Source organism: Caloenas nicobarica, chromosome 1, assembly GCF_036013445.1.
Source record: "Caloenas nicobarica isolate bCalNic1 chromosome 1, bCalNic1.hap1, whole genome shotgun sequence".
NCBI lineage: Eukaryota > Metazoa > Chordata > Aves > Columbiformes > Columbidae > Caloenas > Caloenas nicobarica.
In genome coordinates this window covers 213025487-213258279 of record NC_088245.1, presented here as the reverse complement: position 1 = coordinate 213258279, position 232793 = coordinate 213025487, and the positions used below count along the sequence as shown (strand labels likewise).

At 44.1% G+C, this 232793-nt stretch overlaps 3 protein-coding genes across 3 annotated transcripts; all 3 read left to right on the top strand.

Annotated features, from left to right (window-relative positions):
* The first annotated feature begins 6684 nt into the window (after positions 1-6684).
* On the top strand, positions 6685-32419 carry MOGAT2 (monoacylglycerol O-acyltransferase 2). Its single transcript, XM_065647367.1, has 6 exons — positions 6685-6775; positions 15903-16081; positions 27547-27751; positions 29208-29382; positions 30008-30207; positions 32265-32419. The coding sequence occupies exons 1-6, from the start codon at positions 6685-6687 to the stop codon at positions 32417-32419; spliced, it is 1005 nt and encodes a 334-aa protein (XP_065503439.1).
* A 21175-nt stretch (positions 32420-53594) lies between these two features.
* On the top strand, positions 53595-79337 carry DGAT2 (diacylglycerol O-acyltransferase 2). Its single transcript, XM_065630271.1, has 8 exons — positions 53595-53705; positions 62091-62210; positions 63256-63363; positions 63846-63916; positions 71895-72099; positions 75938-76112; positions 76697-76899; positions 77897-79337. The coding sequence occupies exons 1-8, from the start codon at positions 53666-53668 to the stop codon at positions 78049-78051; spliced, it is 1077 nt and encodes a 358-aa protein (XP_065486343.1). The 5' UTR covers positions 53595-53665; the 3' UTR covers positions 78052-79337.
* Positions 79338-97382: 18045 nt separating this feature from the next.
* Positions 97383-197488, top strand: UVRAG (UV radiation resistance associated). The gene is made up of 15 exons (XM_065634478.1): positions 97383-97590; positions 114717-114834; positions 116266-116300; positions 119345-119506; positions 121593-121667; positions 127287-127372; positions 140915-141020; positions 143324-143450; positions 144381-144465; positions 144930-145017; positions 145591-145651; positions 147938-148103; positions 163638-163716; positions 181485-181576; positions 194020-197488. Exons 1-15 carry the CDS (start codon positions 97510-97512, stop codon positions 194705-194707), a joined length of 2049 nt encoding a protein of 682 aa, XP_065490550.1. The 5' UTR covers positions 97383-97509; the 3' UTR covers positions 194708-197488.
* Positions 197489-232793: the final 35305 nt, after the last annotated feature.

Here is a 232793-nt window from a genome sequence, read left to right as displayed (position 1 = left end):
ACATTTCTGGATCTCAGTAAGTATGGTGCATGCTCCTTTGCACCCATGATAGAAGTGCTGATCACTTTTTAGGCTGATTTTTGCCTTTAAAACCAGTATTATAAAGGCATGTTGCTCTCACTGCACTGCACTTTCCATTTGCAGAAGATGAATCCGCTGTTTTATCCAAGTCATGCATCAAAAGTGGGAGATTCATCTCAGAACTGCTGGTGTCAAACCCCAGCCCTATGTTTCCACACACGCTGCTTTCTGCACAGGGTGGTGGCAAGCAGCTTTTTGCATCCAATGGACTGTGGTATTTTAAAAATATACAAATAAATGGGAACAGCAATGAGGAAAACGGGAAAAGCATCACTCTACGTTGGTGACCCAAGGTCTGCCAGGAAGAGGTGCCATCAAAAGACCATGATGGGATCGATCTTGTCAACTGGCGAACCTCACAGAATTGCTTATTTTTAAATCTTCTCTGTAATTTCATTTATCTCGGAGCTGCCACAGTCATTTGTGAGGCTGTAAACCCATCTTGGTCTAAGATCTGATGCTCACGAAGGACTCACATGTGCTTGGGTGCCCTCTGCAGAAAATATTTTCAATTTTGAATTGCATCTGCATTGCTGTTTTGGGGTTTGCTGCACTAAAAGCTATTAGTGTAATTAATTGCCATTAGTATAACATGGAAGTAATATATTAGTTTGTTCCTGGTGGGCATAACCCCATGAAAATCCTTGGCAACAGCTCCCATTTTGGAAATATAGGGCATCCCAGCTCTGCACCCAGCAGTGCCTTTGCACCAGGGTTTGCACTAAACCTCACACTCATTTTGGGGACCAGGGATTTGCAAGTGCACAAAGTGATTTTGAACCTTTTTCTGAGCTTCCCTCAACTGCAGTGAGCCTGGGCTCATCTCACATGAAAACACTTGGTCATGCATTACCCATATTTTTTTTTTTTGTTGTAAGAAAAGACATGGACAAAACTGCTGTGGGAGATTTTGCAGCATCAGGAGACTCTTCGCTGCTCTGCAGATACCAGGCAGACCTGGACGGAATTAGAAGCTGCAGAATGAAAAAAAAATTGCTTAGCATCTCCTGCAGTGAAATATATAGTTCTATATAAATCCTGCAAGCAAGGCCGCTCATTCACTTTCAGGAATCAGCTATGGAAATAATTTAATCGCTTACGTCAGGTAAAATCCATTAGTTCTAATCAGCCGAATGGATTCGCTGGCTGCAAACCTCACTCAGAGAGGATGGGAGTTAAATAAATAAAAATGCCTTTGTGTTTAAATTACAGCCACTGTGGCAGAAAGCAGGAATAGCTTTCTCCTTCTCCAGCCTCTTCTGGGAAAAGGCCATGGCTGAGCGTGACGCCACGTGGTGAGACGTTGGTCCTGGGGATAGCCAAGGACACGGGTGTCACTCAGCATTGGACTGTGCCAGTTTGGGGCACAATCCTGCCCAAAAGTTTGCATGATGCTAAGGGCACCGTGGTGGGGTCCAAACAAGAGCAAGCCTGACACTTTGCAGCACCCAAAAATCAACATTGACTTTGGGTAGACCCCCAGACAGTGGTTCCTGGTCCCATCCATGATCGGATCCACTGGCATGGAGGCAGGGAATTGCTTCAAGCATCCCCCAGGCAAAGATAACAGGGATATTTTGGGAGCTGATTAATGGAGGACCTGGTGAAGCTGCTTCTCCTGGGGTCCTCATGTGAAGCTGAGATGCCTTTCAGTCAAACTTAACCTACTGGAAACCATCCTGGGGTAGGTCTGATAGTCTCTCCTGCTTTTCACGACTGCACAAAGAGCACGCTCACCAGATAGATGGTCTTGAGATTGGAGTTGGTGATGATAAAAGTCTTTTCCAACCAAAATATTTCTGTGATTCCATGATGTGAACAGATACTGCCACCATAAGAGCTCACGCAGATCTATGTTCTTCTCTGCTGGACTTGATGATGGAGAGGGATCAGCTTGTTTTCTCAGATCACCAGCTGACATCTCATCACGTGCTATCTGTCCTATGCCCTGTACACGCGTATCCTACAATTTTTGTAGGAAATAATGATATGGCATTGTAGGAACAGTGTGACAAAGCTCGGTGCAATACATTATAGGAGGGGAAGGTGGTCATATTTTTAAAAATCCCTATATGGTGGTAACCATCTCAAAGGGAGGCACCTGGCTCCCGACTAATCACCAGCCTCGGAGGAAGGGGATGGTGGCTCATCCCATTGCTCACAGAAGATCACTGATAAGAGCTGTAATGAAGCAAAAATGAAGAAATTATAACAAGGTGGGCCTGCTATAAGCCCCCTATCTCATCAGGAGCCTTTCTCCTGCATTATAGAGGAATCCTGAACTACATTCTCCTTGGCTTTTTCCTACCCAGGTATTTATAGTAATTTATCCGATCTCCTATGGCTTGCGTTGAGCCTGGGAACATTAAGTTCCTTTAATCCCTCAGTGGATTGTCCCCTATAATCCTTTTATCAGCAGCCCTTGTGGCTCAGTTGATCAATGTCCATCTCTGAGTACGAGGAGGAACCATGAAGTCCTGTGTCACCAAGACGCAGGCTTTGCAAGTCACAAGACTTCGCAACTCAGCATGGTGGGACATGCCCATGAGACTTCAAAAGTGGAGCAGGTTGCACATGGAGACCTGGCCACGTTCCAGGATCACAGCTGAGAAAGCCTAACATGGAGAGCTTGAAGGGACACATGCAAGGGACAATGCAGTGGCTTGTAGGAGACATCAGGAGACTCTGTGTAGATCTCCTGCTTTGCCTTGCCAGTTGAGCCGCTTTTTGAATGTCCACCACATGTAGACCCTATGGGATTTGGTGCCCCAGCAGAGAAGCTAGAAGCTTTCTCCAGATCACTGCCCTTCTCTTGTAATCATAGATAAACCTTCTTAATTCTCTAGAGCCTCTCCGCCATTCATACGTACACCTAGAGTTTCCCACCAACACAATTTCTCCTCCAGTGGCAAAATTATCAGGAGGAAACTGAATGTGTCTTTTCTGAAGTTGTCCAGTGGTTTGTCTGAGTCCCATTCTGTCCCAGCCCATCATGGCACCACCATGTGTAGTCATCCTTGCAGAGGATCTTCCCATCATACCAAACCTATGTGATACCATTGCACCACGCTTGTTCTTTGTCTATCCCCAGCTCTGAGTAAGAGCATGAGTGTGAGAGAATCCCACTTCCACCTGCTCCTATTTTTTAAATACAAATTCTTTCAAAATAAAGTCTTTAGATTTTACTGCCTCTTCTACTTGTTGCAAAATCACTCATTCTGAAATCGGCCTGTGTTACGTTGGTGACTTCCACTACAGAATTTAATGTACTTTTGCATACTTGAATTAACACTCAAATTCTTCTTCTCGTGGACTTGAATTATCCTCTATGCAGCACTCCAATATGGATTTTCTTTGGCTCCCATCCCATTCGGCCTTGAAGCACCCTCTCAACATATATGAATCATAAACAAAGTTGACAAGGAAAACAAGAACACGCCAGGCAGCTCCTCATCTGCAGCAGTTGTGTGTGATTATGAAATGATTTAAGATGTGAGAGGTCACTAAAAATCCCCTGTAAGTGGCTGCCCGCAGTGTTGCATGTTCCCTTGTCCCTGGTGATACATGTTGGGGACAGGACCAATACAGAGAAGCATCATTGCTGCAGAGATGGTGCACTGCCAAGCCCACCTCTAACCCATGTCTCTGAGAACCTCATCTCCATCTGTCCAACCCTTCCAGGGATGGTGACTCCAGCACTGCCCTGGGCAGCCTGTTCCAATGCCCCACAGCCCTTTGGGGAAGAAATTGTTCCCAACATCCAACCTCAGCCTCCCCTGGCGCAACTTGAGGCCGTTTCCTCTGGTCCTGGCGCTTGTTCCTGGGGAGCAGAGCCCGACCCCCCCTGGCTCCAAGCTCCTTTCAGGCAGGTCAGAGATCAGAAGGTCTCCCCTCAGCTCCTGTTCTCCAGCTGAACCCCCAGCTCCCTCAGCCGCTCCCATCACACTTGTGCTCCAGCCCCTTCCCCAGCTCCGTTCCCTTCTCTCAACTCGCTCCAGCACCTCAAGGGCTTTTTTGGTGTAGAGGGGCCCAAAACTGAACACAATGGACTCATGAGGTCCTCAAGGACATATGTTGACCATCGTTGCTTTCTTCTTAATTTCCAAAACATTAGAGGAGGCTGAGAGGGATATAGGGACCTTGAATGCTTTCCAGGGGTGAAAGATCACCTGGGGGCTGGAGGACATCTGTGTAGCCTGAATGGTTCCAGGATATCTGACCATACTCAGTTTTACCCCTTGATTCAACCCTCAACCATCAATTGGTAACCAAGAGCACTATGTGCATAAGGCTGACCTGGGTATCAGGACATGGGCTGTGGAAATCAGGGTTCAGTGTTTGGGCAAGTCTCTACTCATTGGCTGGTTGAATTCTACAGAAACAGGACTCTTCTCTCCCCTAAAACAAGCTGCAGATTTCATTTTATCTACACATAACAAGGAGATGTTTCTCTCTTGATTTTTCATGACTATCTGGAAATCTCTGATCCCTCTCTAATTTCAGCAGGAGATTTCAAAGCCCTCCATAAGAAGGTGTTTTTCTCTCTTGATTTAATAAGTGGAAAGACAAAAAGCAAATGAAATATCCACAGCAGAGCAGGAGATAAATATTTATTACCTAGCTGAGCCTTGCTTCACTCCTTGTTTAGCTCTTACAAGGGGCTGACTCATTCATAATAAATCCAGAACATGGGGCTTTCCTTGTCATAAAAAGCCACAAGGAAAGAGCTGAGACTCTTTGCAATACAACTGCTTGGGGAACCAGCAATACGACTGCTCCATGGCTTAGTCTGAAATTCCTGGGAGCAGAAAATGCTTCACACATGTCTGGGTGTCCCCAAGGCTCAGGTGTGATCTTTTGCACTAACAAAACCCAAAAGAGGTCCTTGGCATGGCTGGGCTCCAACAAGGACAAGACTGCAGGATGGAAAATACCTTGAAACTTCGTCTCTGGACCAGGGATGTCCCTGCAAGGACTTTGCCCTCCTTGGTCCCACCGTGCACCTCCCTGACTGTGTTGGAGTTTGCACAGCCCGGGAAGACCAGGAGCCCTGGGTCTGCAGATCTCCCCACAGCATTTCGGAAATTGCTGGTAGTTTCTCACCAGGAAACATCTCGTCTCCAGGCAACAGAGCCGAAAGCGTTAAAAGCCTCCTTTGCTTTCTCAAAGCACACAGGGTCCCGACATTTGCAGCGAAAGACAAAGGACAGGGAGAGATTCAAGTGAGGTCTAAGCCAGTTTCAGCTCAATTAAAGCAACCGGTGTCTTTAGGAAAGAGCCCTTGGGGTTTCACCAGAGCTGTGTTGTTTCTAGTGACTCTGGAAAATGGAAATATATAAATTCCTCACAGCCCAGTGTCTTGTTAAGGCCTGACAAAGAAGGATTATTTTTCAGCCTAACACCTCTGATTTGCTTTTGCCAATTTTTCTTTTTAGTTTTGTTCTGTAATTCTTGGCTGCAGTGACCTTGGGGATTTGAAATACCCTTTAGACAAGCAACTGATGCTTTTGTATGTGCGCTAGTGCTTGAGCAGTGGATCGGCTTGTTGTTTAATTCAGTCTGTTCACGGTATTATTCTGTATCCTGGTAACAACAAGACCCCTGGTTTTCTCAGGCCTCTCACGAGATGATTTCTTTGTCTACCTGAGCGGCTTGTCAGTTCCCTGAGGACTTTTTTTTTTTTTTCCAAATTTCTGATTTTTTTCCCATCCACTAAATTGCAGCTCTTTGCATGTGATGAGGCAGAGGTTCAGACCGTTCTCCTACTTGGAAGCAGAAGTGCAAAAGGAAGGTAGTATTTCCTTTCTCATATACACACATAAACATGTGTGAGGATGCACATAGACGATTTTCTGCTCCATCCATCCATCTATCCATCCATCCATCCATCCATCCATCCATCCATCCATCCATCCATCTCCTGGCAGAGGTGTGAGGTTGCTCCTGTAGCCCCCTGCTCAGCAGTGAAACACCCTTGTGTTTTTTGCCCACCTTCTTGACTGAGACTGGGACCCATCCACACCATATCACTTGAAAATACAAGTGATCTCCTTGTGCTTGTCCCTTCTTGCTGTGCACAGGGTGGTTTGTAGGGGAAAGGGGAGAAAATAAACCCTGTGTGGTGATGCCTGGCTCACACACAAAAATGCCTCATCCTCTCTGCAAACATCAAAATATTGCAAAATCTGAGAGAGACAGGCACTTGAAGGCAGGATTGCGGGGCTGGACTAGATGACCTTTGAAGGTCCTTTTCAACCCAAACTATTCTGTAAGTCTATGATTCTATGATTCTATCTTTCTTTCATTCTATCATTCTATGGCTGGGTCCTGAAGGGACTTTACCTCCCAGATTTGGGTGGTAGAAGCATGAAATCCTCACCGTCTAACCGTGTGCTGAGTCACATTGGCATAAAGCTGGTGACACCTCCTGGCATTGTCCTTCTCCTCCCTGTACGGAAAGGTGGCTGCGGGCGGCCACCACCACCACTGTACATTGCACAATCCCCTATACTGTAAGGTAAATATTGACCAGTGACTTTGTACTTTGCATTCGCCACTTGCAGAGCTTCCTTCTCCCTTTGAGACGCACACGCAGAGCCCAAGATGGTCGAGTTTGCTCCGCTCTCCCTACCACTGCAGAGGCGGCTCCAGACGGCATCGGTGGCTCAATGGGTCTTCAGCTTCCTAGGTCTAGGTAAGAGACATCTCCTTTTCCTTCTCTTGAGAAGCCAAAGCAGCTTTTGCTCCAACCCCTCCTCTCTCTGACCTGGGACTGAAGGTCTGGGACCGAAAGAAAGTGGCATTAAAGCCATCTTCTGAGAGCCTGCAGTGAATCCCAGGCCATGTTAGGACAAGTAATTAGCAGTAGATGTTGCACTGGCATGTCTCTGTTTGTCTCGCTGTATGAAGAGCAGTGTGGGAGGCTCTGACTCACTGAAGCAGTTCTTTTTATTTCCACTTTTTAAAAAAATCTTTTCATTTTGCTTTGCTTTCTTCTCACCAGACGATCTGAGCATGGTGGCACTAGGGAAGTGCATGTGTGTGTATTTGTGCTTGGGTACTTCTGCTAAACCCATTTTCAGCCTCTTCTGCTCTCCAGATTTAGTGTTTTCCTGGTGCTGCCCTGCTCAGCATTTGTCATGAGAAATGGCATTCCCATGCCTGAGGGGTGGTAGGATGTGACGAGCATGGAGGAATCTGCTTTGCAACCCTGGGAACATGCACTTCACTTTATACAGATGCCCCTGCACACCCCCCAAAAAGGCATTTTTTCCAGGAAAACCCAAGCAGGTTGGGGAAGAGACACATTAGTAAACTGGGACCCAGACAAACTGATTACTGTGCGGAGGGCATTGGGTGCTGGTGGAAATGAGAGACACGCAGTTTCGGATAGGATGCACTGGGAAATAAGGAAATTCGACACCCAGAGGCAGGTTATCTGAGAGTGCAAACTGTCTGGGGTGATTTACAGCCCATCAGGAGCCAAGCTGGAAGGTGGCATCCCAGAGTCTGTCATTGTCATGCAAATTCTTAATCTCAGATGGGATCTGTGCAAAGCTTCTGCTTTATTGTAGCAGGACAGCTGTTGGCTAGGCCCAGTACACAAAGGCAGCAGATCTTTGTGTACATATGGGTCTTGACACATAAGCATCTCCAAAAAAATACCTACAAAGAAAGGATAGGCTGTGCTTCAGAGCTTCATTAAGTTTCTGAGATGTCTCCGTCCAAACTCCGCTACAGATCTGGGGCTGAGTGGCCACCTCTGCACCAGTACCTGTTGGACTGGAACACCGGGACATACTGGTCCAGATGGTGAAGCTGCTTGCATGCTTCTTGGCACAGGTTTCATAGAATCACAGCATTTATAGAATCATAGAATGTCCTGAGCTGGAAGAGACCCACAAGGGTCATCGAGTCCAACTCCTGTCCTTGTGTATGACAACCCCACAGTTCACACCGTGTGTCTGAGGACGTTGTCCAGTCTCTTCTTGAACACTGTCAGGCCTGGGGCTGTGACACCTCCCTAGGGATTGTTCCAGTGCTCCAGCACCCTCTGGGTGAAGAACCTTTTCCTGATGTTTGGCCCATGGGTTTGGCTCATGCTAAGTAAACGCTCCCCCAAACTATATGCTGGCACGGTTTGGGCAATGGCAGAGGCCAGGGAACATTGTGGTAGGTAGGATGGGTGAGGCTGCACTTTGTTGGAAGAGGGGAAGGGGAGAGAGAGGAGAGGAGAGGAGAGGAGAGGAGAGGAGAGGAGAGGAGAGGAGAGGAGAGAAGAGAAGAGAAGAGAAGAGAAGAGAACAGAAGAGAAGAGAAGAGAAGAGAAGAGAAGAGAAGAGAAGAGAAGAGAAGAGAAGAGAAGAGAAGAGAAGAGAAGAGAAAATTAGCAACATGGTTATGACTGGGCAATGCTGTTCACCCACTGGGTCAGCAAACAGGCCCTGATGAGTTGCTTCAGTGAGGTGTAACCAGTGTGGCCCCCTGGGTTGGTCTGGGACAAGCTGGAGGACATCCTTCTCTACATGGAGGGAAATCCTGGTGTGGCAGTGGTGGCATGGCCAGCTGAGCTGCCACAAAACATAGTTATGGCATGGCAAAGTGCGGGGCACTTGTTGACATCTCCTACTTCTGTTATGAACCATGGGTTCTTCTAGTGCAGAAGAGATCCCAGCTCTGATCAACCTTCCCCTGCACACTGGGGACCACCTTGCAGGAGAAGACGTAGGTGAGATCTGGCAAAAGCCATACAGCCCTGGACCCACACAGCCAGAGTGGGACATTTTGGGGATGTTCCGTAACTCCTTTCTTGCTCCTGTGCCCAGTTTTCCTTCCATGGTGCCTGGATGGGATGGGGGATAGTAGAAATGTGGCTGTAATGATAACAAGGGGTGAAACAACACATCCCCATTGCCGGCATGGATGCAGAAGAGGCTTGCAGAGCTTTAATGGTGTTTTCCAGCAAAACAACTTACACTGTAGGTATGTCCTTTCTTAGTATCAAGTTCAGGCTGGCACTTGACATTTCAATGATGGAAATGACTTCTGGAGCCAGCAGACAGACAGAAAATGGGCAGGAGGGAGGAATCCTCCAGAGTCAGATGGTAACATGGAGCTATTCCAAATGCAGGTTCTGGCTCCTCCAGGGAAATACAATTTGCTCTGAATGAGGATGAGACCCAAACCCACACCTCCTCTATAACTGGCCTTCCAGAGATTAGTCTTTCCCTGGAACAGTTTTGCTTTGATTTTGTGTGCGTGTGTGTGTGGTACAATCTGAAACTGAAAACAATTAAGAAATGCTATGAGAAAGGCATTAGAAAGGTGATAACCAAACCTTGTGGAATGATTCAGGCTGGTCTAATTCATTTGACAAAGTATCTTTAAACCTATAGCTTTCCACCCAAAAGCTCCCAGTTTAACAACTGTGAAAGCTTGATGCTAAGGGGCACCCTTAATTTCATCCCACAAGCTGCCAAACACCCCATGCCACATTTGGTTATAACCCTCGGGAGCAGAGATCAGACCTTCCATGGCCAGGATTTGCCTGCCAGCCGCATCTTTTTCTCTGAGACAGCCTTGTGCTTCTGCTGCCAGAAAAGGGCTCCCAAAAACACATGCTCAGCCGCTGCCAGACATTTGCAGACCAGTGGCAGGCAGCTGTTGCTATGGTTGTGCAAATGCATCCCCTGAGAATCCAAGTGCCAGGCGAGGGGTTCATTCATTCTCCACGGGGTGCTGGATGAATGCGTCAGCTCGACCCTGGTGCTGGCAGGAGCTCTGCTGCAGCGTCTCTCACAACAGGCAGGCATTGTCCACACTGTTGGTTTTCCTGAGGATGCTCCTGGCAAGGGCACTGAGACAAAAAGTGCCATTTGCTTGAGATGCTGACAGCTGCTGGGAGGAGAGTGCACAGTGCAGGGATCATAGAATCATAGAATAGTTTGGATCGGAAGACACCTTCCAAGCTCATCCAGTGCCCCCCCTGCCACGAGCAGGGACATCTGCACCAGCTCAGGTTGCTCAGAGCCCCGTCCAGCCTGGCCTGGGATGTCTCCAGGGATGGTTCATCCACCACCTCTCTGGCCAGCCTGGGACAGGCTCTCACCACCCTCAGGGCCAACAATTTCTTCCTCATGTCTGGCCTGAATCTCCCTCCTTTAGTTTAAAAACATCACCCCTTGTCCTGTCACAACAGGCCTTGCTCAAAAGCCTGTCCTCATCTTTCTTCTTGGACCCTTTTAAGTCCAGAAAGGCCACACTAAGGTCTCTCCGGAGCTTCTCTTCTCCAGCTGAACACCCCAGCTCTCTCAGCCTGTCCTCCCAGCAGAGCTGTTCCAGCCTCGGGTCATTTCTGGGGCTTTTCTGGCCCCTCTCCAGCAGGTCCATGTGCTGAGGACCCCAGAGCTGGCCCAGCACTGCAGGGGGGTCTCACCAGAGCAGAGCAGGGAGGCAGAATCAAAGGATGGGTTGCAAGGCATGGACTAAGGACTCCATTGCAGGACCCCAGTACTGACCAGTGCCCCCTTGTAATGCAGTGGAGCCAGGCTTCTGCAGGGCAACAAAATCAGCAAATTGATGACCAGACCTGCTACACTGCTTCCTGCTACCTCTCTTGTTCCTGTTCTACGTGGAATTGAGCATGGGCATCTATCCAGACACACCATGCAGAAGACCCAGAGAACTACAGGCCAGTCAGTCTAACCTCTGTGCCTGGCCACATCAGGGAGCAGATCCTCCTGGAGACTATGCCACAGCACATAGAAAATAAGTGGATGATTGATGACAGCCAACATGGCTTCACTATGGGCAAATTGTACCTGACAAATTTGGTGGCCTTCTGTGATGGGGTTACAGCATTAATGGATAACGGAAGGGCAACTGACACCACCTCTCTGGAATGGAGCGAGTTGAGAGAAGGGAACGGAGCTGGGGAAGGGGTTGGAGCACAAGGGTGATGGGAGCGGCTGAGGGAGCTGGGGGTTCAGCTGGAGAACAGGAGCTGAGGGGAGACCTTCTGATCTCTGACCTGCCTGAAAGGAGCTTGGAGCCAGGGGGGGTCGGGCTCTGCTCCCCAGGAACAAGCGCCAGGACCAGAGGAAACGGCCTCAAGTTGCGCCAGGGGAGGTTGAGGTTGGATCTGGGGAGCAATTTCTTCCCCAAAGGGCTGTGGGGCATTGGAACAGGCTGCCCAGGGCAGTGGTGGAGTCACCATCCCTGGAGGGGTTGAACACAGAGATGAGGTTCTTAGGGACATGATTTAGTGACAGTGTTGGGTTAATGGTTGGACTCAACAATCTTGAGGGTCTCTTCCAACCAAAGTGATTCTATGATTCTACCACTAGTGCAAAGCATTTGACCATTTGACCATGACATCCTTGGAGTTGGAACTAGATGATCTTCAAGGTCCCTTCCAGCCCAAACCATGCTATGGTTCTATGATGATTCTGTGATAAGTGCAGGGCTGAAGCCCTGCAAACAATCCCATTGCCGGGATAGGAGCCCTGTGGATGCCACCTCTGCAGATCCAGCATACGGCAACCAGCCTTTGAACTCTTTCAATCAGCAAGGTTGGCTCAAAGTGCACATGGTGCCAACGTGAGTCGGGTCCCCTTGTCAGCTGAGCGTAGTCCACAGCTTGGGACAGCCTGGCCGAGCTGCTAGGCTTGACTTGGCACAGGATCTCTGCAGGCTGTCACTGTTAGCGACTGGGCTGGCACTGGTGACCTCAGCAATGTGCATCTTGCAAACCCTCCTGACAGCTGCAATATGAGTCTGACTCACTCTGGGCCTGCTGTGATACCAAAAATCTATTTCTAAAGGTTGCTGTTTTCGTTATTTCAGGTTGAATGAGCAAATGCTGGGTTAGCAGCAATGTTGGGCACTGCAGCACTTTGATGGAACACAGTCCCTGTTTTGACTTGACCAGAAAAATTCTCCATGTGCTTCTAGTCTGTGGTTCACTTGGAGCCTGTGGCATATATGTGTGTGTTGTCTATGATATGCCCATATTTTCATCCAGGGAGGGACTTGCAGCTCACAAAAAAACCTGCTTAACACAAGATGCCAATCACCAAACACTTTGTTTTTGCTCTGAGTTTCTCTGAGGGACCCCACCCCAGGAAGCCACTTGGCCTGAGAGGGGATCCAAGAAGGCCATCACATCCACATGGAGACATTCTCTGGAGAAAATGAGTCTGACACCCCTGATTTAGGGTCTATATGGAACTTTCCTTCTTGTTAAGCATGCTTTGGGTTTGGTTGTAGTTTGAAAAGGTCTTTCTTCATTTTCCATGAGTAGATAGTGCAGTATCTAATCTCAGCCCAGCCATGGATTCTCTGGCTATTTTCAGATAACTGAAATGATGTGACAGCAAAGATATGCATGATGCCCTTAGAACTCCTCTTGCAGCCTATGGGGATATTTGCCTTGAAAGGGCACTGTGTAAGGGCTTAAGCCATTTTATAACAATTTAGCATGTGCAGTTGGGCTGCCTCACAAGAGTCCAGACCTGCAAAAGGGAAGAGATGAGGATCATATCTGTTTGCAACCGCATCTCCAAACCTGTTTATTCCTCCTCAATGTACAACCACATGTAGCCATAGAATCATGGAGTCATAGAATCACAGAACAGTTTGGGTTGGAAGGGACCTTCACAGCTCATCCAGTGCCACCCCTGCCATGAGCAGGGACATCTGCACCAGCTCAGGTTGCTCAGAGCCCCGTCCAGCCTGGACTGGGATGTCTCCAGGGATGGTTCATCCACCACCTCTCTGGGCAACCTGGGCCAATACACTAAAGGTAATTCCCCTCTTCTTTCCCTTAAAGAATACTGTAAATGCAGTGAGGCAGAGCCAACTTACAATCACATCTCAATGTCATTTTTGTGTCTGATGCGCCTGCAGTCCCTATCCTCACCAAGGGGAGATTGTCTAAGCTGGGGGTTAGAACTAGGTGGTCTTCAAGGTCCCTTCCAACACATACCTTTCTGTGATTCTAAGCTGGAGATCTTATCTGGTTTTGCAGAGCCCTAGCAGCCAGTGGGGTTCAAAGATGGGTTTCTAATTAACTGGGGACTTTCATGTTTACCCCATCCCCATCATGATACAGACCGCTATCTCTTCCAGCGGTGTTTCCAAGACCTGACAGCCCTTCACAGATTGCTTTGTGGGCACAACGGTCTGCAGGTAGGCTGGAGTTTGGCCCCAGAATGGAAATATCTGCTGAGATTCCCTGGCCAAGAGCCCAATGCCATGTTCGTGATATCCTTTAAAGTGTTTGCCTGGCAGGTAGCCCAGAGAACAACAGTTGTTTGTAGAAAAGCAGGTTCTGAGCAAAATATGGACCTCATCTGGGCAGCTCTGAAGTGATCTCTAGTCCAGGGAGGGATGGGCAAGAAGCCCTTGTCGTTCCTCATTTTCCTCTTGGGATTCCCCTCAAGGGAAGAAAGCAATAATTATGGGGTACATAATTTAACTACATTTTCTGGAAGTTTTCTGTCTTTTTGGTCCCATCCACAGAAACTTTGAGACTGAGGATCCACACAAGGACACAGATATGCTTCTTTCCCACAGCAGCCAGGACACTGTCAGATTTTACAAGCACAAAAAAAAAGTCTTAAGGTTGAGTGAAGGTCACTGTATGCAAATTCTGTCTGGCAAAATAAAAGCTGAATTGGAAATGAATCAAAGGAGAAATTAATAATTATATTATTGCAAGATAAAACCTCACTTGGATGATAAGTATATGGATTTGGACCAGAACAACTCCTTCCTTTTGCAGAATGTACTTTGAGCTTTGCACAGTATGATAAAAAGAGAACTAAGGGTTGCACCGTTTTGCAGAAGGCCTGATGAGCTGGCTCCCAGGTGCAGTAAAATTGCAATCTCTGCGTTGTTCCTCAAGTGGTGTTTATCTGTCATGTGGACCCTGGAGCTTCATGTTCGTACCGAATCCTATTTTCCTCAAGAGTTATAAAGACCACGTCTGTGGCATTTAAAAGGAGTAGCACCAGGTATGAGCAGTGCTTTGTTCTGACCTGGAGGATGTGTTGCAGGTTTGACCTCTTGCTCTGCAGAGAGCTGCAGCATTTCCCCATTCATGATCTATTTGAAGGTAGGAAGGCTCTACAGAGGGATCTGGACCAGCTGGATCAATGGGTAGAGGCCTTACCCAGGTGGCCAAGAGGCCACCAGCATCCTGGCTGGTACCAGCACTGGTGTGGCCAGCAGGACCAGGGCAGTGACCATCCCTGTGCTGGGCACTGGGGAGGCCAAACCTCCAATCCTGGGGGCAGTTTTGGGCCCTTCCCGACAAGAAAGGCCTTGAGGTGCTGGAGCGATTTCAGAGAAGGGAATTGTGTGCTCCCTCCAGTGTGGGTTCAGGAAAGACTCAGAATTTGCAGGAGTAGAAATAGATCTTGACTACAAACCAGACTTGCTTATATATCCTTAAGTAAAAGAAAACAGAAGGTGCAAAGAGGTCTTATCTGAGAGCATTGTATACCTCTTCTCTGATAACCCTTAGCTGAGATGAGCTGGAGAAAGCAGGTGCCAAGTGACTCCCAAAGATGAAAATCCAGGTCTCAGAGGATGAGACCATGGATGTATCTATCTCATAGCTGAAGCTGAACAGTGCATCTCCATCCTCATGTCCTTAAGCCGTGGGTTCTGGATCTGTGATAAAGACTCAGAGAAGAACAAAATATATAGCCCATCGCACCATAAGCTGCAGAAGGCAAAAGGCTTGGATGAATTGTTGTGGGGTTTTTTTTAGCTCAGTCTCCCCCATTCCAGACAACACCAAGGCTTCCAGAGGGACAGATGGAGAGGACACAACTCTTCCCAGACACTTTATAGGGCATCTGCTTCACCAGGTGACAGCTTGGTGGCCATTGGTGCTTCTCAGTCTATAGACAGTGTTGGGCTTGGATGGGGTTTGATATACCAAGTGGTGCTTCTCTGCACACAGACTTTTCTTTTTTTGTTCCCATGCCAAAACACAGAGCATGAAGGAGATGGGAGGTGGAGGGAAAAGCTGAGCACTGTCTGGAAGCAGCTCGAAAAAGTCTTTAATGACTTGGGAACGTCCCAAGTCATTAACGTCTTAGGGAATGAAATAAAGCATTCTTATAAAATCTGTGATGACGTCAAGTTGAAAGGACTGAAAATCCTCTAGAGGCCAAGATTATTGTTGAGAGTGGACCTGAGAGGTGGAGGAAAAGCTCTAAAATCAATTAAAAAAACCTCAATAAAGAGTAAAATCATATATATGGGAAGATAAAAAATTAAAAATCCAAGACACAATTAAAATGGGGAATCGATAGCTCAGGACAAAGCTATCAGGGACTGTGCATACAGGGTATAGTGCCCTACTTTGCTGATGTTGCAGAATGCCAGGTTATCATCAGGGTGTATTGACAGGAGTTTTGGGGTAAAATACTGGCATTATGGTTGCAGAGGTCAGACTGACTCCAGAGAAAAGCTGGATAGCAAAGAGATAGAGATCAATGAAGACCTTCTGGATGCATTGAGGTCCATGAGTCTTGTGAGAAGAGGGGGACATGATGGCCTTTGTAGAAATAGGTGGTTGCTACAAGGATGGTGCTTGGTTACTCTCCAGATTCCTGGGGCAGATAGGAAAGAAACCACCTCTTTACATCAAAGATATCTCCAAAGTGATTAAATAATCCAGCAGCAAACCCAGTAAAGCCTTGGGGTCCATCCCAGGTCCAAACAGACTGAGTCCCTTCAGTTGAATCGTTCTTATCCCAACACACACCTAACCCGACTGCCAATTCACTTCTTGGCTTTTCTCTCAGCACAGTGCTGCATCGCTACCTTCATCGCCCTCTTCTTCACCCGATTTTGGCTGCTCAGTGCCCTCTACGCTGCATGGTGGTTCCTAGACAGGGAACAACCCAGAAAGGGCGGGAGGAGGATCCATGCCATCCGGAACAGCGTTGTCTGGAGGTACATGAGGGACTATTTCCCCATCACGGTAAGTGCCACTGATCCCATTGGCTTTTAGGAGATTCAGGGACCAACTTTGCACTTGCTGTTCGGAGTCAGGTCTGGGGCCAGCGGTCGTGGCATTGGGTGCTTGGAGGTCAGTGTTGAAGGACTGAGGCAGGATGGTCTTCCCAGCTCTCAGATTACTGCAAAACCCAGAAAAAATATATAACTACCGTTTTCATAACCACATACTTTAACCATCTGAATTTATGCACACATATAATATTGGTGCATTTCAGCAGTTCAGAAAAAATCTCCCCTTGCCTGTTTTCCCATGCGCATATTATGGCACTTCTGCTCTTCAGGTTGCTCAGCATTTGCCCAGTAGACACAGAGCCAAGTTTTGACCAAAATCCAAGTGGTCCTGGTGCCCTGTTAGGTCAGCATCCCCTTCTGCTCAGCAAGAGGCTGGATGGGTGTGTACAGGGCAGTCTCACAGAGTTGCTGATCCACTGAGAAGGACTTCTGTGACATTTCCAGATTTACTTTAATCATAGAATCATAGAATCATTTTGATTGGAAAAGACCCTCAAGATTGTTGAGTCCAACAATTAACCCAACACTGTCACTAAATCATGTCCCTAAGAACCCCATCTCTGTGTTCAACCCCTCCAGGGATGGTGACTCCAGCACTGCCCTGGGCAGCCTGTTCCAATGTCCCACAGCCCTTTGGGGAAGAAATTGTTCCCCACATCCAACCTCAACCTCCCCTGGTGCAACTTGAGGCCGTTTCCTCTGGTCCTGGCGCTTGTTCCTGGGGAGCAGAGCCCGACCCCCCCTGGCTCCAAGCTCCTTTCAGGCAGTTCAGAGATCAGAAGGTCTCCCCTCAGCTCCTGTTCTCCAGGCTGAACCCCCAGCTCCCTCAGCTACTCGCTGTCCCTCGTAAGACTTGTGCTCCAAATACAGCAGGTCTTTGACCTGACTCTTTATCTGGTATCCCCTTGGCATGGCATGAATGCACGGACCAGTACAAAATGCTGCTTCAGAGCCATCACGGGTCAATACAAATCTGAGCAATGCAGCGGAAGAGTTCATGGGCCATGCAAATGAGTGAGTTTCTCGGGGAGACCAAGCTATGGGAACTGCATCTCCAAGTTGCCTCTCTACAAGGCTATCCATCAGAATAGGTTCACCTTGCATGCATTCTACCACCATTGAGTTTCTTTGCTCAAAGGCAGGGTGGAAAGTGATGCTGAGAACCTGCCATAAGTTATTTTATGGCTACTCTCAGAGCTTAACTTGTGATCTAAGGGCTTCTGGATGAACTTCAAAGCAAAGCCCCCAAAAGGTATATAATAGTCTTCTGGGGAGGAACGGGAACACACCCCAGGAGAGGTTGTGGTGAGTTTTACCATAAAGGACAGGTAATATTTTGTGATGTTTAATAGGAAACACCGAGTGGGTTCCCAATAAATTATTCTCAAGGTTGCCCTATAAAGCACTAGAATTGCTATGAGCTATTCATGTGGCTGTGATGATTATACACCATATATACTCTGTAAATTATTTTTGGCCATGAGCCACTGTTGGAGCGGTGTGGGACCATCCCTTCTGCTAAAACTTAGCTGCTAGCTCAGCCCAGTGACACTTCTTCTCCTGTCCCTTTGTAAGGTGATGCAACCTGCCCCCACCCCGAACACCACACTGCATTGTCTGTCTGTCCTTCCCTCCCTGGCTGCCACTGCCAGGCAGGGAGGACCCGGCAGAAGGACCAGTAAGACCAGTAGAGGGAGCATGTATACTGGGTTTGGCTGCAGCTCACTGGGTGAAGACAGGGAAGGTTGGACGGAGCCTTTCTCCCCACTGGTCTGTGAGAAGTCAGAGGGGGCACCGCAAAAGGACAGAGGAAAACAAAAATATAATTAAAAGGGTATTATAACCAAACAATCACATAATATTATTTCCTTAAAATATTTTCTTGGTTTTCAACATTTGTTTGCTCAAGGACTTTATAAGCCAGAATATAGAATTTATCCACTCTTGCTGAATGATTCTGCTACCTTTTGGCAGTCCAAGAGTGTGGAAAAACACTTGGCATCCCCAGCATCCCACAGCATGGATCTCACCAGATGAACTACACAGTGTGAAGATTACCCTCCTCATTTCACTGGAAACTCCCTGGTTAGCCCGAGCAAATCCTGTCTCACCTAGCCATGCCACTCCAGGTTTTATACTCTCTTATATCCCACATCTGCCAGCTTTTTTCCCCACCTAAAAAGTCCAAATGTGTTTACTTCCTTGAACTGAAGGTATTTAATATTAAACTGCAGAGCATGGGCTTGTTTGTTCCTAGCAGAGTGGAAGTTAAGCATTGTAAATATTGCTTTAACTGTCCTGTAAACTGCACTCATGATAAACTAAGCTGAGCTATTGGTCTGAGTATGCACGGCTGGATGGTGCCATGGACCTCTCACTTGCCCAAAGCCCCAGCCAGAACAGGGGCACAAGAAGTGGGATTTGGGGAGACAGACAAGGTAGGCACCCAGCACCCAAGGGCTGTATTTGTGTGTAGATCGAGTTCGTTCAAACCTGCAGGATTAGTCATTCTGGGAAGATTAAATGTGGCTCCTAATCCTCCCAGATCCCATCAACAAACTTAGCATGGCCAAGCACCAGCGTTTGGAGGCAGGAAGAGCTGCCTGCTATTTTATTCTAGGAATCGGCTTTAAATGTGGCTTTTAAAGCATCCCTGGGCATGTTAGCTGTGGTGGAAGCAAAGAAAGGTTGAGATGAGTAGCTGTTTTCCGGGCATTTGGGCAGCGTGAATTTGCACTTTGCTGCCGCGAGCATCTGGTACATGGAAATGTTTGGGCTCCGAGCTGTGAGCAAGGAGCACCCTCTGCTGATATCAGCCTTGCACAAGCACCGCTTTGCTGCTCAGCTGATTCCCCTTGGAGATAACTGTATTTTAGTTAGGGGTTTGGGAGCTATAGGGTCAGGCAGGAGCTGAATGAGTTTGGGTGATTTTAAAAGAGGGATGAGGAAAAAGCACTGAGAATCTAAGGGAATGTTCAGTGCATTTCCCAGGAAAGTTATTTCTGCTTCACCCCCCTGGATTTTAAACCTGTTCTAGTCCTTTTTTATACACCCTCCTGATAAGCCTGCAATACATGCCTGAGCTCAGCTGGGTCTTAATAGTGGGGGAAAATATACCAGAAGATGCAAAATGAATCTGTTTGGGCAGGCTATGCTGGAACAGGTATGCAGTGATGTCTGCTGTGAGTTGATGTTGCCTCCAGTGAGATTTTGGATACCTTGGACTGCTCTATCTATGCTATGTTCAATAAAAAGTCAATAATATGTCTGCCATTGCCAGGTCTCTGCCAAAACCTTTATCTCTTTTCATAGAATAATAAAATCATTTTGGTTGGAAAAAGCACTTAAGATTGACTCCAGCCATAACCTAAATCTAGCGGTGAACCATGTCCCTAAGAACCTCATCTACATGTCTTTTAAACCCCTCCACGAATGGTGACTCTACCACTGCCCTGGCCAGCTTGTTCAACCCTTTCCAGGAAGAAATCGTTCCCAATATTCAATCTAAATCTTCCTTGGCACAACTTGAGGCCATTCACACAGTCCCTTCCCAATCGTTTATCAGCACATCTTTATTATGAAGGATACATCAAACATTACAGAAAAACCAAATTTCTCTGTTGCATGGCCAAGGGAATACACATCTTTTCTGCTTCTTTCCCCGAGCCCCATCCCCTGCTGCCACTCTAAGATTGCTGTCACCAACCTCACTCATACAGCCAAGGTGCTCTGGTAACCTCAGCTGAGGAGAACCACGGATCTTCAGAAGGTGAGGATGGGCATGAAATAAGGAAAGAATAAGCTTGACAAGATCCATCTCTAGTCCTCAAACAGAAGCCACTGTTTTACTTCCTGACTATGTACTGGGGCTGGTTGCTTGGCTTAGACAAGATATTTCATCTTTAGACCACACAACCTGAGTTACGAGTTAAATCTAGCAGCAGGAAGCTAAAATTAAGGTCTTAGAGGGACAAACCTTGTCTTCAGGTTTTGGCATCATTCAGAACAACACCAGCAGGCACCATTTCATCAGCTGTCATTGTGCTTGAGGACTTGCTGGAGTTATTTTTTGTTGTTAGAAAAACTAAAATGAGAATTAGTTGATACCTTGGAGCTCTGATTTGGGATGGCTCCATCCCATAGCTCATTCATTCTCATAATTACATAAACCATGAAGGGGCTTATTTGAGTGTGTTGTGGTTCTGGGGATGTACAAGGTGTTGCGGCGAGGGAACAGCCCAAGTTTACATCAATCAAGCCCTACCAGGGCTTTTTGTAGAAGAGTGGTATTATTTGTAACTGGGAATTTTGTGCCATGGCCCGTGACATTATATATAGTTTCTGATTTCTAGCAGTCTTGGCTGTTCACTTTGCTTCCTTCTCTTGGCTGTAGGAGAGAAGAGGGGTTGTTAGGGCAAAAGCAAGACATGGCTAAATGGCCCAAAGTCCTACAAGTCCCCAAAAGCAGCAATACAAAAGAACAAGGGAAGATGCAGGTGTTTTGGAGCTGCCATGCTCATCCATCTTTGAGTGAGAGTGATGAAGTCCTGTCCTAACTCAATTTAAACCCACCTGGCTGGTCAGACTCCCTGACTTTTGCTGAAAACGCATCTCTGACCTGGCATTGGGTCACCTGGAGAAAACCCCAGTGCCCAAGGTCCTCTTTGTCCAGCTGTCCCTCTCAGACTCTCACCATTGCTGGGACCTAAAACCTACCTACCTTCCCAGCTGCTGCCAATACTCAGATGTTTTCCCTTCCTTTAGTCTCCCATCCAGATACCCTGGTGTGGGCTACCCATTTCTCTTCACCATTGCACGATTTTTCCTTCTTTGGATCTCACTGGATTTCTAGATTTCTCTGTGGGGTTTCATCCCAAAGAGAATCTGGTTCCATGTTTCCTCCTGGAAGAGATGCTCTTTGGAGGTGCCTGGGTGAACAGCAAGGCACCTGAGGATTTGCTTAGGACAAAGTTGAAAGGAGGTTCGTCCTACATAACAGAGGATTAATCATAGAATCATAGAATAGTTTGAGTTGGAATGCACCTTCAAACATCATCTAGCCCAGTCCAAACAAACAATAAAATCCTTATTCACCCTTCTTAATGTTATGTTCATCTATGTTAATTAATATAACATCCTCGAAAACAGATTTTGAGGGTAGAGAAGGTTAGAAATACAATAACAATTCGATTTGGGAGACTTGAAATGAAGAAGGCAGAAGCTTTCTGACCAGCTTTCCTGACCACAACCTCTGCGAATGGCTGTGGGGGTGATGCCATGCAACTCCGTCTCCCCCATCACATGTTCATCCATCCGCAAGGATGTAATGTCATGGCATGTCGGTGCCCTCCCTGACTTCCTGTCCCATGGCACAGAAAGCACCGTGGGGTGCCCATACTCATCTCAACTTGTCTTCGTCTAATTACTCACTTAGCAACATTTTAATCCCTTCAGCGCTGGGCAAACAATGCTGGCTGGAGCCTGGGTACAGCTTTATCTACAGGGCATGCTGGAGCACCCAGCTTTCCAACCCTTTGTGCTCAGGGAGAGTTTTATTTTCTTCAGGCTTTAGTACACCAGCATCACATGGGGAATCACCCATCCTCCCTCCTCCCGTGGTTTTGGGGGAGGACAGTCTAGTCCACAGGGGACCACCAGGAAACCCTGGCCACATCTCGAGGGGTGAGTTAAAGCAGCCTCGTTAAACCAGTGCTGAACTCCTGGGCTGATATAGTGTCTCAGAAACTCTAATTCCAATTAGCCTAATTCCACTCCAAAATGAATTTAAAACAAAACAAACAACCAAACAACAAAACAAACCAACAAAAAAGCCCCATCAAAACAAATACCAAGTGAAGGCCACTTTAATTCCAGCTAAGAGCATCTACTTGTGATGTTAATATGGTTTAACTAATCCAGTTTAAAATCAATTTGGATTAATTTGCTTGAGATCCTTGCCAGTATGTTGGGTCGTATCAGAGCTCCTGAAAGTCTATATGAATTTCCCTAACGCAGCTGACAGTACGTGGTGGAGCAGGTCTCACCACATCTCTATGGGAATTTCAGGAACTGGGACAGGGTTTTAGCTATGTCTTAGACCCATATTTGAGTACACAAAATAAAGGGAGGTTACTGCTACAGAATAATCACTGTGAAAACTGAACAACTGTAGCTATCAAGATATTTTTTCATGAAGGAGAAGTCTTAAGTAGACCTCATCCTTTAAAACACAAATTTAAGTCTTGTTGTGAAGGCCAAGACCTTTGAAGGTCCCTTCCAATCCAAACTATTCTATGGTTCCATGATTCTATGATCACGCCAGATCTGGGATCTAGAAGGCCTGATAATACTTTTGGAAAGGAGTTATTACCTCTGTCAGCAGCCAAGTCCCCAACCATCATCCCAACCATGCCAAGGAAAAGCTCAGGGAAGACAAGAAACCCATGGCTTGGTTTGGAGACCACAACCCTGAGCTGATAACAGCTCTTCCCCTTTGGACCACAGGTCATATACATTACTTTGGCACCCCTCAGGCCTCTGAGATGAGGAACTGGTGTTTTTTTACCAAGAAAACTATGGATCAAGCACTTGTCTCACTTAGATATTTACACACAGACTGGGTTGGCTGGACCCTTAAGTCCTTAGACAATTATTAAAGGTTCAACTCATCCAGAAAGATCAAAGCAGCAAATGCCATCCAGTGGGTGTGGAAATGACACGCTGGCCAAGGCAGGAGGGAGGAGAATCCCACCCCTCTGTACCTCAACCCCAGCCCCATTAATCACTTTGGGGCTGGAGTACAGGAGAAAACTGGGCTGGTGCCGAGTCAGGTATTAACTTTCCTGGCAGACTGGGAACTGAGATTGACCTCTGGCAGGAGGGGGAAGAAACAAATACAGTGGGAACAATCCAGATGGGAGGACTGAGTTTCTGTTTTAAATAGTTTCCAGAAGGAGAAGGGTGGTTTAGAGTCCAGGGGCCTGACCTACGGCATAAGAAACTTTGCCTAAGTCTCTCCTCTGCTACAGATTTCTTTCTCAGTCTTGCACAAGCTCTTTGGTTTCTCTGTAAGTTCTTGCCAAATCATCCAAATTTGAGCAGACACTGTGACAAAACAGAGACCTTCTCTCCCTTTCCTTGCTTCTGCCCTGGAAGGAGCCCAGTCTACAAAGCTGAAAGAGGCAAATAATTCAACTAAGTCACTAAGATGTGGTCAGTGCTGCCGCAGGGGACAGCTCTTGCAGAAACATTAACCAGATCCACCAACTCCTGAGTGATGAGACAACTACCCTCTAGCTGCCCATGGCTTAGAGCGGGGGTACACAAATCACAGAATCAAACTGGCCGAGGTTGGTAGGGACCTCTGGAGGTCACCTGGTCCAACCTCCTGTGCTCAAGCAGGGCCACCTAGAGCTAGTTGCCCAGAACCATGCCCAGATGTCTTTTGAGCATCTCCGAGGATGGGGACTCCACAACCTCTCTGGGCAACCCGTGCCAGTGCTCAGTCACTCTCACAGTGAAAAAGTGTTTCCTGATGTTTGAAGGGACTCTCCTGTGTTTCCATCTGTGCCCATTGCCTCTGGTCCTGTCACTGGCCACCACCGGCAAGAGCCTGGCTCCCTCCTCTTTGTGTCATCCCTTCACATATTTGTATACATTGATGAGATCCCCCTGAAACTTCTCTTCTCCAGGCTGAACGGCCCCAACTCTCTCAGCCTTTTCTCATAGCAGAGCTGTTCCAGTCCCTCTATCATCTTTGTGGTTCCTTTGCTCTCTCCAGTATGTCTGTGTCTCTCTTGTACTGAGGAGCCCAAAAGTGGAGGCAGCACTCCAGGTGTGGCCTCACCAGCGCTGAGCAGAGGGGCATGATGACCTCCCTCCACTTGCCAGCAATATATTTAATTCAGCCCAGGATATAATTTGCCTTCTTTGCTGCAAGGTCCCGTTGTTGGCTCATGTTCAAACTGGTGTCCGCCAGGACCCCCAGGCCCATTTCTGCCAAGCTGGGTGGTCCCCAGCATGTATTGATGCTTAGGGTTGATCTTCCCCAGGTGCACAACTTTGTTATTTTACTTGTTGAACTTCATGAGGTTCCTGTCAGTCAGATACATAAGTTACATAGAAGCAGATATACAAATCATGGTCAAGCTCCAAAACGCATATGTGGTTTAAAAGGCCCAGTTGAGAACAAACAGCAAAGGTAGCATGGACGATATCGGGCTCTTTTCCCAAGTGACGAGCAACAGGGTGAGGGGAAACGGCCTCAAGTTGCACCAGGGGAGGTTGAGGTTGGATCTTGGGAACAATTTCTTCCCCAAAGGGCTGTGGGGCATTGGAACAGGCTGCCCAGGGCAGTGCTGGAGTCACCATCCCTGGAGGGGTTGGACAGATGGAGATGAGGTTCTCAGGGATGTGGGGCAGTGCCAGGGGTGGGTTAATGGTTGGACTCGATGATCTTGAGGGTCTTTTCCAACCAAAATGATTCCATGATTCTATCATTCTATAATACAGTAATGCAAAGCAAGATGAAAAATGCAGTATCTGAAAACAGGTGCACACTACAACAAATAAAATAAATCACAAAGTGATCTCAGTACAAAACATCAAAAGAAAATGTGAACAACCAGAAGTAGAGCTGGAAAGATTGCTGGTTGGTGGATGTCCAGTCCTTTGTAAGGGGACACAACCTCCCTCTTATCTTCCCTCACTTCTTATTATACAATCATAGAATGATTTGGGTTAGAAGGGACCTTTAACATTCACCTAATCCACTCCCTCTGCCATGAGCAGGGACATCTGCAGCAGCTCAGGTTGCTCAGAGCCCCGTCCAGCCTGGCCTGGGATGTCTCCAGGGATGGTTCATCCACCACCTCTCTGGCCAACCTGGGACAGGCTCTCACCACCCTCAGGGCCAACAGTTTCTTCTTTATGTCTAATCTGAATCTCTGCTGCTTTAGTTTAAATCTGTCACCCCTTGTCCTATTGCTACAAGCCCTACTCTTCATTTTTAGCTCTCCTTGCATTGTTGTGAGCACCAAGGCAGCAGCTGGATGTCTCCTGGGAGGGTTTTTAAGATGTTTGTTGTCTTAGCACAGGTGAACTATCTCACTGAAGCAGTTTGCACAGCTCAGTGGATACCTTGACTTCGGCTCTTCATCAGCAAGGAGGGCAATGTGATCTTGGGGTGCACCCAAGCATTGAGACTGTTCTCACCCCCGCCTGCTTGTTGCCCCATGCACACACAGCCAGAGATTTACTGGTTTCCAACACACTCGAGCATCTCACCTCCCTGCTTATAAATCACGCGGAGATGAAAGGCTGTTTGGAAGCCGAAGATGAATGCAGGAAACATCGATGCAAGCTGAAATTACTCAAAAATGTGCAAATGGTGACAGGGGCCCTGGGTACTTAGTAATTCAAACATCTGCCCCTCTTCGTGCCTCAGCACCTCCGCACCCGGGCAGCGGTGGGACTCTTGTTTGTCCATTCCCCTCATTAGGAGCAGGCGCTCGAATGGGCACATGTATACAGTCAACAGTGCCTTAGGACAGATGGGAAATTAGCCATGATGTAAGAAAGCAAAATGCACCCTCACGATTAACCTGTGGTTCTGGCTGCTTCTAGGAAAAACATGCACCATTAGCCGCTCTCTGAGTGTGAACGGGAGTGGGGTACTCAGAAGGTTGATGTGCCAGAACACATGGGTCTTGGGTTCTTTTTGTGCACAAGTGCCTCTGAGCTGTCTGGAAATCCACGATTGCTCTCTGGCGGGTAACCTTGAGAAGATTCATGCTTTCATGGTGATGTGAACATCCTTGGTACCCACAGTAAAGTGCAGAGGCATCAGCGTTCAGTATTGACTGCTTCTACTAAGGTTATTGCCAAGGTCATCTGGTTTGTTCAGTCTGAAGAAGAGGACACTGAGGATAGACCTCATTGTGGCTTACAGCTTCCTCACAAGGGGAGGAGGAGGGGTAGGAGCCAATCTCTTCTCTCTGGTGACCAATGGTAGAACCCAAGGGAATGGCAGGAAGATGTGCCAGGGGAGGTTTAGGTTGGACATGAGGAAAAGGTTCTTCACTCAGAGGGTGCTGGACACTGGAACAGGCTCCCCAGGGAGGTGTCACAGCCCCAAGCCTGACAGTGTTCAAGAAGCAATTGTACAACATCCTCAGACACATGGTGTGAACTGTGGCGTTGTCCTGTGCAGGGACAGGAGTTGGACTCGATGATCCTTGTGGGTCTCTTCCAGCTCAGGACATTCTATGATTCTATCATTATTCACGTGGTGGCTGACGTTGGCATGGCAGGGTCTTCCTGGTGACAGAGCTGGAGGGTGAGTTTATCACAGCAGCCACTCTCCTCTGGGTGGTCCATAGCAAGTCCACAGAGTCCAAATCCTGGCTGTGCCTTATCTCCCTTTAATTGTCCCCTCTCCTGCTGTGGCCTGTTCTCCCATGTTAACAGCTGGACTTGATGATCTGAAAGGTCTTTTCCAACAAAAATGATTCTATGTTTCTATAGCATCTTCTAGCCTCCAGACCCACTTTCAGACTGGCCAAGTATTTCAGCTGGTTGTTTAGCCAGTGCTCAAGGACTGGCCACACGCTGCACTGTATTTGCAGCCCATGCTGTCCATCTCTAAAGGCTGGACATAGACATTCCCCATTCCCTCCTCTCAGTAAAATTACAGCAACCTTGGGCAGATATCCATTGCTCATTGATGGACACACGAATTACCTGGGCACTTAGGCACAGGCTCGGTTCTTGCAGGCTTTCCCTGATGGAAAGAAAGCCATCAGTTTGTTCTCTGTTAGATGTCTGGGCTCTGGATCTCACCCCACCATGTACAAAAACATCCTTGAATCTCCTGACATGAGCTTCAGGAGGGGACAACCCTTTGGTCCACACTGTACTGTTGAGCAGGGATGTGTCCCTGCACGAGGCAGTGGCTTTATGTAGATGATTACCAGAGCAATTTTTTGCTGCCTTTGCTGTTCTGGGACAAAAATAATCACCCTTTTCTCACTTGTTGTTGTTGTTTTGGGGTTTTTTTGTTTTGTTTTGTTTTGATTTGTTTTTTCCCCCATATTAGAAACTGTATTGGAGGATGTTTTAAACAAAGTAGGTTCCTAACGGCATTTAGGCCAGCTCTAGGCAACACAAGGAATTCTGTCATTGGAAAATGACACACTGGGCCAGTGGGTGGGAGAAGGTGGAAGTACAGACAATGAAATACATCTCAGTGAAAAATGATTGAGTTGTTCCAGTTGACTTTGTCCAAGAGAATGCATCGTGGTTGCTAGGGACCCCCCTCCAGAAATCCCTAATCTGGTCTCCATAGCAAATGCTCCATCCTCCCAAGGTGACAGCACTAACTCATGGTCCCTTTTTTGGCTCCATCCCTGTGCCCAGCTAGTGAAGACGGCGGAACTGGACCCTCGGCAGAACTACCTAGTGGGATTTCACCCTCATGGGGTCCTGGCAGCTGGAGCCTTCCTCAATTTCTGCACAGAGGCATCAGGCTTTTCCACACTCTTCCCAGGCATCACCCCACACCTGATGATGCTCGGCTTGTGGTTTCGCGTCCCATTCTTCAGGGACTACTTGATGAGTGGGGGTAAGAAGAGCGACAGCATGGGCCAACGTCTCTGGCAAGTGGTGGGATGGGTAGATGATTTTTTGGGGAGCAGAGACTGAAGACAACAGGGGAAGATAAGTCAAGGGTCTCTTTGTCCCCATCTGTGGCTGATTGGATCCCACGGATGGACACAGTTACTGGAGGTGGCACTCAAAAACTCTCTGAAGTAAAAAATTACTCTTCTAGCTGTTTATCTCTGTTGTTCGACTTCATAGAGCTCAGGGCATTGTTGCGCCAGGTGCTGTATAACAGCAAAATGCAGAGCAAATCATGAGCAGAAATGATGAGACCACCAGGGCAAGCTGGTCCTGTATTTCTTTCCATGAAAACAATATTCAGGCTTGAAATTGTGGTTGCCACTGAAAGAAGGAGAAAACTTATTTTTTCAAAGGTGCTGCTTGCAGGGAAGCAGCATCTGGGGATAGAGGATGCAAATAGCAGCTTACACTGCTGCAAAACTGCATGGCAAGAGAAAAAGATATGAAATAGAATAGGTAAAAATTAAATGAAAATAGGAGAGAGGGAGTCCTGAGAGATTTTTGGAGACCATCAGGAGATAACTTCCATCACCCATGGGTGGCCTTGGGGAATGGCCATTTCTCCATCCATCTCATGCCATGGGCAGGATTCAACAGACTAAACAGAGGCATCCAGCTGAGATATGCCAGGGCATTCACCACCCTGTTTTCCACATAAGGTCTGGCTCCTGCTGCTGAAAAAATATTTACACAGAGAGCGAGGAATCATAACAGTGAGATATGAGAGAATTATGGCCCAGGTGAAATAAGCTTTAATTGCTGTAATGTGCGAGTTCAGTGCATAGCTCATTTTCAGGTCAATTGAATCCATGTGACAAAGAGGTTTTAATTTGCAAATTATTTCAGCACCAGAAACAAGGATTTTTAATTTTTTAAATCAAAACAAAATTGCTTTGTCATTTCTGAATTAAAGATTTCTAACTTTTGAAAGTAAATAACAAGGGGCTAAGCTCTGCATTAAATTCCATTTTAAATAAGCAGCATCCAGTGAAATTTGTGTGTGTTTTGATCTAAAGCAAACGTTTCACTGCCTCCGAAATGATTCAGGGTTGGACATGGTCTCATGTGACAATAAACCAAAACAGATTTTCCCTGGGGCTTAAGTGCAGCTAGTTCTCAGCTTACTTTTTTTTCCTGATTTTTTTCTTTTTTTTCTATTTCTCGCTTCTGGGCCAGGCGGCAAAGGGATAATTGTATATTCACATAACAGATCTCTTCATGAATCCAGCACTTTTCAGGCCAGCTGGCCTGAAATTGCCGAAGTGCAGGAAAACTCTGAAAATAAAGTGTCTAGCACCCCTCAGGAGCTGGATAATGAAGGAAAAAAAGGTACAGAGCAAACCATACTAATGTGGATTACACAGATGATCATTCTTTTCTTCCTCTCTGCACCCCAGGCCTGGTCTCCTCTGACAAGGAGAGCGCATCCTACGTGCTGAAGAAGCCAGAGGGTGGGAACATGCTGGCCATCATCGTTGGTGGGGCTCAGGAGGCTCTGGATGCCCGGCCGGGATCTTGCACCTTGCTGCTGAAGAACAGGAAGGGATTTGTCCGCCTGGCCATCGAGCACGGGTGACACAGGGGATGGGGTCAAGAGGGACCTGGGGTTGGTTAGTGGGGTATTCCTGCTGATTTTGGAGAAGGGAGGGAAGGTGTTTTGGGGTGGGCTTTGCTAATCCAAAGTGTCCAGAGGAAGGCCATGAAGTTGGTGAAGGGTTTGGAGAGGAAGCCTTATGAGGAGGGACTAAGGTCACTTGGTCTGTTCAGCCTGGAGAAGAGGAGACTGAGGGAAGACCTCATTGTGGTCTACAACTTCCTCACAAGGAGAGGAGGAAGGGTAGGAGCCAATCTCTTCTCTCTGGTGACCAATGGTAGAACACAAGGGAATGGCAGGAAGATGTGCCAGGGGAGGTTTAGGTTGGACATGAGGAAAAGGTTCTTCATCCAGAAGGTGCTGGACACTGGAACAGGCTCCCCAGGGAGGTGTCACAGCCCCAAGCCTGACAGTGTTCAAGAAGAGACTGGACAACGTCCTCAGACCCACGGTGTGACCTGTGGGGTTGTCCTGTGCAGGGACAGGAGTTGGACTCGATGATCCTTGTGGGTCCCTTCCAACTCAGGACATTCTACGATTCTATGATTCTATGATTCTCTAGTTCTAATCTTCATGCCCCTAACTGGGTTGAACTCCTCACAGCACCCCGCTGGTCCCCACCTTTTCCTTTGGTGAGAATGACCTCTACAATCAGGTGAGAAACCCCAAGGGTTCCTGGTTGCGTTGGATCCAGCACCGGCTCCAGCAGATCATGGGCATCTCCCTTCCCCTCTTCCATGCACGAGGCATCTTCCAGTACAGCTTCGGGCTGGTACCATACCGGCGGCCCATCTGCACTGTGGGTAAGTCCTTCCTTGGCACACTGGCACAATGCTGGCCACATTCGACCTGGCCAACGTGGGCACCAGGGACAGTCCCTGGGTTGTGTCATTCTCCTTCTGGACTGGAGCATTGTGTCAGAGATCATAAGCTATGGTGGGCTAGAAATCTGCTAGCAAAGGAGCATCCCCAACAGCTCATGTGTCACACTGGTTTGGGTCTCTGGCTTGGTCTAAAAACAGAGCCCAGGTCATCTGGGCTGTGCAGGGCAAGCCCCAGAGCAAACACGGCCACCCCATCATTCTTCAGCCTGGAGAAGAGGAGGCTCCAGGGAGACCTTATTGTGGCCTTTCCATACTAAAAAAAAGGCCAATAAGAAAGATGGGGAGAACCTTTTTAGCAGGGCCCTTTGTAATAGGACAAGGCGTGATGGTTTTAAACTAAAGGAGGGGAGATTCAGGCCAGACATGAGGAAGAAACTTTTTCCAGCGAGGGTGGTGAGAGCCTGTCCCAGGTTGGCCAGAGAGGTGGTGGATGAACCATCGCTGGAGACATCCCAGGCCAGGCTGGACGGGGCTCTGAGCAACCTGAGCTGGTGCAGATGTCCCTTCTCATGGCAGGGGGGGCACTGGATGAGACTTTGAAGGCCCTTTCCAACCCAAACTATTCTATGATTCTATGATCACCCCTGTGGGATGCAGCCAACTTCAATGCCAGCACGAACCACTGCAATAGTATTGGCTTAAACTTCTTCCAAGACAATTTTACAAACACAAGTAGAACAACACCTAAACAGTTTACAGGCTTGCTCGGTGTCCTGTACAGACACAGCCGCAAACCCCAACCTATTTGCACGTGAACGAGGCAAACCATTTTGACCAGAAACCATGCCCACAGGACACTAGATTTCAAAAAAGTCTGATTTTGAAAAAGTTTTCCTTGGTTTCAACAACTTCATGCTTGGCCCACCAGCGTGGCTGGTACTCTGCAAATTGGTCTAATTAAAGAGGCTGTTTGGCAAGGCCAGAGCTCACCCCACTGATTAAGTTTGACAGCCAGCAATTACTTCTAATTGTTTTACAACCTGTTTGGATTGTCTCGATGGTTTTATGAGCTGTGCAATACCACAAGAGCTCTTCATTAGTCTGATGAGGAACAGCATTACACGGTGATGAAACCCTCTGTCACTTGACAAACACAATTTGAGTAAGAGACCAGAGCAAGAGAGGTATTATATATAATAACATTATCTATTATAATTATATATATTATAATATTATATGCTATATATTATAGTGTAATTATATTATAATATTATGTAGTGTAATATATCATTATATGTCATATAATATGTACTATGTGAAATAATAATAGATAATATCTATATTATATATATCATGTGATATATGATACCTCTTGAACTTTCCTGTCCACTGCAGGCACCTGATCCTGCTGCTCATGGCTCTGGGAGATGGGAAGGGGCTTCTTCTAGTACTAGGAATCAGATTAATCATATTTGCCCTTGAAAAACAGGATTATTTTCTAAAGATAAGTGGGTACTTGGTTCCTAAGAAAAATCAGATGTTTCACTGAGCAAAGTGGAAGCACCTCAGTCACTAGTTTATTTAGATAGTCTTGGGCTCCCTGTGCCTCAGTTTCCCCATTTGCAATGCAGATTGCTAGGGCCATGTGGGAACAGCTTGGAAAGTCCAACTCAAATATTAGGATGATGTTGTCTTTATCCACGGCAGATCTGAGACGTTCAGAGCAGCTCTAGGGACTGCAGTGGGATGCACTATATTTTTACTTCAAAGACCTACACAGAGGGTCTTTGACATTACCCAACTTTGCAGATGGGGAAACCAAGGCAAGGAAAGAAGCAACCTAGGACATCTCCCTACCTCCACCTCCCAACCTTCTTGGCTGTGCTACCTCCCAAACCCAAGAACATGACTGGTCATATCAATCCATCCACCACATCCTTGGGGAGGTGGACCCCAACTCCATGCTGAGAAATGCAAAGTGTTCGAAGGGACCTGACACTGGCTCATCCTAATGCCCGTGCTATTTTTTTTTCCAGTTGGGAAGCCAATTCCAGTGCAGAAGAAGTACAGACCCTCCAAGGAAGAGGTTGATAAACTCCATCAGAAATACCTAAATGAATTGTGCAAGCTCTTTGAGGAGCACAAAGCGAAATATAACGTCCCAGAAGACAGACATCTGGAATTTATATAGAGGTCCTCAAGCAAGGTGAAACCATGGAGATCAAGCTTCAAGTTTTCTCCTGTATCTCTGGAACTATTATATTTCACAACCTCCACTTAGTCACAGTTAACATGTGGTTTGAAATGTGTAGGGAGATGGACTTGATTTTCCCAGTATTTGCATGGATTTAGGGACAGAGTTTTCATTTTTGGTCCCTGAAGGACACATAAAATCCATAAAGAAGAAGAAGAAAAAATCCCATCTGACCAACCCTGCACTATTGAAACTCCACAGCAGAAAACTTGCACTTTCAGTTTGGCTTGAAGGTCAGCTTTTCAAGATATTTCCAGGCAGAGATGAATTATCAAAAGTTCCTTTTGCATTATTTCCATTCAGAAATGGGATGATGAGCCATAATTTCTGTTGAACGCATTTTTTAAAAAATATAATTTGTCTAGATCAACACATGATCATTGTTTGCCTGGTGGTCTTCATGTCTTTACTTGCTCTGGGCTCTTCTCGCCAACTGAAACACAGTTTATGAGAAAGCTCATACTCCCAGCATGGTGCTGGGGGCCCTCAGCAGCAACACAATGCCGTATCCCACTGGGGCAAAAGAAATAAAACATTTATAAAGGGCAAGGGCTCATCTAGAGGCTTCACCTTACCTGAGCTCCAGGAGTCCTGCTCAGAATTCTGCTAATTTAACCCCAGACATCCCTGCATTGGGACACCTTGGACTAGTCACCAGCAGTGTCACTGTTCATTTCATTTTACAAATGAGGCAATTTTCTCAGGAGAAAGCATGGCCAGGAGATGGGAGAAGAGAGAAATTATTTGGGACAGGAAATATGGCTCATAAAGCCACGTTTGGCAGATGATCAAGGCTTTAAAAAGCCGCTGCTTCTTGATATCCAGAACGTTATTAAACTCTGCACTTAATGGGATTTTGCAATGTGGAAGTTTTAGGTGGCAGGGAGCCACCTGTTTCAATGAGCTTTACATCGCCCCTATAGAGCCCTTATAGCATCACCTTCTTCTATCTCTCCCTTCGTTTCTCCTTCGTTTCTCCATGTCCCACTCCCCACCTGCAAGGAGCCACCAAAAAACCTACAGAGCTCCTGCACTTCATGCAACCAGGATTTTTGTTACTGCAGCTGCAAGAATTGCATTTAACAAGGAAAACACACAGAACTGTTTCTAAACTGACAATACTAGGTCCATCCTTGTGTTTTGTTTTCTTTTCCCTTTCCTCCTGCCCTGATCAAATTGCCCCACTGTATTCCTAATCTGAATGACCAGCTGCAAATCCCTCTTATTCCCAGAAAACATGCAGCAACAGGGAAGAATTTGATCGAGCTCACATCGCCATTTCTGAGCACTCCTGTAATACCACACTTAATCCGGTCAAATGAAGCAGGTCACCTGCTATGATTTCTTGCTTGCTTTCTATTAATAGACCTTTCATTTTGTCCTTAATTAAGGACACAGGTGCCTGAGCATGAGGAAGATTTATACACTGAGAAAATAGAAATAATTATCTCCCACCCTTTTCTTTTCATGTTCATCACCATCCAAACTTTACCCTCTCCTTTCCTGTCTTCCTTGCTATTGGCCATGCCACCCACAGATCCCACGAAAAGTCACCATGACCTGCAAATATCCCAATGGGTATCAATGCTGAAGGGGAGTGACAGGGATGTCCCCAGGGACACAGCGTGGGGTGCTGTGGGGATGGGGAAGGTCTCCAGGGGTGAGGACAAGGGACCTGAGATCTTGATTCAGTGGGAAAAGGATTAAAGATGCTGTTGTTGGGGTGGGAATCAGCACTGCACAAGAGAGAAGGGTTTTGGGGAGATGTCAGATGGGTGGTTGGATCTGGTGATATTGTAGGGATGTAGGAAATGGCGAGGGAGCAGGACACAAGATCCAGTCCATGGGATGGACAAGGATGGTGAGTATAGGCAAGAGGGCTTGGGTCTGTAGGAGTGACATGATTCTGCCCCACCCTGGTGGAGGAGCCACATTAGAAGATGTTCTCCCCAAGTCTTAGACCACCTGCTTGGGGACCTGACATGGTGATGCCTCCAATGCCGGAGATGCACCTACTTGGGAGGTGAGATGGTCCATCACCTTCTTGACTGGTGATGCCATCCTGGAAGAGAAAAAAAGGCAGAAAAGGGGTGGTCAGGAAAAAAATCCCATGGAGGAATGGGAAGGAGGATGCTAGAGCTGTCTGAAGGGTGATGGAGTGGTCAGGGACACTCAAGACCCAACAGTAAAAGAAGACCACAGTGCTGGAGAAGAGGGGTCAGAGGAGCGCATTTGCTATATATAGTTGCCATCCTCTGAGGTCAGTTTTATCTCACAGACCAGAACGTGTCCTCGATCCCTCAGGGACCTATATAACCCAGGAGGGGTCAGTGCCTGGGCTTGCGTTAAATAGAACATTAAGAATAATAATTTATAGGTGTCCTTGCGGGCAGGGCTATTCAGGGGGCTTGGAGCAATGCGAGGTCTCATTTTCTCAAGAGACCAGAGCTGTCTCTGAGCAAAACACCATAAGACGAGAAGATTTTGTGCTATTTTGGCTTTGCACAGAACTGTCTGGAGGATTAAAAATCCTCTGACGCAACGCAAGGCAGGAGAAACCCTAAGTAAAGAGTGTCCAAACCAGCCAGTCAAACCAAATTGCATTTGAATTTGGACTCTGTGGCTCAGGACTGATTCAGTTTGAGGCGCAAATGCTAGGACTGGAGGGACATGCAAACTGTCACCCCAAAATAAGGACCATTTAAAGCTAAAACAACACAGCAGGTTTCCTTCCAGCACGTCCACCCCGTATTTCTGTGACTGGCTTTGAATTGAGAAACAAGCCCAAGGGAAGGGATAAATTCATTGCCTCTCTTGCAGAAATTTCAAATCTCAGCCTTTGTGGGACTTCTATGGAAATTCCAAATTGGAAAATACGGTCAAAAAATAAAAGTGTACTGATTCAGTATTCCCCTCCTGCCTGTCTCTTCCTCCAACTGCTTCCCTCATGATCTCTCCAGTATTTCTGTTGTGAGAGGCTCTAATCTGGATTTGCCTTACTTAGCGGGTTCAGATCATGAGGCTCAGAAGAAAACCTCCGACGACTGATGAATGCAAAATACGGACTAATTCCGCAAGAGGGGGAAAGCCAAGTGAAATACTTTCTTTTTTTTTTTGCCATTCCGTAGCTCTAGTCCCACAAAATTGTTTTACTGCCCTGGGAATAGGGTTAAAAGGTTGCTTGCTCTTGTGGCAAGCAACTAGAAAAATGTGTGGTTTTCTGCTCAGGGAAAGATTTCCTGCTTTTAATTCAATAAAGTTCCGAAATGTGGTATGTTAAATATCCCTCCCTCATGCCACAGAGCATTTTCTTTTCAAAAAAGGAAATAAATTTCCTTTTCAATAAAGGAAATAAAATTGCAAATGCATCTAAACCCCATCACTTTGCTTTCAAAACCATTTAAAGCATTTAAAAAACACGGAACTTCCCAGGAATATGGACACTTCTTTAAATTTTTTTTCATTTTTTTAGTTGTCTCTGATTGGAACCCCTTGAGCTGCTTTTCTGCATCTCCCATCACCTGAGCTCACCTCTTGACACAGCCTTTCTGGAGGGAACCATGTGATATAGGATTTTGTTAGATTACCTTTTTCAGATTATAAAAACCCACCAGCAGAGAAATAACCTGCAATGACCAACATGCCACATGAGGCAGGAAGGTATATAATGGATTTAAGGAAATACTGGGTATGTTTAATCCATTTTTTCAAGCTTTTTCCTACCCTCGCTCCTGCCCGTGTCCCATCCTCAGCCCACTCAGAGATGCTAAATCATTAACTGTGCTCGCAACCTCCTAAGCAAACACATCATGGGGGGTCTCTTGTGCTTCAGACAGCAGAAGACCTTCAAAACAGAGCATGCACTTCTGGAGAGGGGAAATTTCTGTAAGATCAGGTAGTCATGAGACAGCATTTTGGATGTCAGGGAACAAAATAATACCTGCGAGCTAAATGGAATCGTGTTTTATTAGATCATATGAGCAACAAAAAGCAGCTCAAACATGTTTTCAATGAGCAACTCAAGAGGCACTGAAAATTATATACAGAAAGCACTATGGAAATGATTTGAAAACACTTGGATTTATGAAATGCTTGCACAAAATGCATGTGCATAAAATCATGCTTGTGCAGAAAATTCATGCACAGAAAATCATGCATGCATAGAAAATTGTGCATGCATAGAGAAAAAAGCATATGCACAGAAAAAAAAAATGCACAGAAAAGAAAATAATGCACAGAAAAAAAATGCACAGAAAAGAAAATAATGCACAGAAAAAAGTGCACACCTAATTCTTGGAGAAGACAGTTTTCTGGGTTACTAATCTGTTCTGATCACCTAGAATTGAAGGCGGACAAATGCAAGCAGCAGTGCTTTCATCTTCACCACTGTCAGCAAGCAGAGAACTCAGTTGCTTATTGCAAACAATTCATGGCCAAGGGTACATGTGGATGCCAGAGGAATTCACCTCCACATCACGGAATACTCTGAACTGGGAAAGCAAATCTGCATTGCCAAGAGCACGTCAACACGGCTACAGGACTCTTCCACTGAGTGGATGCCATAAGGTCAGGATTTTCAGAAATGTTTAGAAAGCGCTTAGCTTCTACCTTCTGAAAATGAGATCCTTTAAGCTGCTGTATGACGGGATCTCCTAGCAAAGCTAAGCACCTCATTTTACTCATCAGCAACATGAAATCTTGGCTTGAGAGATTTGGTATCATTACGTGCTCATGCCCTGGAGTCATGGTTTGTCACTCAGATGAAAGAATGAGCTGAGTTACAGGTTTTTTCATGCTGTATTTCATAAGAGTCCTATGACATCATCTGCAAATCCCATGGTGTGCCTTGCTTCCAAGAACTGTCGAGCACTTTACAAGTAAATATGTTTCATAAGCCCTGGAGAGGTGGAGCAGGAGCTCCTTTAACGCCTCCGGTGATGCTGGGCTACTGTGAACCTGAGACCACAAGCGTCACAGGGCCAGAGAGCAAGAATAAGTGTGACCCTATGGCCCAAATCTCCAGTGCATCTCAACTCAACCGATCTGCTGCAGGTCACAGGAAGTCTGTAGAAAAGCTGAGACCTGAATCCCCCATCCCGTGTCCCGTGCTCTTAACCACAGCACTGCCTTTCCCCTTATAGTTAAGCTCCAAAGACAAGATTGAGGGCAGATATCTGACCTATTTAAGCCACCAATGCATCCTTTTAAATGTCCTCTGCTTGATGTCACTCTTGCCGATTTGCCATTTTAAGGTCTCATCCTGGTGGCAGTTGGACAGCCTGACTCCCATCCCTGGCTCCCAGTTCTGTTTAATCTCTTTATCGATGATCTGGATGAGGGGATCGAGTGCATCCTTAGTAAGTCTGTAGATGACACCAAGTTGGGTGGGAGTGTGGATGTGCTGGAGGGTGGGAAGGCCAAACAGAGGGGTCTGGAGCGGTTGGATGGATGGGCTGAGGCCAGTTGTCTGAGGTTCAACAAGGCCAAGTGCCGGGTCCTGCACTGGGGTCACACCAACCCCAGGCAGCGCTCCAGGCTCGGGGAAGAGCGGCTGGAAAGTGCCCGGCGGAAAAGGAGCTGGGGGTGTTGGTGCCAGCGGCTGAACATGAGCCAGCGTGTGCCCAGGTGGCCAAGAGGCCACCAGCATCCTGGCTGGGACCAGCACTGGTGTGGCCAGCAGGCCCAGGGCAGGGACCGTCCTGTGCTGGGCACTGGGGAGGCCAAACCGCGAATCCTGGGGGCGGTTCTGGGCCCCTGACACCAAGAAAGGCCTTGAGGTGCTGGAGCGAGTTGGGAGAAGGGAACGGAGCTGGGGAAGGGGCTGGAGCACAAGTGTGATGGGAGCGGCTGAGGGAGCTGGGGGTTCAGCTGGAGAACAGGAGCTGAGGGGAGACCTTCTGATCTCTGACCTGCCTGAAAGGAGCTTGGAGCCAGGGGGGTCGGGCTCTGCTCCCCAGGAACAAGCGCCAGGACCAGAGGAAACGGCCTGGAGTTGCACCAGTGGAGGTTGAGGTTGGATGTTGGGAACAATTTCTTCCCCAAAGGGCTGTGGGGCATTGGAACAGGCTGCCCAGGGCAGTGCTGGAGTCACCATCCCTGGAGGGGTTGGACAGACGTGGAGATGAGGTTCTCAGGACATGGGTTAGTGCCAGGGATGGCTTAATGGTTGGACTCAATGATCTTGAGGGTCTCTTCCAACTAAAATGATTCTGTGATTCTATGGTTGCCAAATGATTTGCAGGATGCAGGGGTACCCAACATGCAAAGCCCTGACAAATAAACCAAGCAAGGAGCCCTGAAAGAGACAGAGAGAGGTTTTCTCTTCCAAGCACTCAACAAGTGATGGTGTGTCCCAGCAGCAGTCACGCCAGCATCACCAGCTTCTCCAGCCATTGGTTACCCATGGCCAATGCCAGGATCATCCTAGGTGTTCATCTGTAGAAGCCATGAGTAACCCCTAATGAGAGCAGGAGCTGATCGAATCAGAGAAGCCATCCCAGCATCTGTTCTTGCTTTTAGGATCCAAATGCACAACACGAAGTTTTACTCTATCTTCAAATTGTCATCATATTATCAAGAAGGGGCCTCTGTAGGAACAGAGCCAAACATGGATTATTTTATCCGTGAATCCAGAAAATGTCTTGGGTCTTCTTAAGTCATTATGAGGCATCCTTTGTCTCCAGAAGTCACACATTGTGCTTAAAGATGGGATGGAAATTTAGACTGTATTTTGAAATTGACTTTTGTATAATTATTCTGAGCAGAGAGAAGATTCCTTACCAAATAAACCTGTGGAGCAAAGTTTCCTAGAGGCATTTATGTTAGTCCTATAAAAATGCAAGTTTCTGGGTGTAAAGCTGGCTAGAGCAGGGTCAGCAAGTCCCCTTCTCCCATGGGAGGAGCCGTTTCCTCTGAGGACATCTTTGCTTCTCATATGGAGACAGCTACTCTGGCCAAGCCACACTTGACCTCTCCAAGGACATACCCACAGAAGCAGGGAATCTGTAGGGTTCTTCATCCCAGCATGGTGGGGAACAAATACAGTCTGATGTTCTCCCTGGGTGACTTGGGCACTTCAAGGTTTGGCATCCTCTCCTGGCTCTTTTTTCTGTCTCATTTTGTCACTGGTTTTGGTTGGCTCCTGGTTTAGATTCTCATTTCTAGTCTCAGCTTGAGTTCTGCTTCAGGTCTTGGCTATAGGGCTCTGACCACTGAGCCAGGGGATCATCCAGCCCCAAGACATTAAGAGATCACTTCTCCAGAGCAAAATTATCTTCTTCCATGAAAGCACAATAAAGTAGTGTCTGCACAAAGGGCTTGTTCAGTCATGGGTTACTCACCACCTCTCATTTACAGACAAATCCAGAGGATGCTCCTGACATTGGCCTTGAGGCAATCAGCCATTGTACTACAAAACCTTTGAGGACAGAGACTGTCCCACTAGAAAACAGAGGGGCTCCACATTATATATTATTGACTAAATGTGAGTCGCAGTCTCTCCAAGCTAACCAGGATGGAGGTTAATTTATGGTAATTTTCTGAATAATGAGGCTCCTTTACTCATAGTAAGTTGTCCCTTGAGGCGAATAACAAAGCTGGAGCAGCCTGAGCTTCGGCTGTTCTCTGATTCCTCAGCCCTGGAGAAGACCTGGGGAGAACAGGATGGAAATCAGAGAAACTTCAGGGATGCTCTAAGTGAGGATGGGGATGGACTTGGCTCACAAACACATATGAAGAAAAGAAGCAGAAAAGTACCTTGTGCACCTGAATCTGTCATCTGCATTTTTATGTTGCAGGACTTTTCAGTGATCTGAAATATGAGAAATTTCTTGACTGAAAATGGACTGGTATTTTGGGGATACCCAAGAACAGACCAACAGCTTTGGGGTATAAATATGAAGAAGGAAATACTCCTCTCACAGGCCAACTTCCAACAGCTCTTTTCTGTTGGAAGCACTTTCAGACTCACGGCAATTCTGATAACCCCATTTTCTCAAACTCCTAAAGTTGAGATGAGAATCAAAACATAGACAAATGCATACACATATACATCATAGAATCATAGAACGTCCTGAATTGGAAGGGACTTGCAAGGATCATTGAGTCCAACTCACGTTCCTTCATAGGACAAACACGAAATTCAAAAATTCAAAACTATGTACATACACACAAGCACACATACTAGTATAGATGATTATGGAGGTTTTGCTGGATCCAACTGAACGGATTAATATGGTATAGTCTGCAGAAATGTGGGTTGATAAGAGACATATAATAGAAGACAGATACAGAGAAGGGGATAATCTTGTCTTCATGCACATACTGGATGAGAGAAAAAACAATGGGCCTAATTACAGTCAGGAAAATTTGGGTTAGGAACAGACTGGCCGGAAAGGTTGTGGCATCTTCATCATGGAGAGTCTTTAAGAGCGCTTCAACACGGTGTCTGCCTGGTGACATATGACATGGATGGACTTGATCCTCCCTGGAGATCAAGGGCATGGCCCTGCCGACCTCTTAATATCCCTTCCCAGCCCTATTTCTCTATGATTACAGTGCTGGGAACAGTAATATCATCTGTATTCTCACCTCCACTGCTCTAAGAGGATTTCCCCCAGGATGTGCCTAGCTAATAGGCTTCGGCAGATCTTTCGTGAGGCCAGCTTTAGCTGCTAGGAAGTGATCAATATCTGTTCCTTCTTACTGACACTGGTGTCCAAAGTTTTTGCCCATTACTGGGTTTCATAGCTTCTACTGCTCTGTGCTGGTCAATATAAAAGAAAGTGAGGCAGTAGGAGGCCTCTTTACTAATATAAAGCTCTCAGCGAAGACTAAAATTTTATTTCTGGACTGAGGTCCAGAATCCAGGCCTTTGGTGTGGGACGTGGAGGCAGCTGGCTTTGAGGACTTACTGCTGTCTTCATTTCTGCAGCTCTTGGCCCTAGGATTTGACTCTGTCTTAGGACTTTCAGAGTTGTGTCCTTGCCTCCATCTCTCCGAACACCATAGAGAAAGCGTCTGGGGTTCAGATCTCTTTTCTTCCCACACTGGTGAGCTGCGGGTAGGCCACACTGACTCAAATGCTACTTCTCTAGCACATGCAGAGCATTTCCAGCTTCAACTTTGTCCTCACAAATCTCCTGCCAGCCACAGGTTAAGAAGATAGAATAGTTTTATTAGTTCAGAGCAAAGGTTCAGCTACTTCAGTAGGATTTCTCCATTGGTGACCAACAGCAGATGCCTGAGAAGAACAGGACAAGAACAATGTAGAGGTCCTCCATAAGACTTTCCCAGATCCCAGCAATTTGCAATCTGGGTCTTCTTGACCAGGTGATATCTTTGTATTTAACAGTAAATCCCATGAATGCTTTTGCCCAGTTGCCTCAGAAGGTTTTTCTTCCAAACCTTTCATCTTCACAGCTGATACTATTTCCAAAGTTAGAAACTTTCACACATCTGGACTTCAAATTTGTTTCATCACATGGGAAGGAGATCTTGGAGTCCTTGAGGGTAGTCCTCTGAAAAGGCGGGCTCTTTCTTAGCAGTGGATTTAAAAAAGCAAATAGGATGATAGGAATTATTAGGAAAGGAGTAAAGAATGAAAATGAAAGCATCTCTGAATAAACTCATGATGTGAGTCAATATTCAAGCAATGAGTGAAGTTCTGGTCTGAGGAGGACAAAAAAGGATAATCAGAGCTACAAACCTCTTCCATAGATGGAGGCACGTGGTAGAAGTCCTCAGCCTGGGAAAGAGATGGTAGAGGGGATGGCAGCAGCAGTTTGTGAAACTCTGAATGGAGAGCAGAAAGTGGTGAAGCAATTTTTTCTTGGAGGTCATGAAGTGGGGAACATCAAAGGAAATCTTTGTGCAGATAGTTTTGGAGCAAACCAAAAGAAGTTTTGCTTTGTTTTCCTTTTTTTCCAGAGCACACTGTCAGCAGAAGCTGGGGTGGCCAAAAGTATGCAGGTTCAGGAAGAATCAGAAAAAATTTTGGAAGATAAGTCCAGTGGACTCCCAAATGCAACACCTGAAATACCATCTCCTGCTCTCCTGGGAGAGAAAATTACAATATTAGTGTTCCTCTGTTTTGTGAATCTCACTGTTGACCATAAGAAGAGACAGGACTTGAGATGATGGACCATCAGGCTGACCCAAAACCTGCGTAAGCTCTCATGTCCTTCAAAACGCTGAAGCAAACACACCATCTGCTTCCTCAGATCCCATCACCACTTGGCTGCTTGAGCTCTGCAGGAACATGTGAACAAAGAAACATCCTTACTTTTGTAGGTTTTCTAAAAAGTGGCTTAAACTCCTTCTCAAGAGTAGCAGATGAAATCAAATAGAGATGATCTAGCATCAAAACAACCTCTTAGAATTGGGGTGCAGTATGTACAATCCCTGCACAACTGTCTCAATTTAAATTCTCAGTTTCTAGTCATCTGTCCTCTTTCTTATCCGTGCAAGATTAAACAACTTCTTCATATATACATGACTTCAAATGGATAGCCTGAAATCCTACCCAAATTATGAGAAGTGGAAGAGAATTAACCAAGTAAAATTTTTAATCCCCATAGAAGAGCGAAGGGGAAAGAAAATATCTGGGAAATATAGTGAAATCCACAGGCTTTATGATCTTCCAAATCTCACAGGCCTTTACCTTTCACTCAGTTGCCCCTATATTTAAACTTATAATGTGCATTTGTCTCTGAAGACGAAGGTCAGCGAATTCGTGGCAGGGGTGGCACTGGGGGAGCTGAGAAGGTCCCTTCAACCCAAACCCTTCTGTGGTTCTATGATCACCTCTTTAATTCTGATTTTTAAGTATGAATTTAGCAATTCTGTTTGCTTGCTTTAAAATAATCAGTAATTTCAACTTGCTTCCTTTAAAACAATTGCAATTTCAACCTGTTTGGCCTATTTATTCCTAGATTTATATTATTCCTTCTCCTTCTCTCTATATATCTACACGTATTCCTGGAAACCCGTCTTAGACACTCCAGCACTATGGGATGGGATGAAGAGCCATGTAGAGGCTCTGTGCAGAGTAAAGACAACCTCAGGTAACCAGATCGAGTTTTGTCCTTCAGCTTGGAGATGCCTCCAATGGGTACCACCCTTACACTGCATTTCCTGGCCTGATCCTGCAGCTGTGAAGTGCAAAGAGAACACTTGTAGAAACATTCTGCAGTCAACGTGACTCCCTGGGTGAGTAAAGGGTTGCAGGACTTGGTCTGTCTGGTGCCTGCTGCCCACATGCATGTGTGGAATGACTCTATTGGGACCAGCAGGAGTTGTGAAATGAGCCTAGTACCTTTTCCCTGCAGACTTTGTTAATTCTGAGTTATTTTGCATTATGTCTGTGATGCAAGACCCTAAATTTAACACCATGGGGGACTGAGCTGCCTCTAGTCCATTGATCCACCACACGTGATCTATGCATAGAGCTCTGCAACTGCAGGACTGTAACAGATATTACAGAAATGATGTGCTATTTATAGCACAGAAATTGCAGGCTATTCTAAGACGCTGGGAGGGCTCTAGTTATTGCTTAGATTGGCTGAACCAGGAGCAATCGAAAGGCAACCTCCCATGGGATGTCCTGTACACCTTGCAGAATGTGGCAGTAATGATTTGATAATGTAGTTCAGCTGACTTCCTGAGGGAAGAAGATCATGGAATAGCTTGGGTTGGAAGGGACCTTCCCAGCTCCCCCAGTGCCCCCCCTGCCATGAGCAGGGACATCTGCACCAGCTCAGGTTGCTCAGAGCCCCGTCCAACCTGGCCTGGGATGTCTCCAGGGATGGTTCAGCCACCACCTCTCTGGTCAACCTGGGACAGGCTCTCACCACCCTCAGAGGCAACAATTTCTTCCTCATGTCAGGCCTGAATCTCCCTCCTTTAGTTTCAAACCATCACCCCTTGTCCTGTCGCAACAGGCCCTGCTCAAAAGTCTTTCCCCATCTTTCTTACAGGCCCCTTTTAAATATGGAAAGTCCACACTAAGGTCTCCCCAGAGCTTCTCTTCTCCAGGCTGAACACCCCAACTCTCTCAGCCTGTCCTCACAGGAAAGGCTGAGAGATTCAAAGACAAATTTCTATTCCAACATCTTTCTTTGTTCATCAGAGGGAAGCAGTTTTCATCTCCTCTCCTTGAGACAAATCCCTGGATATGGATACGTACATGGTCTTAACATCAAGGCAACTCCTGTTGCCTCCTAACTGACATCTCCCAGCTTGCAATCCTAAGGAGCCCTTTCTTACATCTTAGAAAGATCACCAGCATACTCCAAATTTCTAAAAAGCACCAGCTTTTCTCCGTCCAAGAGATGACACATGATACGGAGCAGAGACCCCCTGACTGGAGGGAGACAGTTTCCAAGGAAACAACCCAAAACCTCTTCTCATAGAGCAGAGGTACTGAGAATATGTTATGGCTAAGCCTTGAGAAATGAAACAGCCATGAAGAAGTGGTTAACTCACCTCTTCGCTCGTGTAGAAAGGTGGTCCCTTCTCAGCAGGTTACTGTGCAAGGATGGGGTGCATCTTCTTCTCCACTCCCCTAGTAGAAGAGGTCCCACATTGTGTGCAGGGCTGAAACTCTCGGGGACAATTGCAGGATTTTGTAGCAAAGGAAGGATTTCCCCAGATTCTGCTTTTCTCTGCATGAAGAACAAGGATGCTGCTGCACAAATGTCCCCAAAGGGCTTGGAAAGGTTTGCTATGACTGGTAAAATCCTTAGAAGATGGAAACAACCAGAAAGGGGTAGATCACAAGGGGTGAATCTTGGTTATGTCCAAGCAAATTGAGGGTCATTTGTAGGGCTGATTTCTCCTTTTTTCATCCACTTTTCCTTATCATTTTGGGGTTGATGGATCCTGCACAGGATTTGGTACCAGAGCTGTCCTGCCCATGGTGGTGGAGATCCCTGGAGAGGTTGGCCTGCCTGGCTACAAGGTCAAGGGAGGACAGGCAGTCTGGGCTAATAATAGCATTACAGTCTCCCTCTCTGGCCCTGGACAAGCCCAGGGGATGGAGGGTGTAAGAGGCTTTCAACAGGGATTCGCTTGGTGTGAGAGCTGGGATTGAGGCGGGGAGGTGAGGAAGAGAACTTACATTGGTGTCATCAGAAACGCATGGTCTGGGCTTGGATGGTCAGCCCTGCATGCTTTGTGCCTCAGTTTCCCCACCTCTGGTGGGAGGCTGGTGCTGTCCCAGGGCTGTCTGGTTGCAAACACAGACTTTTGAGGAGTTCGCAGGGAAACCTTTAGGAAAATGCAGTCTTCATCATGGGGGAGAGCTGAAAATACTAATTTTATTTTGGAGAAGTATAACACAAGACAAATGTGATGCTTCCTAAAAGAACGTGGAAGCCTCCAAGCTTTCAACAAGTGGAAACCATTTTTTCCTATTATATTTAAACAGTTTCCTATGCCTCATTCCCCAACACCCTTCTTAATGAAAGCAGCGAACATAATTGAGAAAAATACTAAACCTCTCTCTTTTTTTATGGTGTCAAATCTTATTTTGCAAAAAACTTCCACTTGGATTTAAAGTATAGCTGGTTAACTGCTTATTACTAATTCTCCAGTGCTCATTTTGTGCAGGGACCAAAGTTCTTTGGCCATACAGTTAATTTTTAGGTGCTCTAATTTTAGACTGTATCTAGGCAGCTCTACCCTGACTTGCCACCAGCAGCCAAAATCTGGCTTTGCTCAGTGACTTGCATAAATCTTCCTATCTGTCTGGTGGTGAAAAGCAAGGTTTGCACTTTTTTTTTGGTATATATTATATTTTTTTTATATATGTATTTATATGTTTTATTTTTGTTTTAATATCCTCTAGCACAAAGCTCGCTCTGAAGTCTCTCTCACAGTTTTGGCCTGAACTTTGCATCCACTTGTGAAAAAAAGAGGTGTAAGTGCAGCTTAAAAGGACAAGAAATAGCTATATTTCAAAACCTCTCTAATGTTAAAAGACTTTTAACGCTGTGAACAAAACACCAAGTCCTATGAAAATAGCTGATTCCAGCTTTGGGCTCCAAAGCAGTTTTACCATTAACCAGTGAGTAGCAGAGGACGTACTCTTTGCCCCAATACTACCCAAAATAGTGTCTGTGTCTCCACTGAACCTGAGATGAGGGTTTGCAGTGTTGCTTCTCCTACTCCAGACTGCACCTAATTCGTGGTGAGCCATCAGAAAGGATGCAGGACCATATATCCTACAGGTGGACATAAAAACTGGTGGGATGCCCATTGGCATTTGACCCTCTGCTCTTCTCTTCCCTGCACTGATGGGCTGCTCTTCACTCAAATCTGATTTTAACACAGTCTGGATGAATGCGAACTTTGCCACACTGGCTGAAGTATTTTTCTTTATTTATTTCTTTCCTGGGGGTGTCCAGATGAAAAAGTCCCAGGGATGCGTTGATGCGCGCCCGAGGTGCCCATGCTATATGCAGAAATCCCTCTGGAGGAAAGGCTTTGCAAGGTTCTGCCTTGCAAACATCCCTGTCCTAAGCAAATTCTTTGAAGGACAAACCTGATAAATACCTGTGAGATAACAGCTCAGCATGACATCAAAGTCTGGAGAAGGTGTAAAGCACAATTTGGCTGAAAATCAAACTGTGGAGTGGGGGCTAGGAGACATCTTTGACTATATGAGATGGATCCTCAGAACTCAAAAGGGGGACTTAAATATGGGGACAGACTTCTGAGCAGGGCTTCTTGCGATAGGACAAGGGGTGATGGTTTGAAACTAAAAGAGGGGAGATTCAGGTTAGACACGATGAAAATATTTTTTACAATGAAGGTGGTAAAATACTGTCCCAGGTTGTCCAGAGCAGTGGTGGATGCCCCATCCCTGGAGACATCCCAGGCCAGGCTGGACGGGGCTCTGAGCAACGTGAGCTGGTGAAGATATCCCTGCCCATGGCAGGAGTTGGACTGGATGAGATTTGAAGGTCCCTTTCAATCCAAACTATTCTATGATTATATGATGCTATGGTCCTGCTGCAGATGCAAAGGCCAATCAATGCAATGACCATGGTGGTGCTCAGACATCTGCAGGTATCTCAGTATGGGCTGCGCTGAGCTCTCCTGGGGAGGGAGGTTGCTCCCTGCTCACTCAGGTCTTTCTGGCTCTGGACATGGGGATGCATATCTTTGCACCTTGGCAAAAAACAAGTCAGCATCACTGAACCATGCAGGTGGCCTTGCTCACAGTGACTTTATGCATCCATAACACATTGTCCTGTCATGCTCCAGCTGGCAAGTGTATGACCCCTGGTTGTATTTTTGCAATGAGGGATAGGGACAGGCCATGAAGAGTTTGTTGATAGGTTTACAGATACCCCTGTAGACAATTATTCTGTATGTTTGAAATGTGTCTGGTTCCTGCCCATGCAGAAAAAGCTTTTCTGGGGGTGGAGCACTGGAGAAGACCAGTCCTGGCTCCTAAAATCATAATGCCTAACTCAAAAGCATGCACAGAAAATCAAATCCAGGCACTTCTGTGTACCTGGGGTGACAAAACATTTCCCCACACACATTTGCAAACACAACTGGCAGGATCCCACCAGAAGTCACAGCCAGGAAGCAGGAGAGACCAAGGGGAGCTTTGAAGCTGATGGATTCCAGCCTAAGGAAAGGGGTGAATGACCAAGCATGAAATTCCTACAATTACCTAGGATCATAGAATCATAGAATAGTTTGGGTTGGACGGGACCTCCAAAGGTCATCTGCTCCAAGAAACCTGCCATGGACACGGAGATCTTCAGCTGGATCATGTTGCTCACAGCCCCATCCAGCCTGGCCTTGATTTACCTAAACCTGCAATGCTTCTTCAGATATGACAGCTCAGCTCCCCAGTAAGCTTGTGCCTCAGTAGCCTTCTCCATACTCAGGGTTTACACAGCTTTTGGGCTTATTTGAAGGTCTGTAGAGAAGAAGGCCATGTGTGAGCACGTGTGAACAAACAATTTCTGCCTTAGCTCAAAATTCAGATCCATCACTCGGGCGATGTATGAGCCAACAGCACACTTCCATAAATGCTCCCTGGATTGCAAACTGTTCCCAGCCAGGCAGGAAAAAACCTGGAAGGGAAGATGAACCCTCCCATGACTTTCCAATACCTCTGTACAAAATGCTAAAAATACCCTTGGGGAGGTGATGGATTGACCTTCATCAAGGCAAGTGCAGATGACGAAGTAATGTCTTGCCAGCACTGGTGTTTGTGAGAGCCTCCTGAGTGGCACCTTGAGGCTCAAGTTACATTTTGGGCTCATGTGAACAGTTCCTGAGCTGAATAACTGGCAAAGAATGAGGACACAAGTCCTCGGAGGGAGAGCGGAGAGCTGCAGGAGTGAACACCATAGGAGATACGCAATGCAAAGTAGGCATGGCCAAAGTCATGTTTACGGCAGGTAGGAAAATAACTACTGCAGGAGCGAGAAAGGATTTTGTCGCTGTTTTGCCTGCTTGGCAATTGAACAAAGCAAATCTTTCTGGCTGGCTGACTTGGGTTCAAACTCCTCATTAAATCCCAGCTCTTATAATCTTATCACCCATGATAAGACATGAATCACTCATGGTGGGGGGATGATTATGGCTCAGAGGAAGATGCAGGAATGAAAGCAGAAGTGATCTGGGGGTCCCTGTGGTCTGGTGGGAGCTCTTTGGTGAGGCACAATCTGGCAGCACAAACTTTGGGTGCTTGCAAAGTCCTCCTGCTCCACGCAAGGCTTTCTCTTTCCATGAGAATCACAGAATCACAGGATGGTTTGGGTTGGAAGGGACCTTCAAAGCTCATCCAGTGCCCCCCCTGCCATGAGCAGGGACATCTGCACCAGCTCAGGTTGCTCAGAGCCCCGTCCAGCCTGGCCTGGGATGTCTCCAGGGATGGGGCATCCACCACCTCTCTAGCCAACCTGGGCCAGGGAGTCACCACATGTCTGGCCTGAATCTATCCTCCATCAGTTTAAAACCATCACCCTTTGTCCTATCACAATAGGATGAGGATGGTCCTCATGCAGCACGAGAGCACACCTTGTTTCCAACCCGAATTCATCATGCTGCAGGCATCAGAAGAAATACACAGTAAGCTGGACCTGATCACAGTACCTGAGCTACGGTGTCTGCTGCAGAGTTGGCCCCATCATGTCCTTAGTGGCCTCAGGGGGAGAAACTGGGGAGAAACTGTCCTTTTCAGATGCTGTGGTGGCAGACTGTGCAGACAGAGATGGTTTGATTAATAGACAACTCTGGCAGCAGTAAAACCCTCTGTGTTTTAAGGCTTGGGAAAAAAAACTACTAAAAATAATACTCCTGGAAAGAGAAAACTTAAAAATTGATAAACAGACAGTTAACCGCAGGCAGGGAAATGACTCTCCAATTTTAAGTCAGAGAAGGAGAATTACAAAGAAAGATAAGCTCGACTCAAGTGTATGTGTCTCAACATGCCAAATACAGGCAGTTTCATACATGCATCCAACCACCTGGCTCCTGGGTGAAGACACTGAACATGGAGTCTTTAAAAAAGGGCATTTTCTGCTGTTAAATAACTGTATAGAAAAAAAAAGCTACAAGCTGTACACAGACAGCTGACTCAAGGTACTGCAAACCTGCCCCATGCCCAACAAACAGCTCTCAAGTCCTTGAATAGAAGTGGAAAGAGGAAAATAAATGTGTCCTCAAAAGCTTTAGTTGATAGGCATCGCCCTAAAAATTCAATACGTGCATTGAAAAAAAAAGACTGCATAAGGGTGCATTTCTGCTTTGCTGTGAGATTCAATTGCTGCTAAAAAACATAACAAAACAGAAATAAAGGAGTCTAAAAGTATTGTGAATTGTTCTTGGCTGCAGAGAGCTGCAAGACTGGCTCCTGCCCACGTTATTCCATCCACAACCTGTGTTTTTCAGGCTCAGGTGCTCCACTAATAGTAGGGTATTCAAAAGGATGTTATTGTTCTAGAATAATCGTCCCAGACATGCGGGTTAATAATAGACAGGGTTGTATATCTCCTGCGCCAACGCAAGCACCAAGCAAAACAAACCACGCACGTTTCCAAAAACATCTATTGAACCGGCACGGCAATGCGTGGCTTCTCAGTAGGAAAACATATCCTCACAGGGAACAGAGCCAAGAGATCTCTAATCTATTATTTTGGACTGTTTTCTGATTTTCAGTGAGTTGAACGGGAGAGGAAAGAGGGAAAAAAAAAGTTGCAGGACAAGTACTGGTAAAACAAGTGAGATGGGAACTGGGTGGCAGCCAGGTCCCTGTCACTGCTCGAGTCACATGAAGGGTGTCCCGGGGCTCGGCCGTATCATCACGGATTTGGGCTCGACTTTTCTTTCTTCCCAAGAAATGTGGTGTCACAACTTGCACCTGCAAGTCACACGTTCAAGATGCTGCTCAGCCTGGGGCGGCGGCGCTTGTGTCTTTACTTCTGAAAGTTGTCACGCTGCATTGAGTACTGAGGTTTCAATTATTATTAATTTTCAGAATTTATTTATTTAGTATTAATTTTCAGGATTCGTTTTATTAATGTATCCTCCCAGGCTGGGACCCTACTGCAGCAGATGGAGCAAGAAGAGGATCAGGACTTCTCTCATCAATAGGATGAGAGGAAATGGCTTCAAGTTGCACCAGGGGATGTTGGGGTTGGATCTTGGGAACAATTTCTTCCCCAAAGGGCTGTGGGGCATTGGAACAAGCTGCCCAGGGCAGTGCTGGAGTCACCATCCCTGGAGGGGTTGAAAATACACATAGATGAGGTTCTCAGGGACATGGGTTAATGCCAGGGGTGGGTTAATCGCTGGATTTGATGATCTTGAGGGTCTCTTCCAACCAAAATGATTCTATGATTCAGAGAATTTACACACAAAATGTATAAAAAAGGTGAATATAGGCCAATAGAAAGATGATGAATCTGGACAGACGATGGTCCCAGAACGCTAATATTTTTTTATCTCATGCCGTCACAACCTGGCAGTATAATTTTTTGCAGGTTTTTACCTAGTTACGATAAGAAGAGACACTTCTTTCCTTACTTCGCTTGCAGATAACTCTAAGTCAACAGGGGACACAGGCAGAAAACCATTCCCCTTTCACTCAGCACTATTTTAGTGGTGATTTATTTCTGTTCTGGGCTCCCTTTTGGAGGTCTTATCCAAGAGCTGTTGGGCAAGACCCTTTCTTCAGACATGCTCTTGCAATTTTCCATTTTTATACATATTTCAATAGGCCACTACAACTGTTGGAAGACGGCCCTTTGGCCAAATGAGGACCGAACAAGTCCTGGTGCCAGTTTGACTCAAAAAGTTGGGTATGGGAATGCCTCAGAGGACTGAGAAGAAAAACAAGTCATTCTTTCACCTCTGAATTTCTAATTTAAGCTCTCCACAGCTGAAAATACAAGGGGTTTCTTTGTGAAACACACTGATAGACAAGTGTCTCTGGGCCAAAAAGTGGATGTTGCAGCGGCATCTCCAGGATCAACAGGAAAAAATGCTGCTGGCTCAGCAAAGCACAATCCTCCTCCCACCCTAAAAGCCAGACAAAAGTTGAGGAGTTTTTTGGGGTGTTTCGGTGGTGATTGCTATCTGCTCTCCACAAATAGGCAGCTCTGCATGCTCCTAGCTTTCAATGGGCTTTTCCTTGCGGGATCTCAAGGTGCTTCTCAAATGCAGATTCTTTTTATTTTTCCCAAATTATAGAAGATGAAACTGAGATTAAGGAAGGAGGAGAGGCCTGATCCTTTGCCCAGGGGTGTAGCAAAATCCTCCCCCTTAACAATAGGGCCAGACATTACATTATAAAGAATCTGGTTTAATATTTTGGGATCTGGGGCAGATGCATCTGTCCCCATCTGTAAAAATCTCTTGCAAGTGCAGCCATGTTAAAACCTTGATACGAACTTAAATGTCACCTCGTTTCTTATGGCTCTCACGAGCAGGTCCATAAACATGTTGTTAGGAGCAGAAAATTAGGCTTGCTGAGTGGTTTCTACAGGCTATCTTGATGGCTGGACTCAATGATCGTGAGGGTCTCTTCCAGCCAAAATGGTTCTATGATTCTGTGAAAATGAAACTTAAAGAAACCATTAAAGCTTCTGTTAAAAAAATTTCTAAAATTGTATTTTTTCTACCTTTTCCACTTAATGTCGTGATGCTTTTAAGAACCTGGATCTCCCAGTTCCCACTGGGGAAGCTAAAATCAGCCAAGAATGGGGTGGGAGAGCATCTGAGCAGGAAGGGGACCACAGTGCCTTAAAATGCCCATCACTAGTGGAGGCTTGGGGGGATTTTTCCCCATTCTGTGTTGGGGAGAAGGAGAACAGGGAGGGAAACACCTTGCAGAGGGTATGGGGCTGCCCCCTGCCTTGTCATACTATCATAGAATCATTTTGGTTGGAAGAGACCCTCAAGATCATCGAGTCCACCCGTTCCCCCAGCCCTGGCACTGCCCCATGTCCTGAGAACCTCATGTCCGTCTGTCCAGCCCCTCCAGGGATGGTGACTCCAGCACTGCCCTGGGCAGCCTGTTCCAATGCCCCACAGCCCTTTGGGGAAGAAATTGTTCCCCAGATCCAACCTCAACCTCCCCTGGCGCAACTTGAGGCCGTTTCCTCTGGTCCTGGCGCTTGTTCCTGGGGAGCAGAGCCCGACCCCCCCTGGCTCCAAGCTCCTTTCAGGCAGCTCAGAGATCAGAAGGTCTCCCCTCAGCTCCTGTTCTCCAGCTGAACCCCCAGCTCCCTCAGCCGCTCCCATCACACTTGTGCTCCAGCCCCTTCCCCAGCTCCGTTCCCTTCTCTCAACTCGCTCCGGCACCTCAAGGCCTTTCTTGGCGTGAGGGGCCCAAAACTGCCCCCAGGATTCACAGTTTGGCCTCCCCAGTGCCCAGTACTCCCCCAAATCCCCACCTCATGCAGCAAGTTGGATCACCTAGACCAAGAGCTTCCCCCCCTCCCCACCCCGGGCTGAGGGACCCAGGCGTCCTGCGGGGCCCCGCCCCGCCCCTCCCCGCCCCTCCCCGCCCTCTTCCTCCTCCTCCTCCCGGGTCTATATAGGGATGCGCGGCCGGTCCCTGCCCCACTCGCTGCACCGGGGCTGCGGAGCTGGGTGCTCTTTTCCATCCCATGGCCCTGGCCGGGACCTGACCCCCCCCCCCCCAACTCCGCAATGAAGACCATCATCGCTGCCTACTCCGGGGTGCTGCGAGGTACCGGAGGGGTTCGGGAGGGGGGGTGAGACGGGTCCCGGTACCGTGAGGATGCTGCGGTGCGGGAGCAGCATCCCGGCGGTTCAAGGCGAAGGCGCAGGGTTGGGTAGAAGCAACACACAAACGCTCAGCTTAATTTCTAATGTTCCCCTTTTTCTTTCTGCCTGTAGGAATGCTTGTTTCAGAGGGGGAAGGATCGGTGGAAAAAAAGCAAAATGCAATGGCGGGGAGGCTGGCTGCGGCTTTTCTTAGTAGTGAGGATTGCAGCTCTCTACGCAGGTTTTGCTTTTTAAGCGAGCTTGGAGGGTCAGGCTGGTTTTCTGAAGCTGTTGCAAACAGCTCAGGTTTATCTAAGCGAGTTTGCACCCTGACAAAATGTGGGCGTGTGGCATTTGCTTAGGAACGGGCTTTTATTATTTTTTTTTCTCTCTCTCCTTGTGATGGTAGGAAGGAAGTGTAGTAGTTTTATCAACACTGTGTGGCTGGTAGAAATTCACTGTTGCAGCCTTATTTTGTAATATGGCGTTGCCCACACCTGCATCAACAGAGGAGAAGATAAAAAGAGCATTGCTATTTTTTGTTGTATTATAATGGGGAGTTGAAGATTCAGTGTCAAAACAAGGTTTTGCATTAGGAAACACATCTGAGTTTGCTTTTGCAATGCTCTGTGCTGGTAAGTCACTTCCTCGGTGAGAGGAACAGGTTGGGTGTCCATGGCTGACACCCATCGTGGGCAGAGCTGCCGCTGCGGATGCCGAACGCTTCCTGCTGCAGGCTGAAACACGTAGGTTATAAACATACCGGAGAGACAGCATGGGAAATCTCAATTTGCAAGCTCCCTCGTGTGCTTGTAAAAGCAGCTCTGGGTATCTCACGGGAATAAATTTAGCAAGTCTAAATATGTTGCGTGGTAGAGCCTCCTAACCCTCCTGCAAGGGTGCTTGTTTAGAGAAGTGTCAGGGCTTGCAAATAGTGGGAGTTTTGCAGGAAAATGCACTTGGACAATGATTTGCCCCGTGCCTTGTAGAAGGTCCTTGAGTGATTGCTCTGTCTTTGTTGCAAAAGGCTTTCTGCCCTGCAAAAGCACACTGTGAATTCCTCTTGGGCTGAAGAGACCTTTGAAATGGCTCCTTGATTAAGCGAATCATTAGCAGAGCTAAAAGGACCTGAACCTGGTGAATTAACCCCTCAGCTCTTGCTTTCCCGTCATGTCCTGCCAGTCCTGCATGTAGAGCTGCTGGTGCTCATCTCTGTCAGAAAGATGTGGCACCTGCCAATATTGGGGATGGATCTGCAAGATCGGTTGTGAATGGATTGGGGAAAAAAAACTGCACGTTTCCCATGCTCAGCTCTGGTCCTTAAAGTATCTTAGCTTGCTTATACAACTAGCATGATGCCAAGTGATGTTTTGAGATGAGAGGTCATTTGAATTAACAGCATGTGAACTGTTAAATTGAGAGTTAACCTCAAGCCAAGTCCAGAGAATAAATCATTCAGGAGACCTATAAAATATGTAGGGCTGACCTGAGACCTCAGTGGCCACCTTGGCAGCATTGACGTGTTAATGATGGATCTAGGACACGTGCATAATTCAGAATGGAGTGTGGTTTAGGGACAGTGATTGGCCTCATCTCTAGATAATCCTGCTTAGCAATGGAAAGCTGTCTTAACACTCCTCAGGTCAGTTTTCCTCTGAGGCACCTCGTGGGGCTCCTGCAGTGATATTTTTTTGCTTCCTTACTCATTTCTTCACGTGCTTCTGCCTGGGGAGATGTGAGATGTTGCCTTGGTGACCGCAGCATCCACCAACGCAACACCTTGCCAGCTCTGTAGCCTGTCATGGGCAGGAAAACGCAGGGCCAACTTCAAAGCCTGCCCGTCCAAATCCAGGAGCTCAGACTCAGGCTGGGCTTTGGGGATGATGACGTGGGACCTTGCAGGTCAAAGATGGGCAGAGGTGACGTGGTGTAGCGGTTCACGCATGGGACCTTACGTGCTGCTTGATCATGTTAGATAACATCCCGCCCGCCCCCCCGCCATGTAGGATATTTAGAACAAATCCACTAGACTTTTTTTTTCTCTACCTCCCTGACCATCTTTTCTGAGTATTTTGCCTGTGTGAAGCGCTGATTTATGTGGGGTGAGAGTCTGAATGGCTTGTACTGTCCTTTAGCCTCCAGCCTTCATGCTTGCCTAACACCTGGCTTTGTTCCAGTGCTTGTGAGTTTGCCTGAATTTGTCTGAAAGTCTGATCCTGTCAAAAACAAGAAAAGAAAAGGTGCAGACATCTGCCTCTCTAACCATCCCTGTGTGTATGCAGGAGAACTTTCTGTTTTGGATGCTAACCCAGTATTGCAAAGATCCTCTGATCTTGGACCAATGTCTAGGATTGGATGATGCTTTGAGATGCTTTGGGTAGAAGGGTTTGTCATCTCCTCATCTTGACCTGACTCACTTTGGCCATGTGCTGGCCAGGTGTTCTCCTTGTGCTTGGCAGAGCAGCTCAGCTCTCCTGAGGAAGTACGCTGGTGTGGTCAGGACATTTAAGGGCTGTCTTTTGAAGTATCTCCTCTTATCTTGTTTCATCTTGCAGAAGCTCTTTCCTTTATTTTGGCTGGACTGTGGCATTGGAACAGGCTGCCCAGGGCAGTGGTGGAGTCACCACCCCTGGAGGGGTTGAACGGATGCGTAGATGAGGTTCTTAGGGACATGATTTAGTGGTGGGCTTGATAGTGTTGGGTTAACTTAAACGGCTCTGGGATGCTATAAAAGCAGTATTAAACTTTAGCAATGTGGAAAAAAAATTGTAGAATAGTTTGGGGTGAGGAAGAGAATTTCTCTCAACTTAACCTTGGAGTCTTATGCTGCATGTGAAGTTTGCCAGACCTCACTTCAGCTTGGGGGTGGACTTCTGGGTCCTGTTTTGGGATTACGGCATCCCTGCTGGCTGTGCTATGGTGCTTCCTCCTGATCAAACTGCCTGGGAGGTGGAGATTTGGATTCATGATTGAGCCCTTCTTTTAGAGCTCCTGCACTCCTGCCCTGCGCACACTGACGAGATGTAGTAGGATGGTTTCCTTTTTCTTGTCTAGAGCTGTTAAGCCTTGCTGACTTAAATCTAAAACTGTTGGCTGGTTTAGGGCAGCTGGGTCTATGCTCATGTTACTTTACTCTAACCCACACACAGCTGCGAGCGTCGAGACCGAAGGTCAAGTTCAGTGTTGCGAGTAAATGCAGATCTACCACGAGATAAATGTCATAACAAATTTGTTTATTTGTTATGCAGAATCCCAGCTCCTTTTTAAAGGGGTTGAAATAAATGTCTCCCCATTAACTATGTCATTGACTTCCAGTCATGGGCATTCTTTACTGCAGATAATATGGGATTATTAAGTATTATTTCTCTCCTGGGGCATGTGCAAACTGCTATACAGCTATGTGCAGGGCAGGATAACTATACTTCATGCTGGTAATTCGTTATTCTCTAACAAATAGTTGACTATCTGGCAACACAAACAGCAAAACCGGAAGCAGAGAGAGCTTGTGCGCTGCAGCTGGGGCATCGGAGTGAACTTAAGATGGAATAACTTGTGTTGCTCAAGGGGTTTTACAGACGTCACATCTGATGTAGCAGCTTGCCATGCAGACTCCTGCTCTTGCATGGAAGGCTGGGTCCTCACAAGTACCCTAGAATTGGTCTGTTTATCTAAGGTGGCTTTTATACGCCTCCAATGTCAGCTTTTCTGCCAAATGCGTAGCTCAAAATGTCCGTTCACACCTTATGCTTTGGAGGGGCCCAGCTACACTACATCTAATTTGGTTTCCCTGTAAATAAGCTGTGTGATGCAGTATAATTCTTGGCCCAGAATTAACATGCTAATTGTCTTGAAAAGGTAGCAGATGAAGCTTGGCTTTAACAAGCTTTCAGTGTATTTTTATCTGCAGCACTTGTACTTCCTCTCAGCTAATTTATTTGACTGCTTCTTAATTAAGTGGTGTGAATGGGGTTTTCTGGTGCCCAAGTGTCAAGTCCTGTTCACTTCTCCTGGGACCTTTGGGTCTAGGCAAGGTAAGTCATGATTTTTTGCGCATTTTATCTGAAATAAACTGTGCTGGAAACGTACCAGATGCTGTCCCTGGCTGAGTCTGTGTTGCCGACATGAGTCTGATGCTTGGTCAAACCCTTCATTCACTCTTGGTAGCATCTCTCGTGCTTGACTCTGATGGCTGCTAGAATTAAATAAGTGTAGTAAGTCCCTCACTAGTTGGGGAACAGACGTCAAATGTCATTGAGCTTCTTTGGAAGGCTGTGGATGGCTCTTATCACTGAGTAGCAGTGAGGTCTCCTGGAGAAGTCACTTCTGGCCATCTTGGCGAGTAGCATCCTTGAACCATGCATGGCTTAGTGCAGGCAGGATCCCACCGGTGCTCCAGGGCATGGGCTGCAGTGAGAGTTTGGAGGGCTCAGGATCTCATCTGAGATCAGGAAAGCTGTTGTTAAATATCTCTGCTGTGTAGACATGTGTTGCGAAGGGTGTGATCCCAAACAGCCGGGCTGTCCAGTCCTGGGACAAGTGCCCTGGAAAACAGAGCAACTGGAAGGTTCAGGTTGGACATTAGGAAAAGGTTCTTCACCCAGAGGGTGCTGGACACTGGAACAGGCTCCCCAGGGAGGTGTCACGGCCCCAGGCCTGGCAGTGTTCAAGAAGAGACTGGACAACGTCCTCAGACACACGGTGTGAACTGTGGGGTTGTCCTGTGCAGGGACAGGAGTTGGACTCGATGGTCCTTGTGGGTCCCTTCCAACTCAGGACATTCTACGATTCTATGAAAATACTCCAAGGGCTGTGTTGGATGGCCAGCAAGCAACTGTCTTCAGCAATAGAAGATGGAGATTTGTGTTTTTCCAACATTAAAAATATTTCCTTAGGAAAAGACTGATAGTATTTGGTACCCATTTGTGAGGTATTTGCCATAAAATTAATCATAGGTATTTCTGATAAGCCTTATTAAACTTAGTTATTAGGCTAATGTGTTCCCTGAAAATTAGAAAAATTGCCTTTCCTGTGCTTAATTCTCCTTTGGGTTTTTAATATGTGAATGATGTTTGGTGTGGGCCCACAGGTGAGCACTTAAAAGGAAGGGTTTTCTTCAAATAACCAAACCCAAGTATCAGTGCTGGGTTATTCTGCTGTGGCCAAGACCTCAAAATAAAACCACATTTCTCTTGGCTTGTCAAAGCTCTTCTGCTCTGTGTCACCAGCGATCAGCCTGGTTCTCCAGAACATGGATGATCTTCTCAAAAATCCCTCCTGGCTACTACAGTTGAAGGAGAAAGGAGGCAACGCTTGTATGGAGAGTTGAGTATACGAGGTGTGAAGTTTGGCACTATGGACAACAAGCTCAAGACTGGCTGGAAAAGGCTGTGTCAGCACTAAAAATCTATAATTACCCCATCTGCAGTTGATGCACTGGGTCCGTCTGGAGTGTGCAGGTTGTTGGTGCAAAGGTGACACCTCTGCTTATGCCCACAATTCTTTCCATTGCCACTGGATTTGTTCTATGTCCTTAACTGTGAGTTAAGTGTTAATACTGTACATCCCATGGTAACTACTGGCTTTTCTGCTGTTGGGAACCTTGACCTCTGTGAAGGATGTTTTTGCTCTCAGCAAATAACTGACCCAGGACATCACTTGTCCAAGGGCAGATGCTCAGCTGCCTGCCAAACCTGTGCCTTCCCTCTGTCTGCAGGAGCTGAATGTTGCCACAAAAAACTTAATGCAGTTTGGGAAACAAGTTGACAGGTTGACTTATGCCACCTAATACTGGTCTATTTACAGGGCTAGTAATCCCTGCAATTTGTTAAAGCATCTAGAAAATGCTGACGTACAAATTCTCATCTGGAGGGATCGACAGTTGTCCTCTTCGGGAGAAGAGGATGGGGATTTATGTGATCCAAGGTGGGAGTGTTGAATTAATCAATCCCAAGATGCTTTTGTAGTGTTACTACAAATGCTGGAAGGATCAATTACATGAGGCTGGGCTTTTATTATGGATCACAAATAATCTCTAAGACTTTTGACTTATTTTGAGGTTATATCGGTGTTACTGGCCATATCTATATTGCTAAAAGCTCCATTTTAAACTAGTATCTAGCAGTCCTCAGGCCACATGAGGTTTGTCCATGTGCAATTTTGTAAAGCAGGTTTTTGGGACAGCAAGTTTCTGGAGCTGGAGCAGCAGCTGCCCCGAGGCTGTGGCCCCTCAGCAGCAATGACAGATTTCTCTTACCCTTGGACAGATGACTCTGACCTGGTAAAAAATGGGGTGTAACTTATCACTTAACCAAATTTGGGTATTTACTGTCAAATGTGAAGAGCTGCTGCACAGCATTCCTGAGTCTTCCTGCAGAGGTATTCTAGCACTGCAAATAAGTGCATGTTGGTGGCTTCACTCATCAGCATGTTGCCCTGTCTCATCTCAGAAACTGGAGTTACGCTTGCAGTATTAAGAGTGAATTTAGCAAATATTATGCTACCCTGCAAAGACTTGCCTTCAACTTGAGCTGCTGCTTCAGACTGGATTAGTACTGTAGGTTCCAGTTTGCTGGCAGTTGCTGTGTCCTGATCCATCCTTGACCAAGACTTGGCCTACTTGGAGAAGTTAATGCCTAACTCCCTGCAAGGATTGTTCATTCGACATGGACTAAGGAAGGCCCAGGATGTGGGCTAGCTATAGATCTAGGCTACAGGGTCTGGTGTGGCTCTTGGCTGATGTCCTTTACTAGCAGAAATGCTCAGGAAGGCATGTAGATGTCAGTCCTGGGTACTGTGCTCAGGCTTAACATCAAATGGTATGTAAGATGAGCAGCAAAGAAGCTGCAAAACTAATACAGCAGCTGTTCATTAATCGTATTGCTTAGACTATGGGGAAAGACTTTTTAGCAGGGCCTGTTGCAATAGGGGTGATGGTTTGAAACTAAAAGAGTGGAGATTTAGGTTAGATATAAGGAAGAAATGTTTTACACTGAGGGTGGTGAGAGCCTGTCCCAGGTTGGCCAGAGAGGTGGTGGATGAACCATCCCTGGAGACATCCCAGGCCAGGCTGGACGGGGCTCCGAGCAACCTGAGCTGGTGCAGATGTCCCTGCTCATGGCAGGGGTCGGACTGGGTGAGCTTGGGAGGTCCCTTCCAACTCAGACTGTTCTATGATTCTATGTTAGGCAACAGCAAAGACTGCAGAGATGCTTCACATATTTAAAGGATGCACTAGTGAAACCCACTTTGTAGAAATTACCAAAACTATGGTACCTCCTCTGTCTCTATAGAAGAGACTCTTCCCCATCAAACTTCACTTTGACTAAGCATGAGGACTTGCCACGGTATCACTATTAGCAGAGTCCTGTCTTGCCAGCGACAGCAAGGACTGAACCTATTCAATATAATAGCTGCTTAGCAGGCATTGCGTCCTTTCTAATAACAGGCTGATCCTTAAACAGAGAAGGAAATATGTAAACGCACCTCCTGGTTTGTTCGTAGGCCAGCAGCTTGATTTGCATTTTAACCAGTTATTAAGGCGCTTGTGAAATACAGTAATGAAGAGAAGGGAAGGAAAATGCATTTAAAAGTGCTTTTTTTCTTGAGGTGGTTGAGTGTTTCAGCAAATGCTGCAGTAGGAGGTTCCTCATGTAAAAATAAAGTCACTTCAGTGTTTTACTTCATCTCTTCCCACTTGAATAGCTTAAGCTTCTAAGAGTGGCTTTCAACTCCTTCCTTCCTCAGTTGCAGTTTTCGTGATCGTTTTCCTTACCTTTGTAGCTATGGATCCCTGGAGTCATGAATTGACGTGTTGCTCAACCAGCCCTTGAGCTGTGCTGTGTAAGGCTGGACCGCAGGGCTTTCCTTGAACACACACGTAGTAGGAGTTGTGCAACAGACCCGGTGAAGGCTGGATGAGCAAGAGTTCAGACCACAGCGCTGTGTGTGCTTTGCCTGTGGTTTGGGACAGCTGATCTTTATCTTCTGGTGAAATAATGGATTTCCCTGTTATCTACCACCACTTCCAGGAACTGGCAGTTTGAAGCAGGTGGTAGGACTGTGTGTTATGGTCAAGTGAATAGGGGCTTGCTCAGGCAGGAGCTGCTATTGCCCATTAATCCCTTCCATCATCCCCAAAACAGCTGGATGTTTGCAGATGACAACCTTTTGCCTTCTGGGGTGCTTAAACTCCATGGGAAATATTAGCCTTTGACAAACCTTGCTCTAAAAGTAAACTGCATGAACTTTTTTTTTTAAACCTTCTATCTCAAAGTGAAATATTGTTCTTTGCTCAGTGTGCAAGTGTAAATTTATTTCTAATTTATTTCTCCCTTTTTTTTTTTCTTAGGCACAGGGTCGAGCATTCTTTCTTCTCTCCAGGATTTGTTCTGGCTATCTAAATCCAAAGTAGAGAAACAACTCCAGATCATCTCTGTGCTGCAATGGGTTCTCACTTTCCTCATCATGGGTGAGTAACACCTTTTGTCCTAAAGCAAGGCTTGTTTGCCCTAATTCTGGAAGAATTTTAATGCAAAAATAACTTTTACATAAGCATTAATTACTGGATGTGTACTGCAGCAGGACAGTCCCTGGGGTGTGTGGATATTGTATGATAGAACACAATTGTGTCATTTTTCTACTTTGATAATAAATGGCTTTACCTGGTTCTAGAAAAAACATAGGAGCTATAGAAAGACCTACTGATTAGCTCATGTCTGTGTGTACCACGCAAATAAGATGGAAGTAACTGGAAATCTCTCACCTGACTCATTCATGGGCATGTCCAGAGAGAATAAATTTTCAAGAAATTTCTTAGAAACAACCGATAGCTGATGCAACTAATTGCAAGCAGGAGTGCCTTGCTTTTGGCTTGCTCATCATCCAAGACATACCAGAGATGGGTGAAAAGTTTGTTTTAGACCAGTAAAATAGCAAAGACTGTTTGTCTCTGGTTACTTCTGTTTTGTGAAGCTTCAGGCTGCTCTGCTTCATAGTGTCATTGATGAATAAACTGGAGAAAGGTGCTGATTGCAGTCAGCCAAGCCTCATTGTTCCTTCCCAATTTAGTTTGTGCTGAAATGGCAATAGCATTTGCGGATGGGATCTCTGGCACCATAGTGAGATGACTGGTGTAAAGCTGGTGTAGTGTGTGGAAGGTTTATGTAGCTGTGGAAGAAACTCCATTGGTGTAGGCCATGAAATGTCGATGCTGGTGGAGTCTTGGTCTTGCTTGGTGAAGCAGATGCCACACCTGGAGATCTTATAGAAGAGATACCTGGAGAAACCATAAAGGAGTGGGTTGAGGTACTTCAAAGCAGATAGCTTTGGAGGAAGCTGCCTCAGTCCTACATAAAACTTTTTTTAGGTAAGTCTGGGTTGAAGATTAATGGCATCAGATTGAGACTAAGACTTCAGTATAGAAGGGTCAAAAGGCAAGGGACTCTTAATGCAAGTGTAAATGTGGGCCAAAATCTGATGCAACCTTGTTTTCTTCTCTTTTTGGACCCATCCAGGTGTTGCTTGCACTTTAATCCTCATGTACATACTGTGCACAGATTGCTGGGCCATTGCTGCTCTATATTTAGCCTGGCTGGTATTTGACTGGAACACACCAAAGAAAGGTAAATATTGCAGCATAGATCTTTGTTTAAGTGTCCCTGTCCTCATGTTTGGACAAAGAAGCACTTTCTTATAATGGGTGGCTTCCCTTCTTAGTGGGACGTGACTGAGTCACTGACCGCTCTCCATTGTTTTAAGACCACTGAAATCATCCAGGATCTTAGGCTTTCTTCCCCAAAAGATGAATCTGAGGTTAACATTGAGCTGTTTCTAACTGGAATTGTTCATTGCCTAAACTATAACAGGTCCTACTCTAAATTTTTTGTTAGGCTTTAATTAGCTTGAAGTATCCTAAATTCCTGAGTATGGATGGTTTCACCTGATCTTAGTGCAAGATGCAGGTGTCTCACTCCCTTAGTGGAATGAAATTGCTAATTTTTCTAGTGAGACAGCAACTTATCTGGAGTCCTCTAGGATTCTTGGTAGGCACCCGTGCGGAAAGAGCTTTAAAAACATGGTGTGTTTTTTTTTTTTGCCTCTTCAGGAGGAAGAAGATCCCAATGGGTGAGAAACTGGGCTATATGGAGGTACTTCAGGGATTATTTTCCAATAAGAGTAAGTAACAGTTTAACTCTATGCATTTGGACTTAACTGTTTCAGACTGGCTTGTAATAACCCTCATGGAGATGACGTTGGACCTACACTAGTCTATCCATGGCATTGAATTGTAAGCAGGACATGGCTTACTTACCATTGCCATACTACTGCTTGGAGCAGCTGTGGCTATAAAATCTAGAATATGTCATCAGTGGTGGTATCACGATTTGTAGAATATGCTGCTTCTGATGGTTTTATCACCAGAATTCTTGAGGCAATCAGCCCTGTAGCAATAAGGTTACATCTCCCCAGTTTCTGTTCTGCAACAATCCTGTCTTGTGGCTAGCCCTGCCCCTGTTCCCCTCTTGTAAATCTAACTGAATTTTGGTCTGTTTTCCAGTTATACCCTAGGGCAGAACTGTAACGTGTAAGAATATCTGGCAACCCTATGCACCAGAAACCCTATCACTTCACAGGGAGCAGGGAAACAAGCTTCCAAGTCCAGCAGCTTTGGGGCAAGGAAGTTTCTAGCAGCAGGAATAACTCCAATTCTCTCTCTTGCAACTTGCTCCCCTTCTGCTTGTGTTTTCCCTGCTAGTTCAGATGTGTTGCAGACTGAGGACAGGGCTGTCAGTTGGCTCTGGGGACTGCAGAATTAGCTGAAGGACTTCAAAGGGAGCAGGGGTCAAATTCAGCTGGGAGGGAACTTGTCCTTCCAAAGAGGATCATACGGCTGAAGGGACTATTATGTAAAGCCGTTGGCAAGCTTTACTCAGCCTGAGCAAAAGAGAGGGACCTTGCAATGGCTTTTGATGAACCACCCTGTCCTAAGGTAGTCCAGCCTCAAAAGGCAGTAGGGAATCCAATGCCAGTAGGAAGCCAAAGAGGTGTAGACTGGATTCCTCCTTTGCAAAGTCACTTAAACTCTGAGTGCCTGAACCAGCTGCTGGTGAACACCCTTGCCATATTCTTGCTGCTGTTAACAGGTAACTCTTGGCAAATGTAGGTGTACATGGGAAAAATACACTGCAACTGCGCAGGCTGCAAGTGGCTGGTCAACTCGGGTCTCCAAAAATGGAGAACAGAGCCTGATTTAGTGGGTTGTCAAATGGGTTGTCCTCTAGTGCCAATCCTCAGTACTGCAACAAACCCTGCCCTCTTGATATTGCGGAAGGCAAAAGTGGGCTAGTTTCTACTGGGGACATAATAACACAAGAGGGTCACCAGTAATGGCCGGTCCCCTCATTTCACCTCTCCTTTGGTGTATTTAGTCCTAATCTTTGTGGGAACATGCTCTGCACCAGCCACGTGGGTCAGATCCACTCTATATATTGTAAGTTAGTCAAACAGCTGGGTTGTTCAAGTAGGTTTAGATACGAGATTGGATCGAGAAACTGAACTTCTGCTGTTTTAGGTAAATAACTTAGTATTTCACATGATCCATTTGTGAGAACCCCTTGTAGCTGTGATTCTGTTGTCATTAAAGCGGTAGAGTTGTGCAAGGTTTACAGAGCCCATCAGTAAATCAGAAAATCGTAGGATAGTTTGGGTTGGAAGGGACCTTCACAGCTCATCCAGTGCCACCCCTGCCATGAGCAGGGACATCTGCACCAGCTCAGGTTGCTCAGAGCCCCGTCCAGCCTGGCCTGGGATGTCTCCAGGGATGGTTCAGCCACCACCTCTCTGGCCAACCTGGGCCAGGCTCTCACCACCCTCAATGGTATGCAATGATATGGTAAATGGTATGCAAAGAACAGAATATGAGGGTTGACAACTGTGGCCTAACTCCTGCACCTGCTATGGGGGAACAGCCAGCTGGCTGCACGCTTCTTAAAAGCTGTTATGGGGATTGTGGGGCTGTGAGGTGCTAGAGGTGATTGTTTGCAATTATGGGACTGATCTTAGAGGATGAACCATTAATGTTGTCTCTTGTAAGGAGTGGTACCAACCACCAGAATGTCTTGGGCTTAAATTTGTGGAAAGCACAGGAACTCCTTTAAGCTATTTACCTGTCTTCAGGCAAGAGGGAGACTGGGCTAGAGGGGAATCACTTGTTTAAAGTTCCTGTCTGCAAAATTCCCCTTGTCTGGGTCCTGAACTGCCTGCGTAATGGCTTAGCAAGGCTTGGTTTGTCTCCCCAGCTTGTGGTTTGTTGCAGCAGTCATTTGCTGCACCTCACCCTGTGCCATGATCACAGCAGTGACAATCTTACTGGGACACTTGTAACGCTAAACTCAGCTTTTGCAAGCTCTGCATGTAGAACTGTTAGCAGCATAGGTAACTCTTGCATTAGGACTATTAGCTCAGATTTTACTCCTATTCTAGGAAACAAATAGGAAGTGGTATAGCAGATTCTGTTTTCCAAAATCCTAAGGCCACCTCCCCAGGAATTAGGGAGCCAGTTCCCAGTGGGTGGCAATTTTAGCACCAAATATTTGGGAAGGGGAGATTTCTCTGCGGTTGCAGATCTCAAAGCCAGGGCTTCCTTGTGCCAAGCTGGTGTGAGCTCGATCTTGTGGATGCAGTCTTGATCTGGTCAGACAGAAATGCCACCGGTATCGACCTCTGACAAATCTGTATGCTAGAACTTTCAGCTGGATCTGCTGCATCTTTCCACAGCTCTTCCTGCTGACATCAGGCTTCTTTTATCAAGAAGCTGCACAAGAAGCTGGCTCTGCACGTATTGATTGTGATTAGGCTTGGTCTCCATCTGAGTTAGCAGTGCCTCCTATCCTGAAACACCAGCAGGACTATTGTACCTGTATCTGGAGATACTGTATCTGGAGACATCCAGGTCATGTTTCGTAATACCAGGTGGATTTGGGAACCAGCCTGAACCCATATCAATTCCCCTGCAAGAGCAGAGCTTGTTCACATTCACCAGGGCTTCATGCAGTTGCTCTGACAGTAACAAGCTATTTTAGGGCACTGGAAGCTTAAGTTTGTCTGCTGCCTAGTGGCTGGCCTTACAAATAGTGCTTTAAGCTAAGCTATGCATGAAGCAGCTGAGGAAGCTTCCAGTGAGCTAAATCCTGCTGCTGAACTGCCAGGTAAAGTCCAAGCTCTTGCAGGTGTGAACGTCCATCAAGCTGGACTCGATCCTTGTGGGTCCCTCCCAACTCGGGACACTCCGTGCTGTGTGCTTGGCTGGACTCAGCCCCACTGCTACATATGAGATGTCATGTGGGGAGTGCCACAACCTAAAGGTCTTTTTTAATTGAAGCCATCACCGGAGCGTGTTAACACAGCTACTGCTTATCTCCATAGGCAATAGCCCTTCAGATAGTGAGGACTGCAGACCTTTGGCTCACCTTTGTCAAGCAGTGAGTGTTTCAGATGTGTGTTATGAGACCTTCTTGGTCTCTTGCCAAGATGGGAGAGTCAGCAGCGTGCCAGAGCATGGTCTGTTGCAAGACAGTGACTCTCTTTGCAGCGCTTGTCTTGCACTCTTGTGGCTTGGCTGGCTTCCTGGTGAAGCTTCTCCTTAGTTTGTTGATGTAGATGACTTACAGAATGGAAACAGAGGCTTTTGTTTCCTATGTGTGTAGTGTGGTGGCAATACTGAGAACCTGGAGGGGTCCTCAGGTCCTGGCATGAATTACTGGGAAGGTGAGAATTTATTCTGTAGCAAGCTGGGTGTAATGCAGCTAATCACAATTGTTCCATTGTTTTGCACGCTTATACTGCTGCTTGGATCCTGCAGGATGAGCTCTAACTTTCTGCTTTCTGCAAACTTCTGTGGTCATGGAGCTGCTCAGCATTGCAAGTAGGCTGAGCACCCACCCAGGCTTGTTTTCATTGTGTTTTTTTGGCTCCTGGTGCTGAGCAGCAGTGTCTCTGCAGTCTCATTTCTCTACACTGGAATGTGCTACTTATTCATCCTGTTCCTACAAATAAAATGGGCAATACTGTTCTTCGGACGTATCTGGCACTCAAATATTAACTATTTTTTAACGTCATCATGCTGCTCTGTTGCTTCTGTAGGCAAGATTAGATCTGTTAAATAAGTCTGTTATTACTAGAGCAGATGGATGGACCTTTGCTCCCCCTGAAACAGCTTTGGTCTCAGACAGCAGCTGGGAACAGGCGTGTTAGTGCAGAGGGGTGAAGGTCCAGCTTTAGTCCCAGCACTGTGATCACCTGGCTGGGATGCAGCAGACTGAGCCTTCGAGGAGCTGAGGGCTATGTGGGACTGGAGAAGGCCTTGAAGGCAAAAGGAAAAACCTGTTGAACTTCCAGAACAGAGTTGCAAAAGTGGTGTTGTCAAATGCAATTTGACAGCAATTCCTTAGGCCAACCTGATAAGGCAGCCCAGGGGTTGCTTGTCAAGGGGAAAGGTACAACAAAACCAGTAGTTAGGGATCAACCTCCTTCAGTCTTGCTTGAGACTAGAAATAAGTGATTACAGCACTTCAGAAATTGCTGCTTCCAGATTAAATTTAGGAAGCTATGAAGGCTCTACCTTTTGGTGCTGGCAGGTCAGACCCTGGGCTGAGTTTATGTATTAGCAGATCTAAAACCTGTACCACTTGCTGATAAGTACACAAACCTGTCTGACGCCTGGCAGTCCTCGCTTGCCCTGGCTTCACTTGAGTAGAGGAAGATGAGTTCACCTTCTGTGAACCTATCTGTTGTGGAACAACCTGCAGAAGGCAGTGGCAGCCGGCATGGGTCAAACTGCTGGGGGGAAAAGCACGAATATGTGAATCCCAGGCTGACTCTCAGACCTGTAAATCACTGTCATGAGCATTTGATTATCGAGTCTCCAGTGTTGCTCAGATATTCCCCTTTTTCCTTATGGATGGGATGTGCAGGTGAGCTGGTTCCCTGCACACCCCTTATCTTGTTCCAAAACTACTTGTGGAAGTGGTGTGAGCGAGCGTGGTGGGTATCACCAACCCTATGTCTCTGTAGGACATAAACTTGTTGGAGAGAGGCCAGAGGAGCCCCAGAAATGATCTGTGGCTGGAACAGCTCTGCTGGGAGGACAGGCTGAGAGAGTTGGAATGTTCACCTGGAGAAGAGAAGCTCCGGGGAGACCTTAGTGTGGCCTTTCTATGCTTAAAAGGGGCCGAGAAGAAAGATGGGGACAGACTTTTGAGCAGGGCCTGTTGCGGTAGGACAAGGTGTGATGGTTTGAAACTAAAGGAGGGAGATTCAGGCCAGACATGAAGGAGAAATTGTTGCCCCTGAGGGTGGTGATACCTTGGCCCAGGTTGTCCAGAGAGGTGGTGGCTGAACCATCCCTGGAGACATCCCAGGCCAGGCTGGACGGGGCTCTGAGCAACCTGAGCTGGTGCAGATGCCCCTGCTCATGGCAGGGGTTGGACTGGATAAGGTTTGAAGGTCCCTTCCAACCCAAACTACTCTATGATTCATAACAAGAGGTCTTGGAAAGCAAACACAGAGTTATAAGGCCACAGCTTGGCTGGGGCTTGTGTGAGGTATGCAAGCTATGGGCTCCACTGGGAACCAGGTGTCCTTGCATGTGGTGGAGGGGCTGGAACAGGGTGCTTGTCATGGCTGGCAAGCAGGAAAACAGCATGTCTTCCATATGAGAGCAGATGAGTGGCTTTGCCAAGCTCAGCTCACAAATGCCTCGTGCTCCAGAGTGACAAGGACAAACCCTCTCTTTCAGCCAGTTTCCATTTAAAGCAGCCATGCTTGGTGCAGATGATGGATGAGGCTTGGAGCCTGCAAACTCCCACTTTGTTCTGACAAGAGCTCTAAGAAGTGTCTGCCACTGCTCCAACTAAACCATGAGTGTCTGTAGTTTCTGGCCTTGAGTTTCTCCTTCTGCCCCTCTGTGCTGGTGAGAACCCCTGCAGGGCTGGTCCAGCTCTGGGTCCTCAGCACAGGACACACATGGAGCTGCTGGAGAGGGGCCAGAGGAGCCCCAGAAATGATGCGAGGCTGGAACAGCTCTGCTGGGAGGACAGGCTGAGAGAGCTGGGGTGCTCAGCTGGAGAAGAGAAGCTCCGGGGAGACCTTAGTGTGGCCTTTCCGGACTTAAAAGGGGCTGAGAAGAAAGATGGGGAGAGACTTTTGAGCAGGGCCTGTTGCGATAGGACAAGGGGTGATGGTTTTAAACTAAAGGAGGGAGATTCAGGCCAGACATGAGGGAGAAATTGTTGGCCCTGAGGGTGGTGAGAGCCTGTCCCAGGTTGGCCGGAGAGGTGGTGGCTGAACCATCCCTGGAGACATCCCAGGCCAGGCTGGACGGGGCTCTGAGCAACCTGAGCTGGTGCAGATGTCCCTGCTCATGGCAGGGGGGGCACGGGATGAGCTTTGAAGGCCCCTTCCACCCAAACAGTTCTATGATTCTATGATACAACTGAGCAAGAACTCACAGATGAAGGAATTTCTTTTCCCTCTAGTAGTCTTTCTTTAAGAGTGGTTTCCAGTTTATAGTCTGGAAGCACTGTTTGCCCTAACTGGTCAAGGGACAGCCCTCCCACCCTGGGCAGTGAAAGCAAAGTCATCTACTAATTGGGCAAGAAGGGAAAGGGGAGAAAGGATGACTTGATGTGACTCAGGCTGTGGGGTTCTACAGAGTTGCTGCAACTACAAGCATCTGCACACGCTTCCTGGAGCCCTACATGACCTCAAAGCTAAAGGAAAAGCGTGGAGTGGGGGCTGTCAATATGTTCAGCCCACTGCAGTGTCTTGTCTGTATTGCAGCTGCTGTCTTAAATAACATGAGTGCTATAGCCTCGTCTGGGGACGGCAATGGGCACATGGGGAGGAGGGCATCAAATTTCTGGGCACGCCGCTTCAGCGTGTCGCAATGGCACTTCAGCTGCCCATAGCATGATTCAACAAAACGGACCTACTTGCTTAGTGCCAAAGCACTTCTTGGCCAAGACGGTGGGGTATGTAATGCTGATGTGACGTCTTGGAAATCTGTTCTTTCCTACAGGAGCTGACACGCAGTGACCTTTGCATGTACAATTTGAGGGATGGGGTGCATGGTCCGCACATGCTGAGGGTGCAGCTGGGGTTGTAGGTCCTGCCCCAGTCTGAGAGCTGCTGGGGTGTTGCAATTGGCAAAACCTGGCACCATTACAGCTTGGAAAAGATTAAATTTGATCCCTGCTTCTGCAGGGTGATGCAGCAGTCCTTTTGTACGCTTACTCAGACTGATTGCATACTGTCAGGGAAAGATGTTCTGATGCATGGGATGCTGTTCCTACTTAAAACATCAGAAGTCCTCTGGCATGAGTGCTACTAGGGCATGGGTTGTGCTTTGGAGTGTCCACGCTGTGCAAACAGATGAGTACATGGCTAGGAATATTGCATAATCCCAGACCAACTTGATTACTGCTCCTGGAGCATGTCCTGCAGAAATCGGGGCATTTTGCTGTGGTTGCCTTGAGGCGTCTTGTTGGCCCTTTGGTGTGTAGGTCAGAGCAAAACCTCCTGAAAGGGACAATTTCCAGTGGTAAGCCACCATTCCACATATTTTCCCTCTTTGGAGGGTGGCCAACTGGCATATTAAGTGGTCGAACCTTTTTTCAGGTATTAAGCAAAAATGCTTCTGTTATGAGATATTGATGTTTTTCTTTTTTCTCCTCTCATATTGGAATGGGAGCCACTAATGTGGTGAGAGAGGGCCTGGAAGGAGGCATAGCTGAAGTAACATGGCCATGAAGAACTTGGTTGTTTTGGGCAAGAAGCTTGCAAGAATACTTTTGGGAGGAGTGGAGAAACGAAGGGCACAGGCTACAGCAACCCAGCCCCTATTCCTGCTTGGCTGGCAGTTGTCTTCTGTCCAAGATCATCCTGTTTATTCTGTTCCCTCTGCTTGGGGAACTGAAGTCTAAGTAGCTGCTCTTACCACAAGCTCTGAAATCCAGGACAGCCCATACCCCAGCACTTATCCTGTTCTTGGTGGGAAGAGAGACAAAGTTTGGGGATTTCTACCTTTTTTTTTTTTTTTTTTACTTATTACCTGAAAATATCTGTTTTCATGTGAGCTCACTCTGTTCTTTCCTAGCTGGTTAAAACTCACAATCTGCTGACCACCAGGAATTACATTTTTGGGTACCATCCACATGGCATCATGGGCTTGGGTGCCTTTTGCAACTTCAGCACAGAGGCCACGGGTGTCAGCCAGAAATTCCCCGGAATCCGACCATACCTTGCTACCCTGGCTGGAAACTTCAGGATGCCCATTTTGAGGGACTACTTAATGTCTGGTGGTAAGTGTAAGAACACTGTGCTCCTCCTACTCATACCCTTGCCTCTGAAGTGTCTTCCCCTCTTTCAAGTGAAAACCTGTGGCAGAAGCTCACATAATCACTCATCTCTGGTAGCATCACAGAAACGTTGCTTTTGTGTAGTTGTCAAGAGGAATATATGAATAAATGTGATTACCATGGACTGTGGGGGTGGTTTGTCTGCATTCATCCCTAACTCAAGGGTGCTCCTGTTCAAAGGCATAGAACTATAGAACAGTTTGGGTTGGAAGGCACCTTCCAAGCTTATCCAGTGCCCCCCCTGCCATAAGCAGGGACATCTGCACCAGCTCAGGTTGCTCAGAGCCCCGTCCAGCCTGGCATGGGATGTCTCCAGGGATGGGGCATCCACCACTTCTCTGGCCAACCTGGGCCAGGGTCTCACCACCCTCAAGGGCAACAATTTCTTCGTGTGTAGATAGTAAAGATATCTGACATCTATAGTTGTTGGTGAGGAAGACAGACACAGGAGCAAGTTGTCCTGGTTATCATTAGGAGGTACTGGTACATGCAAAAGTCACACCAAATGAAAACAAAGTATTCGTTAGTCTTTGAAATGTGAATACCAGGGTTAGCTCTGCTCCTGGGCTCATTAGCACATGAGCTGTCACACATCTAGGTCTTGTGGTGATGACAGATGGCCTCTTCACCCAGCCACATTTTTAGGTACCTGACAGAAGTAAAAAGCCTGGGTTATTCATAGAATAATAGAATCATTTTGGTTGGAAGAGACCCTTAAGATCATAGAGTCCAACCATAACCTAAATCTAGCACTAAACCATGTCCATAAGAACCTCATCTACACCTCCAGGGATGGCGACTCCACCACTTCCCTGGGCAGCCTGTTCCACGGCTTCACAACCCTTTCCGTGAAGAAATTTTTCCTAATATCCTATCTGAACCTCCCCTGGCACAACTTGAGGCCATTTCCTCTTGTCCTATCTCTTGCTACTTGGAAGAAGAGGTTTGCATGGTTTCAGCTGTTCAGAAGAATCCCTTCTCTGAAAAGATGGGTCACAGGGAAAAGGCAGTGATATAAGTTTGCTGAATGACATTAATAGTTTTGTTCTAATGGATTCCAGTATTTTAATGATGGAGGGCTTGTAGATTGTGACTGGGCAGAAGAAGTAGTGTTGAAGACCTCAAGAAACTGTTCTTGGATGGCCCAATCTTCCTTTTCAGAGCAAGGATCCCTGTTGGTCAGGTAGCGATGAGGGGCTAATGTTTGAAGACCATTACTTGAACAATCCAGTGCCCTTTTTGCTTTTCCTGGAGCAGATTCACCAATAAATGACTGTAAAAAAAAAAAAAAAAAAAAGTATGTTAATATAGTATTTTGGCTGAATCTTGACTGGAGAGAGGACGGGGTAGCTGTACTTGGCTTTGGCTTGCTAGGTTTGACTGTTTCCAAGATTACTGCCCGAATCTGGTGAGGGAGAGGAAAACTATCCGGACCTGGTGCAAGAAAAGATGTTTTTCCCTGAAAGCTGGTTTCTGTCATCCTGCATCAGATGGAAAGCTGCTTTGTGAAGTGCATAATTCCCATAATTTGGGAATTCTGCAGGACAGCAGTGCATGAGAAGCTGGGATCTTCTTTCTAGTCTATCATGTCTGTCAACTTATTTCATGGGTCACTTAAGTTTCCACACAGCATTAGCTTTTCTATATTTAAAACCAAAACAAACAAAACCAAAACAAAGAAACAAAAAACCCAAACATGTTAAATCTGCTCAAGATGACTGGTAGAGAAATCTTGTGGCCAGTCAGTGCTTCTTCCCTCTTTTTTTTTGGAAGGAAAGTGGGAGTAGACATGAGCAACGTCACTGCTGATGGGGTGGCCTGCCCATCCCTGAGCTTTGTGGTTAAATCAGGTGGAAATTCTGCTTCCTTTGTACTTAGGACTTAAGCAAGACTATAGGTGTGATCTTGTGGACAAAGTTAACTTCCTGAAAACCACCACTGGTCTTCACTTTTCCTATACTGGAACTTAAGAGTGTCACAACAAAGGCTTTAACTTCACTTGGGAAGTGCTGATGGTCAATCCTTTGTTTTGGGGATGAATCACTTCAAGTGAAATCCTAACAAGTATTACCATACCAATACACACACTTAGTTGGTTTACAACCAACTGTTGTATATTACAATGTTTCATTGCCTACTAGAGATTAGAGCTACAGCGGGAAACCTCTAAGGCATGAGGAGATGGCCAGAAAATACTATATACTGTGTAAATGTATATGTATATGCTGAAGAGCACAATTCAGCTATTGCCACTTGTCTGCATGTCTTGTTGCATTTTCTGGAGGAAGGATTTCAATGATCAGTGCTGTGAGCAGGCATGATCTCCTGCTAACAAGTGTGAAATGGCTGAGAAAGAATCTGTGCTGTCCCATTAGCCAGAGTATGTAGTCAGCTATGTAGTCAGAATGACCCTTGGTGTGGAAAATGGGAGAAGTATGAAGGCTTCTGTATGTCCTATGGAGCAGCAAGCACAGCCTGAGCCTTTCAAAGGAAACATAATCAAGGAGAGTTGTAACTCTGCCAAAAGAAGTGGGGTTTTCGTCTTCAAATCTGGCTGATTTGTCTCAAGTGAGGTCTGCTCCCCTGTTGTCTGGAACTGGGATTGGTTGGTGACCTTGATGCCCAGGGTTTCAGGATGCACACAAAAGCTTGCAGACTCGCTCTATACAATCCCATGGGACTCATTCATCACTTAGTTCTTGGGTCGAGTGATAGCTACCACGAGATGCGCAGAATCAGCTTCTAAAATTAAATTGTGTAATACTGCCCTTCCTAGTGCAATGACCTTAAGTACTCAACACAGCTCAGATATGTGTGGATGGGAATGTAAATGACGGTATCTCGCTTCTCCTTGCCTTATCCCGGCAAAAAATGTGAGGCATGATTAAGCTCCGACAATAACTGCAGGATAAAAGCATGAGTTTCAGGAGCAGAGAATCAAACTTCCTGGCAATTTTTAGAGCAATAGAGTAGAAATTAAAAGACCTCTCTTTCATTGGGCTGAATTATAAGATCCCTGGAGTAAAGACTGATGCTTTAGAGCAGGGAGTGCTTTGTAAAGCTGGAGTACTGTGACTGGTAGTACAGTCCTGTCCTTTCCAGTGTGGGATAGCTGGAAAGGCTTTTCCACACACTTGTCTCAGTATGGACTTACCTGAGCTTCTGTCGCATACATCTCTTCCATCCCAGGAGAGCAGAGGATTGTGTTCTTGCCGTGCAAGAACTTGATGTTATTTCAGAAAAATAAATTGATTCATAATATACCTGCCTCAGGAAGGTTTGCCCATTTATTCTTTTTTTGCACCACAAAAGCATCCTCCCAAAGAAGACTTATTCTACTGCTTGGTTTTGCTGAGGAACTGGTCAAATTCAGTCCCTCATTCACCAAAATAACACAAATGCTTTGCTTCCCCCATAAAGATAAACCGGCTCCTACTGCAAAGCTTACTTGGAAGAAGGATGTCTTAGTGATGCCAAAGGCAATTGTTTAAGCTCAGAAGAAAATCCTTGCTGAAATCTTCTGTGTTAAGGCAACTTTTTGAGAGCTGGTGTTGGTGGAGTTTGTTTATGACCAAGTCTAGTGCTGTCCAGGTCTGTTAACTGCTTGCTTAGTTAAAGAGCAGGTTGCCTGACAATATACCCAACCCTTCATGATAAAAAGGAAGGTGGACAACTCAACTTGCAATCAAGGCACAAATTCCTTCCTACAAATTTGGCTGGTGTCTTCAAGATCCTCTTAATCTTGCAGCTTGACACTTATGTCTGTCTCTTGGATACGCAGGTATATGTCCCGTGAACCGTGACAGCATAGACTACATCTTGTCCAAGAATGGCAGTGGCAATGCCATCATCATTGTGGTCGGAGGGGCAGCGGAGTCCCTGAATTGCACCCCAGGGAAGAACTCTGTGACGCTGAAAAACCGAAAAGGATTCGTGAAATTGGCTCTACGGCACGGGTAAGAGGCAACCTCAATGAGAGTGATACTATTAGCACAGGAAAGTTGCTTTCATCCCCTGAAGAAGCTGATGTCTTGGGTAGATTCTTCTTTCTGCAGTCATACTGCATTGTGTGGGTGTCAACTTAGCATCAGACGTGTGCATGTCCTGTCTTCTGCCTCTGAGCAGAGGACGGGGTAAAAAGAGGTCTAAGAGAGAAGGAGGCTTCCGGGGCTAAGGAGAGGCAGGTGGCAGTAACCTGTGTGGGGCATTGCCTGCACAGCCCTTAAGATCTCCAGGGATCCCATGTCTCTGAAATAGAGTGTGCATCAAAAATCAGAGATGACAATACATGGAAGCATATTCCATGCCTGACTGGGTGATGTTTGACTGGTCCAATGCTAGGACAGTTGTCTTCTTTCATGCCTTAAAAGTATGTCTACTGTTTCGTGTCAAGTCTGGCTGACTTATGTCAGTACCTTCTGCTGCAAACAAAGCTCTGGGCAGTAAAACCTGCAAATGTGCAGCCTGACAGAGTACATGGCAGTGAGGGTGGTGCTGTAGACCAGGGGTGTGGGTTCCTAACATCTTTGCATCTTTCTAGTGCGGACTTGGTTCCTGTCTACTCCTTCGGGGAGAACGAAGTATACAAGCAGGTGATCTTTGAGGAGGGCTCCTGGGGAAGATGGGTTCAGAAGAAGTTTCAGAAGCACATTGGCTTTGCTCCATGCATCTTTCATGGCCGTGGCCTCTTCTCCTCCAACACCTGGGGGTTGTTACCTTACTCCAAGCCCATCACCACTGTTGGTAAGGACTTAGTATAAACACTATGCTTTTCTCTACGTGGTAGCGTATTTGAGTCTATGCCACGCGCCCTACTCTAGTTGCTCTTGCAGTGTTGACTATAAAACTCTGTTTTTCCTTCTATATCAAACATTCCAGCACATCTGAGAATGAGCTAGAAGAGTTTCTAGAGGCTGCACATCTCTCACTGTGCTCTACTGCCAGTCAGTTTTGCAAGAGAGCTCTTTTTGGGGAAAAAAATACCGTGGCTGCTACCTTCTCTTATCTTGGTGGGCTGAAGTCGGAAGCAGTCTTTGAATCTTCCAACTCAAAGCAACGAGGCTTTAAGGGAGAGGAAAAAAGTGAGGTTTTGCTTTCTGCAGTGTGTATAGGGGAATATACAAGAACCGCAGCTTTTATTCTTGGTTCCTGTTGACTGAGGAAGGATTTATCACTTCTGTAAGCAGAAGCAAGTGGGACTTCCCAACAACCTTGTGAAGTAGAGGCTCTGCAGTGCTGGCATTTGTGTAGTGGGAACTGGGGCTGTTTAGCCTGGAGGGGGCTGAGGGGAGACCTTCTCACTGTCCACAACTGCCTGAAAGGAGGTTGTAACATGGAGGGTGTTGGTCTCTTCTCCTAAGTAACAAGAAATAGGACAAGAGGAAATGGCCTCAAGTTGCATCAGGAGAGATTTAGATTAGATATTAGGAAAAATTTCTTCACAGAAAGGGCTGTTGGGCATTGGAACAGGCTGCCCAGAGCAGTGGTGGAGTCACCATCCCCGAAGGGGCTTAAATGGCATTTAGACGAGGTTCTTAAGGACATGGTTTAGTGCTAGAGTTAGGTTAGGTTGTGGTTGGACTCAATCCTGAGGGTCCCTTCCAACTTTAATGATTCTATGGTTTAGTGTTAGTGCTGGTTTAATGGTTGGACTTGATGATCTTGAGGGTCTTTTCCAACTAAAATGGTTCTATGATTCTAAGAGCATTGAACCTAATATGTGGATTTTTTTTTTTATCAGTTGGGGAGCCCATCACCGTCCCCAAAATCGATAATCCATCCCAGAAGGAAGTGGACTTCTACCACAGCATGTATGTGGACTCCCTGGTCAAACTCTTTGACAAGTATAAAAGCAAATTTGGTCTGCCAGAGACTGAGATCTTGGAAGTCAACTGAAGGGAATTGGCGCAGCAGCATCTTCTTCTCTCAGAAGATTTTCTCCAGGAGTCCACACTGTCATCGTGTACTTGAAAACATGTGTGGGTGTATGTGTCTTTCAAAGAAAGTGTTGAAAGTATTGTTAGACCACTTTTTTTTTTTTTTTAAAAAAAAGGCTTTACTTTGGATGAATCCCATTACAAGACTCTTTCTATCCAAAGAAGAGAGCACGACTCCCCATTGCTCTGAGGATTTGGATGGGAGAAATGATTGCCCTTGTAATCTGCTATATAATGCTGTTGGATTGCCAGCAATGGATTAGAAGCATTCCTACAGCTACTGTACCCACCAGCACAAGCTATTCTGGGAGAGTAGGATGCTACTGGTTTTTGATCAAAAACCCAGCAGTTTAGTTTGACCGAGAGAGCAGTATTACAGGCATGTTGCACAAGAGTCATGTTGAGACACGCTTAGATAGCACAAGGGCATTTCTTGCTTTGGAAAAGCCCCTTCTGAAAGCACAAGCAGGCTGCCAAACCCCCTGGTGCAGCATCTACTGTAGGTGGTGCAGGAAACCAAAGGATATTGCGAGTCTGGTGGACCTCAATCCATACAGCATGATGGATAATTTGGTGGCTATAATGTCACCACTTGTATTTCGAATGTCCGTTTAGAAGCGAGTCTGTCCTAGGTGCTGCTTGCACAGAGGCATTTAGCTGGAAATATGGGATGCCTTCATAACCAGGAAACTCCAAGGATGAGTTCCAGGAGCAATGGGATGGTGCAATTGTGTGGCCCTGGTGTTGCAGACCCTTGGGGTAGCCTGTAGGGAGAAATGCGGTTGGGACTATTCAGGGAAGTGTTTTGGATCCCAAAAGCATTTGGGGAAATCTAGGAGTAACTTTTGCCCAAAGAGATGACTTTTAAATATTCCGTCCAGTGAATGTAAAGGAGTAGCCTTTCCATACATAGGATCTAAAGTGAGTGGCTTTTAAAAGTGTTTATAAAATGTTTACAAGGGTGTTAACACTGCTGGTAGTGAGATTCCTTCAGAGTACAACTTGTTTATGTATAAACCTGAAACATTGCACTACTTGCATGTCTGACCTGCCTTTTCAACGGTTCAGTTGAGTGTATTTTGAGCTCCAAAATGTGCCTTTTTTCCACGCAAGAGGATGGTACTTCACATTCCTGGAATCTTGCCTCTAAAAATGAATGTTCATCTGTCATATTTGATAGACTATTGTATTACAGAGTATCGATTTTTTTGTACAAATTTCTAGAAATAAACTCGGGCAAACCCAGTGGTTTTCTGTGGTCTCTTTGGTGTTGCTGTGGTAGGTGGCTGGGTTTGTTACAACAGTTGTTTGTGTGGTTGCAGCTGTACCTTGGCTTTTATGGGGAGAAAACTGGTCTGTCTGTCCAAAAGTGGATTTGAGCTAATCTGTATTGTCCCTGCATGGGACACCTAGGGTTAGCTAAGAAAATCTTCATGGTTTTAGGTTGGGTTTTTGGCTGTCAGTGTAAAAGGAGCTAAGGCAGCCTACATGTGTGGCCCTCCTTTACTGAGCAAATAAAGTAAGTTCATACCCTATTGCTCCTTTCAGCAAATTTCTTTGGGTTTTGGTGCTGCCTATCACACACAGAGCTGGATTGCATCCCTCAGCTGAGGAAATCCTTCCAGCTCCTGTCAGAGCCCCCAGAAATAGCACACAGGGCTGTAAAGTTCATGTGGCCTCTTTTAGTAACAAGTAAAGGGTTTAACCTGTTGTCTGTTGGGCTGGGGCTGGTCTATGAGCTATGGAATTGGTCCATCAATGCTGGCTGTTGCTCTTCAAGATGAAAGATAAACTTAATCTTAGCCCTTCTTAGGCTTGGCCAACGGAGTTTAGAAGCCTCCTCTTCTACACAATAAACCTTGTGTGTTATTAACCTCTTCTCACCCCTAGTAAAATCGATTTGGTCCTTGTGTTTTCTGCTAGCAAACTTGAAGGCTGGGTTTCCAGTGACTTGGCTGGAAACCATAGCAAGGAAAGCCGTGAATGTTCTGCTCTAAGCCCTTGGCACAAACTGGAGGAGCTCAGTTCTTTCAGAGTTCTTTCCAAGCAATGCACTCAATTATGAAGTTTTGTATCAAAGCACAGCTGCTACTTGACAATCCCCCTAAAGCAGAGGAACAAGGAATCTATTCCAAGTAAGGATCCATTCCTGCAAAGGGTCACACTAATAAATGTCCTGTAGTTGTCCATACTGCAAGGTGGGACTAGCTCTGATCAAAACTCTTGGCTGTGCTGGAAGTTCCCTTAATTAAGGCCTAACATGAGATTGTCACTAAATGTTGTTCTTTTCTCCCTGTTTTCCACCCGTCTATAGAAGGGGGATTGTCTTCTGATCTCATCTTGTGCCCAAGGTACCAGCCCAGGACATCTTAGTCTCATACAAGTTTCAACCACCTTTCTAAGCTGAACTCATGGACAAATGACTCCTTCCAAGCTGTTTTTTTCTGCAGTTGGTTTTCCTTTCTTACGCCAATTTTAGGAGCATAGAGGTAAGAGCCTTACCTAAAGTTCATCTCTGGCTTGTGAGGTGTTTAAGGATTTTGACTGATTTTATGAAAAGCTCACTGGGAATGTCCTGGTAATGAAAGTACTGTCCCCTGCACCTACATTTTCCTACTTAGGCCTTTGCCTATGTAACATAGAAGCTTCTTGGAGAGAAGCTGACTTTGATGCATACAGCATTTGGAACAAAAGAGATTGCATTGTAAAATAACCTAGATGTTAATACAAGTTTATTGTCTCTGACTTGGCAGTGACCACCTTACAAGTTGCAGTAACAGCGTCAGGATGTTGTCACTATACTCTTGCCTTCTTGTTGTCCAGGCACCTGCCTTTGGCCAAAAAACAGAGGTAGGCTCCTGCCCATGATAGACCAGCCACGATAAAGCTGGTTTTAGAGTCTTTTTTAAGAAACGGGTATCTTTGCTTTCCTGTGGACCTCTCTTGCCTTTAGCTCAGCAACCTCCCCCCTCTCTGCCATTTATCTTGATATTAGGTGTATTTGCACTTCTCCAGTGCTTTAAGACCTCCCTGCCCTTCTCACATTATTCGTGATACGTGCAAGAGTCCTGATAACCCCGTCCATTCCTCTGCACAGGGCTTTGTGAGCACTTTCTAGTTTCAGTCATCTTGAACTCTTATATTTGCCCCTTCCTGACAGATGCATCTCTCCTTTCTGGCTGGGAGTGGGCTCATAAACTTGCCTGTTAAAAAGGGAAGAAAAGTAGCTATTGTGGCTTTAAATGCATTTTTGTACCTGTTTGTGTCTCCTTGCAGCATTCAAGAAGGGAATTTCCACTGTCACAGAATCACACAGAATCACACAGAATCACAGGATGTCAGGGATTGGAAGGGACCTCAAAAGCTCACCCAGTGCAATCCCCCCGCCGGAGCAGGAACACCCAGATGAGGTTACACAGGAAGGTGTCCAGGCGGGTTGGAATGTCTGCAGAGAAGGAGACTCCACAACCTCCCTGGGCAGCCTGGGCCAGGCTCTGGCACCCTCACTGAGAAGAAGTTTCTTCTCATATGTAAGTGGAACCTCCTGTGTTCCAGTTTGTACCCATTGCCCCTTGTCCTATCATTGGTTGTCACCGAGAAGAGCCTGGCTCCATCCTCCTGACACTCACCCTTTATATATTTATAAACATTAATGAGGTCTCCCCTCAGTCTCCTCTTCTCCAGCTCCAGAGCCCCAGCTCCTCAGCCTTTCCTCACACGGGAGATGCTCCACTCCCTGCAGCATCTTCGTGGCTGCGCTGGACTCCCTCCAGCAGTTCCCTGTCCTTCTGGAACTGAAGGGCCCAGAACTGGACACAATATTCCAGATGAGGTCTCACCAGGGCAGAGTAGAGGGGCAGGAGAACCTCTCTCAACCTACTGCCCACCCCAATTCTAATCCCCCCCAGGTCCCATTGGCCTTCCTGGCCACAAGGACACAGTGCTGGCTCATGGTCACCCTGCTGTCCCCAGGACCCCCAGGTCCCTTTCCTCTACACTGCTCTCTAATAGGTCATTCCCCAACCTATACTGGAACCTGGGGTTGTTCCTGCCCAGATGCAAGACTCTACACTTGCCCTTGTTATATTTCATTGAATTTTTCCCTGCCCAACTCTCCAGCCTGTCCAGCTCTCTGGATGGCAGCACAGCCTTCAGATGCCAGCCACCCCTCCCAGTTTGGTGTCATCAGCAAACTTGCTGACAGTGCACTCTATTCCCTCATCCAAGTTGTTGATGAATATATTGAACAGTACTGGTCCCAGTACCAACCCCTGAGGGGCTCCACTAGATATAGACCTCCAACTGGACTCTGCCCCACTGACCACGACTCTCTGGCTTCTTTCTTTCAGCCAGTTCACAGTCCACCTCACTACCCAATCGCCTAGACCACACTTCCTTGGTTTAGCAGCGAGGATGCTGTGGGAGACTGTGTCAAATGCTTTACTGAGGTCAAGGTCCTCTCTTCTTCCTCATGCATTTACATAGTTTCTGTCTTATTTTGTCCCCTTTGCCTCAAATCAGACCTCTCCTTGCAGCAAACAGGACGGTAGTAAAAAGGTGCATGATTAATTTCATGGAAAAATCACAGCAGTCGGGCTCAATGATTTATTCCTTCCTTGACTGCCAGCCATAGGTCATCCTGAGCATGTTACATGGATTCACTTAGCTTTTTTTTTTTTCCTATCTGCAAAGCAGGGCAGCAACATTTTCCACAGCACCAGCATTTCATGAGGTGGGAGGTCAACAGTTTTGCTTTGAGACCCTCGTTAATTCAAGTAGTAAGAGCACGATAGTGCCATTTGTAGTGCATACACAGGTTTTTTTGATTCAGTCTGGAAGCAGAGCAGTGTCTAATAAAAGAGGTGGAAAAAAAGAAAAAGAGAGGACATGCTGCCCTCATGAGGTGCCTGCCTGTAATTCCATGAAAAAGAAAAAAAATATATATATGTTTTGGGGAAATGCCAGGCAGCAGTGCCGAGAGACCACTAACCCAGAGTGGAATGGCCTTGAACGACAAGGAGGCACAGAGTAGAAATGGATGCATTACCCTCTGGGTAAATATTTTGTCAATTTAGCCTGAGCAGCGGTACCACGTGGAATAACAAATGAATTTCTACCGTGCAAATCCTTTGAGCTTCGTGTTGTAAAATGATCCTCGAGAAAATGGTGCTATTTGGCAACAGCTCAGTTAAATGAGGTTTTCATCTTAAAGGAAAATCCTGACCATCACAAAAATGGGCAATTTTCTACCTGCTTCTGCCAGGGGTTCAAGGGACCACCTTCTGCAGCTGGAAGGGTTGGAAGGAAAATGCTGATGCGGAGCTTCCTCTACTCTGCTTTGTGGTTATCTTTTCTTCTTCTGGACTGGGGGACTTGGGGATGTTTTATCAGGTTATAAAAGGCTATAACAGAAGCTTGGTGGGAATTCAAACTCCATCCATGATCATTTACTTTTTCCCTGGTTTCTCCCAGAAATGATCCACCCTGGATAGCTGATCACACATCGAGAGGTTTTCATCAAATTGTTCCTGGCTTTGCTCTCTGCTTTCTGTTGGTTTTTTGATTGAAGTCACACAGTGCAGCATGGTCCTCCCATCGTGTTTGACTGAGCCAAATAGTAGTTCCTGTGCCAAGATCTCATATTCACATTGCGTGGAATCCCCAAAACACTCTGATTCTTGGTTTCTCAATACAAATATTCCTGTATCATAAACTTATCCAAATCAGACATCGGAACTGGACTGACATTTCACAGAATCACAGAATGTTAGGAATTGGAAGGAACCTCGAAAGATCATCTAGTCAAATCCCTCTGCCAGAGCAGGAACACCTAGGTGAGGTTACACAGGAAGGCGTCTGGGCAGGTTTTGAATATCTCCAGAGAAGGAGACTCCACAACCTCCCTGGGCAGCCTGTTCCAGTGTCTGTCACCCTCACTGGGTGGAAGTTTCTTCTCATATTTAAGTGGAACCTCTTGTGTTCCAGTTTGAACCCATTATCCCTTGTCTTACTGTTGGCTGTCACTGAGAAGAGCCTGGCTCCATCCTCGTGAAACCCACCCTTTATATATTTAAAAACATTAATGAGGTCACCCCTCAGTCTCCTCTTCTCCAAGCTAAAGAGCCCCAGCTCCCTCAGTCTTTCCTCACACGGGAGATGCTCCACTCCCTTCAGCATCTTTGTGGCTCTGCGCTGGACTCTCTCCAGCAGTTCCCTGTCCTTCTGGAACTGAGGGGCCCAGAACTGGACACAAGATTCCAGATGTGGTCTCACCAGGGCAGAGTAGAGGGGCAGAAGAACCTCTCTCAACCTACTGCCCACCCCAATTCTAATCCCCCCCAGGTCCCATTGGCCTTCCTGGCCACAAGGGCACAGTGCTGGCTCATGGTCACCCTGCTGTCCCCAGGACCCCCAGGTCCCTTTCCCCTACACTGCTCTCTAATAGGTCATTCCCCAACCTATACTGGAACCTGGGGTTTTTCCTGCCCAGAGGTAAGACTCTACATTTTCCCTTGTCATATTTCATTGAATTTTTCCCTGCCCAACTCTCCAGCCTGTCCAGATCTCGCTGGATGGCAGCACAGCCTTCAGATGCCAGCCACCCCTCCCAGTTTGGTGTCATTAGCAAACTTGCTGACAGTGCACTCTATTCCCTCATCCAAGTCGTTGATGAATATATTGAATAATACTGGTCCCAGTACCGACCCTTGAGGCACTCCACTAGATACAGGCCTCCAACCAGACTCTGCCCCATTGACCACGACTCTCTGGCTTCTTTCCTTCAGCCAGTTTGTGGTCCACCTCACTACCCGATCGTCCAGTCCACACTTCCTCAGTTTAGCTGTGAGGATGCTGTGGGAGACGGTGTCAAATGCTTTGCTGAAGTCAAGGTAGACCACATCCACTGCTCTGCCATCATCAATCCACCTGATTATGTCTTCATAAAAGGCTATGAGGTTGGTCAAGCATGACTTCCCCTTGGTGAAGCCATGTTGACTGCCCCTGATGACCCTCTTATCCTCGATATGTCTTAAGATGGCACCAAGGATAAGGTGTTCCATCACTTTCCCAGGGATGGAGGTGAGGCTGACCGGTCTATAGTTGCCCAGGTCCTCCTTCTTACCCTTTTTGAAGACTGGAGTGACATTTGCTTTCCTCCAGTCCTCAGGCACCTCTCCTGTTTCCCAAGACTTGGCAAAGATGATGGAGAGTGGCCCAGCAATGACTTCAGCCAGCTCCCTCAGCACCCGCGGGTGCATCCCATCTGGACCCATGGATTTATGGATGTCCAGATTGCTTAATTGCTCCCTAACCCAGTTCTCATCAACCAAGGCAAACTCCTCCATTGCCCTGCCTTCCTCTGGGGCCTCAGGGGTACGGGGCTCCTCAGGACAGCCTCTGGCAGAGTAGACAGAGACAAAGAAGGCATTCAGTAATTCTGCCTTCTCTGTATCTTCTGTCACCAGGGCACCCACCCCATTCATCAGTGGGCCTACATTGCCTCTGGTGTTAGTTTTATCTGCCATGTATTTGAAGAAGCTCTTTCTGTTGTCCTTGACCCCTCTTGCCAGGTTTAACTCTAAGGAGGCCTTAGCTTTCCTAGTTGCCTCCCTACATTCTCTGACAACAGCCTTATATTCTTCCCAAGTGGCCAGCCCCTCCTTCCATGATTTGTAAACCCTCCTCTTCCACTTGAGTTTGCCCAGCAGTTCCCTGTTTAACCACGCAGGTCTCCTGGCTCCCCTCCTTGACTTCCTACGTGTCGGGATGCACTGATCTTGAGCTTGGTAGAAGCAGTCCCTGAAAGTTAACCAACTATCTTGGGCCCCTTTACCTTCAAGCAGCCTTGCCCACGGGATTTCCTCCAGCAATTGTTTGAAAAGGCCAAAGTCGGCCCTGCTGAAGTCCAGGGTTGCAATTCTGCTCGGTATTCTGCTCCCATCACATGAGATCCTGAACTCCACCATTTCATGGTCGCTGCAACCAAGGCAGCCCTCAACCTTCACTGCTTCAACCAGACCCTCCTTGTTAGCGAGGACGAGATCCAGCAGCGCACCTCTTCTAGTCGGCTCCTCCACCATTTGCATCAGAAAGTTATCGTCAATGCACTGGAGGAACCTCCTAGACTGAGGCTGGCTGGCTGAGTAGTCCTTCCAGCAAACATCAGGGTAGTTAAAATCCCCCATAACAACCAGAGCCTGTGACTGTGAGGCCACGCTCAGCTGCCCATAGAAGGCCTCATCAACATCCTCACCCTGATCTGGTGGCCTGTGATAGACTCCCACAACAGTGTCACCCCTGCCAGCCTGCCCCTTAATTCTCACCCACAGACTCTCAACTCGCTCCTCAACCGCACCTGGACAGTACTCTATACATTGCAGTTGCTCTCTCACATAAAGAACAACTCCACCACCACGCTTGGCTGGCATGTCTTTCCTGAAAAGGACACAGCCATCCATGACCACATTCCAGTCATGTGAGCTGTCCCACCATGTCTCTGTAATTGCCACCAGATCATAATTTATTTCTATTCTCATGCCCTGAGAACATGAGTTTGGGGAAACTAGGTCAGATCTCCAAATCTTGAGTTCTCTGACTGGAGTTTACCATAGACACCAACAGCTGTTACCAAGCTGATGCCAGTTTTCTCTACCATCAGATGAGCTTTTCCACCTCAAGCCCCTAATTCCCACAGAACATGAAGAGCCATGGACCTCCATCCATCCTGACCACGAGTTTATTCCTGACCAAATGAATCATAGAATCATTTTGGTTGTAAAAAACCTTTAAGATTACCAAGTCCAACCATTAACCCAGCACCGTGAAGCCCACCACTACCCCATGTCCCTGAGAACCTCATCTCCACGTCTGTCCAACCCCTCCAGGGACGGTGACTCCAGCACTGCCCTGGGCAGCCTGTTCCAATGCCCCACAGCCCTTTGGGGAAGAAATTGTTCCCCAGATCCAACCTCAACCTCCCCTGGCGCAACTTGAGGCCGTTTCCTCTGGTCCTGGCGCTTGTTCCTGGGGAGCAGAGCCCGACCCCCCCTGGCTCCAAGCTCCTTTCAGGCAGGTCAGAGATCAGAAGGTCTCCCCTCAGCTCCTGTTCTCCAGCTGAACCCCCAGCTCCCTCAGCCGCTCCCATCACACTTGTGCCCCAGACCCTGGGCTGTCAAATGTTTTAAACACGTCTTATTCAATAACAACAAGAGCATTAGGAAGAAGCATGTAGCTCTGCCGTATAACCCGTTGGAGGTAGTGGTTGGCAGATATCTCATCAAATAGTTGTGCAGCAACAGCAACCATAATACCCATCCATTCTCCCTTCTTGTCACATCAGAGGACCTGAATGTCCCTTCCAACTCATTCTTTCTAAGTGGATGTATAGGTTTTGTTAGTGAAGGGTCAGTCAAAATATTATGACCTAAAAATGATACCTAAACATCAAGAAAGTCTTGATGGTTTGATATAATGGCATTATATTTTCCTGGAGGTGCTTGTAGCTGAGTACAAGGTTTTGGTGCAAATGCTGTCCTGGGGAGGTTTCACAGCCAGTGGGCTTCCAGTCAATGTGGATATTGATTTTTTTTTTTAATCTTTATGTATGCTTAGCTTTTGTACCCATTAACAGAACATCCTGCAGAGACTTTCCATTCAAAGGGCCTTAAAGACCTCTAGAAATATTTGCTTTGCCCATTGGTGAAATGCAACCACCTCTGTGGTGGAAAGCACAACCATTACACATCAGATGATGTGGGGAAATCAAAATACCACAGTTGCAAGATGAAAATGGAGGTACAGTAAAGAGAGGGATTTTAATTCAACAGAATTCAGAGTTAAATTTCCTTCAGTTACTTCTGGCAATGTGGCAGGGAGTATTTCATGACCATAACTAAATAGGAGCTTAGAGTTTTTGCATCTTTTTGCACCCATTGTAGTACAGAGGGTGTTAGTCTCTTCTCCCAAGTAGGAAGCCATAGGATGAGAGGAAACGGCCTCAAGTTGTGCCAGCAAAGATCGAGGTTGGATCTTGGGACAATTTCTTCCCGGAAAGGGCTGTCGGGCATTGGAACAGGCTGCCCAGGGCAGTGGTGGAGTCACCATCCCTGGAGGGGTTGATGTGGAGATGAGGTTCTCAGGGACATGGGGTAGTGCCAGGGTTGGGATAACAGTTGGACTCGATGATCTTAAAGAGCTCTTCCAATCAAAATGATTCTACAATTCTATGATCTTGCTTGGAAGACAGTCCTTGCAGCAACTTGCAGACCCAGTGGTGAACCACCAGCTTTTGCCCTTCATATGTGGTCCACTGAAATAAAAAGAAAAACATCTCCTGGTTGATTTACATGGGCTTTCAATGCAGTCTCCAGTGTGAGCGAGTGACTGGTGGCGACCACTTTGAGGTGGGTGGATGTGATGGATTCCATGTGCTAAAAGGTCACTGGGCTGCTTTGGCCTGGATGGTCCTGTGCAGATTCAGTGGCTCATGAGCAAGCAGAAAGCTGTATCTGGTTTAATTCCTCTGACATAAAGGTTGCGTCAGTGGCTGATCTGAGGTTGTATTATAGAATTATGTTCAGAGCAAATGTGTTGCTTGTTGTCAGTTCCTTCTCCATAGCAATCGCTTGTCTTCCTTTGAAGCCAGATACATCAAAAGTTTATATTAAAGAATAATGATCTCAAGGGAAAATAGCATTTGAGCTATTTCCGTGCCATACACTTAAGCTATCTGAGGCTAACACTTCAGCTTGATGTATGATCCCGTAACAGTTTTTCTAATTTCTTTTCCAACTCCTATAATGAAAAAAACAAGCAAACAAACAAACAACCAAACCAACCAACCAACAACAACCAAAACAACAAAGAAGATACAGACATTTTTTCATCAGTCCAAGTACCAACATTGACAGCAGACAGAGCGTGTATGTTAGGACAGCGAGTTTCAGAGATGTCCTATTTTTGTCAGCACACCCCTAGGATAGGCCCAAGAAAGATCAATACTGTGGTACATAAGCTAAAACCTGTAACATTTATATCTGATGTAATCCCAAAGCAGTGAGTACTGATATGGCTTTCTCCTATAACCAGCTGAAAACTCTGGGAAAAAAATATTGGAAAATACTATTCCTTATCCCACGCTGATTAATCCTTCATTTATTTTTTTTTCCCCTGCACTGCCTTTTAGTTCATTGTCTACATGGTTAAATAAATCAGTTCAGCTGCCTCTGTTCACTTACAAAGAACATTCGGTAATCATGCATATTTGTAGAGCATCTTCCATTCTACAGCACATTTCATGACTGGGTGTTCTGCTTTTAATCTGATCCAAAATAACATTTTCCAACTATTGTAAGGGCAATTCAGAGAGTAAACCAGCACCTTGCCAAGCCTAATTAAGCAGGATGCAAGCAATCCCTCACTCAAAGCTCATAAATAGTCCCCAAAAAGCCAAAACCTCCTGTGTTTAATGCAGAAGTGTCCCTGAATAAGCACAACGGGGTCTCATGGATCTCATCCCAAATTCCATTTCCAGGAGGCTGTTTTAAAATGTCTTCATCCCAAACTCTCTAGGCCTGATTCTGCCTCATTTGTGAAACCTTGGAAGATCACAGCGCAGCTACACGTGGCAGCAATTCTTTTTTACCGCACTCAAAACATGAGGCATCAAGAAATGGCTCGTGTTGTTTCCAAATCTTTTTGTGGGGTTCTTTGAGCATTTATTGAACTTGTTAGACTTTTTTTTTTTTTTTTTAATGGTAAAAGCTTTTCTTTATGGCCACAGCGATGAGGTAATAACATCCTTCTGAAGGCAGTTTTTACAATCCCCTGCTGCCTGACCCCCCTCCGGCTCCTTTGGACAATAAGCTTTTGTTTGGATTTTTCAACAAGCTAATTCAAACAGCTTCTAAACTAATTGGCAACTCTCTCACAGGAGTAAACATGCTGAAATGCCTTTTCCAAACAAAAAAAAAATCAAGTTCACGTACTCAGGTTACACTCTAACCGGTGGGTGAGATTCCTGTAGCAAAACTGAGCCCAAATTTGCCAAATCTAAGATCCACGCATCCATCATTCCCTGAAAACAAAGCAAATAGCAACAGGTTTTAAAGGTAGCAGGGAAAAAAATGAATTTACCATTAAAGAAAAACTTTCTAGCATAGTTAAGAAGGTTGGAACAGATTAATTCCATCACAGGTTGGTGAAAAAAAGTGTCGCAGGGCTAATTCAGGTGAAACTACTGCTGTGGCATTTGTCACTGAAATGAGTTACATCACGATGTCTTGGCCATTTGGTGAACCTCATCTCAAACCAGCATGACTTGATGGCTATATGAGTCATCAACTTGATCAAAAACTTCATCAAACCCCCTCCCAAAATGCTTAAATTTAATCTGTCAACTTCAGTAGATTTGAGCTCAGCCTATCTTGGTCGGATGACTTCAGTCTACCAACATGTTTCTCAAGCTACTCAGAAAAACCAGCGAAACAAACAACACCCTTTCCCCCAAACCACAGCGTTTTAGTAAATTGAAGGCTTCAAAGAAATAATACACACGTGGTTTGAAAGCAATATGGTTTAAAGCAATAAGTGTTTTCCCAGAAATTAGGTTTGTTTTATGGGCTGTTGCTACATATTTTGTAATTGTGCCGTGAAGGCTCTGACAGGGGAAAAGCCCAGGTGCCAAATGCTAAAGTCCACATAGCAAAAAGACAGTGCATAAAGAAGTTACCAAAATTACCAGCTTCTTGTACCACCGAGTCAGTATGGGAATAAGGCTGGTTTGTAAATGTTGATGTAGGGATCACCTTGTTCTGAGATAGTGCTGCTGTTCTCCTTCATGAATCTATCTCATTTAAAATAATTTTTTTCAATATTTTATTTAAAATATATATTTCAAACATATATTTGAGTCTGAGAATGAAGTTTTTCTATTAAAATAATAGCTATTTTAAGCACAAGGATAATAATAGATATTCTAAGCATCACTTGCACTCCAAAGCACCAGGAATCCCCTTCCACGTCCTCCGTGGAAATTGTCTCTAATGGTTGTGAGCTGACTTGAAGATGTCTTCTACTGAACGGGGATCTTCTCTCTGCATATAATTTGACCAGGACAGCTTGATGGTTTGTCAAATATACAATGAAATCTCTCTTTCTGAGGAAGGGTTTATGTATATAGGGATATTCAGGAAACATCATTTAAATCAATTTTTAAAAATTATGCAGCTACAGCAATAGTGAAATGTAAACACTGGCCAATTTACTTGCAAATCAATAAACTCCGCTTGGAGTTTAATGTGGTATAACTTGAGCACACGTTTTTAGCATTTTTCTGAATATCTTCGTGTAGACCAGCACTTTTACAGTACCAGCTTATCTCTTAATATCTCTTCAGCTGAGGCTCAACAGGTGTATATTGCTTTTAATCCAAAGCCAAAGGCCTTTATAACAAAAAGATGTGACCTTTATTATGCTTTTTACTATCAGCCTCTGATATATGGCACAGAGATGACTAGAAGGTCTTAAGTAGCCGCTCAGAAACACCGTAGACAAAAATGGGTCCAGGGTTTAGCACCCATAAACCCAGTCTCTTCTGTCAGTCTCTGCTGCTTGAGCTTGATCTCTACAAAGGCAAAGCTAAATAAGCTCTTTTAACCACACATCTGTGGCTGTAAATTGCGTTATTTAATAGGCATTCAGTGGCAAAACTTAAGCTTTTCCCTCTTCTTTAAATAGCTCAAACCCATGAAGTATTTTGCTCTGCACTTGGAATCCTTTCATCCATCCCTGAAGCACGTTTGCTCATTTAAGTGATTTTGCCATGATCTCATACCCCAATAAGAAGCATATTTGACCCGATCTATGGCAGAAATAGGAATTACTGTTAGCCACAGGGTCACTGCTTCCTTTCCCAAAGATTCTAGCAGGCAGTATCTCTCCACCATGTGTCATTTGAAGGGACACTAGCCCATGGGTCTCAAATTCAGTGCAGCCAAGCAAGAGGAACAGTGATACAGTAGTGCTCCAAGAAATGGCACTTAAGTTTTCAAATGGCATTTCTGACAGTTCCTGAGTGCTATTTCAAGCAGATTTCTCCAGATGGTTTTTGAAAATGTGCTTTATTCTTCAAGATGGTTTACCGTACTTTGTTAAAATTGCATTTTGAAATTCCGTTAGTAATAATTTAAATTCTTTTCTGGCTTTACTTTCCACTAAAGAATGTCCGGAAGAAACTACTTCTGGCTTTCCATAAGGTCAAAGTGAGGAGCTGCTGGTGTGAGTTTAGACCACATGTGAACACAAGATATGCTCAGTAATCAGAAAATGTTTTTGAAAACCTTTTTTCCTGTTTTCCAGTTGGATTCACGTGAAGAAAACTGAAGATCATAGAATCACAGAATCACAGAAAGGTTTGGGTCAGAAGAGACCTTAAAGACCATCCAGTGTCCCCCTGCCATGAGCAGGGACATCTGCACCAGCTCAGGCTGCTCAGAGCCCCGTCCAGCCTGGCCTGGGATGTCTCCAGGGATGGTTCAGCCACCACCTCTCTGGCCAACCTGGGACAGGCTCTCACCACCCTCAGGGCCAACAATTTCTCCCTCATGTCTGGCCTGAATCTCCCTCCTTTAGTTTAAAACCATCACACCTTGTCCTGTCACACCTAAAAAGCCTGTCCCCTTCTTTCTTCTTGGACCCTTTTAAGTCCAGAAAGGCCACACTAAGGTCTCCCCAGAGCTTCTCTTCTCCAGCTGAACAGCCCAGCTCTCTCAGCCTGTCCTCCCAGCAGAGCTGTTCCAGCCTCGGGTCATTTCTGGGGCTCCTCTGGCCCCTCTCCAGCAGCTCCATGTGTGTCCTGTGCTGAGGACCCAGAGCTGGCCCAGCACTGCAGGGGGGTCTCCCCAGAGCGGAGCAGAGGGGCAGAATCCCCTCCCTCCACCTGCTGCTCACGCTGCTGGGGATGCAGCCCAGGACACGGGTGGATTTCTGGGCTGCAAGCGCACGTTGCCGGCTCATGGCCAATCCTTCACCTCCAGCACCCCCAGGTCCTTCTCCACAGGGCTGTTCTCAATACACTCATCCCCAACCTCTATTTGTGCTTGAGATCGCCCTGACCCACGTGCAGGACCTTGCACTTGGCCTTGCTGAACTTCACGAGGTTCTCACAAGCCCACCTCTCTAGCCATTCAAGGTCCCTCTGGATGGATCCCATAGAGCATCACCCACACCATCCAGCTTGGGCAGACGGGCAGGTCATGTCGGTGGGAACCCTGAGTGCAACTGCTGCAGCCACAGGAGTTTCATCTTGTATGATAATCAGCTGCAGGAATATCCACTGGGATGTAATAAAAGTCACGCTGTGATCTTCTGAACGATGCAGACAGATAACCCCAGCCTTTTTATGTGGTTAAAAATCTCACATGACGGTTTCCTAGGGCATCAGTAATTACATAGGGCCCTACACGATGCCGTATATACAGCTGAGATTGGCAACGCTGCTCCAGCATTTCTGCTCTGACTGTTCATAAATCAGGGATAAAAGAAGCCAGTCCTCCCCAGCTGCAGCCTGCAAATACTCTGGTTAAAATAATCTGCCAATCCTTATTCATTAACTCATTATTTTAAGCCCCAAAGGGATGATTGTTTGGTTTGAATTCAGGCAGAATCTGGGTTATTAGATGTCTCTCATAACGTTGAATGGTCTCTGTGGTGAGCTATGCGAAGAGATGGACTTAACCCCTCAAAGCTGATCAAAATCAAATGTGAAACTTATCCCTAAAAACTCCTCAATACCACCACGAGATGGTATCGTGTATAATGAGCATTTTTGTAATTCCCTTGCAAAAACCTTCTTATCACGCTAAGATAGCAAAAAGCAAAGGTAAGTCCGAATTTTAGAATATGAGGCTGAAACCTTAACTAGCATGACCTGGAAATCTACAGGGACTTCTTTGGTGCTATATCAGTTCCACTGCTATAAAATCGTTAATAAATTAACTTGGGATTTGGGGTCATATTTGAATTATCCTCTGGGGGAAATTTTGCTTTTTAGTCCCTGGATTATGGGTGAGATCTTCCAGTATACATTAGAGCAGCAAATTAAATGCAATCTCCATATATAGGGCAGGCGAGCAGTGATGTTAAGTAACTCATTTGACTCGTCTAAACACCAGTATTTTAAGAAAGTTTTGAGATAGTCACCTGCTCCTGTAGAAATGAAGAAAAATAGGAAAATCCTGCTACGGTAGTGTCATGTTGACTTAAAATTCACCAAATCAGCGTAAGTTGGTCAGAGAATAGTCACGTATCACCTGAGCATTGATTTTCTTTCTATTGTTAAATCCATTGATGTTTCGGGCAAACAAGCCATGGCATGTTCATGTTGCTTCCGTAAACTGTTTTTAGAGGTTTACCTCAGGAGTAACTCTATTCTTGTGTGCTGATCTTCTCTAGTTTTAGATATAATTCTGAGCTATAACTAGTTTGCTCAATAGAGGAAGCACATCTAAAGAGTTTCAAATTCATAAATGGTTGCCCAGAATCTGGATTTTAGGATCATTTTTGTCATTCCAAATGCATTTTTCACGCCTTGAATAAAGACCGGGCAAAAAACCCAAACAGATTTTGTTTTAAAAAGCAGGTTTTGATACTCTGGGGTGAAGATGGAAAGTTCAAAAGCAAGGAGAACATGCATTGTAATGAACCAGAAGCCAGGAGGTGAATCAAGCTGATATAACAGGTCTAAAATTACGACGTTTGAACCTCCTGGTCTCCACGATGTGGCTCAGAAGTCTGGACGATTGAAAATAGTGCCATTTGCTATTGAAAATACTGAAATAATCGGGGTTTTTTTCATCCGAATTAAAAAAATGAAAAGGCACTGGTTCCCAGAAGATCTTCCAGAATAATAAGGACAGTGCTTTGAAACAATTTTCCTGATTGGACACAGCAACATTCAGAACTCAAACACAACTCGACACTCATGGTGTCCAAAACTTAAGCTTGAGGTTTCAAATTTATTGGAGACCCGCACATAGAATCACACGGTTTGGTAAGAAAAGTCCACACCAACTTGTCACAATGAGGTGAAATGGGGAATTACCGCCTGCTAACCCAGGGAAAGAGTTTGTCAGCTCCATTTTCCGCTCCTAGGAAGCACTTTGGAGAAAGACAGACCATGGCGAGCGGCTGCAAGGGAAGAAGGATAGAAGGTGATGGTTTCTGCAAGGATGGCCATCAAACTCCAGTCAACTTGACTTTCTACTCCACTTCTCATGTTCTTCCTCTCATTTTTTTTTTAATTTTTAATGAGTTTGTGGTTGAATACCCAAGACCAAAATGCATGCTAAAGACAACACTGGTATAATGCACGTCAACACAGCATGAATATTGCAAAACCGTGAGTACTGTAGGTGAACGAAGGCTTGAGGTGCTTCCAGCGGGGAAGTTCTCTATGGTGTGGGACCTCCATGGGCTGAGCACAGGAGGACAGAAAGACAGGAGGAGAAGAGGACAAGGGGAGAGGAGGACAGGAGGACAGAAGGACAGGACTTTCCAGCACTACACGCCACACTCAACCCTTCCAGAGCCACCTGATCTGGTGGGAACAGGCATTTCCAGTGCCATGGCGCACACTGGGGAAAGACGTTCCCAGTACTGCTGCCGGGGCGGTGGAATGGGTGTTCCTGGCAGTGTTTTGGCACAGCCCTTGCCGGTCCCTGTCAGTGCGAAGGGGACGAGCGTCTCCAGCGTGGCCACCTACACCAGGCAAGGTGCCGTGGGCATGGGTGGCCCCAGAGGGGCACGGGGACAGGACTGGCCCTCCCGGTACTGCATGGTATGTGGGGATGGTGTCACTCTGGTGGGGATGGTCCTTCTGGCCAGGATGGATGTTGTCTGGGTGGGATGGAGGTAGGCACTGGGGGGATGGCTGTGTTGGGGCTCAGCGTGTGTTGGCATCAGGGTTGGCCTGATGTGAGGTGAGTTGGCACCATGTGGGGTGAGTTGGTGCCGTGTGGTGTGGGTTGGTGTGATGTGGGGTGGGTTGGCGTGATGTGGGGCAGGATGGCGTGATGTGGGGTGGGTTGGAGTGGTGTGGGGTGGGTTGGTGTGACGTTGAGTTTGTTGGCGGGATGTGGGACAAGTTGGTCTGTTGGGGGCAGGTTGGTGTCATGTGGCACAGGTGACGTGATGTGGGGTAGGTTGGGGTGACATGGGGCAGGTGACATGGTGTGGGGCAGGTTACATGGTGTGGGGCAGGTGACATGCTGTGGGGCAGGTTGGTGTGGTGTGGGGCAGGTTGGGGTGACATGGGGCAGGTTGGTGTCATGTGGGGCAGGTGACATGATGTGGGGCAGGTTGGTGTGGGGCAGGTCGGGGTGACATGGGGCAGGTTGGTGTCATGTGGGGCAGGTGACATGATGTGAGGCAGGTTGGTGTGGGGCAGGTCGGGGTGACATGGGGCAGGTTGGTGTCATGTGGGGCAGGTTGGTGTGGTGTGGGGCAGGTTGGGGTGACATGGGGCAGGTTGGTGTCATGTGGGGCAGGTTGGTGTGGTGTGGGGCAGGTTGGGGTGACATGGGGCAGGTTGGTGTCATGTGGGGCAGGCGACATGCTGTGGGGCAGGTTGGTGTGGTGTGGGGCAGGTGACATGATGTGGGGCAGGTTGGTGTGGTGTGGGGCAGGTTGGGGTGACATGGGGCAGGTTGGTGTCATGTGGGGCAGGTGACATGCTGTGGGGCAGGTGACATGCTGTAGGGCAGGTTGGTGTGGTGTGGGGCAAGTTGGGGTGATGTGGGGCAAACTGGTGTGGGGCAGGTGACATGATGTGGGGCTGGCTGGTGTGGTGTGGGGCAGCTGACACGATGTGGGTAGTTCGGCCCCGGCGGTCCCAGGCCGCTCCCCGTTGCCATGGCGACAGCCGCCCCCTGTCCCCCCCGCGCACCCGCCCAGCAAAATATTTTCGTCCCACCACGTGATAAAAACAGCTTCCCCCCCCAACACGTGACGGTAGACGACAGACGTCAATCAAAACCGCCTTCTTCCAATCATCTGCCGCTCCTTCGGCTGCCGTCCCTCCTTCCGGAAGTCGGCGCTCCAATCGGCGCCCGCTCCCGTCCCGACTGTTTGACAGACGCCGCGGAGAGGAGAGTTGATTGGCGTTCCTTTCACCCAGTCGCGTCTCAAGGACGCAGCCGCGCTCCCGCCTCGGTGCAGCGCGGACCAATGAGCGAGCGGAACGCCACTTCCCTCCCGCCCCCCGCCGGCCGCCCCCCAGCACTGCGGTAATATGGCTCCGTAGCGAGCGGCCGGGGCTGGTGCTGCTGCCGCCATTAACCCCTGGGTGCCCGGTACGGGGGGAGCGGCCCGCGGGGCTCATGCGCTGCAGCCGCTGCCCGGCCGTTGCCCTGCCGTGAGGATGAGCTCGGCCGCCGGCCCCGCCGCCTTACCCCCGGGCTCCGCCACCCGGGCCTTGCATGTGGAGCTGCCCTCGCAGCAGGTACGGCGGGACCTCGGGGGAGGGACGGGCCGGAGGCGGCCCCAGCTGGGGTGTGGGGGTGCTCCCTGAGTGGAGGGTGCCCTGAGGTGAAGGGGGATGCTCACTAAGGTGTGGGGTCCCCTGAGGTACAAGGGGGTGCTCCCTGAGATGTGGGGTGTCCTGAGGTAAAAGAAAGTGCTCACCGGGATGTGGGGTGTCCTGAGGTGAAGTGGGGGTGCTCACTGAGGTGTGGAGTCCCCTGAGGTAAAAGGGGGTTGCTCACTGAGATGTGGGGGTCCCCTGAAGTGAAGGGGGTGCTCTCTGGGCTGGAGGGTGCCCTGAGGTGAAGGGGGAGTGCTCACTGAGGTGTGGGGTCCCCTGAGGTAAAAGACGGGTGCTACCTGGGATGTGGAGGTACCCTGAGATGTGGGGATCCCCTGAGATGAAAGGGGGGGGGGGGATGGATCCTGAGGTCTGGGTGCCCTGAGATGAAGGCGGGTGTTCCCGGGGACGTGGAGGTGCCCAGAGGTGAAAAGTGTGGTGCTTCCTGAGGTAATGGGCCCTCCCTGGGATGTGGGGGTCCCCTGAAGTGAAGGGGGCTGTTCCCTGGGGGGAGGGTGCCCTGAGATGTGGGGTGTCCTGAGGTGAAGCGGGAGTGCTCACTGAGATGTGGGTGTCCCCTAAGGTGAAAGGGGGGTGCTGCTAGGGTTTGGAGAATGCCATGAGACGTGGGGTCCCCTGAGGTAAAAGAGGGGTGCTACCTGGGATGTGGAGGTGCCCTGAGATGTGGGGGTCCCCTGAGGTGAAGGTGGGGAGCACACTGAGGTATAGGTTGCCCCAACATGAAGGGGGGTGCTCACCGAGATATGGAGTGCCCTGAGATGTGGGGATCTCCTGAGGTGAAGGGGGGGGTGCTCACTGAGATGTGGGCATCCCCAGAGGTGAAGGGAGGTGCTCCCCGAGATGTGGGCATCCCCAGAGGTGAAGGGAGGTGCTCCCCAAGGTTTGGGCCCCCCTGTAGGTGAAGGTGTGGAGAAGTGCTCCCTAAAGTGTAATGGGGGGTTCTCTGGTATACAGGGATGCCCGAGGCAGAGTCCCTGAGGTGATGGAAGGGGGGTCCCTGAGGAAGGGGGTTTTAGCCCCCTTCTCTTGGGCTGGTAGGAAGATGAGAGGGCGAGGACCCTTTTCCATGGGGACAGGAGTCTGTACCTCTTTCATGCCAGCGCTGGAGAGTCAAGGGGGGGTTTCCTCTCCCCAGGAGGCTGCTCCTATGCCCACAGAGATGCTGGATGCAAACTGCAGCTGAGAGTCGCAGCGCAGATAACACCCAGATAAATCAGCTTTAAGCTTGGGTAACTAATGAGGTGGGAGCAGCTGGGGTGCCCTCTGCTCTCCTGCTGAATCGGGGCAGAGGATGAAACCTACGGTGAGTTCCGAACAGTGCTGAAATGTTCCCTCCCCATCACATCCTTCCTTCGGCTAACTCTGTTTTTCCTGTTTGCTGGTAGTTGGCTTTTGGTTTACTGGGCAACCGTCCCATGTTTTAATTTTGGAGAGTGTTAGAAGCGAGGTTAAGTGAGGAAGTCTAGGCTCTGCTGGAGGGTTTAGCAATCCGTATCAAACTAAGTCTGTGCCCTTTCCCCTCTTGCGTGCAGTGACTTTTATGGGTCTAGTCAGCTTAAGCAGTGTGAGGGAGTGGGGTGAATAATGGCTTAGCACAGGCGTGCTTTTCCATAGAAATTCTCTGAGATCTGAGTCTGCACGTGAAGTTTTAGTTCATTGCCTCAGTGCAGTCAATGTTATTAAGAAGTAGACAAGTGATCAGAGTTGAGCTACGTGCTTCCAGGTGTGAAAATGAGGAGTTCCTAGAGAAAAATCAATAGATGCCAACTTGAAATGAAGAGATAACTGCTCCTTGGATAAACACGATTTACCAGATGTCCACTTAGGGGCAAAGGGAGGGAATGGAGATGGCTCTTGGCCACCAGAGCTGTGCAAGTATTGACCCTAATCTGACAGCAAGTACTTTAAAATGTGGGCCTGTTCTATGTTAATGAACATGAACACGAGCACTGCTTTGAGTGAACTTTACAGGGAGCAGTGGATCATTCAGGAGATCAGGTATGGTCTTCTCTCTGCTGAATTTTTGGTTTTATTCTTTCCCAGGCTTATGCAAGAACCAAGTGAACGCTGCAGGGAGAAGCCTTAGTTATTAGTCATTGGACTTCATTTGTGAAAGTGACACCAAAACACAGTCATTTTTTCTAGGAGCAGACACTTTTGTAGGCGTCTTGAGGAACAGAAACTGAATCACTAGTTATGTTCCAGTCAAGTAAATATTTAGTTTAAGTTACGTAGGGTGGGCACTGAAGAAATGTTAATTGTAGCAAGTGTAAGTCTGGGGCAAACTCTGAGGTATTGTTTTGCTGTGTGCTCTGCAAATATAAGGACCATGTACTGAGGTATCTGTGTGCTGTGTCAGTGCTTGTAATCAAATCAAGAAGCTCTGTAACTACAGTCAGATACACTAATAACAAATCATCCTCTTTCGCTGTTTTATCTGAGCTTAAGTGTCTGTTACTGAAGTACAAGATACTTTGCCTTGAAGGGGCTGATCACCCTGGAGATATTTTACTGCAGAATCACAAAAAAGAACGAAAAGTCATTCCAGTCTATTGTACCACTTCTGTAATGCAAAAAATCTGGCTGATCTGAGTGTGGTGCTACATAATGCAAGGTAATTGTTTGCTACCTGCCAGCAGAGAAATCAGCTTCGTGATTTGTTTTAGTAGGCAGTTTTCTCTAGAACACCCAATGCTGCATTTTTTGACTATAAGGATGAGAGTAAGATGGTCTGAGTCGCAGCTATAAACCTCCCCAAAGACCAAATTCTCAAATGTGAACTTAAGGTGAGTGCTTTTAATGACTGAAGTGACTTTTTAAGGACTGTAATTTGGGTTTAGTCTAGATTTAATTGTGCCAGTGAAATTCATATTGACTAGAAGACAAAGTTCCTGCTACTGACACATTTGCAGGAGCGAAAAGTCATGTCCCAAACCTTTTGCCGGTGTGACCACACTTGTGTCAGACTGACTAACCTATTTTTTAACTTGTTCGTTGGTGACAGGATGACCTGGCCTAAGAATGCCTTTTGCTATTTGATTCTGCCTTTTAAGTAGGAGAAATAGAGGATATGGTTGTAGATAAATGCATCTGGTTAAGCATAAAATTCCAATTTGTATCCCTAAGTAATTGTGCCAGACTGTCATTTTCTTTTGCTGGAAGAGCAAGTCTAACAGAACTGAAAATGTGTCATGAAATAATTACACTTTAAAAGCAGAGATTCTTTGGTATTATCTCTTTCTAGTTGCTTGATGCAAGAAAGCCAGGAGTGTCATGATAACTTAGTGATTTCTAAATGCTCAAAACTTCTCAGTCTTGTCATTATAAGCAGTTCAAAGCGATGGGGGGGTTGGGGAGGCCAAACCTTTCAGACTCTCATATTCCAGATGGAAGGGGTTGGGCAAAAAAATGCCATTTTAACAGACAGAGCCAGTCATGCTGCAGTCAAATGATCTTTTCAATGTTCCTGTGCTGATTGTCATGCGTGGTTCTCTAGAGACAGAAAAGCACATCTTTGTGTGCTCCAAAACCAGCGCCTCCAGCAAACTTTTCCTTCGTGCTGAAATTGAGAAGCTTTTACTATCAATTCCAATATGAGACAGAAGCTTTTGATGAACTGTGAGACAGTGTTTGAAGCTTGAACTTGAACTGCAGTACAAACAGACTGTAGTGAGTGAATAATGAGTTGTAAGGAAGAAAAAGAGCCCATACTTTTTTTTTTTAAATGAATGATTTTCAGTCAGTCTGGTTTAAATGTTCAGTCAGATCCATATCAATCCTCTTGTCCACATGGCACGAATAAACTATAGGTGTAATTTGGTTTGGTTTTGGGTGGAGCAGAGGAGGATCTCTCAGAAATAATGGCTAGAACCCTTTTAGAAAATGACAAAAATGTCCCCTGTCACTTAATTGTGATAAAGATAGATGACAGAAGAAAAGCAAACAAACCCCAATGTGGATTCCAGTGTAGTAGGCGAGTATAAAGTCATAAGTGTATTAGCACTTTGGTGACTTGACTTATTTTTTTCTTTATAGTGTTATTTCAGCAGCTCATTCCCAAGTGGTTTGACCATACACCAGCCACAGGGAAAATGCACATCAGCTGGTTGCATCTCTACCACCAGTACTTACTGGCTGTAAGCTAAGAAGTTTGGTCTGTTCGTATTGCTAATTTCCACTGGCTTGATTGAAGATCATCTATTACTTCCAAATTATAGGGAGAAAATGGTAGGTGATGTTTATACTGTACATTAGGCCGTTCTATAATGGGACCACAGATCACCTCCACCAATATCTGCTTTTTTCCCCAGGAAACTGTTCAACTCTTGGACCTCTATTATTGATGCCTTGATGTAAGCAATTTTCTGCTCACTGGAGATATGTTGGGCAACAGTGAAAAAAACGCTAGATATTATAGATACTAGGAGATGTAAACAGAGTTAATTCTTTTCCATCAGAGGATTTAGTTCCAGTTCAGTGTCGGTCAGTCATGTTTCAATATGCCCCATGTAGTCATGTCCAAGGTGGGTTTCCAAGATGAGCTGCTCAAAGACCGTGGATGTGCTATGTGGGAGGGAGTGAGATGTGCTCTGGTGAATATGGACGTGGTGGTAAGAAGGGAAGGAGTAACTTGTTCCACTCTGTATCGCCATGCTAGACCAAAGCCCACATGACCCAATATCTTCTATATCTTCCAGCTCATCTCTTGTCAGATGGTGGAAGTTTCTGTGGAAAGGAGCAGCAATGACCTTTCAGCCACAAACTTCAGAAGTTGTGTTTAGGGTGGAGCAAACAGTGAAACTTCCCAAGGACACTGTAACCTCCGTTCACTTGCAGACTGGGATTCAGAAAGAACCAGTTGGAGTTTGATGGATTTTTTTAGGAGCAAAACTTAGCAAAGGTGGCTCATGTGGCTTCTGTACTAGTTGAACTCTAGGAGCAGTTTAGCTCCATAGCGTGGGAGAGTGTTTTAAGATGATAAGGTCAAGGGACCTGAACTGATTCCATGATGGACCATGTGAGATTCCTTTGCACTCTGAACTTCCACAAACTGCAGAACATGACATTTGGTTGTACTCAGTGCTGGTACAGACTTGTCAGACTAGATGCATGTTGGTTTTATGAAATGCACGTTGGCATTTCCAGTAGCCAAGTAAAACTATTATGTGGCCAGGATATGTTTTGTCCCATCCCACCACTGCTCAGACAATAGGTTGTCTCCGTCCTAAACCTGTTTGGCAGGGAAAGGTCCTTCGTTTTGAAGACTGAAGATGAAAATCTTATTTATGAACTGAAAAAGCTTCTATCAACCAAATAAAGTTCAGGAGCAGACCTGTAAGCAGTAGGAAGAAAAGCCCCCAAAATCAACTTTGAACATGAATCCACTCTATAATGTTTACCTTCCATGAACTGGTTGACTGTAATAAAGATATTTAATTCAAAGCCTGTGAAGGTCCTTTTTGGGTTTATACTCTTATTCCATGATCGTTCCTATAAATAAATGGGAAGTTGATGACAAGATCTGAGTATCTCATTGAGGACCATAGAATTCAAGATTCTGTCCATTCTGTAAAATTTCTTGTGCAAGAAATTGTTCCACTGAGCTACATTTAAAGAAATAATATATACTAAATGTTTGATGGTCATTGAGCTTCTGGGGTTTTAGTAATTACACAAGCTTTAACGTACACACTTCAGAAAATTGCATTGCTGCACTGTTCGAACCCAGGATGGAAAGGAATGGAAGTCATGAGTGAACTTTAAAGCAAAAGATGTTTTTTCTTTTGAAAGTACTTCCAGAAAGACCTTTCCAGGAAAAAAAGAAAAAGTACTTCTAGATTGCAGGTTCTTCTGAATTCCAATAATAAATAAAACCATATTTTTCAGGAGTTGAAAGTGACAACCCAGTATAATCCAGTACCTTGGGTAAATGTTTAGATACTTGAAGTGATCTGAGTGAGTAGAGGTGAGGCGAGGTGAGAAGAATATGGGTGAGTTAGAACAAGGTTAAAATTTTGTAGTTACTTTCTTTAAAGATGTATGCACCAACTTGGGTAACATGACAGAAATAGGTGACTGAAAATGCACTCAAAAATGAGAGGTCTCGTGTGTGGGAGAAGTGAAGAAAGCTGCTGTACGGGTACATGTGTACTAGTTTTTCAACTAAAACAGTGTGAAAAGAGCATGGTTCTTTTTGAAATAGTTTTATATAGCTATTGTTATATATTCCACTGAGTAATGTGAAAACAAAGACTGACTCTTAAGTATTTTACTTCCCCTTTCCTACTAAAATTGCTGGGGGAAATCAGAATAACGGATGGAGAGTGTCATATTTGAATATTGCTTTCACTTCTCCTTGATGTGCGCTGCCTTTAAAGGTCGAGTGGGGAGGCAAGTGCCATTCCAGTCAAGCACCACAATGTGAGTGTTGACCTAGTGATCTTAACACAGTTGTATCCATGTCCAGCTGTATCCATGTCTAACACTTATTAGAGATAATTAGTAGGAAACAGTTGTTAAAGTTACTGTCAAACCATAATTGTAGCCCAAAAGGTTGGATGTTAATCTGGCCCTAGATTATTTTCTCTCTGCAGTGTGTATTTCTTTTCCAAGGAATGCAAGTGTGATTTGCAGACTGGATGATCTGTTGATAAGTTTGAGACTGTTCTGTCAGAAAGCTCTGATAAATCAGTTTTGATGCTTTATTCAGGAGATATGTGGAGGGTTGGGGAATACTCTGAATTGAGTGGTAGCTGGTAACTAAGGACTCATTCCTTGTTAATGAAGAGACGCTGCTCTACCCTTGAATTATCATCCAGTAACATGATAAACGTTAATATGCTTCATGTTATTAATCCGTGGGTGCTGTTTGCTTGTGCAACTTGGTGCATACTTAAAATGAAGTGATTCCTTAAAGTCAAAAGTGCCTTTGCTTTGATTTTTGTTGATGCTTTATTCCATAAGGACCTGCTTACTTTTTTGGGTCCTTCCTTCTGAGCATCATCTTGTTTTCCGTTGCTTAATTGGTATTCCCAGGTCATTCCCACAGCTAATATGGACTTAAGCTCCCTTGCCCAAGGTGACATTAAGAGGCTTAAAGGCCTTCTCTGAACTGCTATAGGGCATTATTAATGGGGGTAGGACTTGCACCCCAATCTTTTCTACCCATGGCATAGTTCGCATATTGTGTGGAAGAAGCAGTTAAAGTTTTGGTCTTTCATCTTGCAAGTGAGTAAATATTTACATGAACTGGGAGGAAAACATCAATAAGATGCTATTTCTAACTGCTGCATCTTAAAGGTCTTGGTTAAAGATGGAAAGACTGTATATGTAGTTCTTTGTTATTTGTATCTTCTATAAACACCTAACAAGAGGAGCTTTGTTTGACAAGTGGTCAGTGCTTGCAAGATTTTCTTAAGCCCAGTTTAGAGCAATTTTTTAGGGTGTGCTGACAGTTTTCATTTTTCAGAGTTTAGGTGTTTGCCAGCTCGCTTGGTCTGTCACTCTTGGTGTGGTAGTGACCATAACCAAACACAGCTGTTCAAACCATGCACAGAAAGAACTTGATTTGCTTAAGTCACTGCATGGGCTTATGATTTTGCTTTTGAACCCTTCCTGCTAACATTACATTTTAAGTAAATTCTATGTTTTGAGTCTTGTTTTGTCACGCCTAACCAGCTGTTTGTATCCTAAGACTGAATACCACTGTCTTCTGTACCTATCCCTACATTATGTTTTAAATAATGGGCTCTTTCAGCCCTTCTGCGGAGGTGAGCACGAATTTTGGATGTGGAAAGAAGGACAAGAATGCAGAAGATTAGTGAAGAGTTTGAACACTGTGGGCTTGCGTTGAATATCAGTTTTGATCTTGATTGTTTAATTGGTTCTGAGCTCTAAAAAAGCAGTGTAGATTTTCTGTAGATGTACTTCTGGTGTATAAAGAGATTTCTTGCTCCTGTTGAACAGTTACCAGCTGTTTACATCATTACTCTGAGGTTGAACTTGAGTTCTGAGTTGCTCCCTGATATAAATTCAGTTATTTAATGAGGAAAGAGTTTAGTGGGGTAGGTAGTAAGAAAGGATACAAGGGGGGATAGACCAAAGGACTTAGCCACCTTTGAAGAGTAATATATATCTATCTTTAATTTTTTTCAGTGATTATGCAATTAGCTATCTTAATTATTTTCTGATACTACTGCTGCCATTTTAATTAGCATTAAAGGAGCAGGTTGTGCCGTGGACTGACATATTTTGTTAGATATAACATGGACTTCACACATTGCATTCTTTAGCTTTGGGTTGAGCTAAGGAAAGACTCTTTTGCATTCAGGTAGCTGGAGAATATTTATACTTCTGCATGGGCCATGTCGAATATAGGGATGTTCCTTGTTTTTCCTCTCACACTTTCTCCCTGTATGAATTAGGGAAGGCTCGATGCCATTTGGACCACATATTCTTGGTAGTTGTGGCAGAGTATGGATGGTTAGGAAACCTGTATTGAGCCTTAATGTGTTCAAGTGAAGATTTCACAGATGTTTTCTGTCTACAGTGAACCTTTCAGATGCCCATAAGTGTAATGGAAAGGAAGTACCTTGATTTAAGGAACAGTAAACTAAAATCCACCATTGCACGTCCGTGAAAACTTTGAGCCCATGTTTGACTTTTCTTGTGGTCATTTAGTCTGGGTAAATCACACTGCACAGATCCAACGTGTCTCATTCCTTGCATCAAATCTATAGCAGTGTGAGGGAATAAACTGTTGTATGTGTCTATGTCGCATCTTCACGGGAAAAAATGCAGTTACATTCTTACTGTGCATCTTTGAACTGGTTCCAGAAAGTAGCTGAGCCTTAGAAAGGGAAATGAATCCCTGAACTGCTGTTAAATCCCATCCCTTGACATAAGGAAATTGAGATATGAAGAAGGGATGAAATTATGAGGAGATCCACAAGCAATTCATTGAACTGATGGTGGCTGTGTAGCTTTGATGGTCTTGCTGGCTTCACATGGGAAGGGACATTAAAAACAGAATTCTGAAAATTCCTTATGGTATGTCCTACAAAATTACGTATCAAATGCTTCTGCTTTGCTTTGAAGTGGATCTGAAATCACGTGTGATTCTCTTGACTCTGAGCTGTCAGAAGCTGAGCTGTGAAAAACTGTTTCACTACAAACTTATAAAAAAAAATCTTCCTAGCAAGTGTGTAAATTGGAATACAAGCATTTTCTTGTCCTTTTTGTGGTTTTAAGTAACAACACATCTGAACTTCCCACTGTACATTCCTTTGCTATTAAAAGCTTTGTGTACTTGACGCAAACCTTCTGTAATGTACCTTTTTTTTTTTGTAGTAGAGTGTATTAAATTGGAAAACAAGGCAGCTTGAAAACTTACATAAAATTGAAGTATGAATTCTTGTCTGTCATCTGAATTCCAAGAACTTGTATCACATGATTGTTACTTAATAGTCAAACTGGTATGGATAGGCGAAAGCAAGTAGTGAAAATCTGAGGAAATAGGAAGTTGTAGCAACAAGGTGTAGAGCTATGATATTAAATACAAATATTGGCCAAATACAGTCTGTATTTTAATAGATTTTACTTTTTTTTGTTCTTAGAACAAATATTCAGAGACCCACGTAGCTGACCTTGCAAGCTCAGGTCTGTTAAGCTGGAAACAGCTTGATTTGCTGTAGTAACGTTTGTGTTGCTAACTAATCTTTGCACCGTGCTTTAATGCTAAAATAGTTGGAAGGATTTTGCTGAAATTCTTCCAGTGGTCCTGTGGGTTATAAAGCAAACAAGCCAGGAAACTCATGTGAAATCCAGGTAAAACCAGAATATGTACCAGCTTGTACAGAGGTCAGAGCTGATCCTGACCTGAAAAGAATTAATGGAATGTTTTCCTGCAAAACAATCGGGAAAGAGAACAGCAGTCTGAAAATCAGAGGAGGTGTCGAGAAATAAACATCAAGACATAATCTTCATATTAAAAACTGTCTGGTAGGTAGGATGCTCCATTGAAGGCTATGTAAGGAGAATTGGTGCTGAAAGTCAGTGTTGAAAGTCATGTACAATACATCTTCTGGAGAAAAAAATATTTCTTTCCAGGGAATCAGGCCTCTGTAAGAAGTCTGGTGATTTGCTTTTGGCAACTCTGGGCTTTTAAAGTGATTTCTGTAAATTTCAGCTTCACTTGTATGAGATGGTTTCCCATCTGTCTTACACTGGTTTTACCCTTGTATTTGCACTTCAGGCAAAAGTAAGGTTGTGCTTTTTCCTTTTTTTGTTTGTTTGTTTGTTTGTTTGTGTTTTTTTTTGTTTGGTTTGGTTTTTTGTGTTTTGTTTTTTTGCACCGCCCCCCCCCCCCCCCCCGCCTTTTTGCTCATTCTTTTACTCATTCTTTGTTGAATCAGAAACTCTCTCTTGAACCCACATGATGCTTTGGACTTTACGTGTGTTCCTTATATTGGATGTCACTAGGAATGTATGGGTGGTGGGGAAAGATAAAATCTTTTTCCAATCCAGCCACAGATTTATGAAAATCTCTTCCTGGACCATTTAATTTAAACTTCATTTTGGGAAAGGTATTCAAATTTACTAAGTTCTTTACAAATCAGACTATTCCAACAGAATCTATGGAACTTGCTTATGCAATAGGACCACTGTCATTCTTTTATTAACATCTTGAAGAGTTTTCAGCCTCATTCTCCTTTCAGAGAGGGGACTATATGACATCTTGGATGGCTGTAACTAAAAGAAACTAAACTGCCTGCCTTGCTTAAGTTTAGATGCTCCTTTGACACCTTTGCAAATTGATTTAACATGTCAAAGTGCTAGTGTTCCTGCTGGGAGCAAGAATTCATGAATAGTTTTGTTGAAATATCCAGTGCTAAACAGGGGAGACAATGCAATTGGGAGAGAGGGCAGGAGGAGGCAGTTGTGGGACAAAAAAGAAGACAGACGTCCCCCTTTTTCACAGTGTTAGATCATCTCAGCTGCTAATAAAATGATAGGCTTCATGTGATAAAGAATAGGTGTAGCTGTTGCCAATATTAATGACCCAGGCTTCACAAATTCATACTTGGAGCATGAGCTGGTAAGTGCGGTAGATCAGTAGCAAAAATAGAAAAATGGTGCTTGGCCGTGTTCTCATCTAGCTTGGATATACTTAAATTATTTTTTTTTTTTTTTTCCCCCAAGGTCATTAGATTCTTCTAAGAGAATAATAAAGTGGTGGAGATGGAAGAGGAGTCAGAGCTCTCTGTGCTTGGTTTTACTACTTATTATGTGACCTTGAAGAAATAATTATGAAATTCCACGAATACTTTAGGCTGTTGTAGATAGTCACTGTCCTTGCGGTTCCACCAACTGTCCAGACCTTATGTTAACAACAGTGCACTTCTCTCTCTCATTTTGACTTATTCCCTTTTCTTGCCCCCCACCCCACCTCTGCGGTGATTTTTTTTTTTTTTTTTTTTTTTTTTTTTTTAATTAATGATACCAGACTGTTAGACCAAAAAAACCAAACAGTGAATAACTTTGCCACTCCATTTTCTCAGGCGAAGCCAAGAGTTGTATCTGGATTATTTTAAACTACCAAGAAACTGTAGCATTAAAAAATTCTACCTGCTCTGTCCTACTTTTCTGGTGCAGCTGTAGTGAGTGGAATGAGTAGAATTTGAGGAACTTACAACAAGTTTCGAGCTAACTTGTTTTTTTTGCCAGCTTTACCTCGGTTAAATTGTCTGACGCTCAGCGTGAGACTGCACAAATCGCAAGAAAAAACATTGTGCGGGATGGGAACAAGTATCTATATGCAGAAAGTGATATTTTAGGGAGGGACAGTAAAAGATGATGGTATGTTGGTGTTGCCAGAACTGAAGTGTGAATAGACTGGGCAGTTTGGTCCTTAAAACCTCAGAAGACTTGGTAAACTGAAAAATTCTGGGATCACCTGATGAAAAAGCAAAGTATTAACAGGGATGTTGAGCAAAATACTTTGTTCTGTAGCAGCCCGACTTGTTTATGGCCTGTGGTAAATCTGAGATTCCCAGATAGTCATTGAGTGGGAACACCAGATACATTAAACAAGTGATAGTAGTTCTTCAGAACGATGAAAACTGAGTGCTTTTTTAAATAAGAAAAAAGACTTTTGACTTTTGAGAGAAACCGGTCATTGCTCAGCATGATTTGTCTCCGGGAAGTGAGTTTTGTGGCTATTTAGACACAAGATGTGAAAACTAAAGGATCTTCTCATCTCATCTAAACTTTGGTGATCAACCTTTCTCTGTATCTTTGCAATAGCTGAATGCTTATAACCTCTGAAATCTTTGCCTCCAGTGGCGTTTTTAAAATACAAGCTACTATTCAGGATTTATTTTAAGGGAAATATAGTGGATCTCTCCTGGTTTTGTAGCCATTTATTTTCAAGGTAGAAGGGTGCACTGATTTCTTCCACATAGGTCAACGTAGAGTTGCTGTATAGCAGTTGCTTTTACTCAGTTGCAACTTAGTCTGGCAATTAAATCCACTGATAACAAGGCCTACTGTGTAATTTCATTGCTCTGTTGTCTGTCTTGGGAAGTGCAAAAGGTTAGGAGAGTTGTGGTAATCAAAATTACTCAACCCCCCTAGAACAAGCTGTTAAACCTGATCTACTACTCTGCTAAGCAGTGATCCATATACGCCATTGTTCGGGCTGCCTGCACGAAATTCAACGCTGTTGGAAAAGTTAAATAACCCTTCTAATGTCATTTCTGCTTTATGGAGTTTACATAAATCAGTGCTCTGCTGAAAAATAACTTTTTTTTTTCCAGTAGGATATCTTATTAAAATGCCTGGTGTAGTGTCTGAGAGCTTCAGTACTTTTTTTGCTGATAAACTGTCAACTGTTTGAGGAGATAGAGGAGAGAATAATCTATACTCATCTGCATATTTTGCTTATCTTTTTTTAATGAAAGCAGATCCTGCTCTATCAGCTTGCACAGCTGGCCTGTTTTGTGTGACTCATGAGGCTGCCACAGCACCAATTGTGTTTTCTAGCACTTGTGTTTTGATTTTTAAACTGAGCTTTTTTGGAATGGCTGCTCTGGTTGCACAGCATCTCATCTGTGGGGATCCCTCCTTGCGATGAAGATTTCTTGATACTTTTATAGAAAGAGCAAACAGCTAACATGTATCTCTAATGAGAAGTGGCTGCTTTTCCCCACTTCATCTCAAAGAAAAAGGAAATGAAAGAATGTGGGATTATTTGCAGCAACTATGTTTAGTGTAAGGGGTCACTTCTCCATAAAAATGTCTTTTGCAGTTTGAAATGTGCCGATACCTCATTAGAAACTGCTTTTCACTTTGCCTATACAAGTGCCAAGCTGTACGTATCTCCTCACATATTTTAAGTTATCATTTAAGGGGTCCTGTCTGCCTTTTGGCTGCTTTTTGCTCCACTGTCCCCCTCTTCCAGCACCCCAGCTGCTTGTACAGCCACATGATGAACCATATTGAGGAACCGATGGGGTGAAACTACCTCAGAAAAAAGCGAGCGGTGGTTCATTTGCATCCAAATCGGTTCCCCAGTGTGATTTACTGAGCAGCTGCACCAATTCTTATTGATGGGGGTACAGATGAGGAGGGTGATGCGGCCGGATGGTTTAGCTCATGCCTGAAAGCTGAACTACAAGACAGTATTTTTTTTTTTTTTTTTTGTTCTACATATTCTAACATCTTGAGCAAAAGATGTGAAACATAGGAGGTAACACTTTATAGAGACATGAAAATTCCCTCAAAATAATACTTATTGTTTGTCACAGAACAGCTGCAAGCCCTCGATGAAGAATCTTAGAGCCAATTCGAATTGTCTTTTGGATACATCTTTGTAGTCTCTTGGCTAAAGCTAATTATCTTTGGTCAGGAGAGGTTAATTAACTCTGAATGCTGCCTCTGTAGAGTTCTGAGGAAATCTGAATAATGCAATATAATATCAGCAACAATGTGGTAGGCAAACTTGGAAGGTTTATTTTCAGGATCCAAGTCCCTCTCTGTCGTCATGACCTCATACTAAAGAATATGAACGAGGAAATTGTCCCTGTAATTGGAAACTTGTTCATTATCACCTAAATGGACAATTAATGGGACAGAAGGGAGGAGGAGTGATGACTAAGTAGGAGATGTAAATAGACATTCATTACCTGTTGCGTGTTTAGACCCAAACTGTGTTGTGGTCTCACAGCCCCAAATTTAATGTCCTCCTTCCAGCTGGTTTGGGAGAAGTGAGACTTTGGGATAAATTCCAGACTTTGAAGGTTGCAAAGAAACCACAAACCATGGAGATAAGGACTCTGCTCTTGTCCAGAGGTGCACGTGTAGGTTATGACACTCTACAGCTTTTTCCAAACCTCATTGCATATACTGAAAAATGACACACTTGTTTGGCTTTGCTGAAGGGCTGCTTCATTGTAATATACTACTTAAATCAGGCACACAATTAGTTTGCAACCCTAAAAAGACCTGGAGAAAGTTGCCGTCTTTGTTTAGTGGTCTGTGAGCAACTTTTCTTAAGTTTTAAGGGATTAAAAAAAAAAATCAAAAACGAAGGGGGAAATGAGCATGTAGGTGATTGATTGAATTTTGTATTGAAGTAAACAAAAAGAGAGAAATGGCACAGAAAATGCTTGAATCATTTTTATGGTGAGTGCAATGTTCAAAGCCGTTTCTTAAGGAATATTTAGGTTGCTCTTAAAAATGGCCAGCAATACTACACAGCTTTAAGGTTAGATTTGAAATAATGTACAAGATCCATACAGTTTTGTGGTTTTTTTTTTTGTTTAAGTGAGACTTAGTCTTTCTGTTGACATTCTTGATATAAATTTCGGACAAAATAAGATCATGTTGTTTTGCAGTTAAGCAGCTTAGAATATTTGGGTTTTTTAAAATTTTGTGTTGCATGTATATATTAAGGTATCTGAACATACCATCTCAGGCTCTGTTCTTAGTCTAGCTCATAAATAGGTTTTGCAGGAAAGAACCTGTGGTTTTGAGTCTGTCACATGAACAGAAATTTAATATTCTTCTTACATATTTCTGGGAAGAAACCTAATAAATCACTCAAGTGATATAAAGTGTCACATAGTGATTCGAAAACAGCTGATGGCTTCTCAACCTTTTGGGACAGGCTGCAAACAGAATAGTTGTCTTTTGGTTTCAAAAGCATTTTAAATCGTCTTTTGGACAACGCTTGAGTGTTTCTTTTTAAGGTGGATCCAGACTTCCAAATTAACAGGCTTTTGGGGAAAAAGAAGTATGCTGTAAAATGAACTTTGTGGTAAAAGGAGGCACTAAACCGGTTGTTTGAGGCTTGGAGGTGGTTTGTGGTGATCCAAGAAGGACTGGGAGTCATTTGTCAACACCCCCATGGTGGATGGGTGAGACAATGGTAGGTTGAGAGACTGATTGGGAGAATACTGCAGGATTTGCTGAGAACTTAAATATATTTGAAGTGGCAGTTTGAGTGCTGAGTTTGTGGTAGTCTCTTTCAAACACACAGGGGTTTTCAAAATTAAAATCAGAACCATAGCAAAGCAGTGATTTAAGAGTGATTGGACAGTCCTACAAAATTGCTTTGATAACTAGTTAGATTTCGCAATAAGCTAGCAATGAAGAGAAGCTGCCAAATTCATGTATACTGTGATTAAGTTATAAAAGACGTACCCATCATTAACCAATTGAAAAGATAAATGCTTTCTGACCACCTGCAAGACGAGGGGATATTTTTCAAGTTTTATATCCTTCTGCATGACAAGAGGGAGACAGAAGATGAAGTAATACATTGTTTAGAAGTGGAGTGCTTAGTTTATGTTAAACTAATAATTAATAGATGTATTGTAAGTAAGAAACTAAACAATTATAACTAACATCATTAATTATTTCTTAGTATAGGTGTATTGTATGTCAAATTTTTCAAAAAATGTCATGAATATGTAATAATTATGTGAATATAAGCAATGCAAGAGCACCCAGTCATTGGAGCACTTATGGAGGATGATCCCCAGTGTTCCCCAGCGCTGATAAAATACAGAATGCTGCTTAACAGTATAATTGACTCTGCTGTTAAGTTTATTTCTTCGTTTCAGTAATATTTAGTATTTGTCAAAGACGAAGGGTGTAGAATGCTTTGAAGCTAAGGATTTTAGCCACAACTATTAAAGCTATTTGGTAGTTGCGGGAGGATTGATTAAATCTGTTGATTTTTTTTTTTTTTGTTCAAGGTACCGTATTGTAGCAAACTAACATAGCGTTGGAGTTGGATGATGTCACTTAAACTCAAGATTTCAGTGACTTATTCCAGCATATTCAATCCAAGGCAAAAGGACTCGGGTATTTAAGCAGAAGGGGTCTGTCAGACATCACGAATTTGACTGCGCCCTCAATTTTCCCTGAAAATCTGGATGGATCTTGCTGATGTATTTTATTTAAGGTTGCTTCAGCGGTTTCCAGGATTACTGTGAATTTGGGAAGCTTTTTTCAGCCAGTTCCATATGGCTCTGGATTAGGTGGTGGTTTATGTTGGAGCTCTTTGTCCACTGGTGCTTGTTGAAAATAACTTTTTCTAGGAAAGGTTTCCAGTGTCATGCTGCAGAACACCTGGGTGACAGTGCCGCTGTTTGCTAATAGTGTCACGTATTTGCTTGAAACAACTCGAAGAGTTGGGGCTATTTGGACATGAGGAATAAAAACTACATACAGGACATGAGTAAGAATAGCTTTTGGATATCAGTGATGCTTAATCTCAGCTTGTAGGTGTTAGTTGTTACTTGTCCAGCCAGTTTCCTACAACTTTGACGAATGCTTGTTGTTCACACTAGCTTTTTGCCAAAGAAAATTGAGTCTTTAGTGGGATTTTTATTTTGTGTTTTTTTTGGGTTTTTTTGACAACAGTGCTTTGGAAATCATTAAAATCCTTTAATTAAAAAAAAAAAAAATTCAATCTAAGAAAGGTCTCTAACTATTTAAGGTTTTTTTCTCGTTTTTAGCGCCGGCTTCGTCATCTTCGGAATATTGCTGCCCGTAACATTATCAATAAGAATGGTTATCGCCTCTTGGATACGTACTTCACTCTTCACTTGTGCGATAATGCCAAGATATACAAAGGTAAACCAGGCTTGTTATCAACTTTTTTTACTAGTTAATCATTGAATTCTTATGTTACAAGGTCTCTGTCCTTTTTTTGCCTTGACAGCCTACTGCCATTATTTGCATCATGTATACTAACAGTGGAAAAAAACTCTTTATTTTTCAGAACTTCATAAAAAGCTTTCAGTGTTAGCAGGCAAGGAAGCAAACAGGTGACAGATCTGGTAGTTTTTCTTAAATCAGCCTCTTGTTGTTGTTGTTCTTCTCTCCCCCCCATCAACAACTTAAACTTGAAAACTTCTAAGAACACAGGAAAACTTTTGGAGCCTTAATTGATTCGTGTGAGGGAGAGCATTCCACTCTGTTTATACCAGTTATTTTACAGTGCATAAACAAGCATTTACTACTGTCAAAGTTTTAAAAAAATAGAATTGTCAGCCAATGACAAGAAGCATCCAGGCATCTGTTCTGCTTTTGATAACTGTGTTTGCATGTTGGGTCTTATTTCTCTTCAGTGCTTTGCTTTCCACTACAATGTATAGTTCTTCATCGTGCAGAGATGTTATTAAAAATATATTTTTATGTTCCTTTTGATATGATCAACAGTTGGAGCTTTGCAGGTAAATTGTTTTTCTCCTAATTTTTATTTTCAGCTAGTATAGCTAAACCTTTTTCTAAGGCTGCTCTTTTAGAAGGATAAGAATACATAACTTGAGCTCGCTATCTGGATTTTCTTGTGGTGGTCGGTTGACCCTGTAACCGATGACTATTTCTGCAGTTTTTGGTGCATAGGACTGTGCTGCGCTCCATCAAAACTTTATCCTTGGACTCCAAGGGACTGAGACATTGTACAAAAATCTGTATTCCAGCTTCCAGAGCTGTCTACCTAAAGACTTTAAGCTCTTATTTTGGCTGGGAAAGCCACAGCCCATGGTGTCAGCAGTTGCATATTTCCATTTAAATAAAGGGTGCCTGGCACCTCGGTGAGGTAATTTGGCCATTCACTTTCTAAGCATCTGGAACAGGTCACCCTTGTTCTTCAGGAAATCGGTGCAATTAGTTTATTTGCACTGTGCTCCTCCAGGAAGATGTTCTGTGACAAACCAGGCACTTTGCCGACATCATTCCAATATTGCAAAGCACTGGGGCACGTTTTTTTTTCCCCCAGAAATAAAGGCCTCAGTAAATCTTGAGGATTATCTTGGGTATAAAGAAAAAATGCTGAATTTAAGTAATTACTTCTAATAATAAAGTGTGAATGAGTACTTTCAGTCAACAGCCTGACTGCATTTTAAAGTCTTTCTCGTGAATCTGTTACTGATAAACTAGACCCACTTGTATTTCTCTTTCACGAGTGTTACTTATTTAAGCTTTTTCTATTTCAAATACTAGGATTTGTATCAGTGTTTAAGCTAATCTAAAGATGTGTTTTTACTCATTTTTCTTTAGAATTTTATAAGAGCGAGGTGATCAAGAATTCTCTGGTAAGTTATTTCAATATGGAAAAAACTTTCCCTTTGAAAATTCTGTATTTACTGCAGTATACTGACTTCTCTGCTGAATAGCTAACTGTTAGATGTGTATTTCTACTCTTCAGTTCTGCCAGGAGCATCACACCACATTCTCCTCCTCCTTTTCAGGTTCTTTTCAGAAGGGTTGGAATAGCGAGTTACTGCATAGCAGAAATGCATGTTCATTTTAACAGCTTTGGAGCGATGGGCTGTTGGTAGTTCTGCAGACATGACCAAACACTCTTAGCGTAGGGCATTTTAATGTGAAAACTGTTCAGTGCTCAGATTAAGCTTTACAATATATACCAGTTTTAAATATAGAGAACACGAAGCAGGCAAAGTAATGTTAGCTGGGTTTTTACTGGTTTAACTTTGTTCACTATCTGAGAATTGTATTTTTTTTTTTTTTTTTGCTGGTGTTAGGAACAGAAATAGCAGACATTTAAATAAAAGCAGCTAATTGTCTATTCAAGGAGCACTTCTATATTACTCTGCTGGGTGTACAGATTCATTAGAAGCTCATGCTTTGCAGTTTAGCAACCTTGCTGTAGAAGCAGAGGCTCTGCTTGCAACACCCCAAATAAAGGGAGAGTCAAATGGTGTTGCAGACTATACCACTGATTTATTTGAACATATTTTGTTGTATAGGTGAGCATTAAGGAACATGTGCCTGCATATATAAAGATGTATATTCTTTGAAGAGCTAATAGCTTTAAGAAACCGGAGTTTGAAAATGTTTTAGAGTTTCTAAACGTTCCCCTTCAGACCAGAACTGAACCATATATTACAACTGAGGAGGGGTAGGTCTCTTTGTGGGAGCTGGATGTTGCTGGTGTTGGGTGAGGGAGTTTAAAAACCTGCTAAACAGACTTTTTAATGTCTGCATTAACAAGGTAGAACTGCACCTTTTATAGCACACTGGGCTGTAAATGCTTTGAAAAACCTCCTGAATGGAGGAAAAGCTGTCTGCATCCTCAAGGCTGTTAACTTGTCTGAGAGACAAGTTCTTAGAATGGTTTGGGTTGGAAGGCACCTCCCAAGCTCATCCAGTGCCACCCCTGCCATGAGCAGGGACATCTTCACCCAGATCAGGTTGCTCAGAGCTTTGTCCAGCCTGGCCTGGGATGTCTCCAGGGATGGGGCATTCACCACCTCTCTGTTCCAGGGTCTCACCACCCTCATGGGGAATAATTTCTTCCTTGTATCTAACCTAAATCTCCCCTCCTTCAGTTTAAAACCATTACACCTTGTCCTATCAATACATGCCTTTGTAAGAAGTCCCCCTCCAGCTTTTTTGTAGGTCCCCTTTAGGCACTGGAAGGCTGCTATAAGGTTCCTTGAGAGTTTTGGATGTTGAGTTCTGCCTAAATCAGTTCTGAATCAGGAAAAAGAATAACAAAAAAGGGAATCTAACCAAAGAAAATATGCGATGGAATGACAAAAATCTAAATAAAAGATGTGCTGATTAAATTCCGTACATAGTCTGTGGATATCTTAACGACCTGGTGTTTTTGTGCCCGAATAGCTACCAAATATCCCTTTTCCTTAGGAAAACTCAGTTAATCCATTCCTTCTGTAGTACTTACTGGGTAACTATTCCCCTTCTGTCTTTTCAGAAGCATCTTGTTCTAAACTGCCTAATACCCGTTCAGAGATTCTTGGCCTGTTGCAAACTTCTTAAGCACTAGAATGAAAGGCTTGTTCTCACACGAGATGGTGGGTTTCTACCTTTTGCTTTTATTTTGGAGGAGCTTCCATTTCTGTGTGCAAGAGAGAGGGAAATATATATAAAATACTTTCTCATGTCTGCATTTGGACACTCTGCTGTTTAAGGCCTGCGGAAGTCCAAAAGCTGGTATCTGGCTCTTGGCACTAGTAACATTGGATTGACTTGATGGGTGCAGACTTTTGAGCAGGGCCTGTTGTGACAGGACAAGGTGTGATGGTTTTAAACTAAAGGAGGGAGATTCAGGCCAGACATGATGAAGAAATTGTTGGCCCTGAGGGTGGTGAGAGCCTGGCCCAGGTTGGCCAGAGAGGTGGTGGCTGAACCATCCCTGGAGACATCCCAGGCCAGGCTGGACGGGGCTCTGAGCAACCTGAGCTGGTGCAGATGTCCCTGCTCATGGCAGGGGGGCACTGGATGAGCTTTGAAGGTCGCTTCCAACCCAAACCATTCTATGATTCTATGACTCTGTTTGGTTGCAGCTTGGGCCAATTAAAACAGTTTCCAAACATCCTTAGTTGAGATGTTATCAGAGGTGAGTGCAAGTTCTTGGAATGCGTCGTATTTGCAAATCGCAGTTTTAATGTAATAGATTTTTGTGGCTGAGCTGAACGTGTGCTGCTTCTGTAAAGCTGACATGCAAGTCTGATCTCTTAGATTGATGAGGAGCTCTTAGTGACAACATTTGAGGGTTGCCATCAGCATCAGTCAAGGAGGAGAAGAATGTGAACAAACCTCTCAATAAATTACGCAAACTTAATTACTGGGAAGGAGATGAGTGTTTTAAATTTAAATTTTGCAATGTAAGCTATACCCTAGCTTTCAGAAACAGAATTCTAACTTGGAGAACAACATTACTTCCACTTTTAAAGTCTTGATTTGGCTAAACTGAACTAGTATATTCTGAAGTAAATTCTTCAACATCTTGTAATGGAAGGAAGCAGAGGCTACTCTGAGTGTCTGAAGTACTTTACAGCATGCGGGTTTTAAGCCAGGAATTCTCTCCAGGAAACAGAATAAGGAAGCAATAGAACATGTTGATGACATTCTTCAGGACATGGTTTAGTGCTAGACTGAGGTTATGGTTGGACTCAGTGATCCTGAGGGTCTCTTCCAACCCAAATGATTCTATGATTCTATGACTTCAACTCTATGTAAATCTTGAAACCTCTTCATTATTCTTAAGGTTTTTCTAATCTTTGGTATGGAATTTGCTACTTTCTGAATTGTGAATTTGAGGATTACTGTCAGCTCATCTGAGTTGTTTTTATCCCTCTTTGTATACCTGCAGAATCCAACATGGAGGAGTCTGGACTTTGGAATAATGCCTGATCGTCTTGATACCTCTGTCTCTTGTTTTGTGGTGAGGATCTGGGGTGGCAAGAAGGAACACTTTCAGCTTCTGATTGAATGGAAGGTCAACCTAGATGGGTTAAAGTACTTGGGCCAGCAGGTAATGTGAAAACAGTATTTTTTTTTTCCTCAACTTTTTACTTAAAGAAACAAAACAACTGGGCGAACAAATATATATAACACTAAGGAAATTAATGCATTGGTAGGTAGGACATATTTTCAAATTTCATTGCAGAGATTGGTGTGCATTTCAGAACTTTATCTTGACTTGCTGAATATTTTCATTTACTGTTGTTGACTCTTAAATAGCATTTGATGCTTTAAATTGTAACACCTTGGCTCAAGGAAATAGGTGTATGATTGTACATATAGTTAAATGAACATAGTTCTTAATGTTTGTGTATGTTACAGTTTTAATCCATTCTCATAGTAATGACATCCCATCAAAGGTCTTCGGTCCTAGGAGTTTACTCTGTAAGATCTGTTTTAATTCTGGTATTTGTCTCTTACTAGTTGCCTTTTGAAGGAGGTGAGAAGTGAGATGTTTTCTGTGTTGTGCAGCGTATCATAGAGGTGATTCAAAAAGAAACCCACATGACATAAATAATAAAAACACCAAAAAAATACGGTGCTTTTTGGATCAAACAGGTTGTCCCAATTCCAATGCGTACTTTTTTATTTATTAATTGACAGGATCTATTTAGAACGGATCATAGTTTATTTCTTTCTTTAGCACTAAATGATTTTTTTTTTTAATTGGAATATTTCCAATCTGGGAAGAAAGCTTTATAGGGCCAGAGTGCTCTGGCTTTGCATGCTGTATTGATCCTGGCCAGCAGCCCCTGCACTGGTGGGCTGAGAGAGAGTCAGAGGAGAAAAAGTGAGGAAAAACTTGTGGGTTGAGATAAAGACAATTTAATAACTGAAAACAAAAAAATGTTTTAAAAAAAATAAAGCCGGAGAGGAAAATAACACAAGTAGTGCAAAGGTAGTCGCTTACCACCTCTCACCAGCAGACTGATGCCCAGCTAGTTCCCGAGCAACAGCTATCTTTCAAAGAATAAGCCCTGTTTTTTACTGCTAAGCATGATGTTTTCATAGAATCACAGAACAGTTTGGGTTGAAGGCACTTTCCAAGCTCATCCAGTGCCCCCCCTGCCATGAGCAGGGACATCTGCACCAGCTCAGGTTGCTCAGAGCCCCGTCCAGCCTGGCCTGGGATGTCTCCAGGGATGGTTCATCCACCACCTCTCTGGCCAACCTGGGACAGGCTCTCACCACCCTCAGGGCCAACAATTTCTTCCTCATGTCTGGCCTGAATCTCCCTCCTTTAGTTTCAAACCATCACGCCTTGTCCTGTCACAACAGGCCCTGCTCAAAAGTCTGTCCCCACCTTTCTTCTCAGCCCCTTTTAAGTCTGCAAAGGCCACACTAAGGTCTCCCCGGAGCTTCTCTTCTCCAGCTGAACACCCCAACTCCCTCAGCCTGTCCTCCCAGCAGAGCTGTTCCAGCCTCGCATCATTTCTGGGGCTCCTCTGGCCCCTCTCCAGCAGCTCCATGTGTGTCCTGTGCTGAGGACCCAGAGCTGGCCCAGCACTGCAGGGGGGTCTCCCCAGAGCGGAGCAGAGGGGCAGAATCCCCTCCCTCCACCTGCTGCTCACGCTGCTGGGGATGCAGCCCAGGACACGGGTGGATTTCTGGGCTGCAAGCGCACGTTGCTGGCTCATGTTTTATTTGAAATAATGTTCTTTATGTTAATAGCAGGATATTAGCTTTATTCCTGAACACTAATTTTCTGTCTGCTATGACCACAAAAGCCTAATTTTGCTTATCACTTTAGGTAATATCATGTGAAAGATAATTACTCTTGAGAATTCTCTCTCTGAGTTTCCTTGTCTCTTAGTTTTTTTCTTTTGTCAGCTGGAAGTGCAACAATAGGAAAGATGCTCTGGCCAGTGTTTCTGATTTCAAGGTAGAATGACTGAACATACTCAGTGACTCTAACTAAAGCTGTGATGCAAATGCTTTTTCTATGGTTTAATTCAGTTTTCTCTTAAGTTTCATTTGCTTCTAGAATTACAGGTGCTGAAAAACTGCATTTGACCATCCAACAGAACACTTTATGCTTGTTCGCAGTGTAAAGTCCTAGTAAGCTGACCATAAAATTATTTGTTCTCTTCTTACAGATACATGCAAGGAACCCAAATGAGATTATTTTTGGCCTCAATGATGGTTATTATGGAGCTTCATTTGAACAGAAGGTAAGGGTAGCTCGTATTTGTTCTGGCTTGTTAGTACTGGTGACAAGCTGAAATCCAACTTCTAAACTTCAATTTTCACACTTGGATGCTCAGAACACTAAAATGCTTCATTTTGAGAAGAAATACTTTTTTGACATAACAGATAAGAACTTATCTTGCTCTATTGCATGGATATCTGAGCTGTTTTGAGAGGACTTAGAGCGTAGCATTTTAATTCCAAAAAAAAGCCTGGGTACTGAAAATAAGCCTTGACTTTATTCTTTGAGGCAGACTCTTCATTCAACTGTAGAACATTTTGAAAATGGTATGGCTGGTAAGGCTAATTTTCATATCAAATACAAAAGCACATTAAGTTTTGGTTCTAATTTTTAAAACCAGGATTTGTTCCTTATATATGAGAAGCTTATTTATTTGCTGTGTTGCAACTATTTCACCCCATGTTTTTTTTCCCAAGGCTTTGCTGTATTATTTATGCTTGTCCAAACAATATTTGACTGCAACCAGATTAATTAACCAACAACACAAGTAGCTGTTTGTATGTGGGGAGAGTGGAACAAGGGACAGGGTGGCCCTGTGTGCAAAATTGTATGCAAACCTCCAAACTATCTTTGGGATTTTGATAGTTCTTCAAATTTTGGACAGTTTGGTACATAGCTCAGACTCTGCTTCCTGGTGCTGTTAACTCAGTTTTCCTGAAGCAGGATGGAATTCTAGTTTTTTGTGATGAATTTTTGTGATTAATATTATTAATGTTAATAATCTGGGCCTGAATTCAACGATGGTAACGCTTCCCTGGTTGTTTATTGTCAGGACTTGCTTCCTAGCTCATAACGTCTAAAAGTACATCTCTGTTTTGGTTCTTGCACACATTCTGTAGCTAAATTGCAAGCACAGTCATAGCCTATGTAGAGCACAAATAATCTCATTTGTCCTTCCCTATAATTTATTCAGTTCTTTCTGGCTGCAAGAGCTAGAAATTTATTTTGTCACCTGGCTCCGTAGTTTCCGAGTGCTTTCTTTGTCAGTTCCTTGACCTAAATCTCTTTTTTTTTTTTTTACAGTACATACTTCTCGTATTTAAGTGACTTGTCTGATATTCAAGCCAAACTAGTTGGCACAAGAACCCTCATCAGCTCTTTACAACTAAGGGATATTTCTGCTCTTACTTGGTCTTGCTTTAGAATATCTGGCACTGACAGGAAAATTACAAATACTATACAGCCCCACTTTGGTAGTTATACTATTTATGAAGTGCCACCTGAAATCTTCTGTAGGAAGGGATTTTTGGTGTCAGATGTGCAGCTCTGATCCAGTGCAAACGGCAACATGATACCTTTTCTGCTTGGTTGTGGGGTTTTTTCTAATCCCTTGAGGTGCTTTTTTCTTTGTGGTGGTGCATCTTTGTAATACTTGAAGACATCTTAGTCATAAGCCTCAGTTTTTGAGATCATTCATGGATGGAACGGCAGTTTTCGTTTCTTTGCACCGACACAAGTTTGGTGATGATACCAAACTGGGAGGATGGGCTGACACACTAGAGGCTGCGCTGCCATCCAGAGAGACCTGGACAGGCTGGACTGGGCAGAGAAGAACCCGATGAAGTTCAACAAGGGCAAGTGTAGGAGGGACAACCCCAGGCACCAGTACAGGTTGGGGTTGAGCTGCTGGGAAGCAGGACTGCAGAGAAGGACTTGTGAGTTCTGGTTGACAACAGGTTGACCATGAGCCAGCAATGTGCCCTGTGGCCAAGAGGCCACTGGTACCTGGGTTGTGTGAGGAAAAGTGTGACCAGCAGGTCAAGGGAGGTTGTTCCTCCCGCTCTACTCTGCCCTGGTGAGGCCGCATCTAGAGTTCTGCATCCAGTTCTGGGCTCCCCAGTTTAAGAAGGACAAGGAATTACTGGAGAGTCCAGCCGAGGGCTTCGAAGATGCTGAGGGGTCTGGAGCATCCTTCTGATGAGGAGCGACTGAGAGAGCTGGGGTTGTTCAGCCTGGAGAAAAGAAGCTGAGAGGGGATCTCATCCATGTTTATAAATATCTCCAGGGTGGGTGCGAAGAGGATGGACCAGACTCTGTTCAGTGGTGCCCAATGACAGGATGAGGGGCAGCGGGCACAGACTGAAACACAGGAGGTTCCATCTGAATATGAGGAGAAACTTCTTTCCTTTGTGGTGTCAGAGCATGGACCAGGCTGCCCAGAGAGGTTGTGGAGTCTCCTTCTCTGGAGACATTCAAACCCGCCTGGACACATTCCTGTGTGATCTGCTCTGGTGACCCTGCTTTAGCAGGTGGGTTTGACTAGATGATCTCCAGAGGTCCCTTCCAACCCCAACCATTCTGTGATTCTGGGACACATGCAGCCTTGTTATGAAAACAGATGCTTACAAGTATCATTCTAAAAGTCTAATGAAAACCTTGTGCACAAAGACACTTCAGTCAATTTTGGAAGTGTCCTCTGGTTTTGCACATCTCAGTATGGACAGAGTTAAGGTATGGTACTCTTATTTTTTTTTTCCCATCGCTCCAAATAACCCTTGTTACTTCAATAGTTCTTTGGACTACAAATTAAATTGCCAAAGTAGATTTATGGAGTGTTACAATCAAGTGCACTTTATTAATATATGAAATGTCTTTGTCGTTAATTAAGACCACTTATGAGCCAAAATAAGAAAACTGTTCGAAATTGACTAAATGATTCTGGTGATATTTCATGAACTCTAGTTTTAAAACACGTCGTTGTTGTTCTCAGCATTGCTTGATCCATCTGTAACTAAATGCAAATTCCCATGTTCTGAACTGAACCTGTGATAAAAGGAGAGGGAACCTGAAAGTTCTGGGAGCAGAATAAACTCAAGCAGGACAAGAACATGAAGGACTGTCACAACTATTGTCTTATATTGATGAAAAGTGTAGATTTCTTGATTAAATGCGTATCTCCATGGTGAACAAAATCAGCAAGAGCAACACGCTCAAATAGGAATATTCTAATTGCTAAATTTTTAATTTAAAAATTATAGCACTGGAAGGTTACAACTTCACTATATAACATACTTTAGCTGCTGTTTTAAAACCTTCAAGCCCACTTACGTAGAAAGTAACCTTCAAAATGCAGGTTTGTGCTCCAAATACTTGCTTTGTAGGAAGCTCCTGTCATATAAAGGAGCAAAGCAGAAAACTTACCAGAACTAATCTATACAGGTATTCATAACTCAAAACATTTGTCTGTGGTTAAGGGGGAACAGAAGAATAAGTTATACTCTTCAAGGATACTGAATTGTAGCTACTTTTTCAACAATTAAGCAGGAAAAGGCCTTATCTTTGGAAAGCTGCATCTTTCTACAGTCTGTGGTCTCAGTCAATCCAAGTAGTCTTTCCCTGTGTACACATATTTTTTTTATTTTTTAATTTTTTAGCAGCTAGATCCTGGCCACTTTGCACAAGAAGAGCCTTTTTGTGTGTTTATAGATGCAGGTGCCTTTATCTCATAAGTGCTTGTGGTGGTTTGATTGCGGGGTGACAATAAAACCGTGGCAGATGTATTGTTAACCTCCTCTCCCCCCCTTTTTCCCTTCAGCCTCTCCCTCTCCCCCCTTCCCACTAAGGACAGGCGATTGGGAGGGAAAGAAGGACAGAGAGAAGAGAGTTGGAAAAAATTAAATATGTTTTACTAATGCTACTAATAGAAATAGAGAAAATAATACAAAATATACAAAACCAATCTGGAAAGTCCCGGCAACTGCTCCGGCAGATGTGGCGCCGGCACCCGAAGTCCTGGACTGGACTCTGCAGCCAACCGGAGCTGGATTCAGTCTGTCACTGGGCCTCAGTTCGCAGGGACGACTCGCAAGGTCCTCTCCCAATGTCGGTCATAAGGAAAAGGGACGAGATCCTCGTGATCCCCCACTTTTATATGAAGTATGATGTGAGTGGGATGGAATACTTTAGTTGGTCAGTTTTTCAGTTCACCTCCTGCTTGCACATCTCACGGGATGCATCATTATCAATGACCTAGCATTCCATTGCTATGTCTACCAAAACATGTACCTAACTGAGGAAAACTGCAGTTAGTAAGAAGACTTTAGCTGACAGGGAAATTCACTAAAAGAGAAACTTGTTTTTGACAAAACCAGGACAGTGCTGTGACAGAAAAGTAGATAAACTCCCCTTTCAAAGGGCAAACTTCTTTAATAGCTAACATTCTGCAAGTTTCTTCAGGGTAGAACAGTTTGTATGAACCACTTGTTGTCTGACTCTTTGAGAATTTCCTTTCAAGACGCTGCAGTACAGGGGGAAAAAGGAAAAGGCTAAACTATGTTGCTGCTCCAAATTCTTTCCCTCCTGAAACTGGTTATTCTTGGCCACTTATTCTCTGAAAAATTTTGCACTTTGCTTTCTGAAGACAATATTTTTTGAAATGCGATCAGCTCCATGGTGTAAAATGGTGACGCTGGTAGTTGTGCATTTTTTTTCCACCGTCCTCATTCATTCAGGAATTAAGATATTTTTATTTTGGTGTTTTTTCGGAGGGTATACGTATGGATTTCAGCATCTAGGATCTAACATCTTGAGAATGGAAATGAGGAGCTGAGGCAGCTGCTGATACGGTGCCTCTGTTGCAATATAATGTATAATGTAGTATATAGATCTCACAATTATTTAGCTGGAACCTTGTTTTTCTGGGAAAGGAATGTCTGCTGCATGGCCCGTGGCTAAGAGAGTTGTGTTAGTTCATGTATAACTCTGCATTTCAGCATCTTCTATATGGAATGAGCCTGTTGAGACAGGAAAGAATATGTAGATGGGGGTTGTGGTACTCGGAGTGTCACTGTTGGAAAATTAACTGTTCATGTGGACCACCTGGGGCTGCTTCGTACACCAAACTAAATACATTTTTCCTACAATCCGTAAGGTTTCTGACAACGTTGCTGGGTGGTTTGACCTACTTAGAATTTGCTTTATCACGTGAAGAAACATTTCTGAGTTTGTGTCGTTTCTAGGAATTTGTGTGACTCTGCCTAACATGGAAAAGTTTGGTATCTGACCTTTGCAGCGTGAAGAATTACTGACTTTCTGTTACTGTTTTGATGCCTCTTGTGCAGAATGTACACTTCAGTCTCTTAAGAATGACACGAGTTCTCTTTGTAGCTCCCAGAAACCTGTTCACATCATTCAAAACCAGGATGGCTTTGATCTTTTAAACGGATTACGGCGTGGATAAAGCGTAGAGCTTTATCTCGTGGTCTTGTGCATCTCGGGCACGTTACTGAATGGGCTCTCAGCTCCGAACCTGAAGACTGGCAGGACTGTAAATTACGTCCTTCAGTATTTCTGTGCATAAAATTGGTGCTTATAAAGCTGAAGAAAACACACTCCATGCCTAGAAGAGAGATAAAGTGATAGGTTATTAAAATATTTCTAGCAAAGTGCTGTTGTAGGCCAGGCTTGAACTTGGTGTTATTGCTGCCTTCAATTCTTTCTACCTACCATACATAAAACTGTATGAAGACAGATTTAAGATACATTAAATGCAAGATCATTTGTTCTCCTACCAAAGTGCATGCTTTTACTCAAGATGGAAAAATTTTTGTTTCTTAAATTAATCTCCTTTCTTTGCCTTAAGGATCACTCAGGTACCCTGAAGAACAGTCTTCTCCAGGTGGATCAGAACTGTGTTCGTAACTCTTACGATGTCTTCTCTTTGCTTAGGTAAGGTTTTTTGAGAATATTCTTGTACTTCAGCTGTATTCTATGTAGCTAGTGTAATTTCTTTAGTGTGTGTTGAAGGAGCCTTTCAAAATATTAAAACACCCCCCTTCGGAACTGGAATGTAGAAAGGAGTTATCTCAGTAGTGCCAATTTACGGCTGGTAGCAAGGAGATGGGCCTTGACAAAATTAAAACTTATGTAAATAAATTAGAAAAAGCAGAAAAAAAGCAACTTGCCCAGACGTGGTAGAATCCTGCTGTAGTTGGAACAAACCAGCTACACACTTAAGTGTATCTGGGGTTTTTTTATGTGTGGTTTTGTTGAACCACTGAATTTAATTTACCTTTTGCGTAATTGTTCCTTGTGATCCAGAAAAGAGGCACTGCTTAGTCAGGACCCGGTTACTCCAACATATGTGTATGGTATAAGCAAAGTGTGATAAATTGTACTTTTGAGTGGTTACTGAGGTGTCTCTGGTGGTGAAAAACACAAAATGCCAGTATGAAGGTTAACAAGGCCTTTTTCAGATTTCTTTAATTATAACAGTTCAAGAATGTTAGCTGTGGGGAGATCTAACAGAGGTTTTAAACACTGTCAACAGGTTGGTTTTGAGGAATTTGTATTTAAAAGGTATTTTACAAGACAGGTTGATAACCTTAGTTCTGCAATAATAGCAACAGATATGTTACAAGGGAAATGCTTGGAGAGGAATTGTCTAATATGCTTTCAAAAGTCCTTGAAAAAATGCATTTGATTTTTTTTTTTATGTGGTAAATGTTTAATCCATTTGGTAGTGTTAGCAGTAGGTGTCACTGTTGCCCGTATGAAGCAATAGCTCTGTGTTCTGTAGGAAAAGTTAACTCTAGGTTGCTTATTCAGAAGTCTTTATTTTATATGCACTTAAAATTTAAATGCACTGTTTCTTGATTCTATAAAGCATATTTAAATTAAAGGCTGCTTTCTAAACATACTTTTAGTGGAAAACAACCAGGGGATGTGTTACGAAGTTCTGGTTATATTCCGGCACAGTGCCTCAGAAGAGAACTCTTATTCTACGTAATATTAAGTCTTTGTTAAATAGAAAGAAGAAAATGTGTGCCAGTCATCCTGATCATTTTGTTCATGCTTTTTTTTCCCCCACATTTCCTTTGCGCTTCTTTGTAGTATGAAGCGCGCTTCAGAAAAAACACTATTGTACCAGCTGGTCATGATCTTGCCCAACTGGAGCCCTGTCTGATCTGAGCTGGGGTCCTTCTTCTGAAAGTGACTGTGGTAAAGCTGACAAGAAATGAAGATTGTCAGCTTTGATAAAACTTCCCTTGCTGGAAAGTTCTTGGGGAACTAAGGCAAAATCCTCCGTGTAGTCCTGAATCCTTTCTATTCCCTCTCACTTTAACTCTGCTTTTTTACAGGTGTGCTTTCTCTATGGCTGCTTACCTCTGATATCTTGCTCAAAAGACTGGTGATGACTTGTATTTCTTTTAAAATAATCTCTAGTCTCTTTTTGTCCTTATTCCTCCTACCAAGCAGTCTGGTTTACCACCTCCTCCAGGAGTCCAGGCTTGAGTAACCAGCCCGTGAGCTCTTTCCAAAGAGAGTTTTTGTGTGAACATCTTCCACTTACAACCAGAAGAGAGAGATGGACATAATTTGAGTTGCGATTCGTTTGATAGGACACGTACTTGAGGAGGAAATGAATTACTGTCTGCCCGCTTCTGTCCATCTCTATAAAGAGAATAGGGAGGTGTCTACACTAAAAGATTTGCATCTGGTTGTATAAATCCCACATTTTGAAGACTTTCTCATGATGTGATATTTGTCCGTAGTAAAAATTCACAAGCTGCACATGTGGTTTCCTAATGTTTTCAGGAGACATGTGAGTAGGGAGAACAGCTTGTGCTGGTTTTGTTGAAACTTCTCAAAAAAAGAAGCAAGTCCTGGTGGTGGTTGTATCAGCATCCCAGTTATTCTGATGGTACCAGGTGTGGAATAACCTCTATGATCAGCTCTACGGTGTGAAAATCAACTGAGAGAACAGGTTCTAGCTCAACCCTTGATATCTGAAAAACTGCAAAATGGCTGATCTCTGTCTGCTATCAAAACTGCTGTTTGGGGAAGAAATTATTTTATATATATATAATTTTTTTTTCCCCTCAGAATAAGTGAATAGCTAAAACTTGTGAAGCTTGTGAAAAGACCTTAATGAAAAGCACGTGCTTGGTTCAAATTGTGTTGATTAAAAAAGTTAATCAGGAATGCCAAGAGTGAGTGAACAGTAGAAAAATTTTTGAGTGTTGGGTTAAAATAATGCCTGTGCGCTCAGATGCTTAATTACATGGATTTACAAGTTAATTAAGCAGAAGGAAAAAATTAAATAGCCAGGCAGCTTAGCTTTACCCAAGGAAGTTCTCAGCACCTCTACAGCTCACGAACCTTTTTGTTTTGGGGCAGGGACAAGATCCTCAGGCAAATGTGGTTCTGCTAATAAGTTGTTCACACCATATGGAAATGACGAGCGTTCTTCCAGCCATTTGTTTTAAAAAGGCTAACTAACAAAAATTAACCACCCCAACTGGAAAGCTAAAATTGTGAGGTTTTTGTCCCTTGGCCATGTTTTCAGATTTCCTGAAAAGAGGTCACTTAAAGGCTTTCTAAATATTATGTAGCTGGTAGTAATAGGTTATACAGTAACACGTTTCACCTTTCACATAACACTCAGGATGGGCCAAATTCGTCTGAGGTCATGTTCTGGACATGTCTCCATAATCAAGCTCTCGGCACGTTTGCAGCACTAATGGGAATAGGTTTGCATTTAGTATTCTCTTAGTTTTCTATCCTTTCTTTTCTTTAAACTTTAAAAAAAAATAGACCTTTCAGTATTAAATGGTGTTGGGAAGGTGGGTTATGCTGGCAATCACCAAAGAAAGGGCTCAAAATCCTCTGTGTTAAAATTTTACTTCAGTTCCTAAATACAAAAAGTAATATCTTGTATTCTGCAGCAGCTTTTCGTGGTATTGCGACACTTGGAGCAATTGGCCTGCTAATAGCTTTTGTGCCTCTAAGTATGTGAATGCTGAAATCCTCCCAAATTCTGCCTGGAGACAAAAATAAGAACTAGTGAAACTTGCCCCTTGGAAGTTTTGCTTCCTATATTTTTCTCTCTCTAGTCAAAACCGTTTTCTCTATGGTTTAATCATTCCTTCAGCAGATGGGATGGCATGTTTGTGCTATTTAGTGGACATTGAGAATGCATTGGTTGTATTTTTCTTTTTTAATTTTGGCGACAAAATCTGACATTGGTACAACTTGAGTGCTGGAGATGACTAAAAGACCAGCCCCAGGCAACTCCTGTAATATTGCTAATATCTAATCCGGCTGAAGTTGATTTAAAATAATACTTCTAGGTGTTAAAGGGCTTCCTCTGCTACTGCCACATGTGCATCTGATCTAGTGGATTAAATCTTGAAAACCAGAGCAACTCCAGAGACCACACAGGCTGTGCCTTCATTAAAAGCAACAGGTTCTTGCAGTTCTGGTGATAAGCAACTAAATCTGGCTGCAGTGCCCTGGACAAGTACACATGACTTTTCAAACCAAATTATAACACTTAAGTGAACAATTTCCTTGTATTTCACATCCCAGCAATGGTGGCCCAGTTTTGTTGACTTTAAATCATCCAAGATTTCCAGTGACAAGACACTGATCTGAGCAGGACCGGAGCTCAAATTCTGAACTGTCAACTAATTACTACTTTCTAGGTTAGAGGCTCAAAGAAACTTGCAGTGCCCTGTTGAACGTTGGGCATCTTGGTACATGACAAGTTGAAATATAGGTTACTAGAAATTATCTTGTATCCCAGTCTGTCGTCTTCAGATTTCATAATCTCTCCCAGGCCAGGGGTATCCTTCAAGTGACAGGCTTTGTTTCAGGATTTGCCATTTGTAATATAACTGTTCATTTAAAGAATGGTGCATGTCTTATCACTGAAGAGATATTATTTAAGAACAAAAATACAAGTAGTGTTTGCAGTCTGAAGCTTTGAGATGTTGGTAAAATTGACTCTCTTAAGTGACCAAGACTAAAACATGGGGACATAATATAAAATCAGGTTTTGTTTAGCTCTGCCTATCTTGGGAAAGAAGCTTCCTAACAGATGCATTGCTTGTGTGTTTAGATTCTTCTGTCTTTATTGCAGTCTTATTGAACGAACAGAACTTAGACAAGTTGACCTCTGAAACAAGAAATAGAGACAAAAGTTCACAGCCAATGGGAGCGGTTGTAGTGTTGAAAAACTCATTAGTAGCTCAAGGTATTAATAGTTTCTCTGGGACTACAGAGTCAGTGGAATTACACATGACAAACGTAGTAATTGTCTTTGGGCAGCTATTTTTTAACACATGGAAATTATGCTAAACTCGAAGCTATTTTTCTTAAACTCTCTGAGTAGGGAATGATGGAGTGAGCAAGGTCTTCATGGGCTCAAACTACTTTGTGCTAAGATGTATCTCAGGTACATTTACAGCTAAGGAGAAGCACAAGGCAAGTCAGTCTTGAAGAATGCCGGAGTGTCCCATCTTGACAGCCAGTAGCTGTGTCAGACTTTGCATTATATAGTTGCTATCAGCAGCAATTCCAGACTTTAGGCTCCCAAACATTTGGTAGGGTAAAAAGGAAGAAAAGCAGGACGAAAACCTCCCGTCAGCTTCTCTCTGTGCAGCATCTGATAGCAGACCCAGAGCTGAGCCACACAAAGCTGTTCTGTCTCTGGAATTTCCCTGAAGATCCTCTGTTTCCATCGTCATCTCCATGAAGAGGAACCCACTGGAGCTGTGCAGTAGATGGGATTCAGCCTTTGGCCTCTGCAGTTCTGGCTGCATGGAAACAGAGTTGCTCTTTGCCACCCTGTTCCTTTTAGGATGCTGGTAGATGCATAGAGACAAGGGGAGGTAGGAAAGATTATTTTTTGAATTTTAAAATGTGCACTGACAATTATGTCTTTTTTCTAGCTTTTTCCTTTCTTGCTGTTTCCTCAGGGAAGGATCCCAACTCATAGCTGTGACCAAAACCTTTCTAAACGTTGTAGTTATGGATGTTCATGCAGTAGGAACAGTGCCACATCCTGAAATGAGGCTGTAGCATGGAGAGTGTTGGTCTCTTCTCTCTCTTCTTGTCCAGAAGAGGCTACAAAGTTGGTGAAGGGTTTGGAGGGGAAGCTGTATGAGGAGCAGCTGAAGTTACTTGGTTTGTTCAGCCTGGAGAAGAGGAGAGTGAGGAGAGACCTCATGGTGGTTACAGCTTCCTCACAAGGGGAGCAGGAGGGACAGGCACCAAACTCTTCTCTTTAGTGACCAATGACAGAACCTGAGAGAATGGCAGGAAGAGGTGCCAGGGGAGGTTTAGGTTGGACAGTAGGAAAAGCTTCTTCACCCAGAGGGTGCTGGACACTGGAACAGGCTCCCCAGGGAGGTGTCACAGCCCTAAGCCTGACAGTGTTCAAGAAGAGACTGGACAACGTCCTCAGACACATGGTGTGAACTGTGGGGTTGTCAAATGCATGGACAGGAGCTGGACTTGATGATCCTTGTGGGTCCCTTCCAACCCAGGACATTCTATGATTCTAAGTAACAATCAGTAGGATGAGAGGAAATGGCCTCAAGTTGCTCCAGGGGAGATTGAGGTTTTATCTTGGGAAGAACTTCTTCCTGGAAAGGGCTGTTGGGCATTGGAACAGGCTGCCCAGGGCAGCAGTGGAGTCACCATCCCTGGAAGGGTTGAACAGATGTGGATATGAGGTTCTCAGGGACATGGGTTAGTGCCAGGGTTGGATTAATGGTTGGACTTGATGATCTTGAAGGTCTTTTCCAACCGAAATGATTCTATGAGAAGGTAGCATACGTGTGGCAGGAAAAGGCTGTCACCAATAGCCTGGTGCTCTTGCAGTGCCTTGTTCTGGCTTTTCCTGCGAGTATCTCAGCAAGCAAATTGCTGTCTCACATTGCACACTTTCGGATTTTTGATGTTGCTACTCCTGCTGCCATCACCCTCACCCAGCAGATGTGCAAATACACCATCCCAATGTGGAATGGGTAGTGGGATTCCTCTTAGCCTGACTTGTGCTCTTAAATGAGTTCCTCTGCTAAAACTTCCCTTTACTAGTGATAAGTGTGGTTGTTCTCCTGTGATGGCCAGGCTCGATGTTTCGAACGAGGAAAGATTTCCACCTGGAAGACTTGGCTCTCCATACCGCACAGGCAGCCAAGACAAGGCAGGCATCCCCTTGGCTGTGGACATGAAAACCCAGGTGGCCTAAGGCCAGAATAAATAAATATGAACTGTGATCGGACCTCTCGAGTGCCTCTGTATGCTTTAATAAGCAGTCCTGAAATGGATGAACAGTAAAAGAAGTGTGTCTCTTGGCCTAAAACCCACGTGGGTTGGAATTGTGGTGTGTTGTCTTCCTGGGAAGTAGCGATAGAGGTGGAAACTGGGATCTGAATTTTTTTGAGAGGTTTCTTTAGGGGGTTTTGATCTATGGAATCGAACTTTCAGACAAATCTGTTCCCAGGCATTTTACTTGTGTTGTGGAAACTGAGGCTAATCAGTCAGCAGAAGAATCAATTTACAAACCTGACTTTTGCCCAGATCTGTTAGAAGAGAGCAGCGTGGGTCAGAGCAGATTGAAACAGTCCGTGAAGCATGAGGTGGATATTCTTTGTATGTTAATTTAAGTGGAGGGTTAGTAGTTTTCCTCTGCTCCTGCTCTTATCGTCAGCTTTCTTAATATGCCATGTGGAATAAAACAGCCCTACAGCGGCAGATTTTTAACGTAAGCATGATAGGCTTGTTCCTAGCTCTTAAATTAGGTTTCAGAATGCTGATTAGGAGAGAGATTACCCAGAGCTGTGCAGAACTTCAAAAATAGCTTTGTCCTTCTTTATTTGTGATGGCATGTAAAAGACCATATCAATGAAGCCAGGTCCAGTTAGATCAGAAGTCATAATCCAGTCTTTCTCCTTTTTTCTGGCTTTACTAGAGTTGGTGAAAAACAGAACATACTACTTAACTAAATTTTCTAACAGATACCTGAGAGTGTTTAAGAAGAAGGACTGTATTAACAGTGGCATTGGGACTTTTTCTTATTTTTTGTTACGACTTTGTCCTGGATATGGCTGTAGGAATGATGCTGTGAATGGATTAAAGATCTTGCATTGAGGGAAAATGCTCAAATCTCTTTAATTATTAAAACCAGGGCAGGGTGGGGGATGTACCTATGACTGAGAATCTGCAGAAGACTCCTGGGAGCGTTACCACCATCCCTTTGGGAGATCTCGCGCCTCTACTTCAACCGCAGAATTATACTTCTCTTGGAAGGGAATTTTGATTGGAGTCACCTGAATATCGACTGGTGTTTCTCCTCCAGTGGGTAAGGCCTGTGCTCAGTTATCACAAACACCTTATCAGTTGCATGAACTACAATGGGAAGAACACAATCGACTTGAGAGCAGCTATTTCCCTTTTTTTGGTGGAGCATTTAGCCCATTCACCCTAAACTTACGCATCTTCCTTTTTCAGTTGTGCAGAGAACTCCAGTCTTAGCCTTGCTCACTGTCTCAGAGTGAGAATTGGAACTTAGATTAAGATTTGTTGGCAAGTTAAATGTCAGCAAAAGGCTGTTGGATTCTACTAGTGTCACTGTCCTTCTGATAGGAGTCACTCTCCATATTTATGCCCTTCAAAAATTTGATTTGCATGGAATTTACCTTTCTACTATATACAATGTCTTGAATGTGATTCTGCCTGTTATCCTGGCAACAAGATTTCTGTGATCACAAACTGATAAACACCGGTATAAAGGAGAAAAAGAAACGTCCTTTGTTATTTGCGGCAAATACATTTGTTCTTTGAATAAAAAAATCAAGCCATAAATCCATCTCAATGCTGGAGGCAAATCTGTGAATTGGAATAAGAGGACTGGAGACATCTCAGGTTTTGTGACTTCATTTTTGGAAAAAGTTGTGCTTCACATTAAGACTCCTCTCTTTTTCATGCCCTCTGTGCATTGAAGGTGATCTGTCTACTGGTTAACTCCTTTAAATGTTCCTCACACTGAAGACCAGCCTGATAGGTGTATTTTTTTTTGTTTGTTTTCTTCTCCATTTACAAATAGCTCAAAGCTTCCAGTGCTGCAGTATCCACATGGACCTGATTATTTGCAAACTTAATTAGAGTCTTACCCGTGTAAGTCAGTTCAAAACTGTTTGAAAAAAGGATGGAAAGTGTCTGTGCTTCAGCAGCACCGTCTTGTTTGAGTTGCTCACAGCACTGGCTCTTGTAGAGGTTTAATGTTGTAAATGAACAAGTCAGACTTACATTTTATTCTCTTCTTACTCCCTACTGTCTTCTCTCACCCTACGTCTGCTTTTGACAAATTGTAGGTGTAGGTTTCCGAGGAAATTGGGAAAGGGCGTATATGATTATAAATTAGAAAAATTTTTCTTGTGGGAAAGCAGATGTAACAAATGATGGTTTAAGGGGCTATGTAAAAAATATATTATAGCTGGCTGGCACTCTCTATAATCTAATTTCTGGACTGATATAGTGAAGTGTACATTCAATTTTTTTGCATTTAATGGGAAAGTCTTGGATTTTTTTTTTCCTGTAATAACAGGTTTGGGTATTTTACTTCCAAGATCCTACATCTCGCTTATTGCCAGAACTGTTCTGTTCTACTTTCTAAATCCCTGGTAGTAATTCTCAGTTTAAATTTAGTCTCATTGTAAACTAAGGTTGTTCTGGCAAATGAGACCATAGGCATTTATTTCTCTTGTGAGAAGTGGCTGTATTATGTGACTGTAATTAATTGATGTATTTATGGCTTAAAATTCTCTACATGAAAAATCCAGATGTGTGCGATAGAAGCAAACAGATATTTGGAGTGTATGATACAACTACAAAATCATGTATCAAATGTCTAATAAAGCTGGGACTCTTTTATTAATGTAAATATAAGCATATGTTGGCTTAATAGGCACAACTGTCATGACACTCCAGCTTTCAGTTTTTTAAAGATTACAGTCAGGAGTGAACTTGCTGTATAAACCAGTAAATCATTAGACTGCTTCATGGCCAAGAGGGATATCTCAGTTGCAGGATACTGCAGTGTATCTTAAAGGAAAGTGCTTTATCTGAATTTTTGAATACTGCCTCAAACTTACTGCAAGCTGAAAATGGGCAAACGTATCATTACAGCACATTCCCAAGTTGTAAAGTCAGGTTCTTTTGGGCCACTGTGTTGTGCAGTCTTGGGAAGGCAGGAAGAGTGCTTGATTTTGCAACTAGGACAAGGATGTTGTTCCAGAGAAATCCTGTGATGGTGAAGAAATCCAAAACTTGGCAACTTTTTTTTTTTCTTCTCTTCAAGACAGCACTCACGTTTAATTGATCAGCAGAACATTGTGTGCTAGAATGGTTTCAAATCTTACAGCTAAGGTAGAATCATAGAATCATTTTGGTTGGAAGAGACCCTCAGGATCATCGAGTCCAACCATAACTTAGCTCTAGCACTAACCCATGTCCCTAAGAACCTCATCTAAACGCCTTTTAAACACATCCAGGGATGGTGACTGCACCACTGCCCTGAGCAGCCTGTTCCAATGCCTGACAAATTAGTGGTTTTTGAGGGAGAATAGGAAACAATTTTATTTCAGACTTGAAAAGCCTTGAAGAAATACCCCAAATAGGGGGTATTTGAAACTAGTATTGGGAACTAGTAAGTGGAAAGATGTTGAAATTTGGCCTGTTGGTTCTTTGTAGATTGATTAGCAATGCAGCTTTTGTTGGTCATGTTTTTGTATTGGCTCATGTTTTTGTATCCAAACCACTGTCTTTTTAAATTTCCAGAGGAAGAGAGAATGCTTTCTCTTAGTGTCCCCATCTCAGAAAGCAGGTGATATGAGAATGTGAGTAGAACCACAGCTTCGTGGATCTCCACCTCTAAACTATTTTGGGGTGGTGAGGGATTTTAACGCCTCCTTTGCTTTCCAGTCCTTCCCCAGGCAGCAACGTGCGGCTCACCTGACGTTGGACAATTGCACGGCAGCTCTCGGGGCCCCGAGCAACAGCAATAAATCTCTCGCATTTAACGTTTGTATTGCTCTGCTGCTGGCTGACAATGGCTGAGAGCTGCTGCAGAGACACCAGAGCAGCCTGCAGACGCAGGATGACGACACTGTTGGCTAAACCATGTCTTTAAAAAAAAAAAAAAATTAAAAAAGGGTTTGAGTTTCTGCTGTAACTGGCTTGGCTTTCCTGACTGCTGAAGGAAATTTGGTAGCAGGCCAGTGGCCTCTTCAAGCCCTGAATTAGCTCTTAAAATGCTATGGAAGTGCTAATTTTAATAAGAAATAATGAAATAAGTTCTTGAATAATCTGAGAAGAATCCTGCATTGGCTGGTAGCACATAGATTATGCTATCGGTTGGCTCATCGTTGCCAATTACTAAATGAAGCCCGATTGTACTTGGGCTAACTTTAGGCTGTAGCGTTGAATTTGCATTTGGACTAGGAATGGAAACAATATGCAGTCAATTAGGGTTGCAGTTTCTCCCCATTCATTATATATAAATTTTAATCCAGATTTATGGCCTCAATTTGCTAATCTTCATTCATTGGTACAATCATCACCGCCTCCACCAAAGTCTGTCTTGTGCATGCAGAAACGATGGACAGAATTTCCATGCTTGTGTTCCTATGGCTTAGTTTGTATTCCCATTGCTGGATGATCAAAAATTTCCATGTGGGTGCAGTGGGGGCTTTTTTTGGCTGGAGAAAGCAGATTTCTGTTGATAGTTGTTGCTTTTGTGACATGAAGTCCCTAACATTTTAATCTTGGAAAGCTCAACTTCGGTTGCGGTCATGATCTTACTGTTACCATTTTAAAGTTCTTGGAACAACGGTGAACATACTGGGATTGCAAGAAAGAAAACTTGCTGATACTGGTTGGCTCAATGTTAATGGCACTTTTTGACATCAAGGCAGCCAAGTTTAACCATAGTGGGGTTTTTTTATATTGCAAGAAATGACTGGATGATGTTTGGCTTAAAAGGAAAACCATTTCTTATTAAAAACAAGGTTGATTACTGAAGTATTCTGTATGGCAGTCTTTATAGGTTAGGAATATACCTTTAGATAGAGATTCACCAAACTGAAGAAATATTCTAAGGTATTTTTCAGACGTCAGTCAATGTCTGTTCCTTATACTTGGGCATGGGCAGAAGAACTTGAAGCTATTACAAGATCTGGAGGTTGTTAGCTGAGTATTGATCAAATCACTGCGAAGAACTTACATAGCAAATAACCAACCCTTCTAACAATTTATCAGTTTCATAAACACTCTTTCAATAAGTAAAGCACTTTTCAGCAGTCAGATTTTGCCTCCTACATGGTGTGATGTGAAGACTTGTAGAACTTTCTCCTTAATCCCCCAACAGACTAAATCAAGAATGTTCTTCCAGTATAAAATTAGATGAAGAGGAGAGAAGAGGGAAATGTCACTCAGTTATTACTCTTTACCTATAAGTTTTAGCTTTGGGCAAGACTTGTCTTGTGTCTGGAAAGAAAATGTTCCAGACTTCTGGAAAGGGACAGGCTGGAAACTGTTAAGTCGGAAACTGAGCCCCTGCAGAGCTCTGAACGAGGTTCGGGATGGTCAGCAAGCCTTGGCTTTGACCCACAGAACCAGATATTACGGAGCCAACAGCCTCAAGATATATTTGGAAAGGTGGGAGGTGTAAGTAGCGATTCCCACAAGGAAATAAGTGTTTCCAGGAGGTCTCGGTGCTCTATTAGGGATGTGAGACTGAGCCCTTGGGTGACACCAGTTGCTCTCAGCATCCTTTAGCAGCCCTGTGCTGTTTGATGTGGCATTAAATGGGGTACAGCTACCCCTAAAAAGCTCGTGGGCTGTGTGTGCTATGAGAAGCTCTAAAGAAACCGAAGGGAATCACTTAGTATAATACAAAACAAAAACTTATTATTGTGTCGTTTAGGAGAAACAATGGGGTGAAGGAACTAAAGGTGTCTGACTTAAGTGTAGTCACTTAAAATGTATAAAATGTGAAAGTCCTAAATCATAGTGACCTTGTTTAATATTATTAGCACTGGTTGTTCATGTATAATATTTGTTTGCAGAGTTTGGGTGGTTTAGGTGCCGTCCTTATGCTGAATAAACTAATATGTCATGGATGCTGTTGCGATGGGATGAGATGGTGTGAGGAGGATTAATACTTTGGTGTTACTCATACCCAAAGTATGTAGCCTGGTTGTCTTGGTCTAGCTGCCTGCAGCCCGTTAAAAACATGCAGGCCATTAAAAACGATTAGCCAAAAAACTTTAAATAGCAATGCCTCAGTTGCGTAGAAATCTGGAAGAGATTAGAGAATGTAAAAGGAAGGAGCTGAGCTGCCTCCTCTATGTGCTCCAGTGCTTTGGTCCTTGGCTCGCAGCAAACTCATAGCCTTGCTTTAGTAAAATTAAAAATATCTGCCTCTTTTATAGGAATGCTTAATTTTGGCAAGGCGTGCATTGTAGCAGGCTTGGCCTCTTGGTTAGGTTTAACTGGCAAAACACTCTTTTTTCTTTTTTTTTTTTTTTTTTTTTTTTAATAGGGTAGATTATCTGACCATGTTCTGACTAGACCTTAGTTAAGTGCTTATCCCAGGAGCACGGCTGTCTGAAGAATATCCTCACAAAAAGAGAAACCCTTAGTAGCCAACCTGTGAATGGGAAAAGTCAGCCTGGGTTCGCATGACTTAAAATACATGATCTGTCTTCAGACCAGCTCTCATTTTTTTTAATCAAGACGTTAATTTCCGCTGCATCTTAATTCTTTCTAAGAAAAAAATCAATGTTTCTCTTAGACCTAGTTTTGCCGTTGCTTTCCCCTGCGTGTTATTTCCTCAATGCCAATGCCAAATATTCAGGTTTCCCTCTTCACCCTGAAGCCAGGACTAATGATCAGAAAAATATCATCAGCAACTTTTCAGATTTCTGATTGAGTTAAGAAACTCATAGTTTTGTTATAGAAGGGCTTGTAGCGTATTTGGAGATACTAAAGGGTAGTTTGTGCTCTTGGCCTGGGTGGCTGTGTATTGTCTAAAGGATACTTGCATTTTTGTAAAGCTGGCTTGTGTTCACAATGCTCATAGTAACTATTGTATGTGTATCTGTCTTGATGTTATATTACAACTTAATTGTTCCATGAGATCCCTATAATTACCTGTTCTGTCACCTACAGCTTTGCCTTATCGTCATCTATTGAATTTAACAAATAAAAAGGACATTTGACACTTGATCGAATTGAGATGGTTCGCTTTGGATACTCATTTATAAACTGTGCAAGTTATGATTCTTCTAATTTTTTATTTCAAAATAGAAGCCGACAGCCTGAACTCGTGTTACTGCTGCTGCTTTTGAGATGGCTAGTACATTCATCATTAGGAGATGTGTGGGGAACACTTACAACAATTGTAACTTCTCCTTACAGGCTTCACAGAGCCCAGTGTGCAATTAAACAGACTCAGGTAACTGTTCAGAAGATAGGAAAGGAGATTGAAGAAAAGCTGAGATGTACATCTACAAGCAACGAACTGGTATGTTTTGATTATTTAAAACCGTATCCTGCAGGCTTGCTGAAGCACCTGGCTGGTCTGTGTTGGCCATAAGCTTGTTTTTTTCCATACTTAATCTTTCTGCCTCAATAATCTTTATAAACCTGTCAATCAAATGGGAACTCATCTGAGAAGTGTCACGTAATAGATTTGTGCGTGTTACTCGGACTGATAGATTGCTTATCCTGTTTTTACCTTTATTTTGTATAATTGCTTTTATATGATAAAAGTGTATACATTGCCCAGCGCGTGAAAGAGTTTAACAGGAAAAACAAACTTTTAATGATTTAGATAAATCTTGGCAGGAACCCGTGATAGATTTAGAGTGAGGTGAGTCTACTGCCTATATTTTCTTGCACCTTGCTCCCTTTGGGTGAATAGAATTCATGCAAAAGCTGTCACTCTGACACATTCATTTTAAGCAGGAATTATATTAGATCTTGCAATAGCTTTTGACAGTTTCTTTTGCCTGTCCTCTTCCCTTTCCAAAAAAGTGTATTGATATTAGCTTCTAATTTCTGCCCAGAAAGGCTGAGCTCCCTTCAAAGCACTGAGTTCACGTTAGAAAGTGGCTCGTGGTGATTTTATTATGTTGGTACTCACTGGCAGGCATCTGATGCCTTGTGCAGGAAAAAGGAAACCTGCGAAGTTACTTTGTTGTTGTAAGGTAGAGTCTGGGTTGAGAGCACTCAGCTAGTTTCCAAAAGTGTCAAACTGGTTTAAGAGTTCGATAAAATGGGAGCTTGTTTACCTGCTCTAATTACAGGGTTGTGTTGTAGATAAAGAAGCAAAGTCAACTCTATTGATAGGAGTTGACCCCAATCTCCTGGGAGTGGCCCCAACGCAGAGCTTCTTTGCCTTCTGCTGGTATCTTGTCTGTTAAAAGGTTTTTAACCACCTTTTTTTAATTTCCAGTAATGGGTATCCTTGTCCCTCCATGCAAAGGCTTTTTCTTTATAAATATATGTGAGCAAAACTACATGAAGGACAGTAAACCCAAAAATGACAGTGATCGTACATGCGATGCTACTTCTTAGAAACCATGGTCTATGACACAAGGAAATAATTCCCTATTTTTCTTTTGCTTTGTTCGATAGTGGAAACTCTTGTTGGGTTTCCATTTCTGATTATAAGTGTGTGAACTGTAGTTTCATTCCTTAACGTTGAGTCACGTTCCCTGCTGCAGTCATGAACCAGAAGACTGAGCATACACGTGTAAATGAAACAAATGTGAAGTGGAAGGAAAAGTTCAGCAAAAGCTGGCTTTTTTCTTTTTTCAGGCGGCAGTGTTGAAGTAACATTATCTCCATTAACTGCTTGGAGACGTGAAAGCTTGGCAGAGTTACACGAAGCGACAGTGTCTGGTGGTATTTACACAAGACCTGCTCACAAGTGTAGATGACTTCACCTTCGGGCTTTGAACTCTGTCAGGGGTACAATTGGGCTGAAGAGATGTAAATTCTCTTTCCCATTTTGAATCTGTATTTAGATATTTTTCTATAAGGATGTATTAAACATGGTAGATCTTCCTCCTTTAAAACAAACAAAAAACCCCGATTCTAATAGAAAATTCTGCTTCACTAAGCACACGGCAGCATAATGTTGTAGTGGAGACAATGCATCAAAGGAAATAAACCCAAACAGATTCTTTTAAAACACAGGAATAGATTTAGAGTAGGGGCAGGACAAATCCTAAACCTTTAAAGAAGAGATAATTCCAATATAACTGGGTGTAATGACATAATCTCCTCTCCGCTATGTGTTCTTTCCTTTTTTGTATCCTTTCTTCTTTTCGTCACACTGAAGTTGGGAATCGGATCTAATAGCGCAGCTCAGACATTTCCAACCCTTTTCCAGCTCCCTGCCTCAATTTAGTACACACTCTTCATTGCTCATCTTCACTCCTGCTGCTGAACCCTTTGCCAGGGGACAAATGCTCATCGTGCTACAAGCGCTCTCCTGTTAGTATTCATGTAGTTGTCCCGCAGAAGCTTCTTCCCACCTTTCCTTCCTCTCTTAATTTCTGCACTGGGCCAGGTTGCATTGCTGAGCATAGGACAGGAGATACATCAGCACTGTGGGACACCACCAAGCTTCTGTCCTTCCAAAGCAGGAAAATAATTAGGGTTTTTGGTAATATATTGTCTGTGGTAATCTATGAGCTCAGCCTTTATTCTGGCATATGCTAGTCTCATTTTTCCCACCCCTTCTATGACCCCTTTTATAGAACTGTGTGCACAAAACCATATATATATTTATATATGAAACCATTTTTCTTCCAATAGAAAAAGGAGAGTGAATGTTTACAGCTGAAGATCCTGGTGCTACGTAATGAACTGGAGAGGCAGAAGAAGGCCCTTGGTCAAGAAGTAGCCTTGTTGCATAAGGAAAAAAATACTTTGCATGACAGAGGTAAGTGTAGAAGAGTAGTGGCCTAGCTTATTATCATGGTGACCAAAATGCAGGTGCTGTTGTTTTTTTGCTTTGTTCATTCCGGCTCTAATGTTCTTGTGTCTTTCTTTATCTGAAATTTGCAGCCAGATATAATTTCTTCACCATCTGTGTTAGGCTGAATTCTGGTCAGCAGTTTCTGGCATCCTGTCTCTAGATAACTTCTTAACGTGACACCGTTCTAAAGTGGTCTTAAGTCTGTGCTTAATTAAAATTGGATGAGAAAATCAGAAGAACTGTACCGTAATGCAGCAAACAGTGGCTTGATGCAGGCACATTTTAATGTCATGAGGGATGTTACCGTACCTGCGATTGGGATCCCATTTTAAGTGTTAGAAGACAAAAATCTCTCTTAATAGCTTGTTACATAAGTGAAGGGTGAAGTGATCAGTCTTCTTGGTATTTTGTTTTACTGGGAAAGTGTTCTGTAGTAAAATACTGTATCATGGTCTCTTTGGAGCTCACCAGCGACCAAGCTGCAAGGATATTTGATGTTGTTGCAGGACTTTTTTTTTTTTTTTTTAATACCTAGTTGAGTCTAAAATAGTCACTACTAAAAATTAAGGTTTTTGCCATTTAATTCTGGCTGTGCAAGTATTGAGGTGACTTAACTGAATTACTACATTACTGAGGACGTGACGGGGACAGAGGTTAAAGGAAAATGACGTTTTGTTGGTTGTGTTTGGCTGGTGGATGGTTTATGGTGCATGAAGACTTGTGTTCCTCCTGCGCTGTTGTTCCCCAGTTTGGCAGTAAAACATGGAAAACAAGCATCTGAGAGAAAATGAAGGATTATTGCCAACATTTTTGTCAGTACCTACTTTTAAAACTTCAGATAACTAAGAAAATGCTTGATACTAATTTTTTTTCCTGATTCCTCATGTCGTTTAGAAAATGCATTTGAGAGTGAATACCAGAAACTTCAAGAGCATAACGAGTCGCTGCATGAATTAAGAAAGGAATGCACTGCTAAGAGGTAAAGAGTTATATTTTTTTCTATGATTGGAAAGGAAATACAGGCTTGAGAGTAGGATATTTGAAGTGAGACTAATGGCACCGAATTGTTCTGAATGTCACCCCAAAACTTCTGTTAAGACATCTCTGCTACACTTTGTAGATGTCTAAAGTAATAATTAACAGTGGTACATCTAGAAAAGAAGAGGAGAAATGCACGTGTAGACCATGATTGGACTTTCAGGTCTGTTTTAGTGTAACACAGCTTTGTAATATTTAATTGTCATAGTGAAAATGTGCATATAATATGAGTTACAGCGGAAAATGAAAAGTTAGCTTTGTCTTCTGTCATTATCTTTGTGGAATCACCCAGCTCTTTAGGGGAGAGGAGGTGATACTTAGGAAGATGCTTCCAGATACGATAGCTTGATGTCTTTACTTAAAGCTTTTAAGAAACTAATGATTTTGGGATCTCTTTCCCCAAAGAGAACTGTTTTTGAAGACAAATGCCCAGCAGACTATTCGATGCAAGCAATTGCTGTCGGAGCTATCCTATATCTACCCTATCGATCTGGTATGTTTGTAACATTCTAAAAATCTGCTTGATGGGAAATGAACTTCATACTTATTACTCTTCGAGCAAACATCATGTTTTATTTGTGATGAAACTTGCTTTTCTTTCATGCTGTTTTTTCCAGCTTTTGCTTGGATTCGATCCTTAGATTTCAAACCTCATGGGGAGAGGACTTAGGCCAGCATCTCTCAAATAGTCTCCACTATAAAAGTAGCCATAATTTAATGGATATTTTCCATTTTGTTTACAATTATATAAAGTAACCTTGACAGTAGGCTAGCTGAACTTTAACAAAGTGCACATAAACTGATGTTGAAATATCAAGCTCTGAAACCTTTTGTATAATCAATTAGTTAAGATGACATTCTTCCTTCTTTAAAAAAGTTGTATTTATTTCCGAATTACACGAAATGTGAACTAAAACGCTATGTCAGAGTTGCTCTGGATGTCATTGAATACTTAGGTTTTTTTCGTTACAAAAATACTTTGTTGTGATCAGATTTTGTGTGGCTTTCTGTTTTCTGGATATTATCGGTCCATTCTCACTTTCCATTGTTGATTTTAAACTTGCAGAATGATCAAAAGGATTACTTTGTTTGTGGAGTCAAGCTTCCTAATTCTGAAGACTTTCAAGGTAGCTGGATATTCTTAATGTAGTTGTTACAGTTGACACTGCTTCTAAACTTCATACAATTAAGTAAACTTGATAGCAATGGCTTAGGATCTAAATTTCTGACCGGAAAGGTCTAGACTAGAAGAAAAGGAGTCACATGGAGAAGATGAAGGGTAATGGGTACAAGTTACTCTTGGGGAGGTTCTGACTGAACACAAAAGAGAAATTTTTCACAATTATAACAATCAACCATTGAAATCATCTCCCCAGGGAAGTGGTGGATTCCCCAACATTGGACATTTTTAAGATGTCTAGACTGTACTTTTGCCAAGAAAGGTTGGACCAGATGATCCTTGAGGTCCCTTCCAACCTGGTATCTATGATTTTATGAAAATTATGCATTATTTATTCCTACTTCTTAGCTAGTACAAAGGAAGTTACTGTTGATTCTTAGAAAACTACCTCTGTATTCTAAGACTCAATACTGTAATACTGGAGCAGGTTGCCCAGAGAGGCTGTGGAGTCTCCATCCTTGGGGATGCTCAAAACCCAACTGGACACACTCCAGGTCAACCTGCTGTCGCTGACCCTGCTCTGAGCAGGGGGCTTGGACTACACAATTCGAGAGGTGCTTTAGAGATTCTGGAAAATACTTGTGTATGACCTAAAATTCTATTCCTTGTAGTCCATAAATCGTGATGGGGCAACGTGCACGAATCCCCATTCAGTTTGCTGTAGCTGCTGTTGAACTCGCCAAATAAATAAGGTTTTAAAGCTTCCTGACAGTATGGAGTATTTTACAAGTCAGCTTCTACTTTGACTGTCTACAGTCATCCTGTTACAGAGGCAAATATATAATATGCCTGTCTGTATAACAGTTGTACAGGTAACTGCATACATTAATCTAAAAATGTTAGACGTGAATTGGATCTTCATTAAAATCCTCTTGAGAGCTGCTCACTCCTTGTTCACTCCGCAAGGCATGTGGTTTCTTGGGCAAAAACCTCAATCAGTTGTCTTAATTCTTTAAAGCCATCCCATAGGTATTAATGTGTGCTAATAACATGTATATTGGATGCTAGAATAATGGAGGGATGATCCTTAAAATACATTGATTTGTCATTATGGCAAAAATCAGTCTGTTGCTTTGTTTTCCTGGTTGCACTAAATGTGGTAATGAACTCAGTTTGGTAATTCTTGAGAAATCAGTCGTGTGCATCTCTTGGTCCATTTTCAGTTTACTGGTATTAGTTCCTTACAAAAAAAAATACTAATTCTTTATCGAAGTCTCTAGAAATATTGTATTATGAGGAAGTAGTACTAAGGGTTCAACTTAGTGAAACATGCAGTTGTTTGAAAACCAAATATCTGGGTTGTATCTTAATTCAAACTCTTAGTAGATATTAGTGTGTTTTAAAAAAATCAAGAATCTGAAGCATCAAAAAAGTTTTATGCCCTAAAAAGCCAGTTTTGCTGCAAATGTTGAACACTTTTTTACAAAATCCTTTTTGAAAGGAGTGTAACTTTTAAAATTCATATATCATGCCTTGTTCTATAGAGCTCAGCATGATTTCATAGCTGTGACTGAGCATCATTATAAGATTTCTTAGAAAGTCCCGGGTTTAGGTGTTCTCCTGGGACTCCCTTGTGCCTCAGAAGAGATGGCTCTGTCGTCTTGTTTTTATTGGTGTGTACACTTACAAAGAAGAAAAATAGAGCAAAATAAAAAGGAAAAGCCCTTACATGGCTAAATGGTGTAATTTCAATCAGGAGACGTCTGTATATTCCTGGCAGATGAAGCTTTAAGGTTGAAACCTTAAATATCAAATTGAAAATGATACTTTAAAACAGTGGGTTAATTTAAGTTCTTCCAGTTATTGGCAGAGAACAGAGTTCATACCCTGGGGTCAGTGTCTCTCCAACTGATCTCACTCATGAATAAAAGTTAGGGAGGAATGCAGCTTTTCCCTGACCCCGCTCAGAAATGCAGAAAGTTTTAAGGCTTTAATTTTGTCTTGGGAATTTTGTTTCGCTTTTCCCATCTCTTTACCCTCCCCCGTACCCAGCCAAATGTTGGGAAGAGTAACTTTTAGCTTAGAAAGTGTAAAATTGGAAGGAGAATGAACCATCGCTCATTTTACATTACCCTGAAGAACGAATAATTGTGAAGCAGCCTAAAGTAGTTTCAGACTTAACTTCTGATAGCTTCATTAATTGTATCATTCTATAAGCAATAAAGATGAACTTGTGCTGAGCCTGCAGTGAGATCCAATTGATTAAATAATGAAATATTTTTGTTATTGACAGCGAAAGATGACGGAAGCATCGCCGTTGCCCTGGGCTACACTGCTCACTTGGTTTCCATGATCTCCTACTTCTTACAAGTGCCACTCAGGTATCCGATAATTCACAAGGGCTCCCGCTCTACAATCAAAGACAATATCAATGACAAACTGACGGAGAAAGAACGAGAGTAAGTATGTTGGAAATCTATGTATGTACTTTCTTCAAAACAAGTCAATGGAAACAAACAAACAAACAAAAAAACAAGAAGAAAAACCAAAACAAAACCAAACAAAAACCCAAAACAAACTAAAACAAAACCCAAAAAAACCAAAACGAAAACCAACCCCCCCCTCCCACCCCCCCCCCAAAAAAAAAAAAAACCCACAAAACTAAAACAAAACAAAAACCACAAACAAACCAGCCCTTGAACAGTTTTGGGTAGTCTGAAGTGACACCGAGTTTAAAGTTATTTTTTTACTGCTTTTCAGTAACTGTGGGACAGTCGTTGAGAGTTTCTCATGTTGGAATTCTGTGGTCTTACATAGTTCAGCTTTGTCATTCTACGTCCGTTGGCACACATATACTATTGGTACGGCTTCTAATAATGCTAGAAAAACTTAGATATTGTGTCTCATAGGTAAGTTTTGGCTGCTGATAGGAGAATTTGCCTTTCGTGATTTGCTACTGACTATGGGAATAAACTGCAGCTAGTGAGTGTAGCTTCACTGAGGGGTTAGTCGTTGATAAACCTGAGAAAATAACTTGGTTTTAGTGCAGAGGATTTTAACCAACTGAAAAAGAGCACTGTAACACTATTATCTATTATAAATCAACTTGATATTCAACGAAGAGTTTTTCGTTTGGTCTATAACCATTATCTTTCAATGTGTAGCTATGCTATTGTTACTGTGCTACTAAGAAACTCTTTTGCTGGCCTTAAGTCCATTTTCAGAATTCCTTCTCCTGAATTTTGCCTCTTTCCCCAGTGTCTTTGCACCTGTCTGCGCTAATATTATAATAGTGGTAATTATTGGTTAAGCTTCACTTTGTAGCCTGCAACTGAAGGATTCAAAGGACCGAAACACTGACTAGATGTGGGAATTTTTATCAGAATATTTCAACACTGACTGCTGATAGTCCAAATCAAGATGGAAGGGTCTTATTGTTCTTAAGTGAGAGGACTGGGATACTTGGAAGTGTCTGATTTCTTTGTGACTTTTGATGGGACAGCAGAAGTAACTTGCCTTGAGATTTAAACTCACTGAGATCTTCCTGTTTAGACACAATAAAATATGACTAGGGATAATTATGTCTCGCAAATTGATTTTGATACCATTTTAATAACTTGTCCAAACACTTCCTGGGTAGCTTAATAGAACATTAATCTGTTTTGCTTTAGTTTAGCTCTCTCGGCATATGATCACACTCCTTCCTGCCCATCAGTTTCAGAAGGGTAGCAAACTAGGACATTTATATCTGGAAAACAGATTTCTGAGCAGTAGTGCTGCCTGTGTGGGGGCGTATAGAGATTAAACCAATTTCCTGTTGTCTGAGACAGATTGGAAGGTTTAGCCCTTCAAGCCACGGCCTTCCAAACCCTCATGACTTAATACTTTATTTCACAATAGGTTACTGAAATGGAGAAAGTTTAGCTAAGTAGATGAATCCCAGTTGGGCCGTTTACCTGTGTTCTGTGAGATTTTTTTCAGGATTAGCTCCTGCCTGAGATCTTCTCTTTCCAGTTATTGCAAAGTCAATCCTACTGACTCTCAAAGGACTTTGGTTGCTATAGAAAACCTCAAATGTCTTAACTTGCAGTTTTCTTTCTAAACTAATAGCTCATGTTTCTCACCTGCTCCTGACTGAATTGAACGTAGCAATTAACAGGCATTATTAAATCTCTATTTCAATGACCTGTCCTTTAGCAGCTTTTCAAACTCTAATATAAACTGTTGAGTAATTACTATGAGATTTTCTCTATACACACTCTTTATTTTAACACATAGCATCATGATTTTTGACTAGGTTAAACATTTTGCTTGGCTTTGTAGTTTTTTGGGGGTTTTTTTTGGACTGTAGGGTTGCCCTGAGATCCGTATTAAGAGTTTATAAAAACCGCGCTTTAGGGGAATAGCTGATGTTTTCACCTGAAAGCAATTGAATAAGTACACATTTGTTTCTAACGTTATACTGTATAAATGTGTTACTTCACTTTCAAGTTTCTGTACCAGCTTTTTAAAGCCCTTATAATAAGCTGGTTAAATATTTTGAGAGCTTTCAGAACGTGGGTTACATTTGGGAAATACTTCATCTGCTTCAGGTTTGTTTACTTGGATGATCCGAGTCACTTAAATGTCAAGGTTTTTGTAGAACTACTCAATTTTGTCTGCTGCAATTATTGTAGGAGGCGCTGGTGAGAATTTGGCACTTGTTTGGCCGCATTACTGAAGGTAAAATGATGCATAGAATAATGGCCAGTGGCATTTAATATGTGGTCAGCTCTGTAATTGTAGGGATATTATTATTTGTAATCTATTCAATGGCTGTTCCCATCCTGTATTCCATAAAATAATTTTGATGCTACTAAAAGGCTGTAAGTTTTCTCCTATAAAACTGCTTTTATGACTTTCTGAACCACAAAACAAAGGCCAGAATATAGTTTTCACTAAGTATCCCATTAGGGCACTTCTTCAGTGGTCCATTTCAACACCTCCAGACTACATCAAATCTGTCGGAAGAAACGTTCAGAATGCTCAAAAGTTCTGAATCTGAAAGATTTGAGAGCAAATGATGGATTATATAACTCCCAAATTTGAACTATTTAAGACAGCAGCATGTGTTTCTGTCTAGTAACAAACTGTGTTGTTGAATAAACCACCTACATTCCTTTGCCATGTTCTTGTGGAACTGAAACCTCGCACTTCATCACATCCTCATAAACATAGTAAGAATGCTGAGATTAAACAATTTATGGTACATTCTGACACTATCTGTCAAGCCCTGCACTTAATGCGTCTGTTAGTCGTCACCCAGATTTTTGAATAAAGAATAGCTTTCAGTTTAGAGCAAAATAAGGATTATTTTGCCTGGGTGAGTCGTACTTTATGACATTGCCAGTGTTGGTGTTGCTGCTATTGTTGTATTTCTTAGATAATTTTCAGCTCTTTTCTTTCAATGCCGATACAAACTAAACATCTCACAAATTAAATGTCTGCATTTTGCTGGCTGGAAGCTACTGAATCTTTTGAAATCACATCAGTCTCCTTGTTAATTTTAAAGGGACCACAGTAAAGCGCATTACACCATCTCTTTGGGAATCTTTTGGCATCTCTGTTGACTTAGTTATGCTTGGTTGCTGCTTTTTATAATTGAAACTTCACGTGACGCTTCTACAACCCAGATTTTGAATATTTAATAGAACACGCATTTAATCAAATGACATTAGACAGCTTGGAACTATCTATATGCATTTAAGAAAAATAACATTCCCTGGAGTTTAATCACATTTCTGGTACCCTCATGTGTCTGGACCAGTGAAATGCACCTGCAGAGGAATTATTTCTGTTGTATTTTTGCATTTTCATGCATATCGCGTCTCTTAAAAGATTTTTTCAAGAACTCTTACTTCCCTGCAAGATAGTTTGGAAACGATGGTTCTAAGAAATAGCAGGACTAGAGAAGTGGTTGTGCCACTGTACTCAGCGCTGCTGAGGCCAAACCTTGAATCCTGTGTTCAGTTTTGGGCTCCTCATCATAAGAAGGACATAGAAGCGACGAAGCTGGTGAGGGGCTTGGAGCACAAGTGTGATGGGAGCGGCTGAGGGAGCTGGGGGTTCAGCTGGAGAACAGGAGCTGAGGGGAGACCTTCTGATCTCTGACCTGCCTGAAAGGAGCTTGGAGCCAGGGGGGGTCGGGCTCTGCTCCCCAGGAACAAGCGCCAGGACCAGAGGAAACGGCCTCAAGTTGCGCCAGGGGAGGTTGAGGTTGGATGTGGGGAACAATTTCTTCCCCAAAGGGCTGTGGGGCATTGGAACAGGCTGCCCAGGGCAGTGCTGGAGTCACCATCTCTGGAAGGGTTGAAAAGGCGTTTAGACGAGGTTCTCAAGGACATCAGTTAGTGCTAGAGTTAGGATATGGTTGGACTTTATGATCCTGAGGGTCTCTTCCTACTGAAATGATTCCATGATTCTATTTTAGACACACTCATTTGCACTGATAAAGAAAACTTCCATTGTATTGAGTGAGGTTCACACAGCATTGAGTCATGCAATCTGAGTTACTGACAGCATAAGTTATGAAATAAGTTTTATTTCTCAGGCCTGTGAGTAAAGCAAAGTTTATATCGAAACCAGTTCTGCTACAAGATCACTTCCAAATTACTTTTCTTGATGCCTTGTCTTTCAATTCATTTAAGTGTGGCAAGCTGGATTTGCAAGTGAGTAGAAATCAGTGTTGCTGGACAGGCATAAAGATAATTTTGGAGCATTTGGAAACTACCTGTTGAATGAGCGTAGTCTAAAAGTGGTTCTCACTACTGTGAAGGGGAAAATCAGAGTTTCAGGTGTAGTAAACTTACTACAGCTGAAAGTGGTTGTTGCTTTGTTGCCTGGTAATAGATAAGCCTCTTGCAACAAAGCAATCTGAAAAACCGTGACACAAGCAAGTAAAGAATATCCTTTTACTGACATTAACATCTTCCAACTCAGTCGAGAGGTTTTTAATCATATTTGGTACTTCAACTGAGATAATAAAATGGCTGCTTTGGGAAGAAATCTTGGCAAACTTAAATCAGATGGAGGGAGATGGTTTGTTGAGAAATCTAATAGCTGTCAAAGCAAAGTTGATTCTTTGCAGTAGATTGAGTGTGTGTTACATGTTCGACTATATTGCTCAAAGAACGCTTTTTGCCCTGAACTTATCTTGAACTGCATTTTTATGTTCCACATTCTTGAGGATATTTAGCTAGAATGCAGGCTTTTATACTTGATCACCAAAATAATGCTTTTGCCTTCATTGAGTCAGCAAATATTACTGTGCGTAGATTAAGAATTAGATCAGGTGTTCTTTAGTAAATTTAGATACTGTTAATACTATTTCTGGGAACTAGAAACTTTTACGTGCTCCTATCCCATCTGAAAAAGCAGATTTTGTTTACTGCAGTAGACGAGACCACTGACCCCAGACATCTACAGCTGAGAAATGTTTCTGTGAAGACACACTGGTCTTAATTTACTCCCATTGGAACACTATACTCCTGATGAGATTATTTTTCAAAACATTACTTCATTTTTCAAGAAGCGGCGACTTGACCTGTATAAAGTTGTCCTCTAGTTAAAAATGATCCTTCAGTGGCAGGGAGATTTACAGTTCTGATAACGAAGTCGTCTGCCCTGTCCTTACAAATCGTCCTTGCGTTGCAATATCCATCACAGCATGGATGTAGCAAGCCTTGAATTCAAGCTGAAATATTGCACAGAAATGCACAATCTACAAAAAAAATCCATGTTGCTTGTTCTGTGGATTGCTAGCAATTTTTTTTGAGGTGTTCGAAAACGTTATTTGCTGAACGATATAAATTGGTGACTTGTCTTATCGAGAACTGCCTGACTTTCATAATCTGGATCTTTCTTTTTTTTTAATATATATACAGCCCATACATATTGAAGCTATTGTATATTCTCCAAGAGCAAGGTCACAGCAGTTACACTTCTTAATAGAAAGATGGCAGCCCTTCTGCTTTCGATTATCTTCTTGTTGAGCTATTCAGATAGGCATTTTGAAAATACTTTTCAGAAAGCTAAGCTTCCAATATGTTTTCCTTTCCCAGTAAACTAATTATCTTTGTGTCGTGTAAAGCCTGAATGAGGATATGCTTTTTTTTCCCTGGCAGTCTGTATTTTTGTCATCAAGTTTGTTTTACAAGTATAGCTTTTTCTCTCAAGTAGGAACTAAAAAACATATAGTAATCAAATCTGAATTCACTTGTGGTTTGTGATTCATATCCATGTCTTAATCTCATCTCTCGCAAAGCAAAATGCACACTTGTAATCCCCTTTTTTCTGCCTTTTAATTTGATTTCAGCGTTGCTTACCAGGTGGACTTCTTACTTTTTTGTTTAAAATTTTTCCAATCATGCTGATTGCTGGCAGACTACTTAGCTGTTCCTCATAGACTAATAGTCACCCTAAGGTCAGTTTGTGGCCTCCACCATCAGCTGGTAGCTTGATCTAAAAGAGATCTGAAGTGTTCTGTGTTGCATCTCTATAATGGAGAAATCTGGTGATGAAGGTAGTTTCATACTGTTGTTTTAGTTGTGTTCCTTCTACCAAGCACTCAGCTGTTTGCATCTGCTACTTAAGATCTGTGCCAGTCTCTGCTCCGAAGCTGATATAACCATGGCACAGCTTATCTGAAAATTAAAGAGTTTTTGAAGCCAAAGCTTCTTGTGCCTTGGTCTTCTGGTGGAGTGCTAAGAGGTTTCCCTGTGGACTGGGCACTGGGGAGACCAAACCTCGAATCCTGGGGTCAGTTTGGGGTCTCTCACGCCAAGAAGGGCCTTGAGGTGCTGGAGCAAGTTGAGAGAAGGGAATGGAGCTGGGGAAGGGGCTGGAGCACAAGTGTGGGAGCGGCTGAGGGAGCTGGGGGTTCAGCTGGAGAACAGGAGCTGAGGGGAGACCTTCTGATCTCTGACCTGCCTGAAAGGAGCTTGGAGCCAGGGGGGGTCGGGCTCTGCTCCCCAGGAACAAGCGCCAGGACCAGAGGAAACGGCCTCAAGTTGCACCAGGGCAGGTTGAGGTTGGATCTTGGAACAATTTCTTCCCCAAAGGGCTGTGGGGCATTGGAACAGGCTGCCCAGGGCAGTGGTGGAGTCACCATCCCTGGAGGGGTTGGACAGACGGAGATGAGGTTCTCAGGGACATGGGGCAGTGCCAGGGCTGGGCTAATGTTTAGACTGGATGATTTTGAGGGTCTTTTCCAATGAAAATGATTCTATGAAGTGCTGGGGGTTTTTGTGCTTGTGGCTCTTTAGCAGGCTACTCTTCCTAATTCTTCGTTCAAAGCGTCCTGGGGAATAGTGGTGTCAAGTGAACTGGCTGGACAATGATAGTCCTTCTCGCTTAAAAGGCTTTCAAAGTTTGCTTTCTTCTCATATGGAATTGTATAATGTCCGGAGTTGGAAGGGACCCACAAGGATCATAGAGTCCAACTCCTGTCCCTGCGCAGGACAACCTCACAGTTCACACCATGTGTCTGAGGACATTGTCCAGTCTCTTCTGAGCCCTGAGCAAAGCGAGACAAATATCATGTTCACAAACACAGTATTGTCACCAGGGCTGGAGACCAGGACCCCGAACCCAGGCAGGTGATGGAAGAAGGTGCCTTCAACTCAGGATGGGTTTCTGATAAAATATCAGAGCTGTGCAAACCCTTTGGGAAATTTCTGAGATGTGGCAAGATTCAAAGGGCAGTTGGACATGCAAAGTAGCTGCAATGCACTTTTTCCTCCGTCTTCCAGCTTTCACGAGAGGCACCAGGTGTTCTCCAGCTCTGCAGCAAAGATGGGGTGAGGTCTATAAACCCTTCAGCAAGCAAACCCCAGCCCCTTCATCACCCATGAAAGCACTAAGCAACCTCACCAGAAGAAATCGCTGGTCCTCTCTCAGCTGTCTCCTGCCAGGTCGTTACCCACTTTGCAATTATTCTTTTTATTCCTGCCTATGCCAGCATAGCTAGTAATTTTCCAAATAGTGTTGCATCAAAAGCTTTACTGGAATGCAGAACCTGAGGTCCCACTACACATTTTTTCCTTCTAGAAAATAGGTGTCAGGCTTGGGGCCGTGACACCTCCCTGGGGAGACAGTCACGGCCCCAGGCTCGATCTCAGCACTTTTAAATAACACAAGCTTTCTCCTTTGGATGCAACATTCCTTTACAATGAGCAAACAGGACATGGCTGGGTCGGAGGGAAAATACTAATTCCTTCTTCCCCTGCCTACCTCCCTTCAGCCCCCCCAAAAGGGGTGAGGTTGAAATAACTCAAACTTCAGTAAATATTTAAAGCGTCGTCTTGTACACGCCTCATACTTCAGTCATATCAAGCAAGAACTTGTGACTTTTTCAGGTTGTTATCTTATCTGGATTGGGCTGTTTAGTTCTGTCCTTGTATAGAGTTTTCTATCCATGGGCTTAAGCTTGAAAATCATTGGTTTTTAGATGGCCATATTTTTTAGTAGTGTTGTGCCCTAGATCTGATGGATGAGTCTCTGCTATCACACCAGTCACTGTTACAGCCACAGAAATCACATCAGTTCTTTATCTGTATAATAGTGAATAATTTGGTTTCAGCTGCATTCTGCCAAGTCTGCCCCGGCGTCATCTCCCTGCAGCCTTTCTGCTGACTGTCCTTGAAAATTAAAAGTGAAGGAAAAAGCCACGTCAAATTTGTTCTCTGACAAATTCGGTGGATGTGGTTGGGCAGGAAGCAGTCAGGAGTACACAAATATGGTACAAATACATTGGTAGCAGCTTCATTTAGTCATTGGCCCAAGTTTCTGATTTTCAGTTAACTATTCGGTAATTCAGTGTTCTTAAAACATAAACGTCTTTGCTGTTAATTTAGCTTGCAAAGCTACAAATATTAGCGGTCCTTGAATTTTTGCATCACTTTGAAAATTAAGGTTATCTAACACAATTCGCAACTAAATTTGGAATTTTACTTACATTTGCCAAATGGGATGTAATATGCTAATTTACATTGTGCTGCACTTCAGCCTGTGGAAAACAGTTAGATTTGATGTGTAAAAATCATTATTTTACTGACTTTTTCCCTAAAGATCTTTATGAAGGAGAGATTAAACTTTGAGACTTTAATATAATTTGGCATATAGCAGAAATCCGAACAGAAGAGAGAATAAAAGATCTAAAACATATGGGGTAATACCAAAGTAGAAGCAGGTGAAAGCAGTTAAAAATGAAGCAATTTCTTCAGCTTTAAAAATAGTTTGTATTAAAGACAGGCGGCTACAGACAATAAAAATTGGCCACCAATATATTAGTACATATGTGATTTTTCTTGATAGAGAGGAGTTCATAAATCACAGAACAGAATAGTAAATGTGTTTGGACTTGAATTCATAAGAGATACTTGAGGTCTGAAATAAATGTATGGAATAAGGATTCTTTCAGCTTTTCCTAACGGTTACCATCTGACTGAACCAAGAATCCTGTGGTGATTTACTGCAGGGTCATCAAACACTGAAGTTACTCTGTAAACCAGCGAAGGATTAGCTGAGGATATAAAATCAAATGAGATCTTGATGGCTGATAAGTTCTTGTCTCAGGTCAACTGAAAAAGGTGGGACCGTGAAAACAAGTTCTTAGTGTTTAGAGCTGACTATTTAGCACAATTTATTTCTGAGGTGTAAGAAGGGTGATCTAATGCTTAAAACACAGAAATTAGGCTTATATTTTTAGCTTTGAAACAGAGCTCTGGCTTTCCAGAACCAATATCTGTGGGCAGCATAGAGACCTTTATTCTATAGCCAATTTTTTTTAGTTTTAAATACATCAGTATTAGCGAGCAGTTGTGGTTCCTGCCCGTGCTGTCTTATCAAAACCAGTGGTTTAGTCCATATATTCAAAAGTCAGTAAGAGAGGGGTTAAAACCCTTTCTTTTATTAAGAACTAACCAATACTTTTTATAAGGAAGAAAAGCACCAAACCTGATTGATCCAAACTGGAGGCATCTCACCTTAAAGTGTAAATATCAAAAAGAAAAATTCTTGCAAGAGGTTTTTCTCTACCCCTGAAATTTCTCAGATGTTTTCAATGGCACATAAGCGTAGTCTCCTTTGTTATATTATACCTTGAATCATAAAAAATAAAGCTGAAATCAATACTGGAAAGTAAATTAGACAGTCTTCCTACCCCAAGGAAGGGATGAAGTTTATTTAGAGGGAAATGTTACCATAGCTCTCGAGGTGCAGGGTGGTTTGAACTTGCCTTGGAGAGGACACATTAGATTTCTTTGTGCCTTTAGATTTATGATTTTGAGATGATCTGCTTGCGTGTGGACGAACAGGTATTTGAAGCAACGCGGAGCGATGTCTGGTGGGACACGGGACGCGCCGCAGCTTTGGGATCGGGTTGTTGCAGAGATGCGGTAGAGCCCATAGAAATGTCCTCAGGCCCCTGGAGCTGGCAAAGGTGGTCGTTGAAACTCCCGTCTGCTCATCCCATTCTTCCCCCAAACCACAAATGTTTTTAGCTGTATTTATTCCAGAATACATCTTGAACTGAAAATTGAAATTGGTTTAACGCTATTTCTGTTTAGCTGTTTGCATCTCAATGATTCAGCTGAAGTGGAAATCATGTTAACTAGCCACCATTAGTTTTCCATATTGACTGGAAATGCATCTATTTTTTTACAGAAAGACTTTTAAATCAGAGTTGACAATTTAGTACTGTGTCTACGTTCTTTGTAACCTTAAACATGTGATTTACTATACTAAGATTACGCTTTTTGTTTCAGTTTGAAGTGTAGCCATGTGCTTGTTATGTCTAAGATTTGTGCGACTTGACTAAATAATGTTAGGAAACACAAAATCTCACTAAAGTCTGTCTCCAGCATAACAGCTTCCTCCAAGTCCTGTCGACGGTGTAGTTGGGTACCTGTAAGCTTGATACCCATCAGAATGATGTTTCTTATGCAAATGTTCAAACTGACTATTTTAAAACTTCGCATTTGTTGAAGTATAGTGAGATCCTTGAAGAACTCAAAATTTAATTCCATTGTTGACGGTCGGTCGGGTGCTGGTTCTATAGTTTTAACTTGGAGGAAAGGTCGGCTTTCTGCCCTGTTTTTTATTTAAAAGGCTGACTTGGGGTTACTTTTCCCCAGCAGAGTTTCTGTGAACAAAGCACGTAAACTTCACCTCGCTTTTCCCTTTTCACAACCCTTTTGGGAGGGTTTAATGAGGCTTAGTACTCTAGAAACTTTCACATGGAGTCTACAGTGTAAAATAACACCGATGTTGACACTTCACTTAGCTGCCCCTTTTAGCTGGGATTTCTTCCTTTTCCACCCCTGTTTGCCTGAGCAGTTTACAAGGAAATTAGAGATTCTTCCTCTTAGCCTTACATTAGTCTGTATTTGGATAATTGAGTGCATGCTTTGATTTGCTGGTCTCACTTGAGTTTCTCACACATAGATACATTTGGTTACGTAGATCAGCGGTACCCTAAGCCTTGACCTGCTCATACTTGTTTGCTTACTCATTGTTTATGATCAACTACCTTAAAGGAGCTTGGAGCCAGGGGGGGTCGGGCTCTGCTCCCAAGGAGCAAGCGCCAGGACCAGAGGAAATGGCCTCAAGTTGCACCAGGGGAGATTGAGGTTGGATGTTGGGAACAATTTCTTCCCCAGAGGGCTGTGGGGCATTGGAACAGGCTGCCCAGGGCAGTGCTGGAGTCACCATCCCTGGAGGGGTTGGACAGATGGATATGAGGTTCTCGGGACATGGGGCAGTGCCAGGGGTGGGTTAACGGTTGGACTTGATGATCTTGAGGGGCTTTTCCAACAAAAATGATTCTACGATCAAAACCTCCTCATGTGTAAACAGACTGAAAATCAGTTGCCCTGTCTACTTCAAAAACCCAACAGTTCATTGCTGAATTGCTCGGTGGTTAGTGGCATCCAGTTGCATTAAATGGAAGATTTCACTACTAAGAATAGTATCCGATTTGAATATTACGTGCCTTTGATGGAAGAGAAGAGTTTCTTGATCAGCTGTTAACAATGTGCTCCCATCCAACTTCCACGCCAGTTTTTCTTGGTCCAGGTTTAAGCTGAAGAGCTGACGTCTGCTTAGGAAGCGTGGCAGTAATTAATAGCTGGTAGGCTGAAATAAAGCAGTCGATGTTGACTTGTTGAAATTAAGATCACAGATAAAGAGAAGATGCTTATTCTTGGGAACTCTCCAAGCAGGAGAGATGGGACAGAGGTAAGGTGGAGGCAGACGAGTTGCCATCTCTATTCTAATTGTTCAGAGATGATTAAGAGTGCCTTGTAACTGACTTTTTTGTATATATACATATACATGTATGTACACATATACTGTCTCCCATGAGAAATGGCAATCAAAGCCTCTTCTTGTGAGACTGGGAAAACTTGAGTCTTGAACGTAATAATGTTAGTAGAAGCCCCGTGTGTGCTTTGTGGCTCGAAACACGATGATGTTCTGGTTCACTATGGAAGAAACTGTTGTCGTTGTGGTATCGCAAGTGGAAGACAAGTTTTGTCCAAAGTGATATGCCATGAAAGGAAGGCTGAACTGTGAGTCTAAAAATGTCATGTATGTGTATGTTTTGCGGTTTATTAGGGATTTACCTCTGTTCCTGCAGCGTGGTACAGCTGGGTAACACCAGTCATCTGACTTATATCCCAGTGAATCCTATAAAACAGAACACATGACTCCAGGAAATAAATAAAAACTTTGCATTTGTTACAGTCCTTTGGGATTAAATAAGCAAAACAGAAGACTTCCAAAACAAATGTAAGCTTTTAAGATTGAGAATCCTCTTTATGTTATCTTAGATCTTAAAGGCACAGATTGACCATCTGGTTAAAATCAGTCTGGTGTGCAGTTTTGGATCACTTTTACAGAGTGTTCTCCACCTTCTGAATTAAGAGTGGGACTTTTTTTTAATTTGAGCATCTTTGCTGACATATCGGATGTCTTAAGCAAGAATAGCTTTGAGTACAGTGGAAACACGAGGTGGAGAAACAATTCCAAATGGGGTTAACCTGTTGTAAGTTACTAAATGTGGTTTTTTTCCCTGCATCAAATTAGTGTTCTCTGAACTAAGATCTTTATGAGTCACTGTTAAAATTATTACTGCTGCGTGCCAGCTGAGCACTGTGATCTTTATATATAGAAATAAAATATCTACGGTATTAGGGCTGTGTTTAAGAAGTCTACACGCTATTGAAAAGTAATATTCCATAGTCATAATTATCAACGTATTTTTACAAGGGCACACTTGGAGCCTCACAGAGTAGATTTATTCATAATTACTGCCTGCTAGCAGTAGGTGTGTGGTTTCCTTACAGTGTGTAAGTGTTCTGCTCTGAGTTTACTCAGAACAAGTTTCCTACAACTTGGTAACTTCTCTCAGACAATCTCTTCTGGTGCTTACACAACACCTGTAGCTTGTTGTTTGTGTTTTTTTTTTTCTTCTTTCCACTAAGCATAACACACTTATTCCTTTAAATTTGTCACCTTAGTGTAAGTATCTGTGTTCTGCTTTAGACGATTTGATGATATTATTTGACGATATTTTTCCCAAATGTATCAGCAAGAATGGAAACAAGGAAGGCACATGTTGGACTAGAACGGGCAGGCGGATGCCGTTTTGCATTTTATTGAGTGCTTCGTGATTATAAAAATACTAAAATAGTAGTTTTCAAATGTATTTTTTGAGCAAATAAAACTAAAACCATACACGGCGGAGTTAACTTTTTTGCAGCATGCCCAAGTGAGGGGTTGAGCTCACAGTCGTGCTTTTCTAAGGAGCAGGCAAGAAGGATTTCACATAGGGAGCCAGCAGTTCAAGTTGCATTCAATTAATGAAACACGATATAAAATGTCGTGGTCCCTCTTCTTTAACATTATTGCTTGTGACCAGGCGTAATGGGCAAGTGAGATAATGCACAAAGAAAGAAACATCAAAGTAGGTAACATTTTTCTCCAGGTCATAAATATGCACACACAAAGACATTCACTGGCATTTTTCAAGACTTTCATGTGAATGATTATGTTATGAAAGCTGACACGAGGATGTATGTAGTTTAGAGTCTTTCAAGATGAATTAATGGAAATTAGAGGACAGAAAGCTGAATATTAGCAAATAAGCAGGACCAACATAATAAACAGAAAAGCATAATCTTTACCTCGTAAAGGAAACTGTGTGTGGGAGATGGTAGCGAGCACGGTAAACCAGTTTTTATCCTTTTTTCTGTGCTGTATGTATTGAAGAGCTCTGTGTCTAATGATAGAATACATGGTACTAGTGACCTAATGAAATACTATCTCCTCGTGAAACATGGCTTATGTTCCTAATGGTGCTTTTATTGTCAAGCTTGAGTTAGTTTTATACTGTTAATTGTAAAGATATCCTTTAAATCAAAATCCTGCTCCAGTGTAGTGTAATTGTAGATATTGCCATGAATTCCTTTTGATTACTATTTTACACTTAGGATAATGCTTTGTGGAATTTCTGTAGCACATGTTCATTTTGACAGCTTTTCTTGCACGGGGAACTAGTTGGATTTATAGATCTATTAAGCAAGGTGAGCTAGAGATACACTATTCACGGCAATTTTTATATTCCTCAACTTGAAGTGACCTAGTGAGTTTGAAAATAGCATAAAACTTGAAGCTGATGTCTTCATATGCGATCTGCTGTGATGGTGACCTGTTCACCTTTTAGCTTTAATGGCGCTATATAATTCTCCTTAAAAGTTGCAAATGTACTCTACTGTGGGGCTGATTGATGATAAAATACACTTTGCGTAATCACCCCTCTAGAATGTGTGTTGTTTCTAGTAGATATTGATCTCCTGTATTTGTTATCTTATATTTGAGGGAGACTTGGCTTTCTGATGTAATGTGGGTTTTGTGGAGATAATACGCTCAGCATCTTGATTAGGGGCTACAGATTATATGGTTCTTGCAAAGGTAAAAGCTCATTTCACAGTGTAGTTCCCATAAATGTAAATTTTTAGATTGTACTAAGATTACTGCATTGACCGTGATGACCCCATAACCTCTGGTGGTAAGGAAGAGTTAAAAGACAATCCTAAGAAATGCAGTGTACAAATGTTAAAACTGCTTGAGAACTGCTTCACTTAAGCAAGGATTCCTAGAACATACACATAAAATTATATTCTTTTAATGCAGGTTGTCAAACAATTTCAGAACTTTAGAGAGTAAAGTTTTGGTTCTCTGATCTCAGGCAGCAATTAAGACAGAAATAAGCTGTACTACTTTCTTATAAGCTATTTGCTACAGCTAGGTTTTTAAAACTGTGAAAAATGCTTTATTTATTAAATAGGAGAAATAAACATTAGGAATAGAATATTTGCAAGGGCTGTAGTGCCCTGCGATGCTGGAAATGACTTGAGGCTTTGGTGCTTGTGTGAAGCTTCTTGTAAGGAAAGAAACCACTTGTACCCTTTAAATGTTCTGTAAATGTTGTCTGTGTGTGAAGAGACCAGTGCACTTTGAATCACAAGATAACATTTTAATCAAAAGAAAAAGCCTCTCAAAAGATTATTTCTCTTTGGAAATGAGCTAACCAAATGCAAATAGCTGAAAACAATGGGATAACACTGGGATCTGGTATTATGCTGTGTGCTTCTTAAAATACGCTTCGCTTAGTGAGAGGAATGTTGCAGCACTGGGAGAGTCATAAAGCATCTTTATAAACCTAAAATACTTGATGTAATTCATTAGCTGAATTTTGTCATCGGATTTTAAAAGGCTGCTTCGCGGGAGTTGCAAAGGGTTCCCAAGTGGAGGGGGATCCTGGGAGAAGTCAGCAAGGAGGCTTTTTAAATCTTTACCTTCTCAGAAAAGGAATGTGTAGCTTTTTGGCATTTCCTTATGCATTTGAATAATTTCACCTTAAATGCCTTTTTTTTTTTTTTCTTTTCCATCAGATTTCCTTTATATCCAAAAGGAGGGGAGAAGCTTCAGTTTGAATATGGAGTATATCTTCTCAACAAAAATATAGCACAGGTTGGTACACAGGGATATTTTTAATGAGTATGTATGATCCGCTCAGTGTCCAATATGATATTAATGTGCATTTGCTGTCGTGTGATGCTGCTCTCTCTGGCAAACACCTGTGAACTCGTGCAGATGTTCTTCAGATCATTGTCTTCGCTTATTGCCTTGTGATTGAGACTTTCTCTCGTGCTTGGAGAAGGGCTTGCCAGCTAATGATGAATCTTTTCCCTTTTGAATAAATACTATTGAGTCTGTGCACACTGTTTGGAAAAAGGTAAATGTTTTCTGTTCTTTTTATTCTGCCACACTTGAAGATTCATTCATGTCATTCTCAACGCTGTGTCTTAAATTTTGCTGTAGCTCTATACTTACGATTTTCCAGCACAACAAGCTGGAAAATCTTAAGTCTTGCCCATGTGTGACTTTGTATTAAAAAAAAAAGTCCTCTAATCTTCCTTACTTCATTCTAAATATCATCCTTTACTTTGGCACATGCATGAGAAGTTGTTTTAACTTTTTACAACTTCACAAGCCTGTATTTGAGATGGTACTAATACCTGCTGCGAACACATCTGGTATGGAATTCAGAAAATGTTCAAAAAGCTGGCCTGAAAGGGACCTGGGGAGAGGATTTCGGCTGTTGCCTCTTCCTAGGGCAGGGTCATAATAATCTGTTATAATAATCAGACTATAATAATCTGTTCATTTAATTCTCTTCCTCTTTGCAAACTTCTATGCGTTGAGGGAAGATGACTTCTTTCTAAAGTGTTACCTCATAGGTCATGTCTTAGTTTCTGAGCATGCTCGTTATCTCCTATTCTCCATTTGAATCCACATCTTTCTTGAAGTGCAGTACCCAAAGCTGGATACAGTGTGCAACTGGTGTCTTCAAAACACCGAGCAGGATGGGAAAAATGCTTCACAGGTCTTGTAGGTTTTTTCCAGTTCATTATGTTCCTATAGATTTGTACTCTTAACAGCCTAAACCAGTGGATTTTGTGATTCGGTACAACCAGCAATCCCAAGTCTCTTCTGCACAGCAACAAAATAGTCCACTCTGAATTTGTGCAGGTCACTCATTTAATTAATGTTTTACTTGTTATACCTCAAATGTATCCTCAAAGATGCACCTTTTTGTTCTTAATGTTGTTTCTGATTTGGTGATGTAACTAGAAGATGGGAAATGGTAGGTTGAGAATTTATTCTCAGCTTTGTGCAATCTGCATTTGAGCCTATTCTCTTCCCAGCTCACCCAATTACAATATTGAACTGGGGTAAAGATTAGACCCAGGCAGAGTCCCGCTTCACTAGCACGTCTATTTACAGCAGTGAACTATTGTTTAACTGCAGCCGAAGAGTATTTACTTGCTCTGTATTCATTCATACCTCATCAATATCCCATTTTCCCCCATGCTTGTGAGCGTATTACACCATGGAGTGCCAAGAGATTTATTTAAATTCCAACAGAAATATGACATTTCAGTTTCTAACCTGTTTGTAAGGCTTGAAATTAGATTAATCTGACAGTTTTATTCCTGAAAAATCTGATCATTTTTAATGCTTCATTTCTAGTTGCCTGGTTTGTTTTTCCAGTTCTCTCTTCCACCACTTTCTCCCCACTCCCTACCCCAAATTGAAGTGAAGCTTCTGGGTCTTTTCATGTTGTTTGTTTTTTAAGCTTGGAATGCATTTACCATTTTCCAGACTTCTGGTATCTTGCCCGAGCTCAGTGTATTTTGGACGATAACCTCCAATGGCTCTGAAATACTTAAAGGCTAAAATATCTTAAGAGGAGGTTAATCAAGTCCTGCTAATCTTGGAAATTCACTTAACCAAGCTGTTAATGTAACTTAGACTGTGACTCTTTGTTGCTGGTATTAGTAATGGCAGCCAGTTCTTCACACTTGACTTTCGTAGGGAAGACTAGTGAGAAAAAGGGATTAAATACTCTTTACTTCAAATGATTTGATAGCCTTCTCTCTCAATTACTATCAAATTGATGCTTTCCTAATCTCTACTTATATAAATACATTAGTTCATTCTGTAATTTGTGAGTCGTGATGCTGCTTGCTTTGCTTTTCAGCCTTTCATGGTTTTGTTCCTATTCTGGAGTTTGCTGTTCAGATATTTCATGCAAGTGCTCTGTGCTTCTGTCTTGATTGAAAAAATGAATTCTTCATTGAGCCCAAGTTGGTAGCCTTTCCATTATTTCTGTAGTCCAGGTTAGTTGACACTTGTAGTATCTTTGTAGTAACTGTCACCACTTTGCTTATTTTCCTGATTTTTCTCTTTGACTTGTCTCTGAGGTGTTACCCCCATTAGACCTGCTGAAATCTCTCGTTTTGATTTTGCTCTTGTCTTATTTCTAAATGACTACGAACAGTGGAACACATGGTCACTCACCCACATTGCCTTCCAAGTCCTTGCAGTTGGTTTCTGAAATCTCTGGCATGTGTTTAAGCTCGTAAAAGTAAATGAAGACTTTAAGTACGTATTTGTATAAAAAAAGTTTCCAAATTTACATGAGGTCACTGGTGCTGGTACAAGCTGGAGTCGTCAGTGGCCAAACTTTGAAGTGGTTTGTACAACACCAGTGGTTCACATGTTAATGCTTGAGATTGTGTGCTGTTGAATATAAAAACATAATAAAAGTAAATCGGAATTTTTTGGGCGCTTCTACTACTTATTTAATCAGGAAAGTGTTACTGAAGTCCATATAAACTGTTGTAGTCACCTTTGTTTTGATATCCTTGGTCAAATATTGCAGCTTTTTATAGTCCTGCCAAGAGGAAATTCCATTGTGAAAGCAGAACAGGTAGATAACATGCAGAAACACATCACAAAAGTTCTGTACTCAGGGTCTGACTTGATCTAAAAACCTGAGATTGTTTGAATCCGATGTGTGTTCCTTTGGAGGCTGGAACTGTTGCATTTAAGTAGCTATTAGAAGATCTTAAGGCTGCTTGAAGAAAGGCTTCCAGATATGCGTAGTTCATGTCAATGCATTAAAATAATTAAGTTTGGATGGAAAATGAGCAGCTGTCTCTTCCTTATCTCTGGACCGTCACAACCTGTGAGGTGTTGGCCTTAATTCAAGGAACCAGTCCTGCCAATTGTTCTGGTTGTGATTAATGAGGCTCACTTGCTTAATTCCCTCTGGGTGCTGTAGGAAGATTGGAGGTGTTGAGGAGGAAAAGTGGAGTCACTATCCCTGGAGGGGTTTAAAAGGCACTTAGACGAGGTTCTTAGGGACATGGTTTAGTGCTAGAGTTAGGTTATGGTTGGAGTCGATGATCCTGAGGGTCTCTTCCAACTGAAAAGATTCTATGATTCTATGCTGACTCTACTGGAACATAAAGAAAAGAACTTGGGTCTCCATCACCTTGCTCAAGTCATTCATGCAAGTCTTGGTCACTGTGGGTGAGAAACAGAGAGCCCAGAAAAACTTGTATCAACTTAAATACTTGAAAGGATTTGTAGAAGCTTCCCTGCTTCCATGAATTTTTATGTGTGGTTTTGGTTCTTTTGTTGTTCTTTTTTTTACTTTCACAATTACCTGGAGTTCCGGTGGCAAGGAGGAACCTGAGTGTGGAAGAAGTTAGACTGGGTTGACATTAAGTAAAATGACTGAAATCAAAACTCTTCTAGAGATAAAGTGGTATTGTTTTGTAAAACAGCAGGATAATAACAATGAAAACCACATCTTGCACTCGGGAGAATTCAACTGGAATTAGAAGCAGCTCAGCGCTAGCTTGGTAGAGCATTTATTTGGAGAAACATGCTTTGCTGTTACATTCCGAAGTCAAAACAATGTGTGTTAATTCCGAGAGTTCGTAATAACTTCCATCTGTACGTGAGCACAAATTGTTTCAATCCCCATATTTTCTGTTTGTAAAATTGAATCCCTCCCTTTGCAGAGTAGCTTTTTATGTTGGATAATATTAAGTAAGACCATAAATTTCCAGTTAAGATTTCAGCTTTTTGACTCTAACAGATATACAAATGTGTTTTTTTTTCCGAAGGGAAATTACTGCCTTATGTCTAATAATTTCAACAACAAAAAAATCACTGTCATTCCAGAGCATTGTCAAAGGTGAAGCACAATACAGTTGCTAAAAATGGGAGTGAATTGCTTGGCTCTCAAAAGCACGAGGCACAGGGAGATTACCTGGTAGGTAACCGGCCCCACAAACTCCGCAGCTGCTGAATTATGGATGTGTGTGGAGGATCTGAGGAAAACGAGGCTTTAGTAGGAGAATGAAATGAAGTTCTGCATTGGTTTTCACAGTAGAGGAGCTGAGATTACACCGTGAAAACCTCCTTATAGTGGATGAATATTAGGAACGGGCTGAAGCGTTGTGAGGGTTTTTTTTGTGGGTGATAAGCAAACACACGGTGTGGGTGAGGTAATATCTCTGAGTTCTTGATGCTCTGAACGTGTAATACATGTGGCACGCAGCTCAGATAAGCCACAGACGTGGACCTTGCTAAGCCGAGCTCTCACAAATCCTTCAACAGTGGTCTTGGTGCTCCAGGCTTTTTCCTCTCAGCTCTTCAAATTTTCATTTTATTATTTTGACCTTAAAGAGTGGGCAGGTGAGAGTTAAGTGGCTTTGAGCTTCACATCTCAGGCCTGTAGAAAGAAAGAAAGAAAGAAGCTGGTTTTGTTGTCTCCTTCATTCCCAGAGCTTTGATTGCTTGGGCCTGACTTCAGTGTAGGTTCTTCGTTGCATATGAAGAGATGATCTTATTTTAGTGACCATCCTCCTTGAGGTGGGTCCTTAGTGAGCACGCAGTGTCACTCCTAGAGAACACCTGGCCCAAAGTTGTATACAAGCTGATATTACATGGTTTCTTTCCTTTATTGGTCATTATTTCTAACCTATGTATATATGATGTGTAGCTGTTGAAGAGAGCATGAGCATCTTGTTCATGAAACTTCCAATTCCTTTAGGTATTCAAGAGGTTGTCTCTTGACAGCCACTATTCCTCATCCAGTTGCAAGATTGCTTGGAGAATAAATAATTGCTTTATAGCTGTAGAGGTAGTATCTTCTGGTCCTGACCAGAAGAGGATTTACTGCAGGTATGTTCTTGCCTGGGAAAATCAACTTATTTGCAACTCTGAGTATCAAATGATGTGGTATTTCTGTAAGCCACTGAAAGGGGTGGAAGTTAATTTGTCTCTTCTAGATTTCTTATTTAGACTCGGCCCAGCTTCCCTATAGAACCATAAGCCAGAACCTTGGTCGCTGTGAGACCCTTTGAAGTCTTGTTGCTGCCGTGACTTTGGTCACCACCTCCATCTGGCTTTGACGGACATGGCACCAGAAATAGCAATGTTCTATCCTTGCCTAAATTACTGGCAGTGGAAAGGAGACTTGCAAAACTGGGTATCAAATGAATTTGGGCTGATTTACAGCTCTTTAATTCCCCAGGGCCAAGCTAAGGAGTGAACGTGTCTAATCTTATCCCAGTTCATTGCTGGTGGCTTTGTAGTTGGTGGCAGGCAGAGCAGACCTTCCTAGACATCGCTTCCAGGTTTTGTGAAATCTTTCCGATTTGTTACACTGCATAAATTAAGGGTTTTTTTCTGTTCACGTCAAATGCGTGCTCACAATCGCCTGACAAGTCAAAGCTTCTCTTCCGATCCAGCCTTGATTTATTTTGTCAGACAACTGGTGAGTGATGTTAGTCCGATATTCTTATTCACATTGGCATGGTTTGCTCAGCCCTGGCCAAAGAATCATTCAGCTTTCATCTGAGAGTCATTAACAACAGATGAACTTCGCTGTTTGACACGAAAAGAAATCACTCAGAACAATCTTTTGTCCAGAATTGTTGTGTCCACATGGTGGCAGAAAACATTTACATCCTTTGTGTAACCTGCTAGAGATGTTGATCAGCTCGTGCAGCTCTCCTGGGAATGGCGCTTTTTGGTTCAATTACTCGTTTAATGCGTGAGGTAAGAAACATTCACAGAAGCACGGAAGAAAAACAAAATACTTCTTGACGTATTTTAGTTGCAGTCATACTAATATCTTTCTAATAGCTGCATGGAATAAAAGTTGAATGCTTGTGTACTAGTGCAATGTATAAGAAACTGAACTGAAATTCAGCTTTTAAATGTGAAATGAGGCAAGACGTTCAGTTTCTGGCTCTATTAGACTATCAAACATGTGAGAAAATCAACTTTATAATAGAAACTATTAAACTTTTCCGTGGGAAGTTGACCGGCAGAAATGTTAGGACCAGAAATTTGCTTTGGCAATAAACACTACGGAGCAGAAGTGTCTTTAAGAGTTCTGTGGGTATCGGTGTGGATGTGGTGGTTATGACCCTTTGAGCGTAAGATACTGTGACTTGCACACTACATCTTTTATGAGGCCCCTAAACTCAGATCATAAAATGTACCGTTCAGAAAGAATGCACTGTCTGAATTTGGGGCCAATTTAACTGCAGAGGGAAAAGTGTTCTTGAAAGAGCACAGGTTGAAGCCAGAGTCGAGTCCTCATCTTGTGAAGTGCCAAGCATTCATTTTAATGTTAAGAGGAAGGGACTGCACCTGAAAAACCACAAAGTACCTTCTCCAGCTGCGTAAAGCCAAAAGCTTTTAGGAGAGGTTTCATTCCTGCAAGTCTCCTAGGGTAGCAATGGGCTGATACCGAGCCAGATCATTTAGAATTGGGGAATTTACATATGTTTTCTGCAAATTTGTTGGAAAGCTTGCTTTTTTTCCTTTCCTATCACCCATGCCAAGATAAAATAGGTTGAAATGAGACTGGATAAGCTGTGACAACAGTCACTCTTTCATTCAGATGAAAGCCTGCCTGTCCTTGCCCATAGGCAATTAGTACCCATCAGCAAAGGCCAATGTTAACTTGTGGAGGGGCAGATCTTGGCTCTCCAGCCTGTAGTGATCACTGCACTGTAGAATCAGATTGGTTTCTGTTGGAAGGGACCTTCCAAGCTCATCCGGTGCCCCCCCTGCCATGAGCAGGGACATCTGCACCAGCTCAGGTTGCTCAGAGCCCCGTCCAGCCTGGCCTGGGATGTCTCCAGGGATGGTTCATCCACCACCTCTCTGGCCAACCTGGGACAGGCTCTCACCACCTTCACTGGAAAAAGTTTCTTCTTCATGTCTGGCCTGAATCTCCCTCCTTTAGTTTAAAGCCATCACCCCTTGTCCTGTCACAACAGGCCCTGCTCAAAAGTCTGTCCCCATCTTTCTTCTCAGCCCCTTTTAAGTCCAGAAAGGCTGCACTAAGGTCTCCCTGGAGCTTCTCTTCTCCAGCTGAACACCCCAGCTCTCTCAGCCTGTCCTCCCAGCAGAGCTGTTCCAGCCTCGGGTCATTTCTGGGGCTCCTCTGGCCCCTCTCCAGCAGGTCCATGTGTGTCCTGTGCTGAGGACCCAGAGCTGGCCCAGCACTGCAGGGGGGTCTCCCCAGAGCGGAGCAGAGGGGCAGAATCCCCTCCCTCCACCTGCTGCTCACGCTGCTGGGGATGCAGCCCAGGACACGGGTGGATTTCTGGGCTGCAAGCGCACGTTGCCGGCTCATGGCCAGTCTTCCACCCCCAGCACCCTCAAGTCCTTCTCCTGGGGGCTGCTCTCCATCCCTCCATCCCCAGCCTGGACTGATGCCATCCCTGGAGACATCCCAGGCCAGGCTGGACGGGGCTCTGAGCAACCTGAGCTGGTGCAGATGTCCCTGCTCATGGCAGGGGGGGCACTGGATGAGCTTTGAAGGTCCCTTCCAACCCAAATTATTCCGTGATTCTATGACTTGCGGGTTGAGCCCAGGCAGCAGCATTGGAGATGGTGCTTCTTGCTCAGGTTGCAGAGGAGTCTGGAGCAGATGAGGTGGGGTGAACAACGTGGCTGGGTGGAATAGGAGAGGTGGCACCACCGGCTGTGCCTGGAGTCACTTCTCCAAACTAATTTTGGGGACCACCCCCACAAGCATGCTCTGTGCCTTGGATCACTTGTGTACTGTGTAGCTGTCATCGTCTCTGTGCATTCACTCGTCAGCCTGCTAAGTTTAAAAAAAAATGAGTATGTGTTTAAAATAGAACCAAAATTTAGTAATCAAAAGGAAAATGGGTTCCTGATATAGTTAGGCTGACATAAACACGTGTGATTTGCCAAGTTAAACTGCTTTGTAGTATATATGAGCACTACATTTTGAAATTGGAAGAGATAGGAAAGTGGGAAGTCTGTTATCAAGCCATGGCACAGTGTGTTAGTGTCAGAAAAAGATGTGGTGTATAGTTTTTCCTAACGAGTAGGGAGTGTGCTCTGGAGACAAAGCTTGACTTTCAGACATAAAGTGTTAACACCTGTGAAATTCGTGAACCTCATTTGTGAGTCTTTCTCATCCTTCAGGAGCCTTCTCACTTTCTGCCATGTTGTTGGGGAAAAAAAAATCATGCTAAAATGCGTATTGTTTCCTGAAACCCCACTTGCTTTATTGCATAAAAATTATTCTTAGCTGTCATTAGCGTTGAGGAAGTGACAAGCTGTGATTTCTTTTTCTGTTTTTTTCTTGAGCTGCTGTTATTGTCACTTATCCATCCACCCACATCCTTTATTCTTCTGTGGTCTAGTTTAGTATGTATGTTTTGTGCTCCGTGAGGCAGAGTTTGTCTCATACTTCTATGCGCAAGATTTGGCACATCAGGGCACAAATCTTGTTTTGAAAGCTGTGGGTATGACAGCTGCTTAATCATCCATAAATGCCTTTCAGGCTTATTATATCCTGTGGTCGAAGTTTAGAGCAAGTTGTTCTCCAACAAAAGGAATAAAAGTGTCTGATATGTATTGGCTCATTTACTTTTTGATCAGTCCAAAATGCTTGGAAATCCAGAGCTTTAAGGTATTTTGTTTTTCAAGAGAATGGAAACACTAATGGGGCTATTATCGTATCTTTTTTTTTTTTGCTCACCTCGTGTGTAATTCATGTGAATATTTTTCAAGTTAATATTGTGTAAATAGAAAAAAAAAAAAAACAAGCTCTGGTTCAATTTAGCAAATATAGGTTGCTAGTTTATTTTCAGGAATGCCATTGCTGAACAGGCCGTGGTTTAATGCTCCCTGACCTCAGCTTTTCAGTTTGAAATATCGTCCATCATATGAGAAAAGATTTCCAGTATTGATGTGTCTTAGCGCCATTTGGTGTTCACTGAATTAGGGTGTTATCCTGATACATAACAAATCTTACTTTAAAATACTGATTCTATACCCTGTGAATGAGAGTTTTCCCCGTTTGATTCAAAATTTAGTCTTTTTTAGAAGTCAACCTCCTTTGCCCAATAACAGTAGCATAATGGTTACCTACCAGCGTAGGTGAAACATGGGGCTGGGAGCTGAAAAATCCTCAAATTCTTCCTACATTTAATCTCTGTAGCATGGGCTGAATCATATGCTTTTTGAGTAATGCTTTCTCGAAGCAAGAACCTTTTCACTTGAAGGAGCAGATGTCACAAACCTTGGTGAACACTTCAGAAAACTGCCAAAAGCTCCATTTCACCCATTTTTAAAACAAGGGCTTTCCCAACATAGCATAAAAGAACAAATAGCTGAAAAACTTCGTGTTGTTTGTGCACACTGAAACGATTCTGTGGGTTCCTCTCCTGCAACATTGTAAAGTACAAGGTAAAGCTGGACAGATGCCAGATGTAAAAATTGCCAGGTTTTGGAGTGGATTTATCAAAATATGGAGGTAATGAATAAATGGAGGAGGAGTTGAGTAGCACCGTATGCAAATTTCCAAAAAATCATTTGGAATATTTATTGTATTGCTGTAAACTATCATCAAAACCTCATCATTAGCAGAGAGGAGTTCACAGGCTTAATGCTGGTGAGCGTGGATGTTCGTCCACCCCAAAAACTGATGGAATAGCCCCGGTACGGCCGTGCAGCCTGATGAAATTTGGGCTCTGTGCTGTATCCACTCTGATTTCCAGCCAGCACAAGGTGGGTGATTTCTCTGTACCTACCTGTGCACTCCTCAGACTATTTCCCTTTTGCTGTATACAGCTAAAAATAAAAAGCTTCGGATGTTCTCGCATAGTGCAAAATTTCACTTGAGGAGATAAACGCATAAAGAAAACATCACGTTTAAGATGTCGGTACAAAATGTTACTTGTCTTTCTCCTTCTGGCTTTTGTGTGTCTGACCTTTTGTTCTGTGCTTGGTGTAATTATTCTAATACAAAAGTTTGGGATGGATGAGGTCATAGGAAGTAAGTGTGCCTGTGTCTTATAATCCAATAAGCATCATTTGGTGATAGCGAGGTGTTTTAAGAAGTTCTGACCTGAACCTGGAAAGGTTACGCTGTAAAGTTCGTCTCATCAAGCTCTAATGCAGCAAGATTAACAGTAAACATGGTTTTAGTTATTTGAGCGCTTTGCTGGGGAAGTGGGGAAGCTTTTCTGAAGCCAGCAACTCCTCTATCTCCTATATTGCTTTTTTTTTTTTTAAAGTTTTTTTCTGTAAAACAGTCACAGTATATGAGAGGCACCTTTATGGGCAAGGGAGCCCATATATGTTATTTTTATAATGAACCCGCTAACCACTGAATTTTATAGGAATAGTTTACTTATGTAAGCCTGTCTTTGACGATGGTTTCCCGTATCCTTACTGGGACACCAGGCTTGAACAACGAATTCTCATGTTTGAGACCTCTCCGGAGGCGCATTGTGTTTACTCTCAGGAAGGGTTTCACGAATACGAGCGAGAGAGTCCTGGAGGAAACGTGGCTTTTGGCTCATCTAAAATGTTTAGTTCTACAGTATGTTCTGCATGTGCTCAAACACGTACTCCTATTTCCTTATTTTCTTGCGGTCTATCTCCAATAAACACTATTGCTGTGAAACCAAAATCCAGTATTCAATATTGCCTATTATCACGTTTCAGTTTTATGAAGTAGTTTTCTTCTCGTTTTTAAATGTTTGGCAGAATATTGCAAGTTGCTGAGCGTTGGCGTCCAGGCTGCTGCTGCGTTTGAATAATGATCAAACTTTGTATTTTGGTGGATGCGAGGGGAAGAAGCAGCTTAATATAATTCTAAGGGAAATCAAAGAAGGTAGAAGGGAATTTGATCTGTTATCGGAAGGGAATGTAGTTTCCCTGCTCACTTCTGAATCATTCATGTACTTAAATTTCATGGATGAATTTCCCTTGCCTTTCAGATGGATGCGAACTAAAATTCCCCAGGCTGAGAGGAGACAGGCTGTGCTTGGAGGAGGAAGAACTAGGGACTGAGAAAAAGTGACCATATGAATTTGATGCAGTTTGTAAGAACTGAATCGGAGCTCCAGACCAACCTAATTTCTGCAGACACTTGGCCATAACGTAGAGATCAATGTTTCCTAACTGCAGTATTGATGGTCTTGGACCGGTGACTTTGCAGCGTCTCGACTGTCAGTTATCGCTGTTAGCGATCAAAATAAGAAAAGAGGAAAATATCTTATTGATAACAACCTCTATCTTGTAAATGGGGAGAAATGGGGCTGGTTTAGACTAAGCATGTTTTAAAAATAACAGTATTAATTGTGACAGCATAAAGTGGAGCTGTTATCTCCTGTTACTGTTTTGATCGCTGTTTGCGTGCCTTATTTGTTATCGCTAAATCAAAATAGTGCTGGGAGTCCTTTAAGATGGTTTTAATAAAGGCTTTTTTAAGATCGCTGGGGCAGCTTGAGGAACTTTAACGCAGGTGCCCAGTGGATTAATGAAGGACAGGGGTCTTCAGGAATGTCGCTGTAACTCGTTTTTCTTCCTAGTTTAGCGCTCTTAGAAGAATTGCAAAATAAACATCTGCTTTCCAGGGTGGACCTCTGAACAGCATCGAAATCCACTTGGGAGAGGGCGGCACGCGTTGGCGTATGGAGGTCGAAGTCAGCATTTCCATAAAAATAGCTGCATGTTTGAGCGGTTGCTCGCGTTTGGATGAGGGCTGTCACTCCTGTGGCAGTCCTATATTTTTTCTCCTTCTGAAAGCAAGATTGAGGGCGTGAAGATCTGTTATAATCACAGCACTTGCTACGTTGCTTTTTTTTTCCTCCCCTACTTCCCCAAGAAGCCTTAAAATATATATATATATATAAAAATGTCTTTGCTTAGATTTACTTCCAAACTCTGGTAGTTGTATACTGTGACAGTCTTTTAAATATGAAAAATGAAAATGCATTTTTAATGTTTAATTTTGAGATACGCCATCTAAAGAGCTAATTGATACCACAATGAGTTTTACTAATGAAGTTTAAGGGTTTCTTGGTAAACTCATGTAGTTCTTCATAGCGAGAACGACTAGCTAGCTTTAATAAAACAAAGGCAAGCAACATGTTATGAGTGCAAATAATGCAAAATTTTGTAATTTCCCCCAAAAGGTATAAACACACACAATTGTTTATATAGCAGCAGGCATTATTTCACTGATCCCCCAAGGTTGTTTATATAGCAACAGGCATTATAACAACACTTTCTGTTTTCATTATTGCAGTGCTTAGTCATCTGAATCTCAGCCAGTGCTCCTTCATACTCTGAAAAGTCATCCAGGATCTTGTAAAACAATTAACTATGTCATTTTATTAAAACCTGTATTTTATTTTTCTGTCCCAGCACTTGACATCCTCTGAAAACCTAATGTAAATGCTTGGCCTCTAACCAATACTGCGAACTTGATTGAAAGTACGCTTTTCCTTCTATTTTTGTTTGCGGCTTTTCACATTTGTGGAGCAGATGTCCTTTTAAATGCTTGATGCTATCGAGAAAAAAAAACTCCTTAGCGAACCAAAAAATAATTTAAAATTGCTCTTGACTGCCTTAACATGAACTTGCACAGAGGTTGCTTCCACCTCTTGTATAGATACAACATCAAGGACCAGTTGCCTGCAGCAGAGACCAAGGAAAGTGCAAAAATGATGGAGGTTTTGGTGTAGACTCGACTATTATGCATAACATGTCCTGAAGTGGCAGTATTTTGAATTTTATTAACATAGGCTGAGCTCTGAGACTGCTGCCACGTCTTAAAACAAGATGGAGATGGCTGGGAAAACAAAATGGTAAATGATGAACAGATGAGTTCGCAACTGGAGTCATTCTGAGCTCCCCCCGCCCTGAAAGAAAAAAAGGTATATTCCAGACCAGCCTTTCTGTGGTTTCTGGCTGGAATTAAATGTATATGTTTGTGTACCATTAGTCATTAAATACTGCTACAGGAATTAGTATAGGAAATGGGCTATTCTTCTTTGCACGTAAATGCAGGATATTCTTATTTTTCTTAAGAGGCAAAAGCCCTAATTTTGATTTTGGGTGGAATCTGACATTATCTAGAAATAGATATCTGAATGGTGCCTTTGTAAGCCAACTTATTTGAAAAACTTTTAATAGTTCTAATACTCATCTCTTTATAAGAGAGAAACTAATCCTTTGCAGGTTTGTATTTTAATTAGTTAACAAATGAGGTAGCTACACTTGTCACTATTTAGAGAATTAATGTTTTATCACGGAATTGTTACCTTTAGGAACGTGGTGAGCTTTTCTGTTGTCTGACATTGTTTTAATTAAGTGTAAGAGTCTGGTTGACAAAACAAATGACCTGCAAGATGCTTGGATGGCAGGAGTGGTTTAGAGATGTTCAGCATGGAGCTGAGGCCAGAAAACTTCCTTCAAATAGAAATTCAAACCATTGCACAGAAGGAAATGCAGGTAGAAACTGGAGCAACTGAATTTTTTATTTTTCTTAAGACTCTAAACCAATTACGTCCGGCTTATTATGAGTTAACGTTAATTTATTTGCCGTGCCTCACCCAGAGCTAATGCTGTGGTTGCATGAGCTGGAACAATTTTCTTAGTCTTTGATGGAAATTGTGTTTAAACCTCTTATTAGAAACCTAATACAAGTTTTAAGTATAAATCTGCCCTTCACTCTGAGAACTGTTGTTTTAAACGCGGCTTATTTCAACATGTATTGTTTTCTATGATGTTGGAATAAATAGCAAGTATAATATGATATAAAATACCCACTAGTATGATAGGCTGGTCTTAATATAATTTAATCTTCTCTTTCTTCAGAATCTTCTGTACAGATACTACCTGAACTTGTCTTAAAACAAACTAAAACTCAGATTTTTACAAAAGCAGTCTAGGCAGTTACCTACCGATGGTTATAAATACTGTCTGTCCTCTTTTCAAAGTCTTTTCCTAATTCTGGAAATTCCCAAGTTTATCACACTGGATTTGCAGTGTGAAATTTTCCGAGAAAGGAATTAAATTTGATTAATCTGGAGTTGTTTTCTAAAATCTTGTAGAGACATGATATATACTTTTTTAAGTTATATTTGACGAGCTACTTACATCTCTAAATAACTTTGATGGTGGTTAATGTAGAAGCCAAAGTAACAGAGTACAGTAAAATGTTGAAAAATTCTCTCTGACGTGAGTAAAAGGAATTGATCTGTGTAATTGAAAGAAATTGCGAAGTGGGATTTTTTTTCTTTAAATATCAGTACCCATAAGTTCATCTGTCTTGAACTGTTCATAAATTATGATGCATCTTATCTGCTACATCTTGTTTCTTTGGAGTAAGTGTTGCCAGTAACTGGTGCGAGAACAGACTCAGACTCCTGTCTGAAGTCTCTGATATCTTTAGTTTATTCGTTTTCCAGTTCACATTTTAATATGTGTTTTTGTTTAATCGAGTAACATTTCACACAGCACTTGGGAAAACAAAGCTGGATATAGGAGCTAAATATTAGTAAGGAAATGGCAATTAATGTTTTATTACTTGAACATCATTAATGATTTACTCACAGTCCCATGGAGAACACACAGTCATAAATGTGAACACAAATCTTGGACGCTTTTTTGCTGAAATTAAAACAGGCACGTTCTCTTTGGACGTAATATCCTGAAGGAACAATCTAATCTTTAAATAAAATGCTGCTTTTGCAAATGATAACATGGTTCCTTTGGAAATTTAGCCTGGGGCAGGTGGAGATGGGTGACGTTTGGTAGTGACAATTGAAACGTGAACTTGTTTTTTTAGGAGAATTAAGACATCACAATAGTCACCTCGTTCTGCTTTTGTTTTCGTACTCAGACATCGTGTTTCATGCCTATCCTCTTGCCTTTTCCTTCTTTACATCTTCCATAATACTAAGCTCTATATTTAAGTTCCTTTTAACTCTTGTGAGCAAAGCTGCTGTCCTCTCCCTACATTTTTTTCTCTTTTTAAAATTGATTTTGATGTTAAAGGGCATTGGTATGAATCCTGCTGTAACAGACCACAGGGGAATGGTGAGTGCTGTTCGGTGTCATTTATTGTATGAGGTGAAATAACCTTCCCTGTATGTGTGGTGTTGGCTGTTAAAAAATATTGACCTTAAGGAGAAGTGTATGAGAAATGCTTAATGGTTAAAAGCAAACAAACAAAAAAACCCCCAAAACACAAACCAAAAAGAGACCTACCAAAAAAAAAAAACCACCCCACAAAAAATCCCAAACACCAACAAACAAAAACCAACCAATTAAAAAAAAAAAAAGTCATTACTAATGAGGCAGCATTGTCAGGGGGTAAAACCAGAAGGAAGAAGAGTTTTGCTCCCTGAAGTAAAGGAGAAATCTTTTTTTTTTCTCTTTTTTTAATTTTTGTCTACTACTGACCACTACAGACCACTGCAAATCAGGAGTTAAAACCTTGTTGCATTAATGAGGAGATAATTTTGGAACTGGACTAAAGCCTGGGAAGTAACTCATGGCTCTGATGCTTCAACTGATTTTTTAATTTGTTGTTTTTTAAATCTTTTTTTTTTTTCTGTCACTAGAAGGCAGCTCCTGGGCTTACCTGTAGCTTGGTTCTGTAAATACAGCATCAGCTTCTATTGATGCAGACACATAAGGCAATTTTGCGTTGTTTTTAAGCTATTGCAAAGCCAAAATAGAATGCAGTTTATAAAATTAGATCATTTTTTTTTCTAGAGGTTTCATAAAAATCAGATGTTTACTTGCTATTCATCTCTGCTGTTTGCAATGTGAAAATGTGTTTTAGCAGCAACAGTGTGTTTGCTCCTGTTTCGATACAAGTCTCTCACGTGCATTCCTCAGATCTTGGTTGTTGGAAACAGAGAGATCCCTTAATCCAAATCTTTTCATGCTCTGAAACTTTAGAATTTAAGGATAACTATAAAAAGGGCTATTCTATGAACATTTGATTGTAGTAGGAGGAACAAATGTAATGGTTTTGATATTTTCGTTCTCTTTTTTTATTTCTTTTGCCGCAGGCTAGTTCTTTGATTAACCAAATCCACCATAATCCCATCAGGAGAATGTGGTGATCGTTTCGTAATTTATATTGTATGGTTGTCTTAATCCAGATTCTGTCATTGTAGCAGAAAATATGAAGCCAAGCCCACCATATGACTTGACCATGTCCATGTGGAAATAATAAACTGTGTAATAAATGGCCTCCTGTTGTACAGTGCAGGGCTGAGGATGATTTTCTTCCAAAGCAGATTTTGTTTCTAAAACTCAGACAAGCACAGAAATCATTCCCAATTTCAAGAGTCTTTTTCTGTGAAAGACTGCTTGGTCCATTGTTTGGGAAAAGTCAAAAATTTTTCTAAGTTAGAAGATGCTTGCCTACACCTTCCTGTCGTGATTTATGGAAACAGGTATGTGATTCTAAATAATAAAAATAATTTTTTAAAAGGTGACAAAATAATACAAAACAAACCCCACGATTTTAACTTTGAGTGGGATTGTTCCATGTTTCAGCAAGTAGCTCTATCAGTACCAAATTTGTGTAATTACTGTATGTGTATATCAGAGTCCAGCTCTGACTTCTACGGGGTGTTAACATCTGAGAACCGCATCATTCCAATAGTCTTAAAGATACTGGAATTTAGAAAATTTTTTTTCACATTTTAACCACCCCAGGGGATGAATTTCCCTGCAAATTTTTCCTGAAGTTTTGAGATTCAACCTTGAAAGAAAGACGACTTCCCTCCCATGTGCTGTTTTCTTCAGAGGTATTTTTAGCTTGGAGACTTCTTAAATAAGTAATTTAGAATTACCAGCAGTGACAGTTGTGTCATACGTACTTAATTTGATAATCTGAGGGTAAAAACAAGTTGTGGTTTGCGTAGAGTCTGTATTTAATCTTTTCATTTATGTTTGCGTGCACACAGGAGTTAGTACTTGGGTTAAAATAAGTCAATATTTGAAGCCTTTCTCTTAGCTACGTGGCATCATATGTGAATTCTGGGTTTAATTATGACAATAATAGCAGCAGTTTAAATACATAAGGAACACGGATTTAGATCCGTTGTGTGACAGTATATATTTTTACTAACTGATATTACTGTAATGATGTGATTCCAACATACATTAATACACTATGGATGACAGATGACACTTGCACACAAATATATATTTTGAATCGGTGAATATAGAACATTGTATTGAAGTTGGGTCTGTATTTTTTATTAAGCTGCAAGGCTGCTTTCCTGTTACAGATTGGAAATGGAAAAAGCATAATGAGGTTTAACAGTCAGATTGACTGATTATTTTGTCCCTGTTCTTGGGTGGGTTTTGCTAATACGAGGTTATGAGTGTTAAATGGAACATTTCCTTAAGGGGAATAGATCTCTTGGAACTGCTTGATTATCCTACACTTTCTTTCAAAAACTAACAAATGAACTGACCATAACGTTATATTCACTGGGATCTGGGATTTGGAAAACTCTGCTAATTTTAGGTTTTTTCTGTTCTTGTAGCTTAGATATCAACACGGCCTGAGTACTCCAGATCTAAGGCAAACTCTTCCCAACCTGAAAAACTTCATGGAGCTTGGGCTCATGGTTAGATGGTAAGTTATTTTTTTTGTAATTAAAAAGAAAGAGGTGAATGCTACGAAAAAATTAGATGTATTTTTCTCTCTTCACAAGAGTTAAGCACGTTTGGTGAAGATTGTGACTTTCCCAAAATACAGACCATGTAAATGTCCACAGTATTCTACTATTTCCTTCTGCAGAAGAAGTCTCAGTCTGGTCACTACCTGGCTTCCCATTTGCTTTAAATGTGTCAGTCAGGTGAGCTGCGTGGGGATCTCTGAATTATAATCGGCACAATTTGAGTATAATGAAGATGATTGTTGTATGCTGAGTGTTGTTGCTAAATGGGAAACTACATGAATGAGTAACTAAAGGTTGTAGTGACCTTCCAGGGAAATTCATGATGCTTCTGCTCGGATTCACTCTGGAGGATCCAGACTCGCTCTCCACAGTCTGTGCAGAAAAACGAAGCAAACCGGTTTCTACGTTATAAGACTAAAGTTAGTTTAGGCTTATCTGGCCACAGTTGCTTAAGCATGAGGCTTGACCAATTCTCCTTAAACCCACTGAGATAAACTTTAGAAATGTGGAAGGCGATTCACTAGCAAGTGTGTTTCTGCAGGTGTTAGATGCTTTGTGTTCTCGTTTTTTAATTTATGTTCTTTGAATTGTGTGCTCTCATGCAGCCTCCTAAGCAATTATTTTGTTCTTCATTCTCATCTTCATTCTTCGGGTACCTGAATCCCACCCAAACATAATATCGTACCGTTTTAGTATCCCTAGGTTAATTATTCATGGCTTCAAAGATATACAGGTCTTGTGTGGTCCCTGTGTCATACCTGATCCCATGCAGGTGCCCTGGATACTCCAAAGTATTGAAAATATCATCTAAGCTGAGGTGACGCCACCAGGTTTTGCTCTGGTGATGGATATAGACTCTCTCGCTGCTTCAGCTGATCTGGAAAATAATTTCTTTTGGCACGTATTATGCTAAATGGAGGTGAAAGAGTGCTTCCAGTCTCCCTAAAGGAAATTAGTTCTTCCTAAGAAATATTAAACTACAAAACACTAACAGCAAACCTTAATATTTTTGGACTAGTATATCGTTTTTAGTGGAGACTAAAAAATAGGCTTAACTAGTTTTTAAATTTGGTGTGAAATGACGCTAAATGTGAAATGACACTGGCTCTTCTTTAACAGTGGGGTTAAAGCTTTCTAGTGCTATTTGTATTATATCTGGATTTTTTTCGTGTTAAATCAGCAGAATTAGCAAAACCTCTATTAACATAATGCAGACTAGTCTCTCGTTATGCTTTCTGTGACAGGTATAGAGGCAGCGTAGCATAAGATGGATTTTTCTGGTGATAGAAATACTTGTTTGAAATTCATGCAGAACAAGTGTTACGTAATAAATAATTTGGGGTTGAAAAACAGCGGGCAAACTGCTGATATGTAGACTTCTGTCCCCATTTCTGCAACTTTAAATGATTTTATTAGTCCAATACGTTTTTTTTATTGCTGCATTTTACTTGTTTACTAAGCTCTAAGAGTCTCTTTTTTATCCTGCAGTATTCAGAACATAAGAAGAACCCCACATCAATTCTAATGACAGTACGTGATCATACACCATTTTATGCAAAAAAAAACAAAAGCAGGCTTTTTGTTACTGCTCCATTTGAAAATTATAAGAGCGGGCTTCAAACAGGGTTAGCACCTCCAAATGGCACAGCTCAATGTATCAAACCTTGGGGGCAAAAATTCGGTGGGTAACAGTGGTGACTATTCTGTGGGACGACATCACGCTACAACTCTTTCCAATCCTTATTTCTGTGTTTCTCTTCTGCTTTATCTTTCATTCCTCGCACAGAAATGCTGATCCATGTGAACTCCAAGCTAGTGTCCAAATCACTTAGTTTTGGGAGGAGAGTCTTGGCAAAGGAAAACGAATACAGGAGTAGAAAAAGCGTCGTCTTTGAACAAGACTGTAAAATGTGTTGCCTGACGGAAATTCAACTCGGCCAACAAAACAGTGGAAGCAAACAGGCCCTGAGAAAAAGAAGCTCAGTCCTGTGTGCAGTTTTATTCTCTCAGTAATTTCAGCTGGAAAGATTCTCCTTGCTTTTCTTTTTATCCCTTAGAAAGATGCATAAAGAAAAGCTTTCTTCTTCGGGAAAAATATCACTGTGAGTTTTCGTGGTCCATCACTGTCATGGAAAAGTCCCGAGATGACGTGTGGTCCCCTGAGCAAACCTGAAAATACCAAAAATACCTAAACTATGACTTCTGTAGCACTGGTGTGTACTCATCAGTGGTTACACATCGTGGATGTGTCCCTCAGGCTTGAGTAAGCCCGAGTAGATAATTCTGGGATGTGTTAAATGGGAATTCTTTTCAAAACCTAGGTATCTCCTCTTCTGGTGTGCGCTGGCTTTGAAGAACTGATAATAGAACCTTTAGTTACGCCTTAAAGGTTTTACCATCGTACAAACAGGGTTTTCTTTATTCCTATAGGTGATACACAGTCGTTAGCAAGATGAAACACATTTTTTTGGCTGGGTAATATTTCAAAACATGTAAGAATATTAAGCACAGTTCTCTGGGAGTATCACATTCCCTCCTTCTCCCCCCCATGAATCTCTATGCCTCATTTCCTTCTCACCTCCAAAACTTGTATGAATAGTTGTTCATTTTTAACTTTTTTTTTTTTTTTTTTTTTTTTAAAGACTAATGATTCTAAACAATGCTTCTTAGTACTTTCTAATAATGTAAATGGCAATGAGGCTTTGCAGGGACTCCAGCTCAAGGGGAAAACTGGCTAGACTTCCATAATTGGGCATTGCAGTCGAGCACACACAGCGGAATATCCATGCCCACCGTCTTGTGGATAATATCTAAGTACATATTTTTAAGCGAGCATAAAAGCCACCAGCTGCTAAAATGAAGATTTGAAGGAATTTTTTGTGGTTTTAGGTGGCTGTGGGTGAGTCATCCGATACCCTTTGCCACAGATCGAGGTCAGTAAAGTATTTCCAGGTTATCCTTCGTTTGCAGGAACGTGAAGCAGTGATGGGTTTTCTTATCTACAGATTCACTTGCGCCGCCCGGTTTGGTTGGTTGTGTTGTTGCTGGTGTTCCGTTTTCCTTTCTTAGCACTGTAGCTGGGTTTTGCTGAATCAAAGTTCTGTCAAATCCTAATCACACTGGTAAAAAGCAACACCTACGCTATACTTAATTTTTCTTTGAATAGGACCGGTTTTAATGTTGGCACATGCGTCGTCCTCATTTTTGCTTTTATTTAGAGACATCTGCATCTCTCTGCAGCCTGGAATGGCATTGAATCCATTCGTTATTCAGAAAAATTGAAATATGTAATTATTTCAAGCTTAACCTCTTTGATAAGCATCAGTTTAGATTTGAGTACAAATTAGTTTCTTTACCCCTTCAAATTAAAAACAAGCTAACTAAAAAAAACCAAACAGCTTTTGTAAAAGACCCCACCTATTTCATACTTTTATCAGAGTGATTTTGTCTTTAAAAAATCTCGTCTTTGGGCTTTCCTGAGACTCCGTAGTTCTCTCTGGAGCTGTGGGGCAGCTCTTGGCCCAGCCGAAGGTCTGTGGAGCCCAGTGCTTTTACATCCCGATTTTAATTGCGTTGCCGCTGGATCCCTCTGCCTGGTGAGATTTGTGTTGTTTTGGTTTCTCAGGCATGACACTTAACATGATTAATACGTGTTTTCACATCCCAACACGTGTGATTTATTGCCACAGACCCACAGGTCTACAAGCTCTGCTTCCCTCTTCATATCTCTCCTGGCACCTATATTCTGCTGTGTTTACCTTTCCTCCCCCTTGCCCCCTACTGCAAAATATTATTTGTATTTTATGTCGACAAAATTCAAGACGGATCAGTCAGTTCCCGCACACACTGTTATGGAGGCTACAGAACTGCAAAAAACCCATATTTTTCTGATATCAAATCTGGATGTTGACTTTCAAGGTGAAAGATGATGAGCCAAAGTTGTTGTTGATTTAGACCGTCCCAGTTGTGCTCCCCCAAATGTTTTCTGTTTCCTTCTGGGAATAATTCTCTCTGTTTCCAACTCTTTAGTCTTGCAGTCTCAGTGGCTTCCAGACAAGCAGCTCATTTTTAAGATTAGCTTTTGCTGATGCAGAAGGCCTTGTGCAGTTTTTCCTCTTAAATTCTTTTGACTATGCAGTTTATTGCTGCTTTTGAGAGACACCAAATCTTGATTTATGCGTAATCTGTAGATTTTGAACATTGTTTTATTCCTTTTTGCATGTTCAGATTTATCTTTCACAAGTCAGGCTCTTCAGATTACGGTTGCATTAAATCAAGACTCTCTCATTTTCTTTCCTGTTCTTCACCTTAATTTAGTCTATGTAACTTGAGAGAGATAGTATTTGTGATTATTAATGGCAATTAAATAGCACACTGCAAACTCAAGCAGTCCAGTGAGAAGGAGATTTTTTTTTTTTTCCTAGTGAATAGATTAGACAGTGTTTATCTAATGCTGGCAAATATGAGATATTCCTTTAGAAAGTCTTTTCTATAGTCAGGGAAATGTCATTTTGAACCAGCATTTAAAAGATTTACCCAAAAATACTTGGATGCCAAGGCTTGAATTCGTGTTTCGAAGGTATGTCCTGATTCATATGCTGCTAGATTCAAGAGGAGCCTAAAACTTAATGTTTGAGTTAAGAAAACTCTGGTAGCTTAATTTATGAAGGTTTTTTTTGGTGGTGGTTTTTTTGGTGTTTTTTTTTTTTTAAAGCGTGTGTCAGAATTTTTTAGCTGCCAAAAGACGCAATTTTACCTTAACTTCATATTGGCAGCCTCCCTTTGCAGCCCTGTCACTATCGTGCGTTATTTATCCAGTAATCTCTAAGAAGGTGAGAAACTATCATTGCTTTTGAGCGCAGTTGACATGATATTGGCTCGGAGCTGCGCTTGGAGCTTCAAACATTTCAGATGGCCATAAACCAACTTAAACACCTTCATTTAGCGTTCTTACTGCCATGAGGTCATAGTTTGCAACAAAAAAAGATCAAATGGTGTTTAAGTTATTATTATTATTTTTTTTTAAAGTATTCTCATACCAAAGAGCTGTAGCTGTGGATTTTGGCTTTTGGCCAGACAATCAAGATTTAGCATTTTGACCAGCTGTGATCCAGTAATGTTCCTCGGAGGAAATGTTTTGTGGGGAGGAAAAAATACATATCTGAGCCTGTGAATTGTATTCTGTCTCTCATCCTGCTTTACAGTTTCTCTGAGCCCCTTGCAGACAGATTAAATAATCACAAGTGAATCCGACTGAAGAAACTTTTTTTTTTATCGAAACGGCAGATTACAACCAGAATCTGTTCACTAAGAAAATAACTTTAAACATGTTTGTGTCCAACTTCAGTCGCCTGTTTACAGCACAGAGTCTGCATCTTGTGCCTTAGGTCTGTAAGAATGCCCAAATGGGCTAATTATTAGCTGGTGAAAACTAATATTTTGAGGAAAAAACAGCTACTTCGTAGTTTTGCTGCCAGTAAAAACTTAGAGCTGAAGTTAGACTGCCATGAAATGGCTTTTGAGATTTGGATACAATTGAAACATATAGGTTGGTGGTGATGTAATTCTCTTATCTATATTGTTCAATAAATCTGAGGTCTGTCTTCTTTTCTTTTAATTTAGAAAACCTGCTCCCTGATAGCAGTTTAGTCCTATACGTAACCATTTCTAGTCTAAACCACCTCGATGACTGAAAGTCATTAAGGCCTGATGACAGTTCATCAAAACGGGTTTTATACTCCACTAGTCGCAGGCCTTTCTTTCTGGACAGGTGTCCACATCTGTTTACCGTCTCAGAAGATTGACCAAGTCATTGTGGCTGGAAGCTGAACCAGCTCAACCCTCAGTAATTCAAGTCAAGGTTGCACCTCAGAGTAAAGGGCGACGCTGCTGTGAGCCAAACTCATTTCACTGGTGACAAAAACTTACAATCTCTAAAGTTTCTGGGCAATTGGATGATGGTTTTCTCATGTGACTTGATTTTCTTCATATATATATATATATATAAAAAAATTCTGTGAGCTGTGAAGCTGATAAAGCATCTCTTTCTCCAGACTGTGCCTTGAATGCAGTGCTATGAATTCTGGTAACAGTGCAGCCTTTTGCTCAAGGAAAATGCAAAAGGAATAGAAACCTTCCGTCAGCTGCTTGTTTTCGTGAAGATTAATTACCAGCTTTCTATTTCTGAGCTCTGTGCCTCTCTGTAGACGTTACTTTTGAACCAAAACCTCAGTGTGACTTCTTATCCTCACCTGGAGGGAGGTGAAAAAGATCCCTTGACTGAACTGCTTAACCCATTGTACCTACAGCCGTTTTATTTTTATTTTACTTGCCTGCAAGACTGTGACCATCATTCTACTTAAAATCATAGAATGTCTTGTGTTGGAAGAGACCCACAAGGATCATTGAGTCCAACTCCTGTCCCTGCAATGGGACAACCTCAAAATTCACACCATGTGTCTGAGGGTGTTGTCGAAATGCTTCTTGAATATTGAAAATTGAAAATATTCAAGAAATCTTTAAAATGTTATTGAAAAGTATACCGAGAGCTATTCATCTTCTCACGTTTGCCTTCTAGACACTCATCACTCAGCCTGAACTGGTTGCCGAGGTTTGTCCTATGGTCAAGAGGAGGCATCTCCAGAGGGTGACTGTCCCACTGATCATAAATGCCTCTCAATAGGGTGTCACCCACCCTGCTCTCCAATGCTTATTTTCCTTCTCCAGGGACCATGGAAGGAGCCTGGCAACGAACTCATAGATGGCTGATCTCCACATTTACTTCTATCTAAATGCCTTAGGTAGTATTCAGTAAGCAGTTAAGCCATTCACTTGACTTCATTCCTGCTTTCTCAGACTTGGGCTGTTATCCCTGTACTTAGTCCTGACTGAAGCTAAACCCATCCCACTAATATTTATTGGCAGCAATGGGCGGTTTCAGAAATCTGCCCACGTGTGTCTCCAGCAACTTAAAACCTGGTTTTGCCGTCTTAAGTGAGGTCCATTTCATTGCATACAGTTTACGGAACCTGGCTGCAAGAGCTTTTTTGTTTCAATTCATTAGTTTGAAATGCATGATAAATGAAGATCGTTCCTGCTTTACTGCTCTGTGGGGCAGCCCTTATGTACTCTATTAAACCAGGAAGTTATTTTGTAGACGCGGGAGATTAGCTTTGTATTGCTGCTGCGTTTAGGCTGTTAGATCACTTAGTACAGATCATTCTGCCAGTTCAGCTTACTAAGGAAGGGAAGATTTTTTTTGGCTGCTGCACTAAAGAGGTATTGTTCAGGCATACATAACGTGTTAGCTTGAACAGCCTTGTCATAACAAGCTCTTTTAAAACTCTCCTGGTCCTGCAAACTAATTAATTTCTCACCCGCTTGCCTGTAAGGCCTAGATTTACAAAGGAATTTAGGCTTGTTTCTTTTTAGGAGGAACTTAAATTTACGTGCCCACTGGAACGGTTTATAAAGCTGCTTTTCTCGAACTAATTAGACACCACGATTTTCACGTTTGTTTACTCAGACACTTAAATTTCTTCTTCTGCTGGTGCTTTCTTCTGCTTCATAGAAAAGCTGCTGTTGTGCCTAAATTGGACTGTTCGGTAATTTGGCATTTGCCAATTAGACAGTCTTATGCTATACTTAAGACTTCGCTCTTTAAAGAGTTTGGTCTAAGTTAAATGAATTTGAGCAAGTTTGAAGCACAGTCCAGCACAACGAATAAGATTGGTGGGTATTATTCATCCATATGGCGAAGAGGCTTTGCCTTGGGTTTGATCTTTCCAAGAATTACTTGTGTTTTGCGCGTTGGTGTGTGTCTGCACCTTCAGGAGCAAGGATTAAATCTAGGACGACTTGACATAAAGCACACATCCTGCATCCCTACACATCCTCCTCATCTGGGATAGCTCTTACTCTTGGGAGATCTTGCATCTTCTGCTGCCAGGTGAGATATTCAATGGGAAGACCCACTCCAAACCCATCTGTAGGCTGATGTTCAGGCCGCTGTGTTTATAACTTGTCTGGACCCTCTATGACTGCTTACATTTCAGGCAAGAGCTAAAATATTGTGTAAAGACTAGATATCCTTGTGGTTGTTTTGAGAAGCATTCGTCTGTACTTAGATCCACAAGGTACAGCTTGAAATTGTTTCCTGGATTAGATTTTAATCTCTTTAATGCCTGTCCCAGAGCTGTGGATGGTGGAATAAAGTCCAGAGAAATGTCAGAATTTCCTATCAACCCTTCTTGTCGTTGTGCCTAGATCAGGAGGTAGGAAGCCCTCACCGCTCCACAGCGTGTTGCAGATCCAATGCTTTGGCGTCAAACTCTTCCCTCTGCAAAGGACAGAACTAACAGGATGCATCTGCTCTCTGTTGTACATGGGGAAAAAAGTTATCCTTTTTTGCCTGTACAATTTGCATTATTCTGTCTGTTCCTAGTCTTGCTTTATATTTCAAATACGTGAGGCTATTTCTTTGGAATCTGCAGCCCTCCTGGGTTCCAGTTCAGCAGGAATACGTTCCTATTTGACTCATCGCTAACATCCTGATAGAAACCAAATAGAATGTGTTTTATCTTTCCTGCTGCAGGGGATGTAATACTGGAATCAGTTCTGGGAATAGCCTGTTTCTTTTGGAAAGGGATGGCAATAAGTCACCTTTGAGTTTGAAAAGGAACTTGCATGAGAATGGCTTCTCTCTCTCCCCCTGCCTGCCTTTTGAATTGCATACCTGCTCACTATTTTAAATTATATTAATAGTACAGACCAATTGATGTGACAAATAGATCTAGACTTAGAAAGGTGTGTTATCTTACACAGCTCATTCTAGAGCTGCAAAAAAGCAAAGGTGTTGCCCTTTGTTGGATCTCGAATTGACAATACAGTTCAAACACAACAAAGCAAACTTCACTAACAGGGTTTTTTTGCTTTTTATTGTGTTGTTTTTTTTTTCCAACCTAAAACACTACACTGAGCACAGACCCTGTCTCTCCTCTTTGCCTCTCTTGTTCTTCTTGAGCCTCCTGCATTTAGAGGCACGAGACGATGGATCAGCACAGGGCGCATATCCAAGCCCTTGTAGCACAAGCCTCATAGCTCTCCTGCCTTGAGGCTCCCCCTTGTACTCCTCAAGACTCATGGCAGGCTTAGACTCCTCTTAGCAGCAAGACTGGTCCCAGGCTGTACTTTGGGCTGGGACTTGGAAGGAAGAGGGGAGGAGGGAAGCCTTTCCTGCCCAGTTGCATTGCACACAGCCCCTGCTTGCCTTGATTCTGTGCCTCAAGGCGTGACATACAACTTGGCACATCTCTTGGGTAAGACATGCAAATCACCATGTTATAGAATCACAGAATTGTTTAGGTTGGAAAAGACCTTTAAAATCACCAAGTCCAACCCCGCACTGCCAAGTCCACCTCTACCCCATGTCCCTGAGAACCTCATCTCTGTGTATTTTCAACCCCTCCAGGGATGGTGACTCCAGCACTGCCCTGGGCAGCCTGTTCTAATGCCCCACAGCCCTTTGGGGAAGAAATTGTTCCCAACATCCAACCTCAACCTCCCCTGGCGCAACTTGAGGCCATTTCCTCTGGTCCTGGCGCTTGTTCCTGGGGAGCAGAGCCCGACCCCCCTGGCTCCAAGCTCCTTTCAGGCAGGTCAGAGATCAGAAGGTCTCCCCTCAGCTCCTGTTCTCCAGCTGAACCCCCAGCTCCCTCAGCCGCTCCCATCACACTTGTGCTCCAGCCCCTTCCCCAGCTCCGTTCCCTTCTCTCAACTCGCTCCAGCACCTCGAGGCCTTTCTTGGCGTGAGGGGCCCAGAACCGCCCCCAGGATTCGCGGTTTGGCCTCCCCAGTGCCCAGCACAGGACGGTCACTGCCCTGGGCCTGCTGGCCACACCAGTGCTGGTCCCAGCCAGGATGCTGGTGGCCTCTTGGCCACCTGGGCACACGCTGGCTCATGTTCAGCCGCTGGCACCAACACCCCCAGCTCCTTTTCCGCCGGGCACTTTCCAGCCGCTCTTCCCCGAGCCTGGAGCGCTGCCTGGGGTTGGTGTGACCCCAGTGCAGGACCCGGCACTTGGCCTTGTTGAACCTCAGACAATTGGTCTCAGCCCATCCATCCAGCCGCTCCAGACCCCTCTGTTTGGCCTTCCCACCCTCAGGCACATCCACACTCCCACCCAACTTGGTGTCGTTTGCAAACTCACTGTTACATGCTGTCCTATCCTGTAGAAGGGAGATAACTCAGGTCTGCTCCATCTCTGTATCCGGAATGGGAAAGGCAGCAAAACCTTAAATGCCTTGTACTGAAAAGCACCAACTACTTAATTGTAAAATGTCTTGTAATTAGAACAGTGATCTGCAGTAATCAGTTATCACTTGTCTGTGAGGAACTGGTTCACATGAACGTATGATGATGAGCCCTTGAACCCAGAGAAATGTCTTGAATCACATTTGGCTTTGTGAATATATGCGCATCTTGGAATTGGGGTAAATACAGTAAACTTAGCATTTAATTTTAAGGTTTCTAATAACTCAACACAGAGTAAAATTCCTTGTTCTGCTGCATTTTGCTTTTAAAGCTGCCGACATGGCACTCTATTTCTTGCGGTTTTTCTTAAGGAAGATTCAACAAACATAGAGGTAATATGAAAAAGTTTCTTGTCTAAGGTTTAAGATAAACAGAATCAGATGAAATAAATAATACCGAGTATTCATTTATCTTCTAAATTAAGGCTGAAACACTAAGCTGGGGGAAGGAAGGGCAAAAACAGACTGTCCCCAATATGTCTGCAGTGCACATTGCATAAGTTCACACGTGTCCTGCCTCTGATTTGCCATATCACACCATTTTAAAAATAAATGGTTGGCTGTGTGGGGGTTGGTTAAAGTATTTTAAAGTCTCTGGTCAGGAAAGGACTTGAGGGCTGGACAACATATACAGCACTTATTGGCATCTGTGGCACATACTGCTTTCTGTTTTGTCACCTCTGTTAAGAATGCTCCAAACCTTTGCAAAAAAGGTGTGAATTCTGTGCAGAGTTTGCATTAAAAATGGTCAGAAACAGTTGAAATCTAAGAAGAAAGTTGATATTTTTGCTGCCGGTTGCGTGTGTGTGGCGCTGATCTCCGCTATCCGCAACTGTAAATTCTGAAAAGCAACTTTTCCTTGAGGTAATTTGAGGGTTTTTATGGAAGAGAAGGAAGTTCTACGCCTGTATTAAGGGGCAGCCTGGGAGGAGCTAAGATGAGAGAGGAAATTAAAGAGCGGTCGTGCTCCACGCTGCCCTCCCATGAGGATGCTTGTTTTTCACAGGGGGACTTTTTGCAATGTAGCTTATCCTATTTACAAAGGGGAGCAAAAAAGAGAAGAAAAATAATGTGGAAAAAGATCCACACTAGGGATTACTCATAACTGCTATTCCAAGATTTTCCTCTGCAAGACACATCCCAAAATCTATCAGGCCTTGAGCAGGAGTTTCTTTTAAATGGAATTAATGAAGGAGAGTCATACTGACAGCAGTTGAATCTTGGAGTTATATATTCAGTAGATCAGTAATAGCCGTATTTTTAAATCTGGAAGGAAAATGAACCAGTTGCTTAAGTTAACATGCAACGGACTATTTGCATATAGGATGGTGATTATATTTGGGTAAGGATTAAGCCAATGAAGGAAAATTCACATAACGCACCCCAGATGATGTAAAACGGATGTTCCAAATTATACACCCTGAGACAGTGTGAAAGGTCTGTGGAACTGTGTTAAATAGTAAAATCAGACTTGAAAATTAAGCTTGATTAGTTCACGTTCCTCAAGAAACCAAGGCTGACGTTTGTCCAAATTGTTTTGGAATGATTGGCACAGAAAAGCAGAAGATCTGGCAAAAATAATCCTGTGCAAATAGCGAAGTTAGTGTGATTTTTCTCCTTTGTGCAGCTGTCAAGAAAGGCCACTGTGGAAGAGGTTGCTCTTAGAGGATTCAGCTATTATTACTCACTTTTGAAGAGTTTATGATGGCCCAGTACAGGCCATAAGTACATAAATATATGGTCAACAGTAATAATTAATAAAGTGCAGCTTGGTCCTATAAAACGGTGTTAACAGTAGGAATTAACATAATGTGGTGGCTTCTTGGGTGATTGACTCTTCAAACCATGGAGCTTTGTAAATTTTCCTCCGCGATCGTACAGGTTTTCAGTAAAGCTGTCCTCTGGGGTGTCTTCTGTACTTCATACGGCATTAAACACATTGGGGTTTTAGCACTTTAGGATACAAGTAGTTGGCCAAATGGAGCCCGGAGTTGTGATAAAATAATTGCTTCAGCCTTTGGTTAAACATCTGTATTGCTCATGAGCGTGCCTGACAGCTGTGATTTATCCTTCCCTTCTTTTACAGCGATCGACACCACACATCCAGCGCAATTCCCGTTCCAAAGAGACAGAGCTCGAGCTTCGGCAGATTGGATATCGGCTTTTCCAGTGGCCTCCCTTCTCCGGATAAAGGACTCCGAAAACGAGCCAGCACAGGAAACGAAAGACTCGAGTACAAAACTCCTCCTCCTAGTTACAACTCCGCTTTAACGCAGCCTGTTGCCATCACAGCCTGTGTCGGAGAGGCGGATAAAAAACCCACGTCGATATCGTCCTCCTTGGATACCTCTATGGACTCCTCGAAAGGAAACGCCAAGAAAGGTGAGGACTTGTGCAGCGGTTTAAATGGAGAAAACGGGAGCTTAAACAACACCCAAGACCGACAGGAGTCTTTCCTAGGACATACGAGTGCAATAAACGGTGAGTGCTCTGGAACCGCGAGCGCCAAGCAACCCTGCGAGTTCCGTCCCTCTCTCGGCCCCGTCCTTTGCTGCACCGTGGAGCAAGCGGAGGAGATCATGGGGATGGAAGCGACGGGCTTCAGCGTGGGAGATCAACTCGAAGACTTTAATTCCATCCCGGTGGAACACGCCGTGGCGGTGGAGTGTGACGAACAAGTCCTAGGGGAGTTCGAGGAGTTCTCCCGAAGGATCTATGCACTGAACGAAAACATGTCCAGCTTCCGCAGGCCGCGTAAAAGTTCGGACAAGTGAGACATGGAGGAGAAGTGGGTGATCTGGAATAGAGATAAAATTGCACTTATTCTTTATATTATTATATATATTAAAAAAAAAAAAAAGCTAAAGCTATTCCTATGGTGTTAAACAAATGGACTTGAGCACAATAACACAGGATTATGGTATATTCACAGCCCAGGTAAATTTTGATTCTGCTTCCAGTCCTCTTATGTTTGGTATTTATAATCTCTCGGAAATTATTTTTTTTTAGGCATTGGAATCCATTTATAAAAGGCTTTCCTGGAAACAGCTTCTAGTGCTGATCGGGTGATCAGGCCCCCCTATGAATATTTGTTAACTTCTTAATTATTATTTAGAGTTAAATTTATTTTAATCTTTTCAGAAGAAAGAAAAAGTTAAGTTAAAAACACATTTAGGGTAAGACTTCTTTACCTTCTCCCATGTACTCCCGTGTTGTCTTGAGCAACGTAGTCAGCGTTACAGAAATACCATGAATTTGTTATAATTGGACGGTTTTCTCTCGGCTACTCTCTGTAGCTTTTCAAGTTCTAGTTTCACTGATGGGTCTTCAGTTGGTGTAAACGTGCCAGAGAATGAGCGGTTTCCTTAATTAATCAGAAATTACCTTTTTTTTTTTTTTTTTTCTTCTCCCTCCATACTCACTGTTAATGCTATTAAGGAACTAAATTGCCTCTTAAGGTTTCGTATAAAAATCTCAGCCTGACCATTCCCCGCTTTTTGGGCACAAACCTCATTAGTAGAGACCTAACGAATTCACTGCCCAGGCGGGGTTCAGCTGCCATCTCCCGATGTGTCTTAACGGGGACAACGTCTCCCTAAAAACCCAGCCTGAAAATGCAGTCGGCGCTTTGGAATTAGGTGAATTTGTGGGACTCGCTCCCACCCTCTGTCAAGCGGAGGCACCTGAGGTTATTCATCTAAATTAATATCCTTTTAATCATCTGTACGTTGAAGGAAGCACCACCCGGCAGTTCGCTGGGGGTGCATGTTTGGCTGCACTAACGGGAAAGCAATTTACAGCCTGTTTTGTGATTCCTGGTATTTGTTTCAGTTTGGATTGCATTGCTCTTGCTTTCTGTATTTTATACCCACGAATTTGGGCTTGGCCATGAGCTCTGAAATATAAAAATATATAGCAGAATAAAAAAAAAACCCACTTCATCATGCCTGGCTTTTTATTTTTCCTCCCTGGTCTATGCTTTTTTTTGAACCAATGACCTAGTCTTTTTTTCCTAACTTCACAGTAAGGCTAAGCCTAAATTAACTTTTTAAAACGTGGCTATGTGTAATCTCAGCTATCTGCTGTCAAAACAAGACGTGTATGTGAGAACCAATATACGTAATAGCACTGTTCTAGAATATGCATTTTTTCCAGGTAACACCTTAATGATTGTATTAAAATTATATTCACGTTTCTTCTGTTCGCTTTTAACCTGTCTGCAATCGAGTTGCGGGATCAAGCCTTTCTACAGCCATCCGCTATTTTCGATCTGTCCCAGTGCGGTGTATTAGATGGAAACACTCAGAAGCAGAGACCTCGATTCCGTAAGGTATTGAACGTGATTCCAGGTGCAAACTGGGGCACGTTCAGGAGGATCTTCTCACCCAAATAAGCTTCTCTGTTCCAACCTCGTGAAAAGTTTCCCTAAAGGAAACACTGCAGCATCTTTTGAGAAGAGATCGGTAGGAAATTATCACTGTGTTTTGGCGTAGAAAGCGAAAAATGAACACCTCAAAGTACAAGCACTTATTAATAAAGTAAGCATAAGGTGCTCTGTCCCATGACTCTATCTTACCGCCTTCTGATAGTGTCATTTTAGGTGAAATTAGGGCACGCTGTGCACCCCGCGGGATGGGATGTGGCACGCTCAAAGCAGCGCAGACCTGTTTGTAGAAAAACTCCTATAACAGAAAAGTGTTAGTTTGTGTGCGGTGGTGACTTTTCAAAGCAACCCAAAGAGTAGCTGTGAAATCGCTGTGTTCCATAGAGCAGACATGGAGCGTCTCAGTGCAATTAAGCGACGTGTTAAATTAGGTTTGTTAGACCATCGGCGGGATTTGGGATTTTTTTTTTTCTTCTTTTCATTCGTTGCACATTTTCTCAGGTTGCACCAGACCAAATGAACTTTGGTTTTCCTCCCTGATGTGTTGCTGCTCCTGTTTGAGCCCTGTACTTGTCGATGTGTCAAACACGATGTTTGGTTTCTGCCTCCATCGCACAAAGCTGCTTTAATGGCCTTTCTGTGGATGTATCTTTAGGAGGCCTTAAATTGTCCCCAAGTTTCTCTTCCCCTGGTGAAGGGGGACAGCACAATAGGGCTGATTAAACCATTGACGAACTTCTCGTTGCCATGAGGATTGTACAGACTGCAGCCACATCATGGCTTTCATTTTCGTGATTATTGGTTTTTATTTTTTTTCCCCTGTAAATTACTTTGAAAATAGTGTAGCGGGAGAGAAACAAATAGTAGTTTGAAGGTGAGATGATAAATCACAGCCTGCTTTAAACTGTCAAGAGCCTTTCAGTTCCTGCACAGCTGTGACACTGTTAAATGTCTGCAAATGTCTTCGAGTGCAGAAAACATTTCATTGCAATCTTTTCCCCTCACTAGGAATTCCTAAGATTGTTGAGAATATTAGTTTTGGAAGATCGTATCCCACGATATTTTTGTAGCGAGCACAACAGCATTGGCTTATCCTTGCTTGGCCAGGTATTTAAAATAAGCGAAACCAGAATATCCCATAGTAAATGACACGTTAAAACTATGTTGGTAATTGCAGGAAAGCTCATCTGTATTTATAAAATAAAACTGATTAGTTATCTCTCAACTTGTGTCTCTTCTCTCAATGGCTCCTTTGTGTTTGTTTTCTTTACAAGCCTGATTTGAACCACAATTTTTCTCCCCAGCCCCAAAAACTCTTTGGCTTTATTGTTCATCGAGCCCATATTGACCCAAATGTGAATATTTGGGCGCGAGGGTTTTTGCCAGAAGACCTGAGTGCCTCGTTAGCAAAAATCCTGTTTCACACGAGATGGTACCGCGGTTATTTTTCACGTTCCTTCCAAAAAGATGGCACGCAGCTGGAAAAACAGCGTACGGTGGGGCTGGGAGACAGCTGGGTTTGCAAAACTTCGATGGACAGTGGAAACGCCGTGTTCCATCATTGGGGAGGCATCGCTGCTCTTCCAGCACCTTCCATGATCACAGCTAATAAGCAACATATGTCCGCCTAAAAAAATATATATATATATATATATGTTCCCCTTGAACAGGAATCTGCTGCATGAGTTTTGAGAGGAGAACGTCCACGACACAGAGTCGCTGGTGGGAAGCATTGAAATGCCAAGAGCTACGGGGACTCTCCAGGAATCGTCGGAGCAACAGGGTCTTTGTGTTGCGGTTTTCTTTTTCAATTTTCTCCCACCCAATCTGTCTGTCAGCAGAAAGTAAAATGCCAAGACGCCAACTGCGTAGTCCTGGAGCTGAAGTGGGAAGGTACAGGAGGGAAATTTTACTTCAAGCTGTTCCGCAGCACTGAACGGCGCTATTGAAATGTGCGCTAAAGTGAAGAATGAGCTCTGAATGAAGATGGTTTATACTGAAATGTAGCTGGAGGTGCTGTTGGACAGACTTTAGATAAACCTTGGGCTCCTCTGTACCTCTTTTTGTCACCTTTCAAGTGGCCAGAGAGGGTATTTCTCCTTGGTTTGTGGATTTTGATGGAAGTATTTGCACGTGCTCTGCCCTTTGACTTGATCTGGTGTAGCTGGTACCTCTGGGCAGCAGTGAGCCCCTCCTGTCTGCAGGCAAGATCTTCTAACTCCAGGTCAAAATAGGACTATAATTTTCCAGGAAAAAAAAAATAATCTAACTTAAGACTTCTTTTAATTGCTGGTTCTTTTGATATCAGCTTATTTTCTAAATGGCAGAATGCAACATTGTTGTACAATTTTCATTAAATAATATGAAAACTTTTTTTCCACTAAGGAATTGGTCGTCAGATATCAGCTCAGCTGCTGGTGAAATTTGTCCTGTATGTGTTGGATTGACGAGCTTGACATTTAATCTGCTGGACTCTTCAATCTAACTGCATGAAGTTACTTGTAATGGGCTGTTTTGTTAAATTTGCACTTGAAATTCTTAATTTCAGCTTCTAAACCAGTCCTATCCATTTTGGACTGCGTTGTCTTGGTTTTAGTGGGGACAGAGTCATGGAATGGTTTGGGTTGGAAGGGACTTTCCAAGCTCATCCAGTGCCCCCCCTGCCATGAGCAGGGACATCTGCACCAGCTCAGGTTGCTCAGAGCCCCGTCCAGCCTGGCCTGGGATGTCTCCAGGGATGGTTTATCCACCACCTCTCTGGCCAACCTGGGACAGGCTCTCACCACCCTCAGGGCCAACAATTTCTTCCTCATGTCTGGCCTGAATCTCTGCTATTTTACTTCAAAACCATCACCCCTCATCCTTTTGCAACTGGCCCTACTCAAAAGTCTCTCCCCATCTTTCTTCTTGGCTCCTTTTAAGTCTGGAAAGGCCGCACTAAGGTCTCCCTGGAGCTTCTCTTCTCCAGCTGAACACCCCAACTCTGTCAGCCTGTCCTCCCAGCAGAGCTGTTCCAGCCTCGGGTCATTTCTGGGGCTCCTCTGGCCCCTCTCCAGCAGCTCCATGTGTGTCCTGTGCTGAGGACCCAGAACTGGCCCAGCACTGCAGGGGGGTCTCACAGAGCGGAGCAGAGGGGCAGAATCCCCTCCCTCCACCTGCTGCTCACGCTGCTGGGGATGCAGCCCAGGATATGATTTGGCCTTCCGGGCTGTCTCAGTCGTTAACCATGGGCAACTCCTGAACTGCTGTAGCACGTTAATACTGGTATATACTGATCTAGAAACACAGAACAGTCCCAGCTGCCTAAAAAATTCATATAAAATGCCCGTATATTTTTAAATAGCATATTATAATAAGGTAATTCAGTCAGTTAAGCGCCATTTGCACAAAAAGCTGTTCGGCTCCAACATGCAGTTGGTTCGGGTGGAAACCTGCCAGCCCAGCTGTTGTGCTTCTGCCGGCCACGTTGGCTCGGGTGTGGGGTCTGCGCCCACGGACAGGGAGGGCAGAAGAGGTCCAGCCGCTGAGGAGCAGTTTCTCTCTTTGTTTTCCTTCTCACAGAAGGAGCAGATCAGGGCAGCATGGTGCGGTGGTTGGGGTACCCACGCCTACCCAGATTTTCATCCCGGCTCTACCTCTCAGCGACTGTTCTGCTTGCGAGTCTCCTGGGGCTTCTCTGCTCGGGAAGGCAATGTCCCTACAGCTGCACAATCCATTGCTGCCGGTGCTGAGTGCTTCTGTCTTCAGCTCGGACTTGCACATGCTACGAGCGAAGGGGGCACTTTTTGGGAAGAAAATCTCCCTTTTCCTTGTAGGGTGTCTCCTAACAAAGGACATGCATGGGCTTCTTTGCCATTCCTCGGTGAAGCTCTGCAGTAGAAATCTGTCTCTTCAGCTTCCTTTGAGAGGGTCCTGTTGTGACAGGACAAGGGGTGATGGTTTGAAACTAAAGGAGGGAGATTCAGGCCAGACATGAGGAAGAAATTGTTGGCCCTGAGGGTGGTGAGAGCCTGTCCCAGGTTGGCCGGAGAGGTGGTGGATGAACCATCCCTGGAGACATCCCAGGCCAGGCTGGACGGGGCTCTGAGCAACCTGAGCTGGTGCAGATGTCCCTGCTCATGGCAGGGCTTAGACTGGATGATCTTCAAAGGTCCCTTCAACCCAAACTATTCTACGAACCTAAGTTTACCTCTGTCTAACTTGGTTCATACAAAGTTCTTCTGTGTCTTGATGCCTGTTCTGAGGATGTTGAGGATTCCTGTCAATGGGCCGCTGTGCTCCTGGCGCCAGCTTAACACCTGTCCCTTAGAGAGATGAAATTAAATCAGCCTGGTTTTAAAAGATCCCTGGGCAGCTACAGCTCTGGGTCTGGAGGAGTCTGAGCTTTTAGCTTTGCAATTGCTAGTTTTCATAGGGTCACAGAATAGTTTGGGTTGAAGGGACCTTCAAAGCTCATCCAGTGCCCCCCCTGCCATGAGCAGGGACATCCGCACCAGCTCAGGTTGCTCAGAGCCCCATCAAAGGTTTTACTCCGCTCCAGAATTGTGTTGGAGATTCCTCTGAAATGCCGAATGCCAGACTTCCGCAGCAGGCAGAGATGCTCTGTCACGATATCTGCACAGGGTTGTCATCCTGTTCCTTCACCTCAAAACCGAAATCCTGGTTACAACGCTGTTTTTTTTTCATATATTCTGTACAGATAACGCTCCAGTGGTGAATGCGGAGCTGGGCGGCTACGGAGGAGCTGCAGGTCCCTCCTTCAGACCTGGCTGCGCTTGCCTTGGGGTGGGCATCGTGTTGGAGGAGCGTGTGTGGTGAGACGGGTTAACGGGAGGAATTTCAGCTGCCGTGCTGGAATTAAAAAGCACCTTTCTGGAAGAAAATAAAGGTAACACCACACTGGCAGTGAGGACGATCGGGGCGATGCACGAGCGCAGAACCTCTCCCGGTGATCTGAAACAAGGGACTGATTCTCGCTTCGAGATACTTGGTTTTAAGAGCAGAATTGTGATTCTTCTGTGCTGATGGGCTGTTCCTCCTCTGTCGTGGGTTGTGCTGTGTGTCCAGGTGGGAAACGTTTCATTCTTGTGTGAGGGAAGGACCGAAGCAATAGGATGGTGTTTTCCTGCAGTCCAGGAACCCCTTGTTTAAAACAGTATCGGCAGGCTGAAGGATAGCTGAGGCTTTCTGAATATTTTCCTTATTTTCTATTTCTAGGTCACATTCGTAACAAAAAAATGAATTCATTTGTTTCAAGAAGAGGTTAATTTACTTCAGATACCTTCAAATAGCCTTGAAAGGAAAGAGTGCCCTATGGATTCTGTAGGTCTTCATTTGCTGATGCCTGTTACCTCTCCCTTTTTTCCTGTCATTAGCACTGTTGTAAAATAGGTGTTTGCAACCCAGTTAATTGCAAGCTCTGCAGTTGCTGGGCCCTACCAGCAGATCTTATTAACGGATCTACCTGATGTTTGCCAAACCACAAGCCACCAGCAAGGTTTAAGCACGTTCCCGTCAGCTGAAATTATAGGTTTGGTGCTGGGGTGAAAAATGAGTATTGTGGTCGTGAAGAGCAGATAATATACGTGTAGGGCAACCGCTGAACAAGGAGATCCAGCGGCATGTGGAGAAAGGAAAAGAGGCGCTGAGATGTTCTGCTTCGTAGATCTTCTGTGGAAAGGGTGTTTAAAGTCCATGTAACACCACACGTGTTTCCACTTCCCATCTGCATTTGCTAGAAGAGCGTGTGCCAACAGCCTGGCCTGAGTTTTCAGTCCAGTCTTGCCTACCCAGTTACACAGAATGGGCCACAGAGTTTTACTTACAGTTTTATAGTGTATTACTTGCTGTTTAAGCCACAGTATTTCAGAAAAGGGTAGAAATCCTTCGTAGCACAGAAGATGGCCAGGAAAAGGTAAGGACTATTCAGAGCATTAAATGGGCCGTTAAAAACCCGTCTCTGCAACCACAGATTCTCATCGTTTAATTTCCAGTTGTGCTCAAGCACATTCAGCCATGTTCTTGTTGTATCTTTTTGTCATCTACCTAAATCTAGGTTTAACATCTAGCCTTTGGATTTTGTGCTCATTTTCTACCAGATGGAGCCTTCCTTTTACAGATCACTTTACTTAAAAGTAGTTAAAAAGGGCCTGTAAGAAAGATGGGGACAGACTTTTGAGCAGGGCCTGTTGCAATAGGACAAGAGGTGATGGTTTTAAACTAAAGGAGTAGAGATTCAGGCCAGACATGAGGAAGAAATTGTTGGCCCTGAGGGTGGTGAGAGCCTGTCCCAGGTTGGCCAGAGAGGTGGTGGATGAACCATCCCTGGAGACATCCCAGGCCAGGCTGGACGGGGCTCTGAGCAACCTGAGCTGGTGCGGATGTCCCTGCTCGTGGCAGGGGGGGCACTGGGGGAGCTTTGAACGTCCCATCAACCCAAGCTGTGATTCTGTGATTCCTCAGACCCACAACATTGATATACAGCAAGTGCAGCTCCACAACCTGCGGCAAAAATCTTTACCTTTGCCTCCATGTGTATCTTTAATAACCTTCTCCCCCGTGCTAGCAGGAAATGCTCTCATGCTGGAGTAGGCGGAGGGCCCCGGTTGACTTGGCTCCGTCTTGTTTTTATAGCGATAACTTTGTCAACAGCGCGTAGTGTGACAATGCGGAGCAGTTGTTTGGCTACTCCATCGTCCACAGAGGAGACTTGCTAAACTGGGGTAGGATTTGTCCTGGGTGAGAAGTCCATGATGCTGTCAGCTTTGCTGGGAACTGCAGACGGCCTAAGAGGGAAACTTTAATCCTCCCTGCCCTGACGTTAGCCAGATATCAGGCACCGGAGCACATAGGCTGATTAGCACGGGCTTGCTCTGCAAAGCAAAGCTTCCAGCGGTAACGAAAAGTGTCGCTGCCTCGAGCAAGTATTTGTAAAGCAGAGGAGAACAGCGTTTTTCATGGCTGAGCATCTCTGAAGGCAGAAACCTCTGCCTGTGCTGTGATTTTTGGCATAAGATGAATGAATAAAGCAGATGCCATCGACCCTCCTCTACCTGCCAAAGAAGAGGAGACCCAAGGCTTTCCATCACTTTCATTAAAGGGCTGTGGGGCATTGGAACAGGCTGCCCAGGGCAGTGGTGGAGTCACCATCCCTGGAGGGGTTGGACAGACGGAGATGAGGTTCTCAGGGACGTGGGTTAGTGCCAGGGTTGGGGTAACAGTTGGACTCCATGCTCTTGAAGGTCTTTTCCACCCAAAATGATTCTATGATCTACCTTCTTACCCAGAAAAAAACCAAAAACCAAAAACCAAAAAACAAACAAAAAAAACCCCCCAAAAATGTGTAAAACAGGTAGTGGGTTTAGTCTGACTCAATATCCTTGACTTTTATTTTGATGCTGGTGTAGTTTGTGAGAGCGGGTTGAATTAGGGACTCAGGAATACAAACCACACAAGCAGTCACTGAAAAGGAGGGGAAGGAGAGCATGCAGCCCCCAAGGGGGATTCTCAATTATTTTACTGGGGTGATCACACCCACCCTGAGCTGTTCCTGGTCACAGGAAGCCAGCGGGAGAGAGGGATGAATGGATGGATGGATGGATGGATGGATGGATGGATGGATGGATGGAGATGACAGGCTCCTCATGTGGCTGAACAATTGCAGGGAGGAAAAGAGGCTGCAAGTGCCCTGCAATCCCCATCCCTGACATTGATGACTGCCCTGGTGTCATGGTCCATTCGGTCATGGACTTGTGATGGTTTGTTTACCTTGATCTCGAGGGGCAAAATTAAGGCAACCAAAATGCCAAGGGGTTATAATTCAATCAAGCAGTGTTGCTTTATTAATTTGCCTGTAAAGCGGCACGCAATAGAGAGAGTAGAGGCAAAGGAAAAGGTAAAAAGAAAAGGCGGAAATGAGGCTGGGTTTACCACCGAACGAGCTCCAAAGGTGTCCTGCTGGTCTCGGGTCCCGTGACGAGAGTCCTTCTGGTCCTCCGTCGTGGTTCAGGGTCCTCCGGTGGGGAGATCTCCATGATGTCCTGTCAGGAGTTGTCTTTCATGCTTCTTCACCCCCCCTCACTCCTGTAGATCGAGGCCAATCTCCGCCTTTATTGCACAATCCAGGCTTAACTGCGCAGGCCCAAAAAGTCCCCGCTTCGCTTGCCAGAGCCCGTCTGCGCCTGCGTCGCCTCGGTTCGGGGGTCTCTTACCCGTCTGTTGGGTGACCTCAAGACCCTTGGCGGGCCTCTGCGCATGCTCTCCTTCGTTGGCCTTTGTTACAGGGAGGAGATGGGGGGCAAGTCTAGCTCAAGCAACAGGTGGAAATCCATCTTCTGGACAGCAATTATTGTCCCCGGGTCGGAGAGACCTGCACAACACGATTCCTTGCTTCAGGCCTCTCTCCAAATCATTGTCCAATTCTTTCTCTCAGTCCATCTGTTCTCCAAGTCCCCGATGACGATGTTCAGGCAGAAACTGTTCTTCGGACCGACTCTCACACCTGGGTCTCGTGGCCGTGGTCTCCCAGATGCTTGTGTGCATGCACGTGGAAGGCAGAGGAAGCTCAATGTTTCCTCAAGGCAAATAAAGGTCTAATCTCATTGGCAACATCACAGCAAACTGGCTAGAGCATTATGGGGGGAAGAGCAGAGACCTGGGTTTATGAATGAAAATGTATTTATTTATTTCAAGGCTCTGGTCCCATGGCCTTCGGTTGGAGGAACTTAACTTTGCCTTCCTTTTTTCCAAGGATCTTCTCTACCCAGTGAACCACAAGAGCCTGTAGAGCCTCCATGGGAAGGATTTAGAAGGAAATGTCATGGAACTGGGGAGAACACCAAGGCTGCAGGTAATAACATCAGTTCCTGGCTTATGGAAGCTTTAGCAAAACTGTTTATTTAGAGAAGATGTGTATTTGCAACTGAATATTAACTTATATTTTGGAGTGACTTTAAAAGCCAGAACATGGGTTGGACCTGGGATTTAAACATCCACTTGGCATCCCCTTGGTAGGGCATCTTCTGTGGAGGTGAGCCCATGCCACCTGCTCTGCATGCCCCGTGGGTGCTGCTTTGTGGTTGCAGTGAGCAATGGTCAGCAAAAGAAGATCAATTCTGACTTCAGAGTGCTTAGGATGGAGCATGAGAAATGAATGGAGATCCTCAGTTTTCTAGTCGTGCCTCCCTGCTCCTGCATGCAGAGAAAAGGAGGAAGGATGGATGGTAGCATAGAATAATTGGGTTGGAAGAGACCATCCAAACTCATCCAGTGCCCCCCCTGCCATAAGCAGGGACATCTGCACCAGCTCAGGTTGCTCAGAGCCCCGTCCAGCCTGGCCTGGGATGTCTCCAGGGATGGTTCATCCACCACCTCTCTGGCCAACCTGGGACAGGCTCTCACCACCCTCAGGGCCAACAATTCCTTCCTCATGTCTGGCCTGAATCTCCCTCCTTTAGTTTAAAACCATCACACCTTGTCCTGTCACACCTAAAAAGCCTGTCCCCATCTTTCTTCTTGGCCCCTTTTAAGTCTGCAAAGGCCACACTAAGGTCTCCCCAGAGCTTCTCTTCTCCAGCTGAACACCCCAACTCTCTCAGCCTGTCCTCCCAGCAGAGCTGTTCCAGCCTCGCATCATTTCTGGGGCTCCTCTGGCCCCTCTCCAGCAGGTCCATGTGTGTCCTGTGCTGAGGACCCAGAGCTGGCCCAGCACTGCAGGGGGGTCTCCCCAGAGCGGAGCAGAGGGGCAGAATCCCCTCCCTCCACCTGCTGCTCACGCTGCTGGGGATGCAGCCCAGGACACGGGTGGATTTCTGGGCTGCAAGCGCACGTTGCCGGCTCATGGCCAATCTTTCACCCCCAGCACCCCCAAGTCCTTCTCCTGGGGGCTGCTCTCCATCCCTCCATCCTCAGCCTGGACCGATACCGGGGGTTGCCCCGACCCAGGTGCAGGACCTTGGTAACCCAGGCAGAAGCTGCCTGCAGCCCCTGAACAGGAGTGGGGCTGTGGCCACGTGCCTGGAAAGGAAGGTGTGAATCATTCCTCCTGTCCCCATGAACCTCTCCTCTTGCATCCCGTTCTCCAGATGAATTTCTCTGTATCTTTAGCCCAAGGTCGGGAACCAAGAGCTTGTCGTCACCTGGCTGTGCTGAGTGTCTGGGAGGATGCGAATCCTGATTGTGCCTGGGACTTGGGGGTCCCAGAATGACACAAGTGGCAGTGATTCAGACACACACTAATAAGGGGATTTAACCTCCCCACGCATCTGACTAGTCCTGAGCTCTTTGGGCAGCCCCTAATGAAGCATCCCCAGCCAAGGAAGCCCTGTGCAAAGTGGAAGAAGGCGCTGGGGAGAGGAGGAGGGGGTTCATCTCTGAGATGCAGTAGGTTTGTTCGGTCTTAGCTGTTGCATTTGCACAAGGAAAAAAATAAATCAAGGCTGCGCTGCTCTATATCTGGCCAGTTTCAGTCTGAAGTTCCTGACAGGTGACCCCAGGGTACGGTTGCATGCTCTCAGTGCTTATTTTTGACATCGTAATCCAAATTGACATTCAGTGCTTGAATATACAATAAGTTCATTACAGCTAAACCCTCCGGCTCAGGGATTTCCTGTTGGTAAGTCTCGGAAAAATCAGGATTCCCAGCAGTATTGGGCTGAAAACATTTGCAGATAAAATCCAAGTTAGCAAGTCATGCCAAAATGTTTTTGGAGCCGAAGCGGAGCTGTATTTTCTGTCCGGCGCAGTGATGCCTTATCCATCCTTGTTACTCGGGACTGGAGGGTGACGCCCCTGCCCTGCACAGCTTCCAAACAGGGTCTTGGTGCTGCTCTCAAGGGAAGCTCATTAAAAAGCAGTGGATGAACCCACAGTCCTATGGCTAAGCACATATTGGAGTATTTTTGGGAACATAAGCTGTTGCCTCTCATCCTGCTTTCTAAAGAGCAACAGAAAAATCCGCACAGCATCTTACCCAAACAGCCCGTGATCAGCCAGGGTAAACTCCACAAGCAGATAAGACTTTAGATATCCTGATTACCTCCGTGAGCGGGACGTATCTCCCCATCTTCCCATGTCTACATAAGGGTTGCAACACCGTGGGGTTACTACTCAAGCCCTTGACCTGCCAGTTAATAAGCTGTTATGATGAGGTGTGAACTTGTCCTGGGAATTGTTGATGCCCGTCTGGCACATGGACAGCATCTCTTCTGCTTCCACCTCCTCCCCTTAATGAAACTGATACCTTATAAAAACAGATACAGCTCTCTCCATCCAATGGGTCTCAGCTGGGATTTTCAAACTACCAGTGGAATTTGAAGCTGTTTTTCCAATAAGACAAGGGGAAAGATGTTGCTGTATCCCAAAGAGGAAATGTGAAGAGGCTCCGTGTGGGGATTGAGTGGTGGGAAAGGAGCTGAGAGGTTCCCCATCACAGGTGGAGCAAGAACCAGAGATGATGCTGTTACACACACAAAAAAGATGCATCTCTTGCAAAGCATCGGCAAGATGGGTTGCATAGGAGAGGGTAGGAAAGCTCTCATTTCCACACATCCACTGCCATGTGGGAAGAAATGTGCGCAGATACTGGAAATGTGCACTTGGGATGTCTTAGGAAAAATTTTAGAACTGTAGAAGTAGAAAATGTTAGAGAAGGTGATCCAAGGAGACTGTAGTCTCTGCTGCTGAAGAGTGTGAGAACAGACAAAGACACATAGAGCAGCCAGGACTGGAAGGGCCTTCTTTGGAAGTTTGATCTGAGGTTGCTCAGGTTGTTTGGTTTTTTTTTTGTGGAGAGTTTTGAGTATCTTCAAAGATGAAGATCCCCAGCCTGGACTCCTGTTCCATTGTTTGACCATCTTCATGGGGAAAAGCTTTTTCTGTCCTATGTCCTAACTTGGGCTGTTGACTCTATTCCAGTCAATGAGCACCTCCCACCAGAGCCTGCCTCTCTCACATAGAATCATAGAACGGTTTGTGTTGGAAGGGACCTTCAAAGCTCATCCAGTGCCCCCCCTGCCATGAGCAGGGACATCTGCACCAGCTCAGGTTGCTCAGAGCCCCGTCCAGCCTGGCCTGGGATGTCTCCAGGGATGGTTCATCCACCACCTCTCTGGCCAACCTGGGACAGGCTCTTACCACCCTCATCATAAAATATTTCTTCCTCATGTCTGGCCTGAACCTCTCCTCCTTTAGTTTAAAACCATCACACCTTGTCCTATCACAACAGGTCCTGCTCAAAAGTCTTTCCCCATCTTTCTTCCCAGCCCCTTTTAAGCACGGAAGGGCCTCACTAAAGTCTCCCCAGAGCTTCTCTTCTCCAGCTGAACACCCCAGCTCTCTCAGCCTGTCCTCCCAGCAGAGCTGTTCCAGCCTCGGGTCATTTCTGGGGCTCCTCTGGCCTCTCTCCAGCAGCTCCATGTGTTTCCTGTGCTGAGGACCCAGAGCTGGCCCAGCACTGCAGGTACATCTCCCCACCCTCCCAGGCAGGAGCTGCAGACAGTGATAAAATCACCCTTTGCCTTCTACCCTCGCTGCACACTCAGCTCTCAGCCTCTCCCTTCATGTCCTGAGCTCCAGTCCCAACCAGCTTGGTGGCCTCACTGGGTTCTCTCACCATCTGCCTGGTACTGGGGAGTCCAAACTGGTCCCAGTGCCAGTTTGGCAAGTGCTAACTGGAGAGGGAGAATCACTTCCCTGGTCCTGCTGGCTCCGGTCCTGCCACCATCACCCACAGCATGGTTGGTCTCTGTTGTCCCAGGTCCTTTCCCCAACGGCTGTTCCCCAGCCCATCAGACCCCAGCCTGAGCTATACCATCCCTGAGATAAGTCCCATACCAGTGTGATTCTGAGGGTGGTCTACGCAGGCTCCCTAACTCCTTTCCGGCTCCATGTTTTTGTTCATCCAAATCACACATATCCCTAATTCCCTAAGAATTCAATAAAAAGCTCAGGATAAGGTTCTTTACTCCCTTGGTGGTTTTTAAATTTTACACATCTTAAAGCCAATTAATTTGCTCATCACTGGAAGCGTAGCATCCTATATGGCTCCTGTGAGAAGAACATGTGATAAAAGTAGGATTACCACTTGCAAGAGCAGAGCAATGGCACAAGAACAAATCTGGTAACGTTTCCTTCTAAAGCCTGGGACCTTCTGTGGAGGATCAGCCATGAGCTCTGCAAAGAAAGCTATTAACCACTGGACTTGAAAACAATTCCTCGCCATGGTCTGCTTCTCTTGAAAGCTTTTTGCTATGACAAATGTCACACGATTGCTTTTCCTACAGGCTTGTGTTTGTGGTGTAAAAGTGTCTAGAAGCAGCAGCTGAGGTGGAGAACCTTGTTCTTCCTTCATCTAGAAGGGGATGGGGCTCTTCCTGGTGGCCACATCTAGCCTCCTTCTAGGATTTGGGGAGCAAGAGGCTGCTGTGGGGTTTGGCAAGGGATGGATCCATCTGCCAGAGAGTCTTGCAAGGTTTGCTCTTTAAAAATGCCCTCAAGGAAGGAACAGAAACCTGCCCAACCTATAGACATAGATCTTCGCACTCCAGACTATTTCTGATGATTCAGAATAGATCAAGGTGGGACTATGGAGGTTCCTCCTGGGTGGCACTCGCTGCCTGAGGAGCTGCTGCTCATCTTTGAGGAGGGGGGTGAGCTAAATGTGGAGGACTGGTGTGCCAGAGGGTGCCAACGATCCAGGTGCTGGGTCCCTCCTTGTCTTATCATAGGATCATAGAATCATTCTGGTTGCAAGAGACCCTCAAGATCGAGTCCAGCTATAACCTAAATCTAGCACTAAACCATGTCCCTAAGAACCTCATCTATGCATCTTTTAAACCCCTCCAGGGATGGTGAATATACCACTGCCCTGGGCAGCCTGTTCCACTACTTTCCACCCCTTTCTGTGAAAAAATTTTTCCCAAGATCCAATCCAAACCTCCCCTGGTGCAACTTGAGGCCATTTCCTCTCATCCTATCATTTGTTATTTGGGAGAAGAGACCACCCCCCTCCATGCTATCACCTCCTTTCAAGTAGTTGTAGAGAGTGAGAAAGTCTTCCCTCAGCCTCCTTTTCTCCAGTCTAAACCACCCCATGTCCCTCAGCCACTCTCCATAAGACTTGTGCTCCACAACTTTTCCACCTCTTTGCCCAGGTGGAAAAAAAGCCGTGGAGGTTTGCTACCACCTTGCAGAGTTTTTGGTTCTCCTGAGCCAGAGCATTTCTCCCACGCAACCAGCACGTTGTTTTTATTGTCTGCCTTCCCTGTGGCTATGGGGGTGAAAAAATAAGGGTAAGTGTCCACCCCCTTATGTCCCTCAGCAAAATAATTGGAGCCCTTTGCAGGGCAAAGCTCTTCCCAACAGAATCGGGCAAGCCTTGTCTTTGTATGCACCATACGCTGACACCTCCACCTTTCTGCAGACCACCATCCATGTACCTTGTGGAATCCAGGACCTGCTATTCAGGTGAGGAGTGCGGTTTGTGCACCCAGCTGTAGTTTAGACCCTGGCCCTGAGGAAGTCAAGACAGGGATGCTGGCTGGTGTCACACCGCTCAGGTGACAGTCGCCTGTGGGGAGAGCAAGGGGTTGGAAACAGGAATTTGGTTCAGCTCCATCGTGTTTCCATTGAGTCTCCGTTTATAAATAGTTCGGGTCAACCACTTGCCTCTTTGACACTTTTGCGAGGCTGAGTACGCTTTGGGTTTTATACTTAGAAACTTTCCTTTCCTGGCTGCCCCCATCTCCCTGCCTGCCAGGAAAGTCCAGCACAAGAGTCAAAAAGGTGCCTGTCTGGATTAACCAGGATCCTGCCTGAGCTTGGCCCAGGGCATAGCCTGGATGACACGGAGGAGCCGGTCAAACAACGTGAGTCCTGGGTGCTGAGCTGCTCTCAGGGCTGACTCCTGAATGAGGAAGAGGATGGAACCAGTGGGGAAGCAAGCTGGGCAGTCAGGTAAGAGTGATGTTTGCAAAGGATAGTTAAACATATGGAAATTATTAGCTGCAAAGTCACCAAAGCATGCAGAACTATCTTCCTTTGCTGAAAAGAAATTGGTTTTGCTTTCTGTCCTTGTGCTGTGCCAAGCAGACAGGCAGTGCAAGGCCCACCTGGCTGGATGGTGGCTGCGTGGCCAGACTCTGGGGCTGGGGAGTGATATTTGCTCCAAGAGCTCTTTTCCAGCAGTATTTGGGATGGTATGCAACTGATGTGCTTTTTGCCATGGGCTGGGTGAAACGAGCATCACAGAATCACAGAATCACAGAATGTTAGGGATCAGAAGGGACCTCGAAAGATCATCCAGTGCAATCCCCCCGCCGGAGCAGGAACACCCAGATGGGGTTACACAGAAGGTGTCCAGGCGGGTTGGAATGTCTGCAGAGAAGGAGACTCCACAACCTCCCTGGGCAGCCTGGGCCAGGCTCTGGCACCTCACTGAGAAGAAGTTTCTTCTCATAATTAAGTGGAACCTCCTGTGTTCCAGTTTGTATCCATTGCCCCTTGTTCTATCATTGGTTGTCACCGAGAAGAGCCTGGCTTCAACCTCGTGACACTCACCCTTTACTTATTGATAACCATTATTGTATTTAAAATGAATGTACAATTCTGTTTCCTGAGAACAGGTGAGAACAGTAAGGCTGGAGGTAAAGATCTTGCTTGCAGAGATGTTCATGTTGCAAATCACTGCAGTTTAACTGGTTACTCTGGGCTCCAGTTAGAGCCAATGAGGACAAGTGAGCATGGGGTCCCATTCTTGGGATCCCTGCTTTGGGATTTAGCTTTATTTTTCCCTGTCAACCAGAGAAAGCTCTTGGGAGGAGCAGCACATACAGAGCCGTTCCTGCAGAGCTGCATATCTAGCCAGACCTACAGGTTACACTTTTCCGAGGGGACCAAATTTCCTTCTTTCTCCAGGATTACACTGTGACTTCACAACTCCAATGGCTCTCCCAAACCAGCCTCCAAATCCCGATGCAGGCAATGCACAGGCAGAACCTGGGAGACAGGGTTTGATAGCTCGTACTCTTACCTCCAGACGTGATGCCTTTTGTTTTTTATTCTGAATGGCATGAGACCTAGAAACACTTGGAAATACTACATAATCTTTGGGTTGTACATACCACTCGTGTAGAATGAACTTTCTTGCAAGTGCTGAAGTACAAGTGAGAACATAAGCTGGAATATGCATGGAAACCCAGAGGCTGAAGCATCCTCTCCACTAATTACAGTAGATTTTGTTACAAAATTTACAAAAATTAATTTTGCTGAGTTGTAGGTTCTAATTCTTCTCTTAATCACACAATGGCTGGATGTGATTTCTTTCCTCTGGTTCCTTTGTTTTTCTCTTGGTGTCCTGAGTTTTGGACATGGCAGGAGAAAGTGTGGCAGAGCATGGCTGTCCCTCCTTGAGCAGGACATCAGCCCACAGCTGCTGTAGGGAGAAGGTGGAGGAAGAGAAAAAAAGAGACTCCTCTCAGTGAAATCCTCTTCCTAGCCTTTCTGTTGTTGGAAACGGATGCAACCTCTGAGTCATAGTTCATTCCAGGCTCAAGTTAATTATTCTAGATAGGTGCTGAGGTTGACAAATTTATCCTGTTGGCTTGTTCTGGGTTTGTTTCTGTTTGTTGTGATGTCTAGAGGCAGCGTGTGGTCATCTCTGCTGAGCACAATGTTGCAAGACTTAGTGTTTCATGCTTGTTAATCACATGCATCTCTCAAATCTCATCTGCATGGCGTATTTAGCAAAAACAATCATGGAAACACAGAATCACAGAATAGGCTGGTTTGGAAGGGACCTTCAAAGCTCCCCCAGTGCCCCCCCTGCCATGAGCAGGGACATCTGCACCAGCTCAGGTTGCTCAGAGCCCCGTCCAGCCTGGCCTGGGATGTCTCCAGGGATGGTTCATCCACCACCTCTCTGGCCAACCTGGGACAGGCTCTCACCACCCTCAGGGGCAACAATTTCTTCCTCATATTCGGTTTTGTTTCAGCACTCTGGAGACTTTAACATAGATGTGCAGAGGAGAAGCAACCCCTTCCCCAAAGAGTTTGAAGTCTAAATGTGAAAGAAGAACGAGAAAGAGGATGCAGGTGGCTGAGTAAATGGTGAAACAGTAAATTAGTGAGGATGAAAGTGTTCCTCATACTTCAGATCCTTTATCAAATCCTTTGCAAGTTTCTCGATGAATGAAACTTTTGCAGCCCTGGCTCTGCGGTTGAAAGTTACCCTTGAATTCAGGCACCGGAACAGCCCTGGGATTGTTCTCCTCATTTCTGTTTAAAAATCAGAAATCCTCGTGTCTCCTGGCATATCAATCTCTCAGGCTGCAGGGATTATTACTACATTAAAATCATGTATGGAGCACTTGCAGCCTTGGCTCTTTATTATTACAGGTGTGCATCTGCACACGGGCAGAATTTAGGAATTAAAGAGGATAATGTTGCTGAACAACCTGGGAACAGTGAAACAAGCTGATTGAACGTCAGATTTATCCACAGAGCATGTTATACATCTTTCCCTGCCTTCACAGCTCGGGGTTAGGAGGTATGGGTTGATCATCTGGGGACACACTTTGCCGTGGAAGTCACAGTTTGCTCTCTCTATATGAAAAGATTTTGTGTGACAGCAAGACAGAGCTGAATTTGCAGGATAGAGGTAAGGCTGAGAAACCTGAGCTGACAGTGGTGTTGGTCCTGCTGTGAGCAGAGGGTGGACCACAACCTCCAGAGGTCCTTCCAACCTCTATTCTGTGGTTCTGGTTCTCACTGTGGTAAAGAAGGGAGCAACTAGCTCTGGTGCAAACATTTCAGAGAGTTGTGATAGTGATGCCAAGTCCAGACGGCAGCCAATAACTAGTGATGTCCCTCAGGGATCAATACTGACATTGATGATGTTGAATATCTTCATCGATAAGCTAGATGGAGTCCATTCTCAGCAAGCTTTTGGATGACACCAAACTTGAGTAGAGACCCTCAGAAGATGGTCCTGGGCAGGCTGGAGAAATGGGCTGACAGCTATCTTGTGCAGATAGCTGAGCATGGCAGATTCATCCTGCCACAAAGAAGGGGTGCAGTTCACCAGGTAGAAGTTTGAAGGCTGTTCTGGGTAAAATACCAAGAAACGTGCCATGAGGAGCTACTGCACAGTCAAGGAGAACAGGACTTTTCCCAACTGTTCAGCATGTCCTGGAGCTTTCCCCAAGAATTGCACCTTCCAGCCCTTGCCCTTCCACCCACAAAAATATCAAAGTGATGCACTTAGCAAAGAGAGGAAGTTCTCCACCCAACACGTTGATCTTCGCCTTTGATTATTCCTCTTAAATGCTGAAGGAAGAAGACAGAGCTTGGTGGACGCTTACAGATCCTGCTTTTGTATTTATGTTGTGCCACAAAGGTTCTCTCTGTTAACTCTCCCCATACACACGTGTCTAAATGAGTCCTTCTCAGGGACATTGTGGTCCAGATCCATCAGAGAAATGTCAAAGCACGGAGGTAGCTAATACTCACTCAACGGTGGGGGTGTTACATCCAAAATTAAGATAAACACATACATCTGGGTTGCTGCTATCTTTCAGAGGTGGCTGGGGGGGTCTCCAGCCTTCACTGCACAGCCAAGATGCTGCAGAGGGGTCGGCTGGAGATATTGTGTTGCTGAAATGCCCAGGTTGCCTTCCCAGTGCCAGTCAAAATAAAGAGCTTGGCTTCTTTTCTGCGTTGGCACTGAGACCTCCCTGGGGATGGTGCTGGAAGGGCCAGCGTGCAACTGCCCACAAATGACAGGCCTGGTGAACACCTCCTTGGGCTGAAGAAGTGAAAAATGACAGTAATTTCCTGCTCGTGCCAACCAAGCAGAAACGTTCTCCCGTGAAGTTTTATGAGGCTGCAGAGCCTGGAAATGTATGAAAGGCATAATGGACTAGGAAAAACTGATTGGAAGGAAATTAATGTTGTTGAAACCTTGTGGAAAACTCAGAAACTCCTCTGAAGACCTGGGCCCTGATTCTGACCCAACCCAGTGAGGTAGCAAAACGTCATTGAATCCAGAGCCCCTCATTGAGACTTCAAAATGCTGAAAGTGTGTAGGAACTGATGCAAAGTGCAGAGATGAAGTAGATGGATGCCTAGAGGCTGGTGTTTCCCTGCCCTGATTCTAGAGGGGGTCTGTAATAGCTGTCATGGGTTTCGTGGGGTCTCAGAGTCTCTTCAGGAGCAACCCCACCACCACTGCTCCACAAGGGCTCCCCACATCCTGTTTATTGGTGACGGCTTTAGGGAATGGCACGAGGAGGGATGTCTCACCAAGCCCCCAGGCACATGCGATTATAGGCATGTATTTTCAGATGTCCTGGCTCCAGCCCAGAGGTTGAGGCACGTGCAGGGACACCTCCAAGCCCTGGCTCCTTCTTACACCTTCTACCCCCAGCAGCCAAAGCCAATGGCTTTTCAGGGGCTGAGTCTTTTTCCAGACATTCAAGGCATCAGATCCCAGCTGGAGCAAGTCGAGAGAAGGGAACGGAGCTGGGGAAGGGGCTGGAGCACAAGTGTGATGGGAGCGGCTGAGGGAGCTGGGGGTTCAGCTGGAGAACAGGAGCTGAGGGGAGACCTTCTGATCTCTGACCTGCCTGAAAGGAGCTTGGAGCCAGGGGGGGTCGGGCTCTGCTCCCCAGGAACAAGCAACAAGATGAGAGGAAATGGCCTCAAGTTGCGCCAGGGGAGGTTGAGGTTGGATGTGAGGAAAAATTTCTTCCTGGAAAGGGTTGTCGGGCATTGGAACAGGCTGCCCAGGGCAGTGGTGGAGTCACCATCCCTGGAGGCGTTTGAAAGATGCGGAGATGAGGTTCTTAGGGACATAGGTTAGTGGTAGACTTGTCAATGTTGGGTTAGTGGTTGGATTCGATGATCTTGAAGGTCTTTTCCAACCTAAATGATTCTATAAGTCTATGGTTTTCCAACCCCAGGCCCTTTCCAGAGCCCTGTGCTCCTGCTGCACACCCAGAAACAGGAGGTCCTGGCTTGGTGTGGCCTTGGGGCACCAGCTGCTTCCTATGGACTGGACAGCCCAAAGCAGCAGCTTCTCTGCAAGAGCCACTAGAGAAACACCCGTTCCAGGGGGGTGGCTGTGCTGAATCCTTGTTCTGCTCTTGCATTGTGAAGGATTTAATTGGTGATGGAGAGTCTGAGGCAGAGGGGCAAGGGAGAATTTCAAGGCCAGGCTGGACGGGGCTCTGAGCAACCTGAACTGGGTGAAGATGTCCCTGCTCATGGCAGGGCTTGGACTGGACGAGCTGTGAAGGTCCCTTCCAACCCAAATTATTCTGTAGTTTTATGATTCTGTGTAAATGTGACAAAAACTGCAAAATGGCAAAAAAATATCTAATTTTCATATGGGTTTTGGTTTTTGTTGCATTCAACTGACCGAAACGCTGGAAAACAGGGTAAATGCAGTGAGTGTGGTCACGCAGTTTTTGTGAGGTATTCAATGAGCGGCTTTTAGAAATAACCATCTTTTTTCTTTAATGTTTCACTTTAAGATTACTGAGTTCTGATGGAAAAATGATGCTTTTTGAAGGATCGAAGTTGAGCTATGGGGAGAATATAGACATAATTTTCCAAACAGAGGGCAGCCTCGGCTTTTTACAATCCCACAGCAAGTTTTATATATGAACTCACTGTTAACCTTGTTGCTAACCTTATTCCTATTTCATAGATAACATCCCTATGTCATCAGTATCTTCCCCTCTGGATCCTCAAGTACTTTTGAGACAAAGGCAGGTTTGTTGTCTCTGCTATAGAGCTGGGGAAAACAAGACATATAGTTGGGCTTGGTCTGGCATAATAGAGTTTTTTACACTTGAACTAGTTGCTTGAGACTCCTTGAATTGTTGCTGGAGACAAACAGACACTTCTGTTCATGTCCTCCTAATATAGATTATTAAAATAGTATTTATTATATACATTATTATTTAAATTATTATTTACAATGTATTTATGCAGTGTTTGTGATGGGCACCTAAAGGGGAGAGAAGAGAGGGAGACAGCCATGCATCTATATGAGTATTTTTTCTCTCGAACTACACATGCAAGATATAAATATCTAAATACTCAAAGGCTCTTTCCTGTACCAGTATGTGATGATGGATGGATAGATAACCTTTCTCCATAAAAATATACATAGTTAAGAGTAAATTTTTCATTGTCATCTCCAGCTTGTGTATAACAATTTATTTTCCTCCTTTTTTTTTTTTTTTTTCCCCTTGGAATATTGTTGTGGGTGGAGAGATCTAACCTGTGTCTAACATAATATTCTTGGATGGGGTTTTTTTTGAGTAATGGCACTGTTATTGTACAACCTCCAACAAGAACAATTTGCAAAGTGTTGCAGACTTTTCAAAATGACCTGACAACAGCTCCCCAACCAAAGTGGTTTTGCAGGGCTTTGTTCCAGCATCACGGGGGTGGGAATGAGGGAGGCAAAAAAAAGGCACCAGAAGTCTGTGCAAGCTGCCCATTGCTTCAGGTTTGTGATGCTGGTGAAGTTTCTAGAGATCTGACGCTGCAACCCCCCCATAGAGGAGTAATTCACTTTGGGGGAAGAGAAGGTCAATGTGCTGAATGCTTTTGGAAGAGCCTAAACCTGGAGTTACAGGGTCACCTTTATGATTATCTCAGAGGGTTTCTCGTCACCCATGGCCATCTAAGTGCAGAGCAAGGGGTGAACATGGAGCCAGCAGATTTCTGCACAGACCCCATGGAGACCTTACAAAGAGGAAGATGTTCACAGGAATGTAGATGTTGATCCCCCTGGGCTACCAGCCAGCTCTGCCACCAGGACTTCAGTCTATTTTCTTCAGAATTACTCATGGCAAAATACAGGCCCAATTGCCATGAAATCAAGGAGAAACTGTACCTTGGAGGGACCCTGATGCAAGTTGCTGCAGTAGGAATCAATGTCTTCATGATGTAGGATGGGCTAATCTGGTGCATCCATAAGCTCCAATGTTATTTTTACTAATTAAGATTTTTAGAAATCAATTTCTTCCTCTCTGTGGGGTTTAGGTCCCTCGAGGGGCTGAACAGAGAAAGCGAATGTTCACAACCAGGCTTTAAATCTGTCGAAAGCCAATTGTCTACCGAGATTTATTGCACAAGCCTGTGGCAGGCAAATCTAATGTGCAACTCCCGTGCCGTCACACCAATACACACAGCAACGAGAGAAATCGGATCTGGCGTCTGGGTCGGATGGGGAGGGACCCTAATGTTATTTTAAGGTGCTTTGCTGGTTATTGAAGGGTTTAAGAGGAGTTTTGCTCTGTGGGTGGGATAAGGGGACTGCTGGGGAGAGAAAGGGTCTTTCCCCTGATGCCAAGGGATGCTGTGGGTTCCTCACTGTGCAGGTTGGTGGGATCTGGACTCCTCTCCCACCTCACCCCTTCCAGTGGCAAGTGTCTCTCTTCAGTGTGACAAGTGTGTGGGGCCTCAGCCAGACTCTGTGACTGGAGTGCCAGGTGCTGCACAAACACAGAAAAGCCAAGACAACTATAATGAGGGAAAAAGGCTGCCATATTAATTGCAGATGAGGAATTAAGGGCAGGGATGAAGCAATGATGATGCTCTGGGGAGACCCCCCTGCAGTGCTGGGCCAGCTCTGGGTCCTCAGCACAGGACACACATGGAGCTGCTGGAGAGGGGCCAGAGGAGCCCCAGAAATGACCCGAGGCTGGAACAGCTCTGCTGGGAGGACAGGCTGAGAGAGCTGGGGTGCTCAACTGGAGAAGAGAAGCTCCGGGGACACCTTAGTGTGGCCTTTCCGTACCTAAAAGGGGCTGGGAAGAAAGATGGGGACAGAATTCTTAGCAGGGCCTGTTGTGATAGGACAAGGTGTGATGGTTTGAAACTAAAGGAGGGGAGATTCAGGCCAGACACATGGGAGAAATTGTTGCCCCTGAGGGTGGTGAGAGCCTGTCCCAGGTTGGCCAGAGAGGTGGTGGATGCCCCATCCCTGGAGACATCCCAGGCCAGGCTGGACGGGGCTCTGAGCAACCTGAGCTGGTGCAGATGTCCCTGCTCATGGCAGGGGGGCACTGGGGGAGCTGGGAAGGGCCCTTCCAACCCAAACCATTCTGTGATTCTGTTCTGCGATTCAAGCTGCCTGGGATGGTTGGAAATCTCCCCAAAAGGCCTGAATCCTCTTAACCATATTTTAACCATGGGAACCCCATGCTGATGTCCTCACACCAACCTCCGCCCACTACATTGCTCCATCCAGTGAGACTGAAAACAAGGATGTAAGCGAGACACAGATTCTACCTGGACCCCCAAAGTTGTGTGACCAACACCCCTTTGCCCCTCACTGAACAAAACCATGGGCAGCTGATCTCCTGCCTGCATTCCCTTGCGATGAGCCCTTTCTCCTTTGTGCTAAGGGGCTCCTCTGGAAGCAGTAAAGTTGGCTTGAACCATTATTAAAATAATAGAGAGACCCCAGAGGATCTTTAACCAGGAGATCTTTAATAATTACTACCTCCAAGACTCTTGCTACTCCATTTGAACCAGGGTTTCTCATGCTATCCGAGTCCTGGAGCAGAACTCAAGTCGGTTCCCACAGGGCTACGAGTGCCATGTGACTTAATTGTCCTCAATATTTTTCTAGTCACGTCAAGGGCTTCCTTGGAAATGTTATATAGCTGAGAAAGAGTTTATTATTTGCTGTCAGGGGGCAAATAACACCAGGGCATCTCTGAAGACATCTATAATGTATCTGCGTAATGTGAAGGTTAAAATAAATCAGTAAAAAGAGCCACTCTCCCGAGGGCAATATACTGTAAAATATTTCATCAGAAGGCCTGGATATTATTGCACTTGTAATTAATCTTCCTGGTAATAGCATGGCTTGTTTTCTCCTGCCGCATTATCTCACTCAGTGTTTTCAACAGCCGCTAGATGTCGGGGAAAACCCTTTCGGCATCAGTTTTGAGGAAACTTCTCCCAAAGCTGGGAGTTGCTGAGTTTTGTCGTTTGTTTAAGGTTCAGGAAAGTGCCTGGTTGTGGCTGGGAAGAGGAGATGCTTCGGCTGCTGCTTTCAGCTGCCAGTGTTATGAGCTGCAAATATGACCTGTCCCCAGCTTCTCCCCTTGTTTTGCAGCCATGGATCACTTTGAACAACTGAAGAGGCTTAGTGCTGGTGAAATTATACCCACAGCACTGACCGTCTTTCACCCGCTGCATGCAAATAATCCATATTTTTATCATTACCCCTCCTGAATTTTACCTGGTTTTTAAACCCAGGCTTTCCTCAGCATTTGTAACCCTTCTGTTCTCAGATCATCATGCTGCAAGCGTGCCGTGACCTGATTTTTATGACCAGAGGGAGTAGTATGTGACTGTAAGATGAGTGATGGGAACAAATCTTGTGCAACAACTACATGCCTGCAAGGAGCCACGACTCAAAATGGACTTTGGGAGCCCATGACTAGAGAAAGGTGATGGGAGAAGACACTTTGTGGGTGGTTCTTGCATGCAAGGAGGCCGTCTTGGTACAGATGTTCTCTTCCTATCACATATACGCAGCTGAGGCATGAACCTCTTCCCCGGGAAGGGTCAGACTCCTTCACCAAAAGAATTCAGCAGGAAGGTGCCAGAGATCCATATGTCACTCCCTGTCTTCGAGACTCATTACAACACTTTTTTTTTTTTTTTTTTCACACAGGGGAAAGGAGACAAAAATGCAAACCGTGAATCCCACAAAACGGAAATGCTATTGAAATGTTTTCTTCTTAATTAGCCTCCTGACTCTTGAGCAAGAGCTGATTGCTGCAAATAACTCTACCACTCAAAGCAATGACCTGCTGGAGATGGTTAGTGCTCCCGTGAAGGGTCGCGTTTGGGACGAGGATGCTCAAAGGTAAAAGATTAGTGCAGGAAGACAGAGAGGGGCTCTCTGACCTTTGGAGATGATGGGAATGTCTCCTCCTTGCCCTTTTTCTGCCTTTGCTTTCTAGCCCAGCCTGCTGCAAATTGAAAGTGGGTTTTGTTCCCTGTGCTAGAACTGTAGAATCAAAATTGTAGAATGTCCTGATTTGGAAGGGACCCACAAGGATCAACGAGTCCAACTCCAGTAGATTAGGATCTCCTTCATCCAGCTGGAAATTTTTCAATGTATTCCAATACTGTGAAATGCCACAAATGAAACAAACCAATATTTACTCTTTTCTGCCTTCTTTTCTACTGGTCTTACTGGAATTTCCTCAGCAAGGGCAAAAATCTCGTGTAAGCGGCTTAGAGAAAAACTTAAAAACTACTGAGAACGCAATTTGATTCATCACCTCCATGTTCAATCTGTTGATCTCAGTGTCTATAACCATAACCAGTTCTTGGAAGCCGTAGGGCTCAGAGGTAAGATGTACATGGGTGAACAGATGCCACCAGCATCGGTTCTGAAGACAAGATGAACATTCCCCTGCTGATCTGCTTTCCTTGTGGTCTAAGTCTGGGTGGTGAAGCTAAAGAGTCTCCTTTTTTATGGGACATATATAGCAGGGCCCGCGGGATTTCATGATCTTGGGCACGGAGGAAGCTTTGGGAGAGAAGGGAGCTCAAGATACCACCTAATCTAAACACCTGCACCAAGGACCATGCTGCCAGCTTATAAAAACCCACAGCAGAAGTGAGTCTAGACTTTTTCACTATTTCTCTTCCATCAACTTAGCAGGTTTCCTTTGGAGCCAACCTAAATTCACTTTGCTGCAAATAACGCCAAGACAGTCACCATGGGCTTATTTTCTGAAGGAGGCCGTGGAGTCACCACTCCACAAGTCTTTCTTCGTAAGTCATATTTTCCAGTCTCTTATCATCCTTGTTCACACAGCTTTTCTTGTGTTTGCTCAGAATTTGACTGCCCTTTTTCACAGTCTGGATGGTGTTTAACCTATGGTTGGATGCTTAAGATGAAGCTAAGATGAAAAAAGAGAGCATAAAGATGACTGGAAAAAAGGCCGCCTTTTTCCCAAGGCTGATCTAATTCATGTCTGTCATTCTCTTTCTTTCTGGAATTAAGTTATGGAATTTAGTTAAAGAGACATTTAATTTCTGTTTCCCTACCCCTCCTAGCCTGAAATACAAGACAGTGATTGTGTCATTAACTGACTTACAAGGCACAGCTGATTTTTTGCCTAAACATGAGGTGCCTTCCCTATAGAAGAAAAGATCTGTCTCATTGCTTGAATCTTCTGTACTTTTACTGGAAAATAAATGAAAAATCACAGTTCTGCAGGGGCTGAGAGGCTGTTGTGGCACAATGAGTTGGAGCAAAGGATAATCACCTATTGTTAGGCTGCAGAACTCCTTGACCAGTTGGGATTCCTCCAAGAGCCAATTGGACATGATGAATAGTGGTAATTTCAGAGCTATGCATATTCTCAGGGTTTACAGTTTTCCACATCTATTCCATGATGGAGAGGGGGGGAAAAAATAAGGTTTCTAATCAGCTCCAAGTCAGCAGTCTGGACTTGGTCCTGCAGCTTCCAGCTGGTGAGGTGTTCACAAAGGAACGACTCATGTCTGCAGCAAACATAAGCTACTGCCCAGTTTTCAAAATGCTAATTTATACAGTCTTTGCTAGAGAAGTTGGCAAGCAGGTGTCTCTTTCATCTGGATTGAAAGATGTTACAATTTTACATAATCTTCCCTACAAAACTGTTTCCTGTCAGGAAATTTTCTTTCCATGTGGCATCCTTTGCCATGAGGCTTTTCTTTGGTGTTATTTTTCTCCTTATACAACTGACACACCAAGACACTCAGCTGCACCATCTCCCTTATTACAGTCTCCCCTGTAACCTAATGGGTAACAATCAATACACTGCCCTGTCCTTGCAAAATAAATTCCCTCAATGAGCTGGACATTGAATTCCACCGTGACCAAACCGTATTTGGGCAGAATCCATGCTAGAGCCAGGGATATGAGAATTAATGTAAAAGTGCCCTCTTGTGGCAAGTAGAATCATAGAATCATTTTGTTTGGAAGAGACTCTCAAGATCATCGAGTCCAACTGTTAACCCAACCCTGGCATTAACCCATGTCCCTGAGAACCTCATCTCCACATCAACCCCTCCAGGGATGGTGACTCCACCACTGCCCTGGGCAGCTTGTTCCAATGCCCGACAGCCCTTTCCAGGAAGAAACTGTTCCCAAGATCCAACCTCAACATCCCCTGGTACAACTTGAGGCTGTTTCCTCTGGTCCTGTCGCGTGTTACTTGGGAGAAGACACCAAACTCCACCTGGCTACAACCTTCCTTCAGGTAGTTGTAGAGAGCGAGAAGGTCTCCCCTCAGCCTCCTGTTCTCCAGGCTGAACCCCCCAGGTCCCTCAGCTGCTCCTCATAAGACTTGTGCTCCAAATAGCGTAGGTATCATCTGTCATCATTTTGGGGAAATCCATAACATAACTGGGGCTGTGATTTGTGTATGGTTTCTAGTCCAGACACACCTTAAGAAGAAGGACAGTGTCACTGTGAGGTCTACACATTGACCTGCTCCAAATTATTCCTCAGGGCACCCAAAGGATGAATGGAGTTGGCCTCCATCAGCCACACACATCTGGGAGCTGGCAGTGGTGGGCTCAGGGAGGACAACAAGTCTTCTGGGGTCCAGAGGTAACCAGGAAAGGTGCTGGTCTTGCAGAAGGGTGGTGGGTGGGAGCCTGGCTCTGGGGAACACACAGCCGAGAGCGAGCTGTCAGGATCTGAAGTTTCCTTTGCTTCAGGTAGATCTGTCAGCAATGAAATGTTTGCAGCTGCAGAGCTGACACCAGACTTGGGCAACCCTCCTGCCCGCCTGAAACCATGAGCTGGCTTAAAATAACACTCTGTCTCTAGAAGAGATGATTTAATAACAAAACCGTAATAAAGCTATCTGGGGCTTTTGTTCTCTCTGTTCTCAGGCCTGTGATTCAGTGCTGCTCACTGTATTAGCTGTTTCTGCACATCGTCTGAAGCAGCCACCCATTATGTACGTAATTAATCAAAAAGCTGGGTAGACCTCTGTCTCTATGGTATGAGCTGTAAACGGGGAGTTTTATGAACCGATTTCCTTCATTCCCTTTCTATTTTGAGAAGGGACATGGGGTTTTCTTTTCACTAGTGACTATTTTGGAGCACCCGCAACACCTTCCCTCCTCCTGACTGCTCTAACATTTCCCTTGTTTCATGGAAGATGGCTGGGCTAGAAGGTCCTGCTTCCAAGGAATTCACCACTTAGGGAAGGTAAAATGCAGAGCAGGAATGGGATCAGGTCTCCCAGTCCAGTTCAGCCATAAGGACATAGGCAGGTGGATGAATGTTAAAGGCACCTTGGGATACCTGGTGCTCTTCTGTCCAGAGGAGGTCAATGTGTCCTGGGTGGGATGGTTGCTACCTCAATTACTTGGCTTTGCCATGCAGCACCTTGGTCTCCATGACTCATCTTTAATGACGTGTTGGTGGGTACAGCTAGGATGTCATCTTTTGTGCTCATATGCTCAGAGTTCCCACCTGAACACACTTCTCTGGTGAGGGAGGATGAATGAGAGAGGACCAAACCATGGTGCCATGTGTAGACTGCCAACCAGAGGCACCATGGAGGCATGGGGCAAATCTGAGGTTAGTCCTTCAGGACAGGAATGAGGTGCTGGTCACCAGCTGTGGTAGATACACTTCCCAGCCCTGAAAGCAACAGAAACTTCTAGGCTGATGGACCGCTATGGCCATGCACCCAACCCTTGGTCAAAAGGCCCTTGATCAGTTCAATGCCTTGGTTGAGAGAAGTTTCTGGACAACTACCATAAATGACCAGAGATCAGATTCACCTAGAGTATAAATGGAGCAGCCAGAGACCCCAATTGGGCTGGTTGTCCTCAGAGCAGTAGGCCTGTAGTTGAAGACTCTCTTGCTTAGACTGGCCATCTAAGGAAATTTCCTTGAGAACTGAGACACCTTGCCTTATTGGTAAACGATCTGCTTACCCTTGAAAGTCCTCACTTCGTAAGAGCGGGAAGATGTGCATTTTGTACCATCACTCCAGAGTTTTGGGATCTGACCCCTTGAGTTTGAATCAGCTGTTTAGTATGGTAATTGAGCCCCTAACCGGTATCCAAACCTGTATTTTATAATGTTGTCAAAGTGCTGAATAGTACTGGATAAACCTTGTTTCTAGTTGGTTCTCTGATAAACAGTTCTGGATAGAATTAAGTCTGTTTGGACCTTATCACCTGCCTAAATTGATTTCTGGGGTGCCTCCATGACACCAGCTGATGTCAAAAGGTGCTTGTTAGAGGAAGGATTCTTTTTTTATAGCACCTAGCACAAGGCACACTCAACCCAGCACTGGGCCCTTAGAAAGCTCTGGAGTACAAATGACAGCAATGCCAACAATGGACATACATAGACATGCATTTTGCTGGGCGGAGAGAAGCAGCATTACAATTACCTGTCATGATGATAGAGATGAAAAAAAAAAGTCCTGAGCACTGTTATTGCTTCCATACATTAGGGATAAAAGGGAGGAACCAGAAATGACATGAAGTACCCAGGCCAGGAAAGCGATGGAAGCAAATTTCAGTATAGCAGAGCCTGGACTGGTCAAAAACATGAGTCAGCCCCTTGCCAGCAGTTGGCTTGACATTCATGAGATTATACAATAACATACAGCTTTGATGGTCATGTTTTTCAGCTCCCCACTTTCAGTTTGTTTTGACTAAGCCAATTTGTGAGCTGCTGATTTTGTCTGGAAACTCGTGGTGGTCCAGCTTTGAGGAGGAGGTTGGGCTAAAGACCTTCACAGCCACTGCTGTGATTGCATGATGCTCGCAGAACCTCACAACTCAAAGCATGGTTGGGTTTGGTCTTACTGCCAACTGGGAGGCCTTGAACAACTCATTTCACCTCTGTGGAGCCCTCCCTCCTACGAGAGTCCTTCAAGTCCTTCAGGTCAGGAAAGATCTTCCTCTGAAGGTACTGATCTCCATGGGAGCCTCAAGGTGCTACTGGGTAGTCATGATTGATAATAACACTATGTTGGGGGGCCACTTTATCAGGAAATACCATGACAGGAATTACAATCACCATTTAAAGGCATTTTTCCCCTTCCTCTGGTGGATTATCAGATTACAGGAAACGAGCAGTTTTGCTGCCTTATTATGAGAGATGGATGCTACTGTTTGGAGAGTTTGCCCATTGATCTACTTCCCCGACACCCTCACTCATCAGGGGATATATTGTTCATTTGATGTGCAAAGCTTCCCAAAGCTCTCTTACTTTGCTCCCTCCTCGCTGGTGGATTTATCTCTGCTTTGCAAAGCACTAGTATTTATTCCACTGCGTCCCCGAGCTTTCCCTTCCCAGCAGCAGGCCCACTTGCATGGAAAGATGTATCTCTATTTTCTTAAATGCTCAGGCAATTATGTTCATTCTGCAAGTGGTCCCGGAGGGAAGCTTTCCAGTAAGTCCTCCTTTCGGCTGCAAATCCTTTTTCAATATGGCAAATGCTTGTAGCTGACCTCTCCTCAACCCAGACTGTTCAGCTAATGCTGCCTAACCCCCTGACGGCATCTTTGTTGACCTTCAGATGGGTTTCAGTGGGGTTTGTAGCCCTCACCCTGTGCTTTCTCCATCCCACCCTTGGGTGAAGAAAACATCCATTGCAGCCACAGATGAACATAAATTCTTGGGTCAAGCATCTGAAGAAGAGCACCAAGAGGATCTCAAATGAGACTTGTTGTCAACCACCACCATCTCTCCAGGTCCTGACATCTCTTGGGTCCAATTCTTGTGCTTTGACTAAACCCTTGCTCCCCATCTGAGCTTGGGAGGTGGGACTCCACCATACTGCTCTCGGGGACAACACAAGGGGCTTGACAGAGAGAAGGTGCCTTGGTTTCTCATCTTCTTTACATTCTGTTATCAGCACAACTCTGCTGCGATGTCTGTGTCCTGGTGCTGCAGGATGGATCTACCCAGGGTGATTTACCCTGAACGACCAGTAGCAATTTGATTCATCTGGAGCCAAATTCTGCTCTCAGTGTGCAAACACTTTGGCTGAGACTCTGCAATCCTTATGACTGATATCATCTATGTTTGCATGGCTGTTTATTTTGATTTACCCAAGAGTTACAGCTACCCTCACAGCCTGTTACTCCTTGCACCAGCTTAATCCTCACCACCGTGATCACCTTCACAAGGGTTCCTATTCTAAGTGCATTTTGCATTGAAGTCATCTGGCTTGCTTTCTACTTGGCTCCCTAAGAAAGCACAACTTATACAATCATGTTCTGCACATGCCTGTGTCTGTGTGTTTATCTCTTCAAAAAACATTAAGGCTGTCGGGCAATTTAAGCCAGAGAGAGGGGGAATTTCTAATATATTTTGTGAACCCAAGCAAGGAAAAGAAAGAAATCCTGCTAATGCTCGGGGGAAGAAAGGGTTGTGGGGTGAGCACAACCCTTGCTAGACATTGGAAGACCTAATTATGGGGGACCTTCAGTTGCATCCTCATGGGAACGACTTGCAGCATTTATACAATTTACTGTTCAAACCTTACTGCATCTCAGTGATGTGACCAATTAATCCTGAAGTAAACTGAGGCAGGATACAGACATTTCAAGGGTAAACAGCACAAAAGCCTCATCGTGTTTCCCATCTATGTTTTATATATCTAAGAAGACTGGTGTGAAGTCACTGGGCAGGCTTTTAAAATTATGATTATTATTAAAAAGCTGTCTGCCATGGCAGACATAAAAGAGACATCATGTTCATTGCTCATTCCTCGGGCTGTGCCGCACATGTTCAAGAGTGAGCAGATCTTGCCGAAAAGGAATTTCCAGTCCAGTTAGACTGATAAATTGTCGCTTCCCCACAGAGACTCCTGTTACATTTTTTTGGCTTAACAAGAGCTTTATGTCATTACAAGGATGCTTTTCACTTCTGGTGTGTGGCACAGAGACTGCCCGTCCCAGCGGGGAGGTTTGCTTGGGTGTCTTGGAAGCCTTCCACAGCGCCGCATAATTTTCATGCTAAAATATAAGTATTTTCTCTGTTGGGTGAGGACGCGGGAAGAGACAACCAAGGGGGATGCTGAAAATTAGGCATGGCTTGTCCCTGTTGTCTTTGGAAAGGATGCACTCCTCTTGCTTGCCCTGGCAATGAGCATCCCATGTGTTTTCCTGACCCGCTCCAGCCGATTCAGTTTGACATGAATTTAATCAGACGTCAGGGAAAATACTCCCAGTAACATCATGTTTTGCATTCTGTGAGGGCTTTTCTGTGTGATCCAGATTTTGGGCTGTGCTGTGCCTGCAAGCCATGACCCTTTTTTCTGTGCACTGCCATCCCTATGGAAGCTGACGGAATTAGTGACGTCCAGAAATCTGATTCTGTCTGAAATTCAGCCCTTTACCAGGCCAGGATCCATGGACTCTTGTGCTGGTTAAAGACAATTAACTAGGGCTCAGTTTCACCCTGACAAAGGAGAACAAGAAAATGCACCTCTCTTGGAAGGACGGAGATTTGTGGTCTATTTGTGGTCTATAGCCAATTAGAAAGCATTTGGTTAAGAGCATCAACAGCAGCTGTAAGACACTGACAGACACAGGTAAAGGCTTTGGTTGCATAAGTGGCCATTTTTCATCTCAGTGAAAGGAATAATTAACCTCTCTCAGGTCTTAGGGGACAGCAAAATACAGCATGGTCACCCAATGAAACACCCAACAAGTGAAAAAGGTTTCTGCTGCTTCTTTTTTCCCCAGTACAGGATACTATTCTGTTGGCAATATACTCTCATTGTGGCTTTCAGAAAGCCCTGGTGTCCCTCTCCACAAGCAAAACTGCACCAGCAAGTTGATTCAGTTCTGCTTACATGTGCTTGTTTGAGGATTTCTTCTTCTTTTTTTCATATTGAACTTACCTCTTCCCTTGTTTTCTCCGGCTACTGGAAATGTGTTAGATACAGGTTAAGAGAAGACAGAGAAACAAGGCTTCTGGGGCACAAACCTCTCACAAATGCAGGCATAGACTGGAGCAATTTCTCCTTTTGCTTGATTGTTCATATCACTGAGGGAAGCAGGTTATTTGTGGATATTTGCTATAAATGATCAACATCCTATCAAAAAATAAGAATTGTTTTGTGTCACCTGTTTGTCCTCCTAGAGGAAATGGTTGTTTTTGATGTCCCAAATATTAGCAGCCTCTCAACAGCATGTTATAGGGATGTTTTGTTGTGTTAGGTTTTGTTTTGTTTTTCTGATGGATCAACAGTTAGTGTATTTGCAAAGTGTAAGAAAGAGTTAAAAATATTGGAAACTGGGAGAGAGGAAGCCAAAAACCTTGGGATAATGATGTGTGCAAACCCATGAGGTTTGAGAATTTGACCTTATAGACACACGACACAAATCTTTCCTGTCCCTCCACAAAGCCGGCATGACTTGGACACCATGGCTGGAGCAGGACCAGAAAAGGTTGTAGTGCTCCAAGGGGAAAAAGAGATGGATTCACTCATCTACAAAGGTTTGGCTGGAAATGTAAGAATTTAAAATGAACTCTCCAGCAGGAGAAATACGCCAGGTCATCATAACAAACAGCAGGAGAAGGAAGTGCAAATTCGCTCCAGAATTGTCCTGCCAGACTCCAGCGATAAAGCCGGGGTCAGCAGAGGGCTGGTGGGTAGGAGGAGGCGAAGTGCTCCTGGGGAGGGAGGTGCCAGCAGAAGGAGATTAAAATGTCCCTGACTTGTAAAGAAGAAGCAGAAGAGCAACAGGAGATATGATAAACCCATAATGCCAGCCAAGGATACACTTAGCAACTGGCTCAACTCACTGCAATTAGCACTGAGGACTCATGGTCTCTGCAAGGGTTGCTGTACTTTGAGCAATGGGTAGCAATGCACCCCAGTTTAAAAGGATTTAGAATCATAGAATAGTTCTGGTTGGAAGGGACCTCTACAACTCATCCAGTGCCACCCCTGCCATGAGCAGGGACATCTGCACCAGCTCAGGTTGCTCAGAGCCCCGTCCAGCCTGGCCTGGGATGTCTCCAGGGATGGGGCATCTACCACCTCTCTGGCCAACCTGTTCCAATATTTTACCATCCTCATTGTAAAAAATTTCTTCCTTATGTCTGGCCTGAATCTCCCGTCCTTTAGTTTAAAATGATTTCTGGTTTGGGTTCTCCAGTGTCTACTAGCTATGAACCTTGCTGAAGGTTTTGCAATGTTTGGGATGTTCACGGCTTCCCTCACATAGATCTTCTAGGGTCTAATAAGGACAGAAACCATATACCTGCTTTTCCTCAGTGGGGACATTTATATTGTCTGCTTCTTTCTTTTTCCCTCCTTCCTTCACAAAACATGTTGCAACTCAAGTACTTTGGAGACTGCTGCTTTCCTGTGAAATTAAATGGAAATTGGTGAAATGGTTCAAAAATTGCTAGAGGAAAAGCAGACAATCCGTCAAACAGATATACACTCCCTCCCACATGCTCTGAGAGTGACTGTACAAACTTCATCTTCTTAGGATGCAACAAATCACTCCCACCTTCATCAAATCCTGGCAGCAAAGAGAAATTGTAGCCTTCAAAATTTCTCGGCAGTGGAGTTGCTGTACTTACATTTTTCCTTTGCAATATCCTATTTCTGCAGAAGAAGGGCTTAGGACCCGCAACACACTTCATTTTCTGTAATTCCTTTTGTGCTTGCTTCAGGGTGGTGGTGGTGATTTCTATGAAAAAAATTTATATAAATGACCACAAACTGTGAATGGTGCAGGTAGGAGATGCTGTGTATGCTTATAATATGTGCTGTGGCATTGGGGAGAAAATAGAGAACCACACATGGAGATGTGGTATCTCTGCATGTCCTCAGGTACAACTGGCTGCATCGCGATGGAGAGACATCATGGCATGGCATGGTTTGTGTTGGAAGGGCCCTTCCAAGCTCATCCAGTGCCACCCCTGCCACGAGCAGGGACATCTGCACCAGCTCAGGTTGCTCAGAGCCCCGTCCAGCCTGGCCTGGGATGTCTCCAGGGATGAGGCATTCACCACCTCTCTGGGCGACCTGGGCCAGTGTTTTACCACCCTCATTGCAAAAGCACATGTGTATGTGCATTTGATTTGATGAGCTTAGACACCAGTGAAGGTCAGGGTGCTTGGCCTGTCATCTGTCCCATGGATGGGATCAGTGACAGATAACTGCTCTGCCAACGAGCTCAGTATGCACTTGCCAAAGACAACAGGATCCTGATGGTAAGAAAACAACTCCAGCTGCTGTGCCCTCAGTTGTCTCCCTGTCCTCCTGCAGCCCTGGAGCTCTCCTTTGCCTGTCCCCACAGCTGTCTCCTTAGGCTTGGGACAGCCTTGTCCACCTGCCCCAAGGGCACCAAAACTCAATGTTGCCTGTGCTACTGAGAAGCTTTGATCCAGCTGTGTTCATGTACCACACCGTTGCTGAAGAAGAGCCAACTTTGCATTTGTTTTAGGGTGCAGGGCATTGTTCTACTGTGTTCTCCACAGGCCTTCTTCATCATAGCCCCAGGAGGAGGTGAGCAAACCATGGACCCTCTCCATGCTGGGACACCTACATGTGTGTGGGTGAGCCTGACTTTGAGAGCAGGGTTTCACTTTCTGCTTGGCTGACAGGGTAGACTTTGGGGAACCCATCTGGGTTAAACTAAAGGAGGGGAGATTCAGGCCAGACATGAGGAAGAAATTTTTCTCAGTGAGGGTGGTGAGAGCCTGTCCCAGGTTGGCCAGAGAGGTGGTGGATGAACCATCCCTGGAGACATCCCAGGCCAGGCTGGACGGGGCTCTGAGCAGCCTGATCTGGCTGAAGATGTCCCTGCTCATGGCAGGGGCATTGGGCTCTATGAGCTTTGAAGGTCCCTTCAACCCAAACTATTCTGTGATTCTATGATTCTGTAATCTCGTCCTGGTGGGGGTTAGACCCATCTCTCCTTTGGATCTGGAGTATTCGTATATAGATTTAAATGTGACGATTCTGCACACTCCCCATAAGACTGCCTTCCAGTCAGTGCATAATTATTTTCTTGACAGATATTTTCTTTTCCATATGGCACAGACAATATCAATTGCAAGGGAAACCACAGAGCTGGAGTGGTTCTGCTATGATGGAGGTGGCTGGAGAACTGGATTCCCAGCAAGAATTGTCATGGGCTGTTTTTTCCCCTTGTCCTGGGGCAAGGCACATTAATCTTGGCCCTGGAAAGCTCCCAGTAAAGGCCCTTCAACGGCAGTGAATGCTTTGAGAGTGGTGTGCAGTGCATATGTCCTCCACCAGTGGTAGAGAGAGGCAGAGAAACTTGGGACAGGAGATTGAAACTTGGAAAGGAGCAATGCTGAATTCAGTCCCTTGCTTTCACAGACAACATTTCAACAGGGTCCACTACAAAGAACATTTACTCTTTGCTCTCCTCCCCCAAAATACCACCCTAATAGTCTTATA

Bases quoted from the DNA above. Each gene is read 5' to 3' on its own strand.
- MOGAT2 (XM_065647367.1), top strand. From the start codon at position 6,685: ATGGTCGAGTTTGCTCCGCTCTCCCTACCACTGCAGAGGCGGCTCCAG. The intron at 6,776-15,902 runs GTAAGAGACATC...CTTTTCTCTCAG, and splicing joins CTTCAGCTTCCTAGGTCTAG to CACAGTGCTGCATCGCTACC. The intron at 29,383-30,007 runs GTGACACAGGGG...AACTCCTCACAG, and splicing joins CGCCTGGCCATCGAGCACGG to CACCCCGCTGGTCCCCACCT.
- DGAT2 (XM_065630271.1), top strand. From the start codon at position 53,666: ATGAAGACCATCATCGCTGCCTACTCCGGGGTGCTGCGAG. The intron at 62,211-63,255 runs GTGAGTAACACC...GGACCCATCCAG, and splicing joins TCTCACTTTCCTCATCATGG to GTGTTGCTTGCACTTTAATC. The intron at 76,900-77,896 runs GTAAGGACTTAG...TTTTTTTATCAG, and splicing joins CAAGCCCATCACCACTGTTG to TTGGGGAGCCCATCACCGTC.
- UVRAG (XM_065634478.1), top strand. From the start codon at position 97,510: ATGAGCTCGGCCGCCGGCCCCGCCGCCTTACCCCCGGGCTCCGCCACC. The intron at 144,466-144,929 runs GTAAAGAGTTAT...CTTTCCCCAAAG, and splicing joins AAGGAATGCACTGCTAAGAG to AGAACTGTTTTTGAAGACAA. The intron at 181,577-194,019 runs GTAAGTTATTTT...CTTCTTTTACAG, and splicing joins CTTGGGCTCATGGTTAGATG to CGATCGACACCACACATCCA.